This window comes from Macrosteles quadrilineatus, unplaced genomic scaffold, assembly GCF_028750875.1.
Source record: "Macrosteles quadrilineatus isolate MER2022 unplaced genomic scaffold, UCM_ALF_1.0 Scaffold_4__1_contigs__length_99947679, whole genome shotgun sequence".
NCBI lineage: Eukaryota > Metazoa > Arthropoda > Insecta > Hemiptera > Cicadellidae > Macrosteles > Macrosteles quadrilineatus.
Genome location: NW_026542597.1, coordinates 47,509,380 through 47,786,906, shown reverse-complemented (window position 1 = coordinate 47,786,906; position 277,527 = coordinate 47,509,380). Strand labels below are relative to the sequence as shown.

The 277,527-nt window shown below is 34.6% G+C and overlaps 2 protein-coding genes and 1 long non-coding RNA gene across 9 annotated transcripts; 1 reads left to right on the top strand and 2 right to left on the bottom strand.

Annotated features, from left to right (window-relative positions):
* Positions 1-466: 466 nt before the first annotated feature.
* On the bottom strand, positions 467-28,003 carry LOC128992014 (organic cation transporter protein). The gene is made up of 11 exons (XM_054415351.1): positions 27,871-28,003; positions 9,953-10,064; positions 9,327-9,543; positions 8,704-8,807; positions 6,811-6,968; positions 5,516-5,684; positions 4,676-4,906; positions 3,627-3,841; positions 2,567-2,745; positions 1,808-2,028; positions 467-1,354 (listed from the first exon to the last, which is right to left on the bottom strand). Exons 1-10 carry the CDS (start codon positions 27,911-27,913, stop codon positions 1,813-1,815), a joined length of 1,644 nt encoding a protein of 547 aa, XP_054271326.1. The 5' UTR covers positions 27,914-28,003; the 3' UTR covers positions 467-1,354; positions 1,808-1,812.
* Positions 28,004-34,844: 6,841 nt separating this feature from the next.
* On the bottom strand, positions 34,845-254,637 carry LOC128993397 (ribosomal protein S6 kinase 2 beta). 7 transcript variants are annotated; one of them, XM_054417276.1, is made up of 18 exons: positions 254,122-254,637; positions 241,803-241,846; positions 154,735-154,776; positions 78,983-79,012; positions 56,283-56,483; positions 54,960-55,041; positions 52,568-52,728; positions 51,178-51,284; positions 50,538-50,715; positions 44,817-44,982; positions 43,714-43,875; positions 42,379-42,545; positions 41,486-41,611; positions 40,862-40,951; positions 40,042-40,200; positions 39,089-39,327; positions 38,003-38,258; positions 34,845-37,242 (listed from the first exon to the last, which is right to left on the bottom strand). In XM_054417276.1, exons 1-18 carry the CDS (start codon positions 254,156-254,158, stop codon positions 37,114-37,116), a joined length of 2,376 nt encoding a protein of 791 aa, XP_054273251.1. In that variant the 5' UTR covers positions 254,159-254,637; the 3' UTR covers positions 34,845-37,113. The 7 variants fall into 7 exon arrangements, with proteins under 7 accessions (XP_054273251.1, XP_054273253.1, XP_054273252.1 ...); XM_054417278.1 differs by lacking the exon at positions 78,983-79,012; XM_054417277.1 differs by lacking the exon at positions 241,803-241,846.
* Positions 254,638-267,005: 12,368 nt separating this feature from the next.
* LOC128991412 (uncharacterized) lies at positions 267,006-275,329 on the top strand. Its single transcript, XR_008490637.1, has 3 exons — positions 267,006-267,082; positions 271,338-271,399; positions 275,218-275,329. It is a non-coding gene; the product is annotated as an uncharacterized LOC128991412 (long non-coding RNA).
* Positions 275,330-277,527: the final 2,198 nt, after the last annotated feature.

The following is a 277,527-nucleotide window of genomic DNA, read 5'->3' as shown; positions in this document are numbered from 1 at the left end:
TATTGGGGCTTGACCATAGTCATCGGAAATCAGTAATTTATATCATCAGTTTAGCACATTCTGTCATTGGCTCAATTTGATTGTAAAAAAAAAACAAAAAAAACCTGGTGACGTCCTAAATATGGAGATGGAATGTCTACTTCTACAAAATCAACAGTCAAAGTTAATACATTTTCGAGGTCACAGTTAATCTGCCAACCCATACTTAATCACAAGTTAAGCATATGCTGCCATCATAAAAAGTTATCTTTGTTAGTTAGGCTACTTATCCGTACATACTTTTTCAGATTTCCAACCATTTAGGTTGGAAATCTGAAATATAGAGCCACAAAAGCATAATTCATTGATCTGCCACTTTTTCAAAAGGTAAGAAAAAACTTGCTTATATTAAATCGTAGTTTGATACATGTCCAAATAAAGATTTTTGTGGGTAAAATAATCATATGAGGTTATGAAAAGATTGACATGATTATTGTGAACATGTTATTAAGATTTTATCCTTGATCAATACAAAAATTCCTTATTACAACATTGTAATAAAATGTAACATGGTATGCATATACATCATAAATCTCTAGTGCTGTTACAAACTATTAAAGGTGAAGTGACCCTATAGACTACCTATTAGCTTGAATTCAAACAATTGTGACCCACAAAGTGATTTAAACAAATGAAATGTTTGTACTTCATTGTTAACTGAAGGAAGAAACATTGTATACCGACTTACACAAGTGATATAAAAGCATAAGTTAAAGCTTTAGTTATTTTTATCACACTCATTTCTATACCACAGACTTAGCACTAAATACTCATTGAAAATAAAGTAATATGTTGCTGAGTCAGAAAAAAAACTTTGTAGAAAACCACTAATGGTAGTAGTTTTCTTCTCAAGTCAAAATACAAGTGCAATTTCACAAAAGACACAAAAATCCACATATGACTAATGTACACAATTCTCTGATAAACAAGTTCAAAGAACCATAAATTATTATTAAATAATAATTTAACGTTTCTGTTAACATTGGGTTATGGAAAGTCCATAATTAAAATTAATAAAATGATCAATAAATCAATTAGTTTACAGTTACAAAGTAAGTTACAATATTTTAGTAGACTATGTACAAACAAATTGGCTGTTTTACACCATTAATCTTAACTTGAATAAACTGTACATAATAATAATAATAAGAACAAAATAATAACAATAAAGACAATGATTGATTCCTTACAAATTAGTTGGTATGAACTACTTACATAACTATATTTACACTACTTATCAATAAATGAGTTTATTCTTCCTGGATTTCCCTCCTTTCAGGTTTAACTTTGATAACTGGTTCAGCTAAGCTCATTTCTGTAAAATGTATATTAATTGATGAAACAAACACAAGTTGAATTATCTTTCGCTTACACCATAATAGTTTGTAAAAGAATCATCAGGTTTTAATGGAGTGTACCTCACCCAATTCTTGTCCCACATTAATATTTGAAACATGTGCTTAAAAAGCATGTTTCCAAGTTTTATAATCAGCTGTTCAATAATCAGTCTTGGTTTTTTCTTGGAAGTGTTTTAATTTGCATGATTTTCAAAATTATTACAATTCAAGAAAAAAACATTTTGTGTTTTTCATTATGACTCAAGTTCATCTTTAATAACCGTCCAGCGTGAGTTTCGGGGGCATTTTAGACGGACTCCTCCTACACACCAAAGCATTTTAAGGTGGTATCGCCAGTTTAAGAACTCTGGAAGTGTATTACACCGAAAAACTTCCTCAACCTAACCACAGAGAATACCTAAAACACTCACCATGTTCAGCTCATCTCTGTGAGTGGTACAGGCGTTCTCTTCCTGTTGCTGCCGAAGCACCCTGTGGTAAAGCAAGTGTCGCCCTCCCCGAAGTGTTCTCCGTCGTCTAGAGACTGAGGCATCGGCTGGTCTAGTGTCTCTGGCAGTAATGTTGTCAGGAACCCTGACACCAGCGCTACCACAGCAAACAGCACTGTGGGTACTCGGGGGTCAAACGAGTCCTGCACAAAACAACACAGTTGTATAATGGTAACCAGACACTTGAAGACGTTAAGGTTATGAAGGGTTTTTTACAATTAGAAAGTGCAAAGTTTTTCAGCAACTTGTAAATTAATTTGTGAGTGCTCGTGGCATAACATTTGTTTTAATCTTTTAAGTTACAGTTTACTAGTATAACCTTATAGAATAGTATATTCGGGTGTCCTTTTTTATTTTAAGTTTCTTTTAAAATTGTGTTGAAGACGGTTCTCATATGCCCCATGCACAGAGATTAAAGGTACAGAGGAAACATTCAATGGTACACTTACGTAGTGTCTAGCACTAGTCACTATGGTATCCAGGATAAAGTACACCACAACCCCCCTCGCCCTCATGAACTACAATGTGCTCACGGTGGAGGTGTTAGGGGTATCTGCACAATGCTTGCCGCTCGGGCTCTTTCTTGCTCATCACAAGTATATTTCCAGCACAACATACTGAAGTTGAAAGCGGGTAAGTTATTACAAAATACACTTTTATTAACAAAAACTTGAAACTTACCAGCAGAGCTATAAGAGGAGTGAGTGCAGCGCTGAATCGAGCGCACATACTGCCCACGCCGAGCGCAGTGTTGCGTATAACTGTAGGAAACAGCTCTGCACTGTAGTTGTAAATGATAGCGAATGAACCAGCTATACAGAACTTGCCCAGGAACACAATCGATGTTGTTAATGAACTCCCTGTGAAGTTAAGAATATATTATGCGGATCTCATATTACTGAACAATATCCTTCCATGACTATATTGTGTGCTAAAGTGGCTACAAAGATTTGGTACAAATTCCCATATAATATGTATATCAGGAGTTGTTATGCAATCGTCTTAGTCACAATGGCAACTAAACGTTATTCTCACAATGTTTATTAATTGGAGGGCTATGAATATTTAGCCAAGGTAGTTTATCTATCATTCAAATTAAGAAAGCCAACTTCACTTCTCTACAATGTAATTCTTCCTTTCCCTTTTATCACAGTTATAAAACGAGCATAAGGATGTGATTAACTACCGGTATGTCGCTAAAAAATTTCAACACACTTTTTCCTTAATAAATTCCACAGCAATATGTTTTGTTGGTTTGTAAATAATACTTATGAAAATGCACCTCAAACAGTTAGCCTACAATATAGTTACCCTAAAAAAAAACAACACAATTGTCAATATTTTACATTAAACCAAACTATACTCATGAATATATGTTCACGAAAACTTTAGAGTACAAAGTACTTCAAGCCACAATGTGATAAGATCTTGTCAATTGGCAGGCGAGATGCTCAAGCACACGTGTGTGCACCAGAATCCTTCCCTCACCACACCACTGTCTTTTGTTACTGTATTATGTAGTCATCTCAATAATTGCAACAGTGATAATCGCCATTGGAATTTTTTAACAACACTAGCGTCTAGTGATGTGACTTAGTGTTGTTGGTAACCTTTTCCCCATTCCTCCCTCTACGCCATCCTGATTAAAACTTTTTACCACGCATTTTTATACTTGGACATGCAATAATATGAATTAGTTTGAACTATTTTGGATTCCCACCTACAGTAACAGTTAATATACCTTTAGGAGTAAATGCAGTGATAAGACAAGCGAAACCTCCCAACAGTAGGAAGGAAGCAGTGAGACATCGACGACCAGCTCGGTCCAGGAACAGAACTGAGATCACGTAACTCGGCATCTCAATGACACCCATGATGAACAAGATGAAGTAAGGGTTGCCTGCCAGGCTGCCTGTGTTGAGGGACAGGCCGTAATACACCAGGCTGTTGGCGAACCTGGAACAAGATAATGTCAATTAATTTAGTTTGGTTACTAAAGTGATATTGAGTTCATTAGTAGTGGTTGAGACCAAATTGACCAATGCACTAGCTGCAGCTTAAAAATTTGATTTGATCAAAATCTCTTTAAGTTATCAAGAGTGTTTATGGACTACCTGTAAAAGCTCAGATGTGTAATTTATTACAGTTGAAAAATGTTTCACTGTAACTCTTAGTTTTGGTAGTGAAAACCTTTGAACTTGTAAGTTTAAAGGTGCCTCACTACTATATTCTAATGAAACAACAGAACCTGTTAAGACAGGCCAATCTTTCAGATGCATAATTTAAATGCAAACATGTACCACAGGTAAGGTACCGGTACTTGATTGATTGGATGTCATTAATCATTGCATGTATCTTCTCAGCAAAGCAAAGCCTATTGTTGGCAAAGCGCTTAGCAAGTTATATGGACATGTTTTATTTCTTAACACTTTGCAATGTATATATCCATCAACTGGCAACAGATTTTTAATAGTTGACCACCTGCCACAGAAAATAAAAACAGAACACAATTAGTATTGTTATCTGGTACTATGACTAGACGTAGGGGTCAGAATAAAATAGGGGTCAATTAGAAAATAAGAGTCTAAACTAAAGTAAAGAATGTCACTGCTATCAGATTTGAATTAGTTTGGATCACCAAAACTCAACCTCTTTGGAGACCTCAATAAAAGAAAGCCATCATTTAAATTATTTATTTTATACCTCTATCCCCATTACAAAATGCTATTACAGAGGGTTCAAATTGATTCTAAGGGACTGAGGAAATTTAATAGTCTGAATAGTACATACCAGTTGAGACATACGTTGAGAGATTTGATGCGCAGCTTTGGTGTGCGGAACATGTCCAGCACACTGTAGGAGTGTTCCTCCGTTGAGTCCGAGACCACTTTACCTCGAGACACGTAATGTGCCTTGTCTATCTGTTCACCTCCGTTCATCTTGACGCCCTTCTCCACAATGGTGACGGCCTCTGATATCCTGCCTTGCGACCACAGCCACCGAGGCGACTCATCTATGAGCCTGTAAAATATGGAACTTGGTTTGGCTTTTGTTTTAACGAATTCTCCCACAGCTGTGCGAAGTAACCTGTTTATGTGTGTCAATAGGGTTAAAAAAAAAGTTTTTAGGTTTTTGTTAATCTAATGCCTACTTAAAAGTAAAGCCATTTTAAGACTATAATCTAAAGGGTCCACTAAAGAGCACTACCATACTAGACAAGAGAAGTGATTCTCTTGTCTTTGCCTACTGCCTATATACCCTTTGGCATCAGGGCGCCCTTAGGAGGTTGGCTGTAGAAAATGAATTACCCGATGGCATATTAGATTGCATTTCCTACAGTCAGTTGACAAACAGTAAAAGTAGAATACATACAATTTAGTATTCACAGGAATAGAATATCACATTATCACTATGGAGTCAGAACTCTTTCTCTCTGTCCACAAATCGACTTACCTTAACATATTTTTGCAGCTATAGGAATCCATATTTTCAGACTTACCATCTAATTAACATTTATTAAACAGTACTCGTGATTTTTCTCACTTTTGTGACCTAACACTCCCGTATTAGGTAGGTATATAAACTGTATTCTATATATTTCAATAATACCGGTAGATGTTTGTTACCTACCACCAATGGAACAGCAGCAGAACACTGTGTAGTCCATAGACAACCTGTAGCCAGACCCTGTCTTCTATAAGGAAACCCCAAAAGGCCACCAGCATCACTCCGAATGCGAACATCGCTTGAAACGTGATTCCGCAGATTGTACGCTTTGACGCTCCGACAATCTCCATTGCTGCACAGACCATTGCCTATCACACCATCCGGCCTTAGCATTCAGTTATAAAATAATGATATAGAAGTGTTGATATTCACTGTTAAGGTGTCACTTTAAACCGTATGAACTAGCGGAGGGATTAATGGTAACTAAAAAGGTAATTTCCTTTAAGGCTTCACCCCTCACTAACACATTCCTTTCAATGATCTAGTAATGCTGACTTACTTTTTTTATAACTGTTTGAATGTGAATTGTAATTTAACAGCTGATCTCTCAGTTAAAAGTTTAGTCACAGGCAGACATGTAAATTAGATATGGTAAAATGGATTTTGATACTGTTAGTGATAAAATTGTAACCTGACTGAGGTAGATAAATCAGACTTTATGGCGTGGATCTAAAATTAACAAATTTAACTTACTGTAAATTTGTTTTAATAACTGTCTTAAGCAAACAAAATCTTTAAACATAACAATTGTGCGTTGGATACACTTTACCTTGGTATTAAGTTTTAAAACCTATCAAAATGTGCAATTTGCGCACAGGTACCCTCGTTCAATCATACATAAAACTGTAATGGACTGGATTAATAATGTTGATAAATGACTAAATTAAAAATAATTTTGGCTTCTTCAGCCAAACAGTGATCATTAAAATCCATTTTCGGATACCGGTCTATCCATATTTTAAGGTACAACGCACTTGCATTAAACTGTCTGTAACAACAATGCGCTTGCACCAAATTGCTTTAAACACTTTTTCAATAAGAAATCTAGATTACCATCTGTACAAGCAAACTTCAAGGTCTTACTTAACCTATTTAATTCCAGCTTAACTCTTATTATGATGACTAGCCAATAAACTTCAAAGTCCCTTTCAAACGCAATCATTGACTATGTGATTTATAGTGTAGCACTACCCACCACTGCTACATGACGAATTATCTGTCACTCATGATTTTAATCTCCAATTAATATAGCTACACTACATCCACCCACCTCAGTAGAAAAGCGGAGTTGTGTTTACCCTTTGAAGCTTCGTTCCATACATCCAAGATGACAAACCAGGTACCAGAAATCTATTCCGATCATTGAATGAAAAGAAAACTCATCACAAAAAAATAGTCTATATGTTATAGAAACTTACTCAAAACAAATCCTGTGATGTACGATCCAGCTGATCCGAATATTCCGTACAGGAATGTTATTGCGAGGAATAAGTAATACTCTGTTATGAAAGCTACTCCAACACCCAGAAGTAGTTGCATGATGGCTGAAATGTAGAAGATTGTTTTACGTCCGTACCTGAAATCAAAGAGTGTTCATTAGTGACATTACTAATTTTGCATTGGTATACAAAATCCAGTTACTAACTTATTTTGGCACCTTTGGATCAGCTTATATCAACTTGTAAAAACTTGACTGAAGCGAAGCCCAAGCTGTGAAATAACCGAGAAAACTTTGGCCAGAGTACAAATTTCTTTGTCATACTGCACAATTTTTTTTTTACTAACTTAACAAGTTCAAAAATGAAAACTGTTGTGTAGCCTACCATTATCTTACTAATATTATAAATCTGAAAGTTAATGAGTTTGTGTGTGTGTTTGTTGCTCAATCACGCATAAACTACTGGACGGATTGGGCTGAAATTTGGCATGATGATAGCTCACATTCCCGATTAACATTAAAGCATATTCTTATCTCAAAAACCCTTTCGGGCTCCGCCCCAGTGGCTCTGTAGTTCCCCATGTTAATCTTATGATTTTTCATATTTAAAAGGAATTAATGAATCTTAACACGTTCACTACAGCAATAGTACGAAATTTTCCATTCACATGGACCAGCGACGCACATATGCGACGGCCGGTTTCCACTCATAGACTGTCGTCGCATATATGCGATGGCTAGTCACATTAAAATAGACTGCCGTCGCATATTTGCGTCGGGGTTCTAATGTTATTAAAATGCGTATATCTTTGTAACGGTCTATTTGAAGGCACTGAATTGCCTGCAGTGGTCTACAGAGATGTCTGACGCACAACTGCGTCGCTCGGTCTGTGGATATGATGATTGACGTCATAATGATAGTTGAAAAAACTGGTCTTTACTTTCCTGCATTACTGTATGTATGTGTGCTGCATTATCCTATGTAGCTTTTATATTTGTTCAGTTATAAACTGTTCTTGAATAATCTGTTTTGTTTACTTACTTTCACCTCAAAACACAAACAAAAATGGACTGTCGCATATATGCGACGTATGGTCTATTTCAAGAAAACTATGATAATTTTCACTATTGTCTTAGCTGTAGACCGGGCGTCGCAAATATGCGACATTACAAAAGGTTATACAAAATACAAAAAAAAACAAGAATAAATTATTTAAAAACACGATTGTAGCGTATTACAATGTAAATGATCGCTGTTTTCTAGGTTTTCGCCCGTGGTCTGTGTGTACTGTTAACCAAGTGACAGCCGGTCTATGCGTAAGATTCAAATGTATACCTCGGTCTGTGGCAATGACCGCGGCGTCGAACGTGTTAACAGCTGTTTCAATTAAACAAGTTGGTTCTGTTCTATGATGTTCAATAGCATAAAAGTTACAAGAATTACCAACAGGGTGCAGCACTATTATTTTTTTTAATTTATGACAACAGCTAATTTCCAACCTAAAGGTGAGTGAGCGTAGCGAACGAACTTCAACCAGGACGTGAATGAGCCATGCGAATACTTATGAAGTTAAACGGGGCAAAGTCCGCGGGTACAGCTAGTAAGTCATAATCCCAAAATGGCTCCCATCTTGTTTTGCTATTATAAGTTCTAATACTGAGGTATTATTTACATTCAAAGTTCTTAAGGGAGGAAAGTGTACAGTTAACGCCCTCGACTCTAGTTAATACTCGACCCATGGGAAAAGAAACTACTATATCTTGATAAACATATAAAACAGCCTTTGCATTAAGTATGGCTGTACCCTTATCAGTGGACCAGTCTCCAAATTTTTATCATTAAACATAATAAGTTATAAGTAATATCACATACTTGTCAGCCATGCTGCCCAGGGTGACAGCTCCAGCAAACACTCCAAACATGTAACTAGATTTGGCCAAAGCTCCTTTCCATCTGTCTCTACATACAAAATTCCACTGGAAAATATTAAAAATTAAATTATTAAAAGTATCTGACTGAAGGGAAACATCGATTGATTACCATTATAAGAGTTATATTTTGCGTTGATTGAATTCCTCCTGTAATTAATATTTTTCATAGACATTTTCTTCATGTTTATTGTATGGCTCTTGTGTAAAACAGCTATGAACGTTGCTCCAGACAGATATAATTGCATTACAAACAGATTAATAGAATTTACTTTAAGCTGATAGAATGAAAACCTTTAGAGGAAGAAAAAATAAGCCCTTAAAAAATACAGTGCTTTATAGAGCTCTTTATGCTCTCATTCAGTGACCAAGATTTTCATTTTTAAACTAATTCGGAAGTAAATAAAATTTAGGTTTTATATACATTTTTTTATTTTTAACTAAACTTGATATACCTTGAATTACCTAAAAACAAAAACTAATATTGTTTTATGGACAATTGTTGAATTAAATATTTCTTTAACTTAATCCACAACGTGATGGACTGACTAGATATTCTCTCCTCACCTCCATCCCCCTGGAGGATTTGTAGTATTGAGTGTCGTACACCCACGTATCACACATCTCACTCTGGTTGTTACTATCCCTGTTGATGATCCGACAGTTATCCAAGTTCCCGTGAGTCCCCGGAGGAATGTACCAGCTCAGCTCCTCAGGCTCTCTCCCGTGAAACGTGTCATTCCAGATCAATGTGTCGTTTTCGTCCATGCTCGGTATGTGGCATCTGCAAGACAGTGATGTGTTGGTAAATATTTGAAAGAGTTTATAAATGGTGTGAAATAAAAGGTAAGACTTTTTATATACATATATGCATACACAATTCTTTATGCACAAACGTATAAGTTGAAAAGATAGTAAAATTTGATGCAAAGTTAGGTGCATGTTTGAGTAAAAAGAAGGTAATATACACAGTAATAAACCCTCTTCTACCAATAATTGAACTTTTTGGCCCAAAGGTACCTTGATTGATTCCCATCGCAAGTATGGTATCGGACAAAATGTGCGAAAATGGTAGAGGGAGATCGGTAATGGTCATAAAGACCAGCATACTCTGATGGCAGAGAAACATGCACTGCTTGCAATGCTTTGGTCACTGATTCTTAACTCTTGACTGACACTCCCTTCGTACTTGCCTATGGTCAGGCACTGCCGCTACAGTCACCAATGAGAGCATGTGTACCCCAGCTGTCATGGCCGCTAGTATGTGGAGACTGAACTGAAACATCTGGTATGTGCCGAACTCTCCTGTAACAATATGTATCTTTAGACTATGGTGAATGATAAGAGCTTCCTACATACCGTAATACTTCTTTATCAAGCATAATTCATATCTTATGATAAATTCTAAATACAGTAGAATCTTATTTATTATCCATCTCACCAAAAGGAAAAAAAAGTAATATATAGAGGAAACTTGTTTATGGAAAGACTGTGCGGTTTAAGCCTATATACTGTACTTGTATACTTATAGACGATATAATACTCTTGGGACGAGCAAGGAATAGGCTTGCTCAAATTTCTTTTCAAAAGCTAAATTTGTCAATGACACTGCAAACTGCAAACGACCTAAAGAATCTATCTCTAACAGCAATAATGGTGTGCAATGTGCAGTTCTCAAGTGGTAGTGCTAATATGAGACAATTATGTGCAATTATAAATCATCTCAACTTAAGTTAACAGAAGGACTTGAGCTTGTTACTGTGAGTATGGGTTCCTTTGTGGAATGGGAGCAAGAAAAGTAAGTGGGAAGGCCACTGTAATGATTATTCAAAGCTGCAACAGCTTGAATAGTATACCTACATATTTTCTTTTTTTATAACTTTTATATCTTAAAAAATTATAGATTATTTGTTTTGTTGAGTGATTTGTTAAGAACATGGTACTTGTGTTTAGTTAAGATTGGTGTACGAGGGAAAGATTGGAGGATTGTTGGAGGTTAAATGTATTTTTAGGATGAATAATTAATTTGTTGTCTGGTTTTATTTCTGAATGAATTTTCTAATAAAGAGCAAGTTATCCTTGCATGAGATACCTATTGGCTGGGTACCTGAGTGGTAATAGTGCTTGCCTACCAATCATATAAGTTTGCTGGATCGATCCTGAGAAAAGTCAGTAGCTTTTTGATGGTAAACTGTACCCAGCTGTTCCTGATCATTGTGCTTTAAACAAACGATCTTGGCTAATGAAACAGCTGATTTCAGTCAGTAAAAAAACCACACAAATCATATCACACTACGAGGGAAGGAACAATTCCTTAAGATTACTATTACTGATAACCGAACAGAGCATAACTAACACTCAATTGACAGAAATGGTGAGTGATAATTGAACGTTGGTAACCAATTATATGGTTTGGTGACCTAAATACTGTTCTGTCTCTATGTAGTGTCACAGAGAACTCATGTGGTAAGCAAAACACACGAAATAATAGTCAAATTATATACAATGCCATTCACTGGGAATCACTCTTTTCAAATGTTCAATATATATTCTCTTTTTTTACAAAAGTCACAGAGGAGTAAAAGCCAAGGTCTGTGTAAAAGCCAAACATAAAGACAAATTTGATTTAAAAGCAGAAGAAAACGAGTGTCAGAACATGTTTTGTAAAATTTGTCATTTTATTAATACGTACAGGATTCTTTTTAAAATTCTTCATTTTTCAGTTTATTTAATGAAGTATTCCATAACATAAATTTTACCAATACTGATTTATTTTTACTTTTTAAGTGTTGATTTTTATTTTATTTCTTTACCAAAAGAGAATTGCCTCTATCTGCCATAGTTTTATGTCATGACAGTATTTAATGTAGACCTATTTATAATACATTTACGTTTATAATCAGCTTATTTATTCCTTTATATTTATCAACATTATTAATAAGTAACTTTAATTTGTGTGGCCGGCATTTAAAAGTATACTTTAAAATTGTCATTTTGTAGTAATTTTCTTCTGAATCTAGATAAAGAGAAGTACTTTGTTTCAATGCTGTATACAGATTTTAACAGTTGTTCAGTCTTATCTCATAACCAACTGAAGAAGCAAATGAGATAAGAACAATAGCTTGATTATTTACATGCTGGGTAAAAAGCTAGAAACTTGTTTAGGGAGTGTAAAAGTCAAATAAATCCAAAAAAATCTATATTTTGGGGCTGATTCTATCCTACTTTGGCCTTTGGCTTAGGGATGATCCTTTTTGACTAAGTGTCATGCTTGTGTTCAGGGAAATGATTGGAGATAATGTACATATATATTTGCTCGGAAACAGAAGTTATTTGGGAGGAACAATGCACAGTAAAAGGTGATTTTGGAATGGCGTCTAGTGTCTGCTATCCTATACTCTTATATGAGGAATGTTTGCTTGTTATCATTAGAGTATTCAGCCTGTTGTTTGATTATTTGTCATTTTTTATTTAACAGTGGCTTATTGAAACATGATGCTCAATTTAAATTATCAGTCGAAGGATCCAGTATTTTGCATGCAATGTAATTTACATTATGACCCCCCCCCCCTTCATTAGTGTTTTATAGGTACGGGTTTTTTCTATTTTGGTACTGTACAACACACAGACAACAGGTTACGGTAGGTTATTCAAAGATCAAAATCTTTGTGCAATCTTACTTTTAGTAACATATATAAATAACTGCATCCATTACCTCCAGGCAAGATATAATTATTATTTATAATTAGATTGTCTGTGGTACTATGAATTGAAATAATGTATTTCCAAAAAGCGTTTGAATAACACCAACACTTTCTCTCTCATCACCTCTAAACAATTTTAGAAGAGGTTAGAAAAAATGTATGAATAATAAGGATAGACAAATAAAATGTTTAGTCCATTGACTGAAGTGATTGACTTCTAAATATGATTTTACATTAACATCTTACAACTGTCTTCTAAAATACAAGTAGAATCCATTCAACGACAATGTGTACATTCAGTAAACACAATGTAGACAGGAAATGCGTCAGCTGTTTACACAGCAGCGTATGTGTGTGTGTGTGACTGTTGTAGGTCTAGGTCTATAATAGGCAGATCCTAAAGATCGCGGCCACTCGAATAGCTCAGAAGGCGATTGTTGTATGATAATGGCAAGAGCATCTAATAGACCCGACATGGAATGTAACCCGTAAACGCGAACATCGATTAATTGTAGTTATAATTCTGTATTTTCCCTACACAGCATGATAATGGAAATAAATACCCCGCCCCAGCAAACCGATTTATTTCACATTTAAATAACATTAATTTTCATGAGTAGGCCAGTAGGCCTTCTTAGTTTTGCTACTAAATGAAACTTAATGAGGCGTGTTTAGGTACGGTAACAGCTTATTCCCTATATGGGAAATTCGCTAAAACGAACTCTAAATGGTTGTGAAATGCGGTACAAACTAGTATATATTTAATATTTGATCATATTGGCATGGATATAAAACATACTCCGTTATTATTGGTAATGGGTTTAGAGAGCTTTGTGAAAAATGACTAATGTATTAGCTTTGTTTTATAAAAAACCAGGAAGTGGCCTAGATACGTTACTCGATAATACATCAAATTAATTCGCAGTGTGCCGTTTTGATGCAAATTCTACAACAATGCGTGCGGAATCATACTCTGCCAGTTTGTTTTTATCAACAATACAATGCTAGCTCTTTATCAACATCCGGCAAAACTAGGAAATGGTTTGACGCCATCTGCATACGGTTCGCGAAACCCACACACATAACATTAACTGACCTAGCCTTGTAGCTTGTGTCTGTGTGGAGATACAGTAGCAACACCACGACACTAGATAACAGTCAGGCTTCAACGGAAATGTTAATTATACGACGAAGATGAAAACCTTACTTCTCTATAGAATTGCGTCTGGCCATTTTGTGATAAAATACAACGGTTATTTGTAAGTTAAGTTAGTTGTAAAATAAATCTGTCGCTGCTCTTTATAATAAAACATTACTGCGGGGAAATATGGAAGCAATCCTCAAGGTTGGATTTTATTTTGTAGTGACTGGAATTAAACTCGTGAAATGGACTTTAGATAGGGAAAATAAAATCCTCGTAGAAAAAATCCCAATTGAACAAATAGAAGTATAGCCAGACTTTTACTCAAAGGCAATTTGAATAACCCTTTTGAAGTTCTATTTGTTATATATTTCATTAAAAAACTCTAAAACTAGTGTTTCCTTGGCCTCCGTATTGAAAAGGCAACGTATTGTAAGGTAACTTCATAAATACATACCCTGAATAACTAACTATGGGTAACGATAATAACATCGAAAATGAAAATGTGAAAAAGGAAAGGAAAATCAATAGTAACTCACTCAACATTGTTGTTTTTGATTTAAGAACAGGTCCAAGTGTTATCGTTTTCAGTATCCAAAGATAGTGATGGAAAATAATGATTTTCATAAGTAGACACAATATATTTACATTATTATTTTTACAGCATAGCCTATAAGAAATTATGATATAGATTCCAGGATTGGACTGAAATATTTTGTTTTCAGCAGAAGGTATTTGATAGATTTGATTAGTAGAAATGTATAAACATTAATGAGATATTTAAGGAGAAAGAAGCGTTTGGAAATGAAATTCTGATAGAAATACAATTACAATCCATTGTGTATTTATTTAGAACGTTCCAATTGTAAAAGAAAATTGTATTTAAAATTCATAAGAACGATCAGTAGAAGCTAGATAAGATAATAAAAAATCGGTACAATTCACTAATTTATTAATTGAAACCAAAACAGAATAATGACGCCATTTGCGTGGAAACAGTTTATAGCTGTCATAAATTAAACTGAATCAAAGCCTCGAAGATTAAATAGTGTCAATGAGTTCAATCCAATGAATAGGTCACTCAGATTTGAGTGACAAATGTTGGCGGGCATTCAACTTCCAACAATTGGCTGTCCGATCTTAAATCAACTAATTAGAACTGCTGTTTGGCAGGCCTATAAATAAGCTAAAACACGCTATCATGATTATAGAAACTCTAACTTGAAATATTGATGATTATTGAACTATGATTATTAAAGTGGTATTTTATAACAATTCAACGCTAGGCCTACTTAAAAGAAGTACAGTACTAATAATTTTCATCGAACGTTTGAATCGATTTACGGTACAAACGTGGTCGTGATTTAATTGTATTTGACGATGTGCTAGTGCTATAGAATTGTATTTTTAACATTGTATGTCTTTAACGTGAGGCAGATTTCGGCGAAAGAGTCAGTTCACCTAAACCAAAATACATGTACAGTATCTTTTTTACACTATATATTGACTGCAAATACCTGACAACTGCTTTAGCATATAATTTAAAGTCATTAACTTCTGGCGAGATTTGAGCCATGGATTCTCGGGCAAGTTCCGCGTTCTAAACACCATATCAAGAGCGCCTCATTTAATAAGTATCTCAATTTTAAGCATTGTTTTTTTGTCCATCAGGGCAAACAAACTTTTCCATTTTCGGGATAAAATCCCCCAGTTCTGAAGCTGTGCCCCGGAAGCGCTGCGGCCCGCCCACCAATGTGACGCCCACTATTGGAACTCTTTACTGTTTAGCAGCTGACAACAAAGGACGCGCAATCTACATGCCATTGAGTAAACTGTGACCACAACAACATAGGAAACATCTGGACCTTGGGGCAAAATTAGACTTCTTTGTTAGGCGGGGAAAATATTGTAGAAGAAGTCATAAGATGATGTAAGAGACTTTTTTATAGAACAAATTGCTAGTTGATCAAATTAGGAAAATGCAATATGTTAGTTGTATCATGTATGTGTTATTGGCAGTCAGTTTAACTGCTTATTGGTAAAAATGTATTTGAAAGTAATAATAATAATTCATATCTAGTATGCCTAAATTAAACCTTTTCTCCCAAAAGTAAAAACAGAAAATAGTTTGATTTGCGTGCGTGTTAAAATGAAAATTTAAGTTTGATCAGTAGGTTTAGTATTGCCATAGATAAAAGGAGTATAGACAACATATAGAATATAGACTGTCTACTCCTTTTATCTATGGTATTGCAAACACATTACAAATACATATTGCGAACATGTTACAAATATTTTGGAAATCCCCGGTATTTTGCCAGTAAAATATATGGTGTGCTGAGTTGGTTTTCATACCCTAAAATAATTGTGTATACAAAATGTCTTTTCAGGTTTTTAAATATAGGTTTTGTGTTGGAAATATTTACCTAACAGTTTAATTCTAATTTTAATTAATTTTAATTTTTTTTTTACAATTTTTTTAATTTTAACATTGATTAATAACAATATTTTCTTCTAAGGAAACATGATACGGAAAACAAACGAACAAATAACTATGTAGGCCTACAGAATTCCTTATGAGATGGGTGGTGTGGGAACACTTTCGTTATCTGTTGGACAACTAACCACATTGGTAGTTTTAAATACGATAATAATAAGTAATTCTGTAGGTTATGCGTTAACACGATAATTATTCTCCCCCTTCCCTACTACTACTAATACGTCCATAAAGAAATTTCCTAGCAAAATACTACTTTGATGTCTGCTGTTTACTAATTATTAATCTAAAAATCTTGAGAGCTATTTTTAAAATATAAAGTTACATTCAGCGTCCATACTCAAGTTTTCCCGTAGAAAGTGTGTGTTTCGCGACGAACAATTGATTTAATATGCGAGAAAAAAATTTAAATGAGTATACGAAAATGTATGAAAGCATATTCAGAAACTATAAGCAAGTATACGCTTAGTAAATTAAAATTACTTTTATCTACAGTATAATTTTAAAATTCTTTTTTATTGAAACACAGTTAAACGAAGTAAAAATAATACACTTGTATTGTAGAATTTTTGTAATCTTTGTAGCAGTTAACACTGGGTGAAGTCTAGACTGGCTCTAATGGTTGACTGAATGATAAATGCCGAAACAGTTGACACCTGAATGCAAATGGCAAGTGGCAAATGTGGTTGTGTAACACTCGACAGTTTAGAGTTACCTGAGTAAATCGTGTTACACCAAACAACGTCTCAGATGAAACTGTTGCAATCAATCAAATAACGGTTATTTTAGTAACAACTGTTACAAGAAATAGTCTCTAAGTTATGGTAATCCTAATACATTACAAGGGTAATTAATATTTCAATTAATCGACTGGCAAGTAAATGCAGTAAACCAAAATAATAAAAAACTACACACAAAAATATAGAGATTGCATATTTTACTCAGTTTATATGAGCAAATGTTTAGGAACATCAACAATATTGTGCGGTTTTATGAAATGGAAATTTTCGCCGTCACTAAACCATATTTTTGTTGGTAATAAGTTCTGCATTGATTAAATGATAAAAAAATTAGTAAAAAAATTATGTTTGATTTATTTAATTAGCCTATAGTATGATTCTCCCAAGAACAAGGATCGATATTTTAGATGTTATACACGAAATGCACAAAAGCTCAACACAAAGTGAGCAACCAACATGCGGTATCTCAGAAACTAAAATATTTAGAGAAAGCTTTAAAGGGAACTCCCCTTATTGAAAGGGTCTAGAAAAACTAACAATCAAACAGCATTTCTTTTAAAGTCTTAACTTGGATAAAAGGCGTGGGTTTTTGGTAAACAAATCGTAAATTTGACCATTTATTAAAAATAAGTGGCTATTTATGAAAGGATAGGATTCAAAATGTTCACCGTAATGAAACAATAGTTTTAATGCAAGAGTTAACTTTTGAGGTGCCAATGGTGGGCACACTTAAACCGTTCCCCCTTTACATCACATTATGGCATAGGCTTTTGGTTTTGCACTCCTTGGTCTATTTGCTATATAGCTTGGTTTTTCTGTGATTTGTTGGGAAAGAAAGCCTTTATACCAAACATTATTGACATGAATGAACACAAAAATAAATGAATCCAAAACTGATACGCTAATGCTTTCTTGCTGGTTGGATGATTATTTCGTCGAAGTGAAGTGTTCAGCTTCACGCACAGGTGGGTGCCGTTTTGTGTCACGGATATCTCGTTTATATCGTTGATCTCTACTCGCAAAAGTAAGTACAAGCATTGTCTAAGTCAACCTGGCTGTAAATATTCTATTTAGAGCCCAATTTTTTCCTCAGCTAATAATAATGTTAAGGAAGAAACGAGACACAGAATACACTTAAACAAGTAAAACTGTAATTGATCCCGAAGATGGCAACACATCTGACCAACATCAGTTTCGATTACGTCGATCAAATAAATCATATCAAATAACAAGGCTGAAGAGGACCTGGTCCTATAACAGCACCAGTCTGGGGGGTTTCGGCTCTCTGAATTGAAATATCATGATATTTTTCTTATTTCTATGGTTTCGTCGCAGATCAAAATCAAGAATTGACAATATACTTTAATCAGAAAGCTCAAATCTTCCATTGTTTATGAACAGAAAATTACCATTCAATTTTATTTATAATTTATTTTTAGCGAATTTCCCTATAGGGAAGTAGCTATTACCGTAGGTCTCATGGTAAGACTTAGGCCCGGGACCGATTTACTTTTTCATTTTGATGTCCCCAGAGGCCAAAAACACCATTCGTTCAAATTTTTATATATGTATATATATATATATATAGATATATATATATATATAGATTTATATATATATATATATGTGTCCGTGAACACGATAACTTGAGTAATTTTTATCCGATTTTGATGAAATTTGGTTTGAAGGTGTAAGGCGGGATAAACTTGAATGAGTTCGCGATCCAGCATGATCGGACCATGGGAACAGGGTTTTATGGGGGGTTTTATGGGGTAAAAATTGGTTTTTCTCACTTTTGACCCTCAAAACACAAAATTTCCCAATTTTCCTCTAAACCTTCTTAAAGAGCTTAAAAAAACAAACAATTCAGTATATCAAAGTGTTTTTGCACGGTTATTGGTTACGGAGAAAACTAAAAAAATTGTAAATTTAAAATCCCCATGTTATTCTTATGGAGAATATTGTAAAATGTTGTAGTTTGCTTGTTTATGGATATCTTTTGATCAAACTTGGCAAATATATTCATTTTATACTAAGCAATAATTATTTTACTTAAAACACACACTTTATTAGTTTCCTTGTAGCAGCAAACCTAGGTACTCGTTAAACCTAATTTTATTTAAATAGATCAATTGAAAAGCAATTCAGCCAAATGGAAATTCGCTTAGACAGCAGGTTAGCTGCGGCGGGGGTATTTGTAAAATTTTTCGTTTACACATATTCCAAATAAAAATTCACATGTGAGTATAACTATGGCTTATCAGTGTTCTATGCAACGTTGTAATGACTTCCACTATTTTTGTCCTGGTTTATTTAGGTTCTGTTAAATTAAATATTCTCATTCGACACTTAAAAGGCCAAATACTCACCAGCTATTTAAAATCATACAGGTAAAATCAAATGTCCTAAAAGTACACCTGTTCTTATTTCTTATTTGCATTATGATTACGGCAATTGCTGCACTATCTTTGACTATGTTCAATGTAATTTTCAACACACCAGTTTCCTATATCACTTCCACATAGCGTTATCTGAGACAGCTGTTATCGGTAGGCTACTCAAACAAGGTTTATTTACAAGTACTACGGGTCTACTTGAATAATCTCACAGCACTGATTGCGTTTATAATCCTGCACTCATTTTAACTCCCAGTGGCTTAAAACACTGAGGGGTTTTTATACTCTCCACTCAAGTTAATATTTGTTTTATTACAGCAAATGTACCAATGTGTACTAGAACTTGAACTTGAGTGTGAGTTAGGGTTTGGAATAGGAAGGTAAGTGACAGTAAAATGTATATTTTTTATTACAAGCAATAGTTGTATTTAATATAATGAATAAGCCATTTTTCAGTTCCAGTTTATGAACAAAGCACTGTCAAAATTATTCCAAAACGTGTCTTTTATTTTATCACTGTTTCCATTGAAAACAATCAATATTACAATGCTGATATGTTCAAAGTTAGCATTAAAAATACCGGGGTCAGAGCTTAAATAGATTTAAAGATCGGGAACAAAACAGAAACCTTCTCAAGCATGAATAGAAGAATTTCGCAAAATTTCTCGGCTCGATACACAAAGGAACAGTAACCTAACCTAACCTAACCTAACCTAACCTAACCTAACCCCATTTGTATTACCTGCATTTATTTATATTCCAATCGTTACTATTACAAACAATAACAATTGTATTGGCTTGATGGCACCCACGTCATGCGTGCCCTTGTGCCAGCTACAATAACCATTACAACTATCGTTACAAATATGTGTGAGGAAGGAGGCATTACGCCAACTGGCCAACAAGTTTATTATCTGTCGTTCAACAAGTTATCGAGTTACTGTTTGTCATCTAATACGAACGTTATGTCTAGCTCGTAATGAGTTTGTATTTTAAGATACTCCAGAGTAAAAGAGGCTTTGCTGTAACGTTAGAAGGTACTTTTACTATAAATACACGTCTGCGAAGTTGACTTTTCACTCCCACGTCAAGTTCAGTAATCTTTTAGTATTCTTTTTTATAAATCAATGTTATAATCGTGGCAAAACTGAAGGTCTTCTCAAATAAACATTCTACAAATAATTTATAATTTGTATAACATGAAAAATATAAGAGAAATTTCAACTTTAATAGAAACACTCCGATGCATGTAGTACATTCAATTATATTCATAAAAAAACTGGTTGCAGCTAGTCCATGGGATCTGCTTCAGTGTACAAAGTAACAATGTTTACTATTAACATGATAGGTTTGTTTCGTCAAGTATAAAGTAATTCATGCTACAAAGATCTAAGTCAAGACATTTACAATGCAAAAATATTACTTGCAACGCATGATGGTTTATTTACAATGCATAGTGGACATGGTGTAATTACAATGGAAAATGTTTTGGAGGTTGTTTGAGTACGATTGATTTGTGGTTTGATGTTTCATAAATATGTTTCTAACCCTCATAAGTAATTAGAATTTGTTCTATGCCAAATATTCAACAGTGGCACATAACCGATTGTTACCAAATCACACAATACTAGTCGAACTTTAAACATTTCACGTTTAAGATGTTTTATGTTTACTATAGTTAAATATACAATTTACTTCTCAATATATATATTTGAATTCACTAAGGAGTGAGGGTGTAGCCTACTGTAAACTTTCCTACATGTCGCAAGAATAATATCAATAAATGAATACAAAAATAGAGTTCTATAAAGTATTTTAAATACAGGATACAGAATAGTCAAATTTAAAAATTACTCCCATTTATGAAGAATTATCGTTTATCAAACTGTAACTGATATTTTTTTCCAAAAATGTTGTAATAAGGTCACATGTTGACGCAATCCCATTGTTTAGGAATGGCAGACTATGTTTACAAAATGGCGCCATGTGTGACTGCTCTGTGCTCTGTGCTAGAAAATCCCGACGAGTGTTGGATCGTTGGATGTAAAAAAGAAACGGCTTTTTCTCCGGAATACTTACTTACTGATGATATTACATTGACGACTAAAGTAAAGTGTAGCTTTTTGTAATATTTTAGTTTTTTTTTTGTAAGTTTTCACATTTAAAGTGTTCATCATGGTTTATGGTTCAATCGTTAGGTTTATTATGGACGCACGCAGCAATGAATAAACGAATGAAGACTTGGTCTAAATGTGAATGCGGCTGCATCAGCACTGTAGACTATCTTATTGAAACCCAAGACTTAACATTATAGATGTTCTTGACTGTATGTACAGTATATAATCATCGGAAGACTTAACCACATGCTTTTATGACTGCAACCACGTGTGCACTCAACCGCAATGTTCAGTTGCAACAGTTTATCTGTGGTTTGGTTGCTCAACTCACGACTTCCCGATTCTCGTGAGGTACAAACGTCACCTTTCATGGTCCACCCGACGTCTCGACCTGAGCAGCGAGGAGCTCAGTGGAGTTGCGACATTTCTCTGACTCGTCGGTGACTTTCACTAATGGAGCAATTTTCCTGCTGAGTGCGCAGAACAGAACACTTCGTTGTTTCAGGTTATGTCTTGTCAGCACGGTGAGATCTCTAGCTAGAGCCACGGCGACGATAAGCAATGAGTTTATTTCCTAGCTGTGCTAAAACATGAACATCGTGTGTTTTTAGCAGTTTATTTTTTTACATTTTGTAAATAAGTTCATTGATACAATTCAATCATCCGGCTCGAATGACCATTGTTATCACCGCTGCCGCGGGCCCTGTTAAATTATTACTCTCTCTCTGTCCCTAACCGAGACAAATCTTGCAAAATTAATAAAAAATGTATGTAGACTTGACAGTTTAAAAATATTCCAGCTTATACATTTTTGCGTCGCCAGAAAAAAAAAATGAGTTTGATAAAAGCTCAACTTAAAACAGTAGTACAACCCGAGTAAAAAGGGATCAGTTTTAAGAATAACGAATTCACTTGATTTAAGAATAACAAATTCACTTGAAAAGAAACCCAAATGAAAAAAAACATAAGTAGTCTAAATAAGCTGAACTCCTCAATTTCATTATTAAGATAAAAATGCACAATGTATGTATATTGTAGGCTGATAATGAAATGAAAAATGTGTTTATTTGGAGGCTATGGGACCAGCAAGTCCTCTCTACTACTAAATCTCTAAAAATAAATATTCATTGACAACCTTACACTGTTGGAAATCGATATTTTACACTTAAGTTTTACTCTTGTTCCAATCCAACTGTTTCTAATGATGGGTGTGAATATTTTAAATGAACACTTTATCAACTAAGTCTCACATTCATTTATTTGATTAATTTATATCTTATTTTGTTTTTGTAGGAGAGTGTAGAAAAAGTGAAATAGCTTGGGTAGCTTATTACCGACTAAGGCCAGCTGTTTTTTAGCCAAGACTAATTAAAGTCCAATCAATAAAGTTAATGGTCTAGTTTCAATAAAAAAAGCAACAATAAATTTGATCATCAATAAAACGTCTTCTTTATTATAACTTTATAACTTCCCAAGATTTCTTCGTAGTGTGAACCTACTGTATTCATACATATAGCGTAGTTATATTGTATGCTTATAGAATTGAACCAAGAAAAAAATGAGTTAACCAAAGACACTGTCGTAAGAATGATTTATTTTACACTGAATGTATACTTATGTTTCAATCTAAATATCTGTCTTTAATGAGCACATTATGGGTGTGAATATTATGCGACACAAATACAGCCTACAGGCACTGAGCAGATCTTGTTAGCGATGAGGCTAGTGAAGCCCCGCGGAGCAATGCCCTGACATAACCCGGGACGTTGTTTTGGTTAAAATCAAATCATCATGTACTGTACTTTAGATTATCTACTCTACAAAATTTACTGCACTTCTTAACACATACAATAGTTATTTGTGTAACTAGTGGGCGAAATGGCACTTTGTGTGGAAAGTGTCTCAACAGCAGCAAAAGCAGTTTGCACTCGCTAACACAGCGTTACATTTTAGCGTGTTACATTTTTCCTGCAGTTACTATAAATCATATAAATAATTAGTCTTTCACTGTACAACACGTTTTTTGGTTAGGTTAAATCCAACCATTGAACGAAATGGGAAACGCTGACCAGCTGATCGTAGTCGTAATATCTTTAGTGTTGCCAACTTATTTTAAAGCGTACGCGGATTACGTGCATAATAAAAGCACGCTGTTTTGAGTTGTTTGGTTGGAATACGGATTCAGTTTACACTGGACTTAATAACCATGGATTAAAAGAAGTTAGAAGGTCTACATGAAGAGAATTACAAATTTTTCTACTCTTTAAAGAAGTATATGTTTATAGTAGTTAGGCAACTATACACGTTTATTTTGAAATAACAAAATGATTTCACACAACTATGCAACTATATAGATATTTAACTATAAAGCCCAATGCCTACGATGGGAAGATAACGTTTCATCTACAACATTGTTGTTTCGTTATTTACTAATTCGCAAACAGTTGTATCATTAACAAACTTTACTGAAAAAGTTAATCGACATTATTCTTATATATAAAAAAAAAAAAAACACACAATGTTTTAAAAATACAGAAACTGAACAAACGTCTATTCCATTTTACTATAAACTGCATTAACAGTTAGCAACGACCTATCCAAATATCAACTAACTAACCAAATCGAAGTGCTGGAGCATTTCCATTAATAGAACAGTCACAGCCTTTCCTGACCATATACAATGAAATTGAACTCTTATGTAACTCAAAACATTGCAAAGAATTATCTACTTTACATCACCCAATGTGGGTCGCTGATTTAGCACAACAAAAAGCAGCGATAACCGACAAAAACAGCTGATTTGACAGATCAGCTGATGGTGGTCAAGTCGCATTGTTGTATACAGTCCATGAGTCCACGTTACGGTAGTGGCACACTTCCAGAAGCAACAAATAACTACGAGCATTAAATATTTTATTACCAGTATTGTTTACAAATGCACCTTTGTTTGTTTTGGTATGGACTGGAAAAGATTATGATACGGTCGATTTGGCCAGCTTGCAATGACTATTCTTATTATGCAGTCAAAGGAATGATAGGTATACATTGGTCAGTAATATAATGATAACACATACCAATTACATGTCAACATGAGGCAAAATACATGATAATACATGATACATGATACAAAATACATTATGGTAATACATGATGTAAAATAAATATATCACGTCAATAAATTAACGTAAAATTTATACTAGGCCAGTACTAACTGTCTATTTCATTTTTGTAATCACTCTGTATAACTAACACTATTTGATACAAGAAAATTGCTGTTTAACTCTGTGTATCAGTGGCGGTTCTAGGACCTTGTCAAGGGGGGGGCTACCGGGGGGCTTGGGGGGTGTGGAGCACTCCCCAATAAAGTAGGGGGGTCCGGGGGAAAATTTTGAATTTTCAAAGCCGTTTGGTGATTTTCTAAAGCCATTTTTAACACCTAAAACCTTGCCTAATTGTCCATAAACTCCGCATTTCACCTGTTGTTTGTCATGAGCAAATAGACATTTTAAAAATTAAACTATGGCGATTGCATTAATGAATTTCAAAACACTGTAGACTACGGCCATATCCTCCTAAAAAAGCCGTTGGGTGACTTTCTACAGCCATTTTTAACGTCTAGAACTGTGTGCAAAACCTCCCATTTCCCCATTTTTATATTTCATGAATAAGTAGACATTTTTAAAACTAAGTATGACGATTGCATTCATAAAATCTCAAAACATATTGTAGGCTACGGCAATATCGTCCTAAAAGCTGTTTACTGACTTTCTAAAGCCATTATTAATGTCTATATTTGTGTCCAACTGTCCAAAAACCTGCCATTTCACCTGTTTTTTGTCTTTGTCATGAGCAAGTAAGTAGACATTTTAAAAATCAAACTATGACGAACTTGCATTCATGAATTTCAAAACATAGGCCTACTGTAGACTACGAAGCCATATCAACTAAAAATAAGCCGTTTGCTCACTTTTATATGGCCATTTCTAACGGCTAGAACTGTGCTCAATAATTATCCTAAAACCTTCCATTTCACCTTTTATATGCTGTTTATATGTCATGCAAGCAAGTAGATACGATTTTTACACTTATGTTTTTCTACAGTCCATTTCATAGATCTGTCACAATATGTAGGCTACAGTATCGAATTCAGTAGCCTACAGGTAATAGCATTGACTATTCAAAACTTTAACATTAGTGTTTATATAGTAAATGGTAAAAAGGCTACTGGTGCTACCGCTGATTGCTGATTGATGCCTGTGGGCTGTGTAAAGTTAGTGGCTAGCAGACAATTTGACAACTATGGAACATCAGGAAATCAGCTGTTTCCCCGTCTTTGCTCGCGCGCTCGGCGCTCGCCTTTGCCCTAGCATGTCAACAGCTGACTGCTGTAAAAATTGGATGATGCGTATAACTAACTTTCCATTGCGTAATATTGTTTTATTTGCGGTGCTATTGTCCACAAAGTTTATCTATGTGGAACTTAATACTACTCCTGCCATCGCTTATTAAGTCTACATTGATAAAATCTACATTGATGTCTGTTTTATGACATTGCTTGTTTTAAGGGCGAAATGTACGTTTAAATGTATTTTTCCAGGGTCCAAGGGGGGGGGGCTTTAGCCCCTGTAGCCCCCCCCCTTGGAACCGCCACTGCTGTGTATCCAACATTAATACGATCTTATCTAAGTATTGGACATGGGTTTTGGGGTCTTAGATATTTTCTCCTGCCTAATAAAACAGAAATTACGTTTCCATCAAACTTACACTTCGTAGGCCAATTTTTGAAGCTTATAATTTATAAATCTAACTTTATTATTCACATAATAATTTTCAAACTGGGTTTGATCTATTTTGATGTTTCTCTGAGTTGGATGCTTTATTTATTTTATCCACTACAAAGGTGGGGTTTTGTATATTGTATGATGTAGATTAAATTCAACACAATTGCAGTCATAGGTTGTTAATTTAGAATAACCATTTGAGAGTGATTTTTTGAGTTGGCATCAATTTTAGCTGTTGTATTGTTAAGAACAAAAGTAAGTTTACCCTAAGGTAATTTTAAACGCATCAACATATCTTCAAAGGATTGAACAATTTGAAACTAGTTGATAAGTCATGTGTATTTATCGTTATAAAAAACCGCAGAATACAGAGAACTGGAGCACCACAAGGCTAATGGTTTAGAGCGGGATACTTTAGTGTGAAGGGTTCGAATCTCACCAAACACCAATGTCAACAGCTATGGGTAATAATATGACTCGGTGGTTCAGATCCCACAGTAGCTACAAAACACATATGAATAAAATAGATTTGTAACTCCAAAGCAACAAGAACATTCTCAGAATTTGAGGTTTCCAAAAAAAAAACCATCAAAGAATTCTTGTACCTCAGAAAAAGTCTTGCAGTTCATCGGTGTTTTTGCAACTCCTCACAAAATGAGTAGCCTATATCAGATTTATTTGAGCACTTTCGGCATTCCTCACTTTGTTGATTTATTAACAGTTATTGCAATTCAGTTTCAAAATGTACATAAATGTTATATAGAATCAATTTTATCCTTATTACTCTTTTTCAAACCCTGTTGTGATGACACATAAAAATGAAATTGCATTGATTGACAAATTGACACATTGATGAAATGAAAAAATGAGTTTGTTTTTGCCTATGTAAATAAATGATTTTTCATTTCATTAAAAAAATGAACAACCACTTAAACCCTGTAAAACATATTTTATTTTTTTATTTACAGGGTTGTCTTTAATCATTTTCTTTAATTTTCTCACGATCTTTATACTGTACTCTTTGTATTGAATTAATATTAAAACTTTCGTTGTATTCTGAAGAGAAATGTTATTTTATAAAGTAGCCTAAGTCCAAACACAACGCTACGTATAGTACACTTGGATTGATCAAGTCACTGGCAAATTCTGACCTTTTTATGCCGGTCTTTCGTTATAACTTAAGAAAAAGGTCTTACAAATCTCAGTTTAACCACCTGGTCAAAAAACTATTCCCATTTATCAAATTTGCCTTCAGTTAAGTTACGTTTAATATTATTTCCTTTATCATTATTTTTAGCGAATTTTCCATATAGTAGGCCTAATAGGGAATAAGCAATTTTACATTTCCTAATAAGAATTTTAAATTAATTAAATTATTGTATTCAACTTCTTAACACACATTATATTAGTATGTCCAAATTAACTACTCTGATCTAAATAATAAAAACATGTTATAGGCTACAGGTTCGTTTGTTTATTCTATTCCTGTGAAGTGTCACAATTTTACATTAACACTAATATGATTAGTTTGTATGAAAAATGTATGTATATTTATTTGTTTAATGGAGTTTTTAACATAATTTCGTTCTAGTGGTAGAGAGCACTCTTGAGTTATAACTTTGCCACTACAATTTCAATAATAATTTGAAATTGACTGCTGCGACTACTAGCACAGCAAAAGTTAATAACTAAACAATTTGCTACTGTGAGAAAATTAAAAACCGTTAATACTGACCTAGGTGGCCCATAAGCCCTTCCAGGTCTTCATCTTGTCCCATGACGTCAGCTGCACTCCACAGTCACTCGCGGCACACTGACTACTGAGACACTCACACTAGTGACTGACTACACACACTGATGTAACCAAGGTCGGCACACTACACACATACACACGCCTCACGCCTACCACACCACGTGGTCGCGATATACTGTTGTAGGCATACTAGGTTAGAGACTATCTTACAGCTTTGCTTTGTATTGAACTAGAGACATTCCATTTACAAGTGCAAGTTGTAGTTAACCAAGCCAAACTCAAAGGAGGACATACACTTCCTATAATTAATTATAATCAATAATCAATAATCAATCGTTGAGATGGGGACGCCACCTAGGTGCGTATTTTAACCCAAATATGAGTGAAGGATGAGTGTAGAATGGTGTGTGATGGCCTGTGTAGCTTTGTTACTGACTAAGATCAGCGGTTTCATTAGCCAGGATCATTTATTTAAAGCCCAATGATCAGGAACAGCTGGGTCCAGTTTCGAACCATCAAAAAGCTACTGGCTTTTCTCAGGATCGAACCGGTGACCTTTTGATTACATTGCTTACGTGCATAAGAGATATTTACTATTTAGTAAATATCTCTTATGGCACATCAGTAATCAATTATAACAGTAACACAAACTAAAGGGTAAAATATATGTAGACTGTAGCACTTTCTATGAGTGGTTCATTCGGATATGTTCTTATAACAAAACTGGCTTCAGCTGGTCTATGTGGAAGGAATGTCCACATAAATATCCTTACAATGGCTACAGTCTACGAAAAAAATAAATGTGTCGTTCCTATAACTATCAAGCTGTTATCACTTATGTTAATTCAAGTATTTACTTGTGGTAGATATTTGATGATTTATTGGATCAAGAGGCAGGGACCATTACAAGCTTTTATATACATTTTGGAAAATATTAAAATTGGACGTAAACGTTCTAAAAAAATTCATTGTGACATTGAAAACTTCAAAATCAATCCTAAGAAACCATTTATGTAACTGATTCAAGATCAACATTTTTGTCTAGTTTTCATTGCTTATTCTTTCGGTATAGTCTATATATTGTATGTTATCCTTTGGGTCCAGCAGTTGCTTGATGGAGCAAGAAGGTTGTAATTTATTTAATAAATTAACTTTATTACTAGGTGTCAAAAAATAGTGATTTGTGTTAAACCTAAAAAATAAATCACCACTTTACACAGCAGTTTATTAGACGAATTTGGTTTTTCTGCGTTTTGCTTATTCCTAAGCTTTAACCTTCTGTTTCCCATGTGATGTTTGTTATTTTGTGCAAAATAAGTTGGATAAAACTGTCGAAAGTGCGTATGAGTGATTTTGAATTTATATAGCCAAAAGCTTTAAATTTATATGTATCAAACACTGTAATTGAATGAGACGTTGGACTGGTTTTGTGTCAATCAATATAGTAAAAATTGTGTTTGAGAGTGAATAGATTAGAATTAAAATGTGTGACAAATGAACAATTTAAATAAGTAAATCATATACCTCGTTTAATTAGTCAATGTATACAGGCTACTTTTTTGGTGTAATATGGTGTTTTAACTATAACAAATTTAAAGATAGACAGATTGATACAAAATATGTTAAATGTCCACAAACAAGTACACCTGTCATGTGATACATATTTTTTGTATAAATCTAAAAGTTAAAACGTTACAAAATGAAAATATTTAACCCGAAAATATCATTTCGCCCATCGTAAATCAAAACATATCTATTACCGATATTACGGAGAAATATGTATCCAAAAATGATGACAGTGTTGCACCATGTATTTCATTAACACCACGTTTAGTCCGCGTGACATATAACAACTGGTAAATAATTTGACCATTTTATACTCGGGTGAAAACCACGAAACTAACACATGCTCTGGGAAGCAATTCGGAACTGAAACTTCTTTGTACAACATTTTATCTGTTATCGAGGTCTGCGGTGATATGTTATCGTAATGGATATTCACATAGTTTGTTGCTTAGTTATGTGTGGCATAACTGTTTTAATCAATTCCAAAATTGTGGATTTTTCAAGTTCACAAGTTTTTATATTGCGTGCCGAAACGTGTTTATCGTTTGTATAATCTTGGAATATTTATTTCCCAATCGATCACGCACAACCTATTTTCATTCCCTATGTCTCTTATATCGTTTTAGATAAAGGCCTACGACCTCATTCTCATTTTCGGCCTTGATCAATAACTTTCTGATAGCGTAATAGGAGATAACGATTTTTTAGGCTACAATTACAACTTTTGAACTGATAGCAATTACTGTAAGGCTTGTATAGATACCTAAAGTTTCTATTATTTTGGTAGTATTACACTGCAATGCATTGTTTGTTTTTTGAATGTTAAAAATCAGCTTTGACACGGATTTTGGAATCAGAAATAAAAAAAAAATTCTAAAAATTTAATTAAGTTGGTCTTTCAGCTTTAAAACATTCGAATTAAATATTTTTTTTAGGGAATGACGTTTCTAAATCATAAAACAATGGTCGGTCTGGGGTTTACCATGTGCATCTGTTTGGACGTTTGGTTGTCAACCACGGATTTTTGTTATTTATTTGTTTCTACAATTTTCTTTGTAAAAATATGCTTCTGCAGGAAAAGATGACAAAAGTTAATTAAGGTAAAATTATAAACATTTATATTCAGTTCTAGTTCTAGCTGGAAACAAAACATTCATCAGTAAAATTGGGAATTGAAGGAAAAAAGTTAATGTGTATTGGATGTAATGCAAGCAATGAGCTCCCCTACTATTGAGTTGCATTTGCATTTGGTTGTTAGGTTTCGCAGTTTTTTTTATAATTATAATTGTATAGTAAATTAATTGTTGTGCTTATTTTACTAAGTTATTGTTCGATTTTATTTTTATTTTTATTATGTGTATTAAGTGAAGTGTAAAGAACTTTTATTTTGATTTTAAGCAGCCAAATAAGGACTCTATCATGCACAGGTCATTGTGACCCATGTGATATTTTTCTTTGATTCATGTAATGTTGCAAAATAATTTGTTGTAAATAAAGAATTTCTCTCTCTCTCTCTCTCATCAGCGTACTGAGGCAGCTTAAAAAAATAAATAACTCTAAAAATTCAACAATATATAGACTCCTTTTAACTCTATCTATGGTCCACTAAACCATAATTTTCTGAATGCTGAAATATCATAGATATAATGTCCACAAGAGTTTTCGGAGGAAATGATTTGTAAGTTATAAATGAAGTAAATGAAGTACGAACCTAACTTCAAAAAAATGGGTGACAATCGTTAATTGTTTGTATTGAATGGAAACTAATAATTGTACAGTTGTCACCTATGTTTGGGAAAAGTAAACATTGGGGTTAGAAAGTGAATACAATTTTAATTGTGTCATTTTACAAACTGACATATGTTTAAGAAATTCAAACATATGTTCTAATGAGTTTAGAAAACAAAAGAGTGTTTTATAAATTCACGGATATGCCTATTTTCTTACTACCGTAAAAAATAGAATTATTTTTATCTCTTTACTATCCTAGTTCTTACCCATAACCTTTGAAACTAGGCTCAACACTTTTAGCGAATTTCCCTATAGGGTAGTAGCTATTACCGTAGGTGGCACGGTAAGACCTAGACCCGGGACCGATTAACTTTTTCATTTTGATGTCCCCAGAGGCCAAAAACACCATTCGTTCAAATTTTTATATATATATAGACTTATATATATATATATAGACTTATATATATATATATATATATATACGTCCGTGAACGCGATAACTTGAGTAATTTTTGTCCGATTTTGATGAAATTTGGTTTAAAGGTGTAAAGCGGGATAAACTTGAATGAGTTTGCGAACCAGCACGATCGGACCATGGGAACGGGGCTTTACGGGGGGTTTTATGGGGTAAAAATTGGTTTTTCTCACTTTTGACCCTCAAAACACAAAATTTCCCAATTTCTCTTTAGACCTTTTTAAAGAGCTTAAAAAAACAAATTTAGTATATAAAAGTATTTTTGTTCGATTATTAGTAACGGAGAAAATTAAAAAAAATTGTAAATTTAAAATTCCCATGTTATTCCTATGGAGAATATTGTCAAATGTTGTAGTTTGCTTGTTTATGGATACATTTTGATCAAACTTGGCAAATTTATTTATTTTGTACTAAGCTATTAATATTTTACTCAAAAACACACTTTATTAGTGTCCTTGTGGCAGCAAACCTAGGTACTCGTTAAACCTAATGTTATTAAAATATATTCAACTGAAAATCAATTCAGACAAATGGAAATTCGCTTAGTCGGCAGGTTTGCTGCGGCGGGGGTATTTATTATTATTGATGTACTCAGTGAATATTTTGAGAAAAAGATTAATGTCAATTTTGTGGGGTAATTAGGAAAATTCAAATTGTGATCCACTACCAAACCATCAGATCCCTTTAGGTAAAATATTTTACCCTACAGAAACTTAAAAAAATTATGGAATTTTGAGATAAACAAAAAAATAGTTATTCACAGATCCCTCAAGACATATTTGTAGTCAGTCAAGTTTGAGAACTTAACTTAGTGTGTTAAGTTCACAAGAAGTGGTCCATACCTCTCCATGGTGCAAACAAATCAGATTTTTGAAGGCAAATCAGATGATTCAGGTTGTGTGTTTAGGATGTGTGTTGGGCTTTCTGGTTGTGTGCCTTCATTTTGATGAAATGTTTTGTTTATGACTTAAGTCTGTATAGAAACTTTTTCATTGGTGTTGGTTTGTGAAAGGATTTTAAAATTATTCAATGTAATGCAGCGCAGTGCGGAATGTTTTATGATTGTTTTCAGAAGTAAATCCAGGCCAAGTTGTCCTTACTGTTTGTTTGTGTTCTATGTGTGTTTATCATTTGACGACATAAAGGAAAGATGATAGTGAAGATCTGATGGATATGACTATGGCTTTGCAAAAGCCAAAACCTGAGTCTTTCACAAAAAGCAAGGGGTACAGATTTAGGTGGTTTAAGATTTGTTGTATGTCTTAACAAGCAATTTGGAAATGCTAATCTTGATAGACAATACAGTGTCATCTGCTCTTTTCTAACAAGTTTTTAGCCATGTGGTAAATAATGTGGAATCAGCATCTTAATTATAGCAAATTTCTCCATAGAGAAGTAGCTATTAATGTAGGTGGGACATATTGGTTGTCGGTATTGTTAGCCTTTACGCATAACACACCACATTCCAGGAGTACTTTGACCTATTTTTTGCCATCCTTCACCTCCTCATTTTAGTCTAGTGACAACTTTGTCGATTCCACCATGTGCGTCTCCTCGTGGTTTTTTAAATAAATGTTTATTTTTCTTTTAATTGTTGATAGGCTAGAGCATTTATGTATCTCAAAGTGGCTATATGTGGAATCTAACAAGAAAAGTATATGATTGATGGTCCATCATCGTGTTGAGAGAGATGAGGGTGTTAAATTTTTAGAGAGGCTTGCAGGATATTTTCTAAGGCACCTTTTTAATGAACCATTGATGAGAAACACAAAAATATTAATGATAAAGATAAATCTTAAAAAGAATTTTATCTTTACAAGACAATGATGACTTATATAATTATTTATAACTGAACTTTTTTAGTAAACAACTAGCTGTACCCACGGGCTTTGCCCCGTTTAACTTCATAAGTATTCGCATGGCTCAATCACGTCCCGGTTGAAGTTCGTTCGCTACGCTCACTCACCTTTAGGTTGGAGCTCGTTCGCTGCGCTCACTTGTTTTCAGGTTAGCTCGTTCGCTACGCTAACTCGCCTCCAGGTTGATGTTCGTTCGCTACGCTCACTCACCTTTTGATTGCAAATTAGCTGTTGTCATAAATTTTAAAAAGTCATCCCTTTTATTGTTTATAATATTTTGATAAAGGTTTTTATGTTTTAATATTTAACATTGGAGAATTTAAACGTTGTTAAGTGCACAGGTGTGCTGCGATTGGGGTTTAATACATTTGGACTTATTCAAAAGTAAAATAGTTTTCTGTGCTGCACTCTGTAGAAACACTGTGGCACTATTTCAAATCATGACTAATGCTAATACAGAATGTTGTAATTATTCAAACCTACAAAACTGTTGGTAAAAGTAAACATCTGCTTTTAAATTATATTTATTTGTAAACATTGTAGATCAAAAAGTCTGACATTGGCCCACTTAAAACCCTCTGGGGCAGAGCCCTTTTGACAGATCTGCACCAAACTTCACTCGAACCATCCTTGAAAGATGCTTAATAATGCCTGAAAGTTTCATTACAATCTGTCGAGCGGTTTCGGAGTCCATAACGTATATACATACACACACACATACATAGTTCCTCTTTTATAGATATAGATTTTTTTAATAGTGTACAATACAGTTTGCTTCATATGTATTTGTAATTTATATATACACGAAAAAAATGAGGCATTATTGAGTTATATATGAAATGGTTTACACAAAACAAACAATGCAAGGTGTACGATTTTATTACAACTATTTTATGTTTTATCGTCTAAAGCATATTCAGATGGTTGTAAATGAAATGTTATACACCTTTTCTTCACGATTTTGAGCAATTAAAATTTAATGCTCACTGAAATTTGGTTTCATAATTAATTGTACTTGGTCGAAAAGACTGTGTCGCATTTACAATTCAGTGCGACCTCTGCTGGGTTAAACTGTTGTTTGATTTTATTATGTCAACAGATAGCCAATATTAACAGCTAATCACAGAAAATTTTTGTAATGTTATTTGAAAGAAAATATTTTATTTTTATTTTATATGTCATTATTATATTCTGATCATTGTTGCTTCTGAGATTATCCGAACTTTTACTTGTTCTAGCCACAAGTGATTGAGGGATAGTGCAGCCAAAGAATAATATGAGATTTTCTGTACTTAAAGATACGGGATAATAAAGAAGAAGATGCATAAAAAATATCATTTATTTTAATTATTTGTTGATTGTATCATCTTTTCAAATCGTTTATCACAATAAAATAGTTATTGAACAATTCAACAGGATATAGACAGCTATAAGGAATATACTTAGACAATATAAAATTATGCTTGCCAACAATTGCACATTATTATACATATAAAATACTATACATCTTACAGACAAAAAGCTTCAAAATACAGTATAACAATAGGGCTATTGAACAGATATACACTTGCTAATGAAATGATTCTAAATCTAACGCACACATAACGTTTCCACGACTTATGTTATTAGGCCCTGGGTGGTAATAATAATGGTGGAATACTGTACATAATAAATAAACTACATCTAAATACTAACTAGAAAATTGACATAAAACTCAGTGATGGAATGGTAACTTGTGTGCGCTTCGCTTGAGGCGATTACTGTTATAATAGCCTTTGTATTTAAATTATATGATAGTACTGTATTAAAAATAACAATAACATAGGAGTAAAAACTAACTGTATTGGTTAAAAGTAAAAACTCAACAGGAGTGAAAAAATTAAAACTTATTTGTATATGTAACATTTCAAATAACTTAAAGAGTCCAATCTCTTCTCAAAACTTTAATTTTAAAATTTTAACTGACTCTAGTTTAAAAAGTTGCAATCAATAGTTTTGTTATTACAGTAGTAAAATAGTCAAAAAAAATTGTATTTTACAAAAATGTAGTTAGTATCCCCTGCACCTTTGTTGTTGTAAGGTAAAGAAAACATTGGTAATTATGTATAATAAGGTGACCATGGGAACTTAATAGTAACTGTAGGAAAAATATAATGTATAAGTGGAGCGCAAAGTGCCACTTTGCACACTAGCTATAGAAATAACTATTGTTTGAAAATAATTCAAGATAGTTTTCAAAACAAAAAGACTCTTAAGCAAAGATATTTTTGTTTGCAATATGCATAAAACGTGCTCAGATGTAGTATACATGTTAACATATAAATGGGAACAACAAAAGGAAATAATACTGCAATTTTAGTGACTGTAAAATCTATAAAAACAACAATAATTAAAATAATACATCGGAAACCTGTAGTTTATGTTACCTAATATGATTAGGAAACATGGTTCTAACATAGGTTTAAAACCCATATAGATCTTATTTAGAGAATCTATAATGCAAGAGCATTGTTTTGGCACAGGCAAATTGGCATTAAACTGTGACTATATAACAATAACCAATAACTTAATAGAATTGATATTCAATTTGTATAATGATATACTAGAACTTTTCTTTAAGCCATTCTAAAGGGGATTGACATGCATAAAAAACTTTGTCTTTGACCAAAAAAGTGTTAAAAAAATATGTAGACCAAAAACAAAAAAGTATAACTTACAATTCTAAACTATCATGAGATAACAGCTCAACACTTGTATTGAATGGCTCTTATTCCAATTTTCAATCAACCCACTGGAGATTAAAGAAATATCATGCTCAAACTTAAAGGTTTTTTCAATACCAAATTTGTAAGATAATTCATGAAGATAGAACATTTTAAGATTGCTTGGGTACACGCAAATTCCTTTTGAAAATCAAATTATGTAAGAATTTATTTATATTTAATTCAATTCAAATAAAAAGTGATTGAAACCCATTCAAACCTGCTAAAATGACAACACAATCATACTGTATTCTAACAAACATCTACGTAGAGACATTTTTAATCACTATAATAAAATCTCTTTTATATAACAATAACGCTTAAGTAGAGTAATAATGTACAACTCGAAGCTGCTTGTAAGCACAGATAGACCACTAAAATGTGGTCTACAGAACAACACAACATTAGAGATCTTAAAACAACGTAAATTCAAGAATACTACCACTCTAATGACAACCATCAGTAATTAAAATAAATAATCAAGTATGGTAATAGATTACACATTTAACAAAACCTAACGGTTTAGAATGTATTACCACGCTTAACGTAACTTTGTTCTAACATGACACATGCACAACAAGAGTTGCGGGGAAGATTGATATGAAGAACACGATATAATACAGCGGTAAACACAGCTATGAGCCGTAACAGTAGTTAGACTATTAAAATAGAACTGGAATCCAAAAGATAAAACACTGCTAAACAGCTTAACAATTGGAGAAGCGCTGGTTGCGTATTGTACCGAGATATAAAATCTGTAATCACAAAGTTAAAACACCCCGCCAAGGCTCAGATATAACAATAAGGACACAGTAAGGGTTAGTTCTCAACACTACACCTCGGTGGAGGACTTGGGGCGAGACTTGCGTCTTCTCCTGGCCAACTCACTCATGACCACGGGGCCTAGGTTGGGGGCGCGAGGAGACTGACTCATCGCTCTGTAGGTGGCCGCCATGGCTCCCTGCAACATCAACAATGTGTAAACACTTACACTATAGATGCAAAATGTATAAACAATAATCATAGGGATTGTTTTTTAATTTTGCAATTGAAAAATAAAGCCTCAGAAAGTAAACTTAATCCAAACTATCGATACAGTGCCTATGACCAGATATGGACGGGTTCCAAAATGTTTGGAAATTTTCAGGGAAAATGATTCCTTTGAGTGAGATTACATTTAGTATGATGTATTACATTTACTTTACATTTATCAAATACATTTCTCTGGATGGTATTTGTTCTAATTGTCATCAATTTCATCATGACCGTGAGAATAAATATACAACCCCGAGATCAGAAGAGATGTACATGATTTTGTTGCAATAGGAATTGACAATTATGTCCCTGCGCTTGCAAGTGAAACTAATCATTGACCGGTGTTACCTAGAAGTATAGAACAGGGTCAAAAAGACTGTAAATTAATTTTGATTGTCATTATTGCTATTTGCAAATTTGTAACCCCCAATTTTTTAATAAAAACTTAAGTTTCCTTTGTTGCACTGGAAGAACAGCCCCATCTCGGCTAAGGAATTAAGAAGAAAAAAGGAAAAAAAAAATGGATCCTATCTAAAATTTGTACCTAGTAAAATCTGTTAATCCCTACTAATGACATTACTAATCATAAATATTTTGAGGTAATAACTGGAAAAGCAGATGGTAAAGTGCTAAGCTTTTGAGATCATATAAAAAAGTGCCAAATACAATATGACTATTGTTCTTACCTTTAGCTGAGCAGCCTCTTGCAGAACCAGTCTATGTGTAGGTAGCTGGTGTCTGTTGGTGAGCCACGTATGCAGTAGTACCTGAGCTGCGGTGGGTCGTCGGTGTGGGTCGATGTGTAACATCCGCCTCACCAGATCCTTTGCCTCCGCACTGACAGTCGCCCAGTTGCCTCCCGTCAAGTCTAGCTGACACTCACTGATCCGTCGCAGAATGTCTGTAGGTGTGTCGGTTGGTCCGTTGGCGAATGGACTTCTCCTGTTATGTAAAGAGAAGTTAAAAAACATATTTTAATATCTAAATATAAATCTATAGAAATACAGAGAGGTTAACCCTTCCTGGACGGGTGACGGATTTAACCGCACAGTTAAAAACAAGAAAAAAAATATTTTGACAGTATGAAGTCTTCCATTGTTTTTATTTTATGTATACTTGTATAACAAAACACAAATAAGGAAAATTAATTTTTATTTTTTCCTAGAATTTTTTTATGTTTTATGTCACGATTTCGCCCGTTTGGGAAGGGTTAATTTGTTATTTACAGCTTGATTATCTGATCCTTAGTTATGTGACTTTCTGTATTATTATTATGTGGGTTTCTATGCATCGAAATTCAAATTCCATTCGATTCGATGCAGTGGTGGTCAAAAAATGATTCGATTGATGGGGGAATCAGTATCCGTATACGAAACGCCTGTAGAAAGTCAATGCAATACCCGCAATACAGGAGCGCGTTGTTGTTGTGTTTCCTTATTTTATCCTGAAAAAAGTCAGTAACTTTTTGATGGTTCAACACTGAAATCAACTGTCTTTGATCATTGGGCATTTAATAAATGGTCCTAGCAAAAGTCTTAGTCAGTAAGCAGTAAGCTTAACACATCATCTCATCCATTTATCACTCACAATTCACTAAACATGTACCCTGTTGTCGTCATTATAGGAGACTAATTAAATAATTGTACGGTGTTGGTTTTTAAAGTTTAAATATATTATTTAACCTTTTACAATGGTTTACATGGTTTTTTATGACATTCTTTTTATTCTGCAACAAATTTAGATAACTGAAACTATACTGTGGACTGACTTACCCAGCCAACAAGGTGTACAAGATGACACCCAGAGACCAGATGTCACAAGCTGCGTCGTAGCCTTGTCTCTTGAGCACCTCAGGAGCCACAAAGTTGGCCGTGTAGCAGGGTGTCATCAGCAGACCGTTCTCAGCCCGCAGTTGTTTGGCAAACCCAAAGTCACACAACCTCAGGTCCTCAGGGGCCGCCACTTCTGTTGCGTACAGCAGATTGGATGGTTTCAAGTCCCTGTGAACCACCTGTGAAGGAAAAAAAGAAGTTTTAAGACCACTTTTATTCAAATACTTTATTATTTTTATGTACTAGTAAACATCACTAATGAGTTATACTGTTCCATAGTGTTACTGTTGATAGCGTCACAGTAGAAAGGCAAATATATTGAGTGCTGTAGGATGAAAATAAGGGAGATAAAAAATTGTTACATTCAAAACTCACTTAGGATAAAGTAAATACTAAAATGTAAAAAAATTATATCGTGAAAGCACTATTGAATCAGGAATTATAAGAACAAATTAAAAAGCAGTAACAACTTTTCTGGGGTCTGTACGTACCAGTTGATGAGGGTTCTTAGTTCTCATTATTCTGGCTAAATACTATAGCAACATAGGCAATTTTTTCTGTCTTTAAACTTTACCAGCACTAATGCCTTTAGTGTGGTACATGAGTGAGCCTAGTAGTTAAATACATTCACAACATGAAACTTAAATTTAAAGGACAACTTGTTTCTGGGTTTGTTTATCAGTATAAAGTTCATTAAGGAGAGTTGGAGACAAGTTTTAACTAGCATGCAAACTTTAGGTGCAACTAGGTACACTTATTATCACAGGATGAACACCATTCAAGACTTGAAAAAAAGTTTTAGCTTTGACATAAATTTTTGGCCTAACGAATTTCATACGTTCCAATCAGCTGTAATTGTTTAAGGATCACTGATGTTTAATGTTGATACTGACCCCATGTTGGTGCAGGTAGGCTACAGTTGACACCACAGTGTGCATCACTCCACTAGCCTCTCTCTCTGAGAACATCTTGTGACTCCTCAGTCTGTCCAGCAACTCTCCCCCTCTCATCAACTCCATCACCAGGTACACAGACTTGTCATCCTCGTACACCTGACACAACATCCAATTAACTTCCAGATTTTGGTTCTCGAAGAATCTTTGTCAAATAAAGATATAAGGAATTTTGTTTATTGTGTATCTACTAGCCCCTAGGATGCGTTGGCGAACACGTCATCCTCGACAGCTACAATCGCAGCAGAAACTTGAACACTCCGTGACTATTACTCACAGTTTTGTAGACATTATCATTGTCTTCCACAATCACTGCAAATTCCAGAAAATATTCTGCGGTCAAGTGGACATTGCATAATTTTCTGTGTTATTGGCAAATAAAAAAAAATACTGGGTCTTATAGACAATCATCATTATCGTTACGCACGCTCTCAACTAAATCCTCAATGAGTACCACGGTTTGGTAGACATCATCATAGTCTTCCACTATAGAAGGCAAAAGCCTTGAATATCTACAGCTGTACACCGTCGCTCACAATCACGGCAAAATCTTGTAGGCCTACACTCTCTGCGATTGTGTAGACATTGCAGCAATTGTGTCACAAACTCGTGGCAAAAGAACGAGCACAACAACCAATAAATCAAAACTGCCATTTTCCACCAATTTCTTGGTTCCAGTGGTTTTGCTAAAAACCAGTAAAACCAACTTTTTAAACCGGCCCATCCCCACCAAAAAGCATACTTTACTAGCAGTACTTACATCTCGTAGAGTGACAATATTGCTATGGTGTCCGTAGCGCAAGAGTATATCAACTTCTTCTTGGCAATCTCTTTTTGACTTATCTATGACCTGAAAAAAACAATTTCAAACATAAGTATTGTTTACTTTAACTCTATGCACTTACTGCAGAATATTTGTTTGAATACACAAATACTAAGATTAAAAAATGCTATTTGAACATTTCATAATGGAATCTTTTGCAACATTACTTTTTTCAGTAAATAATAGATTCCATAGTGATGTCAGGAAAACCGTCGCCAGCTTTTTCCGCGGATTGCTCAAGTCAGCTTGCTGAGAAGTTTCCAGGGTTTAAAATCATTATGAAATTCCAATTTACCACAGGCAAACATTTTTATGCACAAAAAACATAGAGTGAATCAGGTGTGAACTCAGTACTATAACCAACAGAATCATTGAATAACTAATTAGATTTAGTTAAGCCTTACTGAAATTTCCCAAAAATATTGTGTGTGAGGCAGCCTATACAAACGAATGTGAGAAAACAAATAAAAGTTACAGGATTCATAAATACATTTCCCTAATTGTATATGTACTACAGACTTGGCTTGGTATTTTTTTGACAATTTTTCTATTTAAACCCACCTTGACTGCATACTCCACTTTGGTCGCCCGGTGGATACACAATCTGCAGACAGAGTAGCTGCCTCTTCCTATTTCTTCTCTCAAGTCGTACTCATCATATACTGAGTTGGATTTGACATACGGCAGCTGTGAAACAACATAGTTACTAGGACAAGTGATCTAACTACACAATTCCAAATCAAAATGGCTAATAAATAATTTTAATTAGAGTTCAACCCCAACCGTTCTCTGAGCTAGTAGTGTGAGGCTTGTATTCTAATTCTGCTCATTCATTGTCAATAATTTATTGAAGCAAAAGTGCCTGGGCTAACAATCTAAAAGAAAGTCTTTTAAACACCACTGTTTTTTAATTATAAAAGTCCCCTCTAAGCCATACAATTTTCAACTTGACTTACTTTATGACCTAAATCGTCCCTAGGCTTGGGCCTACCACGAATCACGTGGCTTATGCACATGGTTTTGCATAATCAAACTACCATAGGGTTTAAAACACTAAGCTTTTCTCAGGAACAAAACAATGGTAATTAAATTTTTGAATATCTAACACCAAAATTACTGTTTACTCATTTTGGAAGTACAACGGAATACTCAACTTTGATTGTTTACAAAAACAGTTCCTTAAGTTATAGCACACAAAAAGTTCCATCACAAAACCACAAGTAAGTACTGAGGTAGAATTACTGAAAACAATTAGCTTCCTCCGAGTGGCATAAAATAAAGTTTAATGTATAATAAACTATTATTTTGCCTAGAACTCTTTTCTTAGATGAGTTAGTAGGCCATCCATTCCTTGCTCCCTTGAAGCTTTAGCCAGTGGATTTTCCCCATCCTAACAACATCCCTTTTTAAGATTGTAAGTAGCAACTTAAAGACTGACAGTAAAGTGCTCTTACCTTGTGTACCTTGCTGACAGGTTCTGTTCTTGTCTCAGCAGCTAGTATCTTGTTCTGTATCGTTCCTTGGTTGAGTTGTTCCTCAGGGTCTAGCAGACCTGGTGCCACAAAACTGAACCCTCGGAATAGCTCATGGGCATTGGCGCTGGGAGGAATACCTGGCGAGTCTGTGGAAAACAAATATAGGCTAGAGGATTCATGATTATATTTTTGTCATTTTATATGTACTAAAACTAAAACAGCTTCATATTTTGTTAAAAGTTATGATATTTGCAGAAATTACTAAATGATAATAAAATATGAGTTAGTGTAGCATTGCATTATTTTAGGCAGTCAATCTGTAAAAGCCAATTTAAAATCTGTTTTGTTAATTGATTGATTGGCACTTGCTGTTCCTACACTTCTACTCAAAACAGTTTTTTAAGGTGTCACACAATTTTCAAGATATCTTTTCTTTTAAAAACTAATTTTATCTTTGTTTTAATGCTTTCTGTTCACTAGGAATTGAGAAAAAGTGGATAAGGGGAGAAGGGGGTCAAAGCTTCCTGAAGGTTCCACTTCTGGTACATACAATAAAAAAATTAAGCACTAGCTACGAGTAATAAGCTTATATACTGTAATGTTTTGTCTAATGAATACATGAAAATGCAGAAATATACATTGTATATTATGAATTTGTCATTAATCCCACGTTTCTCAGAACATAACTGATTTCGTTTATGGGGTTTATATCATTTCTTTCAAACAATTCTTTCAAGAAACTTCTCATGTCTGATTTTCGTTAAGTCTTCAGACTTGTGAAGTACTTAGTTCACTGCGGGTGTATCCGATCGGATACAGGCCAAGCGGTGTTCAGGTGCTGCCGTAACCGATCGGATACGCTCGGCAATGCCTTTCGTATATTTTGCTTTATTTCGTAATTTTGCTCTAGTGTCAGTCGAAGGCGGACCTATACCACGTTAGCGTGTAGTGGGTGACTTGCTTTTGGTTGTGTTGTAGGTTGGTAGTAAAATTTCCCCATAAAATCCCCGTCTCGCAAACTTAAAAATCAACTTGGTGTCCCGTCATTCTCCCTCCAATTAGCAATACAATGGGACCGGCTACGTTCCAAGCAGTGCTGCTATCTGTGGGGTGTTTAGAGAACTACATCAACTCTTGTCATAAAGCAGGACATCACCGCTCGTTATTTGCTATTTGCCATCCCGAAATATGAAAGCCAATCACCCGGCAATCAGGTTTGTTCAACGCTGTGGGGTGCGCCGCACTGGGGCTACGCCTGCCATTTGATGGGCCGCAGCGAACGTGTTAACAGGAAACATAAATAAGTAAACCAACCTTTGGGAGACTTTGATGTGAATTCACTGTCAAAGTAAAATGCATCATCCGCCCTGCTAACAGCTGGTTTGAAAGGGGGTTGGATTTCTTTCCGCAGAAGCTTGTCCCAGTCTATTGTGGCAAAGAATGGGTGTCTTTTGATTTCATTAATGCCTTCAGGTCCTGAAATTAATATCACTATAAGTAAGATATAATGGTTACACAAATAATGTAATACTTACATGATTTCTATTGGCCAATGTTAATTGGCCACAAAATGTGCTAATAGCAACTTTTAAAGTAATCTCAACTTTGTTGAAATTAGTTTTTTTTTTGTTTTATTTTATGAATATAGATCACTAATATGGATACAGTTTTCCAAGCGGGGATTGGGTTTGAAAGCAAATGTTTCCAGTAATATTAGATACCCCTGCCGCAGCAAACCTGCAGACTAAGAATTTTTTTTTCAATTAAATTCATTTCAATAACATTACGTTTAACGAGTACCTAGGTTTGCTGCTACAGAGAGGGTACCTAATAATAATAATGTGTATTTTTTCAAAAATATTAAGAGCTTAGTAAGGATGAAATAACTAAATTTGATAAAAATATATTCATATACAAGCAAACAGCAACAGTTGACTTATTCTCCGTAAGAATAACATGGAAAATTTTATGTTTCGAGGGTCAAAAATGAGAACAATCAATTTGCACCCCATAAAACGGAAACATATATATGAATTGAAACGGATGGTGTTTTTGGCCTCTGGAGACGATCAAAACGAAAAAGTCAATCGGTCCCGGGTCCAGGTCTTACCATGAGACCTACAGTTATAGCTTATTCCCTATGTGGGAAAGTCGGTAATAAAGACTTGAGGCTAATTTTTTGTGCTGGAATGGTTTTACTGTAACTATAAACTTCATAAAACAAATTTGTTTGCAATGTAAATTATAAAACTTAAAAGTTTGAGAATGTAGAATTTTGTTCAATAATAAAAATAAAAAAAACTAATAATTCTTCACCTTTTTAATGAATAAGATAATTACCTAACTAAACCTTGGTTTTGTAAATACTGTACCTACTCGCTTTTTACAAACTATATTAATAAATGCCAACATCTCACCAGCGCCTAGCCTGTTGGCAGGGTTTCTCTTGAACAACACCCTCAGTAGTGACTGTGATTCTTGTGAGAGAAACTGAGGCATTCCCAACTTGGCCTTCAGTATCTGAGTCATTGTCTCCTTACGGTTGGCTCCTGTGAATGGTAGCGTTCCTGTCAGCATCTCAAACTGTGACAAACAGTCAGATGTTAAATAATCACAATCACAACAAACGTAAAACTTGAATTGTTGATAATAGGCATGAACTGTGTCCGCACTAGTGAGTACTATGACTATCCGTAGTACTATCCTGATAATTAGACCAATTCATTAATAACAAGGCTAAAATGTGGCTTCTGATTTCACTATAAACAGAAGGTACCTTTAGTTGCCGTTGGCTGTATGGGCTATTAATTAACAACTGTGTCTAAGGAACATGTCGGGGTTAGTCAGTAACAAGACTACATGATCGCGCCACTCATCCTACATTCATCTCCATTCATACTTTGCTCAAAACACCTACATTAGTATGGTCGCCAATTCATAAAAAAGTATTAAAAGCTAAATCATTTTATATCACCACCACTTTTCGCTTCAAGATGGCTGAACGCAAACTTGTCGCATGAGTGTTGTCCTCGTTAATGTGTATATTTAGTTATTCATATTTATCAAATCTTACCAAATCGCTGTCCTCTATCTGCATAGTTGAACTGTGAGTCTAAATGTGTCTGGTATTACCCTTTTATTGTGGATAATTACATTATCAAGAACTATTTCTCAACTAACCTAAAAGACTAATAAACCTGCAATTAATCTTGTCTGCCGTCATTCCGGAGTTCCCCTGTCACAGTTTTCGCTATTCCCCCGTTCCCTGTCTCATCTTGTCAATAACGAATAACCACAACCACAACAGCCAGGCTACGGCGAAACTCTGTTTGTCGCAAATCCACAGCCTTCATGATATCTTAATACTACAATCCACAACAGCACTATATAAAATATACATCTGATGGTGAATTGAGTAGCCATCAACTTCTGATCTGATTATTGATTGTCCCCTGAATAGTCATATAAATATTCGTCTAGAAAAATAATCTAAAAACGACAGCAGCTATCTCTGGTGACGACTGTGGTTTCCTTACTATGGCAGCCCAATTCCCGGATGATACTTGCCCTATCTGCATTAAAGTAGTGGGCAACAATGACAAGGGTCTCCAATGCAACGGTAAATGCAATCGTTGGTTCCACAAAGATTGTATCCCAATGTCTACAGCTACTTATAACTCACACGTAAACGATGTCAGTAAGCCATGGTTCTGTAGCAGAGTCGATTGTGATATGGGTGTTTCTCCTGTTAACAGCAAATTAGATGTAATCCTAGATAAACTTTCTACCCTAGCAACAAAAAATGAACTGAAGATTGTTACTGATGGTATTGAGACTATTAAAAATGAATTGAAAAATGTGTCCGCCAAAATCAACGAACTTGAGCCCCGTCTTACCATCGTTGAGGCTGAACTGGCAAAACTTATCCCACGACGCAAACCTCATTCAGAGTCTTTTGCTAAGCACTAAATCCGATACTCCTATATCAAAGATTCATCACACCAGGTTAGGCAAAAGGGCGAACGACAAACCCCGGCCTCTCTTGATTTCTATGCCATCCGAACATGAAGCCATTAATATTTTTAAAAACTTCCAAATCGATACCCTTCCTGAAGATTTACAAGGAATTATTGTCTCTCATGACCGCACTATAAGTGAGAGGAAGTATTTAGAACATCTCCGCTCCTCATTAAAAGCACGGCAAGAAGCTGGAGAAGCTAATCTGACAATACGATTTGTAAATGGCTCACCATGCATTGTTCAAAAAAACTAAATTCACCCAACGGCATTAGCAATACTTCATTAAATATGTATTGCCAGAATGTTAACGGTCTTCGTTCAAAATTAAATGAATTTTCTCTTAACTTAGCATGCTCATTGTATGATATTATACTCCTTTGTGAGACCAATCTCACGCCCCTTATAGCTGACAGCGAGGTTGTGGGCGATTCAGACTTCTCTGTATTTAGGTGTGACAGGTCTGAATTGACAAGCTGCAAGGCATCTGGGGGTGGTACTCTGATTGCAGTCCGGAATGGATATTCCTTGAAGAAGCTTCATACTAGAGACAGAAATGTTGAAAGCGTGTTCGTTCTACTATCTCCTGGAACTGGGCGCAATATCCTCCTAGGTAGTGTATATATACCTCCATCTAGCCCACCTAGTTTCTACCGTGACTTCTGTGATACCATCAGCTCAGTCATCGAAGAGTCTAATCACCCTGAAAATGTTTTTATCTTCGGCGACTTCAACCTACCAAATTTCGACTTGGACCTAAAACCACTGGGATCTTCACGCTTTGCCATAGAACATCTAAAAGATATGGCTGCTCTGCACTCCCTATTCCAAGTCAATCACATCCGGAATCATAGAGGAGTCTCTCTTGACTTAGTCTTCTCCTCCAACCCCCTGCTTGAGGTTACGAGGGCTAGTGACTGTCTGATTGACCCTGAATTGCACCACCCGGCTTTGACTACCAGTATACAAATTTCCACATCATCTTCTTTAATTGACAACAGCCGTGGACATAATCTCCGAAAATGCAATCTAGCCAAAGTATACCAAGACTTGTCTAATGTAGACTTATCCTTCATCCATGAATCGGTTCCTGTGGACGAAAAGTTTAACCTATTGCTGAATACCCTTGAGGGCATCACCCTACAGGCCTCACCTATAACCAGCTTTGGAGTATCTCGCTTCCCCAGGTGGTTTTCCAGGGACCTCAAAAATTTGGTCATCAATAAAAAAATTGCACACAAAAGATTCAAAGACAGCCTTAACCCTGCTCACTATCACCAGTTCGCTCGTCTGAGAGATATGTGTCGAAACCTATCAACAGCATGCTACCAGGAATATTTATCAAATGTTGTGAACAACATCTCCTCCAATCCCCGGGTCTTTTGGGGTTTTATCAATGCTAAGAAGAAGTCACCGGCCATTCCCCAGCTTATTCACCTAAACGGCAGACAGGCAAGAGGTGCTGAGGACAAATGCAATCTCTTCTCATCTTATTTCAGCTCCGTATTCTCCCCAGCATCCACGATAGTACCCGACTTTACATTTCCTGTCTTCGACTGTCTTGGTTCCATCAGAGTTACTGAAAACGACGTAAAGCAAAAACTCCAAAATCTTGATGTTAACAAAGGAGCTGGACTTGATAACATCCCTCCATCTGTCCTCCATCACTGTTCTGACTTACTTCACAGACCTCTTCAGATGCTCTTTAATGAATCCCTTGCAAAAGGAGTTTTTCCATATGCCCTAAAGAGTGGTTATATTATACCAATCCCCAAAAAAGGAGACCCAAGTGATGTAAAAAATTACCGCCCGATTACTATCCTGTCCGCTGTTGGAAAAATATTTGAAAGCATTGTGGCTGATAGACTCAAATACCATTTTTCAAGAATTATTCACCCTGCTCAGCATGGCTTCGTACCTGGGAAATCAACAGTATCCAATTTGCTACTGTTTCAAGAATCTGTACTCTCTGCCTTCCGCAACAACAACCAGGTTGATACGATCTACATAGACATGGCCAAAGCATTTGACAAAGTTGATCATAACATCTTGGTGTCCAAATTAAGAGGGCATGGAGTTACGGATCCCCTGCTTTCCTGGATTACTGACTACTTGTCCAATCGCTCTCTGGTTGTCAAAATTGGGTCTGTGAAATCTGGAGAGTTTACTCAATCTTCTGGCGTCCCTCAGGGCTCCATATTAGGCCCATGGCTATTTAACATTTTCATCAATGATCTGGTAGACGCTGTGGAAACAAATGCTCTATTGTTTGCCGACGATCTTAAAGTATTCGCCGAGATTTCCTCAGTAGAAGACTGCCGCATGATGCAAAAAAGCCTGGACGGAATCAGTCGATGGTGCATCAGTAACAACATGCAGATTAACCCTGAAAAGTGTTCAAGTATGTCCTTTCATCGCAGCAAGAACCCCCTCTTGACATCTTACTCAATATCAGATGTTGATATCCAAAGAGTTACCGTTATAAAGGATCTGGGTGTTTTCTTCCGTCACGACATGGGCTTCTCAGACCACGTTGATGGGATTTGTAAACAGGGCAACAAAATGTTGGGCTTCATCTCAAGATCTACCCGTGGGATTAACAACCCTGATGCTCTAAGAACGCTGTACTGCGCTATGGTGAGACAGATTGTGGAGTACGCCAGCCCCGTGTGGTCACCCTATGCTATTGGTGAAAAAGACAGGCTGGAAGCATTGCAGAGACGTTTCATCCGCTTAGTGGGAGTTCGCAATGGCTTTAACTACGCGGACGTCCCTGTCGTTTCTCTCTCTTCTGAACTGCAGCTTGTATCTCTTGCGGTGCGCCGAGACTTGGCCGACTTCATGCTCCTACTGAAAATAATCAGAGGTCTTCTATTTTGTCCGGATCTCCTGTCAAAAATTGACTTCAAAGTACCGTCTGGCACTAGGACTAGGGAACTCTTCGTCCGAAGACACTACAACACGTCTTTCGACTTCCACAGCCCACTAGCTCGTCTTGCCAGGCTTGGAAACCGTGTTGCTCCGGACTGTGACCTGTTCTGTGACACAATTTCTCATCTCAGAAGATGTGCTACGGAAATCTTCACTCCTTGAACCTGTACGAGCGTAAACTAGGCCTACTTCCAGACATAGATTTTCACCAGCATTTGTTCATCTTGTGATGTAGGCCCCATGTAAAATTTGTAAAACTGATTATTATGTTTGTTCCTGCATTTTTGTCAATGTAAAATTATTTATTGTAAAACAATTATTGTAACGAATTTGTCAATTTGTATGTATTGTAAAATAACTTAAACTCTTCTTGATCTCACTCATGCACTACTTGTTGCCATCCAACTCTCTATTTAAAAATTGTAAATATTTGTATTGTTGATATTTTTGTTACTATTGATATTGTTACCACTATTGTTATTGTTCACTATTTTGTTGTGAGTTGTTATGTTGTAATGTTTTTCATTGTAAAGTGGCTATGCCGTTGGGAAATAAAATAAAATAAAATAAATAAAATAAATAAAATATATCCTAGAAACTTCAGAAGCATAAAAAGAATTAAGTAGAAATTAGCTTGATACAATGGATGGATAAGAAGGGTTTGCAGGGGGAAAAGAGTCACTGATAACAGGGAACAATAGGAGAAACTTATTTAAGTTAAAGTCTTATGCTCCAGTGGGAATTAAAGTTACTAAATCACACGAGACAATCATATGTTATGATATTTATAAAAGCAAAAGGAATAGCGTGGCTAAGCCATGTACCACAAGACACACAAGGCCCAATCACTGGATGTTCACTAGGCAGTCCTAAAATTAGACAGTAGGCTACATTTGAGTACAAGGTATAGCAATCAAAGTGATGGGACAGTTTAGATGAAAGAGATTTATAAAAAAAAAAAAAAAAAATATGCACTAGCTAAGAGTTGACATTGTGTGAACTGACTAAAAAGTGTTAAAACATTCCAAATACTATCTCCTAATCAAACCTTTTTCACTGGTTTAGAAATAAAATAAGTGTACAACATCAAGGAGGCAAACCTATTACTGAACCTTTTAAAACTGATACAGATTTCCCTGATGACAGAATCAGTGGTTCCCTCAAAACAATGGTGTACACTGTATACATACCATGAGGACTCCGAAGGACCACCAGTCTGCAGCAAAGGAGTGACCCTTCCTGTTGACAATCTCTGGTGCCATGTACTCCACAGTGCCACAGAAGGAGTAGGCTTGCTGGTCATCCAGTGGCAGCTTGCTCAGACCAAAGTCTGTCAAGGAGATGTGGCCGTCTGCGTCCAGCAGGATACTGGAACAGCAGTTGAGTATGAGTGATCTAAGGGTCACCAGTTCCACCCTTAGAAACACCAGAAACTTTTGTATGGTTCAAAACTGGGCCAAGCTGCCCTGGACCAGTTGGCTTTCAATAATAACTATCCTGACTAAAGAAAGAACTGTTAGTCAGTAACAAAGCTACAGAGATCACATAATCCATTTTAAATGTTGTCTTGCACTCATATGAATTTAGCAATCCACACACAGGTGGTGTCTCAAAACATAACAAATTATAACGACTCTGCCCGTAAAAGTTTTGCACACTAACAAATGAGCCGTTGAAACAAGCAAATAAAAAATAATTACCAAAAGAAGGGACCAATTAGATTTATGAATCTTAAGACATTCTAATAAAAGCACTGATTAAGCCTTGTTTTTTTTATAAACCCCAATTTCTATACTAAAAGGTTTGATATTATGTGGTAGGAAAACATACTTTTCAGGCTTGAGGTCCCTGTAGATGATGCCCAGGGAGTGGATGTGGTCTACTGCGAGAGCCAGCTCAGCCAGGTAGAACTTGACATCCTCCTCTGTGAACATCACCTGCAACCATACACAGACAATGTCAATAGGAAGAAGACATCAGTATCAATCAGCTATCTCCCTTCAACCTTGCTCGTAGGTGTTTTCAAAATTAGTGATGTGACGTTACCTAAAGGCCTCTGTATCTCTGGTTTTTGGAAAATTTACATTAAAATATCACTATTGGTGCTTTGGTACCAACAGGTCCCAAGTCTTAAGTCTGTACAATCAGATGATATAGGCTACGCAATGTTGCATCAATTGAATTGTTGGTGCAGCGAACAAAAATGGCGACCTAAACATATAAAAAGCAATCATGGCAAGGCAATATCTGAGAGCACCTCTCACAATTTCCCACTATCCCAATTTTCTAATTATTTAGTTATTTATTCATTGAATAAATAAGTACATTCATTGAGAGTTTGTACACTAACACCGGGTCTGTAGAACACACTCTCCACGAGTAGTGCTCCAACAGGGCAAGGCATCAAAGGTACAAATTCACAGCCCAAATGAGTTAACAACATATCACATTTTTTTAAATTCCAACATACAGATTAATTTTCCCCAAAAGCAAATAGCTATTTAACATTTTTTTTTTACAAATTTAATTTTTTTAAACAAATTTAAAATTTTTAAAAATTTATAAAGTTTATAATTTTAAATAGCTAGTGATTATTATCTTATTTTTCCACACCTGAATGCCAATTTTGGTGAGAATCGCATTACCCATTCTCCTTGTGAATTGGTACCAAAGATGAAAAATTTACTACTTTCAAGCTCCATATCTCGCTGATTATTCAAAATAGAACATTTTGTCTTATATATTTGTATCTCTAATTTTTAGTACAATTAAACAATAACAAAAAAATAAGACATCAAATTTTTTACCAAACACCCTTAATGATCCCAGCATGCTATTTCCAAAATACAGTAATCATGAAAAGTTAGAGCTTGAAAATTTAGGAAAAAATTATTTTGGGAGTTCTACAAGGAACTTTGCCAATTATTTGTATTACTTTTTTTCTGATTTAAAAATCTTTTTTGAATGAGGAGGGTGCCTAACTAACTTGATTTGACAAAGATAAAAAGTTAAAGGACCCTCAGCTATCCTTAGGCTATTGGCAAAGACTATTCAAACGCCAAAACTTTTGCATCTACAATTCACACTTTTTCTTAGAGTATAAGAATTCACGTACAACTTTTCTGGTTTCACAGTTTCTGGGCTGCCTGGATATCAAATGTTGATATTTATAGCTTTTAAGTAGATAATAAATTAGTGTATTGTGTATATTCTTTGTCACCTCCTTGGATAGCCGTGTGAACAGATCTCCTCCTCTGAGGAAGTCCAGGATAAGGTAGAGCTTTCCCTCGGTCTGGAAGGCGTAATGTAGTCTGACAATGAACGGATGTCTTACATCCACTAGAATGTTCCTCTCCATCTTGGTTCTCATCCGATCTCTCACTGTAACAACAAATGATTGTTACGACTGCTCAGGATTTGTAATAAACAATGATAAAACATATACAGGTAGAAGAGGAAATTTAGGCTACACGAAAAGCTATATACCTTAGTACATGAACTTTTTTCACTTGTGATCTATAATGTTTCATTGAAGGACAATAGTGGCTAAATGACATAGCAGTAAAAAAAAAATTTACCTATATTATTTACACAGTTTTTGGAGGCAAACAAATTTCAAATACCAAATATTTATACATCGTTGTGAAATACATTTCAGTAGTTAATTCATCATTATTAATTGTCAACAAATCCAACAATTAACTAGAAATTCTTCCACAGAAAACAATGATTTACTTCATAGAATATTATTAAGAACAATACAGTAAAACAGGAATGTTTGAAAACATCAAAGGTATTGTGAATATTTAGCTAATATTTCAAAAAAAAAAGAAACCAGCTTTTATTCACAAAACTAATAACATTAGGCAATATAAACACAGAAACTTTTGAATCCATTAACATGTAAAACACAAGTAAGCCTCTGATACTAAATTAACCGAAAATTCCTGTAAAAGAATTCAAAAAGAATTCCAGTAATATCAGCAAGCATGTTATCTGTTTTAAGAGTCTCACATTCCTACACAGAACAAAACACAACAGGACGGGAAGTGGCTGTTGTACTTTGTTGGGAATTTTAATTGCAAATTTGCAGGAGTCAACAATTAGCCTGCTCCAGCCCGAGTGTTATTAGACAAAACATGATGCAAATTCAGCCACTTCCCCTCGTTATGGAAGAGTTCTCATCATTACTGACCGTTAAACTATCCCAGACCAGTGCAAACACTGATATCTCACATCACAAAAACACTCAAAGTGTTTTCAACTGAATGGTGAACATGATAATGTATTTGACTAGCTGAATTTTTGTACAATAAAAATCGAATGAGTACTAGATTAAGTTCATAATTGCCAGTTTGTCACTAAAATTTAATTTTTTTTACCATGGAAGCTGTCTAGAAGTTTTTTTGAAGCTAAACTCAACAGTTTATCATATAACATTAATGGGTTTAAGTTAAGGTGAAAAAATAACAACCAAATCTCCAAAATTCAAATCCAAAACAAAATTATTCAAGAAATGTTTGCTCAACATTCCCCCTAAAGTTAAAATCTTTTTTCTTAGCACACATTTTTTAGTTATAGAGTTACCTATTACTTCTCCCAATAAAACATACAGTTGATGTGCAATACCACTAGGTACTCTTATAACACTCTGATACCGTATTGAACATTTTACACAGCAAGTCAACAATATGTCTGGGACATTATGAAACTGCTAATGGCTGCTATTAGTGTTTCACTAAAGGTCTCAGCTCTTGCTTTGAGAAGAGATCCATCTTATTTCTCGGTAATGATGTCAACATTGTTAGTGTTTAACTTTCAACACTTCACACACAAGGGTCGTCTACAAACTGATAGGTAATTAGAGAAAGTTAAATGAGCAAGGGTTTAAACTACATCTAATATTTTTTAAACAATTTAAATTCTCAAAAAAGCAATAATAAGAAATCTACAAATAAATCTGAATATTATTATATTAAAAAAAAAAAAAAAAACTTGGTTATTGTGGAAAAAACATGGATATCTTTCTAAATATTCTAATGATTTGTTTATCAACAATAATCGGTGATTGAAAATTAGTTTGCTGTTAAAATTCAAACCTAATAGAAATATTTAATTGTAAAAAGTAAAGGGATAAATGTTAACAAACATATAATTCAGCAACTTTTAATTAAAACTTTAAACAGAATCGACAACTTTTACATTTGTTAAGTGCTTTCCAGAATTTATCATGTAAAACCCTAAATTGAATAAAAAAATAAATAAATAGTGAGAATATTGTCTTGAATGAACCCAGAAGAGAAGATTAAAATACAGTAAATTAAATTGTCAGCACCTATATTAGTGAAAGAACTTGAGACAAAGCAGCTAAATAACCTAACACAATTTAAAAGTTTCTCTTTATATTTGACTTAAGGTGAACTAAACTGAAAAGTAGATGCCATTATACTTTTCTTCGGAGGAAAGTTATCTAGATATAACTTTTCTTTTTTGTAAATTAAGAGAAGAATTTCAAAGTGATGTTGAACTGCCTTTCAGCTCCAAAAATAGCCTGAATTGCTAACTGTATCATATGATTTACAATATGTAATATTTTATACAAATATTTTTACCTTTTAATGTTGCTTTTTTAAGGACCTTCATAGCATATAGTGTACCAGCATCGGGACCTATTATCTTTCTGACTAGGAACACCTGAAAATTTAATACTTTATTAAATATCACACACAACGAATATTGAGTTTCTTTTAAACATTGATTATCAGAGAGTGTTAAATTTATCATAACAGTAACAATATATAATGGAGTTATTTTCCCTAAAATTATAAGTCAATTTACCATTGGTAACTAATAAAGAATTTGATAAACTAAGCAAATATTTTATCAACACTTTCAGATAAAAAAGGCCAATAAGAACATAACGGCAATAGCTTACAATTTTTATTTTCGAGACTATCGTGTGTAATTAGTTTTAACATACAACTTTCAACAAAAATAATAAATAAATAAAATATTAGTTAATATTTAGGAAATGTTATATCAAACAAAAATTTCAAACAAATAGAAACATATACAGTTACTACAACTAGGCACATGAAGATGGGAGAGTAATGGAAGGGAGCAAGGGAATTGAAGTTAATTAATTGTTGAGATGATTGGTCAATGCTGTAGGTGGCCCTTTGTCAAGGTCAAGTGATGATTAGGGACATTTACTGATAATGGACAGATACTGATAACAGGATAACAGATAACTGATATTTGGATTACAGAAAATAATTGATTACAATGGACAATAACTGATGATTTTGACATCTATTAATAGCTGAATGCCAATGACAAGCCCACAACAAGGAAGTGATGGTCAGTGGATAGATCCAAGTCTTATCAGTGAGCAATAAAGTGAATCAACAATGAGATTAGATGAGACAATGATTTTGTATCCACTGCTTGAACACTTTGCAGTATGACTCTAAGAAAAAAACCCAATGAAAAACTTTTGTTCAAAACTTATAAGATTTTCATAAAGTACTCGTATTTGACCAAATTCAAATTTTGACAAAACTCAATCAAAAAGTTAGCATTGATTGAAGTGTCACCAATAAAAAGACAATATAATGAAATACAATAAAGATAACCATTAAAATAAATTAATTTTTTATGTAATTGTGACACATTAAAAATGATACATGCTATACTTTTTTAATACGGTACATAACCTTGTTTCATCTCTTTTAAGGTCTGAATTGGAGTAGAATGGCCTACTAAAGTTCGGCCGCTTAGAAAACGACCTGCGCGCTAATGCTAAACCAATGCTGGAGGAGGTCGTTTTCTAAGCGGCCGACCTATAGTGTCTGCTCTCTATTACTTCCTCAACATAATATGTACAAATGCAATAACATTGTTCTAGCAAAGTCTGTTGACGCAAAACAGTTTACCTTGCCGAAGGAGCCTTGCCCGAGCACTTTCAGTAGCTCAAACTGGCCAGGATCAGCTCTTGGATGACCCTCCTTCACCACATCCTTCAGTTCTATCTCAGTCTCACTGTTGTCTCCTTCACTGTCGCCCGGCGTCGTGGCCGCCGGCCTCTCCTTCATCTTGCCTTCCTGCTGTTGTGCCACAATCTCTTCATGGTGGTTCTGCAAACAGAATGGATAGTCAGCATTTTATGTTTTGGAATTCAATTTGAAAATCCTCAGTGGAGCTGATGATATGAGGGCTAATTCTCAGGTAAGCAAACGGTATCAGCAATCTGACAAATACTTTCTACCTTTGCTAGACATATATTTGAAAGCCTACTACTTTTATAAGAAAACAAATTAAAATTATTAGCCTATAATGAGTCACTAGAACCTATGGGGGTCACTAACAATAAGAGCCTAAAACCAACATACTGGATTTAGTGAAAATCAGAACACAGAACTAGTCTATAGCTGTAAATTTTAATGACATTTGGTGGGTCTTAAATTATAGAAAACTTTAACATTTCTAAGAATAACTGCATATTATCTTTACAAAACAATGTATTTATATGAACGGTCTAATTTTAAATAAGAACTAATTGTCTGCCCTTTTTACAAATGCATCTTGCAGACCCTTTCACCTAATGAATGTATTTATACACAGATAATTTGCTCAATATCAGTTGAAAAAGAAGGCGATATCAATAAAATAGCTTATTTCCTATAGGGAAATTCGCTAAAACATACAAAAATGCTTCCATCAATAGCTTTAACTAGCTTCCATAGAGCTTTGACGTATACTCTGGTGAGAGGTATTTCTTCTTTAACTATTGCATGAAGGGTAAATCTGGGTAGAAAATAGGGTCCCCGAAGACAAATTCTTTACTTGCAAAATCGAACATAAATTCCAATAAACCAATGCAGTATATACTACAGTATTCATAACCACTTATCTTACAAAAGACTCAACACAACATAGTTAACACAATAGCCTACTAAACAAGAACACACGTTTGATATGAATCTGTGGTGAATTTTGTCAAGTATCCTGAAGGCACAGCAGGGTGGTGAGCAGCAAGCCATGGTTGATATTTCATAACTTCACTCGCATGGTTGATATTTCATAACTTCACTCGTCACTGATCACTAAGCACTGAACACTGAACACTGATTACCGATGACTGACTGTGTGTCCGTGTGACTAGGCCAGCAGACGTCACAGTTCTGCTATCACACTGATAATGTATCAGTTCAGGGTCCCACACAAAACACACACTTCCAGGTGTAAGGTGACATACGTCACACGACACACATACACTCAGCTGATAAAACAAGTTGTGCCATTCCAATGTATCATGCAAATTTTGACTGCGATTACATATACATTTGGGACGTTGCAATCCATCAGCATGTTACCGATGTGTTCTTGTGTTAATGAAATGTAAAAAATGTTTTTTAATACTTTCAAAACATATATTTGCATTGATACTATTCACTAAACACGGTAAATATACACAAGATGGTGGGTAGTAAACGAATTCATAAGATCCAAGTAAAAAATTGTATTTTCCAGAATATTATTGTTTTTTTTTTTTTTTTTTTTTTTTATTACACAGTAAACATCTAACAAAATGTTGTATATCATATACATGTAGGCTATATAATGCAATATATTCTACCATCGTAATGTTTATCACAGTAATATCTGTAATGTAGTCTAGTCCATCATGGAATATCGGCTAAGGCTATTCTGAATACACAATGGTATTTCTTATATTCTATACCGTCCAACTTTTTAAAACTGTACAATGATTAATCAAGCTCTGAAATGATTAAATGTATTAGTTATTGAAATACCTAACCTGGACAATACGTAGCATTGTGTATTTGTTGTTCATAAAGATACATAATCATTTATTAACAATTCCAATCATCATATGAGGGTAGTAAACAATTCTCCTAATAATACGAAAATTTTAACCAGGTTTTAAAATTGGTTATTCAACTACCTACTTAAACATCAACACCTAACAATAACACAACAATGTTATAACAAAATGTTACACTATGGATGGTCTGAGAAGCAATAAGTACTGTATCTTGAAAATGTAAACCGAATGACATGTTCAGTCAAATTACAAAATAAACATAGTGAACACACACAATATTGCAGAGAGCAACCAACAATGCAACATTCCAGAGCAAGGCTGCATTCTCACTAAATTGCCTGCCTTTCCTGATAACATCTTTCTGCAGTGCTGTACACCCTGAGGTTCACATAATTATCTCACAAAACTACATCCAATTACTCAATAACAACTGAACCTTCTCTATGGATAAATTGGAAATCTGAAGAATGGAAAATAGAAACTAACAATTGTTCATTTAAGTCTTATTCAGATACACAGCCACCATTTTGTTTTAAAACTATGTTTTGTTTAATTCAATAAGCTACTGCATGGATACAATTTATTTCTTCTTTGAGATAAATGTTGTTAAACAAAGTAAGTGAAAATAGATTAAGTTTTCCTTTTTTTCCCAAACGCAATAAGTGAAAATATTTACTTTCAAAAGCTCTAACTTAACACTTTGGACGTCCTTGCCTTAGATCTTTAAGGATCTAAATAGGCTTAAGTTGGCATAAGTTATTATCTACCTCCTCGCGTAAAATTTCAGCCCGGTTGTTTTATCAGTTTATAAATACTCATGAAGTTTTATAATGTCCCATAGTTATAATGCAATGTCACATAAACCCCCTGAACATGATCAAATATTTTCTTAAAAAAATTTAAGCGTTAAATGTTTATTACCTGTCTTATAGCACTCTTAATAAACTAATGTTTGATTTTTCGAAATCAACCGACATCAAAATAGACCATCCGTTAGCCTTTAACTTCAATGAAAAATTACAAAACTGTAATCCATTCATTTCACACATGAATGAAAGAAATAAGGCATACAACGAGGAACTTTCCAACCACAATGTTGAAACAGGTAAAACCATAATTTCCGCAATCAACTCGAATGTGATCTAATTAAAACAGAATCAAATATGATCTCTGCTTGTCGACCTGGTATTACTGGTATTGCATTGGTCCAGTGAGTGTAGGGCTTGGAACCTTAATACCTTCATACTCTCATCCAATACTCATCACACCATAACCAACTTGTGCCATACTACGTTTATATTGTAAATAACTACATTAACATTTCATCAATATACATCCAAACAATTAACTCGAATCAACAATTTTTATAAAAAACATTGAACATGGCAATTTGCAATTCTATTAGCTTATTGTAATTTTTTAAATTAATTCAATTATATTTACAAAATTAATTACTCAAAGTCAATGAGTGAATGAGTTGTATAGTTGTAGGCTATACAACATTGCATAGATTTATTAGTTTACATAATATACAAACTAAGAGAGGCCATTTTTATAGAAATGTTGTTATAATTGTAAATAAGACTTATACATTTCTAAAACCTTAACTGGACTCTAATAAAATATAGGCAATTTACAAAAAAAATATGTTTGCACTCTTGTTTTCATAAAAGGTCATTTAAAAACAAAAAAGACCTAGCTATAATTTCTTTTTCAATTCCAATAACACAAAAAAGATATAACTTTTACTTCAAACGAAGTTGAAGTTAAAAAGTTTAATTAAATTTGATATTTGATCATGTTTGTATTCCAAGGGAGGGTCGAAGCCAATAACCATCGAGCCAACCATTCCAATAACTGTTAGAAAACTACTTTTCCAATATTGCATGTCCGACAAGGTATATCAACGCCTGTTGGTTATATTGAATTACTCATATCCATCTAGTATACTTTTAAATAGCAAATATTCAAATGTAAATTCTTATTCTAAATAGTTAAACAATCTAAATTTTCTAATGCAAATTAAGTATAAAATGTGGAAGAGTCCAAGGGAAAAACGGAATAACCCCGCAAAAGTAAATATTTCAGGAGAGCCAGAAGGTTTTTCAGGATCTAATTGTCAGCCCGTTGCTTCAAAAATTGAACAGGGGTTGCCCGTTCTTGCCTACGCTCATTGTGGGTTGTCCCGTTTTTCCCCTGGATGTGTTTATTTCAAAGGTGATTTACTCGTAAGGAGCCCGTTTTTGTCAATTTTCAATTTGGCAAACTATATGGATTTAAAAGATTTATTCAAAACAGTTCATAGCTAAATTTTGTATTTTTTGAGGGTTAGCCCGTTTTTTCTTGGACTCTTCGTTTGTAAACATGCTAAGTGAAAATTATGAATTTGTAAGCGAAAAGAAACCCAGGATTTAAGAAATGAATTAAATTGTACTAATTGGAGAAAAAAAAAACCATAACCATAAACATAGTGATATTAGTTTGTATTATCATTGACACAGTAAAGAAAGGTTCAGCCTGTTTACATCATAGAGGCTATTACCAGTGAAAACAAACAAGCGGGCGTGATTGAAGACACAAATGACACATGGAAGTGTAGGAGGAATTGTAAACAACTCCAGAAATACACTACATGTGGATGCACCATAGCGACCGTTTCATTACTGATGCTTAAACTTATTGAACACGTGTGTTTCAATTGGGTAATTTAAAATTGATTTATTTGTGAACATATGTAATTCTAGGATTTTAACTTTGATTTAATGTACTGTATATACGTGAATAGTAGAAATAAAAAATACGATGTTTTTTTAGATCGACTAGGATTATGACATAACACAACCAATTTGTGGTCATTGGCCCTAAACCACAAAGACAGCAAAACCCACAACATATTAGGATTAAGTAAGACTATTCAATAAGAAAGGTCAATAAAGTCTAAAATATATAAAATTACCGTCTACATAAAGACAATTTTTACAAACTGTCTGTTAAAGCATACATGGCATTTTATAGTCGTTAAAATGTCCATAACAATGAGTGTTACATGTAAATGTTTTTAAGTAAATAAACTGTCATTTTTCTTACAAACTCACCAATGTCAAAATTAAAGTAATACATCGTTCAGTACTTAGTTACACATCTGTACACAACTTGATGTTCACAATTTCCTGAAAAGCCTTGCATACAATTAAATGGTATCCTAAATAAGAGAAACACCTCCTAAAGGGAATTTGATTTTTCAAATTACTTTATCTAAGTTATTCATGATCTACTCAATCACTCAATGATTTTAAATGAGGAATTGGTACAGGTAAACTGAGCCGAGTAAACTATCCAAATTTGGAATCGAAAAGGTTATAAATAATGAATAACTTGTTGTTTAATAATTCAGGCGTACTAAAACAATAGGGATTTCAATCTATTACAGCAATAAAGTTACAATAATGTTACAAACATATTGTGTTGGTTAAACGTTAGTGCTGTTGGAAACTTCACCTAATCAGAAACTAACTTAAACTTCACTTCTATATCTCTGTTACTATATTTAAAACGGATCTTTTAGGCAAAATTTAAATTATAGGATAAATAAACACGAGTATGCCAAATGAATTTAACTCATACCCCGTCACTTTCAGTGATAAGAAGTCTATGAAAATTGTTTGGAAAATTTAAGATTGTTTACAGATTGAAAATTACTTCTTGCCGTGACAAAAAACCGAACTTAACATCAAATTGATTGCTTGAATTTCAATTAATTAACTACGACTTATAATCAATGCTAATGGACAATAATAGAAAGATTATTGGTTTCCTATAATGTATTTTTCATTGAACAGCGATTCTGTCGTAATCACATACTTAAAAACGTTATTGTAAGCAAATAAATTACGTACTACGTACCTATTTGTATGTAGTTTGAAAATTATGGGTACCAAGGCTGTGTTGGTAAATAATACATTTACCAATACTAATTCTGATAAATTTATACTGCAGTTCGAGAAACTAGGATTAGGGAGCTATGTCATTAGGTAAACATTTTCTGGTGTATTGTGACCAAAAATCTATATTAGGCATAATAACGTAGGGCTACGTAATAGTAATTCAATGGATGTGACACGACTTACTCTACAATATGAAAGTATAAAAATTACCCTCTCCTAAAATTCACAAATCGAATGAATAATGAAAATAAGGCCAATTGGAATTAGGCTACATAATCAAAGACGAGAAAGGAACAGAAACATTGCAACATCTTTGGTCAAGAGAAATTGATTGTTTGGCTGCAGTCCCAAATGAGCTGAAGAGTAACAGACTTTACCCAGCAAAATGACTTTAAACATTAGTAATTCACAACATAAAATCAACTAATAATAACTCGAACATTTAGTAAACTACTGTCAGAAAGCCTATAATAAATTAAAAAGATATACCTCTCCTATATAATTTAACAACATGTTTTGTGGTCTCTAATAAACATCCCGTCGTTTTATTTGTATAAACCGAACAAATAAGATGAATTTGCAGTTTTTTTTATATTTTGAATTTGCCTGGGATGAATGAAGTTGAATTAAAATTAACTACCTATTTAACAAAGCCGTAAAGCATGATTGCAATCTTAGGGTTGCAACGTATATTTATCAAAAAATTAGAACTGTGATCATTCACGCAGAAGACTTTTACAGCAGAAAAGGGTTCCATCTGCCCAATCGTATTGTCATAAAACATTTGAGCCTACCTGAATTGACTAATTTGAAAACTCAACAATAAACATTTGTAAATTCCACACGGTATTCCAATTGTATATGTTAATTAAAAACAGTACAGTTCGTATTCTGCATTCAGCGAAAAACACACGGAGTTAAAGCGGTATTCCGAGATACAACCATGGTACAACTCACTGCAGTGCAGATACAATGTAAGTTCAATATTCAATCTCCCTAGATTGCCGTACGAAATACAAACATGAACATAAAAAATGTTATCGCCGTGCTTCACTTCCCTTTAAGATGAATTGTGCAATGTTATTCGAGGCTGAATTTTAAATATTTTTGTAAGCAACGAAAGAATTTGTTAGGAAAGAGAGTTGCGCACCCGGATAAAAAAACGCGTTTACTGAGAAAATAGCTCGAATAGGGGTGTGAGGATGGAATGCAACTCTGTAAATAAATCATAAAAAAATCGTTCGCAGAGAGCTAAAATAACTAAAATAACTGCCATAAACTATAATTTCGGTTATATTTCCAAACCAGTACTCTTTGAAAAATCTGAATGAGAGTTTAATAGGTTTATTAGGCTGTATTAATAGGTTTAATCCTAAAACTGTCTTTATTAGTTTTCCCATATTTCGGATAAGTTCAACGAATATTACAGCAAAAGTATGATTATCGTAATAATCCTAACCTAACCTGATTGTCACGTATGTATAGGCTATAGAGAATGCATGTATTTAACTCATAAATATTTTACTCCCTTCAAGAACTTTAAGACCACAGATAGAGAATGATCAAAATCACAAAGCTACTGCATTACCAAATGTTTCATGTTAGAACACAAAGACAGAAAAAGAGCCGACATGAGACCACTCGGCCAGGTAAGGCAGGACATTACAGGAGGGGATTAGAAGCAGTTTCCGTCCAGCTCATTATTATGCGTAATATGCCTTACAGTCGTGCGGGCATCTGGGAACCAACTTGCAGCTTGTACAAAGCGTATCCTGCCTTGTACAAACCTGCGCTTCTTCACTTCTGTATTGGGTAAAAATGTGCGATGCAAATTCTTGCTTGAAAACATCTACACTAGGGATGGGCAAATATTTAACCACACCATTGAAAAATGATCAAGATCTCTTCATACCAAAATTTACACGAGATAATATTTCACGTAGGCCAGACATTATTTGATGGCCAAATTTAAAAATATGAGGAAAGAAAGATATTTTTAGTTTCTGCACTGATTCCAAAATAAATTGGTTCATTTTCCTATAAACATTTAATGTACAGTTTGGTGTTTAAGCATATACTTAATAAAATACAACATTCTAAAACACAAAAGCAATGTCAAATAAGCACTGTTCAGGGAAAATTTCCGTTATATAGATTGAAGTTTTAGTGTCTCGGTTCTAATGTACAGTAATCTAACCATATTTCAATCAGGGTTTGTAGATGATTATAATATGTTCAGTATTGATTTAGATTTAGTTGGTGAATTCACAAGATAAATTTGTGGTTGCATACAATTAGGTTTCTCGCATTTAAGTAATATTAAGTTCTAGGAAGAAGATTCCAACCACATTCTTTCTCCATCCCTTAAAGTCCATAGTATAGTATGTATTTAATTTATCAACCACATTTAACTAAAAAAACAATATCATTTTTATGGTGTAGCCACTGGATCACTGATTTTTACAACAAACGTTTAAATTACCTGTATCCGTCAAGTGATCCTAGATTCAGGCCCGTTTTTGACCCTGTCAGCGCCCTAGGCACAACTAATAGTAGCGCCCCTTTGCAATATACATAACAGGGTGTCCACAAATCGGGAAAACTGGGAAATCCGTGAATCATGAGTGAGTTTTTTAAACCGGGAATTATGCATTAAATTTGTATTTTCTACCTGGAATTTTCATTTTTACGTGATCGCGCATAACAACAGACCGCCATGATGATATCTACAGAAATCAGAAATCAGAAACTTTTTACAAAGCCACGAGGGATGATCAGAATATTGCCGCGATCACGGAAAACCATGATAATGCCCACGCGACCGCGGGAAACAGCAAGAATTTGCCCACGATCGCCGAAGACGATAATGATCTCCACACAACTGCGGGAAATTATTAACATTTTTCCGCAATCGCGGGAGGCGATTAGGATGTTTTCACGACCGCTGAAGATGATTAGGATGGTTACAGGACTGCGGGAGATACAATAATATTAGGCCTATAAGAGGGATGTAGAATTATGCCGCGATCGTGCAAGACGATGATAATGTCCACATGACCGCGGGAAAAATCAGAATTTTTCCATTGACGGAAGACGATGATCTCCATGGTCGTGGGAGATGATTACCATTTTGTCCCAATGGCGGGACGCGATTACTATGTTCAAACGATCACTGGGAACAATATAAAGATGTCTTCACGGCCGTGAGGGGTGATCAGAATTTTATTGCGATCGCGCAAGAATATGTAATATCCGTCCACTCGATCGCAGGAAAATATCTAAATTTTGCCTTATTTGCGGAAGACGGTAGGCCTAATGATCTCCAAAAGAGCGTGGGAGATTAATACTATTTTGCTGCAATCGCAGGAGGCGATAACTATGTCTACATGACCGCGGGTGACAACTTAATGATGTCTTTACGGCCGCGAGTGTTGATCAGAATCTGCCCACGATCGTGCAAGGCGATGATAATGTCCACACGGCCATGGTAAAAGATAAGAATTTTGCCTCATTCACGGTAGACGATGACAATCTCCTCACGACCGCGGAATATGTTCATATATTGCCGCGATCATGGAAGACGATAATTATTTCTACACGACCGCGGAAAATAGTCAGAATTTTGCCGCAATCGCGGGAGACGATTACGATGTCTACACGGCCGCGAGGGATCTTCAGAAGTTTACTGCGATTGCATGCAAATACAACCACAATTTTTTTATTTTCCAAATTTTTGGCGCCCCCCAAAAAAAAGCCAATTGCCTAGGCACGTGCCTACCGTGCCTATTCGGTAAATCGGCCCTGCCTAGATTGTATTTGCTTGGCTACAGCTGTTTCTTGTTCAAATTAACACATCTTCAGATCAAACGTAGCATTGATTTTGTCTATGGAATGGTCGTCATAGGTTGATATTTTAACACAAAACAGCTGTAGTCACCCAATAACAATCTAGGATCACTTGACGACAGGTAATTTAAACCTTTTATTGTTAAAAAACAAATTTGATAGTTTTAGCAATTCAAACTGCGTTTAAACTCTTTCGAAAAAATAGTCTAAATGCAATTAATGCAAATTCGACTAAACTGTTGAAATAACAAAGTTTCAATCAACATGATTCAACACCACATAGAACGTAGGATTTCCTGGTACTTTGAGCTAGTCGCATTGAGAGCTTCAATTACAATCAGTCGAGTAGAGCCTGACAATTAGTACAATAGATCGCTCACAATTGAATCATTACACTCTGAGCCATGCCTTATCTCGCTGACACAATTTACCGCTTAGTTCCACATCTAATGGACATATCTTAGGCTACGTGTCTTAAGTTATCACCAATCTACTATACAATTTGTAGGTGAAGAAGTTTCAGAGGATTATAGCTCTATTTTAAAATCTCATAAGATCGACCATCCAATAATGGAAAGTGGTTTGTCGATGAACAAACTTTTGTAATCCAAATTATAGTATGTCCTGAAGGAAAAAGTTGAATAAATAATACAAACTGTTAAATCAATTACTCACAAAAAATAGAATGTAAGTTATTTTCAACATTCTGTGTAAAATTTTTAGGATGCAATAAAAAAAAACTGTATGGGTTCATAAACAATACACAACTCAAACCTAGTAGTAAACTGACATTTTGGCTTTAAGATTTATTCATGGACTTTACACAACTTTCATTCACAGACTATGACCCATAAAGGACGTGATGGTCCGTTATGGTCCATGGTCTTGGCGGATTTCCTATCCACAGCTGATTTGTTACGTTTCCGTTACTGGTTGACGAAAGGGATAACACTCATGGTATCATTACTTTGATTGCTAGTGATTTCTTCTTTGCTCTTTGTACTCACAAATTAAAATATCAATGACTACCTGAAAAATACCTACTACTTCACAAAAGAATAAATTTTTTTGAAGTAAGGTTTGAAAAAAGTTGTATAAAAACAAATTATTTCATACAAATTTAAAGAACTGATATTTTAAATTTTACATGACTAAAAATAGAAAGGAATTGCATGGCGTAGTGCGAGTTATCAGCAGATTTATAAATAGCAGTCGGATATATAAACTCTAGACTGGGTGCAACTGTTTGATAACCTTAGCCGAGGGGAACTGTTCCTTGAACACATAACAGTTTGATGATGGTTGTTTTGAAAATCTGACGCCATGGTGATATCAACTTACGATATGGATAATATTGTAAATGGACCATAACTTGTTTTAGAGAAACTCTAACCTGTTAACCTACTCGGTGTAAGTTTACAATTTAAAATGATGAACATTTCTGTCATAATATTGGGTAGACGAGTTTTTAGCGTTAGTCTGATATAGCCTACTAAATTAAAAACTAATAAATTATATCAACAAATTATAAAATTTAGTGAATAGTCACTTCAAACCCTGTAAAGAGTTGCTAAACCTGTGTGAATACATTTGCATACGTACAAGTGCTCACATGCGTAGCGTAAAGAAAATAAAAACAAAACTTACACATTAATATAGGCCTAAGCAAGAAAAGAAAACGTTACACCAAAGCATAGGTAACAAATTGCATATAAGTAAAAAACATACAGTACATGCGTGTATTTGGCCTAAACGCAAAGCAAATAATAGATACAAATGAATATAACATCTCAAAACAAAAGATCTGGGATTCCAAAATTGACATTTACTATATTTTCGTGCACAATCCAAACAACTTCAAAATAACGTGGCTTTATACAAATAAAATCAGCAACCCGCAACTACTACCCAAAATGCTTTAGATATCTAACTCTATAACAAGATGAGCTGAAACATTGATGGAACGTTTATGAATAAGCAATGTCTAACAAGACGTGGGTTTAAGAGTAGTGAACTACATATTTGCATAGGGTCTTAAGTGTCTACACAAAGATCCTTTACTTAATATTGATATCGTTACGAATTGTAATTTAATAAAGGTTACAATACCTGTCCCAACCTTTTCCAAAAGGTGTATTTTTTGCTTAACATATACTTTTACAAGATTAAGAATGACACGTTTATTTGGCAAAAACAAGTTAGAATTTTACCAAGCTTTACTTTAACTCCTTTTTCTAAGTAGGCTATAATTCGTAATTTTACGAGAAGAATTTTACACAAATATCTATAATTTGTTCGGTAATTCATAGCCAACAGTGGATTTATAGCATATTCTAAATCTCGCGACGGGTTTCCTCGTAGCTTTCCTCGTAACTTTCCTCAGATAACGCCCTTCGCTGAAAAACAATATTACTTTACGTCTAGTTCTGAGAGATATGTCAAAGCAGAACACTAATGGCTTACTTTCCGTCGAGGAAAAGAACTATTTACCTAATAGTCTGAATACCAGCTATCTGCCACTGATGGGTTTCAAGATCTTGACTTTGAAATCCTCAAGGGGAACGTTATACGATAACACTACAAGGAGAATCGGGAGAGAAGAAGAGAGGCTTATGCAATATGTTGGGAAAAATCCAGTAGTTTAGCGCTAAGATCTCTTCAATTGCTCTTCAAAACTTCGGACAGGAAACGTTATTTTTATGAATTACTACACGGAAATTAGTAGCTAGATCATCATAAACATAACATAACAAATTGCATGAATTAAAGGCCTACATTCAGTTTTCTAGCAAGTAAAATATAGGCTATAAAAGTTTTATCCACTTTAATTTCTTTTTAATTATTACGATCAATGTTTCTTACAGTAAAGCAGGTGACATGACAATTTAAAACAATTACGATTGCATCATTACAAAATAATGTTATCTGCATTTTTGTCTTTTACTCATGTACTCTTATAGTTGTATTTCGTGGTTTAAACACTAGTTAAAAAAAAAAAATAAATAAAAAAAAATCACGCCCATCTTTATCGATTCACCTTTGGATTTCTCCGAGATAAACCTTAAGTTAAGCTTTTGAAATGACTCGATGAGGGTACCTTTAGATAATGTTATTGCTGCACAATATAATACTCCCTATTGGGCTGAGCTAAGACGCTGATTGTGTTTGTACCATTCTCTTGTCTAATGGTGAGAGATTGTCTCATAGAATATGAGGTACACTCTCCCGCTTCACAACTACTATTATCTCTAAATCTCTAAGGATACAGAGGTAGAATAAGCGGTCAACACCCTCGCCCTACAGTCAGTTTAATCTCCACTCTCCAGTAGGCCTACTACTACCTAATCTCCCCCACGCATTTCAAACTTCCGCCCCCACATATCAACAATTAAGAGGACTTACACTACAAGGGGAAGTTTTGAGTTTTTAAACTTTATGCTGCATACAAAACACAAATATTTAGTATTTAGTATATTGAAACATTTTCTAGGTTATGTTGAGAGAGTAAGTTGGTCAATTCAATTAAAATTCCAACAACAATCTTGAACATGCCCCGGATGTCACAAAGGCAGTGTTGCTTGATTGTTTGTTTATAGACATCAGATAACAGGTCAAGGCTATCTTGAGACGTATGATGAATTGGCCTCAAACTTGCAAATAAACCTTGGGAGGTTGACGATCAACTACTCAACTCTTAATAAAAAAATATTACATCGTAATGTCTCGTATGCTGTGTACTGAGATAGGTGTAGCGCATAATTTCTTCAGCAGGAAAGTTCTGTATACTACAGCATGTTTAGGCTAAGACAAACTCTGTGAAAGATTTGTCATTTTGTCGACCAGTTGAAGACATCGCTATGGTATACTTATGTCTGTTATATTTAGGTCGAATTCAGATTTTAAAATGTATTTATCGTTTTTTAACCGACTTTAACACTGTTTTGACAAAATAAAATGATCTTTTTAATTATTTTTTTATTCACTCAGGTAATATAAACGCGGAGTAAAGGCACCGCGGCGCACACTGTTAGTTGTATCTTTAAAGTACGAAAGTTTCGCCGAAATCACACTCAAACGTAATTTGACTTGAAATGCATCAAAACAGGTGTGTAAGCGAGATTTAGGATAGATGAATATCTTTAGTACTACAAGGGCTTTACAACAGAATTTTTATTTACGAATGATACACATTTTATCTTACGTAACTATAAATTACAGTTTTGCACACTATAGTTAAGTGCCAGCGCCATTAATGACGGTTTGTTAATTAGCCACATTTACAGCTGTGTCCCCAACTGTTCATGGTCAAAGAGCGAATATTATCCAGTACCAAATACTATCCGTTAACACGAAACAAATCAAGCTTAGTATACTTTCAATATTTAAAAGGGAAGATGTTGAATCTCAGCAAGTGAGAACAAGCGTCTTTGAATGACACGTTCAAACGACTGAAAATAAAACAAAGCTATTCCAAGGAAAGTTTCAAACATTTCACTGTTCTAAAAATAAAGAGATTCGAAGTCCACTTTCAAACTACGTTAAGTACCTATACCGTTACTCAAGGAGTATAAGACATGGTATTACAGCACGATGACGAACAAAAATGATTTCTGCTTATCTACAGCTGATAAAATAGTGTACATAATTATTTTGAAACGTTTTTGATTAAAGTTATAATGATGAAGAATATCTGATCTTACGCCATGTAAATCTCTAGAAACAGAAGTTTATTCTAGATAAGATTATCAATAAGCAGAACAATTTTAATAGAATGAATTAATTTAACCGTATTATACACCTACCAAGTCTTAGTAGGCTACTAGATTTACTTTTATACCACTGAACTATTTACAAATAGAATAAGAAATAAATTATCTCTCTTTTAGTATTCTATTATACCTAAAATACAAGTATTGTTAAAAGGAGTTCGTTGCAATGGTAAAATAATGTATACCATTCCAAAAAAATGAGATTTAAGTTCAAACGTAACATATACAAATACAGTAGTTGTATGTATAATAATTGTATGAACCATTAGCAAGGGGCTAACGAAACGTATATTTTTACAACACACACTTAAACTAATATTACGACTTGTAGCAAACATGCTTCGACTTGCAATAGCAAAACTGTAATATCTTTATAGATTTTGCACAAATTTCGCTCAACACGATGTCGACAAGTAAAATCAAACACAAATTTACAAGTTAAACACACCTCAATGTTCTTTTATACTCAATAATCTACTGTGAAAATCCTTAAAAATATCAAACTTATCAACATTACCTTTTTGTTAGCATTCCTTTTACTCCTGACACGAAAACGGACCAGGATTTTCAACAGCTTATCACTCAACGTGGCCCAAAACCCGGTAACCCACATGGTATAACATGTACGGACACTGCTACAGTCAACACACCGACACTGCACTGACTACAACTGACTGAACACTGAACACGAACACGAACACACTACTCACTACTCACTCACTCACTGCTACCACCACCACCGCAGACAATGATGACGTCATCGGGGAACTCCCTGGACTGTGGACCGTCGGAACCGCCCACTGGACACAGGGACTAGTGGAATTTGTAGATAAGGGAACATCGGGCGATAAGCTTAACCTGGACGAGTGTTTTTGACGGAACCTTTTACGAAAGAAATGTTTTGGGACATATTTAGGGGAATTTTTAAATAATGATTTGTATGAGAGATAAGTGGATTGTTATTTGACTTACTTATCAACTGTTTAAACAAGGGGTAATTTGGGAAACATGAAAATATTTTGACGTGGAGGTTATTTTTGTTCTATACAAGGACAAAACAAATATTTTCTAGAGTCACCAGGCCCAACATCATTGAATCAATAAATATGTCCACTAAACTTTTTGTATTTTTTGCATTTGTTTTTTAAGCAATTGGAATTTTCAGTTTTTTTTTTATCAAGGGAGCGGTCCAAATCTAGGTATCCAAATTCATTCATACCTCATAAAAACAGTTGAATCTAACTTATCGTAGGTTTATTTATAAACGTGTCCAGGTTCGTCGTTTGCGTGCAACGTTAAGCTTGGACACATTTGAATGTGTCCATGTTCGTCGTTGTCTGCTTTTATCGTTGTCTGATTGAGGCGGTGTCTGCTTTTAACGTAGTCCACGTTTAACGTTGTCCAACTTCGACATCGTCCCGTATATACACACGTATATACTCAATGGTATTACTTATTTATTAGGTGGAACTACTACTCCAGTGCTATATGTTTACCGCACATCAACCCTACTAGCTTGTAGATTTACCATTTGTCATCGGAATGTTAACTTGCAGCCTATGGCTTAACACCTAAATTATTTTAACGTATATCTAAGTTCATTAATACCTTACACAATAATTACACTTTAAAAATAAGAAATACCACATTTGTACGTAAAAAGACTTCAATCACAGAAACTCTGTGTTCTAATCTTTTTATTTATGGTAGTTTAATTAATTACTTACTATTTGAAAAAAAAAATCGATGATTTTAGTGGTTTTTGGTTTGTTTCAAGAAAATTCCAACCAAGCAGGTCTTCACAGTGGAAGGTTAATATTATAAGCGGTAATCGCTAAGAACTAAAATATTACTACATACTCTACCACCTCAAAATGAAAATACTACAACTTTATACACATTTGCTCAGCAGGATATATGTCACAGTTTTAGTTACAACTATTGTTGTAACTTTTACTCTATGAAAAAGACAATTACGCCAAAAACTACACGGCCAGTACTTGTAAAATACTTTTTCCTACAGTCACCCGACAAAGTTGGCTTCCTTGTACTGTTTATAGTACAGAAAGCTGCTAATTGCTGCATATTTATACTTTGCCGTACGGTTTATACTTTGCCGTACGGTTTATACTTTGCCGACATCAGGATTCCAACGAAACAACACAAAACAGCGTGGTTCTATTATGCACGTAATCCGTGTACGCTTGGAAATAGGTTGGCAACACTTAAAGATAATAATACTATGAGCAGCTGATTGACTATTATAACTACGATTTAACCTGTCATTTAGTGTTTATAGTTTCGGTATTTCTGAACTTTCTGAACTTTTCTTTTAAACGTTTTTAAAACATTCCTACGATCTTCATAAACAAGAAAATACCTTTAAAGCATTTTTTTTAGGGGCGGAAACCACTTCAAATTACAAAAACATACGGAACTATATTCTCAAAACGCGGAGCACATTTCTTGCTGAGGAAAAATAGCGGAGTGATTCGGACCGCGGGTACTACTTTCTCTAGGGCACCATTTGTGTTGCCAGCTGAACCTAAAAACGTGTTGTATAGTGTTTGAAAGACTAATTATTTATATGCTTTATAGTGACTGTAGGAAAAATATAATGTGTAACACGAGTGAAAAAGGCCTTTGCTGCACTCGAGATCATTCCACACTCGCCTGCGGCTCGTGCGTAAACATTGCTCTCGTGTGCAGCAAAGTGCCACTTTCACCACTAGTTACACAAATAACTATATCAGCTAATTCAACAATCACGACAATTGTCTAATTGTTGTCTACATTTTGTCTGACAGTGAGTGTCTAGGTAGTATGTAAACTTTCTACCAAGAGACCAGTTCTGAAAGGTAAACACGGAATGTAAACATTGCTTCACCTGTTGACAGGTCGGTGGACGGACCTACAGTGGCGTAGCAATTGCGTATTAAGTCTCAGGTGTACTATTGCGCAATCGTAAGTTAAATCGAGAAACTTAACCAAGATACGTTCATTTACTTGATAATCACGTGCAACTACTCTGTTGATATATATATATATTACACCACAGTTTAAACCTACTTATAGCTTTGCCATCCTTGTGGATCGGTTGGAGACCATTTCAAACTTTGCTTCTATACGTTTTATGTAGAGAACGTTTTGTTGTATGTTTGTTATTGGTATTTTACCACAAGTAAGTATAACTATTTGTTTGCTAACTATTGCATGTAGGCCTAATCTGTGAAGAAGGGCGTCAAAACGCAGTGTTCTCTACTATAAAGTAAAGACGAAATGTTCAGGCAACGATAGCGCTCTCAAACGTTACCAGCATAAAACACATACTAAAATAACGCTTCAGATAGAAGGAATAACTCTACTTGTCTTAGAGGAACAATTCCAAATCAATGTTGTAAAATGATGAGTCGATTTTTAAATTAGTCTAACATTTGAAATAAGACTGAAATTGCACTGAACTCTTTCTAATTTACACATTGAATATTGATACGGTTGTTCAAGCAAGGTAGCTGACAGTGAAGCTAGTAGGGCTAAATGTTATCACCCAATTGTAATCCCTTTATCTAATCTACTTCCTCCTACATGTTTGATAGGGTATCATTTTTACTAATTTAACGAACCTATTAACATTATTAGTGCGGTCAACATGTCTAAACATGGAAGTTGCATTTATTTCAATGTTCAGCAATAGCGGGAATTCTCATCATCAGCACTCAATACAACGTCAATATGCAAAACAATATACCAGATTAACGTAATGCAATGTGAAGCTAATTGAGAATGCTACAGGTTTACATGTGTTCAAACAATTTGATTCACTAAATTGGAATTTTTCTATCGTTCAATTTTTACCAAAACGTTCTCGACATCAGCTGGACATAGGCATTCCATGGTTTTCATATGACTGTGCGCGCACTTGTGTGTGTGTGTGTGTATGTATGTGTGTGGGTTGATTGCTGTTAAATAGCGAGTTGAGGACACGCAAATAGCCTCGCATGTCAGTTAATCTTCCTTTTTATCTGAAAAAGCAATTTAATTCCACAAAACCCTGTGTCACGCTCAGGTATGTGAACGCACATTTTGCCAGTTTTACGCTGAAAATTAGAGAAACAAAATTGTTTCATAAAAGAAAGGGATTTGTTTTATAAAAATAAGTTAGTGCCATGGTCAAATGTGCTATTTGATGTTTTTGTCCCACGTAAAGATACTAAGTAAGGAACATTGTATTGGCAAAATAGAAGTGGTTTTATTGCTGAAAATTAGATTTTGCTGTAGCTTCCACAATGTAAATAACCTTTAAATCGTAATTTTCTTTTGATGCTAGTGAATGGAAAACAAAGGTGCAACATAAGTTAAAAACCGCTTCATGAGTTTTTCATGTTATATGGTTATACTGTACCTTTTAGAGTTTTCTTACACAACTTACAAGTTATCAGCTTAAGTTATATATAAAAATTCATTGTTTCAAACTGTAATACTAGTGTAAATCTGTGTAAGTGTAAACATCATAAGAAGATGGATTGCAATTTTCTCTAAAAATAAATTATATTTTCACCGTTAGTTGTAGAACTATTTAATGCGAACTAAAAGCCCGGTTTACATACAATTACATGCACTTATTGACGAGTAAACTATAATAAGATAATATAATAAGATAACGATATAATAATAAGATAATCCAATTGGACTTTATTATAAGTTGCAGTATTTACTTGTACAATCGAACACTAAAATCTGTGGGAATGGATAAGAAAACTAAGATAATTTATGATTAGTTTTAAGCCAATCTAAACTACTGTATTAAAAAGTTTTAAACGGCGAGTAGTTTTCGTAATTCAATTTTAAGCCAAGCTTTCAGTCCGCATTAAAATTGTTCTAGGACACTGACAGTACGATACAGTTTTTAGAGCAAAACGTCCTCATGAATATTTAATGCAAACAGCATTAGGAAAAGTAATATCTTAAAACGTAATAATGGTTACAAGTTTACTTTTAACACAACAAAAATAGAATAGAATAACAGTATTTTGTTTCGTACATTAATTTTGGACACACGCAACAATTAAAAGAGAGAAAATGTCTTATCCTATATGATTGAAACATAGTTTTCGAATAATTTCTATTTTTCAACGTGAGGATGAATATTATGGGTTAAAAAGAACATTTAGCATAGTTGAAGACTAAGCAGGAACTTGCAAAAGGAAATTTCAACGTTGCGCATTTATTGATCCATATCATATCAAGGTTAATCGAAATATACGCGTCATGTTACAAGATGCATTACAGCAATATTCACATAACATATTTAATCAACGTGTAGTTTGTGTAGTTTAATCAACTAAAAATTAGAAAGAAACAAGGATATTTTACACAGCTGGCTGGTGTGGGCCGAAATCACAAGTTTGAGTTCAGTAGAATCACGATTAGAAATAGTTAAACCAAATAACTGAAGTGTACAAAATATAAAAATAAAAGTTAAAATATGACTCCAACTCTCGACTCTCGATATAAGTCCCGGTTATTAATATTAGTATAAATTCAATGTAGTAGATCAATTTGAATTTGTATGTTTTTATATTGCCAAATTTCACAATTAGGAAATACTTAGAAACAAATATTGTCAATTAATTAGAATTTATGATGTTTAAAAGTACATAACTCTTACCACCAGTAATGCGTAATCTATTAACAACTGATTTAATCCCTATTTATTCCTAGGTTGAAAGTGTGGTTTAGATTGAATAATTTGACTGCTGTGGCATCCTATCATTATACCTGATGGACGGATCGCATTTTAAGGATTGGGCGGAGCTATCTATACATTTTGTATTATGCAAAAACTAGTGGTTATGTAGCTTTATTAAAGGGTTTCAACAGAATAAGACACAGTTCTCATTGTGTTTTTACTACAAGGGATCTCTAAAAATGCATTTGATTAAAAACGACCAAACCCTTATTCCAAGTCATTGCCATCATCTATAAAATTTGCCACAGAATTATAAAATCGACCAATACGAAAGTAAAGATCTAAATTTGTTTCACCTCAACACATAGCGTCAAAATGAGTCACTCCGTTGGCGACGAAGACAGACAACTTGGTTATTTATACTCGGCTAGCTAGACAAAGACGGAGAAAAGCTGTTGTACATTGTTGCTCACTGCTCGACAACCTCATCGCATCATATTATGATGCATGCGGCATGCGGTATTGTTGGCACTACTGAGAAACATGTCCCAGCAAGAGAAAAGTAGGATATTCGGAACAATGTGAAAAGTTGGTTAATATTGTATTTGTAGCTTATTAAAAATTTTGATGCTTTCTTCGTGAAAATTGTGATACAATTTTTATTTTGAGGCTAAGAATTAAGAAACTGACGAGTTAAGACTCCGAAAGTATCAAGTAAGGATCAGATAATTAGCATGAGTTTAATTGATGTTTTGCAACGGTTACGTACTAGGTACTAGTGCACCAGACTGAGGGTCCTGGAACGAACAGTTATGTACAGACTTCCGGCGACCAGTTTCTGTTAATGAAAATGCACTAATTTTATTGATTTTTTATTATGCACTAGGTGGTACTTATGTTTATAGCCAATCCCTCAATTTGTGAAAATATTCAAAACAGAGTGTGTCTGCATTAACATGTTAGAACTTATTGCTAGCTAGTATCTTTCAGATCTGTAACGATATCCGTCAATTTTAAATACCGAAATGTGTTGTACGATGGTTCTACGCTGGTTCGAACAATATTTTAACCAGCTAACTATGAAATGTGACTTTTAAGCAGTGGAAGCATTCAATTGTACACTATTCTTCAACTATAAAGTCAATATAATTTTCATCTTCTGTTCGTTGTTTTTAGCTGTTGAGGTATCTTCCCATCGTAGAGTTGAACAGAAATGTCATAATTTCGAACTACGCTTAACGTTTCCGATGGGAAAACATTTACCAATAGATTCTGTGTCACCGATCTCACAAAAGAGCACTGATGAATGCACATTCCCAGACGAAAAATGACAAATTGTATCTAAACCCTTCAAACATTATCAAATCGTTTGTTTAAGATTTTTCGACTATTACGATGTTGCACACAGCACACGCTAAAATACGAATTGGTTTACCTTAATGGCTCCATTACTTTTTACGATATTATAGTACGAAATTAGATTTACTATATTATAAGGACAGTCTCCAACTGCAACACCCCGGAGATAAGGAGATGAATGGAGCCCGAGTCAATGATCAATGTTGCTAAGCAACAGGTTGTCGGGTCACAGACATCTGCAACTTTCGTTGATTTAAGTGATTCTTTAATGGAAGTAAAGTAAAAGTGAAGAGCATAACTTATTTTAGTAAATGCATCTGCTTTAGTGTTATAGGCTCGTTTCGCCAGCTGCAAACAATAAGTTTTGTATTCATTGCTGCAAGGGAGATAAGAGATTAAGTTTTAACTATTTATTATCAATTATTTAAAAATTACCAATTATAACTCATAAAAAAAAAAAAACAATTGCTGGTATAAAGTTTACATTGCATGTGTTAAAGCGATCTACTATTATTAAGGCAATGAAAATTGATACCGAAACATGACACTTTTGAACTTGGAGGTATTCATGAAAGCTATTCAGTAAGCTGCTATTGTAACAGAACATTTTCTCGTTTAATATTTATCATGTCAAGATCTGCCAAGATCACCAAATGTAATCACGATTTATAACGATATAAACATTTGGCTTAAAACCCCTATATAAAAACACCAATGAAACCATCGGATACGTGTCAAATGTAACACATGCACTCACATGCAGTCTCAGAATGGTATAAAATGTGATATAGAGGAGGTGGATAGATATCGTAGACGTACAATGAGTGTAAGAACTAAAAGATAATCCAACAGAGTGGTTGTGAATATCAATCAGTTGCTTCTAATGCGTCCTAGAAGCAGCAAACACAAGAATAGAAATATTTTATTCTATTTTTATTCTGTGTTCGCTGCCTAGAAGCGTATATAAAGGACAAGCCATGCCATGTGCGACATGTGAACACATACCGCAAGTTAATGGAAACCTTGGATCAACCAACTTACAATGTATGTACACTACACAACTAAACATGTTGTTAAGACCCAAGACCACACTATGGTTATATTTACGGTTAAGAAATTACTAAAAAGAAAAAACTATGGCCAGAGGGGGTAAAAAAATGAAACAAATTTGTAAACTCACAACAATAAGGTTATCTGCAATTCTTGTAACCTGTAACATACAACACAACATTTAATACAATATACATTTCCCCTGTAACAATGAGCTAATGTTCGAGAACTAACTCAAAATTCGACATTGAGTCAAAGGTTGAGAACTAAAACCATCGTCATTAAAAATGTGTTCACTGCATTTAAACATAACAATTATTATTAAAAAAAGGCTATAAAGTCAAGTGGGTCATATTGAATATTGCACTTTTAGAGACACATTAAATTTATACTTTTCACAAGCTGTATTTGAAGTTTCTAATAACTAATTGTTGGACTTTTTTTCGCATTGATGGCATATAATGTTATTACAATTATGTTAAGCTTACACTATAAAACAATGTTAATGGGAAATAATGTTCTTAAACCACGCAAACTCTATGGCAAGAACTATTAGCAAGACTTTTTTGCATTCATCCTACTCCCATCAATCATCATCAGAACAAACCGTTCCTGGATTCTCTTTTTCATCGCATTTTACCTAGGTTCACATTATATAGTTTTGACTCAGGAAAGGTCCAATGTTACCTATTAAATGTTATAGATTGCTCAGTAGGCGCTTCACACACACAATGTTAATATAAATGTACTAATTAGTCACACAAAACACAAACACGCTATGTGATCACTGTAGTTGGAGTTTAAACTCCACGAACCTCCTTTCCCACGGGTCACGGACACCACGTTTGTCACATCCGTCTACTCCGTCCCTGGCCCAAACTGTCTTCCTTTGACCATAACATAAATGAATTAGAATTACCTCCAAGAAATTGACTTATCACAACAAGTAGTTCCTTCCGCGGCCTTGTGAGTTTCACCCGGGTGGTATCACTACGCATCATACTTGAGATTAAAGAAAGCGCGCGCAATACCACTGGATTAATTATCTAAGTATAAATTTAATTTTTAACAAACCTGTTTGGAAAACAATACAAACAAAACACAAAACACACATTGGCTAATGACCTATAGCGGGGTGTTTACACTTTCATTGTACTCGCATGAATAACGTAAATACATTACAGTTTATGGCAGTCTTTGCCCGCTTAATCCAATGTTTTTTGGTACTTAATAGTCCAATAATAAAACAATAAGTTAAGACTTTGTACGGGATTAGTTTCAATAATCATATTTTGAAATTTAAAACAATGGAAGAGTTTAATCTAAGATACAGAAAAGGTTCAATATGAGTTGATAGATAATACATTTACTCCAATTGGATTAAACGAGTCTCATTTAAAAATATATTTAATCGGACCAACGATTTCGAAGAAAGCAGTAGGAGTAATATAAAGTAACTTTTCATTATAAATTAAATTCTAATAAACACGTCATGCTCTTGTTAACACCTATTATTGGAACAATATGAATTGAGTAATCACCATATTGAACGTTGACATTTGTCACAATACACATGTAAATGAACACATACTAATTGGTGTTTGATTACTTTAATGCAAACTATTTTATTAAATACAATAAGTGGCATGGTTTTTGTTTTCTTAAATTATTTGAATTATGTTTATTGTATCCAATTACAACGAAGCTTTGATTAAACTAAACAACATCCAATGTTGAATACAGTATGAGCAAATTTATACCTAGTGTAGAACATTGTGTGCAGCAATTTATTTACATTCAACTACAAAGCCATGAGCGGTCAACACAATTATTACTGGAAATGCCTGTTACGTCGGGTTTTTAGTTTTTAGTCATTAATCTGAAAACAAGGTATTCCAACTGATTACACGACGTAATTACTTGTTTGCAGCAAAACTTGCATTAATTTTGCCCGTTCATGCATAAACATGTTACGTGGTTCTAACGTAACGCTAAGATATTACAATACAGAATGATGATCTACTCTACAACACATAAAATGGCGAGAAAAGCAAACACCCAAAGAAAAAAAAGAGAAAAAAACAAGCATACGAACATCAGGTACTCTTTGCAGTTATACATATTGCAGATAACAATTTTGGGCTTTTTATAATCTATACACGACAATGCATATTCCATCCCCATGTTAAAGTTTTCGCCAGGTTTTTAAACAGAATTGGGCTGATCTAATTTACTGATTTCTGTCGAATACACGATGAATTTTACCAAGTCAAACTGATGGAACGACTTATTATGAGCTATAGCAACTGTTATGACCCATCAATGATGTGAGTACCTAACAAAAAATAAGGTAGAAAATGGAATTTTAGATACTAGCGCATTCTGTGACTGGCCCACACAACTACATTCTTTTTTAGTAAAAAAATGGCAACAGCTGATCCATATAGATGGGATGTCTTCTTCTGTATCCAATAGTCAATGATAATACCCGATCGAATCCATGTACTATACATCTCCAATCAACACAATACTAATTTTTCGTAAGAAGAAACTGTAAACCGTGTTGATTGTTATTCTAGTTTCAACTAATGACTTTATCAACTGCGACTGCGAATCATACGGAAAAATATGATGCCTGGAAGTATATTTCAAATGTGGTAAGGATTGTGTACGTGTGCGTTGACGCCGACTAAATTTCCGCATTTACTGTTTAAGTTAAGTTTTGAAGCTCGCATTTTACTTTATGACCTTGGCCATACTGTCTTGTAAGCTAGTTTAATATCTGAAAACCTGACGGTTGTATATATCTCGTAATAAAGTAACGACCCAAGAAGTAGAGGGCATTGCCGCTGTAAATAATTACCGGACATGTATTGTCATGGTTTATAGTTTTCTTAATGGATTTAATCCAGGGGTGAAGCTCGTTCTTACAGCTCTACCATTATAAGTATATGCGTAAATTAAATGAGTAGTCAACTCCTTTAATCTATTTTATGGGTATTCATTTAAATACCTACTGTCCACAACCGGACGAGATCTGGTTTAGTGGAAGAGCGCTGGGCTGGTCCCCAAGATCCTCGGTTCACACTACGCCAATCAATAATAGATTTATGATATGTGATAATGTGTGCCATTCAGGCATAACCTAAATTAATGTACGGTTTCGAGCTCTGCCTATTGTATTAGGATGTGAAGGTTGGACATATGTTGGCCTACATTGTAAACAAAATTAATAATATATCACCGTAACGTAACTATTACATAAATAAGGTTAATGACATGTCGTTGCCATTTTCAAATCCTTTTTCTCGTCAATCGTTAAACATAATCATTCAGCACGGGCCATTGTCAAAATACCTTATACATAAAATACATACAAAGAAACATTTACATTTACAGAATTTGCAAAACACGAGGCCAGCCAAGGACAAATCTAGAACTGCGGGGTTTGATACGAGCGTAGGTTAAGTCGATGAGTCGATGCCTCCATTTTACGCTACATTAAGCTTATAATAGTTTACATATTATTCAAAATAGGTATTAACTTTTACTAACACCATTTTGTCTATTTGAACAGACCAACTCACATTCGAAGAAACTCGAAGAAATTACCGACACACAACAACCACATCAACAAATTACCACAACCACTAGATAAGTATAACAACCTCCATTACACATTAACTACTTTATACAAGCAAACACCAATATCTTTAAATTACATTTACTTATGTAACCTTTGTGGTTACATTAATGGATGTCTATAACCATGTTTCAATGGTTATAGTTATTCTTTGATTCACTAAATTTGAATATGATAGTTTTGCGTGCACACTCAGAGACAAAATTTACAATCTTTACTACTACGATAGTAATACAAATAATGTTATGCAGATTATGAGTATAAAAAAAGTATTAAACTGGAAAAATCTTGAAACAATTTCCACTACTGACGTAATACGTATCACGGTGTTGTTATATATCAAAAGTGCCAAAGTGGAGTCGATAAAGGCTAAAAATATCCATCAATTAGCCAATATTGCGTGATAAAACACGATCGACCACAAATAACATTCGGATCGTATACACAGCGATTAACAGATTGCATTGACCTACAGATAACCGACAAACCGTCGGTCCGTGGCGCGTGCTGGGGGACGTGGGCCGCGGAAAGTTTTGATGAGGTAAACTACACGCGAATCTGCAATTGCATTTCATATGATGAATAGTTTTAGCAGTTCATACAGTGTAACAAACATAAAGACATCATGACGTGATAAAAATCGACTGTTTCGTATTTTAGGTGGTCATACAGAGTGAATAAAAAAAATTACCATCTGTATATGTAGTAATAGTATTTTCATAACAAGAGTAGAAAGTGAGTCATTACATATTTCAGACCATGTTTAAATGGTCGAGAATATGTATAGACCCACTTTTACTCATGTTTTGAACGTTACTTTTCGCTATACTATAAAGAATAATTATTTTCTTCATTACAAAACTCATAGACTTTTTTTAGGTCATGCCTTCAATTTTAATATTTACTGACTTTGGTTGTTGACAATTGAAATAGTTGATAAAACAATAACAAATATTTGAAGTTGTTTACAGTGGAAATACACGGACGACAAACGTATCTCTGAAATACCCCCGTCATAGCAAACCTGCTGGCATTTTCGAGTGTAAACAATGTTACTTTCGGTAGTAAACAATAAACAGCTGTTGAAAATACATAACGAAAACACCTCAACTTATAGTAGTGTAGTGAAAAATCTATTTTTAACAGAACTGGTAGTGTGTCCGTTCTACGGACCTATCTTGTTGCTAGTAAACAGGAAAAATGCACCCTAAATTGCACAAAACTCGAATTGAACGTTAGTAATTTAATTTATGTACTGAATAAGTTACAATTAAGATATTGAGGTAACACAAACGAAAAATAAAATCGGCAAAAAGAGCTTAAACTAGGCCACAAATAAAATTATCAAAGAAGTAAATGTTACGAGCAATGGGCACATTTATGCTCTCATTGCCAGAATAACCCCCGATGTTTTCTAAAAATTAGTTCTCTTTACCACAGAAAATTATATTATCCGACTATGCATTTTGTCCTCGAATCATCGTCTACTAAATATACATATGATCATCCGGTTAAGGTGTGTATGTCAATGATTATATTTAACAAAATACAGTATTACAGTACTTTTAGATTATATTTTACATAGGACATTTCTTACTAAAATTTAAATTTCGAATATGATAATAAAAACGATAATGATTGACTTTTGAGTAATTACAATTTCACACCAAACAATAAGTCTAGAATCATGTATTTCTCGTTGAAAGCAGACGCAAAACAAATCACTTGTGTTTAAAACAAGACGTTGACGTCACCCTAGCGGTATAACAAATAACACTGTCTACAGCGGCAAATCTCTGACATGTTAATTATTGTCTTATACAGTGGCAGTGGCAGCAGGTATGTGTCATACAATGCAGAACTGGTTAAAAATATACACTAAAACTGTTTAACTAATAAAATAAACTTAAATTCGTAATATACTTTGTGTATTTCGTATATATTTTGTGTACACATTAATTCTTAAAGTGAAAAAAATTACATTAACTGTGGTTTCAACTTGAAATTATGTATAGTATTAAATATGAAGAAAAAACTAAGCTGCCAATACGCCAATGGTTTCAAAATTTAAAATTTACTTGCTGTAAATATTTATAGTTAAAACTATAAAAGTCTACGTCATAAAGACTCGATAAGTATTATATATTTCATAGGTTGAGAGCTTCTTTTAACCTTGCATCTGCTGGTCCACATAGACAGTCCGTGGAACGTATAAAGCTTAGCAAAAGGAGTGAGCAAGGAGTGAGGTACAGTAGCACAGGGAATTTCGCTGATACAAGTTTGATGGTCAGGACTTGAACCCTCGACATCGCTGTTATGAGTTCACTACCCACCGATTCACCAGATAAAAGGCACCAAACAGGGGTTAATTTATGACACAACAGTTTTACAAGCGTTAGGTGAGCCACCGTCTTGTGTAGGTTTTTAAGCTAAACTGGCACGATAAAAAATCAACGAGATACAGTTGTAATGTTTCGCCAACTTGGTAATAGCTAGATCCAAAACAAACTTGGAATTCCAATTTCAAATAAATTTCTTGACATTTACAATAATTCCCAAGAAAGCAAATTTATTATTTTCCTTTTCATCGAAACTCTTGACAAATTCCTCGGTCTTTAACCATTATCAATTAACATTCACTCTCTTAACTTGTCACATAAGAGGAACCATAAAATAAAAGTTTGCTCAATAATATAATAGATCTTTGCTCAATATTAACAAGTTCAATGATTAATATATTATTTTATGTTAAACAAATACATCAAACAATAATAAACTGAGGTTGCCTACCCTTTATCATATCTTTAATTATTCCATAACCACTCATCTAATTTGATTTCAAATCACTAAATCAAAGTACAATAGTTAAATAATTTAACAAAACGTTAATGTCAAATTAGATGTAAAAAATAGCTTGTACAATTTTTTTTAAACGTTGGCTAAGTAAAGTAAAAATAATGCAGATGATTAGAGTGATAAACGACTACATGTTGTGACGTTAGGTGACACGTGTACAAAACACAGCACGTAATGTAGTTACTGTACAACTATCACGACCTTACATTAACAGAGACTTTGTTCCATCGTGTAACAAACTTGTTCATTTATCCACCTTTGTACCACATAAACCCCACTAAGTAATTTACATCCAACCAAAACTGTTGAAAAAAACAACAACTAACAAAAACAGTTTGTTAGTTTTTATTTTTACATGTGAATATGGCTTTAAGCTTATAGAGAATTGTTTCAAATAATGTAACAGAAAAGTTTTCTTATAGTATTTGTATTCAACCATAATATTTTTAAACGAGAGTATACCGTCATAAGACTTAGGTAGTCCTGGGCCAACCCTAAACTGCATGTACGTAGAAAACAGACATGAAAAATAATGAGTCATACTTGAACCCAAAATCCATATTTAGAGTTATCTTACAGCTTATCTACTTCTTTCTAAGCTGAAATTGCACAGTTAGTCTTCTGAAAATATTTTAGCCATGTTTGATTAACTTTCTATTAATATTTGACGTTAGCAGGATGCTTTCTTAGTTTGTAAAAACACAATCTGTTACTACTAAAAATAAATTAGCCAACAATGCAACACAACAGCAATTAATTGATACTCTGGATTATGTTCAAGCAATATAAGTGAGAGAAATGTACAGCAGAGGTCTTTGACTCCAGCTGATTTATTATTGATTTATTTCTGAAATTATGTTTTTGCTCATGAACTTCAAACAACGTATAAATCGCGGATTTTAAAAGAGTAAATAACTTATTCACATATTAATTTCACTCTAAGGTGTAAATAAATAATATCTCTTTTAATTATTGAAAACACCCTTATCGCTGCAGCATGACTAAAATCTTTTTTTTTACCAACACGTTTAGGTTTTTAACAGAAGATTACTGTAGTAGATCTCTTCTCGATGGGAGTGTCGAGTTTTTTCCTATTTTCATTCCACACTCGACACCTAGACCTAGACCAGACAGCTCGCTTAATCTCTGCCAGACAGGCGCGGCTAAACATCCGCCCCTCCCTCGGCTAATCAACCCTTGTTAGGCCATCAGACGTTTAAGTGATGGAAGTAATATCACCACAATCCATAATGTACATTGCGGGGTGTCTGTAAGCACGAGACCGAGCGAGCAATGTTTAATACTCAAAATGTATCAGGATTTGATAGGTTCGCAAATAGTTACCCAGGAGGAATAACATTTTAATTTTATTCTGATTTTAGTTTGGAGTAAAACCAGAATACTTGAACAGAACCGCTATGGACCATTTAAACATAAAAAAATGACGCTGCTTGCCCTAATCCTATACTAATAGCATTAACATATAATTTCCACAATTCCATTTTACAATGTTAAATAATGTATATTTTCGGGCCAGCAACGTCATTTTTTGTTTATGTTTATGATCCATGTGAGTAAAACTATGGTTTGGAGAGAAAATTGGACGCCCCTTCATAATGCACTCGGACTTGCCTTTCTATACACATGTCTTTTTACAAAATTCTTTTTAGCTGCCGAATTGATTTAGATGTAATTTTTCCCTTAAAGACATTCAGTTTTCATCGCTGTCCTTTTTTGTTGAATTCGAAGACGAATTTAGGTGCAGGTGTACATTTGACAAATTAAGCTGCTCCCAAATTACCCCATTATTGAAGACCCCCACCCCCCAAACAATTTTCTCTGCCAAGAAATAATTTGAATTTTGGTGCTTTTTATTACGTGATTGCCGTCAGTTAAATTTTAAATAATTTTAAAAGGATTCCTAGACTTTTTGTTAACCCTATATGTTTAAGTATGAATAATGTCTACCAAATTTATGAGCGGTTTTTAAACTTTGCATTTCAAATTTACAAAAAGTTGTATACATTTCATGCAAATTACAGATGACGAAACACTATAAACCACTGTCCGTCAATGACAAAAAAAAACCAAAACAGTAAAGCAAACAATAAACAAAAGAATGGTTCACTATTCGAGACCTAAAGCGGATAACTATTTGTTTCTATTGTTTACTCAGTTTTGTCATCCCAGTTAACCGACAAACATTTGCTAAACGACACTGCCATAGTCAACAGGAAATTGACAATAGTATGCTGTGACAGTATCACGATTCAATGATTTTGATGTCCAAATCATTAATACAGGTAACTTATATTGTATTTACACAACTAGGCCTAGGTAAATATTATAACAATATCAATCTCAACATCTTTTGGTACTATACATTTGATAAGCAATATATTTTTGTACCTCAGTACAAAGCAATTAATTATAATAATAGAAGAAAAGTCGGTAGAATAAATTTCAAATACGTGATTTCTTTTAGAAATAGTTCAAAAGTTGACGTATATTACTGTAATGGCGTTTAACAATACAGTAGTAATTATTTTGTATTTTTTCTTGACGACAGAGGAACAACATTTTGACATGTAATTCATTTATCTATTATCATTAAACAGCACAGCCAATTCTTTTGTCTAATGAGTTGTAGTTCAACTCATTCAACCCGAACCTGGTCCTCCATAGGTTAACTGGGGGTTAAGCGTCGGGCCGACAACCCACCTTGGAAAACCCAATTGTTACGAAACACCAACACGGAAAAGCCTCGGAACTAGGACGGGAACATTGGAACAGACTTCGGCTACCACCCAGGACTCTGCGTTTTGGAACATGGAACCTAAGAACACTGGCTGTGCCAGGAGCTGTAGATATTTTATCAGAAGAATTATGTAGATATAATATGGATCTAGTCGCTCTGCAAGAAGTCAGGTGGCCTCTGGCAGGCAAAATAAATACCAAAGATTATGTGATCTATTATAGTGGGAACGATGATGGACATTATCGAAGAGGAGTAGGTTCTGCTGTGAGATAACGAATACAAAGTGCCGTGATACATTTTGAAGCTACTGGTGAAAGGATGTGCAATATTAGGATTAAGGGCAAGTTCAAAAATATGTCTGTGATAAGTTTTTATGCACCGACAGAAGATGCAGAAGACGAAGAAAAGGACAGATTTTACGAAATGTTAGAAGCAGAATGGAGGAAGCTACCAAGCTATGACACCAAGATAATGTTAGGTGATGCTAATGGGAAGATTGGACAGGAACCACTATGGAAAGGTACAGCGGGAGGGAATAGCCTCCATAAAGAAAGCAATGACAATGGAATGAGATTGTTGAGTCTGGCAGTTGGCTGTGACATGAGGGTTATGAGCACGTTTTCCCCAAGGCAGGACATCTACAAGGCAACATGGGTATCACCGGATGGTCACTCCAAAAACCAAATAGACCATGTACTAATTGATAGACGACACTCTAGTCATATTACAAATGTACGCACCATACGAGGAGCTGAATGTGGTTCAGACCACTACCTAGTATTAGTTAAGGTGAAACAAAGAATCTGCATGGAAAAAAGGAAGGGACAAGAAATTCACGAAAGCATTGCAGTTGAAAAGTTGAGAGAAAAGGACACAGCTAAGGAGTTCAATATTAAACTATCCAATAGATTTCAAATCTTGGAGGAACAAGAACAAAATGACGAACTCACTATTGAGGAGAGATGGACGTCACTACGAAACACAATACAAACATGTGCTGAGGAAGTTTGCGGGAAGAAAAAACGAAGCAAAAACAAACCCTGGTTTGATGAAGATTGTAGAACAATGATAAATGAAAGGAAACAAGCTAAAGACGTTTTGTTGAAACATGGAAGAGAGATTGACAGAAGGAACTATGAGATTAAAGCAAAAGAAACAGTAAAAATTCTCAGACGGAAGAAAAGAGAATGGATAAATAGATTGCTGGAAAAGACGGAAGAGGACCAAACAGCTAACAACTCTAGAGAATTCTATCGAAGAATTAGATGGTTCAAAAAAGGATTCAAACCTAATGCATATGGCATAAAAAACAAAGCAGGGCAAGTAATTATACAGAAAGCCGAGGGTCTAGAAGTATGGAGATAATATTTCTGCGACCTATTAAATGGTGAAGAGGATACAAATCACACAGAACGAGCTACATTTCAGAATGTACAACCTTTTGTACCAAATCCGTCCATAGAAGAAGTAAAGGGTGCAATAAACGACCTCAAAAACAATATGGCACCCGGAGAAGATGGGGTGACAGCAGAGATGCTGAAAGCAGGAGGCCAGATAATAATAGACAAAGTACATAGGTTAATTAATGAAATATGGGATAAAGAGACTATTCCTACAGAGTGGCAAGAAGCTTTAATAGTGCCCATCCATAAAAAAGGGGATAAACAAGAATGTAATAACTATAGAGGAATATCTCTTTTAAATGTTACATATAAGATTCTGTCCAAAATTATTCAAAGAAGACTTGAAGTATATACGGATTCCTTTGTCGGTGAACAGCAGGCTGGATTAACCAAAGGCAGGTCCACTGTGGATCAGATTTTTATACTTAAGGAATGCTTAGCAAAGTACTGGGAGTTCAACAAGGAATGCTATTGTTTATTTATAGACTTCAAAAAAGCGTATGATAGCCTATTCAGAGCAAAGATATGGGAGGAAATGGAAAAATTCGGAATACCAGATAAGCTTATTAAATTAGTAACCACATGTGTCTCAAACTCTCGTTGTAAAGTGAAGATAGATGGAGAAACCACAACTAAATTTAATGTGAATACGGGGGTGAGACAGGGGGATGGACTCTCCTCCCTCCTATTCAACATTGCTCTAGAGGAAGCCCTACAAACAATAAAAAATGCACACATAGGACTAAAACTAGGAACGAATATTAATATATTAGCTTTTGCAGATGACGTAGTACTGATGGCTGAAAGAAAAGAAGATATTAGGGTTTTAACGGAGATACTAATAAATGAAACTGAGTATGTAGGGCTAAAAATAAATGATGCAAAAACCAAATTCATGATAGTAACAAGAGGAGAAGCTGGAAATAATGAAGAGTTTTTTCAAGTCAACAACCATGAATTCCAAAGAGTAATTAATTTCACCTATCTAGGCGTTCTACTATCTGACAAAAATACGGAAGACATGGAAATTCAGAATAGGATAAATTTAGCAAATAAGAGTTGGTACGCATGCAGTAAACTAATGAAATCAAAACTTTTAACGAGAAAGACAAAAATTAGAATCTACAAAACTATAGTAAGACCTGTACTTTTATATGGAGGGGAAAATTGGATCCTGAGCAAGAACTCAGAAAAGAAAATAATAACTTTTGAGAACAAAGTTTTGAGAACTATATATGGGCCAGTATGTGAAGATGGAGTATGGAGAATCCGCCACAACCGGGAGCTAAGAGAATTATTTCAAGACCCTGATATCATTGGAGAAGTTAAGAGAAGAAGATTAAGGTGGGTTGGCCATATCCTAAGGAGAAAGGAGGAGAGTCTACTGAAGATAGCACTCAGAGGAAATCCGAGGGGAAGAAGACCAATAGGTAGACCGAAAGCCAGGTGGTGGGGTCGAAAGTACGAAAAGATTTGGAAAGGATGAGGCTTGTAGAGGAAGATGCATGGGACCGAGACTATTGGCGACAGCGTGTTGGCGAGGCCAAGTACCAGCTAGGGTACAAGTGGCCATGGCAGTAAGCAGTAAGCAGTAAGCGGTAATGAGTTGTAGTTAGGATTAGAATTTCAATATAATTTTCACAATTGTTAATTGGACAAATTCGGTTATAGTGTGTTAAAAGATTCCCCATATCAAATTAATTATAGTAAAATATACATTTAAACTTTTTTTAAACTACACCCCCATATATAGTATAGTATACTAATACTAAATATATTTTAAACAATATATTTTATAAATAACAAAAAAAAAAAAAAAACTGTTAAATAACTATTTATTCTAGGTACCAGGAGAAAAAGATGATTGGGGTAAAACACCAACTTAAAAATCCATTTGAACAAACATACGTTATATTGCATTAGTGTCAACAGTAGATGAAACAACAGTGCATATATTTGTTTTAGAATATATTTGAATGCCACTTGTTGAATCTCACAGCATATAGCAAAAACATGGTCCTAGAAATACAGTGAAGCAATTATGAATGATACAAACTTTAAATAAAATAAATAACATTCGCAACGATAAATATTCAGAAAAACAATCTAAACTAAACAAATGTCGGAGAAAACTTCGTTGAAAGTAAAATGAATTCAACAGTTTCTGCTTCGACGTTAAAAATAACATCCTTATTAGCAATGAAATTGAATCTAACATTTAAACGACTCAGCAACGACATAGTAACATGATTTACACAGGTAACTTTACTAATACATAGTACTTAGTATTTATTTCAAAGCTGTTACATTAACTTTACTATTTCATATAATTCCCTTACTATTTATGCTGTAAAGTTAACCTTTCGTTTTAACATTTTCTTCTTCGTGATTAAATAAATTAGCCAAATAATTTTAAATGTCTAACGAAGAGCTTTTTCATTATACATTCTATTATAAACTTTTTCTCAAAACTAAGCGTTAAATTTCACTTACGTACATAATTTATCTTTTAGACGCCAATAGTAATAATTTATAGCTTGCTTATTGGTAGACTTTCATAGAAATTTTTCATAAAAATAATCCAACTTAGTTTTCGTAGTTATTTCCCAAAATGTTTTCCATGAACATGTAGTATTTCCACATCTAATACAAGAAATTTAAATATATACAATGGATTCGCCAGTTATTAAAGTAAACTGTTTGTATTCGACCACTAAAAACATTCAGCCTAAACCAACAATGGATTAAGCATATTGCAAACTTGGAGATGTTATGGTTATGTTTGCTAATGTAGTCCTAATTTCTTCCCCTGAAGCAAGAAAACATGCGAGTAAAAACCAAATTCAACGCGAATAAAACTAACAGTCTTCTTAAGCTTTTAACATTTGTGTGTATCATTCGTTACCAAGAACACAAGAGTTGTTATAACTTTCGTAAACAGAACAGCCAAACCCTGGGCACAGCTTAGCGACGATGTTTAGAATGTAATGTTTACAACATTTACCATCGTTAATTTGCCATAATTTGTTATCGCATGAATCTAAGATTAAGAAAATCTTATCTCACATGATATAATGTATCCTTTTTATTTATCTTGCAGGACAGGTGGACCTAGAGTTTAAGATGAGATTTGAGCTTGTCTTAGCAGTTATCAACAATTAATTTATGTTTCATTGATAATTGACATAGAATGCAACTGTAGGAATTAGAGGTTGTGTATTAGGGGTCTTAGTTTCAGTTTTTAACAAATTATCAAAACTGTCAACAATTGTCACTCGATTTATTTTAAAAATTAAGCCTACATAACGCACTTTAATTGTTCTGACGTCTCTTTGAAAGTTACCATATTTAGAATTTTATAAGAAAGGCTACATTTATTTTAAAGTGGAGAAATTTAGAGAAAGGACCAGTTTATTTTAAAATCTATTAGCATTATAGTTAAAACTTTAGCATAAATACTAAAGTAGTTATCAATATAACCCACATAAAAACAAGTTTTTAACAATACGTTCTCTAAAAAAATCCCAACTAAACAAATGGACAATCATGCTCTTTTGACGCACAATTAGTGTTACGATTGGTTACGTTAAACAAACGGTTAAACTATAATAAGCTAGGCACAGGAGTGAGCCAGACCCTAGTTCCTTGTGTGGTGTTATCCCGACTTATGGTCTTTAGGGACATTTCTATACAAAAACTAGGCTACTTTGTAGTTACCGTATCGAAGGTTGAGACCAACCTTCATAACAGTAGAACATTGTAGCCGGATATGGTTAAATTAGTGAACAGATCTTTCTCGTCGCTCACAAACCACTTACTCAGATTAAGTATACCGATACTTTGCCGGTATATCTTCAGCCATAAGATTAACCAAAGTTCTACCGACAAACCACAATGGCTAGGGTCATGTAAACGAAACGACTATGTACTAGTATTTTCACAAAATAAAGTCACTTAATACAGCTACCAAATTTTATCGTTGAAAATATCATCTTCTAAGATGTATACAACGTACAGTTTAATCCTAAAACATTTTTGCAAAGAGTAAAACGTATAAAACGTCATTGGGTGAGTCCGAAGTTTCAGGTCAAGTTTGTCTTGAATTCGAAACAAATATGGAGAACAAAATTGACATTGGTAATCGCTTCTTGTTACATTTGATCACGTGTTCAATGTAAACTGTTGTTGCTTCCAAGTAAACGACGCCCACAAATCACCGCCTACGTTTGTTGACACCCACAGATAGATACATTGATAACCACTCTAACTTGACTTATACTTCCATGAGAGGAACAACCACCAGAGCTTAAACCGATATTTACAAAGAATGTTCATTCCCGTGTCACTGTCCCTCACTAAATTGTACAGACAAAAATCGTGTATTAAAATGGAGTGGGCACGAGTAAAGTATTACTTAAACTAATGCATAGCTTAAGTAATTTTAACAAATATATATACAAATACTGCAGAAATCGTGCTATTAAACATACACTAACACTAATCTAAATCAATTTTGATAGTGTCATCGGTAATGTGTCTTAATGTTAATTACAAAATTAACAAATATTGGCATGTGAATACAGGGCTAGAGATATACCTCTAGCCCTGATGTGAATAAGTCAATTTGCCACTATCTAAAGGAAAAATTAAAACAAAATATCTAACGAAAGCTTGATTATTTCTCCTCTGCAGAAGGCGAAGTCTATATCAGGCGTTTTCTCTCTCACAAAATGTTAACTTTAGCGTGATCAAAACTGATAATGAAAACATATTGACACACTTATCTTTAAAGTGACCATTGAGCAAATATTTGATCATCCAAGTTAGATACGAATATTACGAGATTTCACCATAAAATATACGAACAGAAAAATCCAATGCTAACTTATCAAGTTTAATGCAATGTTTTTACCTGTAACTACCAGGCTTTATAAAGGGCCATTCCAATAACCATAACACCGCTACTAGTTACAATAGCGGAGTAATAGCATACTTGCGACTAGAACAATGAGCCGTTGCAAGATGAAGCAGTAAAACAATTCACATAAATCACAACACAGACTCATAAGTCACTTGATAGTTGTTGTTTGTTCATTGATAACTTTGGTATTACATTCGTGGATTTCAATTATCCTACATATTAATAGGCAATGTTTTCTTGAAAACCTGTTTTCTCAGCTCGTTTGCATCGCAGGAAAAATCTACGCATACTGTTACCAAGATATTTTCCTGTTGATGCGAAGAATCTCTTTATAATTTAAAATAGGTAAAAAAACATAAACATTGAACTTAAAATATAAACAGAAAAACATTAAAGGTATTCCAATCGCATGTTTAATTTACAGTGTGGGGTGAAAATAGTGAAATCTGTACATAACATATTTTTGGTTGAGTTTTCGACAAGACGACTTCTCGTACCAATAAAAAAATACAAAACGATTCATTACTTCTTCTTTGTTAAATATTTTAATCTCCAAGTTTAGTATCGCCTTTTTGCAACCATAGTCTAAACATTGCGTTAAATCAGCTAAACAATGTTTATTTAACACGTTCTGTGAATTAGTAACAATTTACCACTGACGTGTCCATAAATCGCACTTTCAACTATTTTAGCTTATTACCACTTTTTGTAAGCCAACAAACCAATATCCATGGACGTGTTTACTTTAAGTTAAAATAGTTCAACTTTGTTATAAACTCGTCCATAACAAACGTTTGGAACAAAGTTTTTTGACCAAAGGAAATTAAATAATATAAATTTACTATCAATTAAAGTTCGATCACTTTTCCGATTAAGTAAATTAGCGCTGTAACGCGAGTACTCGCCCACCGTAACTGGAGATGGGTGCAACGTCTTCCCCCGGGCTTTGACCCTTCAGTTTCACATTTACTCACAGAAATTACTTTCAAAAAACAAAATTTACAAATAAATTACTACTTTATAGTTCAATTTGCAAGCCAACAAACGGTGGTTAAGTATTTAAGGAGACTATTGGAAGGAGGAAAAACACCTTGATACTTTGTGTACACTAGAAGGGCTACTTCAATTACATAACTATGCAAAGCAATTGGCAGAAATTATTGTATACTATCATATATCTTACATTGCAAATAATTAAGTATTACCACAGAAAACATAATTTATCTTACAATCAAGATGCAAACAGGGCTAAGCTAAAGATTTAGCTTATTTACAAAATCTTAATCAAAACTTTCAAACAACATTACTATGTGACAAACTATTTAACCATACACACTTACAGAGAACACAATCTTGTCCTGGATTTACCTGAAACAAAAATAATATAAATAATATTTTAAGGTAACAAATTCAAGATAATCACACAACACAGAAGTATAAGTTTTGTTTAGATACCACTTCTCAGCATACTATTATATTTAATGTTGAAAACTAATCCATAAATGTACCTATAAAACTACTGTAATATTACGTCAATTATATATTGATTACAGTAAAAAAGTAATAACTTTTCAATCTTATAATGCAAATGTAGCAACGTATTTTTTTGAACGATGTTTTGTTGATCTTTTTGTTAACACTAATATACAATTAATTTTTTATATCTTATAATGCTACCTAACCAAAAGTGTATATTTTATAGAAGAATTTATAGTGGTTTTCATAAAATAATGTTTGAGCAATTTTAGAAATATTTTATAACACATAGTACGGACTTCAATCTAATGTTAGTAGTTACATTCACAAACTAGCCAATTACAAACCATCTTGTATAGAGTAGCTTGATAACCGACGATTGGTATGATCAATCAGTTAAACAATGTCCATTTAACACACTATCTGTGTAAGGTAAATATTTACCGCGGATGTGTCCACATAACGCACTTTTAACTAGTTTAGGTAGTTGCTTGATGTCTCCCTTTTTAAGCCAAACAAATCAGTATCTACAGACGAGCCCCTAGCGTTATCTACAATGACTATGCTATGCCTCCACAATCAGACTGTACTTTGAAGTGATCCTTCGCCCGATGACCTGACTCTAATCTGAACAAAAATGCGTATTGATGACATTTGTATTTTGACTTTTTTCGCAGGATATATTTAATGTTACCATAGCCCTCGTCAGGTAGCACAAAGTGGTCGTGGGTATCACTTTACCTGGATGTTACATACCGCATCATCAGGACAACAAAAACGTCAAGGAATACACACAGACAACGAAATAACATACATTAATACATAGGCGTATCACGCGAGGCGGATAGTCCCCGACTCAGATAGTAGACTCAAATTATTCTCAAAGTTTATACGTAGGAATTTCTTAGCAAATAATAAACACGAATAATGGCAATTATAAGTGATATTATAAGTATGTAAAATAGTCCTTATATATATAATCTTTTAAGATTGTTTTAAAAACTCAGACGTAAATTATAAAACAATTCCTACTCATTGATACATTTTGGAAAAATAGTATGAACCAGTATCATTGAAAACTACAAGTCAATTGCATAGGCCTAAAAGTTTCAACTCCAGAGACGGATTTTAATTCATATTGTCGACCATTTAAAGCAATTTATGAAACGAGAACTGTATCACAAATAAAAAATATACCAGATAGAATTATAACATTTACTAGAGAATCCAACTAGACACATTCGTGTGAACGAGCACTATTAAAGCCTAACAACCATGTTTATCAGAGTGGAGTAATGCACTAAGTGTAAACAACATAGAACGTCCGTGTTTTATTGTTGGTGTTCGTGACTAACTATTGTTGCTCATATAAACACGAACACGGGCAACATGGCGTCAACACAGTTAGTCGACGGTGTACTAATGTGTTGGTTAGGTGTTTGTAAAAAGATGATAGGATAAATTATTATAAGCTGGAATAAAAGGATAGAGTTTAAATTTGTGTATTAGACCTATGAGTAAATGAACAAATGTAAAAAAAACTTGTATTAGTTTTCATGTGAAAAAAGTAATTTACAAGCCTAACACCAAATAGGTGCTATGGTAACTAGCTGTAACCCACGGGCTTCACCCCGCTTGACTTCATAAGTAAAACTATTGATTGGTTAAGTTAATCTGAGATAAACAAAACAGAATACAGTTATACAAACAAATAATCACACCTGATAATATAAGGCAATAAATTGAAAGAATAACAAACAAATAAGTACCGATGAGGTATTTTTTAACATTAGGTAGAAGGAAAGTTCCCTTTAAAAGGAATCACGACCTTAAAGTGCAATTTATGAAATAATGGATAGTTTTGCGCAAGGTTTCTTGTCATGACGAACTTTTTAAGTATATGGTTTATGGGGGGTGTGACTTGTAGTTTTTCCAAAAGTTGATGAGTACTTTGGAATTTATATATGGATTTACGACCCAATAAATAATTTTCCATTTCCGCAGTATGGACCAGCTGTGGTTGATTTATACTGTAACAGGTCGATTCGACAGCAATACAAGTAAACACACCTTCGTTTAAAATTAATTAATTTATTGAATTTAAAAAGGAAAATACCAATAACTTCTAGCACAATTTTAAAGTCTGGGAGTCCGGGAGGATATCGAAAGTCATGTTTATTCCAGCTCAGAAAATGCAATGTTCGTTGGAGGAAATTGGGAAAATAATCTTCAAGGGATACAAAAATACACACACGCCGAAAAGTCAAGTTGAGTTTCTTGTCTCAGCACCCCTACAATGACCAGTGTAGTTAAAGCACAACATGGCCTCAGCACAGCAAAGTGTAGGGGGACCAATGCTGTAACTGAAACACTATTACCAGAGCTAGTCAACAGCACTCTGTGAGTCTTTCCTGCTTTTAACGAACGCAAAAACAGATGGTAAAATTCTATGTGGCATATAGTGGCAATGATAATTGGATGAAGCAGCTATATTCAACGAGTTGTTAGCCTTACTAGAATACAGACGCAAAAACTAGGTAAAATGTATAAACATTAAAACCCTCATATAAAATAATAAATAATCTGAAGTCTACATTTAGGTATATTTAAGTCAACGCAACACGTAATCCTCATCACTGTTCAGCACTTATACCACCAGATGTTGCTACTGCAATAACTTAGACAGCTGTGATTGGTATTTTGTTTCGTTTAATTTTGTTAGTGGATGAATTATGTAAAAATTGGATATTTTAAGGAAAGAAAGGTTACAAAAAATTTAAGCATTTTCTTTACTGGGCTTATCAAACTGAAAACTTAAGTAAAACAGGTAAATCGAACTATTTATACACAGCTAATCCACAGCCTGTTCACTACACCAGGTGACTCATGTGGCACCGACACATCAGCTGACTAATGACGTCACACAGTACCTGGACCAGCTGACCTCGCCTCACATCACCGGCATCTCCACCTTGGCCGACAATTGTCAACAACGACGATGCCTCATAAATATCACATTGTTTAGTTACACTCACACAAGGTTCAGAAAATGTGCGTTATTGGGTTTACAATTTATTTTAGGGACTGAATCATGCACCCCTTTGGAGCAAAAGATTAGCTTACCATGACCGTTCGAATCAGGACCCGTCGTTGATCAATAGTCTTTAAATAAATGGTCATGTTTTATCCATTCAACATTTTATCCTTCAGTCTTTTTTGCCTTAAAATACACATCTAGCTGTGTGTGTATAAAAATATAGCCAGTTACTTTGGTGGAACACGACTATCCATACCTCTCATTAATTAAAATTTCTCATTCAAATGATCAAATCATGATAGTAGATAAAGAACTTAAAAACATTCTCGAGTTTTTTAAAAGTTGAATTTTTAAATTGACATGGTTAAAAATAAAGAGTAAAAAAAGAACACACTACTTTAAGCATTACACTCTATTGGTAGCTCAATTAATTGATTTAGGACCATTTTCTTATAAACTAACTCAAATCGTTTGCCTCGTCAAAGTTGCAACCTCAATATGGAAATTGAATGTCTCGTTCAAGGCGGCGCACCTGCAAATACGGCAAACCATCCCAACTAACTGCTATACGACAATGACTTTAAAAATCCATTTATTCAGTGTCTATAAATACGGTAAACAACCCCAACTGTGACCCACCTTTATTAAGTTTTAAATTTGCTCAACATTTTATATTGTAAATGCACACATGCTAGAATTAGCGACCGAGGTAAGGTGATCCGTAATTTACCACAAGACACATTAAAGCGCATAGTTTCCGCACAATAAGCCTTATCACTTCTATGTACACGACAGAGGGACGACAATCGTTTATATCCGTCTGTTTCCTGTTTATAATTAGCAAGTCAGTCAAAGTCAGAGACAACTTGCATTGTTGTCAAGTCGGCTTTGATTCTCAGAGAATTAGTTATGGCTTCATCGGTACTCTAGTATTCAGAAAGCTCCTTTACCGCAATAAATGACTGCAGACAAGGAAATTAATAAAATAAGTTTAATAAAGTAAGTTTTAATAAGGTTTAAAAGTCGTTATTAAATGTTAATTTTAAATTGTTGGATTACTTCTGATGTACAATTAGACCGAGTTCAAAAGTAGCAAAGTACCTAGTATTTCCCATCCATTATCTATTTTATCTTCGTTATTATCAGTACTCTACTTAATCCCTTTAAGATGCTTTTTTTTTTTAAGGAAAATATATATCAACGAACCGTCGTACATACAAGCATTTAATTAATGCAGCGGGTTATAATTAATAAAACCTTCCACGGTTGTTTAAAGAATAACTTGACTATTTACACAATCTACAGAAGGGTGCAATAAATTATATTTAATATTCAATATGATCACAGAACACATTATTGAAAATCGTTGACTAAGTAGCGGAATGAATATTTAACTGGAAACTTTATTTATGAATTTGTTCCAGTTGTTATAAATACTACTCATGAGTTTGTTTTCAGATCGACGGTTTGTAGTGGAGAGATGCCAATGCAATGAGGACGAGAATGAGTCATTTGCACACTCTTCGGGAAATACAATTCGCAATCCTGAATGTGGTCCAAGTTATTTTACCGCAGTTTAGAACGAATGCTTTATTTATAACATACACATATCATAAAGTAACAATTTAATCTTACGGCAGTGAATTGCATCGACGCAGGAACTGTTAAGATTCACATTAATTTACAAAAAAGTTAAAAAATAAAAATACTCGGTACAGTTTTACGATTTTAAATGTAGGTGCAATGTGTCAGTGTACTCATGTGCCAATGCAAGACTCATACTGTACAAGTGACCGCGAACCTACGCAGAACCAGTCAACAGACCAAAGATAGCATAGCAGCACTGCATTACCCAACGAGTGAAATCACTTTGGCACATAGGTATTTATATTTTTCATCTGCATTTTATGTTATTCACTACTATTTTTTATTTAAGCTGCAATACACAACCTAGTACATGGGCGTAAACAATTTTTTACCGTTAAAAATAGAACCACCATCCCGACACTAGTAATGGAAAAATATAAAATTGACAAATTTTCAGGTTGCACTGTTAAATAAAATACAAAATCTTAAAGAACAACGAAAATAAACACATTTCCCGCTGAAATATAGACTAGATAAATTGGTTACCAACACACGGCAGAAGGCATCATATCTTTTAACTAAGTTAAAAGAGAAAAATATCAAGTGTTACTGTGAACGTTTATTTAAACCTGATATACAACCAATTAAAGGTTGAATTGTCCCAATGATCAATCCCAAAGGTCGGACTTTGGTCTTAGTAGGCAGAGATCAATGAATCCATGTTGCTTAGCAACACGTAGACTTTGGTCCTTGTAACACCACTCAGTTAAAAAATTAAGTCATTGGGAAAATACAAGTTCTTAACGTATGAAATAATGATATTACATTTAATTAGATATTACACACAAGTCAGGTACATAATATTACCGCTGAAGTTATAAAGATGTTTAATACTTTTGCGGTAGAACAATTTTCAAATAATCGTAAAAAAGATTGAGCACCCTACAAAATCAACCAACAATGTTTACTTCAGTTTTCAGAGGAATGAAAAAAATAAATTCACAAATAAAATTACTGTTTTTTTTTTACACTTCAAAACAAGAAGCTAAAGGGCATTACAGTAACTTAGAGAACAGACTTTAGCTTAACGGAATACAAACTAATTCCAAACTTATCTTGAGGTGTTAAGCATATTAATGACTCTCAAGGTTTGCATACTAATTAATTAATAATTTAATAGTTTGCTGTAAGACGGCGACAAGTTTTGCTTTTAGAAAAATGTTTTCTAATACAAAGGGGGTTTTGCTCACATAGGAGAACCATATTCCTCCCTAGATAATTGGATGAAATGCAATTTTAAACAATTCTTTATATAATAGGCGAAGTTAGGACTTGCTAGTTCTCTCTACCACTTAACCTCTAAAACATAGATCAAGCTATTCATATTTTAAGTATTGACAAGCTGCTATACCCGTGCGTTGCAACGGGAAGAAAATGTGACTTAGAAATAGCTATTAAAGTGGTGCTGATGTGTGTTTTAAAATACAACAACTCTATCATTTAGTATGAAAATATAAACTGATTTAAAAGTGTAAGCCTATTTACTTTCAAACCCCTACTTTTAATGTTATAGGATCCAAAAGAATATGATAACATACCTTAGTGTAGCAATATCACCAATTGCTTCATATTGATGCTTCTTGAATGACATGTTTTACCATAACTCTTCAATTTTAGTTAAGCCTCTTTATACGTAGCTTACTATATAAATTACAAAATAAAACGTTGGGCAATACTTTACAAAACGTATACAACATCACTTTAAAACCAAACATAACCCTCCTCAATCTACATAAAGCACCACAAACATCTTTTTCGAGTAAATAAACAAACACCAGTTCATTGTACTGACCAGCTGTTTCAAATTAAATTAAATCATCTAAACTTTAGAAGTAAGTCAGGCGTAGCCCTTTGGAAATCAGCCTGTAGGGCAGAGCCCTTAGGAAATTCATCAATATCAATACTTTTCGGCAAATCTACATACTCTAAGCTTCATTTTGATGTGCCATATGCCTATATTTTTATTTGGTAAATGGCCTAAACCGTTTACATAAAATTTGATTGTATCACTTTAATAATATAATAGATATCGAAATTTGAACTCAAGACGGACGGAATTCCCGCGCTTTAACCACTAAACGAACACTGACCCCATACATCAAATGCATTGCCTACTGACAACACGAAGTTCAATAAATGACTCAACTAACATATTCATTGTCACAACTTTACAACAATGACGAGACCGATGTTTATATTGCTGACGAGTGTGCAACTCAATATTTACCCTTAACTTAAACGAACCGCTTATTGTTGTAATGTATTTAGAAATAACTTTGTTATAAAAACGGGGTATTTGAACTCTTTCAGTGACAAGGAACAAAATCATTGGAAATGAATAATTTAACAGCATCTACAAGTATTTTATAACCTTCCGGCTTTCAAAATTATTTCAAGATTAAACAACACAAAAAGATTGTACAATTAACTTATTGCAAATTGGTAAATAATGAAACACTATGTCCACAATGTTTACTTTATATTAAAACAGTGTTTGGATTTTTAATCTTAAACTTCGATATTGTGACCAAGATGAATATGTGATTTGTATTGCTTGGTATGTAGGTGTAACGTACTGTCCTTAAGATCACTGGATTTGCTTAACTGATCCTAAATTTGCCCACCAATCTCCTCGACCTTGTATTATCCATCGTCGTCACCAGAGAACATATTTAAAATATTTTAATAATAAAACTACCAGTGCAAAACATACACTTCATAAAATAAAATGATAACTAATCAATGGGTGAAGCAATAAGTTAAATATTTAAGCAATTAACTATACCTTTATGTTTACGAGGGACAATAAATACGACTGACGTAGATCCATTAACACAAACGGATAACACAGGTGGTTCTACTGAGAACCTGCGTCAAACACCAACAATGTACGTCAAACAGACTTTACAAAACTGAACCTTTGGTGTGTTCAAACCACAAGGTCAAAGTACCAAGCGAATAACACGGTTATCCTTTGGTTTAGAAGAAAAATACGAAGACTACTTATACGGACGAGAAAACATACGTCTTCCAACACCGCCCCATAGGTATTTGTAGACCTACTTAGTAATTATGCTATATTTATGCTAGACGGTAAATTTTCATAAATTGTTTAACGTTTGCTAGCGATTTCAACCAATCTCAATGATGAGTATTGGAAAATACTCATCAAGAAGTTATTTAATGACGACTAAAATCTATTATAAAACAATACAAAAAGTCAAGTAGAAGTGTCTGTTCCATAATCACGCCTTTTGTGTTGATAAAATCTTCAATAATGTTGTAAGAGTGATGGCGTTTGACGTTTTAGCGAATTTCCCATATAGTGAATAAGCTATTACCGTAGGTCTCATGGTAAGACCTAGACCCGGGACCGATTTACTTTTTCGTTTTGAGGTCCCCAGAGGCCAAAAACACCATCCGTTCAAATTCATATATATATATATATATATATATATATATATATATATATATATTTATATATGTGTCCGTTAGCGCGATAACTCGAGCAAAATTGATCCGATTTTGATGAAATTTGGTACAAACGTGTAAACCTACATTTATTCGAACGAGTTCGCGAACCAGCATAATCGGACCACGGGATCAGGGGTTTATGGGGGGTTTTATGGGGTAGAAATGGGGTTTTCTCATTTTTGACCCTAAAAACTTAAAATTTCTAAATTTCTCTCTAGACCATTTTGAAGAGCTTAAAAAAACAAATAATTTAGTATATTGAAGTGTTTTTGAATGTTCATTGACTACGGAGAAAATTAAAAAAATTGTAAATTTAAAATTCCCATGTTATTCTTATGGAGAACTAGCAGAGTACCCGTCCTTCGTACGGGGTTGGCATATAAGTATAAATGCTTTTAGTTATGGGAGAGGACACGGTTTATTAAAATTTGGTCTTTTAATTTAAACGGTATTATATAGTATCATGTAGTGTCCTATAGTATCTACCATAGCCCTAATATTCTACCACTGCACCTAAACCATGAAAAAAAGTTAAGTTCTCATTGTGTACCACAACTTTTTGTTGCTAGTTGGTTAAAATTAGCTCTGGTCATAAATGCAAAAAACATAATAGTGCTGCACCCTGTTGGTAAGCCTTATACCTTTTTGAATAAAGTTGAAATGGCTGACAAAATTCTTTAATTTCTTTAAATATGAATACTCATAAGGTTTACATGAGAAACTCCAGAGCCAGAGCAACTGGGGCGGAGCCTGAAAGGATTTTTGAGGTAAGAATAATATGTCTATGTTAATCGGGAATGTCAGCTATCATCATACTAAATTTCAACCTTGTCGGTTTAGTATTTTTCGCGTTTACTTGTCACAAACATCCATCCATACATCCATACATCTATACATCCGTACATCCAAAACTTTCTGATTATAGAATCTTAATTATTTCCTATATCCATGAACAATTTATTTACAAAGATTTATTCCCTGTAAAATATTATTACAGCATTTCACAAATATTAGAACAGACTCAGTATAATAGATCATAAACATAAACAAATGAAGTAACTGAAAGAATCATACACTAATGAAATTACATTAACATATGGTTTGACAGCTCCATTTAAGTAATGTTTACATTCGGGCTTAGTGACATCATTATTTTAAATTTATAATCCTTACCCTCTCTGATCTAATATTCGTGTAGTATTTAATATGTTTGAACCAGCTGTGTGGAATTGTGAAATCAAAATTCATTTGACAGTTAGTTCTGCTTGTTTACATTTTTAAACTTTGTAGGTTTGTTCTTTGTTACCATGGATACCATCAATCAATATTTACTTTTAAATCTCTCACCTCAAATTTTTGAAAGCCCACGGGGCAGAGCCCTAGGACAATATCGAAGCGGGAATAGTTCTGTATGTATCCTCGGAGCTGTAGCTTCATTTGTGTGCAATTTGAGCCCAGTCGGTTCAGTAGTTTTTGGGATTACCTCATACAAACACACACACACACAGACACCACCTCTTCTTTATAATAGTACTAGCAGAGTACCCGTCCTTCGTACGGGGTTGGCATATAAGTATCAAATGCTTATAGCAGTTATGAGTGAGGACATGGTTTAAGAAATTTCGGTTCTTTTTGAAGTTCGTTCGCTACGCTCACTCACCTTTAGGTTGGAGCTCGTTCGCTGCGCTCACTTTCCTTCAGGTTAGCTCGTTCGCTACGCTCACTTGCCTTCAGGTTAGCTCGTTCGCTACGCTCACTCGCCTCCAGGTTAAAGTTCGTTCGCTACGCTCACTCACCTTTTGCTGTTGTCATAAATGTAAAAGAAATAATAGTGCTAGTGCTGCACCCTGTTGGTAATCCTTGTAACTTTTAATGCTATTGAACATCATAGAACAGAACCAACTTGTTTAATTGAAACAGCTGTTGAGATTCATTAATTCCATTTCTCATAAGGTTAACATGGGAAACTCCAGAGCCACTGGGGCGGAGCCCCGAAGGATTTTTGGGATAAAAATATGCCTATATGTTAATCGGGAATGTGAGCTATCATCATGCCAAATTTCAGCCCGATCCGACCAGTAGTTTTTGAGATTAGCTCATACAAACACACACACAGACACCACCTCTTCTTTATAATAGTATAGAATATAGATATAGATAGATAAATAAACTGTTCTAGTTTGCTTGTTTATGGATGTATTTTAATCAAATTTGACAATTTGGTTTATTTCATACTAAGCTATCAATATTTCAATTGAAAAAACACACCTCAACATCTTCCCCGTAGCAGCAAACCTAACTACTCACTAAAATTAATGTTATTTAAATAGGAAATAAATCTGAAAATGTATAGGGAATATTTTAGTAGAAATCAAGCCGGGTAAATGGAAATTCGCTTAGTATGCAGGTTTACTGCAACGGGGGTATTTTCATAGGCTTTAGATTACTTCTTAACAAGTTAGTAACTATTCCTACGGACACATTCCGTCAACACGCACTGATAGCAGTTCTTATCACTATGACGTAGACATCCACGCACATCAACTACAATGTCTTGTCTGTGAACTTTCATCTCAGCTGTAGACGTTTCCAGAATCATTGCTCTAGATAACACTATTCCGAAGGAAACCTTCACTTTCGAGAAGTTATCAAAGTTTGTTTTAAATGTCGCTATCGCACTGTTTCTAGAATATCAATAATATTTGTTGTAGTTTTTTGTTTTGTTTTTTTCCACTACCTACTACGTAGAGTAAAAAAGTAACCATAGAATATTTATAATAAATAAAAGAAAAACTTTACATTTTTCGAGACATGGAAGAGAGCGGTGCAGCGCGCATGTTAAGAAGGAATCGCAAAGGAGAGAACACATGAATACCAACCAACATCCAGCTTACCCGTGGATTTTCCACTTTATTACTTATCTACTTCTAGCATTTAATTATTTTTTTCTAGAATAAGAAATATAAATAATACACAGCGATGTGAAACGGTGACAAAAAACTATAATTCATTATCAACTTGGTGGCCGTTAATTAATTAGGATGAAGTCAATTAAATTATTATTTGATATGTCAGTATGCCACAATTCATAATAAGTCTTACCTTTAAATTAACCTTGGCGCAATTCAACTTATGTTTATTATTATTACAAATGCAAAATAATGTAATAAATTCATCCATAGTCAACGGATCCGACGTCCTACATGAATATTTTCTGGCTTCAAGACCAACCAGATTGTTTATTGCCTATTACTTTTTCAAGACTGTTTGTTTTTCTTACCAACACATCAACAGTTCGTGACTAGTGCTTGAGACAGAAATAAATCTACTGCAGCGACACCGGGTGTTCAAAACTATCGCACTTTCGCTCTTGTAAACAACTACTAGTGCTGCCTTCACGTTATAACATGGGTCTAGAAACACGCAGTAGTGTTTCTTGGTTAAAAACACACATATTTCCTGTACAGCACCAAAAGTATACATCACAATTCCAGGAACGGAATACTAGTTAGTGGTGAATTGAATAACACGTTTTTTCACGAAGTCATTAGTTCGGTCTTTTGTTATATCGGAAAGTTGTAATGGGTTTTAAGTAGTAACGTAGAAACTTTATCGAAACTTCTTGGTAGTCATTAAAGGATAATAGGAAAATATCTGCTAGGTTCAGGAATACTGTAGTTTTTCGTTTCTTGGTGGGATGATGGAAAAGAGGATATTGAAACAGTAAATTAAAGATTTTTGCCCCACGATTAAAAATACCGTCCAAAATATAATGTGGGATCATAGAAACAAGTTGGTACACCTAATTCCCTGATTCCATTAAAATTTATGTAACGCTCAGTTTTCTGTTTATCGTCGCTGTAAACCAGTGATTACATAACTAATTTACCTGTATAAACAAAATTTGGACCTAATAAAAAAAAAGATTGTTTGTTTGCAGATTTGCTGCCCACAGTTTGTATGTTTTGTTTGTTTGTTAGATAGGGTGTCCATACTTGTAAGGTATACTAAAGCCGATGATAACTAATGTGATGATACATTTGACTCTGTATTGATTCTACTATTTTATTACATTAAAGGTTACGGAGTAGTTGTACACTAGTGCTGTAAAAAAGAATCCTGTTTTAATTCAACGTGTTAATTACTGGATACACAATAATAATAATAATAATTATTATAATAACGATTGGACAAAACACTACAGGTTTTGTTAAACTAGATGGTTTTATACAAGTCTGTTGTGTCAGGCTTACATAGGGTGAAAACTGTGTGTAACAACTTTAGAACACGTGCTATTTCCCACTAACAAACAAAATGTTGGTTTAGTAATTACATTTAGTACACAGAAGAGTAGAGGAAGCATTCCGCGGAAACTGACATGTTAACTTTACCGCCGGTGGGTCGCAGGGTATGCTTTGTGTGGGTTTCATAACGCCCACCAACGTTTAAACCGAGTTTTGCACAAATTGAAAATACAATACTTGTTAACGTTAGATATCCTTAATAAATGCCGTACCTATCAATTAAACGAATAAAATGTCGTTAAATATAATATGTACATTAAACAGTACAAAAAACTAAAAGTATTTTATTATAAATATATCCAACTATTATAAGTGGGAAGTATGGGTGTTAATTGGTTAGTTTGTTGTTCTATCGCATGAAATCTACTGGACTAATTATGTGCTGAAATTTTACTGGAATATACCAAATATTGTATATCAGAGATATAATGAGCATATTTGTATTTTAAAACTTAACAGAGGGCTATGGTTTCCAAAGTGTCCATGTTTTCTTCCAAATACACTTAATAAGAGTTACCACATTACCACTGTTTGTTAATGTTTTATCGACGTTTTATTTGCTTTGAGTGTGTTAATTAAAAAGAGGGTATATTTTATAAAGAAAAGGTAGTGAAGGTTATGCATTATTGTCTTTTTTCCTTATTACTTACTGTTACATTTTGTCCTATGATATACAGGTAATGAGGCCTGACTAAACAAAAAATAATCGGGCTAAAATAAATTAATTTAATGGAACATCAAAATCAATTCTACACTACAGTTTGGTGTTAACTTATTTGGTATAGAATATAAGTTAAAGAACACAAACCCACTATATCGCTTGGGCATTTCATTGGTCGATAATATTTCCAGATATTTTTGTAACTATCAGACATTATAGAACACGAATAGTCCATTTACAAATCTGCAGTGCACCTACTAAAAAAGTGTACGTGAAGTGCTATTAAAAACGTTGATGATACACATTTCAGATATAAAAAGCTTTGTGTTAAATAAACATGGTCTATTGATTTTTTAGATATATTTAAGTATAGTGTACATTTATTGACGAGTATGCAAAGAGGAGTCTTACTTATTTCAATACGAAACTTAGCCAATCTCAAAACTAAAGCACTTAAGAAACTCACGACGGAATGGAATCTCCTCGGATATTACTTGATAAGACTCACTTTAAATACTCTTGACAAAAACTAAGCAATCCCCCACTTTATAACTACGCTAAATGTTGAAATGAAAATAATACTATTTTTTAACAAGATAATTTTTTGTTTTTCGCGGATACACATTATTATTTCGTTAAGTATAACACTTTTCAACGGTTTGACGATACCCTTTTTTTGTTTCACTTGTTATATGGAAAAATATCAATAATGTGCCTAATGAATCAATAAAATAGTACAGCAATTAAAACTTGATTTATAAATTTCTAGACAAGTAATATTTAAACGAGTTTAGAAAATATTTCAAATGAGCCTGCTAATTTTCATTACAATAATATTAACGCATAAACCTTCGGTTCGTGGGACATTTGGTATAACACATTAAACTCAAATAAGTCAATTATATTTTGTAATACAATTGTATGGCATCACTAGATTGCATATCAGTGAACTTAATTACATTTATTTAAATTTAATACCAGGCTGTTTTTCAAAAACAACATTAAACAAAGTAAATATTTGTATTTGCGACTAACACAAAACTGTAGTCGTCCTTGCCGTATTAATTTCGCTTTAAACAACACATCCGCAATTCAGCACATATTTTGTAAAGATTAACAGTGAAAAAAGCATTGTTTAAAATATATACACACCAATTGTTTGTTTCGATAAAAAAAAAACATCAACCAAGTCAATTAATGTATCTATGTAAAGTATCCCAAAATAAATCCCCTTGATACTATAATGTATATGTGTATGTATGTGTTAATGTAGCAGCTCACTTGCACATGCACAAATTGCCTGGGGATAAAACAAGTCAATATGTCTAAAAACAACTACAACCTGATTCCATGTTCTAGTAAATACAGCTTCTGCACCAAAGATCTAAAAAGTCTCATTGTGAAATGCAAACTTAGGTGTGCAAGCAAAATCCAGGATCAAGAATCGCTGAACAGGATGGTACACTTTCATAGAACTCTCCTGATGTGAACAATAGACCCAATGAGGTAATACGTTTATGCAGATGCAACATACAGAGAATCCTACCCTTGAAACAAGAACCGTTTGTTAGCGCGAACGCTAGTGTAGCGGATTAGCGCGAGAATGACGTCATAAGTGATCTGAATCATCCAGGGTCACTATCACTACCACGTCCGGCTGTGTAGAGTGTAGAGAGTAGGACTGAGTACCATGTTCCGTGGGTGGGCTGAGTAACGCTGAGTCATGTAGGTTACCCTGAATCCGACCCGGAGGACCAAAAACGTCCTGATTGATTTTATATAATATAATTTGTCAAACTATATTTTATGTATACTGACAAAGTGTTCAAACCACATAGTTTAAATTGAATTATGGAGCCACAAAACCGTCAGAATTGAATATTAGGTACAATTTAAATAATTCTAGTACTATACGTTGTCCATTAGGATCCAACCATTGATAATACATACTCAAATATACAGATACATTATCCTTATACATCAGGAAAAGATTATTTTGGGGTCACTGTAGTTTTGTCCAGTTAACTGGGTGCTCTTTATTTTTTTACGATATCTTTCTTGTTATTTACCCACTTTCAAACTGTACAACAATGTATTTCTACAACATTACTTGTCTACTGGTTTTATAACGTCAGAGTATAGTACATGATATTGTAAAATCTACCCTAAAATAAGTAACAAATCATTTTGTCGAAAACAGCACTTTAAAACTTCTCTGTATGAACAAAACAGGGTTCACATTTTACAAGAGGATGCAAAGTTCAATTGCACTTTTCAAAGTCACTGGAATTAATAGACGAGTTTACTTGTTGTAAACGATAGAGAAAGTGTATCACTGGTTTTGCATAATACTAAGAACCACTCATAAAAATATTTTAACAAGAAGCTCGTTTGTAGACATATCATCGGTAGCCCTAAAACATATCCATAAAACGTATGATTGGGCAGTTTTGAGCAATTTTAACCATTTTATGGACATGCTTTCAATGCGTTCAAACAAATTTGAATAAATACACATTATTCATTTATTAAATGTTTGATTCATTATTAAAAGTTTTCTCGTACCAAGCATAAAACAATTACTGTATATAGATAAATCCTATAGAAGAAAAATGTGGTTAAGACTGGCTCAAAATTCTCATATCCCAAGCGTCAATGTGCACTTTCACTTTAAGCTAGGCGTTGGACAAGTTTGAATACAAACGATTGCTTTATTTTTACAGTAATGTATTTTTTCAAACCTAAGATGTTTCCCTAAGAGCGGTTTCCGGGTAAACAAACCTTGGTAGGAGCGTTTGGGTGACGCTGTTGATCAATGTTATGGTGTTGCTTGGCAACAGGTGATTCGCCGAAACTGTCACTGTCAGAGACAAAATAAACTAATGTGCAGCGATAGGTGGCTAATTGACTATCTTGTAGGTTAAAGAGTGTATTATTTACTGTACCGAGATTATACACGGCATTTTAATTTAGGCTATTAAATGTCAAATATTAATGACCATGAAATGGAACTAAACATCTTACTAATATTATAAATCTGAAAGTTTGTGAGTTTGTGTGTATGTTTGTGTGTGTGTTTGTGTGTGTGTTTGTGTGTGTGTTGCTCAATCACGCATAAACTACTGGACGGATTGGGCTGAAATTTGGCATGATGATAGCTCACATTCCCGATTAACATCAAAGCATATTCATATCTCAAAAACCCTTTCGGGCTCCGCCCCAGTGGCTCTGTAGTTCCCCATGTTAATCTTATGATTTTTCATATTTAAAAGGAATTAATGAATCTTAACAGCTGTTTCAATTAAACAAGTTGGTTCTGTTCTATGATATTCAATAGCATAAAAGTTAAAAGGATTACCAACAGGGTGCAGCACTATTAATTTTTTTTAATATATGACAACAGCTAATTTTTAACCAAAAGGTGAGTGAGCGTAGCGAACGAACTTCAACCTGGAGGCGAGTTAGCGTAGCGAACGAGCTAACCTGAAGGCAAGTGAGCGCAGCGAACGAGCTCCAACCTAAAGGTGAGTGAGCGTAGCGAACGAACTTCAACCAGGACGTGAATGAGCCATGCGAATAGTTATGAAGTTAAACGGGGCGAAGCCCGCGGGTACAGCTAGTTAAATAATAAACCTCAACTACAATGATTATAAAATTAAGTTGGTAATGTGAAAGTTCGGGTTTACGGGTGTTTGTTACTTAATAAAACCAAGAAGATTCATCACAATGTTAAATTAGTTTTGAAAAACTTAAGCTCATTGCTCATTGATTGCAAGCAACATCTTATTTTAAATTAACTATCTGAAGGTTTGTAAACATTTTTGAAGGTTTTGTAAACTAATTAACAATAATCCTTGATTATGGTAATAAACCTTGATGCAAACGTCAAAGAGATCTCAAAATAGAAGAAAAACGTAGAGTTGTTGTAAAAGATGAACTGTGGACACAGTTTGATATCGGACGAGAGGAAAACTACAACAAATGATCCAGAACTGGCGTCTCCACATGTTATTGCCACTCATCGCTCTTTGGAGTGAAACAGCAAATTATACAACCAACATCAACAAGAGAAACTAAAATAGAAACTGACGATGCAAATATCTTTTTTTCAAGTAGGTGAGATCGGAGAAATCCGAGTTTTGGAAACACATATTTTATCCCAGACAAAAAAGACTATTTGTATGCGGCTGAAAGCTTAAGCCTAAATTTGATTTGTGATGATTTTTTTACATTAATAGCTTTATTGAAATGTATAGTTTCCCAAATTTTCAAATAAGTTGTTTTTTATCCTAGATCATTGACAATGGATTAATTTGTTATATTATTTTTTAAGCGGAGTTCATGTACCAAGGGTTCATCGCATATCACATATTTATATACATATTTCTATCTTACATTTAAAATGCTGCACTTCTATAACACGTGATGAAACCATGATTAAAGAAATTCAGTCACGGCTCAGATCTATGGATTTTCGAAATCAAAATGAAATTTTTATAGAGAAATTATTCTGTTACTTGATATCTATTAGCTGATAGCATAAACAAAATATTCTTCAAATTTATCACTAGAAGAAATACAATAATTTCGTTAGTTTATACCATAAACAACTTTTAGCATTTTGTAAAACTATATGATGCATTTAATAAAGTTATCCAAAGAAATTATCATTACTTTATGTTATCACATATTTAAAATGCTGCAATTCTATCCCACGGGATGAAACCATGATTAGCCTACATAACTCAGGTTTAAGATGTTTAGCCAGTTGGCCAAAGCTATAAAGTTTTGACACTTATAACATAAGTAAGTAAGGTTGAAATTGCAACATTTTTATTAAAAAAAAATTTTGAAAGGGGACACCATACAACCGGCGATAACGAATTTTACAATCAATGTTAAAAATAATCAGCAGAGTTCAGTTAAGTCCACTGCACCGCCGATGACCTTCTGCACACAATGACAAGACCAAGTACTTTGTTCGGGGACTTGCCCGCGTGCGATTGACCCAATTGTACACGACTAGTGACCCAGACATCAGTCAATGCCACTACGACCAAACAACTTTGTCATTAAAACTAACAAACAATGTCTAGGAATCGTTATAAAGATAATGTCAAAGTTAATTAATGAGATAAGACCGAACTGTCGTTTGGTTGTCTTTGCAGTTAATCCATCAAGTACTTTACCACTAGACTACAAAATATATTATTTGAATTACGTATACAGACTATGTTCACTATGTTTGGTAGCAAATCTGGTTGTAATCATAAACGTAGCTAGTGTGGTCATATTTGTGAACTCTATTCGAGTGGACTAAGATTGGGGCTAAAACAAAAGAGTATGCGTCCATAACCATATAGCTGGATATAAAAACTGGATACTAATAATAGAAGCATTATTTTACTTATCATATAATTTACGTCACTTTTGTAACCTGAGTGATACACTATTTTTTAAGTAGCTTGAAATGAATGTCTGCTGTTGTCACAAACAATTATGGGTAAAGCTACTACTAAAAAGCAATTCACACAACTTGTAGTCTATCAAACCTGCTTAGTCTACAAACACGTACTATTCACATATATTGGGGCTCTCCTACTCACACACCCTGCAGTATATACAATGTACGGTAAGATATGCTGAGTAAGTCTACCCGAGCTAGAGTGATTACCTCGCCTGTCTTGCATGCTAATAGCCTCGGACCAGATTCAAACTCTTCTGTGTAGTCTTTGTATATCTATCAATATTGTCCCATTTTCTAATAAATTTAATTTCATGATTATTTTACAACCATGCATTTAAGTTTTTAAAACCAACATAATTCGGATATCAGTTTTTGAACATGTGCTTCTTTTGTATGATAACTTAAAGAACATAACGTAAAAACACCACTACAAAGATCGCTATGTAGATATAATAATGGGCAAGTTATTACCATAGGTGTCTAGTCAAAAATATACAGGGTGTCCCGGAACTCTCTACCAATATTTTAGGGCATTGATCCTGGGTAAGAAACATAACTAAATATCATATTTAAACTGTCCGGAAGTCCTTAGTTACTCACACAGCCGCCATTTTGTTTTTTGTAGTTTTTAATTGTTTTCTAAAGAATGGTTAAACATACGAAATGGAAACTTTTCACAAACATTAAGGACAACTAGACAAAGCTACCAAAAAATTATCACGATTTTTCAAATTCATAAAACAAAATGGTGGCCATTTAAAATTTTTGTAAAATCAATGGTTTTTTAGTTATTTAAGAAAGAAAATTTTAAATGACCACCATTTTGTTTTATGAATTTGAAAAATCTTCATAATTTTTTTGTAGCTTTGTCTAGTTGTCATAAATGCTTGTGCAAAGTTTCCATTTCGTATGTTTAACCATTCTTTAGAAAAAAATTAATAACTTAAAAAAACAAAATGGCGGCTGTGTGAGTAACTAAGGACTTCCGGACAATTTAAATATGATATTTAGGTACGTTTCTTACCCAGAATTAATGTCCTAAAATATTGGTAGAGAGTTCCGGGACACCCTGTATATAACATTGTACGACATAATAGCACAGAAGACTGATAAAATACAAGATATTTACCCCCCCCCCCCCTTAACAAGAGCTCCTTGATACGAGTTTATTTCATTACACTTTAACGATACAGTACACATACCACAAGCGTATTAATCTTGTTACTAATTTAATTAAACGCAGTTATTGCCATATTCTGTATGTGGATTTTCCTTGTCAGTTCCAGGTATAGTTTTAACAAGGCAGGAAAATTATTAACAAATCATTTATAAAACTATTTTTAGGAAATTCTGCAATATTTGAGGAAATTATTCCGAGACACGACGGATTAACGCACAAATATCTTCTCTTGATAATTGGAGTTTACAGTTACACAGCAATATTGTTTGTCATGAATCATATTATAAGCTTAATTAGCTTATTTTTAATTGCCAAACAAAATAAAACAGGCATATCTGATAACAAGTTTACATCTATACAACACATAATGAGTTTGAAGTGACCGTGACCCTTCTGAACATTTCAAATGGTATCATTTAATATGTACACGCTTGAGACTTAATGTTCAGAAGAGTTTCACACAATTTTCGTACATCTACATCTCACAAATTTCAAGGATGTTTATCTGTAACAAACTAGCTCTCAGAGAAGCACTATGTTACCAGTGTCATCCAATATTCAGTAGCTGTTGGGTGAAATAGATAACATCAATTGTTTTTGCGGCTGTACCGAAACTGCCACGACGTTTTATGATCATAATCCATACCGAAACTGCCACGCCAATTAGTGAGGATTATAAGGGTGTTTTTGAGAATGCTAGAAACACTGAAACTGCCACGGCGGATTATTCAGGAAGGGGAGGTTGGTTTGGCAACGTGCAGGGAGAAACGGGAATGAGAATATCCCTCACTCATCACAGTGACGATTTTGAAACACAACACTTTACTTTGCTCATAACTTAGTTAAATGCTTTTCATGTCGCTACTTAAAAGAGGCCATACTAACTTTGTACTTATTTAAATTAAGTATCAATAGAAAAAGACGTTTAACTACCGATGAAGTCAGAAATAATTAAATAATATGTTCTAAACGATTAAGATTGCAATGGAATGTAAAATGTTTCTTACTAAATGTATTATATGAATGCTCTTAACCCGTTATAGTGAATTACTGGCGTTAAAGAACTCGGTAAACACATATTTCATCATTAGATTTGGAAGTTTTCAGTTTATAAATATACCAAGGTGTAGGTAGGCATCGTCAAAATTGCACAAGAAGAAACATAATCTAATGCAAATAATAGCACAACAGGATACGTGTCCTGAAGTATAAATAAAACACAATTGTGATGAATATGTTGATCACATCTGGCGAATTTATTGATTTCATCCTATACTATTAATATTTTGCAAAAAAACACTTTTGACCTCGCCGTAGTAGTAAACCCTAGGTGTTTGTTAAATCTAATGTTATTTAAATGGGGAGTAAATATGTCTTGTTTATGGACAATTTTAGTAAGGATCCAATAAAACAAATTGAAATTCACTTAGTGTGCAGGTTTGCTGCGGGCTGCGGTGGAGGTAATGTATTTAGAAATGAGCTGGGAATACCATGAAAACATGCTTTTCAGCAATGAGTTGGAAATACTGCGCGCACTGCGTTCCAATTGTCTTAGGAATTGGCGTCGAAGTATGAGATCCTTTGTGATGACTAGAATACACAGAATTGAGTTCGAGTCTGTCCAGATTTTGTTTAGTACGAAATACAAATAAAATACAAGACTAGGCCAAGAAATATACAGATACAATTATACTTGTATACATAATGCGAATAATGTGCAGGTTTACATTAATAATACCAGATAAAAACTTCAAAATTGATAAGTATACATTTTAGATACGGTTGATAAAAAATAAATCCTAATTAGCCTAGGCTACTTGTAGTGATAATTCAGGGTCACCTAATTCTGTTGACCTAGAAACCGGGAATAGCACGTGAATTTTAAGTATCAGGAAAAAGTCCATGAGTTGTAATTGAATTTAGTAAGAAACCGGGAAATAAAAATGGTCAAATATTTGCCGTAAAATCCACCCGAAAACACAGAGTTTACACGTTTTGCGTAATCGAAAAACGCCTATGCGAGAAACTACTGTAGAAATGACCGCGAATATTGGCGCAATATCGATAAATCATCACACACTAAGCCGCAAGTGCAAGATGATCATTAATTTTTCGTCGATCGCGAAAAATAGTTACGGGTGTTAAAATAATCGCTGGAGATGAATGCGAATGTTGCCGCAATTGTGAAATCATCACCGGTCATCATCATTGCTGTCGTAGTTTACCATCACAGTTATTTCTGCGTTTGATCGCTAGAAATTATCACGGATTTGGCCACGATAACATACGACCTCGGATGTTCGTTAAAGTTTCTTATGCCGATTCTTCATTTTTAGGCGTTTCCGTGATCGCAAGTAATAATCTCGGTCGTTTCTATGATCACAGAAAATTGGCACGGATATTACGCCTGGTGGGAAATCAACACGAATTTGTTTCCCATTTTCTCATGTTTAATTAGAATGAAATGAGACTCGGTGTATGTTTTTGCATATTTATTTAGTAATATACCTCAATTATAAATTTTGTTTATTCACATATACAGGGCTGGGCGAAAGTATGGACATCAACAGTTAACTTTTTAATGGGTTACGCCAAGAAAACAAAACTCTGTACACGTCTCTATATCACGCAAATGAACTTTTTATTGTATTCAAATTTTGTTCTTAAACCAAAAATAGGTTATTTTGGTGGCCCCATCGAGTGACACCTCATATTAATAGGCCATTAGTCGAAGAAATATATATCGAAGAAAGAATATCGACAAAAGCTAGAGGACTCTATCTAAACTCAACCCACTACAGTGACTGAAGAATGGTACGCGTTAAAATCGTTTCAGTTACTGTTACTCGTTGTTATATATAATATGTGAAGCATTTTGCTCGACATCCTCCCCGATTTTTTCTCTAGCAAAACCACTTATCAACACCACACTTTGTATAACAAAACGGTAGCCGTCTACTAACAACGCCGCGCCCTTTCTCTTAGTTTCAAATATCTTATCCTCCATCGAAAGACTATATCAACTAAGTATAACTAACACACCAACACCCTTACTACTAACTCTCTGAAGGATGGCACAAAACTGTTGAGAAATACTGAATTTGAAAAATATTACATGAGTCAAGCTAATAGGAGGGCATTCCACTGAGATTCCACGTGAACGCCCCTCTGCAGACCATGGTTGGGTACAGTACTGTATTTGTAGTTCTGCAACCTAGCGTCTTGGGCGAATAAAACTATTTATGAATATTACAGTTTTACAGTATTATATTAGTATTTGATCACCTCTCGTGCAATTAAAAGCGTCGAACAGATCATATAAAATGCAGTGTTATAAAAGTGGTAAATGAAACATAAAACTTGTTTCTCAGTGGTAAATAATAATTATTCATTAAAGCAAATATATTCTCAAGAGACGGAAAAAATACTTATAAAGTAAATACTCTAACAGTCGCAACACTAAAAACTGAAATTAACATAAAATAACTCCTAAAATATAAATACGAAAGGGCAAATCAATCACTTATTTTTCCAATCAACGTATTATGAAAGAAATTAAAATGTTAAGACAGAAATGGGAATTATGAGTCTCCCGTTTCTCCCCGTCTATCTGGGGAATCCGCCGTGGCAGTTTCAGTGTTTCTAGCCCTCTCAAAAACACCCTTATAATCCTCACTAATTGCCGTGGCAGTTTCAGTATGGAGCATGATCGTAAAACGTCGTGGCAGTTTCGGTGTCCCCGTTTTTGCAACATTTCTTCAACGAATGATGCCATTTCGTTCAACATTTCTTCAACGAATGATGCCATTTCGTTCAACATTTCTTCAACGAGTGATGACATTTCGTTCAACATTTCTTCAACGAATGATGCCATTTCGTTCAACATTTCTTCAACGAATGATGCCATTTCGTTCAACATTTCTTCAACGAATGATGCCATTTCGTTCAACATTTCTTCAACGAGTGATGCCATTTCGTTCAACATTTCTTGAACGAATGATGCCGTTTCGTCCAATATTTCTTCAACGAATGATGCCATTTCGTTCAACATTTCTTTAACACATGATGCCATTTCGTTCAACATTTCTTCAACGAATTATGCCATTTCGTTCAACATTTCTTTGCTTTCCAACCACGTTGTTACACACGTAACAAAGTTTGATACATCTTTCAAACATGTTTGGCTTCTCAATAATTTAAAACAAAAAATTAAGGGAAATATGTAAAAAGCAACAATGTTAGTGTTCTATTTCTTATACAAGAATATTATTTTCACATCTTGCTTCAACAAACTCTATTTCCAAAACTAAACCAATGTTTACAAAAACATGTTTACAAAAATCATCTGACAACAAAACCTATTTAAACACAAATAAATCATATGATAAAAAGAACAGACTTAATACAACATCCCGGGTCTGAATTAGGGGAGGTACAAATGAGGCATTTAGTTCAAAATTCCTCCGTGAACAGCGCTGTAGTAGAGATCACTTTGGCAATGAAGGTTTACTAATCGCAAAAATAGTTCTGTTCATAAAATAAAATAATAAATGCCTAAAATTCAATTTTATTAATTTTTAATTATAAAATTAAACTATCATAACCTAACCGAACTAACCAAACTTGCTGATAAAGAAATAATTTAACAAAAGTTTATAGTAATCGGAAAAATAATTCTGTTTATAAAATAAAACTAGAAATTGCTCAATTAAAATTTTATAATGACTTAATAATAAAATTAAACTGTAACAACCAAACCAAACCAACCAAACTTGCTGAAAATAAAAAAATCTTGGACAAAAAGTAAATGCCACCGGCGGGATTCGAACCCGGTACCTACAGTTTATCAGCCCGGCACGCTAACCATTAGACCACCGAAGCCGATGGCTATAGACCGTTTTGTTACGGTAATGGCGTTCCCTCAGCTAATAAGAAGCCCTCAGCTGTCATCGTAGCCTCTTCTATACCTCCTCTGAGTAAATACCCAACATCCCACCTCAAGATGTCCACATCTTTATGAACCTCAGTACCGTCTCGGTTTCTTAATGGACCTTCCGTAACGGGTTACTGTGCCAGCTCCTGGACGATCACGTGAGTTGCATGGACGATTAAGGACCATGGATGAACAGTTTGAAAGAATACCATCTCCTCCGTAGTACGGTGCAGGAACTAAGAACTTCCTGTTTCGGCGAATGGTTCTCTTGTCAGTTTCCACAAGGTAGGAGCGTGGTTCGTTCAATTTCCTGACTACCTTACCGTGTCGACGTAAATCTGTGATCCATACCATGCTTCCAACTTCTAATTCACTTAAACCACTCGCTCCATGTCGTTTATCAAATTGTATCTTGTACTTATTCCGGTACTTATTCTCCCTCTCAAGAAAATTCTTGTTTTCCACAGGATTTCCAACCAAAGTAGATGGAAGATTGTCAATTAATTTCCTTCCAAACATAAGTTCAGATGGGGAAAAGCCGGTATCAAGAGGTGAGGTCCGGTAAGAAAGTAGGGCAAGTTCAAATTTATCCTTGTTTTTCTTCATTAGCCCTTTTGCTACTTTCACAGCTGCTTCAGCTGCCCCATTTCCCTGATGGTGGTGGGGACTACTTCTGAATGTGGAGAACCCCCACTCCTTTGCAAACAATTTAAATTCACTTGAGTCAATATGGTGAAATTGTGTCCCACTATCTGAATAAACACGTTGAGGAATTCCAAAACGTGAAAATGTGGTTTTGCAAACCCGAATCACATCTGAAGCCCTCATTCGATGCATTTCCTCGACTTCAAAGTATCTTGAGTAGTGATCCACGATAACCATATACCACTTGTCTTCGTGTTTGAACAAGTCAACAGACTTGTGAAGCCCACATTTTGCCACGGGTAATCCGGGACAGTTCTCGGAATCAACGGTTCACTGTGATTAGTTGAGTTCTGAATACACACTGGACAGGATTTGATTTTCCTTTCTATTTCTTGAGAAATTCCAGGCCACCACATGGTTCCCAAAGCACGTTTCTTTGTTTTTGTGATTCCCAAGTGTCCACTGTGAAGCCTCTCGAGCATTTCCGCTCGTAGTTCCTGAGGTATTATCATCCGAGTTCCTCGAAGCAATAACCCGTCAACACAACTTAACTCGTCTTTCACGTTAAAGTACTCTTGAATCTCATTAGATAAACTTGATTTTACATGCCATTCGTCTAGAATTTGTAACTTAAGTTGTGCACAGATTGGATCTCTCATTTGTGAGTAAAGTATCATTGTCACATTTTCGTCTGTAGTGTTTATACTAATCAGACTGATTTCGTGGACGAAGGCTTCCACTTCTTCGGTCAATTTGCCATCTTCGTTAGCCGGAATAGGACTTCTTGATAGTAGATCTGCTATGGCAAGGTCTTTTCCTGAGTCTATCAAAATATCTCTATCTCATCGCAGGTCATGCGATAATCGTATCTCATCATACGCATTCGGAATCGCTGTAGCCTCGGTGAGAGCTCGTCCAAATTTTGTGTTTTGAAAATTAAGACAAGCGATTTGTGGTCGGTCTCAATTGTGTACATTTTACCCATTAGGAAACATTTCAAACGGTCACTTGCCCATGTGCACGCAAGCGCTTCTCTCTCAATGTTACTGTAGTTTTCTTCAGCAGGCGTTAGAGTCCGAGATATATATGCCACAGGTTTCTTGTTTTCTCCTTCAACTTGAAGTAAAACCGCTCCAAGACCTTTTTTTGAAGCATCACAAGAAAGAATCGAGGGTTTTTGCGGATCGTAAACAGTCAAACATGGCTCTGATGAAAAAATCCATACAACTGATTGTTGCCAGATGATTATTATATGACTTGTCTGATTGCATGTAACTGCATGTTTAAAAGACCAAATAAAATTCTCATTCTCATTCTCATTCTCATACTGTGACAAAAGCTTTTTCTTGAGCTGGTCCCCAAAAGAAATCGTTTTTAGTCTTTAACAAGCTCGTAATTGGCTACAAAATCTCACTGCGGTTTGGAATAAATTTTGCCAGAAAAGTGATCATGCCCATGAATCTTTGTACTTCATTAGCGTTTCTTGGAGCTTGTAAGTCTACAATCGCTTGTACCTTGCTTGGATCAGGCTTGATTCCGTCCTTAGTCAGCACAAACCCCAAAAATGTCACACTCTTCTTGCAGAACTCCGACTTCTGCTTATTCAAGGTGATTCCATTAGCTTGCACTCTCTCTAGAACAGCCCTAAGACACTCGTCGTGTTCTTCTTTCATTCTTCCCCATATCAGACAGTCGTCAATGTGCACTAAACAGTTCTTTGCCCCTTCTAAAGCTTTTGACATGCGGCGCTGAAACTCTTCAGGAGCGGACGTAATTCCAAAAGGTAACTTACGGAATTTATACCTCCCGAAAGGGGTGATAAATGTCGTGTAATCTTGTGACTCCTCTGCAAGGTTCAGTTGCCAGAACCCGGAATTCGCATAGATCTTGCTGAAGTACTAGCTCCCGCAATCTCGGCCAATGAAAGTTCAATCTTTGGAATAGGATAAAACCGACGTTTCACACTGTTGTTGAGTTTGGATAGGTCTACGCAGATCCTAACCCCACCTCCCTTTTTTGCGCTAACTACCATTGGTGCGCACCAATCAGTCGCGTGTTCAACTGGAACAATCACTCCTTTCTCAAGCATATCGTCTAACTGCTCTTTCACCTTGGTTTTTAAAGGTATTGGTACAACCCTGGGGGTGGATATAGCGTAAGGAACTGCATTCTCCTTCATTTCAATCTTGTACTCTCCTTTCATATTTCCCAACCCTTGAAATAAATTATGATACTTAGTAGCCCAGTCAATATCAGGTGAACCTACAGAAAAAATTCTCCTCACCAGGTTCAGTTCTTCACAGGAACGTCTGCTAAGAAGTGGAACAGTGATCTCCTCAGAAATATACGCAAGATCATAAACTGATACACCCTTATGTTCAAGCTTTAGCCTTAAAGTTCCCAAAATATTGATTCGTTCTTTCTTCTTTGCGCTAAACACAGGGGATTTGCACTTTCCTAGAGGCAGAGTCTTAATAAAATCACCGACAACTCCTACTGGAATCATGGTTACATCAGCTGCTGTGTCAAGTTTAAATTTTATTAGACCTAAATCTTGGTTTCCAAAGCTTGCTTTTACCTCCTGGACCCAGGCTTTGTCACTGTTGTCTATATTCCCTATGAAAATCTCAGGAACCTGTTGATAACCACTGTCTGGATCTTGCTGTTCGATTTCCTTAACTACGTTTTTGTTTCTTCTCATCCACTTTTCGCGGGAGGGACAGCATCGAAAAAAATGTCCAATCTCGGAACATTTGTCACATTTGGCTTTCCTAGCAGGGCATTCGGCCAGTGATCCGTGCCAGTTATAACCACATTTCCTGCACTTTTTTCTCATAGCATCCTGGGTGAATTTGTGTTCACCAGCTCCTTCAAACAGATTTGTTTTACCGACTTGTACTGGCGTTTTATTCACCATAAAAACATTAGTATTGGCGAGTTCACGTTTTTGGCGTTCTAGCTCCTCGTGTTGGCACAAGATATTAATTGCTTTCTCCAGAGTCAATTGAGAGTCCAGCTGGAGTCTATCACTTAGAGCCTCATCTTTCATACCAATAATGAGGACCAGAAGCACCATCTCATCGTTCAGTTCACCCCATGCACACGTTTTTGCAAGACAATGCAAATCTGTTATGCATTTTTCAGATGGATCACTCCCTTGCTTGTGTCTCAGAAATTTTGTTCTCTCATAAATTATATTTCGTCTTGGCACAAAGTATTCATCAAAGGCCCGAAGAGCCTCGTCATAAGTATTCGGTTTTGGTGAAAACGAATCAAAAATATCTTCACTCCTACTACCCATTGTAAACAAAAGTACATCGATTTGCCGAGCGTCGGAAGTGATATCCAGACCGCACCCCCGTCAGTATCTTTGAAAGCGATTCCTCCAGGAATGCCACTCATTCGGAGTAAAAGAGAAGGTTTCTGGAGTTGGTAACGTCAGATTTATCATCGGAGTAGGAGTACACATTACTGCATTATTTTCTCGGTTTGTCTGTCCCAATGCAAAACCTAGTGACTCACCTTCAATCTTTCTAGAATCCCTTTCTGACATGTAGTTGAATTCACTTTGGGCATCGTTCTCCTCAATGTCCTCATACCTTTGCCTACGAGTATTTCGTTTTTTTCTGCCCTTAATTGACATTATGCGTGGTTTTAGACTTTGTTCGATAAAAAAATCCACTAAGCTGCCACCATGTTCTATTTCTTATACAAGAATATTATTCACACATCTTGCTTCAACAAACTCTATTTCCAAAACTAAACCAATGTTTACAAAAACATGTTTACAAAAATCATCTGACAACAAAACCTATTTAAACACAAATAAATCATATGATAAAAAGAACAGACTTAATTCAACAGTTAGCATAAACGCTTGTAGATTCACTGGACCACCAAAGTTTTGTGAGAAACTAAACTGGTGTTTGCGGTAGGCCAATGCGAGCCCATTATAGGCAACAAAAAGTTTGCATTACAGAAGTAATGTGTTTAACGAACAACTTCCATGGAAAATCTGGTAAATAAAGTAATAACGTGTTTGCCATACGTGTCATAGGTTTAACGTGTGTGTGTGTGTTGTGCATTAAAATCATCAACGGAGCTTCAACAGGCTTTAAGTATTATCTGCACTGATGGTTTTGAAAATGACATTGCACTAAAACCTCTTGCATTATACTTTTAACCTGCTGATTTTGTAAATTTGTTACAATTAAGCTTTAGGGAATGATTCAAAGAATGTATTCTAGTACAAGAATAAGGCAGCTGCATAATTTATATATTTTCTAATTTAACTCCTGTTGTAACAAACAACTTTGACAACAACTGTTATAACAAACAACAACTGTTAAACAACTTCATAAACGGTTATTTAACAAATACGTATCCAAACACGTAAAACCCAAATATTGATAAATATACGGTTACAAAATGGTAAATATTACAAATCTATGATGACAGAAAAATACGTACAATAACTTTCGAAGACAGTTGAATTGTTCAACAATCAACCATAGATTAAAGGAGACCTTTAATATATGATTTGACACACCAAAAGATATTTCAAATCCATAATGTCCACATAAAGTCTCACTTGTTACACATAGGACTGCAGTAACGCTACATCTACTTTAGCATTCTACCCGCCAAGGTAAAATATTAAGTGAGCGAAGGAAGAACTGCAAGTGTAGTAGAGAAGTGGGAACCCAAACGTTTACTGATTAAAACAAATTAAAACATTGAGCAACACAGGCGTAAAGTGTACGGGGGTTTAACAGTAGCCTAAGAGATAAATTATACTATTTATCAAGTTTTGAAGCACTACAATTACGAAATAAAACACGTAAAATATTTAACATAAACTTTGGATCCACCGTTTCCCCCCCATATTCTTATAAAAACCATTAAAAAAGTCACCATGTAAAAGATTATTTCTAATGTCAAGGAGCTCACAGACACACATTATACCAAATGATAAAATATAATTCTGAATATTAAATAAGCCGATTGCATCTATATGGCCGACCTGTCACCAATGTTTTATTGAAATGAACTTATTTGAATGAAGTTGTCACCTAGTGCGCTAGTATCAGAAATTCAATTTTCTACCTTACTTGTTGTTACTGAGATAATTTTGAAGGGACGAAAAATGCTACAGCTTACGATAAGTTGTCCTAACAGTTTAACTTGGTTAATAAGTCCGCCTATTCGACAGAAAACGGTAAATTACACCAGCTTTCAATTTTGATAAAAACACTGGCACATCTTAACACATCTTTAACAAGGGGATGGAATGTCTATTTTTACCACAAGCCAAAGGTGAGATAGGTAATAAACTTTCTTAATTCCAGCACGGCATTTTTTATTTACCAGATTTGGTTTGGTATGGAGGGATTCTAAAATGAACTTACCCTCATCAATACTATTTATAATTCGAAATTAACGTATTAAAACAATTTCGTGAACAGGGGTGGTTAATACTTGTTTCCTTGGATTAATAAACACGCTGGTGAGTTGGTAAAACATACAATTTACACTATATTTCACTATTATTTCACATAATGTTTTTCAAGTGAAAATAATCGAACCGATTGACACAAGGTTTGGCGAGAAGAGCAAAATACCCGTATACAATGAACACCGATCCTTCAGGATATAATTTATAGGGCATGAGAAATGGAGAGTGAGAGAGAAGGAAAACCAGAAGGTTCCCTGGGGATTGGAGAAGACCCAGAAAATGCGACCGTGCCATTGTTAACTTGTAACGCTGCGAGTTGTATTATGTGTTCTGTCGGTCGGACCAAAATCAACCCGAGATATGTTTATCTTATATCATGCGTATATATTTAATTTCAATATTTAAGACAGCGGTGCACATTTTGGTGCATATTAGAGCTGATCCTTAAGACTTTCCGTCCTAACCTAACCTAACCCACGGGCTAAATTTTGATTAAATCTTCCATCCACGGGACTTCGCAACCGTGGATGCAATGACAGCTACCATCGCAGGCAGTGACGGGATTATGAGGGTCACTCAAGAATTCGGAGGTGGCGGGACAGATTTGGGTTCGGAGGTGGCGGAACGTGGAGATAGCGGGAGCACACGTTGAATAGCACCGACATTATTTACTAACTAAATAGATACCGATAAAACAATAAAAATACGTATCATCTAATTCTTAACACACTATTAAAGTGCTATAGCCATAAAGTAATTTGAATGCTGTCACCGTGATAGTACGTAGATTGTCCCAATGAGTCGGCCAAGGGAGCTAATTAAAATGTGACACCAGCATAGTTTTATTAACTTCACTATCACAAATATTCCCCCTCTAACAGTTAACTATTCGACTCGTTGACTTGGGATGGTGGTTGACACTATAAGCCACAGAAATCTAATCACATAAGCTAACACTATCCATACTTTTGGCAGGGGCTTAAATCTTTCTCTACGTCACTATTTCATTACGTTACTACTGTATTGGCACATACAAATAGAGGGGTGTGAAGCGGCTTAAAATGTAAGTAGGGGAATCCAAGAACATGGATCTTGTGTCAGATTTGAACTATACTAAATCACAAACAATTGAACTGCACCTCGTTTGAGATTTTAATTTACGGATATGCCTTGTAGCGCTCGTAGTGTCAAAATCCTAGCAGTAATGCCGTGATAGCATATACAGGGAATGTATGAGATATTAAATGACTCAAACAATGCACTACAAAGGACGTACGGTATTAAATATCAAAATTTGAAGAGCTTTACTATGGAACAAGATCATGTTGCAGTTTTCAGCCCTCAAAAAGATAATGTTTAAGGTGAGATAAGGGAGGGGTAGCTGCTGCGTGGGATCGGTAAGCAGGAGGGTTGATTAGACGGATTTAAAACTCCCAAGACGGTTCCTCTCCCTGCCGAGATGAGATATTACACCTTAGATGTAAAATCTGGGGTGAAAAAAACTAATCGAGGAATTAACTTTTTCCCTTCCACCTTTTTTATGTAAAATAATAATATAAGGAGTAAGATAAGTTCACAATTAGTTTATTTAGTTCCATAACTCTTCTTCATAAGTGTAGCACGATGAAACATAAAAGCTTAGCGAAATCACATTGTTCCTGTACGAAAACACTTTGCCTTCACTAAATACGTGAGCTGTAAGATTGATGAAGACAACATTAATGATAAGCAACAATAATGTTACAAGCCGGTAAAAGGGCAGATTTACATCATACCTTGTATGTCCGCCTATTCGACAGAAAACGGTAAATTACACCAGCTTTCAATTTTGATAAAAACACTGGCACATCTTAACACATCTTTAACAAGGGGATGGAATGTCTATTTTTACCACAAGCCAAAGGTGAGATAGGTAATAAACTTTCTTAATTCCAGCACGGCATTTTTTATTTACCAGATTTGGTTTGGTATGGAGGGATTCTAAAATGAACTTACCCTCATCAATACTATTTATAATTCGAAATTAACGTATTAAAACAATTTCGTGAACAGGGGTGGTTAATACTTGTTTCCTTGGATTAATAAACACGCTGGTGAGTTGGTAAAACATACAATTTACACTATATTTCACTATTATTTCACATAATGTTTTTCAAGTGAAAATAATCGAACCGATTGACACAAGGTTTGGAGAGAAGAGCAAAATACCCGTATACAATGAACACCGATCCTTCAGGATATAATTTATAGGGCATGAGAAATGGAGAGTGAGAGAGAAGGAAAACCAGAAGGTTCCCTGGGGATTGGAGAAGACCCAGAAAATGCGACCGTGCCATTGTTAACTTGTAACGCTGCGAGTTGTATTATGTGTTCTGTCGGTCGGACCAAAATCAACCCGAGATATGTTTATCTTATATCATGCGTATATATTTAATTTCAATATTTAAGACAGCGGTGCACATTTTGGTGCATATTAGAGCTGATCCTTAAGACTTTCCGTCCTAACCTAACCTAACCCACGGGCTAAATTTTGATTAAATCTTCCATCCACGGGACTTCGCAACCGTGGATGCAATGACAGCTACCATCGCAGGCAGTGACGGGATTATGAGGGTCACTCAAGAATTCGGAGGTGGCGGGACAGATTTGGGTTCGGAGGTGGCGGAACGTGGAGATAGCGGGAGCACACGTTGAATAGCACCGACATTATTTACTAACTAAATAGATACCGATAAAACAATAAAAATACGTATCATCTAATTCTTAACACACTATTAAAGTGCTATAGCCATAAAGTAATTTGAATGCTGTCACCGTGATAGTACGTAGATTGTCCCAATGAGTCGGCCAAGGGAGCTAATTAAAATGTGACACCAGCATAGTTTTATTAACTTCACTATCACAAATATTCCCCCTCTAACAGTTAACTATTCGACTCGTTGACTTGGGATGGTGGTTGACACTATAAGCCACAGAAATCTAATCACATAAGCTAACACTATCCATACTTTTGGCAGGGGCTTAAATCTTTCTCTACGTCACTATTTCATTACGTTACTACTGTATTGGCACATACAAATAGAGGGGTGTGAAGCGGCTTAAAATGTAAGTAGGGGAATCCAAGAACATGGATCTTGTGTCAGATTTGAACTATACTAAATCACAAACAATTGAACTGCACCTCGTTTGAGATTTTAATTTACGGATATGCCTTGTAGCGCTCGTAGTGTCAAAATCCTAGCAGTAATGCCGTGATAGCATATACAGGGAATGTATGAGATATTAAATGACTCAAACAATGCACTACAAAGGACGTACGGTATTAAATATCAAAATTTGAAGAGCTTTACTATGGAACAAGATCATGTTGCAGTTTTCAGCCCTCAAAAAGATAATGTTTAAGGTGAGATAAGGGAGGGGTAGCTGCTGCGTGGGATCGGTAAGCAGGAGGGTTGATTAGACGGATTTAAAACTCCCAAGACGGTTCCTCTCCCTGCCGAGATGAGATATTACACCTTAGATGTAAAATCTGGGGTGAAAAAAACTAATCGAGGAATTAACTTTTTCCCTTCCACCTTTTTTATGTAAAATAATAATATAAGGAGTAAGATAAGTTCACAATTAGTTTATTTAGTTCCATAACTCTTCTTCATAAGTGTAGCACGATGAAACATAAAAGCTTAGCGAAATCACATTGTTCCTGTACGAAAACACTTTGCCTTCACTAAATACGTGAGCTGTAAGATTGATGAAGACAACATTAATGATAAGCAACAATAATGTTACAAGCCGGTAAAAGGGCAGATTTACATCATACCTTGTATGTCCGCCTATTCGACAGAAAACGGTAAATTACACCAGCTTTCAATTTTGATAAAAACACTGGCACATCTTAACACATCTTTAACAAGGGGATGGAATGTCTATTTTTACCACAAGCCAAAGGTGAGATAGGTAATAAACTTTCTTAATTCCAGCACGGCATTTTTTATTTACCAGATTTGGTTTGGTATGGAGGGATTCTAAAATGAACTTACCCTCATCAATACTATTTATAATTCGAAATTAACGTATTAAAACAATTTCGTGAACAGGGGTGGTTAATACTTGTTTCCTTGGATTAATAAACACGCTGGTGAGTTGGTAAAACATACAATTTACACTATATTTCACTATTATTTCACATAATGTTTTTCAAGTGAAAATAATCGAACCGATTGACACAAGGTTTGGCGAGAAGAGCAAAATACCCGTATACAATGAACACCGATCCTTCAGGATATAATTTATAGGGCATGAGAAATGGAGAGTGAGAGAGAAGGAAAACCAGAAGGTTCCCTGGGGATTGGAGAAGACCCAGAAAATGCGACCGTGCCATTGTTAACTTGTAACGCTGCGAGTTGTATTATGTGTTCTGTCGGTCGGACCAAAATCAACCCGAGATATGTTTATCTTATATCATGCGTATATATTTAATTTCAATATTTAAGACAGCGGTGCACATTTTGGTGCATATTAGAGCTGATCCTTAAGACTTTCCGTCCTAACCTAACCTAACCCACGGGCTAAATTTTGATTAAATCTTCCATCCACGGGACTTCGCAACCGTGGATGCAATGACAGCTACCATCGCAGGCAGTGACGGGATTATGAGGGTCACTCAAGAATTCGGAGGTGGCGGGACAGATTTGGGTTCGGAGGTGGCGGAACGTGGAGATAGCGGGAGCACACGTTGAATAGCACCGACATTATTTACTAACTAAATAGATACCGATAAAACAATAAAAATACGTATCATCTAATTCTTAACACACTATTAAAGTGCTATAGCCATAAAGTAATTTGAATGCTGTCACCGTGATAGTACGTAGATTGTCCCAATGAGTCGGCCAAGGGAGCTAATTAAAATGTGACACCAGCATAGTTTTATTAACTTCACTATCACAAATATTCCCCCTCTAACAGTTAACTATTCGACTCGTTGACTTGGGATGGTGGTTGACACTATAAGCCACAGAAATCTAATCACATAAGCTAACACTATCCATACTTTTGGCAGGGGCTTAAATCTTTCTCTACGTCACTATTTCATTACGTTACTACTGTATTGGCACATACAAATAGAGGGGTGTGAAGCGGCTTAAAATGTAAGTAGGGGAATCCAAGAACATGGATCTTGTGTCAGATTTGAACTATACTAAATCACAAACAATTGAACTGCACCTCGTTTGAGATTTTAATTTACGGATATGCCTTGTAGCGCTCGTAGTGTCAAAATCCTAGCAGTAATGCCGTGATAGCATATACAGGGAATGTATGAGATATTAAATGACTCAAACAATGCACTACAAAGGACGTACGGTATTAAATATCAAAATTTGAAGAGCTTTACTATGGAACAAGATCATGTTGCAGTTTTCAGCCCTCAAAAAGATAATGTTTAAGGTGAGATAAGGGAGGGGTAGCTGCTGCGTGGGATCGGTAAGCAGGAGGGTTGATTAGACGGATTTAAAACTCCCAAGACGGTTCCTCTCCCTGCCGAGATGAGATATTACACCTTAGATGTAAAATCTGGGGTGAAAAAAACTAATCGAGGAATTAACTTTTTCCCTTCCACCTTTTTTATGTAAAATAATAATATAAGGAGTAAGATAAGTTCACAATTAGTTTATTTAGTTCCATAACTCTTCTTCATAAGTGTAGCACGATGAAACATAAAAGCTTAGCGAAATCACATTGTTCCTGTACGAAAACACTTTGCCTTCACTAAATACTTGAGCTGTAAGATTGATGAAGACAACATTAATGATAAGCAACAATAATGTTACAAGCCGGTAAAAGGGCAGATTTACATCATACTTTGGCATGTACATATATGCTATAGTACTGAGCTCACTTAGATATTCTTTTTTGCAAAAGTAAATTCAATTTGGAAAGAAGATGAAATTGTACGTGCAAATCGATATTTTTAATTAATTCATTAAATATAATATAATGTAACTTACGTGAACGGGACCAATCATAAAATGTCTTACCTGAAAATAAAAGGCAACCATTAGTATAACATTATTCACTACTTACTTATGACATCAATACTCCGAACCACTCGGATCAATGTATGCACATACGATATCCGTTGATAATTTACATAATAATAGCTTGTTAACATATTTTGGTACACGATCATGTTCAAACATCTGCTGTACAAAAGGCTGAATGTTTTAGAGTTGAATTCAACAAAAAGTTAGCTTAAGGTTTTGAATCGATTAGTTAGTTATTAAAGAAAGTTATATGAAAAGATCTACGAAATGCATTTATATAATATCGATTACACTATTAGTTTAACCAGGACGACAATAACAGAACAATAATGTATGGAGGCTAAAATGAGCAGATTAGTAGAGTTATCCATTTAAATAATACAAAATAAAACGTATAAATTACATAACAACCGAGAAATTACCCATCATTAAGCCTATGACCACCATTATGTGCTATGACGTTGTTATTTATCATTACAGCTGCAGTACTTACTCATACTGGATGTAACCCTTCCCTACCTTCAAAGATTTACAGGTTAAAGTAGGCTACAGGAAATATGAGTAAACAAATTTGCACTAAAACTGTGTCAAACTAAAACATGTGAGAGAACAATCTCAAACTAGCATGCGGCCTGCAGTACCCACGACTCAAAACATCTATCTATCTTCTATATATATAATACGCTAAGCCGATTTTTGTGAACAGAACTCCTCCCTCATTTTTTGACCGATTTTGATGATTAAAGTGTCAAAAGAATTGCCCTGATCTGTAGTTTTGCAAAGTGTTTTTCGTTTTTTGATATCTTTATTAGTTTGGGCAGGATCTTCCATCAAAGTTGGGTTTTCTCCCATAAGATTAACATGGTGGAATCAAAATATTTAATTGGAAACTTTGCCTCCTCTAATTTGAGAGAACGGATGGGCGTAGAAACTTGGTAGAGGTGTCCAAAGAAAGGTCTTGGTCTGTAGATGAGTTATCAAAAGAAAAACTAAGTAAATTAGCTTAGGGCTCTGCCCCAGAAGCCTTTAAAGATCCCTCCACAGATTTGTTTACATTTTGGTCAGATGGATAATACCATTAATACTTTTTAATACAACAGCTGGTAATTTTAAAATTGTATTTTAAACAACACACATTTATTGGGAGTTACTGAGTTGTCCAAAAGAAGTATTTGCAATGTTATTTTCTTATTTTAAAATTGATTTTCTTTTGTATCATGTCATGTTTTGCAATACCTATAAAGTTCTTTTATGAAATCAGTGGAAAATCCTGTTATCACAATAACTCTTACAATTATTTCTTATTGATCATCTTATATCTATTTTACGAGTTGGTGTCTGCCTTTTTAACACCTTATTTTCCCTATATTTTATCATATTATTCTAGACAGATCATCATAGGTTCATAAGATTAATGTCATACATGCTTTCAATCATTGGAAAAATCTTCGATTGTGTAATACAATACAAAATAATACAAGTGCAGAAGGGCACGGTGCCCATTTGAGCCGTGTCCATATTTTGTTAATTTAATAGTGGTTAACAGCAACTGGATAAAACATTTTACAATATTTATGTAGAAATATGTGCTTGATTTAGAAAGTCATTAAGCTGGAGAAATAAGAACTTGAACCCTTAGAGAGCCTTTGAATGTTATTAGACTAACGAAAAGGTTTGTACATGTTTACTAGCGCTACTCTGCTACAAAAACCATTTAATTGATCTCTAAAACACATATTCTTAAAGTACACTGAGCAGCAGCCTAAAAAATCTATGTAACTTACCCATATAATATAGTTACAAAATGCTCAAACTCGCATTGTGACATTTTTATAATTCGGCTTATATTTCTCCAACATAAAATTCATTTGCAGAAAAATCTTATTGTGCTCTTGCCGTTTCTAATAACATCCAAACACAGAAACCTTGCCTAAAATGGTACCTATCTTGACAAAATTATTTACAGTGGCCTATATTACGGACCATGGCCCACTGGGTTGGTAACATTATTGAAAATAACACGACATTTTGGCTATAAAAATGGCCCAATGAGTAAATACTATCGAAGCAGCTATTGTCATGACACTGACAGAAAGATCATATTCCTTTTAAACTAGATCACATCATCATTTATAAGATACGTTGATTAACAATGCATGTAAACATCAATATTTACGTAACAGCCAATTTACATTATTTTTAGCATATAAATGAGGAGGCCCCTAACAGTTCAAGAATAAAAGCCAACTTCACTTCAAGTACAGGGTGAGTCAGTGAAACGGGCCATTTTTCGGTAAGTATTAAAAAAAGGTCAAACATCATACGATCGATTTATTCATTAAAAAACGTAGTAAATGAGTGGAAGTTTGTGTTGAACCAACAAAACAAGCATCAAGTCTTGAAAATAATATCAGAGTCAACTCCTTAAACTTTTAGTCAAGCCACAAAAAAAAAAACAGGAGCTGAGGTCAGAGGATCAAAGGGGCCAGGCAATATCCCCATTTCATGTCAAGGGAAGAAACGACACACCAAACCGTAGCTTTATTAGAGTGAACTGGCCATTCATGAAGTGCTTGTGGACCGACCAAAATCAAAAATTTGCTTATTGACATCCCGTTAAGTGAAAATGAGCCTCATCGCTCATCCATAGGCTGTGAATTAGCTCTGGGCCATCTTGCATATTTTGCTGATGGTATGGCAACTAAGTATGGCAACTAAACTTCCAGAGGTTACTGTCCAGAGAGCAGGGTAACTTGCTCGGCCCCTTTCCTTCTTCCCCTCTATTCACTAACGTTATAAGAAAATAGCCCGTTTCACTGACTCACCCTGTATATTCAACTACACCTAACATTCCGTAGAGAGATTATATTGACAACTTGATGTAACTGATAAGGCTGAGACAACTTACTGACATCCCCCATGTCAAGGAATGGCAGCTTAAACAGTAACCCCACAACCAATTTCTTAAAACTGTGCTAGAGGGTTATTCATTGGCACAGAAGTACGATATGAACTGACGTGACGTGACGAAGGAAAAATCAAACCTGCACTGTAATGGATGTACCTCCCTTTGAAGTTAGAACGTGTCTTCATAACAAACAGATTGTTTTAAAATAAAATCATAGATTAATTCGCATAACACTGATGAAATCACGGGAGTGTTTAACTACAAAATATCCACCAATACGATTTTAATACTAGGTATTTAAAGGTTCTTCCAAAGGAAGAGATACCAGATAGCATACTCACAACTCCGATGACGTACAGTATGGGAAATATTTTATTCGTGGAATGATCAACAATATTTACTAACTAACGCAATTAATGGCATTATTGTTTTTACACTTATTAATATTCAAACAATGCTAAATGCTCAAAATATGTGTAATTTCACTCAATTTATCGCAGTTAGATTAGTTAGCGTAAGCCTTTAAAGTAACCGTCGATTTCGACGGGTTTCACCTAGTAATTTATATCAAGCTAAACATGACTTGAAGTTGGCTTGCTAAAGCAAATTATATAAATAAAGAAAGAGAGAATATTTTCAGAGTACTGCAGTGGGTACGTGAGCTTACAGCTGACTGAGATACAAATACAAACGTAATGGCCTCAGGTGGGACGTTGCGAGACATTGTTTTAATGAGTTTACGTGTCAATTCTCAGCAAATGTCCATTTATTGTGCGCTAACTACAGCGTTAACAGCAATAAAAACACGAATATATCACGCTGAAACATGGCTCACAATTAAAACGGTTGGCAAGTAACTGCATGAGAAGATCAGTAATAAATCCTATAAATTCATAAATACGTTTAATTATTCATCGTAAGTTAATAACAAACATAAATAAAATAGCAGACATTGAACTGACAAATGGGTTGGCTAAATAAAGACAACTGAAATTATAACTAACAAACCAACAATTTAAAAAAAGTAACCATAGCCTAATTAAAATTGATAATCATAAAAATAATACTATATTATAAGAAGCCGCAATGGAACCACTCACAGTATGAAGAACTGTTTAAAGTATACAATGATAAAAATTTATTTGTAAGGAATTTCAGTTAATTAATAATATTATTATAAGGGAAACATAGCCTAAACACAAGTCCCTACATTAACTCTACCGCCGTTATGTTACATGATGGCGTCGCTGGTAGCGTCTAGTCAACTGAAGGCTCTGGTCCATATCTTGGTTAATGTTGAGGTTAGCGTGTAAAATAACAAACATAAAAAACTCATTTTATCAAACAGTAATAACAACGAGATGATATCACCAAATTTAAGTACATTTGACAACTAACTAGGGTCTTCTTTCCCAAATATTGTTAACTATTGGATCAAAGATATTAGGAATCATTCAAATAAGATGTTTGTATGGCTCGATTTAGTTGGCATAAAAACTCCAGTGTTAAATCGTGAAAAACAAACTAAACAGGCTTAAGATTGTGGAATAGCTTAAAAAGTTTAGTTGTTATTTCCATATTCAATTGTTGTGATACACTAAACATGTCTGATACACTCTAAACTCATTGTATCACTAAAATAGGATTGTAGGATTGTACTAAAATAAAATCGTTAAAACGTTTATCCTTAATACTTTATAAAAAAAATTCTTATATTGTGTGTTTTTTAAAAAAGATTCCTGCTTCAAGTTTCTCTGACTGGCTAGTTACATGAAGTATAAATGAAGAGATATTTATCTAATCGGAGCGGGGCTGTATTCCCAAAGGCTTCCTTCTCGCACCGCACCATTGGACAGATTCTAATCTTTTGTCAAATATTAGTTTTATATCTAGACATTTGCAATTAGTTGTTGAACTAAATTATTGGAAGTGAGGGTTATCTAGGAATGCGATGTCTGTAAAGTAGATACTATAGTTAAAAAATATCTACATTATTGCAGACTACCCTATTATGAAGTGTCCTTTTTCGGAGATCTGTTACAACATTAAGTTTAGTTTACTAAAGGTCTGTTAGATATTCAGCCTTCATATTAACCACAAATACTCGGCTAATACATCTGGCGGTGAGTTGATGTATCTGCACCATCTGTTAAAATCCAATAAGAATAGTTCAGGTCAAAAGTCTGTCCTCTTTACAAATTTATTGCGAAATTGCACCTAAAACAAGCTATTTACCCTTAAGATTTATAATGAAGCTGCTTAACGCAAGCGGTTTAGAACTCTCTTCCATATTTTTTTTAACAAACGTAACTTATTTGTATCCTTTGTTTTGAACGCAAAAGAACGTATGAACCTTACAACCTTTCTTTCTCAAGGATTGATACAATAATTAGACTACTATAAATGTCGACCTTATTCGTAATCTATCCACTATTTATAATTATAGAAGACTAATTCCGAAACTTTATAATCCATTTAAAATCTCAAAGGAGCGTCAACATCACTAAACCCACAAACCGTCAAACAATCATACAAACAAATAACTCATAATACAGAGTCTCAAATTAAATCAAATTTTAGTGACATAACCACGTAGCCAAATAAAACGAACCAAAAGTCCAGACAACCGAAAGAATGGATTACACACATTTTATACTGCACAGGAAACTCATATAAAATAACAACGCAGACACATTATGGTTATTTACATACAACTAAACCTCAAGTTGCACACGCTGGTGACATGTAGGCAGTATTCAGACATAAATCCCCCACAATAGTCGCTGGCTGGGACAGTCTAATGGACTATTTGTCCACCACAATTTACGTCGGATGTAATTGAATTCGGCGACATGCAGCTACAATGAAATTAACTTGCATTCGTGGTAAGTTTTGTTATAATAGCTGCACATTAAACATAAACTATGTCGAACTAATTAGGCGCAAATTTAATTAATAGCATAGATTAATAATGTCTGTATTGTTGACTGGTAGAAAATTTGTTTGTAATATGTTTTTATTAGTAGGCAACGCACTTTTTATGTAGAACAATTATTAATGTACAAACAGAAATGTTAACGTGATCTGAAAAACCCCAATTGCCACTCAGTTGCATGTTACCAAAGACAAGGGAATATATCTATCTACAAACTATTTATCTCCGAGTTTCTCCTAATATTGTTGACAGATAAAATAATCATACACATATTGAATTCAAAGTAATGGGATTAAATCAATTTTTTTTTTAATAATTTCAATATAAGCATAGTGTTTTCGGGAACATAATTATTATATTAAGGACGATTCACTTGGAATGACGTTACGTCTATTAGAAAAAAATTGCAATAATATTCATAAAAATATGAACAGAACAAAAGCTATTGCAATCCATTTCAATCATTTCAAATCAAAGACTTCAAGGGTCTACCAAGGTGTCCCGCAGGGATCAATCCTTGGTCCAGTTTTGTTCCTGATTTATGTCAATGACAGCCACTCCTCAATGAACAGTGGGAAGATCATACAGTATGCAGATGACACGACTCTCTATTTTGAATCAAATTCCCAAGAAACCCTTTAAATTGAAAGCTTCATCAACTTGAACGCCTGCAATCAAAAGTTCCAATCCGAAAATTTAAGCACGAACAAATCAAAAACATGTTACATTCATTTTGCACTTCGTCACCGTGACGATGAGTCACCCACAGTAATGGTAGATGACACCTCTCTAGAGGAGGTTGATTCTATCAAGTTCTTAGGGATGCACCTGGATAAGGCGCTGAACTGGCAAGATCACATTGATAGCCTCTGCTCCAAAATCACAAAAGGTATTTTTGCCTTAAGGAATCTCAAACCGACCTGCACAAAACAAGTTCTAATCATGGCCTATTATGGCCTTGTTCACCCCCACCTTACCTATGGAATTAGGTTATGGGGTGGTTGTTCCAATCGAGATTTTGAAAGGGTGTTTGTACTCTAGAAAAGAGCCATCAGACTCATTGCAAATTTAAGTCAACATGAAAGAGAGACGTGTAGGTTTGCTTTCAGGGAGCTTGGAATCTTGACTCTACCTCCCCTTTACATTTTGGAGACTGGGGTTTATTGCCGTTTCCAACACTTACCAATTCAAGGCAATGCTATCCACAGCTATGGAACTAGAGCAAGGGACGATTTTCGCACTGTCCAACACCGCACAGCTGCGTTTGCGAAACTCCCTTCTCAAGTAGGTGTTGGGTTCCTTAACGCTCTTCCTGAGAAACTAAAAAGCCTGGAGAGTTCTCATTTGTTCAAAACAAGACTGAAGAGAGAGTTGACGAATCTTGTGTTCTACGGGGTGGATGAGTTCACTAAATACCGTTGGAGTTGAATTGATTACAACATTTTCTTCCCCAGGGGTTTAGTTAGATTTTAGTCAATGTTTATTAAAATAATTACTGTTATTTCTTTTGATAGGAGTTTATTTATTGTTATTAATTAAAAGTTTATAAATTTACTGTTTTTACATAGCATATATACAGATTTTATAAAAAAAAATACCTACCCAATTTCCGACCTTAGTTTACACAGCTACATATCATATTTTATCTTATTTGTTGCATTTTTTGTATTGACTGACGTTTGCTATACAATGTACAATTGTCAAAAAGCAATAAAGAGATTATTATTATTATTATTATTTCCTCATCCCAAACATTCAAACTTGAAAATACATATAGGTTTCAAAATATTATAAAAGAACCATAAAGCACTTTAAATATTTATTTAAAAACCAAACCAATGCTGGTATAAACCACAACAAAAGATTCGCAGGGAGGTAAAAAACTTTGTGCTGTGAGGCGAACGGAGTGGTGAAATAACTAAATCACTGTCACCGCGGCGTCAAACTACACGTGTCTTTTGTGTGGAAGAAATATTGCTGTTCAAATAATGTTGTTGTTTTGAGGTATTAAAATTCTGTGATGCTTAAATATACTGAGATTCTCCAGCGTCTTCAGCCCAACAAAACCCCCTAGAATTCCAGGGATAATATGAGCTGCATCACACCCTTAGCTATGTGCCAAGTCTTTAGTAATTCAAATGAATTAAGAGTAACGAATCATCCAATAACTCGTAGTTCTTTTACTTCCAGGCCGGGATGGGTTTTCACATCACTTTAGAGGTTAGAAGTGTTGACATTATAATTCATTTATGATTAATAGTACAGTAGATTCAACAAATTTAAAGAATTGAGTGTGGTTAATTAATTAAAGTATCTTATTTATTCAATTTTGACATTTTAAACTAATTCGTTGTTCAAATGTTTTGGAATTAAAAATTCATAAACAATTCGCTTTTTGTAATGATTTATATTACGTCTTAACTTAAGTTGGAAAATCTTATATTTCAAGAACTTATTGAGATACGGGCATGATAAATAAATGATGTAACATATCTAGTACGCAGAAAACGTAAAATGTGACGGATATAAGTTATTCCACTAAGTTAATGAATACACAATCAGTAAAAACAGAATAACTTAAAGTTAAAAACTTTAACACTTTTCTTGCTGTATTTATTAAAGATGTCAGAAGGGAAAACATCAATATCAATATATTGATAAACATGAAGACTGGGATAAAACACCTGTCACTTGAATGTAACTCCGATGAAAAATAACTCCAATTTCCGGCGGAAAAGAACTATGCCATGACAAGTCCCTACTACAGTATGCAATGGCAAGCAGTGTGGACATGTTTAAGGTTATTTTTCCTATTCAGCACAATATGGAACGTAACGCATCTCGACCATTTTAGTTTTAAGTAGTTGGTATTGAGAAAATGTAGTAAACGTAACAGATATAAGCATATTGATCGGCCAAATTCCGAGCTTAAATGCGCTTTGAGTAGGTTGATAATCTGGTGGTTAGCGCCTCGTTCAATCCCCGGTTTATCCTAAACATTTAAAGGCTTCAAACTTTTGAAATTTTTCCTTAAAGAATTGTAGTTTCATTTTTTATTTTATGATAAACAGATTTAGATTACATTGTAAGAGTGTATGTTTAATCTATTATATTATTAAAGTGATACAATCAAATTTTATGTAAACGGTTAAGGCCATTTACCAAATAAAAATATAGGCATGTGTCACATCAAAATTAAGCTTAGAGTGTGTAGATTTGCCGAAAAGTATTAATATGGACGAATTTCCTAAGGGCTCTGCCCCATAGGCTTATTTCCAAAGGGCTACGCCTGGCATGCTTCTAAAGTTTACATTATTTAATTTAATTTAGTTAATGAAACACCTTGTCATTACAATGAAATGGTGTTTATTTACTCGAAAAAGATGTTTGTGATGCTTTATGTAGATTTAGGAGGGTTACGTTTGGTTTTAAAGAAAGGTTGTATACGTTTTGTAAAGTATTGCTCAAAGTTTCATTTTGTAATTTATATAGTAAGCTACATGTAAAGAGGCTTGACTAAAGTTGAAGAATTATGGTAAAATATGTCATTCGTGAAGCATCAATATGAAGCGATTGATGCTGTTGCTACACTAAGGTATGTTGTCATTTTCTTTTGGATCTATTAACATAAAAAGTAGGAGTTTGAAAGTAAGTAGGTTTACTTTTGAATCATTTTATATTTCCAAACTAAATCATAGAGTTGCCGTATTTTAAAACACACATCAGAATTACTTTAATAGCTCTCTAGGTCACATTTTCTTCCCGTTGCAAAGCACGGGTATAGCAGCTTGTAACTGCATACTTTAATAGTCACTCGTAATCGCGGTTTTCACATCTGTTTAATACTGAATCGCCAAATAATTCAATAATGTTAGATAACATTATAGGAATTACACAGCGGCTTAGAAGTGTTCTTAACTAAATTAGACACAAAGTTGTTCTAAAAACAACCGACTAATTAATTTACGTAGACAGTGAATGGGTCGAGATTTTCAAACAAGAAAGGCTCTTCATCATCTTGGCGAAACAGTATAATTGAGCTAAACGATATTCAAATACAGTACACTAGTAAACTCAAGGAGGGTTATTTCTTTGTACACATTAAGCTGATCAAGTCTGACGTTGTAATGATTTAATTTTCTGCTCGAAACACACCAAATTACGAACTTAAGCACTGCGACAAATCACGTGTAGGAGAAAATACAAGTTATTTTAACAAAATACAAGGCAGGACTGAACTTTTAAACACAAAGACTCGTCCGATGAGTTTAAAAGCATTGCGAGTATTGGGTAGGTCTACATTATTAGTATACTTTTTAATCAATATAATCGAAAAATCTTAGTTTCTTCTAATTTTGAAATGTTATGAAAACACGAATTTGAGAGTTAAAATATAATGGGGATATGCAAATGGGATCGTGATACTGAGAATTTATAATTACCCCGCCGCAGCAAAACTGTATACTAAGCGGGTTTCTATTTACCTGGCTAGATATCTTCTGACATATTCCCTTAAAATTGTCAGATTGATGTCCTATTTAACTCAAATTAATTTTATAAGTACCCGTACTGTATTAGTTTTGCTGCAACAGGGAAGGAAATAAGGTGTGTTTTATTAACAAATTTCCCATACCGTAATGGACTAAGCTTTTACCGTAGGTCTCATGGTTGGACCATCGATAAGACCGGGGCCATTCCTTTATTTCATATAGTAAATTCGCTAAACCATGTAAATAGACAACAAACACTAATTCCAGCTTTACTGTTTTTTTATCCAAGCAAGAGAGGAAAACCTCGGATTATAACATTCAATTTTTTTCTCTTATACTATTATGTATATCAAGAATACAATAACCGTCACATATTAGTCGTTGAATAAAAAACTCAAACAACTTTACGTGCTTTAAAATATATTTACTATGTAAAGCACATTCAAACTGATTAAGAGCAAAAGTAAAACCGACCGTCGTAGTTAATTGACAGTTTTGCCCTTCCAAGTTCCAAGAATTTCATGACGTATTTTCAATGACGGGGAAAGCAAGAGGTAATTTCCGTGTATAAGCGGATATTGCGGTATTATTGGAACCGCGACTTAGGCTTTCACGAACATTCTTGTCGTCTTTGGCAAAAGCTACCTTACGTTTACAAGCGATTTTAACAAATTTGAAAACTGTTTAAAAAAGTTAAATATATCTGGTTTTCTGTAGATAGATCACAAAATAATCCGATTGACATTTGTTAAATACCACTGTTTATGGTTTGCAAAGGAATATTAGATACGAATGGGTTTGTTATAGTTATTGACGTGTCTATAATTAGACGAAAGGGAGTGAAACTGTATGTAAAATGTTTGGAACATGCTGCTTAGAAATTCAGATGGAGTGCATGATGTTTTATTGGTACAGGAAAAAAACTGTTAAAGTACAAGACTAGTTTTGTTGACTATATAGGTATATTTGTATCCACGTAAAACCGTTAACACTCTTTAATATCTGATATTAATATTTTGTATGATCTATTAGAAGTATAATGTACGTTCTATAACACAATACTTAAATTACATCTGGATTGTAACTGAAATAAGAACTATGTACGTTAATAATTTTAATATTACAATAAAAAATAGAAGATACGTAATTTTCTAATCTATCAACAACTACAAGACCTGCTTCTCAGAGCCGGTATTGTCAGCTGTCTTCTCACTAGTCATTACTGTATTGTTTAAGATGCGCTCTTTAGTTCTTTGTGCAACTAAATACCTTTTGAACTTTCACTCTAAGCTTCAGAGACTTCTTTGAAATCCTTTTGTATTTTTATATAAAGGTTACAGTTCAGTCGTTCAGTGACATTGATGAAACAACAAACACTTTTCCTTGTATTTCGTCGATTCTTTATGAATGAAACTGAATCATAAAAGATTGATGAGTTTAAAGAGAACTTGTTGGATTGGTCTCTTAAATTAATCTCAGCGTGTTCCTCAATAGTCTACGGAAGATTGGTTATATTTATTAGAAGCACTGTTCTTCTCGTATCAAACGTTTTAATTAACACTCAATTAACTATGCAAAATTCAGGACGTTTACGGCATTAGCATTAATGTTCCCCAAATTATAACTGATTAGATTGTGTACGTTAACCATGGACCATTGGATTGGATCACACAAACTCTAAATAGTTTCTAACAGTAAACATACTAAGCCAATATATTTTGTTTGAAGATATTTTCCTGATGACAATTCACTTTTCGTGATACCTTAGAAGGCAAATACGTAGAAAATGTCCATACTTTAATGTACAGGGTGGCGCAGATGGATCGGGTGGTTTTAAAATACTTGTCAAACTGTAAATTTTAAAGGTATTGGATTGAAATAAAGTGCAAAACGTGTAGTTACAATGGAAGTTTATTGACACAAAATTAGTTAAGTTAGTTTTTTTTAAATTACATCCATCAAATGCCTTCCTTCTCGAGCGACGCATTCTTGGAGTCGGTCCTTTGAGGTTCCGCATTGCTCGCTCAAGCACATCACCAGGAATTGATGTGATTTCGTTGTGAATTGAAGCCTTCAACTCCTGAATGGTCCGGGGTTTGTTCATGTAGACACTTGCTTCAGGAGTTGAAGGCTGCAATTTACAACGAAATCACATCAAATCCTGGTGATGTGCTTGAGCAAGCAATGCGGAACCTCAAGGACCGACTCCAAGAATGCGTCGCTCGAGAAGGAAGGCATTTGATGGATGTAATTTAAAAAAAACTAACTTAACTAATTTTGTGTCAATAAACTTCCATTGTAACTACACGTTTTGCACTTTATTTCAATCCAATACCTTTAAAATTTACAGTTTGACCAGTATTTTAAAACCACCCGATCCATCTGCGCCAACCTGTATTATTAATTTAACTTATAGGGCAATCATCACCACTTAAACGGAATGCATAATAACAACTTTCAAAATTTATCTCAATAAAATATTATGAGGAAGAGCCCTGCCTAAGCCATCAAATCATAAAAAATTGACCACTAAACTGAACTTGTGTCCATAAAAAATCGCGATGCATACAGATAATAAGCTTGCCTCAAATGATCAATAGAGGCTGTGTTTATAAACTTGAAACTTGTCAACTGAATGATAAAGTCCAAAGCCCGAAGTTTGTCAGCCGTTTTGCTTGTCTAGACAAGGGAACTTAATACAGGCTTAAACCCGTGATGGATGAACCTAAGTGACTTTCAAGTAAGTACTTTGTATGGTCAGTGTATTTTTAAAACAGTGCGCTTTTGAATAATAGATATCTCGATTAAGCTGTTATTCAAATGGGAACAAACATTATAGGTTTTAGGTTAGTTAAGTGTTAGCTCCCACGATTATACGAAAACTAGATTATTAACGACGATAAAATGACTATTTAAATGTATTACTCTTTAAGATTGTAACAACATTTTATTTGTGATGGATCTTTAAGGAGAAAAACAATCAGACGTTTTGTATTTACACAGAAGACATCTGGAAACGCCATTAGAATATTGCAAGCGTGCAGGAGCCTCTAATGCAAAACTGCTTTACACGCAGTTGACGATAATGGTTTATTACGGCCACGCTGAAGGAAACAATTACATCTTCTAAACGGTAATATCTTTTAATTAGGTTAGAGAAAATGCTCGGGACACGACAAAGATTACTTTGCTGCAACTTAAGTACTATATTTAAACACGGAGTTGAGTACTAATTGTACCAAGAACATGATACAGATCTAAACAAGTAAGCAGATGTAAACCTCAGATATGGCGTTCCTCTAAAAAAATTTGAAAGTGATCTGATACAACATTTTAAAAAATACAGGAGGTTAAAAAAATCGTTTGGACTTTAAATGCGAAGCTAATTAACGGGAATAATCCAATAAGATTTTTGAACGGAAATTAAGCATCTAAACTGCTGCATCATTTATTAGAAAATAGTTTGGAATAAATTGGAAACAAAAAAAATTGTCGAAATTCTTTTATTTTCAGATCGAAAATAAAATATAAAACGCAGTCTCAACAAGTACAGCGATTAAATTTGCAGATTGTACAAAAGGTTGGTGTTAAATGATGTTACGTTTTATTAATAAACTAGGATATTGTTCCCAGGCACCTAGTGTAGCCTGACAGTAGTTTGGGGGAAATGGAGCAATTATGTGCAAGAATAAAGTAAGCGATGTACACAAGTTTGAAAACGTGAATTAATTAGTTGATCAAAAAAATCTACAACAAAGATCTGCACATAAGAAACTAGAAAAAAAGTCCTATATCCTATTAATAGTGGCGACTAATGCTATACTATCGTATTTTTCTTCCACCAATCATTAAAAATGATTCTGTGAATACATCATGAGGTCATAAAAGGGTATTCAGTTTGATAGAAGTCGACCTTTAGGTTTAGCCTGGATGAAAAGTTTGTACATAATCAAATTCACTTTATTTAACACAGCAGTGCTCTCATTCGGTGGCTAAATCACCTCAGAGGTATTTCTTGTGCTAACCTCAATGCTTCATTCAAAAACCTAATCCTGGGAACGATTTGGTTTCTCCTTCAAGGTATTTTATCTATGGTAAAAGTATTATATTAACACTTAACCCAACTAAACCGGGGGGGGGTGGGGGGTGGGGGGGGTGAAACGAAATCCAATTATAGCCAATAGGTTAGCCACTAAATCCAACGTTACAATCTACTTAAATATCCAAAATGCTGTACAATATTTGAAATTCAATACTAATTACTCTTAGATAACAGTTTAATTATGTCCCTATAAATATTTAACCAACTTTCAGCTCAAACAAGTATCAATTTATACCTACCAACAAACCATTAAAAAAATAATTGAGATTGTTTACAATCCATCAAGTCAATCAACAAGCACACAACTTTGGCGTATTGACAAGTTGGTGACAAAGCAACAGTTAGCGACGCCACACACACCTGTTACCTAGGCCTACTGCAAACCCAAACAATCCAATCATGACCGAGCATGTATATATTGCAATATAGGACAAGGAACAACTGTGAGGAGTTAAGTTAAGTGGGCAATCAGTTGCGTTATGTAACTTAAGAATTTTTCCACTATTGAAAGGTTTAAGCAAGTTTCGTCCAAACAATTACTACTCCTCTGTTCCTACTTAATGAAAACACACTAGTTGAGCATCTCCTGTTACACATTAAATTATTATAATATATTTTACTATACTTTATATATTTAAATAATGGAAGATCATATTGAATAGCAAATATTTTATTCAATTAACTAAATAGTCCTTAACTGTTGGTTGCAATACAGAAAAGTATAGATTTTAGATAGATTTTAGCAGCCAAAAGGAAAAGAAAATATAATTCTCATTGTATTAAGCGTTAAAGCAATAACCATTACTGCACGTTTGTTGAAATGCAAGTCGAAGGCTTTGCTTGCAGGTTCCATTGAATGTTGACAATACACCTGACAATTAATGGGGAACCCCGGCACTCGCACAGTAATTGCAAAAATCTAAAAGTCCCATTATTTATGCTCATGGTGTGTTATGCTCCTTTCAAACAATTCTACACCTATTGTTGTTCACTGGTTATTATTGTATTTTTATATTTCGTAGCTAATGCTGTATGCAAAACTGAAATGAAACATGGTATTCACGACGGTAAAGAAAAATGGTATATTTCGTACCTAGGGTCGAAAATGAGATTTTTTTGCCGGCTCGAGATAGTTTTTATTAACACTATTCACCACAATAATAATGCACACTGATAGTCAACACAACTAAAACTGGCATCAGCAAAAATAATAATAAATAGTTGCTAGGCAGCGGTGACAATAAAACAATTCTATTGTAATGCTATGGATATGAGTGTGTATTTAATATGCATTCATGTTTTAAGAAAGTAAGCGGGCAGCTGATTTTGCGGCCCTACGGATGTAAAAACCTGCTCGGTCCCCGAATGATGATGACAGCTGACATGGCCAGCAAAACGTAACTTTCAGCCACCAATTAACGTATGCAAAACAGCTAAAAACATCATAGTGTAGTGAAAAGTAATATTTATGGTCGAAAGATTAGCCTAAAATAATACTTTCACAAAATACTTATAAGACGATATTTTATTAACAAAAGAATGATGGAAACTTAACATGAATTTTCTCGTAGATCAGTTTAGTATACATAGTATATCTTGTACATTATGTACTAAAAATGTACCAGGCGCTAATTTAAGGTTCTTTGCTATAGTTCAAGATAATATAACAATGTAAAGAGAGTTTTCCAATATAAAAAAGAATCCTGATACATGAAACTCTCTTTTTTCTAGAAGTGTTGTTGTCTTCTTATAAAGCTTCAGGTTAGGTTCGAAAAACCAATCCAGGATATATTCTTGGATATTGTTTTCCTGGGGTACAATGTACAATCCGGGATTTTTTTTTTTCAAATTACTTCAGACCAGACCTAAGGGTTGCGGCAATATCACTTAGATAAAATCCATCAGTGATCTGGCGCGATTTGAGCCCGGAGACAAGCCCCAAAGCTGAAATATTGTGATGATAGGGATTCTATCGCAGCTTCTAGGAAAAGTGTCTCACGTTTTTAGTACTTTATCACACGTTTGCATGAAAACCTATATTCCAATTATACCAACACATAATGCAATGAAGACGAAACATTGAAACAGTGGGCTTTTACAAATAGCAACGTAATTTTCAGAAATACGTACCGCTGATACCAGCAAAGTTTTAAGAATAACATTTTTATTTCATAAAGAAATAAGGATTAATAAAATTACCGGCGAAAAACACAGTTATTTGTAAAGTTAAAGATGGTAGTAGCTGCAGAGAACTGTATATCTTTACTGTCCTCGAGAGAGACGTTTTCGCCCCAGCCGCAGGGCGAATGAGTAATAACATCTCTAGTACAGCCAAGTGAATACTTCGCACATGTATTACACCATGGGGGTTTACTACTAATACTGTTAAATGTAGACGTATAAATACAAAAGTTATAAAAACTCAATTAAATATGTCTACAAAAAAGCGGACTTAAATAGTGGGGATTTACAATCATAAAATTGATGCGGTTATTTGAGTAGGCTACAAATTAGGCACAGTAAAAATTGTATTTCGTTACTTTAGAATTCTCTGTAAAATTTACTAGTAATAAATTTTGATAGTTTCAACTATAATATTTTCGTATAACCAAAGAATGATGACATGAGTTGTTTTTTTATCTAACAGTAAATATGCAAGTTTTACTATGCTTTTAATTTGTATCAATTTTCCAGCAAATCTAGTAAAAGTAGGATCATAGGCCTCGTGCCGATACCAAAGTACTTTAGCACCAGGGAAAACACTGAAAGGCTCTTATCACAGTGTACCCAGACAGCTGACTGGTTGAACAATGCTATTGTTTTCCATCGACCACATGAAATCACTCATTGTTACTGTATTCTCAGTTCAGTTACTGTATTCTTTTGTACAAACGATGTGTCCCGGCCCTTGTAGTGGAATACAGATTGTCGGTATTCTCCAATTTCAAATAAGTGTCAGTCAATTGGTAACCATTGTATTAATTAAAAATGTAAATCTCATCTCGCTTATAAAATGTGAACATGGTGTAAACACAACTAGTGTACAAACTGGACGAGTTAATTTTTCATCTTAATTTGAACAGATTGCTAGGTCTAGATCGGAACTTTTTAAAATACGGATTTTACTTTGATCTCAATTTTGAGGATATGCAGCTGGTGTAATATTTAAGAAACTTCTAATACCGAAGCACCAAGTTAAAATCTCCAAACCATTAGTGTTTTTATTGCTTATATCTTCTTCTTCTTCTTATCATGTTTTATTTCTCATAAAAAGAATAAGCTACTACCGAAGATCTAGCCGCACGACTGATATGATTTCACGTCAGTAGGTTCCGAGAGGTGAAAACATCATCCATTCAAATTCATCCATTACACGACAACTCGAGTAAATATCATCCAATTTTGATGAAATACAGTGCGAAAATGTAAACCTTCGTTTACTATACAAACCACCATGATTAGACTATGGAAACGCATAGTTGTATAGAGTGAAAATTAGAATTGAGCTATTTTTGATACTCAATGGGGTAGTTTATTTCCAACTATTTTGTTGAGCTTGAAAAATATATGATTTATTATATCGAAGCGTTGTCGGACGTCTAATTGTTACAGAGAAACGTCCAAAACGCATAAACATAACAACGATATAATTTTACATCGTTGAAACATAAAACTTCGATGATATTTTTATAGAGAATAAATAAACTGTTGTAGTTTGCTTGTTTAGGCTTATTAAGTTTCAACAAAGAACACCTCTTATCATCTTCTCTGTAGCAGCAAACGTAAGTTCTCATTAAATAATGTTATTTGAATAGAACATACATCTGATGAATATAGTGAATCCAATTAAGTAAATGGAAATTCTCTTAGTGAGCAGGTTTGCTGCGGAGGGGGTAAAACAATGAATACTCTCAGACCAAGAATGCATTTACGTGTCGATAAATCATACCAAAAACCACACGAAGGGATTATACTATATTATGGCTTTGTACAAACAGACTGATGATTGTAATGCACTCCTACCCTTTATTTCACAAGTTGATCTAATGTAATGAGATACATAGACTCATACATCTGGTAATCTGGTCTATTGTAAACTACTGATCCTGTCTATTTCACACTCATCGCACTTCGGCAACACGCTTACTTACACCTGAAGTGGTGCATTGACCAGTTTGCATTCATGAACAAACAGTGTTCAGTGCTTACTGTTCATATTAGACTGAGATATGAGCGAACACTGTGAATAATGACAGTGAATCTTGTTTGGCATTTAGTAAATAATTCTAAACAATAATGCGGAAGGAGTAAAATTTATGAAGTAGTAAAAATAATGTTATAATATCGCCTAAAACCTTACCTTATAATATTTTTACCAAAGATACCTTGATTTCTTAATTGATAGGGAGGGGCATACACTGGGTGCCGAACCACTGGCCCATTTTGACAAAATACATAGTGATAGATATATTCAAGCTGGGCATTATACGTAGGCACCTAAAACAACCCATCCAACGACATTTGAACCCAGTCGGTCATTATTCAACAGAAATTTTGTGCTCCACTAGATCAGCTATAGTCTCCCTCTTGTTACCAGCCCGAGACTTTGGTCGTAAATGCTAGGATGTAACCCGCAAATCCCTAATGGAATACATTACATCCCTAATGGAATTTGAATACGAATTAAAAACATGAGGGTGAGAAGAACCGATTATAACACTTCATTGGATATCACCGTGTACAAAGTATGAAACAAAATGATAATTGGTTTATTGTGCGTATCCACAAAGATTTAGAGTTTAAAGTTTACTGTAATACCGAAGCAAAACTCTTAAAAGCAGGTTTAATACCTACAGTATACTACAGTAAACTATCTATACCGTTAACTATCTGAATTTACTCACTAAACAAACTAACACACGTAAAAACTAAATTGAAATCTCCGTTATTGTAAACACATATGCAAGTAAAAAATTACCCCAATGTTCAACTAATTGTAATGTCGAAAAGTAAATGAGAGACGAGTTCTTGGAAGAGCGAAGCTAGCAAATTAAGTTTAATTATGATACTCTAATTTACGACCGAACTGCGAACCTGTTCAGCGCTCAGAAGTGATAATTGAATGTAACTCGGAGCAGTAATGATTAACAAGAAGTTGCTTCAAACTAGACTTCCCTGAACGTCGCTTGAATAAGCGATCGTTAATAACACTAAACTGTGTAAAGGTTTGTGAAAATAAAGTTATTACAAAAGAAGTGATAACGCCGCGTTCCTGAAGGCGTGTTTAAATTGAACTGATTTTACTCAAATATTAACAATAGTCAATGTCATTAAAGATTTCATCCTGTTACCTGTTACTAATATATCACGTAAAAGTGAACAAATAAATATACGGAAACAATCTGCAAATCACAAACACATTGTTTCAAAATTTCAGAACATCTCTTACCTGCATTGCACGTTGTATTTTGCATAACAAGATACAAAAATATTTTGCGAGTGAAACAGAACAAGATAAGATTGGATGGATTATTGTTATCAAATCCATGTACTAAGACAAACTATAGGAATACAACTACATTATGCGCATAATGATTTTAAAAACGTTCTCCTCTTCTTCTATGAAGATAGTGTGAGTGTGTGTAGTAATTAAATTAATTAATATCTCCAATGGTTTCAATCATATAAAGATAATTACAAAAAACAATTATTTTCAAGTAAAGAAGTAGTTATTGTTGTTGTAAGTAAATAGAGTGGTGATAAAATAGTTATGACTAATGTTAACGACATCAGAGTCATCTTTGAAATCTGTGACAGTGTCTTTGGAGGGGTCTTAACCCTAAACTTGACCTTATGTAAAACGGTGCTTCAGGTTTCAACCCGCACTGGGTATTTGACACCTAATACTAGCATTTAAAAAAATTGCCGAAAATGTCATCAAGATTTCAGTGCAAAATTCGTAATGTTCGATATTTAAATATGAACACAATTTGGACACATTCTTGGATTCTATGGAAGGATATAAAATCAGGACCTTCGGTTCTTTTATTCTCAACTGTCACTGATTCGCAAAGTTTTAGTGTGTCCTGTCAATAAAGCGATGAAACCTAAGTTACTTGCCGCAGGAACAGTTTATCTTGGAGTTGAGCGCCTTGGGAGTTTCTGGTTTGGTTTTACGAAGTCATACTTCTATAAAGTAGAGGTGTTTAAACCCACGTAAATGATCGTGAGTGAATCTCTAAGTATCAAGATTATAAAATAAATGGCCCTTATTCACTCATCCTTAATACATAATCAGAAAGGTCATGATTTAAGTCAGCCAAACTCAGACCAAAGGATACATAAACGTTTTAATATTTTTTGTCAAATTATTGTATCGTAAATTCAGAGTTCTAAAAGCATAACTTTTTGTTGGATTTAGCTAGTACGACAAGTGTATTAAGTAAATTAACACGTCGTGTTTCTACTATAAGCTCTAAAAAGGCAACTTACGAGTTATTGAAATATATTATAAATTGGACCATATTCTAACTGCAAATCGTAAAAAATCGCAACTTGCTGCCTTTAAAGTATAAAATGCGATAATGCTACTTATCAATTGCTAAAATAAGTTTTACCACAAGTACGTTTCTCCTCACTGTTAAAACATAAGTAGAAATAACAAAAGAGTAAGTTTGAAAGATACAAGCAAAACATATGTTATAAGTTACAAGAGTCACCAAACTATAAGTTTGGAACCTGACCAAAGTTTAGAACATTTTCTACTTTTGGTTTCACATATATCCCAATGTAGTGGAGTGCAGTTGGTAACAGATAGAAGGAACAATATACAGTGCAGTGTCACATCTTAAGAAAACTTGTACTTCAATGAAAAACAATATAGGGTACTTCATCAATTAACACGTTCATACTCATAGTTGAAAAATCTACTTTACTCAGCACGAAACTCGTGCTGTAACTTATCTGGTCCAATAACGTCTGGGCAAGACAATTAGATTGACATGCTCTCATAGCTCTTTAGTGTTTCTAAATGGCTGATTCAACGTGGAATTCTATTGACTAATGGCAGTAGATTTGTAATTAGCCCCAAACTAGGTGTTATTGAATGAAAATCCACCTCTGTTACAGGCTATTAGGTCAATGACGGTATGAGGTGTATAAACAGAGGCAGTAATTAGGCTAATAGTGTAATATCTAGTGTAAGTGGCTTACTAGAGCATACTTGTGTCAATACTATGGCGTATTAAATAATATATCTTATTAATAGACTCTACATAATTATAAACCATACATTTAAACCATAAACTGCCTGTATTTAACAGGAAAAACAGCAAAAATTAATCTCTATGATTTATAATAATATAAAAATGAATAAACCTTTTTCAATGTTGGTCACATTTGTGGTTCCCCCATTTAATTTAGCTACAACAATTATTTGAATCTAAATGTAATTTATCATGTAATAGGTTTATTATACAATTTCCTACGATGGATTAGTAAGTTTTAGAAGTATTTTAAGAACATTAAAATAATAATTTTTACTGACCTCTATAGTTTGGTCGACGACCATATCCTCTGTGCTGGCAGTCTGAAACAGAACAATAAAGTCAATCACAGAAAAAAAACATTTTAATTTTTATATGCTCTTGCGATACAAACAAATATGTTTTTCAGAAGGAAAGATTAGTAGGTGATAACTAAACTACGATTCTGGTAAATGTGCCAATGTCAACACACTTAAGGATCTTACTCTTAAAATGTATTCACCAATTAATTGTTCATTGAAATACAGATGTATAAAGCTAATTTCTTTATGTATAAATTTCACTGTTATGGAACATTATTAAGAATATATAACTACTTTAAAATAGAACCAAGACATCGCCTGTCACTACTAACTACTAAGTACTTATATCTTTTCGATCACCCACATACAAAATTGTAAACAGAATGGCGAAAATATCCTAGATGAGGTTGCCATACAATATCATCGCCCACACGATCAATGTATTGCGGGGGCTGCTATCATAACGAGATCAGCTAGCGAGTCGTGACACTCTAGCAGACGATAGTGTAGTGTAGGGAATACACAATACATGAAACGTGTCCATGGGGTGTCATGGCCTACCCCGTCCTGACCCTATAGCAGACGGTAGTGTGTAGTAAGGTTTTAGTCCGTAGGCCTACCTACAAATAAGCAAACAACTCGTCGGATGAACTTGCTGGTATTATGGCAAAAAGTCTCGTACGCAGCTCATCCAGGAAGGTATTTGTGGGTTTTGGATGAAATCCCGCCTACAGCAAGCCTGGCACGTGAAGTGTCTTGCTGTACCACAGAAAACATACTTGTACTGAAAAACATCTACTTTCTGCTTTTTACTAAGGTATCTACTTAATATACAATTGTTGGCATTCTTTTCCTCTAAGTACAAGGTATTAGTTAAAATTAATTTACAATGCAATGTGCTATTTAAATGTAATCTTTGGGAAATCAAAATAAAGAAAACGTATGTAAGCCATATATTAAATTAAGTAAACACCAATTCCTATAAAAAGTAGTAGTGGTCATATCACCAAAACTGATCAAACATGAAAAACATTCTATTTAATGTATTGAGGAAAGATATTGGCTCTAAACATAGCATACATCTAAATTCCACATTCGGAGGGTTTTAAGGCCACACAAACTCGAATATAAAACACGCGTAGTAAAACAAAGGTTGTGACGAACGATAAAATGGCCATGACGCGAGTGGAAGCTGTAAAATAACTATATTACTTCTGTTTCTGCCGCGCCGACCCTTACCATTATCATTGGTTTATTAAATTTGATCATACAATTAATGAATTTTCTAAAACGATTATATTCTTATGTATAAATAGATACAGATACAAATTACGATTTTCAATATCTTCAATGTTTTTGTAAAGTTATGAATTGATACTTTAGTCATAGCATTAAGAGCTATGTTAATGAAGTATCCAATTAACAAACCTATCGTTTTATATTTTGAGCAGGTGACAAATTTGAGCTCACAAATCGTTGCACCTGTTAATATTGGGAAAGCCTATTCCATTTTGTTGGTAAGTAGCCTGCAAATTGTAGGCGGAGAAGCACCATAAATTAACCGTTGAATCCGTTTGGCATTGATTATGTCATAAGACCTTCTGTAGCTGTATAAACGGATGACAAGACCTTAGGGGTGAATCCTATTAGTGAGTCGATGGATAGTGCCGTAACACACCCCGTAGGCATTACAGGAGACGGCGAGTTGCCAACTGACCAAACACTAAAGACTCATTTGAACATTCATCTTTTCTTTATTATAAAATATTTCATGATGTTAGCCTCCGAATCACTTCAGTTAAATATAATTACAACATACATGTTGAATCTAATTTTTGTACTGAAAAAAGTTTACCTTAAGTAGACTTGAACTAGTCCGACGTTGTTGCTCTATATCAAGGTTTACTGCTAGGGACATTTAGCTAAGGGGTCCAAAAATGTATCACGATACTGGCATTTAACATCCACGAGTTAAAATTATTATATCGCGCAAATATTCATAATTGAAAATAACATAATTTTCTTTTCAAAGAAATAACATTTGAAAATTGTGGTTATAATAGAAATAATAAAGGTTTGACTATTCCAAGATAACTATTGGGAATCATTCAGACTCGGTTTACGATTAAGTTAAATAATACCATGAGACACCGACATATCGCACTAACTTCAAGTGTACATACTCATTTTAGTCCAATAAAATATTGTAATGTCACTAATTATGCTATTGGTTAAAAAATAATTCGAGTGAACAATACCAAGAATACTTCGTAAAGTATCCACTTTGAATGGCAAATACGATCAGCTGTTTCTAATAATGCATTGTTGTCAGTCAGGTGTTGTTATTGACCACTGCAAGGTAACCTACAACAGATTTCGATGATACATTGTAACCACAACATCAAAACTGTTGCTCCAAACACACTCAAGTTTGCTCCAAGTTAGCCAATTAAAAGTTTGGTCTCCACACAACAAGTTTATAGTTGACTTGATTTTCGACCTGATTTTGTGGCTTCACATTGAGTTAACTAGTATGATTAATTGACGTCTTGACACAGTTCGAACGCTTCACTACGTTAGAATTAGATGTCTCTAACCCGGTAATGGGGAGTGTAGCTGTAAAGCTAACTACCCGAATCGAGAATTAATTGTCATTATAAAGGATTAGATAATTTTACGACTGTTAAATACGTTTACACATTTTCATTGTAAATACAACGAACAACACCGGTCTATTAGTTATTTAAGCGAGTAAATTATTTCCTTGATATCCCGGAGTTCAAATCCCGCCATACGTCAATAAGTCACTGCCTTGATTCAGTGGTTTTCTTCCAACTACCAAGATAGGGGGCGAGGAGAGCTGTACAAGTGTACAAGGCGAGGAAATTTGCACAAAAATGTCATTCGATTGTTTGCAAGACAATGTAACTGACTTGAAGTGTTTAGAGAGTTTGTTATGTGTTAGCTGATTGCCACATGCAGCCTTAAAAGAATAGATTTTTGACACATTATAGTAATTTATGTTTGTGCTGGTAATTGATTATTTCTAATCACAGGACTATGTTGGATGATAATTAGGCCAACGTTCAGACAATGCACGGATAACTAACTACCTTACTTCCCTTTGGTCAATGCCAAGTCCTTTGCCTTTGCACAACGAATCGCATTGTAGGTAGATATGTTAAAACACAGTACTTCGATTTGACATGCTAAATTTACACGATATGCTACTACACAAATATCAACAAGAAATGTAGTCCGTAAAGATCAAATATTTATCTAATAAGGCAGCTTGATTACTTAAAACTGGTCTTTTTACCAGCAAATTATCAAATGAAATTTAAGTGATGAAACCCTAACATTAGGATATAATAGTCTGAATGTGCCATAAATACAAGCAATATTATTAGTACAATTCGAGTACCTAATATATTACTCTCGATTTCGAGCAAAAGCCGCACACGCACGGAAAGTTCAACGCAACCCCAACACCACGTACTACCAAACAAAAAAGATATTAGATAAGCAAAGCTGGAGTGTATTGCGTCTCAAATTTCTGCTTTTCAGAACTTCAATATTGGAGAAATTGAAACTCACTTGTTCAAATACTTGAGTATCGTTCAGCTAAATATAAATCTGAATACATCTACAGCACTTTATTGCTTTCATTTCAATCAACCGGGACAGTTATATCTTTGCTAGATTGTTTTAGTTAAACATATAACTTTTTTTAAATACGTTATAGAATCAACTTTATGTTGATAACAATCTCACTCCATGTTAGAAAAACTCCAATAAATATATTGACAAGATATCAAGTGAAAGTGAAACAGTTGAATACTATTTTTGCTTAAAGTGAATTTTTCCACAAGGCTTTACTGGGTTTGTAACATGTTAAGGTTTTCCTCAACTTTTTAGCTACATTTAAGTATAAGCGATGGCCTCTCGTTAATTTGATGTAAAGTATTGTATCAAAATTAAGTAAAACTTAAAGGCAAATCTCATTAGGATTTGATATCATAATCAAAAACTGTACAATTTCAACTATACTGTATCGATTTTCGTTAAAGGGTGATAGGAAAACGGAGTTAAGTAGAATGTTCTATAAAATAAAACTATAAGGATCAAGGACTGAATGATTTTTTTTTGTAATTAAACGCCAAGTTAACAAATACGTGACATATAAACTTTTAGGTCAGTTTTTTTTTATCGGCTATATTTTGTCCCACAACACTTCTATCACCAAGTTATTAAGACAATTACTACTCGTGCCATGAAACTATTTAACAAGAAATAGTTCAGTCAATATCAGAAAACAAACAAGAATATACTAACTCTAAACTAAGGAGTGTGTTTAGTTGGAACGAAATAGACTACACCAGATCGAGTGAGAATGTGAACTCAACAGAATGGAGACGAGATATCATTGAGCAGGAGCACCCTCAGATTGGATCATGACGGGAATCTTTCTTTCGAAATAAAAAAGTATCTCCCTTCGTGGTAGAAATGTTTTGTGTCGGAACACTAACTTCTCTGAGAATCAAACTCGTATGTTGGGTGCCTTACCTGTATCTCAATGAGTTGGAAATATTTACATTGCAACTCAATATTTCATAAGCAAAATGGATTTTTTCACAAAATCAAAATTTATAACGTAAAAAATATATAGTTAGTAGAACAACGGATTTTTTACTTGTTGAAAATACAAAAATTGTTATCACGTTGTTTACATGTAAAGTGTTAGATCTTAGATTATAAAGTAAGTAAATCAAATTCTATAAAAGATAAATCAAACTTCATTAGTATACTTAAAGGCAAAATCCTGACCAGGAAAACATGTCAACAACAAAGTTTTAAATGTGGTGATGGAACTTTAAAACTGTGTAACTTGACAACTCTTCATGAGCTTGGCTATTTTATAGAAAACAGGTTAGGTAACCTATGATGTATTTTCATTTGTTTTAACCGAGTCATTACAATTTGTTTAAAATTAATGCAGTTTTCAACTCTCCGTTAGTTTAAATGCAGCTCAGGCTCGCTGAGTTTATCTCTATCGATCGCATCGCCTCTGATAGGATTTGCCCTTCAAGGTCTTGTCTTCAGCACCATCAAGTTTTATGTCTCAGCGGATATTGTGTATTGAAAATACGAAGCCATAATCGTCTGCAAACTGGGTTTTTACATTTTAGAATTTGTAGGAAATTTGTTTTCGTTAAGCAAACACTGTTAAACACAACCAAAACTAAATGTTTTCCTCTGAATGCCAAGTATTTTATCCTCCATTGGAAGAAACAACAGTTTGAAATCAATTCAGGAAGAATTGGTTACTAAATATTTGTACTTCTCTAATAAAAGATGATAAAGTATATTGCTCAATTACTTATGAATTTCATAAGATCACTAACACAACTCACGACAACATGATGTTCACTACAACATTGACTTTGGCTACTGAATTATACACCCTGTACAAACATGTAGATTTTTTACTTCTGGTGTGTAGTAAAAAAACATGAACGTGTTTCATACTGTGCTTTTTGACAGGAACTAAAATAAATTTTAATACGTTGCCCGTTTGAAAAGTTGGAATACAAGAAAGAATAAAACAGAAAGGACAACAACAGGACATCTGTCGTTGGCTGAATTACACTTCGAATAGTTTTATTCAAAAAATGACTACAGCTATTATAACACGTAATTAACAGTAATTAAAGCGTTCAAGAAAGCCTTCTTTTCAGTTGGGGAAAATTGCCTGAGTAGTAGTGTGTAGTGCTCACTTTCAAATCCTTGGACGCTGGTTTGAAAGTTGAGCCAACTAGGTCCCAAGGACTTTGGTATTTGGGATATCAATTATTGACATTTAACTATGATAGACAATTATTTATTGTAATAAGATCAGCGTTTGGGCAGTTCTCTAAAACACAACTTTTCAAATGTCTTAAGCGTAAACAAACTAAAAATCTTTTATCCTAAACCTAAATAGTAAAATCATTTACGACAAAAACAAAATTACACTGCATAAACGGCAAAAACATCTGCCATGACAATGAACACAAAATGTCAAAATAACAATTCACGTATGTTTTTACAGTAGAAATATAGATTTATATTGTATGACAGAGAAACGTCAGCAGGAAGACACTTGATTTGTGAAGAGATTCACGATTAGATCATGTGGAAGCCGCTTGAAAGGTAGCTGTCAACCTTCGTCTCTGACGTGCAAGTGATTTGGTGAACACAGTTCGGTTCAGTTCACCGACCAGTTGTATACTTTTTTATACAGTTTTACTCTGTATCACTAAAGAGATTGCCCAATGTGAGGGTGCCCAGAAAAAAAAACCGCCAAACTACGATAAAGGTTTTATGTGCCAAGACAAAGAGAAAATCTAGTATAGCTTTTCTTTCAAAAAACGCTTTGTTTAACAAATATCCGCATTTTTAAGTTTTTACTAAATATATTATACTTTTGAAAGATTTCAACTAATTTTCCCGAAAGGCAAGTGTGTTAAAGCAATGAAAAACTATCATAGGAAACAATTAACTGATCAAATTTAAAATGCCAGAAAGTCGGCCTTGCAAGAGTTCAAATTACAACATGAAAACGAGCGACTCAATCAACATTTTACAAAACATACAATTTAAAGGTAGGTCTATTGTTAATATAAATTCGATCTCACTTTGATTTGTTAAGTTTTTTACATATTGTTTTTAATGTCCATTACGTTTAAGTGATCTTAAATAAAGTTAAGGAGTTATTTTATCATTTTAGGAAGTTAGAGTATTTTATTGTAATTTTCTATAACATATACTAAGCCAACCAAAACGATTACTTTTGTATAACATAAAAGTTTGTTTCTACCTATGCTTACACATACTTTATGAGAGCAAAATTACTAAATTGTTTACAGACACATATAAATACTGGAAAAAATAATTATGGCGGGTGCAGAGGAATCATACAAAGTAATGAAATATTATTTGGCATGTTCTAAATCATTAAATGAAAGACGTTAAACTTCAAACTCATCTCCATCTATACTTACACCAAACTCTCTCTCTCTCTCTCTCTCTCTCTCTCGATAGAATAACCTTATAAAACATTATACATACGGCGAGAGTCAATAATTCTGACTAGACCTACTTACTACACTAAGGTAATACATACAGTAGTGTAGCCATGGATGGGTCAGTGTAGGTAAATGTTGGAGCATCACTACACCGACGCCTCTAGAGTGATATTGCTTTAGTAATCTCTACCTTACCTGGGCTGATATTGAACCTTTGAGCATAGTTTCCATTTCCTAAGAAAAGAAATATACTTATGTTTCTTTAATGGGGTCCCCAGAGCTTCGAATTTATACTCCGAAGCACATTTAATCATCATAGCTCTGATAGCTTAAATTTGCATTGGCTCAGTATTCTTTTGGAGTTTTAAAACATTATCGGACCAATAAGATATTTAAAATGTTTACAATACGCAGGTTATGATTAGTGAATTTTCTACCTCTGATTAATAAAACAGCTGAACATACATTAATGAAGCTATAAAACATACATTTTCTCTTCGACAACATATTTGTCTTTTTTAACTAGATGATAATGAAACTTTACAAAACATTCTACTTTATAATTAAAACAAACGTAATTGGCTAAATACTGTAACATGAGTTACGTGCAGCAACATCCAACGGTAAATACATGGGATCAAGATAGCACTGCCGAACTGAATGTTTAATTACATGCAATTGCTGTACAGTGCACGCTATGTGAATACTATGCTTCAAAACTAACGTTACTCGATCCAAACACCATTGTATACATAAATAAAAATGACAGAGAGCAAAATCTTGTCTTTTCAATTGATGTATAGTATTCGATTGATTAATTATAATCCATTTACAGCACAGCACGCCTTTATAATTATGTAAAGTCATATCTTGTACGTATACAGTCATTTAGATTATTTAGTGGATTATTAAGTAGAGTGACCCATTGTCAAAACCGACAAAAAATTTAGACTTTATATCCAGAAGTCTTGGTCAACACACACGAACACGAAAAACAATATTTAAACATCAGGCCGGCATCAATAAAATCGGAACAGACTGGATGCAAGTGGTAACCCATACGCGTAGTTATATTTCTTGGTGGCAAGCACGTTTTAAGTTCACCTTTGAAGCCAAGGAACAAAGGTTTTTTATGTTCACTAATGGATTATTTGATGAAAAAAACTTTCACAAAAATGTTTGTTTTAGCTGTGCCACCAATAAGTGGGGTAATTTTCACAGGCAAGCTTAGCTAACAGCATGAACAAAATGAGTCGGTTTACCAATATAAATTCGCCCTGTAGTGGTTTCCTACACGTTTTGTTGTATCCGTCATTGTTTCACATTCCAATACGTGCAATCAACACTAATTAATTCCACAGGGGTAATAAACCTACCTTTTCAAGCGAACCGAATACATTTGTTGAAATAAACAACGCAAACGTGTAAACTGTTTTTTCCTACAGTCACCCGACAAAGTTGGCTTCCTTGTAATGTTTATAGTACAGAAAGCTGCTAATTGCTGCATATTTATACTTTGCCGTACGGTTTATACTTTGCCGCACATCAGGATTCCAACGAAACAACACAAAACAGCGTGGTTCTATGATACACGTAATCCGTGTACGCTTGGAAATAGGTTGGCAACACTTAAAAATAATAATACTATGAGCAGTTAATTGACTATTATAACTACGATTTAACCTGTCATTTCGTGTTTTATAGTTTCAGTATTTCTGAACTTTCTGGACTTTACTTTTAAACGTTTTTAAAACATTCCTACGATCTTAATAAACAAGAAAATACCTTTAAAGCATTTTTTAGGCACGGAAACCACTTCAAATTACAAAAACATACGGAACTATATTCTCAAGTCGCGGAGCACATTTCTTGCCGTCGAAAAATAGCGGAGTGATACGGACCGGGTACTACTTTCTCTAGGGCGTAAACATTGCTCTCGTGTGCAGCAAAGTGCCACTTTGCCCACTAGTTACACAAATAACTATTACGTTAAGCAATCCTCGTTTTTCAACCTTCAAAGCTCAATGATTTTATAGAAATGAGTCACTTAATTAAATTAACATGTTGAATGGTTGAATGGTTTAACGTTAAACAAACCAATGAACGTAGAAAATTCTTTTAAAAAATGTCTCTGCCAAAAAAATTTTTGAGATAAAGTGAAACAATATGACAGAGATGGTTCATTTTAGCAAACCTTAAACCCACGATGTAACCCAGGTATTACACCTACACAGCTGAGAGCGAGGTTAAGCTAGCAATGTAAACTCTCAAAACCATCAGCATAGAGCCAATATGTGTTATGAGAACCCGTGGCGCCACGGAGAGAAGTTATATTACTGTTTTGCTGACGTTGGGGATTTATTTATTCACTAATATCCACAGACTAGGTGATAGATATATATTTCCTTGTCTGTGCTAATACCAAGCAAAGTTTTTACGTTATGTTAGAATTAGATTTCATGCATTTGCGATCAATTTTGCATTTGATTTAACTCTGATAAATAAAGTAAAGAAAATAACATGTCGGAACGCAAACCAATAGTAAGCCTTTTATTTAAATCAACACTATTGGATTTGCTTGTTTTCGGCATAAATCAATGGCCAGTTTTTTGTATGTTTGTGTCTATGTTTAAAAAAATATGTTTTAACCTTTCAAGACCTTTTTTTAACATTAATACTATTGACAAGTATTTGCTGTTAAATCAGGTTCCTTTAAAATGCCTTTTGTGAGTAATAATAAACTATTATTACTATCAGTTGATCACAAGCTAATCATATTTTACAATGTTAAAACGTGAAAATAAAAAGTCAACAAAGAATAAGATCGAGAAGAATGGTTTGTCTATAAACAATCGACTCTACGTATGTTAATTGAATCTACTAAAAATCCCAATATTGTTTTGAAACAAAAAACCATTGCAACAGACTTATTTGTCACCTCATCAACAAATAGACTATAGAAGAAAACCAAAACATTTTCCACCCGATGCGTTACCAACTTTCATGATTATGTCTAATAGAAAATAAACTTCCCAGCCCATTGTTTTCAGTTTGAAACCTGTGGCATACAAATGGAACATTTAATTGATGTACATATAAAGGGCTGAGAATGCATACATATCGTGGAGCAGAGCCAATATACAATATTATATGTACCTGTGGCACCCCCCCCCCCTCCTCACCCTACACTGACCTACATCTTGGCAAACAACCCGTCTATGTATGACTGTGTCAGGTATGTCAATAGTGATGGCAATGCTTTACCTAGACAAACAACATCAAGATGGCGATTCTATCTGAGAATCTAACTTTATTAATAAGGTCAAACCAACAAAGTGGAAAAGGGAGTGGAACTTATGAAATTGTAATGTATGCAATTTTTTTAGTTTTGGAAGAGATATAAGAGAAGTATTGTAGTTGTGAGTAACTTAATACTTTTGTGACGTTTATGATAACAAATCCATAACACTCATTCTTTAATAAGATAAATAAGTTACAACATTAAAAATATATTTAAATGCGGCGTGATATAACAGGAGATTATATAACGGAAAATACCACGGACGTATCTAAAATTATGAGGTCGAAATAATAAGTCGCTTAACATAAGTCGTGTGATTTAGAAATATTTTATAATAGCAGATAAAAACCTATACATATTAACACCTGTCTGCAGCGATGATTGTCGGATATATTTCAATCACGTATCCAATTATCATTGGTATTGCATCCAACGAATTACAATACACGGACATATCAACACTTTATTTCCAGTTAATGAAATTTATTACTGCATCGCCAATCAAAGCCCACTCACGCGTTCATATTATTTCCACCATTGTGATGAATAATTATCAACACGTTTTTATTTAAGGCCACTGATGGCTGGGAGACATTAAACCTCTCATTTATCATTATCTCCCCCACCCTTCAAGATCGGAGACTCCCAACTTTTGATAAATGAGTCCTTGACACGCCATGGTAAACAGTTTTGTCTTCCATTAAAACCTAACAGCGACGCTTCAAATACTCTAGTTAATACACTAGGTTGTACGTGCATTACTTACTTGAACTTTCGCAGGACAACAAATCTGTAAGTCACACTTTCCCACACACAAGCTATCACAACCAAGTAAATTTGTCGGGACGTTTTCAAAAGCACAGCTCAGTAAAGTTGTCGGTCCGCGACAGAGTGGAAGATTTGTTAAATGGAGTGGAAAACGTAACACTTATGTAACATTTCTCCTCCATTAAACACCATCAATTTGAGGGTCGGCATTACAATGATGGGTGATAAACTCTGTCACATGTTATATGGTACAAAATGGCGGGAATCGGTTAACTGATGCTGGGAAGCCTTATTGGTTTAAGGAAGCGTTTTCTTTATTAGACACACAGTCAACACACTGCCATAATGTACAAAGATGGTTTGGTTATAAATTGTATTTTTTGTTAAAACTGGTGTTGGGAGCTGCTTTGTTGCACATGTAGAGCTTTAATAGTTTTTGACATATATATACCAATTACCAACCGTCTCAGACTCAGCATTCATCACAATAACTTGTCAAACTACGAACCTGAACTTACCACAATTACCACAACTGCAACTACAAGAACCACAACGAACACAAACTAACCACTGACTACCCGCAACATTAACCTCAAAGTCCCCTCACCACCAAGTGTTGCGACAAATCTATAATTTGTCATTTGTACTCAGCTACTGCGTTGTAATATTACACGCCTCACACTGTCCACGGTAGAAGGCCTAGCCTAGTCCTTGTGCAGCCTCGGTGGGCTATATTGAGCATATTGCTGAACAATTACTAAAATTATTATCATTAAAGAGTTCGTCTAAGATTGAGACGGACGCCGGCGATTCGTTTCGGATGACGTTTAGTAGGTTCTTCTAGCTGTCCATGATTATTGGGCTTTTACTATAACCGATTTAACTGATTGATTTAACACTAACTACAATTATCGTAACTATCAGCTCGTTTCTTAAAAAACTAGGGATACACCCAGTCGGGTTATTCCATTCGACAAATACATCACTCTATTATGGTAAATTGTGGTGGGTTGACCTTCAATTCAAAATCTTCTATTAAAGCCAAGGTTACCTATAGTGTTTCCTTATTTTTTTCAGTTGTTTACTAGAAATATTTCCATAGGCCTTGACTGAATTTGCATACACAAAATGAAAAAAGTGCGTGCCTAAGGCCGGTTTTAGGTTTGCTGGGTTAAACTACTCACTCAGGGAGTCTGCCGAGCTGAAATATATTATTAATAAGCTCTATAAATAAACCAAAAGAGTGACGTATAGCAAAACTAATATTTGGTTTTTTTATTTATTTTAATGTTTAAGTTTCACAAGTAACAAGGAGTGTTCGTTTTTTTTCGACTGTAGTTTAAGCCTCGAAAGGTGCATATTTGGGAGTCTACAAATCAAACGACTCAAAGTAACAATTTTATCTAACCACCATTACTTGGTAAGCATATTACCTGAAATTAAACCATCGTACTCAGTATTGTCAACGACTTATAGAACAATGTTAAAAGCAATTTCCTTTTTATACACGACAAATTGGGATGCAATACCTAAGAAGCTCAAAGACAGCTATTTTGGTAACATAGAGATTATTACAAATCATAACGTTCTTAGAAAGATATTCAATAATTTTCCGCTGAAAATCATTTGGTGTCAGATTTGTCAAAGGCTGCACGCAGGTCACCAGATAAGCTCTTATTTGAAGTACTAAAAGATTACTTAGTCTTTGTAAGTCTACTTGTTACCTTCCAGAAAATGCATAGGGAGAATAAGAGACAGACTATAGACTGGTCCGCTTACCTAATGCATTGTTTACAACGGATGAGGCTTACAAAACGGAATCTGATAACTAAATAGGTAAACAATGATAGTTGGATATTCACCTCCGGTTTATTTAATTTGGTTTCATAATTGCATTGGAGATTTGTTTATAGCTAAGATAACTTTTAAAAAAATGTTGGGAGTTTTATCATAGACTAGTGTTCATGTTGCTCGAATTCGAGCAATTGTAAAGTAAGTATTACATGATTTGCAAACCAATAACAATCATACTAAGCTATCGACATTTCAACAAAAACACACCTACCTTCCCTGTAGCAGCAAACCTATGTACTCATAATAAAATTAACCTAATGTTATTTAAATAGGAAAAAATGACACTTTTCAGGGAATACCTTTGTAGAAATTAAGCCAGGTGAATGGAAATTCGCTTAGTCTGAAGGTTTGCTGCGGATACACAATTTTAATAACAGCAATGATTGTAGAATCTAAATTATTACTAATATCCATGAATTTATATAACAATTATTTCCTGTAAAATATTATTACAGCAGCTCAAAAATATTGGACAGACTCGGTCAACAAATGACATAACTGAAAGAATCCAATACTAATGACATTAACATATAGTTTGACAGTTCCATTTAAAATCAATGTTAAATGTTTACATTCGGGCGAGTGACATATTTTATTTATGTCTATGATCCATACCGTTCCTGTTCTAATAATCATGCAGTATTTAATATATTTGTACCAGCTGTGTGGAATTATGAAATCAAAATTAATTTGACAGTTAGTTCTGCTTGTTTACATTTTTAAATTTTGTGGGTTTGTTCTTTGTTACCATGGAAACTATCAATAAATGTCTCACTTTTAATTTCTGACAACAGCTGGAGTTCCATAACAAGCCAATGCTGTGTTTAAAGCCCCGTTGGTCATTAAACTGAGGTCGGTCTGACAATTGTAACTTCCTACAATCACCAACAAGATTTATCATTACAGTAATCGAAAAGTTAAAAAATGGAATCGTAAAAAGTTTGGAAGGTCTACCGATAGGTGGCAGTGTGTGCGGCGGGAAGTTGTAAAATAGTGACAAATGACCCGAATATAACTTCTGTCACCTCCTGATGTCAGTTTCCCTTGGATTTATTGTCGCTGGAAATTCAATCGAACATGTTTTCTCATTGTATAAAAAAGGAAAATTAACAAATTAAAAAAATGGGCAAGTAAGTATGCCTATAGTTATCATTTTGGAGTTATTTTCGTCCCAATAATTACAATTTATTGTAATTACACGACAAATTTGAAACATGCAAAATGCATATTAAATTTCATGAACAAACATTTAGTTTTACATATCAAAATAAAACTCCTTTCAAGTATTTTTAAAAACTGATAACTGAAGTAACACGCACTAGTGCCATAACAGCGGACATTGTAGAATATTTTAAACATAATAATAAATTGGTCGATAAGTAAGCACTAACATTAAACATCTGTATTGGTCAGTTTTGAAGGTCAATGTAAAAACCACTAAAGATTAACATGTCTTAAATACATAGTCAAGAAAACTAAAATACTAAACTATAAGTAATTTGATGTAATGTTTTCTAAGGCACGTTAACAGCAGCACAACAGCCACGAAACGACCGCCCATATATCTAGCTTGCCTTCACGTTGTCTTGAAAAGATAGCTCCATTTGTAGGGGAAACTATAAAAGTAAATACCATGGCTAAGATTGGCTGATATGTTTTAGAAACGTACCATATTTGATTGCTTGACTGTTTTATGATTACAAATTCCAAGGGGCCGCTTAATTTGACAGCAAAAACTATTCCACATAGTAGGCCCACACTAAATTTGAAAAACCCGCGTTTATGTTTTTTAATATAAAAGCAATAATTTGCACATAGCCAGCGACGACTCTCACTACAATCAACACTATTTACACCAATCAGAGCCGTGGTCAGTGGTCAGTGTAAATCATCACTCGTCGAGCTGAGGGATTCAATAACTAACAATAAGTCCACGATTAATCACGCGTTTCCAAAACACAATTTGTGTTGGTTTAACACGAATTGTTATTTGAATTTGTCAAAATAATCGTGCGGATTATCTTTTGGAATCAAAATAATATTAGTAGTATATGTTTAGGCGAATAAGAAAAAGAATTGCTCTTATTTTAGTTTCCCTTGCTATTAATTAGTTCTCCATCTCCACACTATATGCACCATTGTTTCTTTGCCATTATTCATTATAGTTTTCACATTGTTACGTAGCTTTGATAAACCCACATTCTTAATTAATTTTTGTATAAAATATACAACTAGGAAATTTAATAGTAGTGATTCTGTTAAGGTCTGCTATTGTGTATACCTATGATTATTTTTGCAACGAGGTTATAATTATCAGTCATATTTTCAGGGATAGTTCTGTTCTGCTCACAACGAGGCTGAACCGGTAAATCTTACTTTGCAAGGGATTTAAAGTCTACCACGAAATACACTTTAAGTGCGTCAAACTTATTTTTAAGTCTTTATCTTGCAGCGCGACAAATTGTTTAGTCACATGTAAATTCTACATCTGGTTTCTAGTTGGTTTTGGTTTTACCGCAAGCTTTAGAGCCATTAAAAATTGTAAACGCTTTCTATCATACTATTCAATGAGAACAGTTTAAAATTAACAGATAAGTTATACTGGTGCAATATTAAAATAAAAAATGTGTAATTTTTTTGATTTTATACAGATACGCAAGTGACAACCAGTGTAGCTAGAATTAGACCAAGTGAAATAACATGACTCGTAAAACTGTTAGCAAGAAGATAAACATTTTATGGCAGGAATTATTATTCAAAGTTTGTAACTGTATCGCCCAAAGCTCTAGATGACATGAATTGTTATTACTGTTGGCGAAACAAAATTACCCTACTTCATGACAGAAATTGTGATTCAATTAAGTTAACAGCATAAACATTAAATGTGACATTTAAAATGCACCTTATTTATTTATCAGCAATCCAATTTGCCATTTATGATTGTCACTAATGTTTTACTGAAACAAATCAGTTTTTGTTAAACTTTTGACAAAATTTCTTTTTCTTTCTTGCTATACGTTCGCCCGATTTTTGTGAAGAGCCCTACTTATTCTAATTATACCTACAAGAAATGCATTTATAAGATATTTAGTTGATTTTTTTAAAATTGTAACACCCTGTAAAGTAAAAATTCAATTTCTTACACCTTGAAAATAAAATGTGTTTTTACATTAAATGATACAAGGAATGAATATAGTATATATTTTTTTTCTCTACTAACTAAATTAAATTGTCTTTGTTTGACGGTAAATGAGGTCTTTCAAAAATCAAATAATCAAATAAATAAAAAACAAATTCGTTAAACCAACTCTTAAAATACTCTACATTTGAAAACTATAGTGGTTTTCAAAATAAAATTCTGAAAAATATATAAAATAATTTTTTCGACATTTTTATGACCATACCATTCAACTTCTTCTTTATTTTGTAAACATGTTTGTTAGTAGCCACTAACTTGAGACAGTAAGTGACTTGCCAAAATTAATGAACCTTTTAATTTAGATAAAAGCATAGATTCTGTGACTTTACTAAACACGATGGAACCACAAAGCAGAGATTTCTCTGCTCTGTGGAAGAAACTCATATGAGGATGTTGTATAGATAGAAACATAGATCTACTCCTTTTATCTATGATAGAACATACAGGAAATTCTGACAAGAGAAGTTGTCATTCCACATTTGCACTTCAGCCATCCAGTAGATATGATATTATAACTATCGCAAACAGTTTGGTATCCCGTCAAAAGAAAAGTAGTTAAAAGTTTTACATGATTTTATAAAAAAAAAATAAATAAATAAAAATTTAAAAAAATACAAGTCATATTAGCAATAAAAAACAAAGGGTTCCATTCGTCCTCATTTTGAAAACATTTCTTGTATAGCCTTACAACGCCATTACTAAGATGTAACTTTTTAAGTATTTCAAATCCTAATATAATCTTGTATAATGCATTCCGGGTTGCTTCAAAAATTAAGTACAGTACTAACTTTGATCTACTTTGGCTATCATAGTCAATGGGAAGTATCCGAGCATTTCGTCACCAAAGGGACGACATGACGATTTCTTGGACAGAAGAAGAAAACTTTGTATTATATTGTATTGCCTGGTAAGCAACTGTGGTGTACGTTTTGTCAGGTGATTCGTAGAATCTCATAAATTACGAAGTAAAGATGATTATTCGACACAGTACAAAGTGAGCTACAAAATGTGATTGGAGAAAAAATATAGGTAACTTAATAATATATGGTTTCTCTCTTTGTTTACTAACCTAGCATATTTCTACCGCACACTGTCAAATTACAAAATAAATGTACAACGTTCGATTAGACTAAATACATTTGGGATTTGAATTTACACAGCACGCCCGCAGCTTGACGGCCGCAGCACGTCGTCACTATATATGTGACGGCTGCGTCGTCAAGTCTGAAGGCGCTCCACGTCCTCACACAGCAAATTGGAACACAACAATAATTCGATTTTTGAATGTATACTTGGACGTCGAAGAGATAGGCACACTATGCTATCGGGCATCATAAAGGTTTGTTGTTATTATCTAAAGTGTGTGGACATATTTGTTAACAAGTTTATTGTAATAGTGCAAATAAACTTAAAACAGGACTTTGAAATTTGTTTTGTAAACACTACAAGAAATTAGTTACATTTATCTACAACTATTGGTTAACGAATTATTAAAAGTGGTAGTAGCAATGCGTTGATTCATAATGGCCTGAGTTGTAGCATTATTCATAAATAGTTAATCATTAGTAGATTAAGGTAATTTGTCATATTGCTTTGTTTTACGACTGTAACATCATAAAATTATGTTTTTTTACTATATTTCGCAGTAGGCTTTGCAACTTCTTTCAATAGAAAATGTATTCATGTACCTCGTTGCAACAAACCTACATACCAATTGAGTCGAAGCTATATAGTGCTCAGGTAAACGAGTAATGTTCGTTCATTTCCAAACCGGAATAAAGTCTAAAAATAATTTAAATATAAAAATACTTTTTAAAATGCCACGCTTTTAAACGCACTAAAAATTATAAAATAATTTATAAATATGCTGAGAGAATATATACTTGTAAGACTTAAAGGAAAAACGTGGGATATTATGCGCCCCAAGTTTTTCCTTTTAAATCTTACAAGTATTTATTCTCTCAGTAGGCCTATATTTATAAATTATTTTATATTCTTTAGTGCGTTTGAAAACGTGGCATTTTTAAAAAGTATTTTTGTTTATAAATTATTTTATAATTTTTAGTCTTGAATGTGTAAATATGCTAAATCCACTTTATATGGCCTGTTAATACATAACCAAAACCTTATTATCTGTAATCAGAAGTTTTATCTTTACTTTGAAATACGTGTTTTATATTTTTAGAATATCTCGGGAGCAGAACCTGTACCTCTTAACCTCTGCTCTTCTAACTGCCAAATTTCAGTATTTACAGTTGACTTAAATTAATTGATATATTTACATTCTTTCAAAATGTAAACTTCGAAAATTTGGAAGCCCATGGGGCGTAGCCAAGGGAAATATGAAAATTAAATAATATAATTGCATTGTCATCCATTTTGTGAGCTATGTTTGAAGTTTCAAGTCTTTAGCTCATCGGGAACTTCGTTAAAAATTTACAAAAAAATGTGTAAGAAAGCGAGCTAATAAAAACAAGCCCATGGTTCGTAGGCCAAGGGAAATATGAAAATTAAATGATATAATAATGCATTGTCATCCATTTGTGAGCTATGTTTCAAGTTTCAAGTCTCTAGCTCATCGTGAAGTTAGTATAAAATTGATTGCAAAATTTGTACCGGACAAGAAAGCGATGCTAGTAAAAACGTTTATAATGATTGAATTAGCTACTTCTGATGATATGCTGCAAAGGGTACTTTACACGTTGCCCGTTGATGATAATTAGAAAATATTACGAACATTTAGAATACATTATTTTAAAGTAAGCTGGTGTATGATCATATTCCGTTTACGCTGTTTGGTTAGATACGTAGACAGGTGCCTTCTGTATGTCAAATTATAAGTGCAGCTCACATTGTTGCTGTTATATGAGCCTTTGTTAAATCTGCCTAATTGATAGCATTACGCCTTTATATTTCTTTAGTACACATTATGTGAGTTACATTATCGCCTCAAATTAAAACGTTTTTTACAAGAACTCAGTTTTGTTCATTATCTGCTTAAAATAGCTTAGCGATCAAATCATTCAAATTAGTCAAGACATGATGCATTGCCAACTGAATACGAATTATGTTTTGGTAAAATACCGGAAGGAAGGGTCGATTGACGGACCGGAAGTTACCAAAGCCTCCATCTTAAGTGTTTCCCGTATAGTACACGCAACGCCGTTATTGCGGGATCTGCATTACAAATGCGCAAAGTTCCCGCTCCCACTGCATGGAAATCTTACTACTGCGACTATATAGAACATAACGTAGAATATTGACAAGAGTAATTTTTAAGTCGTTCATTTTGATTATGGTGTTCACGAAATAGGGCTGCTGATATATTAAAGTAGTAAATTAAAAACAACTGAGACAAAAAGATTCAAGAATATATCAAGTTTTATAAAACATGCCTAGAGAAGAATAATCCACCTAATGTCAGGGTGCTCAGTTGTGTTTACTTTACTACATAAAGTAGTTCAATATGATACGTTTTTGGACTATGAATGTAATGTAAGATTAAGTGAGTGTTTGATTAAAATCTAAAGAAAATGGATGTTATTTTATTAAAACTATCTATTAAACATGAAAAGTAAAACCTTTTTTAGAGTCGACCAAAAGCAAAAGGTTGTTTTAACATCCCACCAGTTTAAAGCTATACAAACTCACTTTGATGATACGGTACAAACAAACTATTCACTAGGCTACTTACAAAAGGGATTGAAATCACTCAAACATATTATTACCTGCAACAAAAATGAAAACAATTAGTAAAATTAGCGTACAATGAATCATTAGAGAAATCATACGACTTTTTCATCACTGTTAGTTATCAAGATTGTTTGCGACGTTTCGGAAACTGGAAGCTGACCCCGTCTACAGGTGAAAAGTAGCAAATAGTCCTAGTATGTTCTAATGCTAAAAACGAACTGTAGTGAAAACCGTAGGTGGAAACATGCAAAATAATCCCTTAAATTACAAAACGTATCATCACAAAAAAAAAAAAACTTTAAACAAAACATAAGAAATTCGTTTTTCTACAGTTTAGTTTATGGCAATAAAAAACTACAGTTGTAAATTTTTCTACATAAAGACAACAGCTCCAATTATGAATTACATAAAACTACATCAACGGTCATTTGATTGGCTGTGTAGATTTAGGACAGTTAATTCCCTACAACCCCCTACAGTGCCTAATGTTTACAAGGGTTGGTCCGCAGTTACTTGCCTAATTGCCCTGTGTAATGCTCTCTAAGACTCGTCTTGTTACATTAGTAACAAATTAACCATATTTGGAGGCCAAACTCAAATAAAAATCTCAGTTGAGGCTCGTGTAGGCAAGTTTATATACTGTTCATAAAATTTTGGAAAGTAAACAAAGTTCCAACATATTACTAATGTTGTATAGTTATCAAATACATTGTTTGGGTTTTAGTAGGCGGAGTTTTGCAATATTGTGAAAGTTCAAGAATGGGAAATATAAAACTGTTCTGTTTTCCATATGGATGAACCCAAATCTTAAGGTATAACTACCGAGCATTACCTAATAGCAATTAATGATTGGCAGGACAGGATTTGGCCCGACAAATGCCCCGAGTTCTACATGTCTCTGTTTTTATCCTCGGACTCTTCATACTTAGACCAGCTGTGCTGCCCCTGTTATATTTTTATATTTTACCATAGTGAACACACTGTGCTACAATTACCATTGCAAGCATGAACATAGGCATTGGTCAGTTTAGCATCGTGGCATAAAACACAAAAATAACAGTATAGGCCTGTAGTAAGCAATATCCAACATCATAATGCATCAGAATAGTGAAAACATTTTTTTTTCCTGCAGTCATCCGACAAAGTTGGCTTCCTTGTACTGTTTATAGTACAGAAAGCTGCTAATTGCTGCATATTTATACTTTTCCGTACGGTTTATACTTTGCCGTACGGTTTATACTTTGCCGCACATCAGGATTCCAACGAAACAACACTAAACAGCGTGGTTCTATTATGCACGTAATCCGTGTAAGCTTGGAAATAGGTTGGCAACACTTAAAGATAATAATACTATGAGCAGCTGATTGACTATTATAACTACGATTTAACCTGTCATTTCGTGTTTATAGTTTCGGTATTTCTGAACTTTCTGTACTTTTCTTTTAAACGTTTTTAAAACATTCCTACGATCTTAATAAACAAGAAAATACCTTTAAAGCATTTTTTTTAGGCGCGGAAACCACTTCAAATTACAAACGGAACTATATTCTCAAAACGCGGAGCACTTTTCTTGCCGAGGAAAAATAGCGGAGTGATACGGACCGCGGGTACTACTTTCTCTAGGGCACCATTTGTGTTGCCAGCTGAACCTAAAAACCTGTTGTATAGTGTTTGAAAGACTAATTATTTATATGCTTTATAGTGACTGTAGGAAAAATATAATGTGTAACACGAGTGAAAAAGGCCTTTGCTGCACTCGAGATCATTCCGCACTCGCCTGCGGCTCGTGCGTAAACATTGCTCTCGTGTGCAGCAAAGTGCCACTTTCACCACTAGTTACACAAATAACTATTTCATGCTAACTTAACGTAAGAATACGACCAAGATCTTTTACACACTATTAGGACTCATAAATGTGAAATTGTCCATTAGGTAAGAGACTAAAAGCGTGACCATGTTCGTTACATATGTATGAATTTTCCAAATTGCCTTTCAGCCAAACTCTGTTTGAAAAGTACAAAAGAAAAAAAGATTGAACATTCAAACCATTTAAGTGACAAAATTGAAATGTAACATTTCCAAAAGGGCAATGCTGGATATTGATAGATACTGACGTAGGCCTACTGTGAAGCTGTGATAAGGTGAACTGAGCGAACAATATATCAGCATTAGAGCTACATAGTACAGACGACACATCTCTGTCAAATGTAATGTATTCTACCGTACAGTGTCTGACTGTCAGATAACGTTGTGTCTGAGATTGTCTGACTATAGATACAACCCGACCATTTATATTGTGTGCTCGTAATTAATAATTTGAATATTAAATGTGAAATAATAGTGGTATTTTGTTGCATTGTATCATCGATTTTGAGATACTGAAAAATAGTCCTACCATCTTTATAAATTAACATTAGAGTAATAAAAACATTATTTATTGAATAACGCACAGTGTACTACAGTCTAAAATTGCATTTTCTTCCATTATTGTAAACGTTTGTGTGTAATTAAGATGATATGGATCACAATGGTATTCAGTGCTATTTTGTTCCATAGTATCTACATTTTAAAATAAAACGTTGAATTGTTTAAGCTAAAATGCATTTTACTATGGGGTTTCGATAAAAAATTCCACCAGAAATTTCTTTTTGGAATTTTTTTTCTGGTGGAATTTTTATCGAAACCCCTTTTTTGGTGGTACTTGACCGTGTCCTGAGGAGGGTGACTGCAGCTAGGAGAAGAGGCATTCAGTGGGGACTTGTCGAACATCTGGAAGACTTGGATTTTGCAGACGACATATGTTTGCTCTCTCATCGTTTAAATGACATGAGGAGTAAATTGAAAGATCTCAAAGATGTGGCAGAAAGAGCTGGTCTACAAATAAATGCAAGTAAAACTAAAGAGATGAGGGTGAATGGCCAATTAGAGGATATATTGGAGGTAGGTGGCTCGAGGGTAGATCAAGTAGAGTCTTTTGTCTACTTAGGAAGTGTTGTAGCAGCAGATGGAGGAGGAGCTGGAGATTATGTTAAACAAGGAGAGCCAACGCAGCTTTTGTCCAACTAAAACCTGTTTTGAAAAGTAGAAACATCTCACTCCACACCAAAATTCGAATATTCAACACTAATGTTAAAGCGGTCCTGCTTTATGCTTTAGGAAAGAAGACAACAAAATTACCTCCCAACTGCAAGTTTTTATAAATAGATGCTTGAGAAAGATGAACCGGATATGGTGGCCTGACAGAATAACAAACGAAGACCTTTGGAGACGAAGTGGCCAAATGCCAATCCATATAGAAATCAGAAGAAGAAAATGGAACTGGATTGGGTATACCTTAAGGAAACCAGATAGCGCAATAGAGAAGAAGGCCCTAACATGGAACCCTCAAGGAGCAAGGCGTAGAGGTCGGCCGAGAAAACTTGGAGGAGAACTGTTGAAAAGGAGGAAAGCTACAGAGGGAAAGACCTGGGGGGAGCTCAGAAGACTGGCGGGAGAAAGACAGGCCTGGAGACGTCTTGTGGACGCCCTATGTTCCGATCAGAACGACAGGAATTAAGTCAAGTAAGTTCGATAAAAATTATAAAACATGAGTCATTTTTACGAACACGGTACACAAGGTAAATTACGGTTTATTTCAAAGTTTTGCGACTGGTAGTTTGGTAGTAAATGTACATACTCTTAGAAAATAATGTTTGAAACACACAAGCATCAAATTTGCTGTTCAAAAGGAAATGTACCGTTGACCAACAACTAATATATAATATGAAAGATAAGTGTTTGGACATGCAAGAGACAGAATTAATACCTCGGGCAGCATGAAATATTGCGGGGTTGATCATCTTTCACAAAGACTCCTACATCGCTACATGTTTCTAAACATCGTCGCCAACAATGGTTTCCATTCTATGAGAAATTGAGATGGTAATGTTGATGGAAATAACGTGACGCTTCGTGTTAAATTATTATAGTATATAGAAGCAATGTAATCAGCATTTTAATGATATAATACAGGTACACACGAAAGACTTATAAATAATAACTGTTATTTATGATAATGAATATTTTTTGTGTACTTTACTACACGAACTGGGAAAAAACAATTTAAAAAGTGTTTAGGACGAATTTACTTATTTAGATGAGCAGCTTTTTGTATCATAGGAAGAAGGCGTTTGACCAAAAAACAAATTTTGGTTGCTTCTGGTTTTAAATTTAAAACGTCTATTTGTTTAAGTTCATGAGATTATTTACTATTCTAATAAACTAAAAGAAAAAATAGTTCTATCATAGATGAAGTTCATCTATGGTTCTATGTTCTTTATTTCCTAATAACTACAGTACAGGGCAATTTAATATTAGAACGTGTTCTCCGTGGATGCCCTTATTAGAAATTAAACTTCTGTAGAGTACCCATTTTTGACTGAGCTAATAGCAAGAACGAATTATTATGTTTAATGTTTGTAAAAAGTACTATTTTATTGTGAAGCCAAAATCTCAACATAAGGCTGTTGACTCGTATAGTCATTTTGTGTAATGGGGTTTATTTCTGCACATACAAAATATTTCGTCTATAAACAAAAATTTGAAAATAATAATCCAACAATGAAATATTCACTGTTAATTTAGTCCAGTCAATGAATGATCCAAAAGTAGGTGTAGAGTGCGTGAGCAGGTAACTAAGCGATTCCTTCAGAAACTTGTTCAGGGGGCTTAGGGTGTTAACATACCAAAAGTCCTGACTCCTAGGTGGTGAGCCAGGGGGTGGAGGGGGGGAAAAGGGGGGGAAAAAGGTACGCATTATGGGTTTTTTGATTATATCTCGAAAACTATCAACTTTTTGTATACTATAGTAAATTATAAAATTGAAGAAGATTAAATTTTCTACAAGAAAAGTATATAATGTGTTTATTTTGGTTCAACAGATTACGAGTTATAACTTATTTAATTGATATCTTATTAAAATACTCCTTCCATAAGAAATACATGTAAATTAGTATGCGAAATGGGGCGAATCCTATCCGCCCAAAGGAAATATAACTGATATTCTGGAAATCTTGACCAAATTTCCAGTAATTTGACACTTAAATCATGAAATTTTGTCAAAAATTAAAGCGAGGGTGAGCGTTTAAAAATGGGATGTTTTAAGGTTTTTTTTTATATTTCCAATAAAAAATACCAAAACTCGACATTTTGTTACCTCGCCCTCGCCTTAATTTTGGATCAATTTTAATGATTAAAGTGTCAAATTACTGGAAATTTTGTCAAGATTTCCAGAATATCATTTATATTTCCTTTGGGCGGATAGGATTCGCCCCATTTCGCATACTAATTTACATGTATTTCTTATGGAAGGAGTATTTTAATAAGATATCAATTAAATAAGTTATAACTCGTAATCTGTTGAACCAAAATAAACACATTATATACTTTTCTTGTAGAAAACTTAATCTTCTTCAATTTTATAATTTACTATAGTATACAAAAAGTTGATAGTTTTCGAGATATAATCAAAAAACCCAAAATGCGTGCCTTTCTCCCCCCCTTTCCCCCCCCCCTCCACCCCCTTGCTCACCACCTAGGAGTCAGGACTTTTGGTATGTTAACACCCTAAGCCCCCTGAACAAGTTTCTGAAGGAATCGCTTAGTTACCTGCTCACGCACTCTACACATCATTCCTTGACTGGACTAATTGTTCAATTTACGAGTCTAAATTATGATCAAAGTTGATCAAATGTAAAATCAATATAATAAGAATTACTTTCTAACCTACTTCTTCGATAAAACAGAAACCATTTGGTTCAAGGACGGACCAGAAACATCCATCAGGCATTGACAGATACAGGGCAATACTTTTAACCAACTAACTAATGTTGTATGTAGTCTACTGGTGATAGAATCATTAGTTACAAAGTTTACAACACTTGTTCATATATTAAATAAGTAAATATTTGGTGGCTGCCACAGGTCATTAACAGTAATCTACATTTATAAAGTCTTACACAGGTAAAAGGTCAAATATCTGAAGATTCTCTAAACTCATGTTGTTTTAATCATTCTCTTGGGATTCAAGTTATCACGCAAATCAACTACGAGAAATAATTTCAAATTTTACTTGTGATAACACAAGAACAACATTTAGATATTATTTCATATTATCTGGTACAGTAAAAGTAGCAAAATCGTTAAAATTCTAAGCTACATTAGATTAGATAGAATAGAGAAGATTAGACAATCTATGCAGAATTTCAAACAACTTATATGCAAAAGTTTTAATACACACAATCCACGATCATTTCCCTTTCCATGTATATACATTTTTACGTAATCTCTAAAGGTACGGTTCACATTTTTGAAATCCAATTGCCCTCTTAGGCGTGAAAATCTTTTCACATCCCTGACTTTTAATACATTCTTAATACTTTACAAAATCAAAATAAAACAATAAAAATTGATTGCTAACTTGAGCTAACGACGACTGATTAATTCGACTATTTGTAATTTTTGTAATATTTTTCATGCGTCCGTGACACGATATTTATTTTATTTATTAAATAAAACTGGTTTCATTTCAATTGATGGCTCTCTAGAAAAGTTTTTGAACCGTAAAACCTTAGTAGCATAGCCCAAACTCTCCAAACAAAGCACCACAAAACCTACACTTTCATCTTTTCTCCGAAACGGCAGCCAGCTCATATCTCCTGCCTAGGAGGATTACCAGGAAAACAGATTCCCAGCAGGTGTGGATGTCTTGGATACTTGGGAGTCTGCCAACATGCAACAGTGCGAGGTTAAGGTCACAAGGTCAACTACTCCGCAATCCTCGGCTCTCAGGAGCTTTATGCTTTTACACGTCGAGCGACCGAGCATCTTTTAAACACAAATTATATACATATTGCACAATCTAGTGTGGCAATAATAATATTAGTAGCATAGATTAAAATTACTTGCTTTATATACCTACCTTTTCATCATTAAATGGACCATATGAAGAAAACTTTTAATGTAAGCTATGACCATTATGGCCATGATGTATGTACATTTTCCTATCTTTGTACAAAATGTTTAGTACTAATATTCTAGGCGTGCTTTTAGATTATTTAAATGACAAAATTTAAAACCTAAAAGTTTACGTAAGCAACCCAGAGGTGGAAGCAGTGATAAGTTAGAGTTGTTGTAAGTGATAAGTGTGTAGTATAGTATGTGCAGCAATGTCTGGCCGTCCGATTCATCGGCAAATCAGCCATCGGCTGGTACTATTGAGCTGGTACTATTGAGCTACCGTGTTCGGAGTATACAATAATACCTATAAATACAATTTTGACTGTTAAACGTGTTATTAGCATTTTAGAAGCATTTCTACGATGATACCTATAATATTTTGAACAATACGTGAAAAACTAGAAAAAATATATAAAACGTAACCAGTTGATCCATCCGCATTTGCGTTTATCAACACTTATTCTTCTGTCTACACGTAGAACTGAGTGAGGATACTTAAAAAATAACTAATAACCACTAAGTAATGCGAGCCGCATTATAACCTACGTTTTTATCGGTTTTTATCGGTACTGTGTTTTAACTGCCAATTTTTTTAATTTAACCTCTTCAACAAATTAGTACATGTGTGTATAATATACCAATTAAAAAGCAACCCATTTAGGTTGAGAGTCCCTAACAAAGTCCAGTTATTTGTTAGTATTATATGGTCTAGTAAATTGTCAAGTTATTAGGAGTTAACGGTGATTTGCAGGTGTAACAATCCAATATCATACCATTTTCCAGTCCTACTAAATATGTTGGTTTTTTATTTGACCTTTGATTAAGGACACAACGAGTAGGTGAAGCGTGACCGTACAAAAATATAAGCAAACAGCGTGGTCAGCATTGCTCGGGTGAATACAGAAACGTGTTGAATGCACGGGCAGATTAGGCCTACGCCAAAATGCAATGTTATAGAGCTCAAATGTTATAGTTGCCTGCACACCTGTTTAATCAAGTTTGTATTTTTGTTAGTCTCGCTAACATGTCAATAAAACGAGAGTTTGACTAAAAATATCCTTAGTATTCAGAAATACGGTACTGTAATGCTATTATGATAGTTCCGACTGAAGTATGGAAGTCATCTAATTTAACAGATCATAACAGGATAACAGTAGCAGTACTTTGTGCTTACACAGAGAAGTTTCCATTGTGATGTTGGTCGAGGTTAAGTCAATTATTTTTAAAATATAATAATTGTATTACTGACAGATTGGGTATTTTTTGGGTAATCTGCTTATCGTTCGTGAAATGAACTCTAAGTTAGTTACACATGTTTATAACTCTTTTCCAACCCGGCGCATTCCACATGAATCATCAATATAAACGTATTCTAAATACGTTTCGGTTGTTGGTTAAAAACGGTCCGGAATATCTGCTACATATTACACAACACAAACAAATAATTTACATAGATTCATTTGTTTAGTGTTTATTGTAACATGTTTAGACAATTGTGAATCACATCCAATAAAATACTTATAACGTACCGGTAAATAGTACAGCTACTTAATTACCTAATTTTTAACTACTTATAATAAGAATGACAGGGGTAAAATTGATATTGTTAAGCACTCTTACTCCCAGCGATGTTCAAAGTAATATTTTACCATGTTGGCTTTACTCTACATGGGTTAGACTAACCGTAAATAATTCATACACTGATCATTGTAATACCACTATTGGTTGATCAAGTTGTTTTTTAAGAGAATCACGGGTGTAGTTTTACATCCCTATAAATCTTTTTACCTAGGCCAAAATTAGGTACAGTACTTAGGTTAGGTAGCACATTCACGAATTGAAACAACAGTTAATTTACACATAATAGTGTCTAGTCTGAGCAATCAAGGCAGTTACAATGTATAATTCTGTACAGTTCTAACAAGGACTAAACAGCTGACGTTCGACAGAACTGGTCTAGTGGTAACAATGACTAGCTAACGATGTTCTCTAACGACTCATCAGCCCAACCTACAACATACTGCAACTTGAACTTATCATCTCATCACTATATTACAACAACACTAAAAGAAAATATTTCGTAACTGCCTGACATTTAATAATTTAAGGCAAAAGCATTGTGGACATTCAGAGGCGGGTGTGAAAAGTAAAGTCGTTGGCGAGACGGGAGACTAACTATAAAAACAAAACTGGTAAAAGAAACAAATTCAATTTATGTGGTAGTATGTATGGTTTTCACCGTATATCAGATGTAATATTGTATTCGAAATGTTATTAATGTTTACTGAATGAGGCCAGGTACCATTTATTTTCAACAGTCACCGACTATCTATTATATTATTAAAGTGATACAATCAAATTTTATGTAAATGGTTAAGGCCATTTATTACCAATTAAAAATATAGACATATGGCACATCAAAATGAAGCTTAGAGTATGTAGATTTGCCGAAAAGTATTGATATGAACGAATTTCTTAAGGGCTCTGCCCCACAGGCTGATTTCCAAAGGGCTACGCCTGGCATGCTTCTAATGTTTAAATGATTTAATTTAATTTAGTTAATGAAACAGCTGGCCAGTACAATGAACTGGTGTTTGTTTATTTACGAAAAAGATGTTTGTGACGCTTTATGTAGACTGAGGAGGGTTATGTTTGGTTTTAATGAAAGGTTGTATACGTTTTGTAAAGTATTGTTCAAAGTTTCATTTTGTAATTTATACCTATAGTAAGCTACATGTAAAGAGGCTTGACTTAAATTGAAGAATTATGGTAAAACATGTAATTCATGAAGCATCAATATGAAGCAATTGATGCTATTGTTACACTAAGATAAGTTGTCATATTCTTTTGAATCCATTACCGTTAAAAGTAGGGGTTCTTGAAAGTAAGTAGGTTTACGCTTTTAAATCAGTTTCTATTTTCAAACTAAATCATAGAGTTGCTGTATTTTAAAATACACATCAGCACCACTTTAGGTCACATTTTCTTCCCGTTGCAAAGCACGGGTACAGCAGCTTGTAAAAAGTTAATAATAGGTACTGTACAACTCTGTATAGTAAGACAAATTGTGATTGACAGTATATTTTATTTAGCAAATGTAAACGTGTCAGACAGGCTAGGATGTACTCTTCCATTTGAATGTTGAATGACAAACACATGTCATCCAATCAACAGCCACCAATTCAATACGTGTATTACTGTTGCAGGAGCTCTACCAACCGTGTTTATTAACCCAGCAAAAGCAACGTTTGATTCTGTCAAAGCCGGCCCACCACTTGTAATGTAATTAAAATGCTAAATGAGTCGTCGGGTCCTCAACCAACCGGTGTCTGGCTGGCTTGATGTCTGATTTATTACGCAAAAGAGATTTCCAGGAAAATGTCTGTTTGAGTACGAATTTTAAAGTTATTGTTTAGTTACATGATCATAACACAGTAACGGATTAATAATATGATGAATTTATGATTTATGACGAGTTGAATTTTAAGGGATCATCTCATAACTCCAAGGTTTCATAACTCCAAGTGATCATAACTCCAAAGTTTCATAAGTCCAAGAGATCATAACTCCAAATTATATTTAATCCAAAGTTTCAAAAATACAAGTACCCGAAAAGGGATAATTTCATTACTCCAAGAAAAATATAAGTGCAAGTGATCATAACTCCAAAGTTTCATAAGTCCAAGATATCATAACTCCAAAGTTTCATAAGTCCAAGTAAAAATTAAAGCAGAGTGTCATAACTCCAAAAGTTGAGTCGAGTCTCATATCTCCAAGTGGAATGTGTAGTACAGTCAGCGCCACAAGTTCCTGCGCTGTCCGCTCCGCTGTAATACTGTCAGCAGCCTTTGCCGCATCATTGTATCCATATACCTACCGTCGCCTGTCAAACGATTATGTAATTTTGTTATATACTTACAGATTAATTAATTGATATACTTCTTACTTCTATGCTAAAGGTACTTTAACCTTTAACTACTCGCGCGGGTTTTACTAACGTATGTACTCGCGTGGGGTGTTTTTGACACCCCGTTATTACATATTTGTTATAATTAATTGTATTAACACTAATAATTGGTGAATAACATTTTTTGTTGTTATTTAAGTTTATTAACGTTTTTATTAGCTCGCTTTCTTGTCCGGTACAAATTTTGCAATCAATTTTATACTAACTTCCCGATGAGCTAGAGACTTGAAACTTGAAACATAGCCCACAAATGGAAGACAATGCAATATAATATCATTTAATTTTCATATTTCCCTTGGGCTACGCCCCATGGGCTTGTTTTTATTTTACTGTATACTGTTTCCAATATGAAAGAGTTATTTATTTTAAGTTATACAATGTAAATAATATATTTCTTTTACCAACTGCAGTTTGTGTGTGTATTTGGTCAAGTTTTGCATATAAACCATTTGTTGTATTAAAAAATATGTATTTTGTCATTGAACTGTTTGATATTGAATAACTAGCATATGTACTACCCGGAAAATATATAATTTTTAAAAGATTATAATATGTCTGTGAATGGTAAAGGTATTATTTTTCCCTAAAATGTACTACTAAAAAAACAGTTTTTAGGGGGGGGATCGTAATACACATAAGTTTTGTGCAAACAAATTTATTTATATGTCAAAAACACTTGTTTGTTATCGAAATAAATGTAAATAAAAAATGTCCTTTCATTACTTTTAGAGTCTTTCGCAAAAAGAACAACATTACCTTATACAGGAACTTGTACTTTTTACGAAACGTTAACACTCACGTGGGGAGTTGAAAACACCCTATACTTTGTAATACACATGTATTACCAAGTGAACACTAGAGATCGCACGGGGACTTTGGATGAGAAACGTTCCTGTGTTTCACAGTTTTAACTTTACATTTCAGGTAATTTACACTAAGTGTACAATGCAGTTGTCTGCTTGGAACATTGGGCAGATAGCAGACATAATAATCAAATAATTTCTAAAGTCAATGTTACATATGTTTCTCGTAAATGAAATGTATACTTGCAGTATCCAATCTCATTAGTATATATTTTGTTTCAAATGAATGCAATGTCTAATTTCGTTATTCAAAGTCAATTACAAGTCTGGTTCAATTAAATGTATTGTCTACCTCAAAGTATATATGTGTCATCTGGTTCTCATAAATTAAATGTCTATTTGCAGTAGCAGTATCCTAAATCAATAGTACGCCAGCTTCACAAAAATGAGAAATTTACTTGCAGTATCCAATGTCAATGGTCCATTTGGTTCACATAAATAAGATGCCTATTTGCAGCATTCAAAGTCAATGATACGTCGGGTTCACTTAAACGAATTGTTTACTTGAAGTATACAAACTCAATGGTACATATCGTTCACATAAATAAATTGTCTACTTGCAGGATCCAAAGAAATGGTTAATTTGATTCCCATAAACGGAGTGCCGATTCGCAGTATATTAAGTCAATGTTACGTCTGGTTCACGTCAATGGAATGTCTACTTGCAGCATCTAAACTCAGTGGTATCTTCGGTTCATATTAATGGAAGTCCTAATTATTGCAGTACCTATTCAAAGTCTGCATTATTTAATTGTAAGTCTAGTTCACTGAAATGGAAAGCCTACTTGGAATTGCAAGTTAAATGGAAATATAACTCAATGGTAGGCTTATATTTGGTTAAAATGTAATGGATATTTAGATTATTTAAAGTCAAAGGTGTTTCAGCCTTATTCTGGCGACCATAATTATTGGTTGTTTTCATTTTGTAGTAAATTATGCTCAATGATATTAATCTTATTGTTCTTCCCTTTTTCTGTGTCCTATACGGTAATGTACTTTTTAAACGATTCTTTGACTAACATATGTGGCAACTCTTGTTTATCTTTTTAGTGTTATCTCGCAAATAAAGTCATAGCAACCAATGAACCCATAAGGCCCATGTTAAATTTAAAAAAATAAAAATAAATTCACGTAGGGAAAAGCCCTGTGGTCCAATTTGTACCATTTAAGATTTATACATTCCCATGGTTGGTTACTATGATCGTGCTAAATTTCGTGTAGATCGCTTCAGCCGTTCAGGAGGTATTTGTAAAACAAAAAGAGGAGAGTAGTATAAGAGCTTCGCTTTGCGCCGTTCAATTACTAATGGTTGTTAATCCTCTATATATCGAAAACGGCTAATACGATTTCCTTCTAATTTGATAAATAATTTATATCTGGCCTAAAAACGAGTTTACTGCAGTTAAAACTGCTAGCAAAAAACTAACTACGCAACAAAATTGAATTGAAAGTCTATAATTTTTAACATTGGCCTCATTGGTTTCCAAGTAACCATGACCATAGACTAATATAACTATTTTAAGTTGTAGTGTGTTGTTATGTTCACCAAGGTTTTACGAGCAAATTAACGAATGCAGTGCAAAGGGGAAAACACCAGTTGTTACTATTGAGCAAAGATTACACTGAAGATTACTCAATGTAGGGGTTCAATGGAAATAAACTAATACCACCACCCTGTCATGGCTTGGTTCCCAGGTACTACTACATAAAACCAGGGATACCGTCACCTCTAATTGAGACTTTTAACGAAATTCCCATAATAAGGAATAATCTATTACCGTAGATCTCATGGTAAGACCTAAACCCGGAACCGATTTTTATCTTCATTTTAAGAGCCCCAGAGGACAATATACACTTCGTTCAAACTCATATGCTGTACTGTATATAATATATGTGTGTGTAAATTTGGAATAAAGGTTAAATTTGAAATATGTAGATCTTGATGAGTTTAAGTTATAATTGGGCCTATTAGGCTATGCTGATTCAAAATTTCCAATGACGATTTGTCCTTAGTTAGTGATTTAAACGAGATGGATGATGGTTACCAATTTGGAGTCTCTGTCTTCACCTTTGTACCACATGCAATAAATAAAATAGGGGTTGGTTAAAATTTGGTACTTTTCAAGGCACTTGTCCCTAATACTTTTGATTTAAAACAATTTAAAATTTAGATTACACTTTGGGATGAATTTAATTTAAGTCAAGCACAATGTCCTATAAAGTGATGTTAACACTGCAAAGAGTTGGCAGGATCTGTGTAGAGGCAAGGGTTGAAGTTCTGGAAGTCCATGTCCATTGTTGAAATAATGTACAGCTGGTTAATTCACATAAATGACACTTGCCACAGTAATTTTGATTTTCTTTGGATTAATTTTGAAAAGTAATACTATATTTAAGATGTTATTATTATATTGCAATTTTCTTACAATTATAATAGTTAGATTATCACTTTAGAGAGCCACTGGTTTTCTTCCAACATTGACAAGAAAAACTGGTAGCCTACAACGTTGTGTTCACCACTGTGTAGGGTGGCAAAAAGAAAATGTCGCATATATACATATAAATATTAAATAGATATGTATATTCTTTTTCCATTTGTATCCTTGTTATTGGTTTTGTGTCATATATATGGATATTCGAATACTCTTTATAAATTGCCAAGAAAGTTTTTAAATGTAGTGAAACATTGGACAATAATTAATTAATTATAATTACACATCTGTGGCTGGGTGAATGCCAAACGACAAAACAGTAATTGCTGAGGACGCTTTTTAAACGATGAATAACCAATATGAGTGGAAAAGATGGAATGCAGGTGTCCACAGAAAATACAGGGTGTTTTTAAAAGAATGCCGGGATTTTAAGTAATGATTGATTGAGTACTATTCAAGGTAACTAAATATTTGTCAAATTGAAGTTAAAACAACTAAGTTTTGTTTCCCGTGTAGCAAGGGAGGACATTTTGACCTTGGCATGAGCAAAACAGGTGCGCGGTGGTAGGCCGCTATTGTGACTCATACGCTTGACGCCAGTCGCCAGTATGACGTTTACGGCGCAACAGAAGGCACAGATTGTAATCTGTGGTTAGCAGAGTTTATATCAATTACTAAATTAAAATAAATTTAAATCTACTTGATGATAAAGAAACTTGAAGCTGGTTTAATGAGTTTTGTAGCACCGTAGTGTTTTGAAAAGACATTCACCTGGCCAGCTAAAAACAAGCAATGCCATAGTCGAAGAAATCCGACAATTCTGCATCAGAAACCCAAAAAAATCAATTGCCTGACGAAGTCTTCAGTTGAACAAAGCTAAATTGGTCACTTTATAATGTTTTATGTAAAAGATAGAGTCTTTGTGCCTAAAAGGATTCGTTGAAGAGATCAGATAAACCTGCCGATCACCCTAATCGTACAGACTTTGCCAGTTTTACGCTCATATAAGATTGATGAAAATCTGAATTTTATTAAATCATTCCAAATTGTATCAAAGAATGAGGAAAAAACTTTGTTCTTTTTCCTTCAATTTGACGTTTAAATCGTTTAATTATCTTGAATAGTCCCCGAGCAACGACCGTTTAAAATTCCGGCATTCTTTTAAAAACACCCTGTACTTCATAAAAAATTATGTAAATAAAAAAAAAACTATCTAAAAACCATATAAGATGTTGAAAAATGATCAAATATTTACAAGAAATGTTTATTATATGGAACTGTTAGGTACGTAGTGTATGAGTTGAGTCTTAAACTCGTCGGAAATTATGACTTTCATTCTTTTTCAAAAAAGTTATTTGTTTTTTAATAACTACTTGACTTCTTTGCAATTGCTCGATTTCAAGCAACATGTACACTATACATTAAAACGTCACAGAGTGATTTATTTCACGATGCTAATCAATAACCATTTGACATATTTTCATGATTTTGTGTTGCAAGAAACATCGTTACCCCTAGGACTGCCAATAACCGATACCGTATGTTTCAGTTCGAAAGACTATGACCTTAGTATAGCAATAACACAAATAAGGTCCTCGATATCAATGCTTCTGTTTCATTCAATAAGATGTTTTATGACATTTCTTCAATTTGAATCATGCCTATTTATATTTCATTACTATATACATTACAAATAAAACTGTGAGCAATACTCTTACAAAACTTGTACAACCTTTTTTTGTCCGAACATAATCCCCCAGATGAACATATTTCCTAGCATCAAAAACATATTTTTTCAAGTAAATAAAACAAACGCCAATTAATTGCATTGCCCAGCTCTTTCATTAAATAAACAGAATTAAATTATTCAAACTGTGAAAGCATAACAGACGTAGCCCGTTGAATTCGGCCTATGGGGACCTGAGAAATTAGTCCATACCTATAATATTCAGCAAATATGCACATTCTAAGCTCAAGTTTGATGTGCTGTATGCCTATATTTTTATTTGGTAAACTGCCATAACCGTTTACATTTAATTTGATTGTATCTATATGCAATATTTATATTTTAATTTATATTAATATTTTTTTTATTATATTTATATTTATAGGCCTTTCTTACTTAAATTTACATTTTTTAAACGGGCAGTTCAGAAGACGGGGCACGGAAGCCACGTCATGTTGGTAACATTGACAATTCGAAGTAAGCGGCAGGCAGGTTGCCAGTATGGATACTAAAAAAGTCCCACACGCCCCTGCTCGCCCCTCCACGCAACTCTCCATCAATTCCAGAACATGAAAGGATCCATAATGTCATATGGGTTCAAGTTATGACCAAATGTTACAGGACCACTTTTGTTAGCTGTATTGTTCTACACCTTTTAATTTTCTAACTCTTCTCTAGAGTCATTATTAAAAGAATTAATAAATACTAGTGTACATGTTGCTCGAATTCGAGCAATTGCAAATATTACAGAAGATATTTCAAAACGAATAACAGTCATATTTACAACGAATTTAAAAGAGTCAACTCAAAGATTACCGGTGTGTAACTCAGACTATGTTTATCTTCGTTATTGATAAACCTAAAGCATTCGGGCCGGTTTTCTCCTTCTCAAAATGCCTCGCTGTACAGGCAACACAGGTCATTTATAGAGGGCCAATTGAGAACGAAAAGTCGTTTTGGGGTAGTGTTAGGGGGCATTTGTAACCTAATAGTTGAGATTGTCCAGGGTCAGGTGCTGACTGTGATGAGTTAAGCCTAGGTTCTGGCGCACACCGCTGGGATCGCCACGGTAGTTACAGCGTACGCGCTACGTAAACTACAGCGGTGTGCGCCCGAACTTATGGTAACCATGGTAACCGCAGCACGGCTGACAGTCTATATTTAATTCTTTTTGTCTATGCTAATACTCGCCACTGTTCTGTGAGCTGCGGTCGTTATCACGATTACGCCTCCTGTCTATATGTGTTGTTGTCGTCACGTCGGAGGCATATAAAAGAAAAAAAACAACAAATAAACAAATGATAGCTACACAAAACAACGATAAATGTTACAATCGTACTAACACGATCCGTCATAGCTACACAAAACAACGATAAATAAATACACAAATTTAAGATACTGTACAACCATACTAACAAAATCCGTCTTGGAGGTTATGTTTACACAAACTCAAATAGTAAATAAATGTACTCGATGGGTTTCATTGAATTGAAAAATAAATAACAGCAATTAAATTAAACAGCTGACCAAAATGTAAACAATTATGTTCTTCATAAGGATAACATGGGAACTTTCAAAGCCACTGGGGCAGAGCCCAAGGGACTTTTTCAAAAATGTAACGCCAGTTTGCAAATCTACGCGACACGTTCTTTCCAATGAGATGTCAATGGATAAAATCGGTTAAGAAATGGCGGAGGAGTTCAACCGACAAAGTTTCATGTAGCGTATTAATTATATAGATTTTCGTAATGAGCGACATTTCCTACCTGTAGGCTAAACGAAACGTGATACGTATATCTATATAATTAATACGCGAACACGAAGTTTGTCGCTTGAACTCCTCATTTCTTAACCGATTTTATCCATTGACGTATCATTGGAAAGAGCGTGTCGCGTAGATTTGCAAACTGGCCTTGAACTGGATTTGAAAAAGTCCCTTGGGCTCTACCCCAGTGGCTTTGAAGGTTCCCATGTTATCCTTATGAAGATCATAATTGTTTAAATTTTGATCAGCTGTATAATTTAATTGCTGTCAATATTTAAACTGCATTTCAAAGAAAAGCGTCCTACAAAAATTAAATCTTTGAAAAATAAATCATTGAAAGAACCCATTTGCAAATTATTGAAACATTAAAAGTCATAGAACGGGGGTAGTTACTATCATCCCCCTAGTAGAAGAAATAGGGATAATATTTTTTTAAAGAATTAACTATCGTCATTAGCCTGTATAATGAAGAACACCTACAAGATTCAGATTCCTACAAACTATGAACGAGGATGTTAGCCGAAGTGCTACAAATTTTATTAGGAAACATGGACTTAACTTTGTAATCATTGCAGAGGAAAGCCCTCTAAAGCCAAATAAATCTGGTACGTCAATGACATTAATCTATGTTTTCATAAAAGTCAAGCAATTTTAATAATAGCCTATGAAAATATCCAAGAGCCCCTTACCAACATTTTACTGAAGGCTTTTAATTATTATTCATATGCTAATGGAAACAAAAATCATCTGAACAACAGAAGGTCTTTAACTTTGCATTTCTCAGGTAAATATAATTAACGTTATTGCAACTAAACAAAAAATACACCAATTGAACAAATAAAATTGTGACAGACAATTTGATGAAAAATAAGTACGACAACGAATTTAACACAAACAAAAAACTAACATTTGGATTATGAGTTAAAATTCTGGTGACGCAATAACAACGATAAATATACGAAAATCAAAACAAATTGAAGACTGGTACACAATCATCACGTGTTTGATTTTCAGCGTGGGATGAATATAGATAAGTTCATCTTTAATTTGGATTGTGGTCAAGTTTTGACCACTGGACGACATCAATTCTTATATTAAAGTACTTAACTCATTAAGGTACTTCAATAATACCTAAATGATAAATACCTTCTATTTAACTCAAATAAAACAATCTGGTATTAGGTATAGATGTATTTACTCAAAAACCTATTTCTATGATAATTTAGTCACGAAATCCAAATGTTTAGACCTATCTATAGATTATATCCGCTTGTTTGGATCATACAAGTCTAGATAGTATTTTTAAAACTTTAAATATGGTATTTTTTTATTAAACCCATTATGCACTACAGACATTTTGCGTACAATTTACTTTGCTAACATACACACTCTCATATTTGTTACGGAATAAAGATTTATGAGGGAACAAGTAATTGTAACTATAATCAAATTTTATATTTACAAATGAATGCTACAAGATGAAACCTTAACCTGGATTAATACTGTTTAAATTTTTTCCGAAAATAGGAGATGAAAAATAGTGAAAAAAAGGCACTACGACTTATTTGCGTTGTGCACCACGAATATTATGTAGAAAAAATTTCGAAATTTCGTACATACAGCTTAAGAAGTTAAGACTAAATATTTTTCATAGTTTAGAAATTTTAAAACGTGAACTAATACTGTATTTCCTTAATATTGTTGTTGGAAGACGGCAATTGCTAAAATACTGTGCGCGTAAACTAATTCATTCACCTCATGGTGGTCATCTAAGTCGATTATTGGACAAACTAAAAGTCTTACGAAAAAATGTTTGGAACAAAAATTGAAGAACATCTTATTATCTATACTTTTCTCGCTGAAAGTTTTCATCTGACCAAAAAATAAAAAAAATCCTCGCTCACTTACTTTTTCATGTTTACATTGAACAACCTTTTCATATTTTCCATTATTAAACATTAATCATCTGCAAGAACTAAATTGTATTTATATAGTATTAAACATCAGTTTACGCAGAATTTAAATATGTAAATTTCATCCTCTCACTATTTGTATTACAATTTAGACGAACGTGCAAAGCGACAGGGAACGCACCACTTCGAATAATCTCGCCAACATCGGAAACTCTCTTCCAGCATGTGTGTGTGTAATGGGTGCGTGTGTGTGCGTACGTTATCGCTTCCTGCACAGACTGTACCCATTGTCACTTGGAGTTATGAAACTTGGTGTTATGAACCCTTGGAGTTTTGAAACTTGGACTTGTGGTCCTTGCAAATCTGTACGTTTGGAGTTATGAAATTTTGTATTTTAATTTACTTGGTTTTATTTTAACTTGGACTTATGAATCTTGGAGTTATGAACGCTTGGAGTTATGAAACTTGGTCTTATGATATTTTGGTTTTAATTTACTTGGACATAATTTTACTTGGAGTTATGAAATGTTGTATTTAAAAGTACTTGGAGTTATGAAAACTTGGAGTTATGAACCTCACCCAATTTTAATAGAGTGAGTTCCCTAATATGTAGAAATATTCTTTGTTTTAAAACACCATCCATATTTAGGTTGACCTAAAGCTGAGGTTAGATACAAGCTTAAGTTGGATCTAGTAGCCTAGGCCTACGTCATTGTCCCAATCTGTGGTTAAAAACATTGATGCTTGGGTGGGATATAACCCGAGCTACTAGGACTGAAGTAACGCGCTTCAACACTAGACCAGACTAGGTGCTAACAGACTATATAAAGTTCTTCAAACAGATTGTGCATTAAGTGCAATTTTATTACTACGACCAGTGTAAATGTGACGGATTTAATAGCCACACCAAACAATATTGTGTTGAGATTTATTTAATTAATGGCTACGGCCATTATGTACTTACGTTTAAGAAGGCTTACAAAAATAATATGGTTCTCAAAACCTTTATATTTAGATTTTTGAAAGGTCTAAATGCGTGAGACCGCACACACACTACACAACAACAGAAGTAGTTTGACAAAACATTTCAGTACATAAGGAGTGGATGATTGCAAATATTGGCACCTGGAGGCGGAAGTATGCCTGCAGCAATTTACACTGCTGGTTTCCCGGTCTTTATAATCTCGCTTTACCCCCCGCATCTTCGCACTCCTATTTTAACATTGTATTACAATGTTAATTTTTTTTAAAGAGGTTGGCGGCCTCTTTTTACCTTGCATTTGCCCGTCCACATAGACTAACTGCCCGTGCGTGGAACGTACAGCAAAGCAAGGAATGAGCTGGTACAATACAAAGGTGAAGTGTACTGATAAAATGTTTTCGGCAGTGACCAGGATCCGAACCCACGGTGTCCTACTATTTGCCACCAGTGTCGTTTGCCACCAGTGTCATTTGCCACCAGTAGGGTCAGTTCCTGGAATTCCCACCGTGGCCGTTTCTATGAGTCATAACCATGTAGATGTACCTGCTGGTACATAAATAAATGTAAATAAATAAATAAATAAATGTTTATAACTCCAGTTACAACTGTGAATTGTGAAAATTAATTTTACCATCTTGTTCGGCAAAATAAAACGCACATTTTGAGTCCAAAATCACATACTCGCAAGTTAAACAGTATAGGCCTATCTATGTTAAGGTATTTTATGCTATTTGAATATTCCTTACATGGCCTAAGATTAGATAAATAATACAAAAATAACATTTGGCACAGTATACAACGCATCAATGAGATTAAATCCCATTAAAATACTTGAAAATACGCAGTTTCAGTGTTTAGTATTCTGCGAATATACAGAGTGAAGAACTTAAATGTACCACCTTTGCAATCTCAGAAACTATTGGATTTAGAGAAAACATTATATGGGGAATTTCAACTACTATCTTATGACATTCAAAAATATGAATTCTCTTCCTTCAAAGTCCGATATATTCAATATTTAACTTAAAAATTTCTTATCCGACACCTTGTATTTTATGACGACTTTAGACTGTAATTTTAAAAACGTTTTCAGTTTAATTTTTTTCTATAAAGCTACGTAAAGGAGTTACAGCGTGTAAAATATCTATATATTAATACGCAAGCAGGTTTCTTTTCACAGTCATAACTCGATAACGGCTTGACGGATTTTAACGTTTGAGGTGTCAAATTAAAGGTATTTTCATGTAGATGTGCAAATACGTCTCAGATTATTTAGAAAGGGCACCACTTAAGTACACTTAAGGGCTAAAGTTTGGAAGGCGGCGCTATCTGTTGACATTTGATCAAACTCATTTCCCGTTGTTTACAAATAACATATGGACGTAGTTTGAAATAGTTTTTAAGGTTAACCAACCACAGACTGCAGGACTGAAAACTTCCTGAGCAAAGCTGGAATTTATATTTTGTTTCAATCTGTTAACTAAGTCTGGTTCATAATGAAGAGTTTTCTATCAATACTAGACAACAAAGTGTTTAAGAATAAATATTTAATTCTTTTTGTCTATGGTTAAATTGATTTACCTTCCATTGTATTTTACTGATTATCATGTAGTTACAGTTCGATGTGATGAATTGAATGTTTAAAAGTAATTATTCACAGAGCAGTTATCCGTTACATTACCATATTGTCATGTGATTTACAATGTGTATCAACATTCCAATTCCTTTATAGTGTTTTCTGCCGTTTGGTTAACTTTCTTATTTCATTTCAATTTAAAATCAAATGCCGCCAGTAGGCTACGACGAAGAACTGTGAGTGGCTGGAGGGAACGCGAACATGATCGCTTGGATCAACCTCTCAATTGAACATTTGATGGGTACATTCGGTGGGCAGTACCACCATTGTGATAGTCCAATCTCGGACAAATGAACGTTAAATGTTTACATTGTAGTGGCTTACTTATTTTTTAGCAAGAGAATGCTGCCCGAGACGGTTAAGTTTTTACTCTTTGTTTCCATAAATGAAAGGTTCGATTACCTCATTTATGCAATTCACCTGAAGGTATCTTCAGATTCTTATTGGAAACGCCCAATCCGAAAATAGGACTGTGAGACTTATATCCAGAATTTATTTGTATAAAGTTTGTCAATTCAATCTGCCTTTACCATGATCAGCTTTGAAGCTCATTAAGATCAGAAAGTTCCATAGGGGATCTACAATTTTAAGATCGGTGACATGTTTTACAACCGAGTGGGTCCTCTAATTCCTCAAGAAGATGATGATCCTGAATACGCACGGATATAAGTAAGTACGACAATGTCACTAGAACCCAAAGGAGAATTAAACACAATTCAAACAAAAAATTCAATGAAGAAATATGCGGAAAATAGGGTCATAATGCCATACCCATATGCAAATCTTTGAAGACTGTGGCAGACATTATTTAGGGACGAGAGCTCCGAGGAGTCAAGTGGGATTCTTATGTACATAATAAGAGACAGAAGAAGTGTCTTCCCTCGGTACAATGGTGCTACCTGTGTAGGTGTGGCAACAATTTTTAAAGCTGAAAACAAAGCACCACCTGGCCAATAGTTTTTTCCAACACTAATAATGTTAAAGGCGTATCCATTCTAGATCTGTCGTTAAATCCACTTGCTTAACTCTTACGTTCTCAACCGGAGACTTGGGTTGGGGCCCCTCTAATTTAAACACGCCTAAAACAGAACACATCAAAGAAATAATTTAACAATGCTAGAATAAGAGTAGCGATAGTTTGCGTCAAGAGAGGAATTGAGCTACATTAGGTCGAAAGCTCACTTTACAGTGTGTGATTGTCATCTACGTCACAGAAAACATATTGTCTACATGCTCATAGAGTGCACCCGTCTACTGTACATAAGAGATAACCAAAGCAGTATGAGAGTGAATGTAAATTTAAATATTGTAGATTACTTTTATATTTTTTACATCATAATATTTTTATATTTCTATTATCAGTGATATAAATTATTTTAGAGTGACTCTTTGATAATGGTCTTGCTTGCTGTTTATGTTTTTGTTCATTTTTTTAATACAAGCTTCAGTTTTGCTCGATTTCGAGCAACGGGTTATCTAGTTTGGATTAAATAATTTTTTGGTTACATTCAGCATGATATAGCTCCTAAACGAGTAAGTTTGGAGAAAAAGTGCAAAGAATAAATTATAAATGTTTTTAAATTACACCTACATTCTAAAAAGATCATAAAATATATTGAAATTATTCCTTTGAGACGTTAGGTGCATGTAACAGTTATGGTATAAACAACAGACCTAAAAACTGTGTTTTGTTATCATAAGTTATCTTGAAGTTCGTTGAAAAGAATCCTTCATATGTCGGTATTAGGTTGTGAAAAATTCTGCCTGATAACTTCTTATAAAACATTTATGTTAACCAAGTCTGTCTATCGTCTAAATTAATTTGTTGATTGAATGTGGTTTTATTTAGTACGTTATTAGTTTACATTTTAATTTAGCCGCTTTAGATATAGTTTGTATTAAAGATTCATTTAACTGTGATGTCATTCTTGTGCAATATTCATCTACTTATATATAATTCAACTTTGAAAATCTTTGTACAACTAAATCTAGAGTTCTACTGGACCGATTTATTAATTGGTGGGTCATTGGAAAGCTTAACTCATGTAGATTTGCAAATAATTGTGAAAGTTTTTAGCGAATTAATAAATAAATAAATTAGACTAACACCTTGTAAAACTTGGTGAGAACAGCACTAACTATGTTGTAACACTACAAAACCACAGATAGGAATGAGCGTTTCCGTCATGTATTTCCCTACTCCTACAGCGAGTGTTGGAATTTTTACCATAAAAATGTTGCAAGAGAGGGTGATAGTGTGAACTATAGGTATTCCTTGGTCCATCGGCCGGTGCCTAGAGGGGTGATGACCCACGGACTAGGGTTGGGGCTGATGACTCATCCAGCCAGGTATAAAGTGGTGGCAAATGACACAAATCCTAGAGTGGTGGCAAATGACACTGGTGGCAAATAACACATATTCAAATATAAGCTTATTTTTTATAAAACATTCTTCACCAACCACGATTTAACGTCTTGATGGAGAAGGAAATACGTCTATAGGAGGTCATTTATCTAGACTCAATTCAATTAGAGCTTAAAAGCTTGGTCACCTTTTCTCGGGACAGGGTCAAGTTAATATGATTAATTAATACAAAGCCTGATTACACTTTATCATTATTGTAAGGTTTATACAGTGTGGGGTACATTTTCTACCTAAAACAAACTTATATAAATCAATTTTGGGCGCCTAACTGAGGTTTTCTTAACTACAAGATAAAAGCACAAGAAACAATGTGCGACCTTTTTAACGGGTTGGTCGTATAAAACTATTTTTACAATTCGGGTTAGATAAAAACAATATAAAGTAAAATCTATTTTACACATTTTTACAGCGAAATAGTTAACAAATAGTTGAAGCTTAACAAAATGATCAATAATCTACACTAATCATTTAACTAAATGAACACTAGAGGGTTTGAAGTCTCAGTAAAAATTTCTGTTTAATTTAACAAACAAGAGCTCATTTTGCTAGATGTAAGAAAAGAGTTAAACCCTTTCAGACGCTTCAATTCAAGAGGAATTTTAATTTTAATACAGCCCTAGCTTTTCCACTCGACGAAATAATAGCACAACCATTCAATTTAATATTATTGAATTACCTTTAAGCAAAAATTTCACAAACTAGTATTTCTCGATGTTTTAAATTAACGCCCACAATTTACAACTATTTTTGACGAAGGATATTTTAGATTCTTATTTTATTTAACGTCATAAGGAGCAATACGTGTCCGTTGAGCGTTTGGTGATAACAAAAAACGAGACACCAATGTGCTGAAGAGTCTATAATGATAATAAAATGTTGTTTCTAATTTCTTTTTTAAGAAAAGCCCTTTTCCTTCCTAACACAGTAGAACTCAACCCTTTCCACTAGGGGGGGGGGGAGGAGAGAAGCCGTTTTCCGGACACAATTTCCTTCCACTGACTTGTTTGTTGAGCACTGTTCAAGGTTTGTAGGTTTGACTTCGCGTTTTTACAATAAACTTATACTTATAAAATGTTTATTTTTCAAAATAACGGTTTAATGTCCACTGCAAAACATACATAGCGTATGTTAGCCTAAATGGAAACATAATAAAAGTTGAATTAATGCACACAGTTATTCATACTGGTTATTCGACATTATGAATTCAATTGCACAGGAGAAGAATTACAAACTAACAAGGACAGCAAAACAATATTCGATATGAAATATGATTATTGAATAAGCATAATTGGCTTACCAGGAAACCTATTAGGCTAGGCTGTAAATGACAATTATCGCGTAATTCTGTTTATTATCCAATTTAAATGTATATTTATCATTCTTTCCTAACGCACTATAAATAACTTTATTGAATTCTAGTGAGTATCAGCGTTAAAATTGTAATTCATATTGATTCTTTATGAGTTGCCGAATACTTAACCAATTGTTAATGTGTGATAGCGCAATAAAAATATAGTTAACGAAATGAGGAGGGGTTTCAATTTTGAGTTTATGAGTTCGTTTCCTTATTAATGATAGCCAAACAGTATCCGAATAATAAAATACGAATAACATAAATATATTAAATATATTACAACTAAAAAATTTCATACACTTTTCAGGAGCATTAAATCACTTTGCTTAGAATAAAGTCACTAATTACTGTACATTGTAGCCATACGAAATATTGTGGCATTATGATGGTAGTACATTTATCAATTTAACCATTTTAACACGACGTTTTGTTTTAGACACACTTGTAATAGTAACTTCAACAATATTTAACATTAATAACTTTCACAAAAACACACTTCTTTACGAACAAGAAAAATAGTACCAATGTCCGAAATTGTTAGTAATACAAAACTATTTACTTTCCGATGTTAAAAAGAAACCTACCAATCCGTTTCTACAGTTGAGCACAGCTGAATTAAATGGCTATCACAACAGCAATTAAAGCGGAGTCAAGACATCAGTCCATCTAATATGCTAATTAGCCAGCTCATTGGAGAGTGATAACAGAGCCAATTAAATTAATTGGTCATTAAAGTTAGATGTCGTTGTCTCAGAGAGTATGGAGGGGGTTGTGAGAGCGGAGTGGGGGAAGGTGTCTGCAAGATATGAGGCAGCAACCGCTACATTTTACATGGTTTCGACGAAGGGTATTGTTTTTTTCGTGCATGCAAAAGAAATGAATTTAATATAACAAATCCACAATTTATCGCACTTATCACAATGTATTTACTTATGGAAATAGTTTTATATGTGGCTTTACAAAAAACTAATTCAAATGTACTTTCGATGTAATATTGAAAACGTTGTAGTTTTAGTGTAGCATGTGAGGTCTCATAGTTTCAAATGAACTGCAAACTGGATTTGATCCAACCGCAAAACCAAAACTACGATATGAATGTTCCATAATGAGGACATTGTTACGGCAGCAGAGTGGGTAGAAACAGTAATCCTCCATTAACGTCAACATCACACAATGGAACATGAATATCATGTATCATAGTACTAAGAATTTACTATTGACTCATTTCATAATATTTTGATGTCTTCCTTGCATAACTAAGGTTACAAAGAACTATAAAACATAAAATAAATTATTTAGGAACTACTTAATTTAAAAAAAGGAATTGAGTAGTGTTGTTAACTACAACGAATTATTTTTCGTTTTTGATTAAAAAAAATATTAAATGCTAGAACAAAACGTGGTTTTGTTATTTTAACATTATCATTATACAACAAGCCACAAACAATACACAATAGGCTACTTGTACGCCAGGAATACTTTGATTAAGACAGTATTAATCATCATTGTATTTCAAAGTAATAAAGAATATTATTCCACTTTTCCAACCATTGGTATTTGCACAGACATCGCTGCACTGCAAACATTTACTTAACATCCGCAACGTTAATGTAAATTATGTTGAATCCCATTAAACATTATTTAGGAAATCTTTGCTCCCCATATGCATTTAACGCTGTACTTCGTAAAAAATATCGGTCCATCTCGCTTTTAAAGCAAATTCCAAATAAATTAAATAAATGAACAGAAAAAATTTGATGTATTATTTTTAACGCCGTTAGCAACCGATATTTTAAAAGATCGTTTCCATGATGTTTAAAAAACTCTAAAACAATGTCAAGGCTCACACCAATCTTTGTTTCGAATGATCATAAATAGGTGTCTTTGATGTTGTAGAGTGATTTAATTTCACAAATAGCTAGCATGTCACTTTGTTACCATTTCAACTTTGTTTCCTTTTTTTAAGCTTTGTTTGCATTTAGAATTTGTTTTATTTAGTCTTTGTTCCCATTTCGACAAATGTAAGCGCCTCACTAAACTAATTCTTGAAACTTAAGGTTTCCTTGCCCAATGGAAATAAATTTATTAAAACTAAATTTGAAAAAAAACCTACAAAAAAAGATTCGAAAGAAAGATTTAAAAAGATATGACAGTTAACTACACATCGCATTCAGTAATACTAAATTGAATTATTATGTTTTGGTACATTATTTCATGTGCATTTACTAACACTCATTGTTGAATACTTCAGGAACAACTGCACCAAGCAAAATTGCAAGCAAAAAGCGGAATTCAAGCGAAATTTCCCCCATACTCCTAAAAGCAGCCAGAATCCCCTGCTAATTCTCAACGCTCACCGTACTCCATTACAGGCTCAGTGAGATTAGACCTAATCACCCCAGCACCACAATCACACCCGAGCTGAGGCCATTTACCTTCCCGTAATATCTTCCGTTTAAATCCCATGTATGAAATCGAAAACTAAAGATTGCCAAATCTGATTCGAGTTATCAGTCGCAACGCAGATGGTTTTACATTTATCGTGAAATGAAAGTTTCTATAGCATCGTGTCAAGTATTTGCAACCTTGTATATTAATTATATTAATGTATAGGATTCATACACATTTATACATTCATACATGTATAGGATTCATGTTTTGTACACCTACATTTTTAAGACCTGGTTTCGTCAGAGTATATGATTTTTTAAATCCTGGTTTCGTAATTTTGCGGTCTTGTATCTTTGGTTTGAAAACGAATGTTAAAACTCTTGTTTTTTTCTACTTGTTTTTAAACTTTACATCCATAACACATACCTTAGAAAATGTATAGTTTACAACACTTCAAATACATGCCGAGATCATAATTCATTATTATTTAGTCCAATAAACAGGCCAGTAAAAGCAAAAACGAATACGTTTACGTCCGCAATTTAGTTCTATAAAATTTTCAGTCAAGCCCGTTTGATCAGGACTCGTTACGAATAAAAGATCCATCTATAAAATAATCATAAATTAGAAATAATATAAGAGAGACTAAGTTTTACATATAAATGCAAAACTACATGAGGGTAACAATTTAATTTCATTCGTGACAAAAAAATCCAATCTCTGAAACCTTAGGGACGTCGAGTAACAAATAAAGAATGAAGGTCAAAACATCAGTTGAATATGTAATCAGCCTTCACAGTTATTGGATTACTCAATTCCCATAACATCGGATTTAACTGGTATTTTTAATTGTCACAGAAACAAACAAAAGTGGTTATTATAGAATTTGGAGTCTGAAACTGATACTGATGGAAAATATTACGCATTTTAATAATTTTAGTTAAGTTTGTTTTAAGATTCAAAAGCCTAAGCATAAACTGTTTTACTAACAAATAATAATCATAAAATAAAATGGCAACAACATTAATTTACTTTTTTAATCCTTGAACTGCATGAATTTCCTTTAGCATATAAAATGTTAGTATATTGGATTACAAAATCAAAGTCACAAGATAAGAAAAACCACAAGAGTTTAATGAAAAAACCAGGACACGACGTTGCAAGGTGTGGCGCCGCCGCGCATGATGGAGCCGGTCCGATTCAAATGTATCTGCTGTCACAGGGCGGCAGCACCGCGCGCGGTTACCGCGTGCGGCCAAACAGAGTGGAGCACGGGCCTAACAACAATAATAGAAAAAGAAAGCAATAAAAATGTGTACATTTTAAATGTTTGCTTGTAAAATGCTCTAATGACGATGTTATTAACGGCAATAACTTCAATGCTTATTGAACATTATGGATAGTCAATTAATATACTGTATTTCACGACACGTTTATATGCATCGTTGATTACTTGTTCATCTACAAAGGTTATTTGAGGATGTCGTGCATGGTCAAGAATTTTCTATTTCATTCAACTACAGTAGTATAGAGTTTAAGTTTAACCACTTATAGTAGGTGAAGTTACAGCATGCCTTACCTCACCTATAAGAAAAGGCTACGACTAACTCCAAGTTTATCACTAAAACAAACAGCTCTAACTGTTAATGCAATGTGTTTATTTATAAATAAGATAAATATGTTAAACCTAAAAAATGCGTTATGCCCTGCAAACCTGGAAGGTTTTTATAAGCTTTGTTAAAATCTATAAACTATATTTTTAAAAAATATTGCAATAACAGTTTTCTAAATTAATTTTAAAATAGGTTAACTGTTTTGTTACTGTACGTTTTAATTTAAATATGTGATCAGAATGCCGCTTGATACTAGAGATAGTTATCCAAAACGTTATTTCATTAACTGCTCTTAGAAATCTTTAAAAATTTATGTTGCTAAAACATTCCTCGCAAACGAATTATCACAAAGTTTATTCGGTGAAAATTACAAATAGAAGAACAAAGAGAATAATTACGAAATCGGATTGTAAGCTCTCAAGAAGCATGCCAATCATCGAGGCTTTCAATCAGATCTATTTACTGCCAATCTCTCCTGAAATACAGCGATCTGATAATGCCAAAATAGATCTATCTCTCTGTAGGGGTTTCTTTTCATGCGCCACCAACGCTCTTGTGCAGACTTATTTTCAATATTCATTTAATTGTTTATAATAACTAATTAAATTAACACGGATTCTTTTGAAATGTAAAATTTGATAACATGAACAGTTTTTCACCATACTGCTGCATAACATATGTTTATTACATGCGTTGCGGGACACATTGATAAACCTCTTTCCTCCCTCATACAGAATTATCTGTGTGAAAACATTGTTATGTACATTATTATAGACATTTGATTTTGTTTATTGTGAATTTAAATTAAATATTTCATTACAAATATACACCTATTCTCGCAATTTAGTAATATGTTTTCATCAAGATGTTTAAGGCGTGTATTAAATGTTTATGACTTTAACTTACCACTAAAATTGAATATTACATTTATTGATGTAAATAGATTGCATTTAAAACCAACAAGGCGACCAACATTTGCGATTTAGCTTGTAATATTTGATGTGACAATGGAAGATCTAAGAAAAAATATAACTGACGGCCACTTCATCGGTAATGGGCTAGCTACACTTAATAGAAGAATTCGAAATACAAAAGGGTGTGGTTTATCACTTAGCTGGTAAATATTGACACCTAAACGATTTCATATTCTTCGTCGAACCATTACGGGTTTCAAGGACTTACAAACCCCGATTTAAAATACTTCCCTGCGACACAGAAACCAAATTAAATTGGACTATACGGAGAACATGCACAACAGTTGAAAACTAAATGCTCACCAACATGGAAGTAAAACCATGTAAAACCCAGAGAAACTAATCTTCGCACCAGTTTATTTTGAAGACTCTCTATGAAACATTGAAAGTTACTTTGTTCCCAAATTGATTCTCCTTAAAGCGAACGAAGCCACTGAGCCAAATGTTTGTACAGACGACTGTTTGCTAAAACAACTCGCGGAATACATTTCTAACTCAGTTCAGCGATAGTAATAACAATTTATCTTAAACTTGTGATGATTCCGTCTAACTTAATGTTTACATACCAGATAAGGAAATATTAAAAGTAGAAATAACATTGAACAATTTTACCATTGATTTTATGTACAAAAGTACTCCGAGTACAACAAGAGATCATAAAACCCACAGAAATATAGGGGTGAGCAGTTAAGGAAGACAAATTATGGCCCTTTGTTGACGTCACCACGAGGTGGTCCACTTAAACCAAACTGATGTTTGTTTGTCGTTCGAACATAACCTCACAGGTTTACTCCTCGTAACATTGTGAGTTAAAAACACATAAGCACAACCACAATCGTGAAACCACAAACAAAATTTGAACACCGTTCATGTTGGTTGGCTATGATTGTTTGATTATTTAGATGTTCTTTTACTTGACGGCTAAGTACTGTACCAATGAGTAGAGAGTAACCAATTATAACTCCGTTCAAACAGTCGTGGCACCTGACGGATTAGGAGACCCCATGGACCACTCCATTCAGGGATATTTTTATTCATAAATTACATGTATTATATTTCGTGTACTGAATATTTCTTGGACTAAGCTGATTTGTTCTATTTGAGTGAATAAGTCAATTTATTGGGAGTGGTTTTGGTTTAGTTGTACTCAACTATTGACAACTAACTTGAACAAGGTGTTATGAGTTGAATTATCTTGTTTATCGACATATTTTGGTCAATTTTGGAAAATGTATTAATTTTTAGTAAACTTTAACATTTCATTAAAAAACTGTATACCGAAAAACTCCTTTAACTAATGTCATTTCAATAGGGAATAATTATGTCATTTTAAAGGAAATATTTGAGTGAAAATCCAAACAGGCAAATGGAAATTTACTTAGTCTTCAGGTTTGCTGCAGCGGGGGCCAGCGGGGATATTTATTTCACCATTGGTTTGAAAATATTTCTATACAATCATCGTTTATTATATAGTTAGCAACCACAGTACAATTACAGAAGAGACTGTAATTTTACAAAAGCAAAAAATAAAAACATAATGATGGTAAAAACAAGCAAACGTATACAATACCGTAAGGAATGGATTCTAATCCTTTAAAACAAAAATAATACATCGCTTGTTTTCATACGTTTCTGTGTTCCTATTTTTTACGTGAATAACTATTTCAGAGTAACTTATTCGCTGATTCCTTTAAAGTATCAATTGTTTCTTTAAAACATGTCGACACTGCAATCTAAATGTAATGAACTCATCAATAAAAGAATGTTAAGGTAGAATGGACGTAAAACTATTCAGATGCACTGTTGCCACACCCACTGAGTATCAGTATCAACACCCCCGCTTGACGCTGCTAAACGTTCTATATTTAGATGGCACACAACGGAGAAAAGTTAATTGTTTTTATTTACTCCCACCATTCTTATCTCTGAATGTAATGATCTTGAAAAAATGTTCTGTGTTATTTTAAAGTATTCACAACCTCGTTTGTTGATCTACTCGTTCTATATTTGAATAACAACAGCAGTGGGTAGACGGTAGAGAAAACTAATTATTAGTGATTTCAACATTCTTATCCCTAAATGAAATTATCTTGATCAAGCTGTCAAAGGAATTGATGAAAATATGCAGTCATCGTTGGAGATTTATGTCAAATGCTTAATCTAGCTCTATCTCCGTTCATATTTAATTAAATTATGAAGCCACGCAACCTAATCCCTAGGTTGAATTATAGCATAGTATTCACGGTATAATTTAATATTCCATTGTCTACTTTTCTTTGTTTTAAACATTTTACAATAAATTATTCCCTTTATAACTATAGTGGTTTATATTAATAACAAGTTGATTACATATTTTTTTTCTTTTGCCCCTTAAGTTTTATAAAATGTACAGTTAATGGTCTATTTTATTAACTTGCTGCGTAGATATATTGCATGATATTGAAAATAGGACCAAAGTTTGTTTTCCAAAAAGGACACTTTCCCCTAATGCTCGTAGCCTATCCCACAGCTTCATTAACACTTTAGAAGGAAAATATTTAGATGTCTGAGGAAACTTTGTTTATTCTTAAGGCCTCATTAACTCAAGGACTCAAACGTCTTCCCCGTTACGACCTTAACATTTAAACGCATAATTTATTTCTCTCGGGTTCAAGATCTGCAATAATATTTTAAAATACAAAATCGATTAATATCCATTCTATTTTTATATTCATCGTTTTACGTGCACATACCCTACATTTGTCACTATGAAATTTGTACATCCTAGTAAAGACAAAATCGTAGCTTATTGAATTAGTTATTTACATTTTAAACCCTGGTACTACATCAACTTTTAGGAGGCTTTCGAATATTGGTAATAAGGGTTTTTTATTAGAATTGGACAACCGAGTTTACATTGAGTATTAAATTAGACTATAAGTGTCTGTTTACTCCGTCTTCAGATTAAATATAGCTTTTAGGCCAAAGGTGTTTTAGATATTACGTATAGAAATTTGATAGAAAATGACCACCTTAGTGTGTTATTTGGGCAGTTTTTTGGGGAGCTAGTTGGTCTAGTAGAGCTCGCGGTTTTGGTCTCCGAGGTCCCAGGATCGAATCCCAGCAATCACAGATTGTTTTAGTTCCCGCAATATTAAAGCCTGAAGTAATGTGTAAGGAGGTTTCGGTATAGGGTCTATTATCTTTGAGTTGAAGTGAAGGGTTAAAACAGTCTTAGTGAATTTATGTAGAACATAATAAGATTGTGGTAAACATACGATGCAATCAACACCCCACTGTGCCCTCCTGGCGTGGACATTGTGTCAACCGACATTGCTATGACTGATGGTGGCGCTTCTTTCGCAAAATCGCCACCATTGCTTCCAGATATCTTATCCGTTCACAACCGTTATTTAATCAACAAACAACTTTTATATTCAAAGTCTAACTGAAATATGGTGTATTGTTACAGCTTGGCTTAGTGTAGAGGTGTATTCAATGAAGAGACAGTTCTACCCATGTAAATCTATCATTTTTAAGTAATGAAATAAGAGTATTTCATCGATAGTGGGTTTCATTGAAGTTAATATAATAAAACTTAGTTATGGTTCGCTCATTCCAAACTACATCTACACGATTACGGCATATTCGTTGTCCGACTTCTTAATTACATACACACATTTATAAATTCTAAAAATAATATAGGTAATTTTTAATTTGAATTCAACTGAAATTCTAGTTTTCTTTTTCGTAAAATAATAATTAAGGTTTTATAAACTTTCGTTAAGCCCTTTACGGTATCAAGAACACCGAAACCAAGAAGTCATAATACGGTACTCATTCCAAAGAGATGATAACCAATCTCCACTAAATGTCTGTACGGTCGAAGATGAATTGAGTGAAAACACCGTGTATACTTTAACCTTAAAAAACTCAAATATATTCACTTTTAGTCTAATTTTAAATATTCCTCACCAAGTGGTGTGGTAGTTCATTTCAAAACGACTATAGTATTCAACAGTGAGATCGAGTGTTATTTGAAAGTACTGTACAAGTGTTTTTAGTTGCAAAGAGAAGTATTTTTCAGATGGAGTGTACGCCGGATCTTATTACATTATTGGACGTGTTCTGCTACGGCGGCGTCAATTGTCCCCTCTCCCGACTTCAATACCATTTTCGTATTACAACAACCGTGTCGATAAACTGACTTAGGTTAATTTCTAGTACATAGGTAATTCCCTGAATATTGTTAACCACCAGTACTTAATTTAGTTTTATATACTACTTTACTTAGTACTAACTATTCATAACAAAATTCAATGATAAATGTCAACTAAATAAAATACTGAACTATGGTATGGCTTTTTTGAGTTAGTTACCCGATATAAAATTTCATTCGCCTAAAGACCTATTCATTTTTCCATACAGTTGGATCCATCTAACTACGTAAACTAGGCCAGAAGTCTCGGTCGCCCCCACCGTTTTTATCGCTTTCAACTGTAAAAACTAAACTACCTAAGTGCAAAATATACTGTACTCACGCTTTGCCCTGTAAGTGTGACAATGGGTTTTTTTTTAATTTTTAAAACTTTTCACACATTAACAAAATTCGATAGAACAAAGAATCTTTAAAAAATGTGGGAGCTAACAGTTTTTTTTTTATAATTTACCTATATAATTTTTTTATACTTAGCTTTAATGGCAAACAAAGAAAGGTAGCCCAGCAAACGCTCTTACTTTGACGACACAGAAAAGGCATTCAATCAGGTTCTATGTAAGGTTATAAGGTTGCTTTTACCAGAGTAAAGAGCCTGTCACCCGCCCACTGCATTTGCCGCAGGTCGAAGCTTTCTTGGAAACCTTACTGTAAAGAACCCTGTAAATAGAGCTTGTTTGTTTTAAATCTCTACACAAAATCACTCTGCTTAAATAAATTGCGATTGAAAGTCATGAAAGATATAATTAGACTATGTAAAGGTCAGAAGTGTGGTTTTAAAAAAAGGTTTTGGCAATAAATAATGTTTGGATTATTGGCTGAATTACTTCAATAACAATGCTTTCCCCAACCTGAATTGAATAAAGATTATAGGCCTAATGTGAATATTTCATTTGATGAATACCCGTAACATTTCAAGGATAATTTACTAGCGTAAATCTGTAAAATACCACTGTAGGCCTCTAAATGACAATGAGTCTAAAGATTATAAACTTATCGATTTAAACATTTCCTACAATTTCAGTTGCATTTTGGCAATTATACACCTTTCCAATTCAGAAAAGAAGTCTCATAATGCTTTAGTTCTGAATTATTCAGTACAATTTGTGAAATGCGACCAGTGTCTATATTATAAAGTAGCAGCTTGAACTGGAAGATTGGTACGTGATGGATTTTGTTTATCTTAGATTTATACAAATTGTACTGCGATGTGTGTCGATAAGGATTCGCTGAATTCAAAGTTTTACGTGTAAAGTGCTAAAAACTGCAAAAGTGAGGTTATAGATGCAATTAGAAAGATAAAACCTGCAATTTATATCCAGTAATGTGTATATAGGCTACTTAAAGTACTGTAGAAAAAAAATTCAATTTTAACATCAGTAACTATCGTAAACACTTAACTGTACTGTAACTGTGTTACTGTAACTAGAATACACAATTTTAGTCATCCAGTCAGCATACAGTTCGTTTCTCTTTTATGCGGGTGAAAGAAAATCAAAAGCACAAATCCATTGCGTTTAGCAGTTCCACAATTACAAATTTAATTCCTCAGGAAACTCGACAAAGTTTCTCTTGCAAAAGGGTTGGAAGCGGAACTATTTAAGAAAAAGTTGAAAACGTGGATTGTGAAAAGTTATGTCTAAACAGAGAGAGAGAAAGGCCTTTATCTTACTTGACCTATTTTATCATACCCGAAATATAAAAAATAGAATGGTAAACAGCATACTAGTTGAAATTTATTTTCAGTACGTCAAGGGAAGACATGCGGTACAAAAGAATCAGAATACAATAACATAATGTATATGGTAAATATTATTTATACACATTCATTTTCAGAATTTTTAACTTACTGAATCCGTATAATAAGCGATCCATGTTGATCCCTATACAAACTGTATTCTTTGTAATTTCAATAGGGTGGAAACTACAACGAAAATTTGGTTACAACATTATAGCTGGTATAAATTACATGACTGTCTTGCAATAACTTTAAATAGCGTTAGCAGTCATGGCTATAAATAAGAAAGTTAACTTTAACAGTTTCCTTATTGTTAAAATTTCAATATTTGCAAATTTCTCAAACAAATCGGAGGAAACTGCAATCATTCTTGATAAGACAGAATTAGTGATGTTGCTCGTGGCGCAATATCAGTAAACGTATAGATAATTTAACATAAGCTGAACATTACAAACCGTCAATAGTCTAGGCCCTTGGATACTTTCTAAAAAATAGTTGGTTATAATTTGGATTTAGTTACCAACAAATTTTAGTTTTAGAAGAGTAGTGTGGTTTCAATAGATAGCACTATTTTGATTTACTGACCAAAACTTGTGAATTCACATGTGAGTACATTGTGCAATCCATCTCTTTTTAATAAAACAATACCCACCACAGTGTTTTCATACCTAATCAAATAATTTATGGTTTTACTACAACAAATCAAAACAAACTATTTTCGTCATCAAAACAGTTTTATTCGTACTGTAGCCATATAAAATTGAATACATGTAATCCCGAATAATAACCAAAACTTATATCTAAATAGTTAACTCACTTACAGAAAAACACCACAAACTGCCACTTACCTGTAAAAGACAACTGATTAAAAATGTATCAAACTTATTTGTTACATAAATAAGACATCTTTAACAATGTTTCTTAATCGATAAACTATCACTTTGTCTAAATTACAGTTAATTGTCAAAGAAAATGATTGATTAATTTAGAGAATCTTACAAAGGAGATATTTTTATTTTAATTAAAATGTCCCCCGGACACACGAGGTTAGCTAAGCCTAAGGTCCTTTGAAAAAGAATTACACTGGGAAAGGACGGTAAAACTCCTCAAAGCTGAAAGCTCATCAAAGCTTCCCACGATGACGAACATCAAACTGTTCAGATTAATTTTGATTTATTCGACAACCGAGATTATTTTCTCTCGTCAGGTTCGACTTGATGAGAAAACTAATTGACTGTATTGAGTAATTTAAATGTTCTCTGCCATGTATTTCTGAATTTTTCACGCTTACGTTTAAATAAGTTTTTTTTATCAAAGAAGCTGTTTTTAAGGTATTTGTTTATAGAGTAAGAAGTGGCATATATTAATGTCTTTAGTTATAATTTTTTTGAGCTGCTGGTGACGACAATTGGGTGCATTGTTTAAGCTGGACAGAGTAATTTAAGACCAGAAAGAACTTGGTGACGTATTAACAACCCGAGTTATAAATCTGTTAATGAAAATATATTTCTAAAAAAGTTAAGCTTGATATTGTTCTGAGGTTCGTAGCTGGTCTTTAATTCGTCTGATTTTAATGCTCAAGAGCTCAAATGGATGCCCTTACATTACTGGATACTTTAAGGCTAGAACGAACTGCAAGCGTTAATAAGAACTGGAGATATAAGATGAACAATTTAAAAAAATTACCAAAAAAAGAAATATCCATAAGAAATGTATGTGGGAGAGGTTTTGTTTGAATATATCTTCTAAATGAAAAAAAAAAATATATTTAAAAACGGATTTCGGCATAAAAATCAGTGTAAAAATGTAGTTTGGAATGAAGTGTCACAACACTATCATTACATAAAAAAAATATCGATGTCCAATATGGCGGATCCAAGATGGCGGCCAAAAACGCGTTTACTATCAAAATGAAGTACTAACGACCCAATAAATATCGGTGGTGGTCCCTAGTCAGTTTCTCAGAAAATATTCTTACAAAATGCATGTGGTATCTTTTTTACAAAATTTTTCCAATGTTGGGAAAAACCACCATTTTAAATTGTGATTTTAGTGGTTTTCTAGTAGGTATATATATAGGTATATATAGTCAATGCTAATAGTCAGGATTATCTGTTAAAAAAGCTTGGTAATCAAATACAGCTGGGCCTAGTTTCGAACTAGCAAAAAGCTACTGACTTTTCTCAGGATCGAACATGCGACTTCGACCAACTGATTAGGCCTACTTTAATCAGTAAGGCGAGAACTATGACTCAATTACCTTCCTGTTTTGACAAATAATAGCTAATACAACTAATGATGACAACTGTACTGTGATGATTATGTTGACACCTGATATAACGTTGATTTGGATGATGGTTACAGTTTATTTCCTGATACCGAACTAAATTAGGCCTTCATTTCAAAGTTTTACCTTGAGCGATAGAAAATAGATTATTCAGATCGACGACAGTTTAATTATTGGCGAGGTTTGCTATAATTTATGACCCAATACAAAACTCCGTCCTAGTTAGGTCAAGTTTGCCGGTGAATAGGTGAAGATTTTATCACCTTGTCGCCGCAACTAGGTCATAGAAAAATCCATTCACGTTCATACAATAAGGTTATAGATTTGTTATAGCAATGCAAACCTTAATCATCTGCGATATTTTTAAACAGCTTACGATTTTCTACACGAAAATTGACTTACAGAATTGCAATCCAAGAAAAAATCTCACGAAGTACGACAAAGTTCTAGCGTTTGTAAAGGCCACGTGAAGTGTGTTAATAGTGTGATTACAAAATGTAAATGAATAAAAATTTACAGGTATGTTTTAAACTACTGTAGGTCTACTAACGAAAGTTGATAACAACTAGGCCTATGTAAAAACAATCAATTCTATCAAAATATTTGGCAAAAGAATATTGGCATAGTTAAATTTGAGAAAAAATCCAAGCTTATTTTGCATTTGTAATAAGCCACTACAAATTACACTAACAAATTTACTAAGCCTAAACCAACCTTAAAATGAAAACTCTGCTATAATCAAGAAGGGCTAAGAAGCTCCTTTCAAACTGATTTCCACTAGGCCTAAATGCGTAATCCTTCACACAATCAATAATAGAATCAAGAAACAACCAGCAACGACCTCTTGACAATACGACGGGGGAGTTAGCACAAACAAACACGTCAACTGATGTACGCAAACAACACACACAGCAGTACACTTTACACACTCGCACTAACACTACACAGCTGATATCTGGTGTAGACACGGTACGGTAGTATAGTAATGAGAGACACGGAAGGACCCCAGCCCAACCTCGATGACGTCACAAGGTCCCCGTCAATGACTCAAGCGGCATTCCCGACCTTGTGACACAATCACTGCACTATCAGCTGATTGATATAGAGGTTAGGCGCCAAGCGGTGCGAGTGCTGCGTTCTGGCGGCTAACAGTACAGAACACTTAGCCTACAAACCTTTCCACCATACGTACTACTAGTATCTTTTTTGGCCCCACCTTTTCATCCTAGGACGCTAGGTTCTAGCCCGGAACTGTTTTACACAGAGGGTCGGTCCATTATCACATACATGTAGATAGATATAAGTAAAACAGGGTGTCCACAAAAAATGCTACAATAGTCGGGGTTACGGCCGACTAGAGCATTGAAAAGTCCCGTCAAACCTATCCATCATTGGGGAATTCCATGACTTTTGCCTATTTCCATGACTTTCAATGACCAGAACTGTTTTCCATGACTTTCCCTGACTATCCCTGACTTTCCAGAATGTGGACACCCTGTAAGGTTAATTTATGACAGGAGGGATTTGAGCCCGAGACCTAGAGCTCCCGAGCTCTTCTACCACTTGACCAACTGACCAACTGGCCACCTTGCCTACTACCACTACAGCAAGTTGATGAGTGCTAAATCTAATCTTAGCTTCAACATAAAAGATGCTTAGTTTACAAGAAATTCCCCTTTCATTTTGTTAGGCGCAGTTCAAAAGATAATCAACAAAACAAAAGCATTTTATATCAGCCCACTACGTTGATGGTTATACTCAATTATAACGAGTATTTTTGATGTAGCCCATTTAAAACATGGTAACACATTTTACGTGGGCTTGGGATGTCTTATTCTCAATAGCGTATCCATGGTCAAAGGAGGCCGACTAAAGTGCGTGTAGGCGGAGTAGGCCTACTGACGGATAAAATATTTGCACTCAGTGAATATTGAGATTAAGTTTAATCCAGGTTATATTTATTACCTTGTGTGTGGGTACAAATCATAAATTTTTCTATGTATTTTTTTTATTATAATGGTATATTTTGTAAAGTTTCGCTTCTCTAATTTCAACATAAAACAGCTTCACAACAAATCTATGTACATAGTTCCCATAGCTAATCATCGCGGATGTTGATTTTCTATATCGGTTTTTCAATATCCATTGTTTTATCCAAGATGATAAGATTAGTTAAGGTTTGTTGTTTGCTTGGGGTTCATCGTAATTTTCTTGAGCTCATATTTATCACTTGGACAAAAACGATTAACCGACAAACATCCGTGAGGAAGACTCAGTTTTACTTAAATATTATTTACAATATAATTCACGTAAAAACCTAATTTATATAATTGTTTTCATGGTAAAGAGACCCAGGATAATATTTACACAAAAATATGTTTTACTACAATCTACCTCTAAAAACATACAATGAACTAAATTGTACACGTTGACGTATTGTGTGCTAAACAGTCATCCGTAACAAATCATTTCTATAATGTGTGTTAATTCGTTCATAGAAATATCACGGCATAAAGATTATAGAATGCACACAAGCTGTGGATAAACGGGTAAAACTACATATCTTCAGTTATTGTCTGGTCAAGAAAGTATAATGGGATCATTAGTCTAGCGTCAGAAGTAGGATATCCTGCAGTATCCGCCCCACCCGCAGGATAGAAGGACGAATCGCTGGAAAACCAAACACTCGAGACAATAAGTTATACAGTATTATAAACAAAGAGATTGTGAAATAATCCGGGTAACTATTCGTCGCCTGACAAGTGTTTTGGGCGAGGTCCTTGTTAGTAGAGTATGTAGGCCTACAGGTGTAATTGTGTTGAGTGGTCAGACTTTATTGTAGTTTATCTATAGGAATGGGTGTTATAACTGAAACTGAGACGTAGGCTATACAAAAGAAGTAAAATCATGTTTTGAACCTATTCTGCATAGTTTACTATAAACACCAAGTAAACAGGAACACCAACATGTGTTACAAATTTATGAATTGGTCACAGTAGTTTTTTTCGATTCAAGACGTTCACCATTGCGTCATTTCGTGTATCTGTTTATGAGTTCAAATTATACAACCAGCTTATACAATTCATCTCTTAAGCTTTTAACAAAGGTTTATCTCGCTTGACTAGACACGACTCACTTTTAAAGTTCACGATCCAAATTCGTCATCTCTGAACCAGTTTTTTTACAAACACGACATACCAATAATTAATTATTCAAGAACCGAAACTTTTGGTCATAGTCCTCAGTTTACTACTCCACCTGGATAGGTATTTGATGTGCGTAGTTATTTTCTGCCACTTTGTCGTACTATAGCCTACTTTTTGCTGTAACCGTAGCAAAAACTCATTTAGACTCCTTTCTCAAAACAAAACACACTTTAAAAAACAATGTTTGTCAGCGTCAGCAACCACATTGGCTAGGTAGGCTGGGAGTGCAGCGTTGCCACATTTCCCTCGCTGAGGAGTTTTTTTTTTTGTGAAGCAGCATTTTACGTAAAATGCATGTTAATCAAAAATTATAGTTAAGACCAACTGTAGTAACTATAGTAACCCAGTAATTGTAGTAACCTACTGCCACGATAGGTACTGTAGTAACTAAATCCCCATAGAAACTGGATTTGTCATTTGTTTACAGTATATTGCAATCTCGAGTCCAACCAGGTAGGTAAAACATAACCCTGCAATAAAAAAAAATTAATTTTATTCTAAGAAGAAAAGTGGACCAGCTTTAGTAAGTTTAGAACCATCGGGTAAGTACCTACATAGAAGTTGTAATAGGTAATATACATAGCTATAACATTCATAGATTGTAAAGTGAAATTTGAAATTTAAACACAAATTCAGTACACAAACCCTCTTTCTAACAACTAGAAAAGAAAATATTAGATTGTTAGAAACAGTTAAAAGGACAACACTTTTGATTGTGTTCAAATTAACAACAGTAATTAGTTAATTACTGTAGTTAAGTTGAAAATTACTGTAGTTAATTTGAACACAATCAAAGGTGTTGTCCTTTTAACTGTTTCGTAAGGAAAATGTTACGACAAAAACTCGCGCATAACAAAACTTAAACAATATCATCAAAATACCCGCTGTAAAAACGATTTACGACATGGTTTTATTACTTGACAAATCACGCTCTTTACGGACATCAATAAAATTATATTGGCAATTCGTGTTATATCTCCTCGTAGAGTCTTAATAAATGTCATCCTCTGTAAGTAAGGAGCAAATCTATCCATGACTTACATTTCACTCATCCACCTGATAACAATATACCCCCGCCGCAGCAAACCTGCAGGATAAGCGAATTTCAACTTGTCTGATTACAGTTTTACTAAAATATTTCCAAAAATAAGACATATTGATTCCCAGTTTAAATAACATTAGATTTAACAAGTGCTTAGGTTTGCTGCTACGGGGAAGGTAAAAAGTGTTTTTGGACCATACGTCAATAGTATAGGATGAAATAAATAAATTTGCCAAATTTTATTAATATATACCCATAGACAAGAAAACTACAACAGTTTTCATTTTCTCCATAAGAATAACATGGGAATTTTAAATTACACTATTTTTGAGTTATCTCCGTAACCGTTAGGCATACAACAGCCCTTCAATATACTACTGTACATTATTTCTTCTTTTAAGATCTACAAAACGGTTTGAAAATAAATTGCGATTTTTTTTTTTTTTAGGGTCATAATGGGAAAACCCCCTTTTTACCCCATAAAGCCCCCCCCCACAAACCCCCGTTCCCATGGCCCGATTTTGCTGGTTTGCGAACTCGTTCGAATAAACGTAGGCGGATCATTTTTGCTCGTGTTATCGCGCTAACTGACACATATAATATATGAATTTAGAACGGATGGTGTTGTTGGCCTCTAGGGACCTCAAAACGAAAAATTAAATCGGTCCCGGGTCCAGGTCTTACCATGAGTACTACGGTAATAGCTTATTCCCTATATGGGAAATTCGCTAAAAATATTTAAATGTAAAGCTTTTGTATGTTCAATTGATCGTGTGTTTAAGGTTTTAACAATTTATTTATAATATGTACAACAGATTTAGATATTAGTTTTTACCAGACTCGGTTTTTAAACAATGAATTATGTTGGATTAAGTTATATGAATATAAATAACCTGGATAGTCGAAGTACATGGTAATAATTTTGCGTGGCGAACGTTTGGCTAATTAAACTAACAATATCAAAAAGCTTTACAAGAAATAACAAAGTTTACAAATATTAAAATGCAATATTTTAATTAAATTAGCCTAAACAATTAAATACTATACTCAACCATAAAAATAATTAACAAACGGATAGCATTCATCATCCGAAATGTAGTAATTAATCTCAGTTGCAATAAACAATCCGCTGAACATTGAAATGTCACTGGCATTACAGTAATAAATTCATCCAACGGCTCATGCAAAGCCGATGATACTGTACGTCTATTTTTCCTGTTACTAAAGTATCGTTAATCGTGGGACGTGGCAATTGATGCAATAAAATGCTTCATTCTCTCTTGAAACTTGCCATCACTCACATTTCTTTATATATTGGTTTGAATATTAAGTTTATCTCGTATATATAATTGATCAGATTAAATCCTTCTATTTCAGACCCTTAATTACCAACATTTTTACTTAATAACTATCCTCCGCTTCACTTGATACACAGAAATAGCTCTGACATGATCAGCTTCGCCTCGCACGTGAAAATTCCACTTTCAGTAACGAAATATACTACTGTATTTGTTGTAACAAACAGAGTATGAATTCCACTAGATAGAAATACATTGATTTTATTTAGAGGATTAACAAATTCATTGTCCATGCTGAACTCTTTACATTTGTTCAGGTTGGAAATTTATTTTCTTACTTTTTCCCATATTGTGGGTGGGGCTCATATTATCCCTTGTCTCTGCCTCTAATGTTACTTATTTTTTCGGTTTATTTGTTTATGTATCATCATTGACTATTTAATAGTCAAAGATATCATCCTATACTCTGTTAAGAATATTTCTCTAAGTTAAAAAAAATAGTTATTAATATTTGAATCATACTTGATTACAGAGGAATGTAAATTTGAAATAGGAAACTGTTGAAAAATAGTCAACCCACCATATCATCCATCCCTGTCATTATTTCCTCATACATAAAACAACATCATTTGTGTGATCTAGTTTACTGCGGCAAAACTAACAAATGCAAAAAAAAATATGGAAAGGCGGGCTCTCTGAAATTATTTCTTACTAGGTGGCGTTCGCAGATGCATCCACAAAATTGAGCGGAGTCATCAAGGGGTCGTATTATATTGTTTTTGTCATAATGCAGTAAAAACAGTCGTCATTGGTGCATGCGTTGCGGGTCTAAAGTAGCATTTTTACTCTTTAGGGAATAAAATTCGTTTTTAGCCTCTATGGAGTAAAACTCAGCTGTTGTCAACTTAGTTGTAAATTTCTATTGTAAACGATTGAATAAGTATCAAAATATGTAACGATTCGTGCTTCATAATCATTTTAACCTACAGTCTACAGTCTCTTCCCATAGCATTTTAGCATTGCAGATACATTAATCCATTCCCACACCCAACACTGCCCACCTTTACTACTTCCTTCACCCTCCCCTACGTCGTGGAGCTGTTTCCCTCTCTTCCCATAGCATTTTAGGATTGCAGATACATTAATTTAATTGCCAAAGACAGTTCCCACACTCTGCACTGCAAGCTTTACTACTTCCTTTACCATTTCCTACGTCATAGACCGGTTTCCTTCCCTTCTCATAGCATTTAAGTATTAGATACATTTATCTAACTGCCCAAAAGGTTCCCTCACTCTGCACTGCCAGCCTTTACTACTTCCTTCACAACTTCCTACGTCGTGGGGCCTGTTTCCTTCCCTTCTCATAGCATTTTGGGATTGAAGATACATTAATCTAACTGCCACAGACGTTTCTCACAATATGTTCATACATTACTACTTCCTAAGCCACTTCCTACATCGTGGACCTGTTTTCATAACTTTCCATAGCATTTTAGTATTTTAGATACGCTAATCTAATTGCCACAAACATTGCCCACACTCCGCACTGCTAGCCTTTACTACTTCTTTCACTATTGTATATGTCGTGGACATTCTTCCATCCCTTCTCATAGCATTTCAGCATTGCAGATACATTAATCTAACTGCTACAAACGGTTTCCAGTTTCCAAACTCCACACTGCTCACCTTACTACTTCCTTCACCTCTTCTTACGTCACAGAACTGTTTCCCTCTCTTCCCATAGAATTTAAAAAATGTAGATACCAAGATACCTTAATCTAATCGTCATAAACAGTTCCCACACTCCGAAAAATTCGCCTTTACTGCTTCCTTCATCACTTCCTACGTCACGGACCTGTTTACCTCCCTTCCCTAAGCATTATTGGAATGCAAATACCTTAATCTATTGGTCATAAACAGATCCCACACTCCGGACAGCTCGCCTTGACTACTTCGTTCACTACTTCGTACATCGCGGACCTGTTTTCCTCCTGTCCCATAGCATTTTAGGATTGTAGATACCCTAATCTAATAGTCATAAACAGTTTCCACACTCCGGACAGCTCGCCTTGACTATTTCCTTCACCACTTCCTACGTCGCAGACCTGTTTTCCTCCCTTCCCATAGCATTTTAGGATTGCAAATACAGTATCTTATTCCAATGGTCATTAAACAGATCCCATACCCCGAACAGCTTGCCTTTACTACTTCCTTCACCACTTCCTACGTCGCGGACCTGTTTCCTTCCCTTCCAATAGCATTTTAGGATTGCAGATACCTTAATCTAATTGTCATAAACAGTTCCCACTCTCCGGAGAGCTCGCCTTGACTACTTCCTTCACCACTTCCTACGTCGCGGACCCGTTTTCCTCCCTTCCCATAAAATTTTAGGAATGTAGATACCTAAATCTAATCGTCATAAACAGTTTCCACGCTCCGGACAGCTCACCTTGACTACTTCCTTCACCACTGCCTACGTCGCGGACCCGTTTTCCTCCCTTCCCATAGAATCTTAGGAATGCAGATACCTTAATCTAATCGTCATTAATAGTTCCCCACACTCCGGACAGCTCGCCTTGACTACTTCCTTCACCACTTTGTACATCGCGGACCTGTTTTCCTTCCGTCCCATAGCATTTTAGGATTGTAGATACCTTAATCTAATAGTCATCAACCGTTTCCACACTAAGGACAGCTCGCCTTGACTATTTCCTTCACAACTTCCTACGTCGCGGACCTATTTTCCTCCCTTCCCATAGCATTTTTGGAATGCAGATACCTTAATCTAATCGTCATTAATAGTTCCCACACTCTGGACAGCTCGCCTTGACTACTTCCTTCACCACTTCCTACGTCGCGGACCTGTTTTCCTCCCTTCCCATAGCATTTTATAATTGCAAATACCTTAATCTAATGGTCATTAACAGATCCCATACCCCGAACAGCTCGCCTTTACTACTTCCTTCACCACTTCCTACGTCGCGGGCCTGTTTCCTTCCCTTCCAATAGTATTTTAGGATTGCAGATACCTTAATCTAATTGTCATATACAGTTCCCACACTCCGGACAGCTCGCCTTGACTACTTCCTTCACTACTTCCTACGTCGCGGACCCGTTTTCCTCCCTTCCCATAGAATTTTAGGAATGCAGATACCTTAATCTAATCGTCATTAATAGTTCCCACACTCCGGACAGCTCGCCTTGACTACTTCCTTCACCACTTTGTACATCGCGGACCTGTTTTCCTTCCGTCCCATAGCATTTTAGGATTGTAGATACCTTAATCTAATAGTCATCAACCGTTTCCACACTCCGGACAGCTCGCCTTGACTATTTCCTACCCACTTCCTACGTCGCGGACCTATTTTCCTCCCTTCCCATAGCATTTTTGGAATGCAGATACCTTAATCTAATCGTTATTAATAGTTCTTACACTCCGGACAGCTCGCCTTGACTATTTCCTTCACCACTTCCTATGTCGCGGACCTGTTTTCCTCCCTTCCCAAAGCATTTTATAATTGAAAATACCTTAATCTAATGGTCATAAACAGATCCCATACCCCGAACAGCTCGCCTTTACTACTTGCTTCACCACTTCCTACGTCGCGGGCCTGTTTCCTTCCCTTCCAATAGTATTTTAGGATTGCAGATACCTTAATCTAATTGTCATATACAGTTCCCACACCCCGGACAGCTTGCCTTGACTACTTCCTTCACTACTTCCTACGTTGCGGAACCGTTTTCCTCCTTTCCCATAGAATTTTAGGAATGCAGATACCTAAATCTAATAGTCATAAACAGTTCCCACACTCTGGACAGCTCGCCTTGACTACTTCCTACGTCGCGGACCCATTTTCCTCCCTTCCTATAGAATTTTAGGAATGTAGATACCTTAATCTAATAGTCATCAACCGTTTCCACACTCCGGACAGCTTGCCTTGACTATTTCCTTTACCACTTCCTACGTCGCGGACCTGTTTTCCTCCCTATCCATAGCATTTTATGATTGCAAATACTTTAATCTAATGGTCATAAACAGATCCCATACCCCGAACAGCTCGCCTTTACTACTTCCTTCACCACTTCCTACGTCGCGGACCCGTTTTCCTCCCTTCCCATTGAATTTTAGGAATGCAGATACCTTAATCTAATTGTCATAAACAGTTCCCACTCTCCGGAGAGCTCGCCTTGACTACTTCCTTCACCACTTCCTACGTCGCGGACCCGTTTTCCTCCCTTCCCATTGAATTTTAGGAATGCAGATACCTTAATCTAATTGTCATAAACAGTTCCCACTCTCCGGAGAGTGTAACAGTTCCGGCTTATTTTTGTTATTACTTTTAGATATTTATATATTTGGCCTGAACCTATTCTGTTACTATTACTTTTAATTATGATAAAGTTATAGAATATGGCAAAATAATAAAATGGAATAGATAAAAAATTACATAATTTAATGAATTTAGAAATAACACCCTATCACAACAAAATTACCCTCCTACCAAATGAGCTCATTCAGACCTAACTTATACAATACTTAATGAGATAAACTAAAAGACTGATTAGATATGAAACTTAAATATTAATATACATAGCTTTTAAGTTGAGTTTTCTTGACGAAGGGTGCTGGCCGAAGGGTGCTGTGTAGGTTAGCTCCGTAGTACTGTATGTTCGCTGTGGTGTAGCTGGTTAAGTCCGTGTTCTTGTCGTCTATATTCTCCCATCAGTCATCGTAGTCTTAGTAGGTGTGGCTGGTGTTATTAAGTAGATGATACGTCATCGTTGTAGTCATATCAGTAAGATGTCTGTCGAAGGTCGCAGGGATGCAGCTTACCCAAAAATAGGCTATATGAAACACTATGTCCACTAGGGCCTCGTGGTCCTGACGATTTCGATGAATCACTAAATTGTCAGTACTGCATTCACTTCATTGATGATTCCTCGGTGATATCTCGTGTGTAATATATGAACCGCACCTTTGTATCCTATGAAGAGGGATTTCCACAAAACGTTACCGTGATGAATTAAGATAAAAATGTCTCTACACTCTAAACAGTTCGGTGTCGTTCATCTCGTGTGTAACCTCTCATACCGGAAAAAGAAGAAGAGATGGTGAAGGTTCCAAAGTCATGTGGTCCCCGGAACTGGCCTCTGATTGGTTGTTTTGCCACCACTCAAGTCAAGTGTGACTACGTGAATCAGGCTATTTGTCCATCCCGTGCTGCCACCAAGCGTCAATTCGTCAAACTAACTCCCCATTATCATTTAGAGTATATTGCCTCTATCTTTGAATTAGACCCCTTTCAAGAGCTCGCCTTGACTACTTCCTTCACCACTTCCTACGTCACGGACCTGTTTCCCTCCCTTCCCATAGCATCATAGGATTGGAAATACCTTAATATAATGGTCATAAGCAGTTCCTACACTCCGGACAGCTCGCCTTGACTACTACCTTCATCACTTCCTACGTCGCCGACCCGTTTTTCTCCCTTCCCATAGAATTTTAGGAATGCAGATACCTAAATCTAATCGTCATAAACAGTTCCCACACTCTGGACAGTTCTCCTTGACTACTTCCTTCACCAATTCCTACGTCGCGGACCCATTTTCCTCCCTTCCTATAGAATTTTAGGAATGCAGATACCTTAATCTAATCGTCATAAACAGTTCCCACACTCCAGACTGTTCACCTTTACTACTTCCTTCACCACTTCCTACGTCACGGACCTCAAGCTAGTGTCGTCATTTGATTATATTTTTGATCCATACCACCGTTTATGTTCTAATATCTGTGGAATAATGCTATCAGCTATTTATTTATCTACTGTATTCAAAAGTTAACAGCTGATCATATGTCTTTGTTTATGTGTCAAATACTGCTTCCATAAGGATAACATTGAAACTTTGAGACCCAGTGGGGCGGATTCCTGAGAGACTTTTTTAACGCCATATAGATGTTGGCACTCACCGATATGGTCTTTATCACCATGCAAAATTTGAAAACGATTGATTCAGCCGTCTAGGAGGAGTTTGCGTATTACGAAATGCATAAAAGTCGACGTATAAGAGCTTCGCTCGCTCCGCTCAATTAATAGTTTAAAACTTGTCAAAAGGTTATCTCTTAATTGATAGGTCCTTTCCACCTCAAATTAAATGATCCTGTACATATATACCAAGAAGAATGGTCTTCTGATGCACAGAATTATTTCTATCTTTTTAAGAAAAACGAAAATATTTTTTAGAATAAAATGATGAATTTAGATGACATAATTATTGTAATTGTGTTTTAGTTGTGTAGATCTAAGATCTTAAGATATTAAATTTGAAAATTTACCTCTACACAGCATTTAAAGCTATTTTACTATTCAAGCTAAGAAGCAAGAAACGTAATAACTTATCACATGTAGTGTTTACACTATTACCATTTAATATTCAATTAAACTATGCAAAACTTAACAAAACTGAGTGACTTAGATATCAGTGTGATGTTGCGATTGTGAATTCAATCGCAGCTACAATGACATGTAGATTGATCAGTTACTGAATGTCCCTGTAAAAGCCGGGATTACCAGTGCCGAGCATCAGTTACAACTCTGCTTTCCAATTGATACGAAACATTTACATCGAATATTAAATTGCAAAATCTACTTGACAATAAGTATCTCGATATGGACGTTTTGAGAAAAACTATGATATAGACCTACTTGGGATACCTAAAATTTGGTAAGGCCTAGTTGTTGGTCAACATTCCTTTAAGTTGTTTTGTGGGACTATGCTGACAGATAATATTGAGATTTTATTAAATGAGTAATTAAATTTAAAATCATAAGAGAGAGAAAAGATAAAATCTCAGAATGTATATAAAACCATATTGAATCCTTTGTTATCCTATTACTTTGGGTACCGGGTCCCAGTAAGACAAAATCAAGTCTTCAGCAAAAACTTTAAACACCCTCAAACCTATTTTAGGATCAAAACTAAATGTGGATTCTTCCATACAACCTAAAACCATTCTACACGTTCGTAACATTTCAAGAAAAGAGTTATATGTATAAGTAATTAGCCTAACGTTTAAAAATATCAATTTGTTGACAAACTTTTTAGATATTGAGTAAAAAAATGTTGATAGTAATGTGCTTTTGTCCCACAATCCAGTTGGGGTGAAATTGTGGACAAGTACTTAGGCATAAATCTTTATGAAAGAAAAATAACGAGAAAGAACCTCTTGTACAATATATCATTTGTTGCCTCTCGCTCCAATTTATCTAGAAATTGAAAAAGGCTTGCATTTTGAAACGTATTACTTGCATCCTACTTAACTTTCTATGCAAGAAAACTGCCATTTAATGTATCTAACATAATTTGTGAAGAGGAAACAATTAACTTATTTATTAACACTGCTGTGCTCAAAAATGTATTTTATTAAAACAGAAAATCCTTTAAAATAGTTCTAAGCAAACATTTAAATAAGGCCTGATGTAATTGTATTTCTTTTCCTTAAACATTCTACATTATAATATCGAAAACCTTTCAATAAAATGGTGCAGCTATCTTTAATAGGCCTTACTTTTTACATTTACTAAAACAAATAATACAATCAGACATTAGGAAACAATCCAAAACAACAACAAAATGTTAAAAGTAACCTCCTATAATTCTGAGATCCCTTATAGAAAGTAAATATATTTTGAGAATTGCTATAAATTGTTAATGTTTAGCCAATAAAACTTTCTTCGAATTACTTCAACAAATGGTAGGTACAAGCAACGTTGAAAGTTGGAATTATCTATACAATTTATTATTGCAATACAATTGATTATTTGTTATAAAACATTTTAACTCAACTTGGGGATACTGAACACGAAAAAGCGTATTTTAAAATGGCACATTTGATTAAAGCTAAATAAATCATAGGCGGTAATGATAATGCTAATTAATAACAAAGATCTCAAGCTATAATTCCGGCTTATAATTTAATAATTTACCTTGTATACATCCCACGAAAAAACAAAATTTCTGTATGTGAACCCTCTTGGCCTTTTATAATGATTTTGTAATAATTATGATTGAAATATTACATTATTCATTAAAAATAAACACTTGGACAAAACAAGTGTTGAATCTCTTATAATGTTAGGAACAAGGTTAAATTTTAATTTCATAGAATGTGCAAATTGGAAAATCAACACTAATTAATATTTGGTTTAACCATAAGGATTGTATCCACCAAGGATTATTTTGGTTGAAACTTTGAAAACGTTTATATTTCTCCTCAAGATATATACATCGATATATAAACACAAGTTGAGTTTATATGTCGATGGATACATATTACTCTTTGTGAAGTGGTTCAAATTTTGAATAAGAAGTTATGACACACGCTTCCTGTCTATTGTCCCATGCGTGAGGTAATTGTTCAATGAGTATAGTTACTTGTATGTAGCACCAATTGCATATTGTCGGGTATAATATAGTTTCATGAGCAAAGTTAATGAAATGGTAAAAATGTAAAATGTTTGTAGGTACGAATATTGTCATTTGTTTCAAGTGAACATCTTAGGTATAGTGCCATCATGTTAAGTTCCATGTGAAGAATTCAGTTAATGCACATATGGTGGATTTATAATAAGATTGATGCAACCTGTTCATACATTTTACAATAATCAAGCTCCCAAAGTTCATTAGGCATACTGCATTAATATACTCAGAAAATGTCAAATCGACTCTGGTTCCTTCTGAACACAAGATTCGCATATTCTCCAAGTTGTATATCACAATATTTGTGGCACAACAAACTAAAAAAAGTTGTAATTAATTAACAGCTGTTGTGAATGGGTTCGACAACACTGCACCTTTAGCATCACATATGTCTTTCAATAAAAAATTACATTCTCAAAATCGCACCTCAAAATACAATTCTGGGACAATATATGTAAAATATTGAAAATGAAATGTTAACATTTGCGGTAAAAATTTGTTACAAAACAATACACCACACATTCCTTTGGAATAATCAAGTACTCACAAATTCTTATAACAACATTTGTTGCACAAAAACTAACAAAATATTGAAACGCTAGCATTGTGGCAAGTGTGTAAGAGAACACTACAACATTAGCACAGCTTCAACTGTCAGTGTGTATTAGTTCTGCTCTGCGGACTGGAAGGTTGGATTATAAGCATTAATGTCAACAGACAATATCATGTGAATCTGGGATCTCAGTAAAACACATGATGTGTTCATGTCACATTTCACCACCTTGAATGCAGTGGGCAAATAATATCAGAACACAGAAATAGTTTTTGTTCCTGTTATAAGCTACTATTTAATTTACCCTGATTAATACAATTATTTATTTTATTTTAACTTTTGTAGTATAAATTTACTTTGATCATAGGTTTTGTGTTTCCATACGACTTTTCTGAAATAAACATCCCATCAGTAGGCCTATAGCCGCAATGACACAAGGCAAGTAAGCAGGCAGGTTACCTGCCTCTAGTGCTTTTCAAGTTACCTCTTTAGTGTTGATTCTCTTTTCATGTAAACAATTTAACATGGCGAAAATCGGCTACTGGCGGGCAAGTTACCTGCTTCAGATAACTTGAAGTGCACAAGAGGCAGGTTGGTTACCCTGTCTGACAACCGGCTTAGCTTGGATGGAAATCGTTTCGGTTCAGTTTAAGTTTATATAGGGTTTGGACTTAGATTCATATAGGCCTGACAGAATGAGTTTTGATTAATTCGCTATAGACAAATGATCTGACTATCAAACCTGATTAATTGTTTTAAATTTTGATTGATATAAATCATCCTTTTCACGAGAGGACTAGGCGCCTACAATTTCTGTGTAAAGAACTTGGGATTCTTATTTATCAATTGACCAGTTATGAAACTATCCTTATGTTTTTTTTTTTTTTTTAATTAGCTAACTAAATAAATTAAATTAACTAAATAAATTAGTTAAATTGTGTTGCAGTTAATCCTCATAATTATTAGAGGAAATAAATCAAGAAAGTTATCATCTAAAATACTATCTGTAGGTAAATTGTTTTTATCTTCATCAAGAATGAATTTCTAACCCCTGTTATAATCTGCCACATTTATGTCATCATTACAACCCTTATCAAAACTTTCTCCTAGAACATAAAAGTAAATTTTTTTGTAAAAGAATCATTTGCAATTCAATTCAAGTACTATGCTGAATTTACATTGGAGTTTTACTTTATAAAGAGGGATTAAGAAATTAAAATGTTGAAACATGCAAATTTTAAACGTCTAAGACATAACTATATCAAACTTCAGATAAGAAAACAGGCTAAGACAACCATTATAGCGCACTATCAACATGTAAATATGTGCAAACAAGTTCGCCAAAGGACCTAAATTGCTGATTCATTTTTTGGAATTCATGGAAAATAAGTTTTTTCAAAAACTCATCTTTCTACCTTTTGTATAAATACTTGTTTTCCACACTAAATGTATATCTCTTACTCGCCTTGTGCTCGCTGGGGGCTCCGCCAGGCCCCCGTTTTTAAGGGGGGTAGTGGGAATGTTCCTCGGGGGACAGGATTTTGTCTGCGAAAATGTTCTGCGTTTAAAACTTATAACTTCGCAGTTGCTAGGTAATTCATAAAGAGTATGTTTTTACGGGTTGATTAAACAAGTCTTGACATATTAGAGTTTTGATGTGCGTTAGGTGCTCTAATACTTAAATGTTCTAAGGCATTTACTATAAATCTATATTTAGCCACAATAAATAGCAATAATTGTAAATCCAAGGGGTTTGGGGAGGTAACAATATTTAGAAAGAGTGTTGGGCCCCCTTCGGGGGTGGGGGGGGGGGGGGTTAACATCATCGGTACGCCCCTTTGGAGGCTTACCTCGCTGCTGCAAAAATCTTTGTTATTTTCTACGTCTATAAACAGTTTAACATAAAATTGTATAAATGGGGATGAAAGAGGGAGGGGGGGGGGGTTAAGATGGGATTGGTCACTAGCTAGCTTTTTCTGTCGCTAAACATCCATAATTAACCTACTTACATTTAGATCTCGTTTGCGTGTCAAAGCATGTTAATTTTCTTTAAGAAATACATTAAAAAAGCGTTAAAAACTATCTTTTTGATTGAAAATCCGCCATTTTTAATTTTTTTCAGTACGTTAAAATTATAGAAGGTCGCCTAAGGCACTTTCCTTTCAACGTTGGGACCATAAAAAGTACAAATATATATGTACGAAAAGTCGTTAAAAAAATTAAAAACACAAAAATATTTGTGAATTTTCGCGGTTTTTGGAAGTAGGACGTTTTTTGATGGTGAAGGAGTAAGATTTTCGATATAACACCTTCTTGGAGAAAAGTGACTTTTAGAAAATTTAATTCTGAACCAACTTTTTTTCCCTCAAATCCTTTCTAGCTCTTACCGTTTTCGAGAACAGCCGTTTAAAAAAAAACATGTTTTTCCCAAAAAAAAACGAGGGTTTTAAGGGAATTTGTTTGGTGGGTTGCAGTTAGAAAAACTATATTTCGGGACATTCTGGGTGGTTTGGTACCCAGACGAACCTTTACAAAAAATTTCGGACCTATCAAGTAATTACCTGGTTTTTATTTTAACTTCATGTACACAGACATATTTTGTAAATAGGCCTAAATATAAATATGACATTCATGTTTGGGCCAACCTATTAGATTTAAGTGCATGATAACACTAATCCACACTGATAAGTGATAAGGGTACTGTAAAACTGTGAGCACTGTAAATACTATGTAATAACCCTGAAAAGTGAACCATTTATTTTCAAAACTTTTTTTGGAGAAATATTTAATGAACTACATGTACTCTAATATTAGATATTTTCCTATATTTTAATACCAGCTGATTGGTTAATTATTAATTGTTTTTCTGTTCTGAGTCAGTTGCACAAAAACACAATATAATGTTTTGTTTTAGTGTTTGTATTTTTTACGATGATAAAATATATTTCTCAAACGTTTAAAGTTAATTGAATTTAGACACAATATTGGGTGGACCGATGCTTTTTATACTTTTATACTTTTCAATCAAATGGCGACCATACAAAGAAGGTATTTTAAGCCTAGTATGAATGGAGATGAGTGTAGGATGAGTGGCGCGATCTTGTAGTCTTGTTAGTGACTAAGGCCGACATATTCCTTAGGCACAGCTGTTAATTAATATCCCATACAGCTAATGGCAACTAAGGGACCTACTGTTTATAGTGGAATCCGAACCACATTTTGCCTTGGTATATACGAATTGGTCTAATTGTCAGGATAGTACTGCGGATAGTCGTTTTTTACTCACTCCTGTGGACGTTAATCCACACCAGTGAGTATCGCATCCACAGTGCATGCCTATAAATATCCACAATTTGTGACCTCCTATATGTAGCTGGATTACAGGACGACGCCACCCGTCCCAGAAGTATTTAATAAAGAATGCATTCAACTACTTTTAGGACTTTATTTTACAGGTGATATTACAGTTTTTAAATGGGACCAAAAACAAAGAAAATTAATTGATGAAATAATAAATTAAATGAAACTAAGTGTATATGTGTTCCACAAGCTTCTAGGTGTCAAGATTGCTTCGGTAAAAACTCAAACAAACAAACCCAACTCACTTGCATGCTCACTGATGTTTATGTAAAAAGAACACACTGCTGGAAAATAATACTCGGTTGCATGGTTCAATGGGGTGTAGAGGAAAAACTGTTAATTATCTTGTAAGGTTATATTTCAGCCCTTCAGTCACACTGGGGTTGTTTATCAGCCTGGCCAATGTCGGTCAACAAGGCTGGTAGCCAATTAATCTAGCTCATTACTGCGTCAAGTCAATTAATTTCATTCGCTTAAGCATGGTGAAGGTGAAAGATTTCATAATTTTCTTACTAAACGGTTTTAGCCTAATAAATATACCAGTTTTATTGATCCGCTTTTGATAAATAATTTGTAGGGACCACATATATTTGGTTTATGGATGAAATGTAGCACTTAATATTTTTTCTTTATAATTGTATATAAATAATAGGCCTAAACAAAAAATAAATGCAGAGTGAGTATAGTAGAATGGACTGATATTACTTGTAGAGATTTTTGTCCCCGTTACTTTTAGTATAGAGATACTACCAACTTTTCAACAATAGTGTCAAGTAGACTTTTATCTGACCTGAAGAGGAAGAGTCAAGAGGATTGCTTCATGACAGCATTGGAAGATAAAGAGGATTATTTCATAACTGAATAGGAAAACCTACTTATTTATTTCACTACCTGACTTCACTGGTATTTCATAACAAATGACTTTATTCGATCCCCACTACTACTTTGTGCAAAGTAATAATCACACTTAGTTTAATTTATTTTATTATTTCATCAATTAATTATCTTTGTTTTTGGTCTCATTTAAATACTGTAATATCACCTGTAAAAGAAAGTCCTCAAAGTAGTTGAATGCATTCTTTATTTAAAAGAAGGCACATAGAATATTAGAGAAGCCAGACATCTTTAATTTACCAATGGTTTTGTAACCTAACTAACATGGCATAGGATATTTCTGTATATTTTGTACTGTTTTCGAGCAATTGAATACTTCTTTAGAGGCTTTTCTCATATTTTTAAAACAACAGGGTACCGTAATCTTATAATTTCTAAACTAATACAAAATTAGCCCTTACTTTCTTGTATTGGACCTAAGGCACAATAAAAAAAAAACATTTCAGTTACTGACATTACAGTAGGGAGTATACTTCTGTGCATTTTAAAAACAGATCAAAAAGGCTCATTATGATATACTTTTTCAGTTAAAACCCAGTTTTCTTATCATAAATAAAAATTTATAATTAAACAAATTTAAGACTCCCTTGATCTATTTGAAATAAATTAAGTCTATGGAAGTAAAAGTACAGTATTTTAAGGAGCCTGTAAATGGTAATATCTTTTAGATAAATTATTGTTAAGAGACTTACACGGTATTGCAGTTCTAACTCAAGTATGAAATGACTCACCTGAAAAATAATATATGCAGTTAGGAAAATGGTATGTGGGATTATGCTCTACACAATATAAAAATTGTTAAAGCCAGGAAGTACTTACATGTACTTAAAGTCTGGCATTGCATAATACAAATATTTTCTTTAGTTGTTTTCACAAAATATCAAATTAATATGTAATTGTATCTCATGATCTTCATTGAATATTAAATTAAACCGTAATTGACAAGCAAAATAATTTGACCAAACGGAATTCAGAAATAAGAATTTCACCTGTGATGTGTGGAATGTGATAACCAAGTTATATAATGTCAGGGCTTCTTGACGTCAGTATGTGAGCTTGATGGGACGAAAGCTTAACCCAAAAAGGTAATGACATTAGCAAGACAGCTGATATCAACCCCAGCCTTAATAAGACAAGAAGCCAACAATGGCAGAACAGCTGACTGACTTGGAATTTTTAACAATGTTTCCATTTGAGACTTACTACAGGGTATCTTTTTGTGCTTTAAGAAATTTGAACAAAACAGGCATTTTTATTAGAATTCAAATAGTTGGAAACAGAATAACCGTGCCATTATTTTAAAGATCCATACATTATAATAAATTGTTATAATTTTATATCCACTTTATAATATAACATTAATAAAACAATTAAAAAACATACTAGAGAGTACAACTATGACTCATAGGGATCTTACATGCAGGTTACTCTGTCAACAAATTTATAAATTTTAATAGAGCGTATATTCTTAGGTGTGCAGTGTGAGTATAAATGTTATTTATTTGGTGAAGACTTGAGTTTTTTTCTCAGGCCTAGTTCTTTGGTGTTGTTTTTTCAAAACCAGATTAGCCGCCAGGATGTCTTTGAGCACAGGTTTATTTTTATTTTTCTAACATTAGAAGAGTTTTACATCATAGACTTTGTTTACATGGTAGGGATTTCATATGTTGAATAGGACCGAAACGTTTCCAACTTTTCTCAATATGATGTCTAATAGGTACAAATTCCATCAATTGTTTTTAAAAACTATAGAAATCATTTAAAACGACAATTACATACCAGCACTTATCACCATACAAATAAATCAACCCACAAAAAACTGTGTTAAAAAAAATTAATTGAACCATTTAAACAAATCAACCTGTGTGATGTGAAAAGGTTGCTGTGAGGAAATAAATAATGGTTGAATCAAGTTCAAAGACGATCTGAGAAAATTGTAGCTATTCTGGATCAGTTTGAAGCGCAAGAAGCATAATTCTTGGACGGTGACAATAGAACTGACGTGCATTCCAAATAGCACCAGACTTGGCACACGAAACCTCGACCACGTCTAATATTCTCTCATTACAAACTCCATTCATAAGACGCTTAGTCTTTGTTACTGTAATTGTCTGATTTAAACACTTTTGTTTGTAGTATAATTCATGCAACTACATTTTTAAGTTCAACACCTTTCATACTCCTAGGTTGTATAACTGAATTTTTGTTTTGTTCTGTAGACAAACCATCTAGATATAAACTAGCCTACTATAGTCTATTTTTTTTCAATGACCAAAGAAGAAACACAAATATATTCTGCCTTAGGTTTTGTTACTTAAGGTATAGATGGTTGATGTGAAATTTAAAAAAATCTATAGTTTACAATAAGTTTTCTTATCAGATTGAATTTATTAAGAAGTCAATACACAATTCAATAATTTACATCAACTCACAGTTAGTAGGTAGTTCAAATTAAATACGGTCATTGTGATTCATAGACTGACCACAACTTTAACATGAGAATGGAATGTCTAGTTAACCAATAGTCAACGGTTAGACATTTTCTTTAAAGTTATCCCTGTATGACCTTTTTAGTGAATTTTAATAAACATCGCAAGAACATGACTTGCATGTCTAAATGGGCTCTAAGATGTATCAATAAACTCAAAAGTTATAAGGTGGTCGAAGACAGTGAGTTGAGGGTTACATACGTTGAGACTCATACACAATTTAAAATCATAACAAAACTGCAGTTTTCAACTAAGCAGTTTATTACTTTTTTATTCAGTATTGCCTCTAGGATTGATTAATGACAATATAAAATAGGTTTACAGGCCTTAAGTCGTCAATCCTAGTTTAGTCTCGGACGCCCAAAATTAAACTAGGATTGACTCTTTATCTTTATGTAAAAACTTATTTTATATTTATGTTTTTGTTAACTTATTGATTTTATTATATTTATGCTTTTGTTAACTTATTGATTTTATTCACAAGCTACGCCAAACTTTCTTAAAAAATGGTAAAAACTTGACAGTACTAAGTAGGCTACTCTTAATTTTGTGACAAAATTTAAGTTTATTAATAATGTGTAGGTTACACATCACTGCACACAGCATGTTGTAGGTAGCATGACACTACATTGTGTACAACATGTAAATGAGTGATACAAATTGCTTGCATTTACACAAACTTGTGCCATTTATCTCTAGTTATCACCCTTTACTTCACTTTATCCGATGATTGTCAAAGTGACTCAATCATCATCTATTTTGTTGTGTCAGGTTGTTTGTATACAACATTAAAACTGACTTATAAAGCAGTGCAGACATGAAACTATTTTCCTAAAAGTGAGTTGGATAAAATATTACTATGTAACAAATGAGAATTGTCCCCATGGGAGCTTTACATTCTGTAGTGAAGTACCACACTAATTAACTTACAGCAGCCTGATGAAAACCTTTTTAACATTTTTAATTTTTCAAGTTGTTGCTAACTATTGTTCAATCCCAAATCAGTTGTCAATTCTTGGAGACAGTGACATCTTTAATACTATGACTGGTTCACCAGCTTTATTTTTAAATGTCATCGGCTGTATTATAAACTAAAGCACATCCACTTATCACCACAGGTACAAAATTGGCAAATATACAGCTCTACTCTACAACAGCAGACTTGTTAGCCAAATTTTCTAAATTTGATGAGCTCCAATTTAGAATCACCTGTCAATTGGGAGTGTTTCTTGTGGGAAAATAAATGAGAAAATATAAACTCTTCAGAGCTTTCTTCAACTTATTTATATTTTCACAACAAAAAAAGGGAACTTTCTCTTTCAACTTTTAACATAATCCAACTCTACCAATTATTCGTCACCATGACAACCAAAATAGCCAAAAACGTAAACATAAACAAACTATTAGTCAGCTGATGCTAGTTCACAACTACACGCCCTCGAGGTGCCGACACAACTTCCACTTTCGTTTTAACTTTCAAATACTTTTCGCACATCTGCTATGTGATGAGGCCTGCCATTGACTTTAACACTCGTTGGCGAAAACTGTCCAGTAACCACTCCTTCCTTCCATCTCGAAGTACAGGATGGGTTTGGCGGCTTGACAAACACACGATCGCCGACTGTACAAGGGTGGTCCTAGACATATATTTTGGGGGGGGGTCACCGGGGGGCCTGGGGGGTACGGGGATCCCCCCCCCCCGGGAAACATTTGGAAATAACGTGCTGAAATGAGTGGTTTTTAAGCTATTTTGAGGACCTAGTTTAATGTGTTCAAGCTTCCCAGTTTATTTAAAGGTCAAAGAAATGTCTAAAAATAAACTTGTATAATGTCATGTTTTTGCATTATTGAGACTTGTGGTTTTAATATCAAAGGAATACCGCAGCATTACAACACATTCAAGCATTATTGATTTACGAAAACACCCTTTCAACTGGTGCCGATGTGCATGCTAAACAGAAATTGTCCAAAATCAGACCAAGATTTTGAAAAAGAGAACTTATTTTATCTAAGAAGTGTTAAGAACTTGCACCAAACACGACTGCATTATACCTGCCCAGTAAGCAACAGTTAACCTACACAAAGTACACTACCAAACTAACATTGCGTCGGCATCCCTTCATTGCTACCGCCTGAAGAATTGGTACTCAGTGTTCTCATTTTTTTCTACGCCAGTGCCAGTGGCATTTTACAAGGGATCAACGTGAGAATAAAGTTTTTGTGCAACGTTTTTGTGGTTGTGCCGGGAATTAAATCCGTCCCTTCCGCATCTAAGCCTGAGACACTACCATTTTGTTGTTGTTTTTTGGCTAGCAACATGCCAATTGGGTTGTGTTACTGTTAAATATGATATAAGGTGCTCTAAATATGAATACTATTTAATATTGAAATTTTTGAAATTTGCTACGGTAATCAAAAATTACATTACTGTAATTACAAATTCCTAATACTGAACTCAGATAAATTAATATTCAACTACCTTTCAAACTTTGACTATTGATACAACCATTAAACATAAAACATTAAACATACTCCCTTAGGGAGTATGTTTAATCTATGATACAACTTATTTTTTTTATCCAATACCCAATTCAAGTTTTTAATCATCTGGGTTAAAATGAATTATAACATTAATGCCGAAAAATTCAATAAGAAGAAGAATGCAGCCGAACGTCGAACGTCAGCATCGGACACTGCCGTTGCCATATATGGCTGAAAGCGTCCGTTGCCTGCCGATCTTCCCTACTTTTCATAACGTACAAAAACATAGTCAGACTTGAACAATCCCAAGTTTTAGGTTAGACTTTGTAATTAGTTCTTTCGTTCGCTACAAGTGTAAAGACTACAATGAATTTCAATTTGGTAAAACGATTTGCAATAAAAATTATTAATGTTTCCCTGGTATAATAGTTTATAAACAATATTTGGGGGGGGGGAGGGTCATGACCCCCCTGACCCCCCCCCCCCCTGGGACCGCCCTTGCGACTGTAAAATGTGACCCTTCATACACTTCACCTTTTATAGGTTCACCTTTACATCGTACTATTGTTACGAACAAATCTGGGAACTCGGCGATGAATCGCCATCTAATCCTTCTTTAGGTGTCAAATTGTACCAATAGACCTTCTCTTGGATACTCCCCTTAGTTCTTGCGGCCATACGCTTGATTGTTCTGTGGTTTCGCTCAACTATCCCGTTTCCACTTGGCCGGTTGACACACCTAAACACAGTTTTTACACCCCATTTATCACAGAGCTGAGTAATTTCTTCGCATCGAAATTTTCCACTATTGTCCATCAAAATCTCATGTGGTGGCCCTCGATCAGTTAACAATTCCAGTAACACTTTAGAAATCTGATCTTTTGTCTCTTTGGGGATCCGGCGCCAAATGCAGAACCTACTTGGACCACAGTCCACAATGGTCATGAACTTTCTTTGACCATAGTGTGTTACGTCAATGGCAAGCCTGTACCAATTGTTCTGGCAATCCAAATACCCAGGCTCCCATTTGATGCTGGATGGATCAATTGACAGACACTCTTTACAACTTTTGTGGTAAAGTTAATGTCTGGATGACACCGTCTGACGGTGAATAAAGTACGGTTAACACCAAAATGATGCATGTCATGAACCTGTTTCACCAATGACTTTTGATCCACACTCTCAACACTCTCATTCTCACACACAAGTGCAATGCCAGTTTCTTTGTTTCTTGCTAACCATTTTTTTGGTACTCTTGTAAGAAGATCTGCTTTGTTGAACTGAAAATTTTAAACCTCAAGTCTAAATATTAACACTCTGCAGTATCATGCCAAACAAAACCAAGTTTAGCATCTAAATATGAATTTGTTATAATCTCTATCACAACATAACATAACAAATATGTAAATCCCTGCTCAGTAGACCTCCTAAATTTTATTTTACACATATAATAAAACTTTATTTGTACATTTCAAACAATTCAACATATGACTATGATTTTCAATCAAATATAATGTTAAAAAAAAATAAAATGAAAGCTCAATAGAGCAATGGGGGAATTGCGGCACCATCTTCAAATTGAATGCTTCGAATTTTTTGTCTAGTTCCCCGTAGGCTTAGCGAAACTGCTCGAATGATGGAAAGCTGGCTTTGGATCCTCAACCATCCGATAATTTGGGAGTATGGTTTTCTCCATTTTACAGCCAGGGCTTCGCTTGTTCTCCTCTGAAACGCTTCATATTCTTTGTGAAGACCTCCTAAATTGAATATTAAGGCAAACAACCATGCCAATGATTCCTAACATGTTTAGTTAGTTAGTAGCTCCTACTCTTCTTTTACGATAGGGAAATGCTTTATGCACTGTCAGGGTCTAAGGTGTATTCTACTCTGGTGTGTAGGACTCTCCACTAAAAACCTATTGGTCCAGGCAATAGAAACCCTCTCGGAAATGCTGTTGCAATGCTTCAAGAGAGTGCCTTCGTACGCCATGGATGGCATTTTAGCCATGATGTTCCACTGGGTTCAGCTGCACTGGTGCAGCACAGCTTTTCAGTTCTCTTAACTTTAAGCAAGAGGTTCCTTTGAGGTTCCTTCTGATTACAGTGCTTCCCATCTAACGCAATGGAAAAAGGTAGGGTATGCAGTAGGCCTACATATCATTGTAATGGTAGTCGCCATACTGACCGCTCCTACTACTAGTCTCTAGTTTAGATGTAGCTAAGTTAAAGAAAATGAAAACAATTTCAAAGAAGATTCAACACCAACTATATCTACGATGAAGTCAAACCTAAGAAGAATAAACTAGGTATTTTAATAGAATAAAAACATAACAAAACCCAATTTTTTAGCAAGATTGACAGGCTAGCAAAACTGCACTTTGGAAACCTAAGAAACGGGTTTCAAGTTTTAAGTAGGCCTACAGTACAGTAGCGTAGAATAATAAAAACAAAAAAAATGTTGGTTGAATAGGATATGTTTGATGCTTAATTTAGGCTACAGCATTTTAAACTTTTTTGACACGTTCAATGCCAAAAAAAACACCTGCATACAATCTGCTATAGACCTGCTATAGATCTGCTATAGATCTGCTTAAGGTGTTATTTCCTAAACTAAACTCCTGTGCAGCAATGCGGAAAGGGTAGAGGTGGATCCTGCAATTTTTTTTGTCTGTCTCTCCTTCACATCCTAGGATGCTAGTTCTAGCCTGCAACTGTTTTACACATTACGGCGGCATTATTACACACGGTAGATAAAATTCATTGGTGATTGACAGGATTATAACCCGGGCCCTCGAGCAGTGAAGCTTTGCGCTCTATACTGAGCTTGCTCCCTGGAGCATATACAGTAGGCCTAATAACTTTTATTGTCAACGGCTAAGATTACAGTGACCCACAAGCAGTGGTGTAGGCCTAGTGGCGTAGGAAGCGCATGGGACCTGTATTCTCTCTGTTGTTTTTTTTTTTTTTTTTTTTTTTGTCCTATGGCATATCCGTATTGAGCTTCTTATGATTTTTCAGAGACATGTGAGCGTTCTAGCACTACAAAAAGCAAAGAACTAATTATATACTAATATATACTAAGTTATTATATACTAATATATACTAAAATTATATACTAATATATACTAAGTTATTATATACTAATATATACTAAAATTATATACTAAGTTAGGATCACTGTTAGTGCTGACCGACAGGTCTGATCAATGGACTAGCAATCTATGGCACTGACATATCGGCCAGGAGACAATGCTAAGTTTTAAGGTTCAAATCTCATTTCAGTTGCCAATTCAAGTATGGAGCACGAGAGAAAATTGCCTGTCTGTGACAGAGCTGGTGGAGGATCACCAATACTGGACAGCTCAAGATGAAGTTAATGTAGGCCTACATATTGGCCGAAGCACTGGATATAGTAGGCCTACATAGTGGATTCTGTTTGAATGGCACAACTAATCCGGAATGTTGCTTCTGTTTACCAATTTTTCCTGTGTGTCTGTCTACTACAAACTTCTATTGTGGCTATTTTTTATTTGTACTGTATTATTATTTCAACGCCAGTAGCATTTTTACTATAAGTCAATCTTCAAACGGCCCAGACCCATTAAATTCTTGTGGGTGTGCTGAAACCATTTTTCAGTCCATAGGAGCTCAAAATGGCTCAACAAAACTTACCTTAGACTAAATCAAGACTAGCCTACCATGTATTTCAAGCTATAGGCCCAATCTTTCTTTTTCTTTCTCATCAAGTGTAAACAAGTCCTGCTGCCAGTAGCCTATTTAGGCTAGAGGCTAGAGTAATAATAGGTACTATCATTGACTATATACAAAGTCAATGGTAGGCCTACAATACGAATTGAAATGGTCCGGAAAAAACAATCAATCATGAAACATTCAAAACCAAACTAAAAGGGTGTACACAACAATAAAAATTGTCAAAGAAACAACATATATGTAAACAATTCCAAAGTTGTTCAGCCATTACAAGAAACCAGAAAGAGCAAACCTAATGTTCATGAAAAAGAAAGAGAAAATCGAGTGTAGGAAGATGAAGATTCAAGTGCAAAAGGTCACTACCAATCAAACTACATGTACACTCTGTTTTACCTACAGAGAATAGCCGTAGTCCTGATATGGACTTGGAAACACCGGCCACTGCAAACAAAGTCATCAATCAGAGGAGCTTCAAGATGTTTACCTTAGTTTATTGTTGCTACAGGAAAAATTTATAATTTTCTGTAGCCCATTGTTTTCAGCTCTCCTTTGATAATTAAATTTTCAATAATAGTACCTACTTAACTACTAGGTTTAATTTGCGACTGAGTAACTTACAAAATTATACAGTACCTACAAAGTAATTTATAAAATTACCTCAGGCGGGAGATAATAGCGGAGATTTTGAGAATGAAGAATTACTAAACAAGTTGTGACCTACTTTTACCATTCTCACACTTGAAGCAAGACAATTTTTATGCAAAACTTGTTTGTTTGTAAGCTTTTGTTGATACCAGAACATAGCTTAGAATGTAGATTAGGTAATGCACATTATCTAATTATTAACGACTAAAATACAAAACGATGTATTTTGTTTGGTAGTTTGGTGTTGTACAGTATTGATAAATTAAGTTAACTCAATTGTTTAGGCCTAATTATAGCCTCGAGTCATACTAACCTTTAAAAAAATCAAATGTCTTAATAAATTGTACAGTAAGTACCAACATTAAAATTTATAAATAAAAAACTTTTTTAAAACAAAACGTTTTTATACGCACTAAAAAGTAGACAATAATTTATAAATATGTGGAGAGTATAAATACTTGTAAGATTTTAAACGAAAAACGTGGGATGCATGCAATAGGCCTAGATGATTTACAAATTACCTTCACCTATTGAACTAATGTAGGCTATTATCAATTGCATGCACCCCACGTTTTTTGTTTTAAATCTTAGAAGTATTTATATACTCTCCAAATATTTAAATAATTTTCTACTTTTAGTGCATATAAAAACGTTTTGTTTTAAAAAAAGTTTTTTATTTATAAATTAGTTTCTACTTTTTAGTTTTTCATGTGTGTGGATGTTATAGTATATTTCGTACCTAGGGCCGAAAATGAGGTTTTGCCGGCTCGAGATAGTTTTAAGTTTCGAGACGAAGTCGAGAACTTAAATCGATCGAGAGCTGCAGAACCATTTCGGTCCGTGGTACGAACGCTATTTTTCACCAACACTATACCCTATTACAACTACTGTATTCACCACTATAATAATACACACTGATAGTCAACACAACTACAACTTTAAGGTTATGCGAAGAAATGATTTGAGGAATCAGCAAAAATAAAAATAAATAGTTGCTAGGCAACGGTGACAATAACACAATTCTATTGCAATGCTATGAATTTTGATTGTGTATTTAAAATGCATTCATGGTTTTAAGTAAGTAAGCGGACAGCTGATTTTGCGGCCCCGGACTGTAAAAACCTGCTCGGTCCCCAAATTACGATGACAGCTGGCATGGCCAGCAAAACGTAACTTTCTGCCACCAATTAACGTATGTACAGCCAAAAGCATCATAGTGTGGTGAAAAATCTATTTCAAGCATCAATATCAGATTAAGACAGAGGCATGTTAAGGTTAATTTGAGTTTCTTTTCATATACCGGTAATTATGTATTAGATTCAATGTATGGCCTACCTACTAACTATAAAAGCCAATCTATTTAATTTATTGTTTAATTTATAGAATACTAGCTGGCCCGACAGACGTCGTCCTGTCCTATTGTGGTTTTATGTCACATGCTCGTTCATTTTCAAGATGAGCTCGTTCGCATGGCTCAATCACGTCCTGGTTGAAGTTCGTTCGCTACGCTCACTCACCTTTAGGTTGGAGCTCGTTCGCTGCGCTCACTTGCCTTCAGGTTAGCTCGTTCGCTACGCTAACTCGCCTCCAGGTTGAAGTTCGTTCGCTACGCTCACTCACCTTTTGGTTGCAAATTAGCTGTTCTCATAAATTAAAAATAAATATAGTGCTGCACCCTGTTGGTAAACCTATTAACTTTTTAATGCTATTGAACATCACAGAATCAAATTGTTTAGTTGCACCAGCTGTTAAGATTCTTTAATTCCATTTAAATATGAGTACTCATAAGGTTAACATGGGAAACTCCAGAGCCACTGGGGCGGAGCCCTATTTACGGATCTGCACCAAACTTCACACAAACCATCCTTGAATAATACTTAATAATGCCTGAAAGTTTCATTACAATCTGTCGAGCGGTTTTGGAGTCCATAAAGGACAAACATACAAATATACAAACATACAAATATACAAACATACATTGGATTTTATATATATAGACTAAATCAATAACAATTGACATCTATATAATTAATACGCTACACGAAAGTTTGTCGGTTGAACTCCTCCGCCATTTCTTAACCGATTTTATCCATTGACGTCTCATTGGAAAGAGCGTGTCGCGTAGATTTGCAAACTGACCTTACATTTTTGAAAAAGTCCCTTGGGCTCTGCCCCAGTGGCTTTAAAAGTTCCCATGTTATCCTTATGAAGAACATAATTGTTTACATTTTGATCAGCTGTATAATTTTATTGCTGTTATTTACTTTTCAATTCAATGAAACACATTGAGTACATTTATTTACTATTTGAGTTTGTGTAAACATAACCCCCAAGACGGATCGTGTTAGTATGGTTGTATCTTAAATTTGTGTATTTATCGTTGTTTTGTGTCGCTATGATGGATTGTGTTAGCATGATTGTAACTTAAATTTGTGCATTTATCGTTGTTTTGTGTAGCTATAATTTGTTTATTATTTGTTGTTTATTTCTTTTAAATGTCTCCGACGCAACGACAACGAAACATAGACAGGAGGCGCAATCGTGATAACGACCGCAACTACAGAACAGTGGCGCGTAATAGGCTTAACTCATCAGCTTAACAGTCTGAACATGAACCTGGACAACTTCAACTATTTGGTTACAAATGCGCCCTTACACTACCCCAAAAAACGACTTTTCGTTCTCAATTGGCCCTCTATTAATGACCTGTGTTGCCTGTACAGCGAGGCATTTTGAGAAGGAGAGAACCGTCCGGAATGCTTTAGGTTTATCAATAACGAAGATAAACAGGGTCTGAGTTACACAACGGTAATATTTGAGTTGACTCTTTTAAATTCATCGTAAATATGACTGTTATTCAATCTGAAATAACTCCTGTAATACTTTGTAATTGCTCGAATTCGAGCAACATGTACACTAGTCTATATATTAATACGCAAGCAGTTTTCTTTTCACAGTCATAACTCGATAACGGCTTGACGGATTTTAACGTTTGAGGTGTCAAATTTAAGGTATTTTCACGTAGATGTGCAAATACGTCTCTGAATATTAAGAAAGGGCATCACTTAAGTACATTTAAGGGCTAAAGTTTGGGAACGGTGGCGCTATCTGTTGACATTAGATCAAACCATCAAACTCAATTCCCTTTGCTTACACAACACATGGACGTAGTTTGAAATAGTTTTTAAGTTTAACCACATACTGCAGGACTTATTAGTCTATGATCCAGAGCAAAGCCGGAATTTAATATTTTCATTTAAGCATCTGTTAACTAAGTCTGGTTCATAAATAATTTCCTATTAAGACCTGACAACAAATTGTTTTTAATAGGCTCTAGTTGAATTTATTTAACTTATCGTATTTTACTGAATTATCATGTAGTTTTGGTTGCAGTTCGGTGTGATTAAGTGAATGTTTTAAAGTGATTATTCACAGTGCAGTTACCCGTTACATTACCATATTATCATGTAATTTACAATGTGTATCAAAATTCCTTTGTAGTGTTTTCTGTTGATTGGTTAACTTTTGTATTTTATCTAAATTTAAAAATAAATGCCACCAGTAAGACAAAGAACTGTGAGTGGCTAGAGGCAACACAAACGAGACCGCTTGCATCGAACCTCCCAATTTGACGGATACAGAGAGGCAGTGCCGCTGTGGTGATACATACAATCTCGGACAAATGAACGTTACATTTTTACATTGTGGCGGCTTACATTTCAAGCATGAAAAGACTGGCCGAGGCATTTCCATTTTTACTCTTTGTTGCCTTAAATAAAAGGTTTGTTTACATCATTTGCGGAATTCACCATTTCAGGAACTTATTGGAAACTCCCAATCTGAAAACAGGGCTGTGAGGCTTGAATCCAGGAATTATCTGGGTAAAATTTGTCAATTCAATTCCGCCTTTGCCATGGTCAGCTATGAAGCTCATATTGACGAGAGGGTCACACAGGGGATCTAAAACTTCAAGATCCATGACACATTTGACCTTTTACCACCGAGTAGGTAATCTGATTCCTCAAGAAGATCATGATCCTGAATATGCATAGATCTATAAGTACCGGTACGCCGTTGGCACTGGAACCCTACAGTGCTACCTACTTATAAAATAAGTAAATAAGTACAGTTGTACTTTTAACACAATTCAAACAAAAAATGCAATGAAAACATATATACGGGAAATAGGGTCACAATGCCAACCCATTTGCCCAATCTTTTAAAACTGTGGCAGAAATTTGTAGTGACGAGAGCTCCGAGGATTCAAGTTAGATTCTTATGTGCATAGTAAGAGACAAAAGAAGTGGACTTCCCTCGCTACAATGATGCTACCTGTATAGATGTCGCAGCTATTTTAAAGCTGAAAACAGAGCACCACCTGGCCAAATAAATCTTTATTTTTATTTTATTTTCAAAAACTAACAGTAATAAATGTTATCCGTTCTAGATACGTCGTTAAATCCACTATTATGTTCCCAACCGGAGACTTTGGTTGGGGCACCTAATTTATACACACCTAGAACAGAACATATATCGCAGAAATAATTTAACAATGCTACACAGTTACGTGTTGTACTGGTTTGCGTCAAGAGAGGGGAGGGGTTTGCTTGCTAGGTCTGAAAAGCTCACTTTACAGTGTATGGTTGACATCTACATTCTCATAGAGGGCACCCGCCTTCAGTACATAGGAGATAACCAAAGCAGTATGAGAACGGATTTATATTTTAAGATCGTACCGTAGATTACTTTTCTAATTTTTTACAACATACCTAATATTTTTTACATTTCTATAATCAGTCATAGAAATTACTTTAGAGTGACTCTATAATTGAGGTTTTGCTGTTTAGCCTATGTTTTTTGTCCTTCATTATTTTATTACAAGTTGCAGTTTGCTCAATTTCGAGCAACAGGTTATCTAGTTTTATTAACAAACACCTTTCAGATTGTTTATCTTTATTTTGAAATGTTTGTTTGTAGCCTATAAAGAATCTCTTGGGAGCATAACCTGTACCTCTTCTCTGCTCTTCGAACTGTCAAATTTAAATATTTACAGCTGACTTAAATTAATTGATTAATAGGCCTATTTACATTCTTTCAAAATGTAAACATGGAAAATTTGGAAGCCCATGGGGCGTAGCCCTAGGGAAATATGATAATTAAATGGATATAATATTGCATTGTCATCCATTTGTGAGCTACCGTTTCAAATTGCAAGTCTCTAGCTCATCAGGAACTTCGTTTGAAATTGATATCAAAATTTGTAGGAAAGCGACCTAATAAAAACAAGCCCATGGGGCGTAGCCCAAGTGAAAATTAAATGATCTAGTATTGCATTGTCATCTATTTGTGAGCTATGTTTCAAGTTTCAAGTCTCTAGCTCATCGGGAAATAAGTAGGCCTATAAAATTGATTGCAAAATTTGTACCGGACAAGAAAGCGAGCTAATAAAAATGTTTAAAAAAATTGTTCAAAACTTTACTTCTTCATGTGCAGTGAATAATCAAAATCAACTTTATTTCTAAATCCAGGAATCGAAGAAGGCCTACCGGTTCTTTATATTATCAAACGTTTAAACATCTAACAAATATTTTCTTTTGTCAGTAGTTTTAAAATTAAGAGAAGTGCGGTTAGCCACTATCATCAGACTTTTAGACTGTTCTCGATACTTGTAACACTGTTACAGCAACAGTACACAGTCTGAGTCAACACTTCGCTACAAGGAATCGTTTAGTAGGCCTACTTGTACTCGTCTGGTACTACCCGTAACAGGGAGTACACGAGTAATCGCTAACCTCACTCGTACATCTACAAAACTAGATAGGTAGGCCTACTAAAAGTAATCGCGATTACTTTGTATCCTGGTACTCGACACTTTCAGTATCTAGGTACTTTTGGAACGGCGAGTACCTAGTACAAAGTAGCGACTACTGATACTTCGACCCACCTCTAGGTAGAAATGAAATATTTACTGGCCTATTTGAATTTGGGTCGGCGTTAGTATTAGGAAAAACCTGAGATAGCCTGGATTATTTTATATACAGGGTGGCCGAAAAGTCCCTTTACACTGAATATAAGTTTTATAGGTAGGTAGTAAAACCATTCGAATTTTCTTTAATCACAAATTTATTGACAATTACTTAATAGTGAAGAAGAAAATTAGTCCAAAACGTCGGTGTGCATACCTCCGTGGTCTCGGCACAGCTTGATTCGACGCCATGTTCTTTTTCTGATTCGTCGCAGCATCTCAGGTGTGACTCGTCCAAACGCCGCCCTTACTCCTTCTCTTAGCTCGTCATTTGTGACAACCGCTGTTTCCTCACCTCTTCCTTGATAAAACCCCACAGTGCGTTGTCAGCTGTCCTCAGGTCGGGGCTCCTTGGAGGCCAGGGCATTGGGGAAGGACAGTTCGCAGACCCTCGTCCAATCTATCGGTCTGGCAGGAGTTCATTCAGGCGGCGGCGAACACTCAGCGCAAAGTGTGGCGGAGCACCATCCTGCTGCAAAATAACTGTGTCCAATATTCCCCGTGCTCTTAGTTGAGAAACCAACCATTCATTTATCATTCGAAGATAGCTGTCTTGGTTAACAGTGCCCTCGAAAAATAGGGGCCAAGCAGGTGGTTGGAAGTTATCCCAGCCCAAAGCAGTATGAGGCGGGTTATTTTCAACTTTCTCATAAAAGTGAGGATTTTCTTAAGAGAACTGCGGTAAATCGCACATTCGTCACTAAACATGACGTTTACCCTGTATCTGTGCCTCGGAAAGCGTCGAAGCATAACCTGGCACGCTTGCACACGAAGGTCCATGTCGTTGTCTGTTAACTCGTTGACTGACAGGGGCCGAAAGCACTTCATATCCAAATCCTTTCGCATGTGGTCTTGCATTGTTGTTCGTGGAATTCCCAGCTCTGAAGACCGTTTTCTGGTGGATTTCATTGGCGAACGTGGAACAGAAGCTTCCACAGCAGCGCAGGTTTCGACTCGAGTAATCGGTCGTCCACTTCTTGGCGGGTCGAGAACGGATCCCGTTGCAAACACCTTCTTTTCCCACGCTATTAATGTTTGCCGGGACGGTGAAGGTTTCCCAAACCGCACTGCAAAGTCATTCATGATTTCCTCCATTGTTTTTCTGTTGTGAGGACGCTCATGCACCCACACAGAAGCAACCAAACGCTCCTCGACACTAAACACACTGGTGTCTGCCATGTTGTCTGACTCACATTTGGACTGAGACTGATTTGGACTGACATTTGGGCGTCGGCGACCTTGGGCTGAGCCCGCGTGGCGGGGCGGAGGCGGGGAGGGGTTTCACTTTCTCCCACCACTGCGCCCTTACCCCACACGTGTCAGTATTGGCCGTTGTTCCGTTTATAACAGTGTAAAACGTAATAACAAATTGTGTAAAGGGACTTTTCGGCCACACTGTAGGCCTAGGTAGGCTACTAAAAAGAAAACTGAATGAACACTGTAGGCCTACTGCATTTCTTAGTAATCATTGAAAGAGCCGATTAGCGAACTATAGAAACATAGGAAAGTCAAAGTCATAGAACACCACCAAGGAGAATAAATAGAAATAGGCCTAATGTTTTTTTAGCGAATTTCGCTATAGCCTAGTAGAAGTAGAAGTAGCTAAAACCATAGTTCTCATGGTAAGACCTAGGCCCGGGACCCATTTTCTTTTTCATTTTGATGTCCCCAGAGGCCAAAAACACCATTCCTTCAAATTAAATATTATTACCATTTGAGATGGGAACGCCCACCTATGTGTGTATTTTTACCCAAACAAGGATGAAAACATAAAGTGGATCCGCGAGGCATAGGTAGGCCTAAGTGAGTTTTAAGTCATACATGTAGGTAACTGTGCGCCAAAACATAGAGGAACGGGGAGTAATTTTATTTTGTAATTTTTACGATGCATGAAATGATATCATGTAGGCCTGGGCCTAATTATTTTTGTCAAAAAGGTACAGTTTTCCCATTAGAGACATAGGGGAGACCGGGGCACTATTGGACAGGGGCACAATTGGACAAAGCCATTTTAAGGTTGAGGGAATATTTTTTCCCCTCTAAATCTCCCACACAGCCACACCTGGGGCAGTCACATGTCACTGTGGAAAGTTTGGTTGCTGTGGTATAAGGTGTTACAAAATTATAAAATAACATGTGTTTTTCACCGAAAGTGAAGTGATTTTCCAGTTGCACAGATTCTACTCTCAAAAAGTATGTATTGGGTATTAAATAACAAATGCATAGTTTTTAGATTACTTGTTCATTTGATTATATTGTGCTTAGGCTAGGATTGAGGTTATGTCAACTATTTTCTCATGACTTGCACTTTTGAATCCAAACCTACTACGGGGCAGTTTTGGACAAATATTTGGGGCACAATTGGACACAATTTTTTATGAATTGTGTTCAGTGCTCTTATATTTAGTTTGGGTTTTACAGGTTAAAATGGTCAGGAAGTATCAAAAGAAGACTGATAGAGTGGACATTTCAGAAGAAGCAATAGTGCAGGCCCTTAATGACTACAGAAATGGAAACTACCGCTCTATTAGGGAAGCAGCAGAAGCACATGGACTAAAAAAATCAACACTGCATTTTAGATTAAGCAAAATTAAAAAAAAAGGAAAATAAAGGATGTGAGCCTGAAGAATTAGATTTGGAAAATGAGGAGGAAGACATGCCTCAACCACCTGTAAAGTTAATTACTACAGAAGATATGGCCCCAGTTTATTGTTCAAAATACTCTCATAGGCAAGTTTTTACACCTGAACAAGAAGCTATGATTGTGGATTATTGTATAGAGAGGTCAAAGATTAATTATGGCCTCACTTATGCTTTGGCTAGAGAACTAGCCTACAAGTATGCTGTCGCCCTGAACCTCAACGAGCGTATTCCTCAAAAATGGCACACTACAAAGTTAGCAGGAGAAGAATGGATGTACCATTTCATGAAGAGGAATCCAGATCTTTCACTTCGGCAAGCTGAAAACACAAGTTTATCACGTAACACAAGTTTTAATGCCCACAATGTTGGCATTTTCTTTGATAATTTAGAAACTTTGTTTGCAAAGGTGAATCCTTCACCTTCACGAATTGTGAATTTAGATGAGAGTGGTATTAGCACTGTGTTAGAGGCACCCAAAGTTATAGCAGCTAAGGGCACTAAACAAGTGGGGCAAGTAGTGTCTGCAGAAAGGGGGGAGCAGGTAACCTTCTGTGCTTTCATTTGCGCTGATGGAAGTTACTTACCACCAGTTTATATATTTCCCAGGAAACGCCCCAACTTTGCCTATATGATAGGATCACCTGAGGGTTCTAAAGACCTCTATTCCCATAATGGTTGGATGAATGGAGAACTTTTTTTAGAGACACTGAAACACATCCAGGTGGTAAAAGAGTGTTCAAAATCAAATCCTTTAGTTTTAATTCTTGACAACCACGAATCACATGTTGGTCTAGATGTGGTTTTGTACTGCAGGGACAATGGCATTCATCTACTAACGTTTCATCCCCATACAACACACCGCATGCAACCGCTAGATACTTCAGTTTTTGGACCATTTAAAAGGCGTCTTGCTACAGAATATAACATCTGGCTATCAGAGAATCCCGGCCACACAATCACTATTAGGGAAATTGCCAAACTAACAGCAAAGCCTTTTGTTGAATCATTCACCGAGTCAAACATTAAGAGTGGTTTTCGAAAAGCAGGTATCCACCCAATGAACCGTAATATCTTTACAGGTGAAGATTTTAAAGGTGCGAGTGTGACTGATCGCCCTTCTGTTGTAGTAGCTGATCCAGACATAGTTGTGCCAAGTACATCATTTAGCGCACCATCCACAATCCATACAATTGATTTGTCAAGAAATAGTAGGCCTACTGAAGAAAATTCTGACTCTGAAATGGATCTTTTGATCTCATCCACAAGTAACAGTCCATCAAATAATAGGCCTATCGAGACTGCACCTTCAACCCCTCAACAAGAAAAAAACAAAGACAGTTCAGACTTAGGCCTATCTGCTGATAGCTTAATAATCTCCCCAAAAGATGTAATGCCCTTCCCCAAATATGTACCAAAAACTAATCAAAAACCAGGGCGAAAAAAAGGTCGATCCCGTGTTTTAACGGATACCCCAGAGAAAGATGCACTTTTACAACAGACAAAGGAAAAAGAAGAAAAACGCCTGTTAGCTGAAAAACGAAAATCAGAGAGAGCAGCACGAAAGGAGAATAAAAAAATGAAATTTGAAGGCATTTCAAAGAAACTTTGTTACAAGAACAATGACTCAAGTGACACCGAGGATGATGAACTGAAGTTTGATGATGGAGGGGACAGCCCTGAAGAATTCTCACAGGATGAAGACGATTTTTTTGCACCTTTGGAAGACCAATCTTTTGAAGTAAACGATTTCATTTTGACTAAGTTTGCTACAAAAAAAAATGTGTACTACCACTTCATCGGTCAGATTGAAGAGCATTGTGAGAATGGGTTCACTGTGAAGTTTTTGAAGAAGAGAGACAACTCTTACAAGTTCTTCTTTCCAGACACTCCCGAAGTTAGTGTAGTAGACCCTACAGACATTCTTTACAAGATGCGTCAGCCAGACATCACTGGAGGAACATCACGTGCGGCAACTGTTTGGTTTTCAAAGAAAATTTATCTGAATGTAACTTTAAATAAGTTAACCAAGGACATTTTTGTATTCAGACAATTTGTGTAAATGTAACTTTAAATAGCCTAATATTTCACACTTATTTCTATTTTCAAGCGTCTTTTAATGTCTTATTAAATGACTCAAATATTATACTTATCAGTACCCACCAAATTGTGCTTGTTATTTGTTTTTAGTCCCAACTTTCAGCAGTGTCCAATTGTGCCCCATTAAAAATTATGGTCTGTCCAAAACTGCCCCGCCGGGGCAAATTTGGACAAAATGTAGGCTTGAAAAACTTGGTCCACAAATATGATAAAATTGTGTAATATCAATTTAAACAATTTTTTTTTATGCACTAGGGAATGTTCAAGAACAAGTACATGCAAGGGAAAAACCATTAAATTTTTGTTTTCATCATGAACAAAATGTCTGATGTGAAACAGGTTTTTTTGTCCAATAGTGCCCCGGTCTCCCCTATTAAGTTGTAATTTAAATCCTGTAAGGCCTACTTTAAAATTTTTTCCGTTTTAATGCAATTATTATGTAGGTAAGTTACCGTAGCCTAGAAGTTTCTATAAATTATATAGGCCTATCATGGCAATTTTCATTAACGGTATTTTAAATAGGCTACTATGTAGGGTAGGCAGTTTTTCAATGAATTTCCACTCTGCTGTGTTACTTTTTTTGCCATTCAGTCACTTATTTACAAAATCAGTAGGCTACATTATTTACCCTCATGATGATAGATAAATCAGGTTTTACAGTGTATTCAAAAGCAAGTTAGGTACCTTAGTTACCAGTACTGGTACTGTAATATCAGCCTTTTGACTCGCTCCAATATGTGCATGTGCAACACCGCTACCATCGGGGAATAAAAACTCTCAGCTATGCTCACCCTACAGCCTGGCCTAGCCGCTCAACTATGTTTTCACCCTATGAGTGTAGAATGGAGTGTGATGCCTAGTGTAGCTTTGTTACTAACTAAGACCAGCTGCTTCATTAGTAAGGACAATTTATTGAAAGCCCAATGATCAAGGACAGCAGCCGGGTCCAGTTTCTAACCATTTGGCCTAAATAGCTAACTTAAACGATTTTTTCATGATCGGACTGGCAACCTATTGATTACAAGGCGAGCACTAGGCGTACGCCCTAAGCTATATCAACTGAGCTACACCCTATGCCTAATATGTCCTGGCAATCGATAAGTTAAGTTAACCTGAGGAATCATATTATCAAAGTTCTATCAAAAACTCTGAGTACAAATGTGCTTGGCATTTATTAATACTGTATTAGAAATATGCATACAACTTAGGTACGCTAAATCTGTAATACTTAAATAGCCTCTGTTCTAAACTGGCTTAAGCAACTAATTTATAGGTTAGGTTCTTCTTCAAAATTTCTTTAACTTACCTCGACCTCTTCTTTCACTTGAGTTATTCGCTGCCATGGATCAACTGGATCTGCAAGTCCAGCTAAAGGCATATCTTGTGAACAAATCTTCTTATTTTGAAACAAAACTACAAATTTCCACAAACCTATTTCAGAAAGAAACGTAAGGCCTAGGCCTTTGTGTTTAGGTTATGAATACCTGAGTAACTACACTGAATAATAACTTTAACTTAGGTCTCCACAATTGCAAAGAAAACTAAAACCACCTTCAATTAACGTCACAGAAAAATTGAAAATATTCATATACAACTTCTTTCCAGAATAGCATGCACTAGGCCTAGGCTATGGACAATCACTTCGGCACTTCCACGCGTAGGCTAACACAACCTGCATTTAACACCCGCACTACCTTATTTAGCAACCATACACGCTCGGCTTGCTCACAGTGATTTGAAAGATTTGATAGATCTATCGCAAAGTGAATGCTGTTATCACACACTTATTTATTGTAGTCCACACCTAAGCCTAAGACCTAACTGAGTGCTAGTGCTGGCTGAGTGACTGACTGAAACGCGAAACATTTCACTCAGCTGATAACAACAGAGAACAGAAAATAGCTAAGAAGCAAAGCAAACAACTGAACAGCTTTAACAGCATTGGTTCATTGGCTAAAATGGCTTGGCAAATAGCAACATACTGGAACTGGACTGGACTGAATGATAATATACAGGAAAAAAGTCCAAAAGAAATCGCGCTCGATCACGCGCATGCTCACAGGATAGTGGAAAATACATAGAGTACCAGAACTGATGACCTTTAGACAAAAAGAGGTTTTCATATGTAAAAGCATAGTCTATGGTAAAAGTAAAGATAAACATTACTTTTAATCTATTTTGAATATTTTTATGTGAAACCATTGGCATTGTACAGTACACGCAAACTAGTGAACTTCTCATCCTAATGTAAAATCAGAACCCTGTTTTAAGTGCGTTTGATCATTGATTATACATCCTATGTTATCAATGGTTTAATGTTAGTGATGTTTGCGTTTGAGTCCCGTAGTTGACTGACAGAGATAATCTTATAAAATATCAACTTTCCACTTTTCCAGAGAATACAATAATAATGAAATGCTACAATTTATGCTACGTAGATATAAAGTCAATGAATTGGATATCAGTACAACGCGACAACAATGAATGAAAAACGTTCGCTACTTTGTGTGTTATTCCCTTTGTGTAGTTCCTACTTTGAAAGCCAGTTACGCCACATAGTTGAAATAGCATTTCCACTGAAAAGAAAGGAAAACCACAGGTCGGGTAAAGGGTAATCCTAGAGAAAGAAGTTTGCCAAAAAAGGACAGCATGATTGACCTATAACCTACAACCGAACAAACTGTTCCTAAAACGATTGCTGGCATTTCTACCTAAAATGACATACCCACCAGTTAACAGTTTGGCTTCGTTAAAACAGCTTGATAAGAGACGCCATTCGCCTAGTATCAACAGTGGCAAGGTGCACTGGATAGAGGTAGGTACGTATGACTCTAGACTCGTGAGAGAGCTTCTGGCCTCTTCTTTGACCGGACCAAAGCATATTTTATGGACATGTAGCAGCATATTTTTAGCATATTTCAAAGATACGTTACACTCTTATGTAGTTAGAGGGCTGTCACTACGTTGGCGTTCGTCTTACTTTGCCAACCAAAGTCTATACGTTGATGTGAAGGCAGTGGGCTCTCATGGGTGTCTTTCGCTCTCAGAGATCCTCATCACTCTGGCTCGATCGTCAGTGACTCGTCGGCAGTGGAGTGCCTCAGAGGTCGGTTCTTGGCCCGGTACTGTTCCCTCCTTTTCATCAACGACCTACCATCAATTTGTTCAAAAGGATGAAGTATGTCTTTTTTCTGATTCTCCGACCCAAGCCGACTTGAACTAGGCATAAGTGTCTTTATACAAGCCAGTTGTATTGCAGTGGTTTAATGAAAATATCCTCAAAATCAATCCAACAAAAACACAGCATGTTGAATTTTAAACTAGAAAATCCAAAAAGGAACAAAATTTATTTTGGACGACACTGAAACTGGACAGCCACTACTCGAGTAAAATTTCTGGGGGTATTTTGTTTGATGAGAACTTATAGCCCCACATTAATTCTGTCTGTCGAATTATCATATTTTAGGAATTTTCCTTCTGCGTCAACCAGCAAAACTATATATATATAAAATGCAAAGCCCTCATTGACTGACTCACTCACTCACTCATCACTAATTCTTCTATTTCCCATTTACCTAGGAGGCTGAAAATTGGAACACTGATTCTTTATGCATTCAATAGGAAAACGAAGTAGTTTTTATTCTGATCGGACTTTCGGGCTCCGCCCCAGTGGCTCTGGCGGTGGGGCACACGGAAGATTTCTCAGGTGCCGTTTGACGTCACTAACTGCTGACGTCCTAACTGCTGCGTCTGAAGAAACAGACAATTTTATAATTTTTCTATTATTAAATTAAACTGTCATAACCTAACCAAAAACCAAACTATCCAAACGTGCTGATAATGGAAAAATCGAATGAAGGTTTACTAATCTAAAAAATAGTTTGGTTCATAAAATAAAATTATAAATGCCTAAAATTCAATTTTATAATTTTTTAAATTATAAAATTAAACTGTCATAACCTAACCAAACCAACCAAACTTGCTGATATAAAAAAAATTGATGACAAAAAGTTAGTGCTACCGGCGGGATTCGAGCCCGGTACATTAGGACTATTAGCCCGCCACGCTATCCACTACACCACCGAGGCCGATTGGCTCTAAATCGTGTCGTTGCGGTATTGGTGTTCCCTCAAAGTGACGTCAGCAGTTAGTGACGTCAAACGGCACCTGAGAAATCTTCCGTGTGCCGTTTCGGTGGCTCTGGAGTTTCCCAGGTTAACCTTATGAGAGTATTATAGTATTATTTAAAACAAGTTAATGAATCTTAACAGCTGTTGCAGTTAAAAAAGTTGGTTCTATATAATGTTCAATAGCATTCCATTGCAACATTACAAACAACAAGGTTTACACAACCTTTACAAGGTTTACAAACAGGGCACAGCACTAATAACTTTTTGTTTGACAACAGCTAATTTAAATTGTTTAGTGTAGAAAATGTTTTTTTTTCGACTTTTTACTTTTAGCGAATTTCCCATATAGGGAATAAGCTATTACCGTAGTACTCATGGTAAGACCTGGACGCGGGACCGGTTTTTTTTTTCGTTTTGAGGTCCCTAGAGGCCAAAAACACCATCCGTTCAAATTCATATATATATATATATATATATATATATATATTTATTTATATAGGGTGAGTGCACCAGTGAATGACCACCCCCCAGTGAATGACCGTTTTGTATAAAAAACCTCATAACAGGCTTTCTGTATTTCCTTGTCCATTACAAACGTGTTTAAAAGTAACTTTGGGGCCTTATTAAAATTAACTCTGTGACTGATTCAAAAAGAAAGTGTCAATCATCCTTTTGTAACATAAACAAAATTAGATGTTTCAAGCAGTTCGTTTCTAAGCTTCCCACTATGGCGTCTCGCACAAACATGGTTGGTTGTAATTTGTCACGGCTCCTTAATTATTGATTGGAACTCTAATATATTACATGTAATTCATAGTTAATATGTTAAGGTACAATTCTGTACTCATTTTAAGATAAAAATCCAAACCAATTGCATATTTAAACTGCCGGTCAGCTACTGGTTCACAAATTAGGGTATAACCAGTGAATGACCGTTTCGGTTAATTGGCCGATTTGGGTTTATTTTCTTTATTGCTATTGATGACAATGTTTTCTGATTGAGTAAGCGATTGCTAGGAAACAAAAATGTTTGTTAGAAATTATGTGGATACACTGATATAAACCAAAGTTTGAATGCGAGTTAAATATTATGGTCATTTCCTAGATAAAAAGTGATCTTTCACTAGAACCTATATTTTAATGACCCTGATATTGTTATTTTTCACTACAGGGTTTTCAGCTTCCATGCGAAAATCTCGAACGGGGGTTATTCGGTGAAAAGGAGGAGGTTTAATACAATTTTAAAATTGTTATGTAATATGCGGTCATTCACTGGTGCGGTGATTTATGTGCAAAAAATTGTATTTTCGATACTTTTTTGGAACATAATACATTAAGTAGTATCATCAGGAAGTACAGGGAAATATGGGCAATATATTTAAACGATTTCGTACAATGTAGCTTAGTAGTATATTTTCCCATGTCGTTACAAGTAGAAAGTCAACCTTAGGCCCATGTTATACGGACAGCAAGAACACGACAGATAAAACGCCGACGCTGAACTAAAAATTCAGTGCTGTTATACGAGCAGCAATAACGCCGCGTCGTCGACGCCATGGAGCTGTTTAACGGCCATTCACTGGTGCACTCACCCTATATCTAATATATAAAATTCTCGTGTCACAGTGTTTGTCTGCAAACTCCTCCGGAACGACTTCACCGATCGTTATGAAATTTGGTGTGTAAATTCTGTAGGTATGCGAATCGGACGTAAACTATTTCCCGTTTCGAAATTCTTAAAAGGGCTCCGCCCCAGTGGCTCTGGAGTTTCCCATGTTAACCTTATGAGAAATGGAATTAATGAATCTTAACAGCTGTTTCAATTAAACAAGTTGGTTCTGTTCTATGATGTTCAATAGCATTAAAGTTACAAGGATTACCAACAGGGTGCAGCACTATTATTTCTTTTACATTTATGACAACAGCTAATTTGCAACCAAAAGGTGAGTGAGCGTAGCGAACGAACTTCAACCTGGAGGCGAGTTAGCGTAGCGAACGAGCTAACCTGAAGGCAAGTGAGCGCAGCGAACGAGCTCCAACCTAAAGGTGAGTGAGCGTAGCGAACGAACTTCAACCTGGAGGAGAGTTAGCGTAGCGAACGAGCTAACCTGAAGGCAAGTGAGCGCAGCGAACGAGCTCCAACCTAAAGGTGAGTGAGCGTAGCGAACGAACTTCAACCAGGACGTGATTGAGCGATGCGAACGAGATCATCTTGAAAATTAAACGTAACTGTACTTTCTTTCCATCGGTCTGTCTTAGGGGAAACCTATAACTTAGGTGATACGAAGTTCGCCGGGTCAGCTAGTATATATATATATATATGTGTCCGTCAGCACGATAACTCGAGCAAAAATGATCCGATTTTGATGAAATTCGGTACAAACGTGGAAACGTACGTTTATTCGAACGAGTTCGCGATCCAGCATGATCGGACCATGGGAACGGGGGTTTACGGGGGGTTTTATGGGGTAAAAATAGGTTTTTCCCATTTTTGACCCAAAAAACATAAAATTTTGCAATTTCTTTCCAAACCATTTTGTAGAGCTTTAAAAAACAAATAATTTAGTATATTGAAGCGTTATTATGCGCCTAATGGTTACGGAGAAAATACAAAAAAATTGTACATTTAAAATTCCCATGTTATTCTTATGGAGAATAAGTAAACTGTTGTAGTTTGCTTGTTTGTGAACATATTTTGATCAAATTTGGAAAATGTTTTTATTTCTTACTAACTATTCACATTTTACAAAAAAAAAAAAAAAAAAACAGTTTTACCCTCCCTGATGCAGCAAACCTAAGTACTTGTTAAACTAATTCCATTTAAATCAAGAATAAATGTTATATTTTTAAGTAGACATTTCAGTGTAAATCCAATCAGTCAAATGGAAATTCGCTTAGTCTGCAGGTTTGCTGCGGCGGGGGTATTTAGTATAATGATGTACCAATTTAAATTCATCGTTTGGTGCAGAAATTACACAACTGCGAATATAAAATATAAATATAGCATCGAGGATGATAACCATCGGAAATCAATTAGCATCGAAGAATTAGCTGTCAATGTTTTTGAGGTATGTTGAAATTATGTACGTCGAAACTACTAGAAAAGTGTTCTGCGCATGCGCAAGATACAAGAGGCATGTTTGCCCAAACACCGACCGGTTGGTTCCGCTCGAAACACGTGTCTGCGACACTAGTGTGTATAGCTCCATAAGTTAACATAAAATATCGGCGACATTATGTCGGAGATACCGGTGTGTAACCCACCTAGGTGCCTTTACCAAAAGGTTGAGGGGGTTAAGAATTTTAGTCTCAGAGTGGTTGTATGGCATTAGGGTGTATGCATCTTTTATTATACAGGGCGCGGCAAAAAAACCGTCCCATTTTCTGTAGCGCACTGTTCAGTGACAGGTCGTCTGAGACTGAGGGAGATGGGAGTAGGCTCGTTGGAAAGCCTATGCAATGCCATTTTTTGTAGTCATAGAGCAGTGGTCGTATGAGCTACGTGCGGTTGTTATCGAGTCATTTAAAAAAGTAATGATTTAGTCATTGCAACTCAGCGGCAGTTCCGTGCTTTTATTCAATTAGGTCGACATGGAGAGGTCCGTCGTGATAATCTGTATGGATGATAACCAAGTTATACAGATTATTATTCTAATCCATAGGGATAAAAATTAACCTCAAAATCCGTATAACTGAGCGGTCAGACATGTTCAAGGCAGCCCCTTGTTTTCGGGCTGGCCTACGAGGACTGTTTTCCATATATAGCAGCACGAACACTATCGAATGTTTGTTGTCTGGCGTCCGATCTGACTTTGGAAGGCCTTTCAGCTTCCTTTTACACGCAGAAGCCGTTGTCCTAAAGTAAGTAACCTACCACATTATTGTGCTACGCAACGGAACTTCTCCATGTCACCTTAATTGAAAGAATGCATGAAACTGCCACTGAGTAGTAATGAATGAATTCAAAATTTTTAAAAACGACTCCACAACAACCGCACTAGCTCAGATGACCATAGCTCTATGACTACAAAAAATGGCATTGTGTAGGCTTTCCAACGAGCCTACTCCCACCACTCTCGGATGACCTGCCGCTGAACAGTGCTCTTCAGAAAATAGGTAGTTTTTTGCCGCACCATGTAATAATTTATCAACTATTGATTGGTTTAATTCGAATTGATCGGGGTGTGGGCAGACCAGGAAGATTCACAAAAGTAGTTTTACAGATATGAAAAGCAAATTATGTCAGTACATTTGATATAAAATAGCTCCTAAAAGATAACAAGTATAGGGGCTACTTGCTGGTTTTTGCCCAAAATAGAAAAAAAAGCTCACCTATAGCAATGGAATATTGTATTCAAATGCCATTGTTATACTGAACCCGAATCAATTCAGGAATCTGGAAAACATTCCGAGTCTCTGGAAGCTCAAGTTCCAAACTCGCAAATAACAAAAGGGCTTTCATCTGTTTGAAAATTCCGCGACGTTATGACTCGTAGCTTACCCTAAGCCCAGGAAAAATACAAAACAAAAAAGTATTTCGGAGTCAGTGCCGGATTTACCACTAGGCCAATTAGGCCGCGGCCTAGGGCCGCAAGCAAAAGGGGGCCGCAGAGGATTGAAATAAAAACAACAAACATTTTTTAGATAAGAAATAATTTTTTTTAGCCATCAGTTTGACGCAATTTCAGGTGACGATAATGATGTCTCCGTGATTGTGGTCTGAGGGAGATGTTCACGATTTCGCCGCGGCCACGGGTGACGGTGATGTGTCCTAATGATCGCAGCCCGCGGGAGACGTTTAAGATTTAACCGCTGTCGCGAGTGTCGATGATGATGTCCCCGTGATTGTGGCCTGCGGGAGATGTTCAATATTTCACCACGGTTGCGTATGTCGAAGATAATGTTACCGTGATTGCGGCCCATGAGAGATGTTCACGAATTTCGCCACAGTCACGAGTGTTGAAGATGATGTTCCCGTCATTGCGGCACCCGGGAGATGTTCGTGACTTTGCCGTGGCCGTGGGTGTCGATGATGATGTCCCCGTGATTTCGGCCCATGGAAGATGTTCTTGATTTTGCTGCTGTCGCGAGTGTCGATTATGATGTCCGTGATTGCGGCCCGCGGGAGATTTTCGCGATTTCGTAGGGCTGGGGGTGTCAATGATAATATCCCCGTGATGGCTTCCCGAGGGGGATGTTTACGATTTCGCCACGGCTGCGGATGACAATGCTGATGTACTCATCATCGCAGTCCACAGGAGATTATTTAACACGATTTCGCCACGGCCGCGAGTGTCGATGATGATGTCCTCGTGAATGCGTCCCGCGGGAGGTGTTCACGATTTTACTGCTGTCGTGGGTGATGGTGATGATGTCCTGAAGGTTACAGCTCACGCTATATGATGACGATTTCACCGCGGCCACGAAAGTCAAGGATGACGCACCTTTGTTGCAGCCTGCGGGGAATGTTCATGATTTGCACTTCCCTTCCACTGTGTTCGCGGTCACACTTCCCTATGACGGCTTTGACATGATTTAGGAGGGGTGCTCACGATTTCATCCACGATCATGGGTGTCGATGATGATGTCCCCTTGATGCATAGGAGATATTTACGATTACATCTTTGATCGCAAGAAATTTCTACCACAGGGGGAGGGCCTCTTAATTAATTTGGCCTAGGGCCGCAAGTACCCTAAATCCGGCACTGTTCGGAGTATGTGTTATATTGAATTTATATGTATTTTAGAACTCTTTCACGTAAAATCCATGGGATGTGTTTCCATCCACGAATCACGACACTTGTTAGAGGAAGCGAAAAATATAGCTGTAGAGGGTGTTAGAGCCGACGTTCATTGATCAATGCCAGTTTCGTACCACCCTGTGCAAAGGTAGGGCGAAGTGTCATGGGTAAGTGAAATAGAAAACATTGTTAACATTTTTCTAGTGTTAAATGTTTGAATACAATTTACAACAATCATTAATCTATTGTTGAACTTTCTTCTTACTCAGACGATGACTCATTAAACAGCTTTAGGCCTTTAAAAGATTATAACTTCGTCATTTATATTATAGTCCAAATCCAAAGTGAAATAGATTTTCAGAACTAATTCCGTGCGTGGAAAGACTGTTAAAAGTATATTGTGGGAAAAATCTTTATTTGAAAACATGCAATTGACTCACTAACTTACTGAAAAGACAGTGTTAAGCAAAAATAAACAGAGCGACAAGACGTTATTATTTTAGTTATACAATGTTACACAATAAAATGTAGATGCGGGATAGACATTTCAATTAAAAAATATCACTTATTATTAATAGTTACCTAGTCTTTTGTTTTTATAAAACTTGGATCGTAGTATTATAATAATGTATATATAAAATAGTACTGTCGAAACTTTCTATTTACAATGCATATCACCTATAGCATTTTCCTCTGCAACTACAGTGAGTGGAGGAAATATACTAACCAGTATGGTAGAGGTTTTGTGTTTATTATTTTTCTTACGATTACATAGTAACAAGGCATATTATCTAAAACTTTCACACCCTTGGTATAAATTAATAATTCATTAAAGTCAATTACAAATTTAGTGTAAATAAAAAAATATGTTTTCTATTTTTGTTAGGCACACAATTTTAGATTCGTAATTACTGCTTTACATAAAGAAAAAATCCACTTGCCAATACAATGTTCTTTTAACGCTCGATCTTGACTTAGTTCCTCTAACACGTGTAAGGTAGCAGCACCTACTACAATGATAATGCAGGTTATAGGCTAAGAAGTAGGGCGGAAGTAGGGAGTACAGGTTGTAGTTGGCAGTGAACAGTAAAGGACACATTGTGTAGTTTTTAAAATAACTTTATATTCTCAGTGTGAACAAAATAATATAGACCTTAACAACATCATACAAAATTGATAGTCTAAAACAATCGTTAGCATGATATTAAAACAATAATTATAACCAAACTGTAAACGTATGGATGTATGAAATAACTAAATTCAGCAAATTAGAAATAAATAGGAAAAAGTTTATTACATTGCCTTTATATATTTTGAAGATTTGTGGTAGGCCTCTGACCTTTCGCTAATAGGACGTCATTTTGGAATTATGGCCATGTTAACTCCTTAATCAATCCTTAATGTTAATCTTAATTGGTTGTGTTGCTAGCCTAGTGGTTAGCGTCTCGGACTTCGGTGCGGGAGGGACGGGTTCAATCCCCGGCACATCCACTAAACATTTATCTCCCGTACCGGTAACTCTCTTGTGAAATGCCACTGGCGTTGAAAGAAAAAAAAACCTTATTCATGTGTTCTGTTCCTGCATAACAATATCCAATTGTAACAGGGAACTGTTAACAAACTGAACGCTACTCTTAATATTTACGTAATTAAAAAATAAACAATTGCTTACAATAAATGTTAAGTAGATATTAGATGGCTCGTTGGAAAGCCATTCCAGACTTCAGGCATTATCTTGGTAGAACTACCAGCCATTTCACTATCATGATTGACATCTTCATTCCATAACCGTATATTCACACAAATTAAATTAACGACAAAGCTTGATTGATTATATGAAACATTGTGGTAAATACTGCAAAATCACACATTTTCCGAAAATACAAATTCTTTACGGTAAAAAGAAACTACATTTAGTCATCGATGTATATAAACTAACTAGACTACATACATCGATGCATTTAGTACAATCTTAAAAAAATATATCAACGATCAATATTTTGTTAACAACATAAAAACCCTCGCCACAGCAAACCTGCAGACAAGCGAATTTCCATTTACCTGGCTGGATTTCTACTAAAATATTCCCTAAAAATTGTCAGATTTATTTCCTATTTAATTAACATCAGTTTTAGTGAGTACTTAGGTTTGCTGCTACAGGGAAGATATTGAGATGTGTGTTTATTGCAGTGTCAATAGCTTAGTATTAAATAAACAAAATTTCAAAAATTGGTTTATATCCATAAACAAGCAAACTACAACAGTTTATTTATTCTCCATAAGAATAACTTGGACATTTTTAATTTACAATTTTTTTATTATCCCCGTAACCGATAGGCATACAACAACGCCTCAAGATACAAAATTGTTTCTTTTTTTTAAGCTCTACAAAATGGTTTGGAGAGAAATTATGAAATTTTGTGTAAACGGAAAAGCAAATCGGTCCCAGTTCTAGGCCCTACCATGAGATCTGCGGTAATAGCTTATTCCATATATGGGAAATTCGCTAAAACATTAAAATTTTAGTAACTGTTTGCAGAATAAACCAGTTGTTCGTTTAACAAAACAAACTTAAAATGTACTGAAACCTAATGTCGGCCGCTAGACTTTTTCAAAATTAAAATACCATTTGTGAAAGACATAAACCCGAAATTAAAATTATGGCTTCAACATTTCCTTTCTCTCAAAATGATGTTTCTTTCAACAAAAAACCACGAAAGTCTGTGAAGTGGTTGAATAAAAAACCCTCCCACGTTTATAAAAAGATTCTCAGTAGTTTTGAGTTTTATATTAGCGCATTCCTAACTATCTTAGACGTAAGATATGTTTGTAAGCTACTGTTAAACTGACATTCGGACTGAGCAAAGTCTACATGGGGTCCTAATTTAGCTAGCTGTATCACATTTAGTTAGCTGTATCGTACAGTAAACATTGGTGGTTAGCAGGAATTGAACCAAAGCTTTCTGAGCAAAAATCCCGTGCTATCAACACTAGACCTGCATCAGTGCCTTAGATAGTACAAAATGTATAGTATTTAGTACATATACCATGCAAAAGAGATGTTTATATGATAAAAATACTGATCTTCTCTCACTGTCACACATGACAATGTGAAAGGCATTTTGGTGACGTGATGCACTCAAAGTCATTTGAATGTTAAGGCTCTTGAATCTACAAATACATAAACATAAAGGTTTTTGAAATTGTGTTATACCTTAATGCAATTAAAAAGTTTTCTTTGGAGATAAGCACTGCAAGACAAAGCAGACAATAATCAAATCAAGCACAGATGACGTGGGTCGAGATGATTTGTGTTGTTTGTGTTCTAACTTGTTTGCAACTGAATCCTCCTTCGCTTTTGTAGTTTGGCTTCACGGCTGGAGTGGATTAAACATAGTTCTAACGTTGGTTTGAACGGTCAAGTTTAACTGGGGCGAAAAAGACGAATTCTTCTCTCATTTATCAAATAAGTGGCACAAATATGATTGTTGGTTAACTTCACTGCCTACGATTGCTACGCACTGTGCACGTCTATTTAGAGTGAAGAGATATAGACATCCTATCTTTGTGGAGTGTGAACCAATGATGAAAAAGTTAATGTAAATCGAACACAGTTGAATGAGCAACTCACATAGTGACTGACAACGAAATGCAATGTTCTCTTTTATCTTTTGACACTGTGAGCTTTTAAATTGTATGAAAGATGCTATACGGACGGCATAACACTTGGTTGTTTTAGTTTTATGGACATTTTAGTTTCACTTGGTTGGGTAATTGGAATCAGGTAATTGTCGGTGGCCTCAATTAAGCTATAGTCATTTATATCCCCCAACCAATAAAAATGGAAATTAAATGTCGAGTTCTATACACTGTGAATACTGGATACAATATATATACAGAATGTTATACAGGATCCTCAATATTATATTACTTTTGGCGAACGCATCGTAAGAAAAAAAATATTCGGATATCTCCATTATGTGAGTAACAGGCCCACTTTTATAAACGGGCAGACTGAGCATATGCCCAGGGCGCCGAAGGTTTTGGGGCGCCCCTCAACCACCGCCTGCCCGCCCTAGGGAAAAATGAAGGCACTGGTTTTGGGTTTGCCCAGGGCTCCACCGCTCACTTCACATCGTTACATGTAAAACTGTTCAAATCATTTCGTATCATAGTTTTTATTTTGCAATTTTGTTCTACCAGCAATAAAATTAACTTTTATTAAGATCACAAGGTATACTGAGTTACCTTCAACATGTACGTCTTCTAAGAAGTATGAATAATCTAATATTCTATAAATAACTAATTACACTGTTCCAGGGAATGTGTGTGAACGTGGTAGAAGAGGCAGCCCACAACTTTAAGTCTGCGGTTGGGAGTAAACTTTCTATTCAAGGTGAAGGAATTTCTCACTTAAGTTATGAATTTAAATATCACAAACTGGGCTTAAAATATTTAACCAGAAAATAGTATCGTTTCTGAGCGTCGCTGTACGATGTACATTATCGTAATATCTTGTTTACATGTTGCTATTGTAAAATATTTAACAGATACAAAGGACTTCTTTTAACACTTATTAATTATAGTTAAATAATTTATCTATTGTTTTTTATCTGTGTAATTCATTGGTACTCTTATTCGAATAGTTGAATGGTGCCCCATCTATATCGTTGTTATATGAGTTTCATTTTCGCCTTTGGCATTTTTCCGGGTCTTCTAATGGAACGGTCCAAAAACCTAGCCTTATGACTACCTATCATCAAACTCCCTTTAGGTAGATAAATTATCCAACGAAAAATGGCTTTTGGGCTCAAAATCAACCCCGGGTGGTATAGAACCATAATGACCTTCAGATTTAAAGGCGAGCACTATAACCACTTTACAAGATTACGTTATTATATTTTACCTACGACCGATTTTTTAAGTAGCCGTTTCAGTTCAGTTGTTGTCAGTTGAACAGTTTCTCATAACATCATTGTTAACTTCCATAACAGCATATTCTTACTTATAAAACACAGGCAACGGACCAACAAGGTTCAAGGATTGAGGGAAAAGAAGTAAAACTGTAATGATTCGAACTTAAACTAATCAGCTGTTTAGGCCAATTTAATTGTTGAGTCGTACAATTAGTGTTTAGTACAATGCTTCGTTGCATCACTGTCAGTGGCAATGAGAAAACGAAAACATTACCTCTCATAGACGTTATGAGTAGTGATTTTTATTAATTAATACACTGTCGTAGGTAAAGTTGTGTACGCAACTCGCGTAAATAGTGTTAACGACACTATCTTTAAGCAATTAACTGACACATGGAACCTGTTAATCACAAATACCTTACTATTGGAACCTGGCATCATTCGCGGTAGATATATCTATGAAAAAACATTTTCTTAGAAACATGCCAAAAATAAATTCAAAATTTTTCTCGATTCCATAGTTTGAATTTATAATATGCATCAGGGGAATGGTGCATTACTAATTCATCATGGAGATTGCAGAAGATTATATGGAGGTGATACATTACTTGACCCTTGAACTTTAGTCGCAATATGTATGTAGATATGACTCTGTTTATTACAGCTATTGACTCATAATTGAATCTCCCACATTGCACTTATCAAGTTCTGATTAACACAACCATTTTGCGCCGCTCATTAAAGTGATTGGTCCGAATTACACGCAATGTTTATTAGCAATGTAGGTTTATGATACAATATTATTTTAAACAATAAGAGTGTATAAAAAAGTAGTTTTTATTATAAAGAGAACTTCGTTGACGTACATGAACAAGATACGAACTATACATCAAATTGCTTTACGTGTTAAATACATTATTACATGTACAAATAATACAGTACATTTAAAAAATCAAAATATTAGCAGTGAAAAGTTGTTATGGTCTGGTTTCTTTAATAAAATATTGTTATTAAACGGTGGATACTGAAGATATTATTGTAAACTGACATTACATTAGTCTGTATGTTAATCGGGAATGTGAGCTATCATCACATCAAATTTCAGCCCAATCCGACCAGTATTTTTCGCTTTTACTTGTCACAAACATACATACATCCATACATCCAAACTTCCTCATTTATAATATTAGTAGGATTAGTTCATAAAAATGTTCGTAAGAAACTGTTGGAAGAATGAACGGTGTAATTTCATGTAAAATAGGTAACTTAAATAAATATTTTAAACCTAACGATGTGTATGTTAGTAATAATATTATTATCAGTCCACCCAAAATTATAATTTCAAATTTATATGATTCTATATAAAAATCATTGATATACAGTATGTTTATGAGCTTAGATAAGTATTTTATAAATGGTCAATAATTTTCGTAATATTAATATTTGAGTGTTTGAATTTTACTGTATGTAAATTATCTTATAAGTGTATTTTGAATCAAGTTTCGTTAATTATGCATAATCACAATTTCTCTGAGCTTCCTTTTACAGTATTTGCTTATTGTGTTCGTTGGTTTTACTCAACCATTGTTATTGTGTTAAACTATTAACTTAGAAAGCACAAGGAAACCAGCACCAACCCTCACGTAACATGCAACCATTTGTTATGGCTATTTCATGATTATTGAAGTTCATCACCTAACCCACCAACGTCGAGGAGTGAAACATCATTCCAAAACCAATTTTTGTACAAAAAATGCGAACTTTTTCTACAGCAACCTTAATAAACGTTAAACCTGTTTTAACATTGACTGCAAACTTTCTCTATCCAATTAGCGTCTGTGTCCAACAGAGCTTAGAGGGGTTTTAAGCGAGTATCATCGTTCTCTATTATTACAACAACTGGCGAGTATACGGCTGGCCACGTGTGTGCGTGAAAGCATTCCCTCCCTAAAAAAAATGTCAACATATTCTACATTGTTGGTAAACACCCGACTCAGTCGATGGGCATGTTTAATAGTGAATGACGCTTTAAGGAGACAAAGTCTGTTGTTTAGCAGTTTACCAGTTGGTGCGTGTACTTGATATTGTTCTACATCAACATTATATTTTCAAATCTGTGTAAAACTTAGACATCTTAGAGATTCACGTTGTTCATTTACTTTCACTGAAAGCGATAATTGACTGTATAGCTCTGTTGGGAAAGACTATTTTTAGTTTTAAAATATGATAACTTACTGGTATAAGTTGTAGGTCTAGGGTTTTTTACAGTGTATGTATTTTTCTTTGTTGCTTATTTTCTGCTTCTTTAAATGGCTATTTGTTTGTCATCTTTGTTATACACGCCGGTAGGCAGTAATATATTTATACGACTTTTCATGTGTTATAATTAGCACTTGAATTTTCGCATTGTATTTTACATTGTTGCATTGTAAATTTATTTAATAGGTAATAGTTATTTGTGTAACTAGTGGTGAAAGTGGCACTTTGCTGCACACGAGAGCAATGTTTACTCGCCTGCGGCTCGTGCGGAATGATCTCGAGTGCAGCAAAGGCCTTTTTCACTCGTGTTACACATTATATTTTTCCTACAGTCACCCGACAAAGTTGGCTTCCCTGTACTGTTTATAGTACAGAAAGCTGCTAATTGCTGCATATTTATACTTTGCCGTACGGTTTATACTTTGCCGCACGGTTTATACTTTGCCGCACATCAGGATTCCAACCAAACAACACAAAACAGCGTGGTTTTATTATGCACGTAATCCGTGTACGCTTGGAAATGGGTTGGCAACACTTAAAGATAATAATACTATGAACAGCTGATTGACTATTATAACTACGATTTAACCTGTCATTTCGTGTTTATAGTTTTGGTATTTCTGAACTTTCTGGACTTTTCTTTTAAACGTTTTTAAAACATTCCTACGGTCTTAATAAACAAGAAAATACCTTTAAAGCATTTTTTTAGGCGCGGAAACCACTTCAAATTACAAAAACATACGGAACTATATTCTCAAAAGACGGAGCACATTTCTTGCCGAGGAAAAATAGCGGAGTGATACGGACCACGGGTACTACTTTCTCCAGGGCACCATTTGTGTAATTGTGTTGCTAGCTGAACCTAAAAACGTGTTGTATAGTGTTTGAAAGACTAATTATTTATGTTTTATAGTGACTGTAGGAAAAATAATTTTTTATCAGCATTGTACACGTCTAATAACACTTAAAACACGTGTTTACTCTCATATTGTTTACTCAAAAGACTTTTAATTGTGCATAAAGATTGTATATTAGGTTAAAGACCAGAGACGCCATTCGCCATTTGGGCCATTTGGGGGCGCCAGATGATGATGGGAGTGTCCGATCGAAATCGATCGCCCCTTACTATGTTTTATGTTTATTTACCGTCTTGTGGTCGTTAAGAATATAATTAAGTATAAATATATAATTTAAGTGTTCTTAGACATATTTCTATTTACTTTCCGTTCATAAGTTAACAAACCACAAATTAGTTTTTTCTCTGTCTATATACATAAAGCCAGACTTTTTTGGACATGTGGTTAAAGGTTGTGGTAAAGTGTCATAGTTTTATTCATTATTACAAATACCGTATACCTAGTAATATAAATAAGTTAAAAGTATTATTCGTTATAAGACTACTGTACAATAAATATATTACACGTTTATAGTTTTATTAAATTAAAATAAATCTGAAATTAAACTTTATTTTTACAGACACCCAGAAAGTATGGCATGCTGTTGGAACGTGGATTGAACAAAACTTAAGTAAACACAAGGTGAAGTTTCAGCATTATCATATTTATTAATTTATTAATGAGAAGACTGAATCGTCAATTAAATTCAAACAATAGTTCTTGCCTACTCACCACCGAATAGAACTGTACACACAGTGGATATGGGTAGAAATAGAAATTGCTTCTGATAGGATGATGAAAAATGTTTATAAATATATTACACATTGAAACAATGTAAAAGAGACAAGCCAGAAACAAATGTTTGGCTTACAATATGCGTTTTTAAACGGAGAAACAGTAAAAACAAAATAATAAATCATGGGTACACCATTTATATACACCAGATCTTTATATATTCTTTCACTTTACGTTTTTTAAGCTTTAAATAGTAAATGTCAAATTTTATTGTTTGAATATCAAGACTTTCCATCCCTCAGATTCTGTCAACGACTATGAAATATTGATACAACCTTTTTTACTACAATGACACACGCTTTTACGAACAGCTAGGTTTAACTTACATTAAATCAATACGGAAATAATGAAAGTTTACATTGCAAACTGAACTTTGCCATGATGAAATCCAACGTTTGAAGGGATTATCATTTATTCAGTGATCTAGGATCAAAGCGTTGTTTTCCTGTATAAATTAATTAAATAAATGACAACTTAAAAGGATCACACACGTCCAGTCCATTTCCAGAGATGCTTTTCTAGTTGGGGAAGCTTTATAACACAAAGAATAACATAGTGACCATTAAATTACAGTCATGCTATATGATTCTTCGATTTAACTAAGAATTAACTTCATTTTATTGATATACAAATAATATTGGGTTAATATTGTTTGGGGTACAGTAGGTTTTGTAACATTTAAAATATAACTTTTGGATATTTTCCATCTTTACTTGTTGTGCCTAGTTTTGTAGCTGGAGTTTGTGGGTTGTGGGGATGTGATCTTGTTTTCCTAATTTGTTGTTCCTTATTATGAATTATTCGTAACTAATCGGATTTCTTATAAACTTAAGTGTTTCATTGTTAACCCAAGTATTTTAGCAAACAATAAAAGTTAAATATAGACTTCCTGTATTAGCTCTAGTATTTGTAACACCAACGAGAGGAAATACTTGTTTTTCATCAACAATAGAGTTACTTAACAAAGCATGGGCTTAACAAATTAAAAACGAATAAAACGATTGATTGTTTAGGGTTAACTAGTGTACCTGCTGCCCGAGTTCGAGCAATTGCAAGGTATTACAGGCGTTATTTTAAAACGAATGACACCACCATTATAAATAAAGGAATAAATAATAGACAACTAGAACGAACCAATCAGAAATTATTATAATTTTTTTTCGCACAATTAATCAGCATCGACATATTTGTAATGGAAGTTTTCAAATTACTGGATGGTTTTATTGCCAAAAGGTTTATACGAGACGTCATAAAATAATTTAATCACTGTTCCTGTCACATTAAAACAGTTCAGTGACATTAGATATCAAATTACTGCAAAGTTCAAACTCGTATATTACGTGTAATGAACTTCGTGTAAACCAAAGGCGAAACATTATAGGCCTATCGATGAGGATCGGTTTAAAACCCCGCTAAACACTAATGTTGGTTTATTGACCACGCTACTTGGTGGTTCGGAACCCACTTTTTTTGGTTCTCCTATTAAAAAACAAACAAAAAGCAAAGGAATACAATAGGATGGGTTTCGAAGAAAATGAGAACAGTCTTTGTACCGTGTATCTATCTCCCTCAACATAAGTCAAACATTATATTTACCTTAAGTTAAGTTGTAAAAATTTAGTTTCATACCATAGCAGCATTTTTAGCGAATTTCCCCTATAGGGAATAAATAAGCTATTACCGTAGTACTCATGGTAAGACCTGGCCCCGGGACCGATTTACTTTTTCGTCTTGAGGTCCCTAGAGACCAAAAATACCATCCGTTTAAATTCATATATATATATATTTATTTATATATGTGTCCGTTAGCACGATAACTCGAGCAAAAATCATCCGATTTTGATGAAATTTGGTACAAACGTGTAAACCTACGTTTATTCGAACAAGTTCGCGAACCAGCACGATCGGACTATGGGAACATGGGTTTTATGGGGTAAAAATTGGTTTTTCCCATTTTTGACCCTAAAAATTAAAATTTAGCAATTTCTTTCCAAACCATTTTGTAGAACTTAAAAAAACAAATAATTTAGTATATTGAAGCGTTATTATGTGCCTAATGATTACGGAGAAAATTATAAATAACTGTAAATTTAAAATTCCCATGTTATTCTTATGGAGAATAAGTAAACTGTTGTAGTTTGCTTGTTTATGGACATATTTTGATCAAATTTGGAAAATGCATTCATTTAATACTAAACTATTAACATTTTACAAAATAACTCCTTTTTACCCTCCCTGTTGCAGCAAACCTAAGTACTTGTTAAACTAATGCTATTTAAATAGGGAATAAATGTGATATTTTTAAGGAGACATTTTAGTGTAAATCCAATCAGGCAAATGGAAATTCGCTTAGTCTGCAGGTTTGCTGTGGCGGGGGTATTTATATTCTGTTGTATGATGTTTAAACGTTTGCATATTTAAACTGATATTTTAAAGCCATATTCAATTTCATTCTTTATTGAATCGACACTCTCATCTTCTAGACTCTCACACTATACTTTATAAAGATAAATTAATATGCACACAGAGTAAAACCAAAACTCATTAAATTTTTTGACAACAGAGTACCAAGTACTTAGGTTTTCCAAATAATAGACTCGTTTTGGAACAGTGAGTTACTAAATAAAAGTACAGAGCTATGAAAAGTCATAATATAGATTTGAAATCCAGCCTTGCGTAAATAGCTCGACATATTTCATATTAATAAAACAAAACGTTTATATATCAAGCATCCTTAGTAAAATTCTAAACTTTTTAAAATACCTGTATTAATTTCCTTAAATAATACAATAAAATAATCTCTTCAATTTCTTTTACATTTGGTTTAGGAGAACTCATACTGGGCCCCTGAGTTAAAACAGTTACCAAATTCTTACGAAACCGACCCTCCCTCACAGAAACCTTGAATGAAACTTTTTATCAATGACTTCCTAATATTTACCCAAAGCACGTTCCGAAAGTGCAGGTTTAAATCTCCTCTCCCTAAACCATCCCACGTGGAACGTTGTTGGACTTGTTAATTTATTCTCTTCTTAAAGCCACGTGGTCATTCGTTTTATTCACCACTTTTCTTAAACGTTTTAATCAACTAATAGGATCGATTTACACCATTTTATCGCACTTTCCACTGATCACAGAACTGCGTCGATGGGAACTTATCGATTTATGATGGAATCGGCTAAATACCAGAATACAACTGTTATTACATAGTGAACTGAGCTATTACATATAGTAATATGAACAAATATCAAGGACATGTCATATTATTTATAGTGTTAAAAATCACTAAAGATTGGCTGCTGCTAACGGTGATTTAAAATATGTTTATTTAATGTAAATTCAATCAGCGTAGGGCTGACGGGGTTTTCAAAATTTCGCGATCTTCATTAGCTTTCTGGATAAAAATAGTTAAATAAATGTTGAGCTAAGATGTCACCTACATATGCGACTATCATTCATTACTTGCTACCTGTTTTACACGTGGAAGACAACGATCTCTGGACTGAATACAAAACTAGGCACGTACAACTGTTCCTGAGTAGCTTTATCATAGTTGTTGTAGTTTCTAAGGTTAATCGTACTAGAATACGAGTAAGTGTTTGTGATTTTACCTTGTATTTTAGTAGATAATAGGTACCTTTAACTGGTAACATTGCTGACTCCAGGCGGTGTCCGTTCCCGGCCTTGGTACCTTTACCTTGTCAGAATGGGCCCTGGACACCGGCCTAGGCAAACCCCTCATCCTCAGCAGACCTGTGTTCTTCCTATCAGAACATCTAGTTCAGTCCTTCAGCCTGCGTCAGCGTCAAGTATTCGTCTCTAACAAGGTAGCTGCACATTACGTATTTGAGTTCTTTTATATGGTACAGTAGACTTGTAATTTTAGTCTATATTATGTAGTGAGTTAGTATAAAATGTTACTTCTATTAAATCAAGAAGATAAAAAGAGAAGATTAAAACAATGCACGTAGGCAATAAAAACTGTAAGGATATTACTACTGAAGTCTAAATTGACTAAACCAGAAAAGTCATGAATTTTTTCAGTTTTAGGAACACATTTTATTACCACATTACCGGTCAAAGTTTTTGACTTATCGGAATTGACTTGTATCATAACAAACCCGTTTACTGTCTTGAATATGATCAAAGTTGTGTAAGGGTACATAGGATGAGCCACGAATACTGGAAAAATACCGGCATGGATCATAAACATAAATAAATGGCATTTTTGACCCCTATACTAATAGCATTAATTAACATACGGTTTTTTTTACTTACGGGCCAAAAAAGTTATTTTTTATGTTCATGATCCATACCAGGTCTTTTCTAGTATTCATGGTTGAGCCTTATTGGAACACATTTTTAACTATACAGTATTCATATAAAAAAAAACACAAAAAAAAAACTGATTGATATCCGAAGTACACAGTTGTTCTCGTCAAGTGGGTAAAAAAATATTTATGCAACTTCTTCGACAAAATACATTTTTAAACGTAATAAGCTTATGGTCCTCTAATTGGAAATTGGCAACAACGTTATGTCAATAGATACCAGGAAAACTGTTTATAATGTAGTTTTAAAGTGTGTTAAGTTCTAGTATTTCCATTATCACAAAAACAATAAATGTGTGCACGTTCTACGATTCTCTGAGTTATTTCATTCCACCTGCTTTGAAACCCATCAACCCGAGGCCAAATCCATCAAACAATGCGTATGTTGTTCCTGGCTTAGACCAAGCAAACAGTATAAGCATATTGTTATACCACCCCAGCATCTCGTATTCAGCGGAATCAGTTTACCTTCTATTAATGCTTTCATTTCACCTACCTTGCTAGGATCACCCAACACAATTATTTACCTCAAAATGTATAAAGATACATTAAAGCATAAAACTGTTTTTGCAAAAAAGCAGTTCATTGATGATTAAGTGTTCTAATAATGTCGATAACATTTACTCAGGTTGCTTGTCACATGGTCCACTACGGCGGTGTTGCTGCTTTCTGTCATATGGACAAGACAACTGTGAAGATTTGTATGCAGGAAGTTACTCAGGTACAAAAATTAACCAATGTATTTGGTAGGGCCTATATAAAATCAAAATATCCAAAAATGGAATATTAAACACTGAAAATGTAGGCCTATTGGCCTATTCACTTTTGTAAAGTACTAAAGTATTGAGCATTAATCATCTATCATGCTACCTTTTACTTCTTTTATCGTTCTTGGGGCTAACTGGAATACAGTACTGTCTTGAGGATGTTAAAATTATTTTTATATCAATTCATTATATTCTAACTTTAATGAGAAATGTATTAACTGAACTAACGGGTACAATTAAATACTTAACAAATAAATACTTAACATTTGTCATGAGCAAATACGCTGTACGGCTGCACAACAACAGAGTTCAGTACAGTAATACCAAACGTTACATGGATTTCTTATTTTTCTAGGCTTTGAAACGACTTTTATGGGAGAATAAGGACGTTGTACTTAGCCTTGGGCCTGTGGGGAGACTACAGGTCCGCGACAAACAAGTGAAGATGGAGTTTCTACCTCAGCTGGAGGATAAGGTACATGACCTGACAGAGAAAAGGAGATTGACAGAGAGACCGGTCTACCCATGGTCACCCAAGAAGATTCTGGAGTAGAACTTGACACTGTAGATTAATCGGAGACTCCAGCTGTTGAAGAAACATATGTGGATGGCTACGCCAGAGCAACGGAGACGGAGACTGACAGAAAGGACTCCAAAATTCTTGGACACCCTAGTCCTGATATAGTCGTAACCAATTGTGTAGGTACGCCACCGACAAAAGCAAAAATAATGAAGGGAACAGTTAATATTTAATAATCCTCACTGATATGTAATATTATAGTGTTTAAACAATACACATATTAGACTATTATGCTAGTTAATATTCACCATTTTACTTCAAATAAACCCATTTTTACGTATTATGGAGCTCGCTTTA

Bases quoted from the DNA above. Each gene is read 5' to 3' on its own strand.
- LOC128992014 (XM_054415351.1), bottom strand. From the start codon at position 27,913: ATGGGACAAGATGAAGACCTGGAAGGGCTTATGGGCCACCTAG. The intron at 5,685-6,810 runs GTAAGTTTCTAT...TGGTCTGTGCAG, and splicing joins CATCACAGGATTTGTTTTGA to CAATGGAGATTGTCGGAGCG. The intron at 4,907-5,515 runs GTAGGTAACAAA...CATATTTTACAG, and splicing joins CTGCTGCTGTTCCATTGGTG to GCTCATAGATGAGTCGCCTC.
- LOC128993397 (XM_054417276.1), bottom strand. From the start codon at position 254,158: ATGGCAGCGAATAACTCAAGTGAAAGAAGAGGTCGAG. The intron at 42,546-43,713 runs GTTGGTTTACTT...TGTTTTCCACAG, and splicing joins CACATCAAAGTCTCCCAAAG to ACTCGCCAGGTATTCCTCCC. The intron at 38,259-39,088 runs GTAAGTCAGTCC...TTTACATAACAG, and splicing joins TTGTACACCTTGTTGGCTGG to GAGAAGTCCATTCGCCAACG.